General features: G+C 44.5%; 4 protein-coding genes and 3 long non-coding RNA genes across 8 annotated transcripts in view; 2 read left to right on the top strand and 5 right to left on the bottom strand.

Annotated features, from left to right (window-relative positions):
- Positions 1–270: 270 nt before the first annotated feature.
- Positions 271–103,737, bottom strand: CHST15 (carbohydrate sulfotransferase 15). Its single transcript, XM_073595650.1, has 8 exons — positions 103,582–103,737; positions 49,084–49,701; positions 46,868–47,207; positions 43,322–43,468; positions 43,082–43,238; positions 26,117–26,273; positions 11,121–11,268; positions 271–855 (listed from the first exon to the last, which is right to left on the bottom strand). Exons 2-8 carry the CDS (start codon positions 49,429–49,431, stop codon positions 668–670), a joined length of 1,485 nt encoding a protein of 494 aa, XP_073451751.1. The 5' UTR covers positions 49,432–49,701; positions 103,582–103,737; the 3' UTR covers positions 271–667.
- Positions 103,738–104,776: 1,039 nt separating this feature from the next.
- LOC141105665 (uncharacterized) lies at positions 104,777–107,256 on the bottom strand. Its single transcript, XR_012235624.1, has 2 exons — positions 107,060–107,256; positions 104,777–106,974 (listed from the first exon to the last, which is right to left on the bottom strand). It is a non-coding gene; the product is annotated as an uncharacterized lncRNA (long non-coding RNA).
- A 629-nt stretch (positions 107,257–107,885) lies between these two features.
- On the top strand, positions 107,886–108,851 carry LOC141105666 (uncharacterized). Its single transcript, XR_012235625.1, has 2 exons — positions 107,886–108,544; positions 108,630–108,851. It is a non-coding gene; the product is annotated as an uncharacterized lncRNA (long non-coding RNA).
- A 53,530-nt stretch (positions 108,852–162,381) lies between these two features.
- OAT (ornithine aminotransferase) lies at positions 162,382–194,266 on the bottom strand. 2 transcript variants are annotated; one of them, XM_073595652.1, is made up of 10 exons: positions 194,115–194,266; positions 174,123–174,348; positions 171,881–172,105; positions 170,697–170,792; positions 169,076–169,203; positions 165,895–166,017; positions 165,683–165,811; positions 164,470–164,583; positions 164,224–164,368; positions 162,382–162,879 (listed from the first exon to the last, which is right to left on the bottom strand). In XM_073595652.1, exons 2-10 carry the CDS (start codon positions 174,316–174,318, stop codon positions 162,719–162,721), a joined length of 1,317 nt encoding a protein of 438 aa, XP_073451753.1. In that variant the 5' UTR covers positions 174,319–174,348; positions 194,115–194,266; the 3' UTR covers positions 162,382–162,718. The 2 variants fall into 2 exon arrangements, with proteins under 2 accessions (XP_073451753.1, XP_073451754.1); XM_073595653.1 differs by having other exon boundaries at positions 174,123–174,344; positions 194,115–194,243.
- A 25,671-nt stretch (positions 194,267–219,937) lies between these two features.
- On the bottom strand, positions 219,938–230,197 carry NKX1-2 (NK1 homeobox 2). The gene is made up of 2 exons (XM_073597600.1): positions 230,047–230,197; positions 219,938–220,669 (listed from the first exon to the last, which is right to left on the bottom strand). The coding sequence occupies exons 1-2, from the start codon at positions 230,195–230,197 to the stop codon at positions 220,098–220,100; spliced, it is 723 nt and encodes a 240-aa protein (XP_073453701.1). The 3' UTR covers positions 219,938–220,097.
- A 26,471-nt stretch (positions 230,198–256,668) lies between these two features.
- LHPP (phospholysine phosphohistidine inorganic pyrophosphate phosphatase) overlaps positions 256,669–288,358 on the top strand; it is a 39,980-nt gene continuing 8,290 nt past the window's right edge. The window contains exons 1-3 of the mRNA XM_073595654.1: positions 256,669–256,856; positions 282,998–283,185; positions 286,999–287,152. Coding sequence (XP_073451755.1) covers positions 256,738–256,856; positions 282,998–283,185; positions 286,999–287,152 — 461 coding nt within the window. The 5' untranslated portion in view covers positions 256,669–256,737. The remainder of the gene's footprint in view (positions 256,857–282,997; positions 283,186–286,998; positions 287,153–288,358) is intronic.
- The window catches only part of LOC141105670 (uncharacterized), a 40,901-nt gene continuing 40,436 nt past the window's right edge, over positions 287,894–288,358 (bottom strand). Inside the window, exon 2 of the long non-coding RNA XR_012235626.1 lies at positions 287,894–288,358. This exon is cut by the window's right edge and continues 159 nt beyond it. This is a non-coding gene — a long non-coding RNA (uncharacterized lncRNA).

Here is a 288,358-nt window from a genome sequence, read left to right on the forward strand (position 1 = left end):
AGAACCGGTAGGCCTGCTTATCTTATGGGGGCTGCTAAAAGGTGAAGAACACAGCAACCAGCTATAGTGTCTGACCACCTGCGTTGGGGTAGTTGTGACACTGCCATGGGCCATTATCAAATCAGTAAATAGGAGAACATCTTGATTTTTTTTTTTAAGGTCCTTTCTATACAAGCACATTCATCTGCATTCAGGTTATGAGTAAAAACCAATACACACACAACACACCTAACTTCAGGCTACTTTGGTCCTTCATAAACAAACACAACGCCCATTTAAATATTAATTTAATCATTTTTTGAGGCATGAAAAAATAATTCTCTTTGAATTAGGAATCTCCAGTTTCTCTCACCATGAGGTTAAACAGTTTTTTGGGGGGTTTTTTTGGAAATTATTTCCTTCACGTTCAGTTCCTGTGCTATATTATCTGACATCCAGAGGAATCCTCATGATACAGTTTAACAGGCTACCATTATTATCCGTCCACATCTGGTAACTGGTATTCTTCATTGTAGTTCCACAATTTGGGCTCCAGAGGGCTGCCAAGCATCGCTTTTCCCTAAAGCATGCAGTTCCCAAATAAGACCACTAGATGTCAGAGCAACCCCTTAAGTGCAGCTGATCATGCAGAAATGAAAATATAAAGGGATCCTTGTCATTCACCTTGCTACCTCTCCCAGAGGAAAGCATTGTTTGAAAGCAACTGTGACAATTTTTGGTTATAGGGCCGATAGTAGTCCATAAGAAGCTGTCTGGTAATGGGGAGCATGGGTCCCAGGCTACAGTCCTCTGGGCGGCGGCTGTTTGACGCTTGTTTCTGGCTTATAGAAGCCTCCTGTTCATTATTCAATGGTCCTGCAAACATTAAGAACAATGCCATTAGACAGAACAGTTAAAACTGCTACATATTTAGATATATTTTTAAAAGTATTGGGACGCCTGCTTTTACACGCACATGAACTTTATTGGCATCCCAGTCTTAGTCCGTAGGGTTCAATATTGAGTTGGCCCACCCTTTGCAGCTATAACAACTTCAACTCTTCTGGGAAGGCCTGCACAGAGGTCCTGACCTCAATCTGATTGCTCCCAAAGGTGTTGTATCGGGTTGAGGTCAGGACTCTGTGCAGGTCAGTCAACTTTCTCCACCCCAAACTCACTCATCCATGTCTTTATGGACCTTGCTTTGTGAATTGGTGCGCAGTCATGTTGGAACAGGAAGGGGCCATCCCCAAACTGTTCCCACAAAGTTGGGAGCATGAAATTATCCATAATGTCTTGGTATGCTGACGCCTTAAGAGTTCCCTTCACTGGAACTAAGGGGCCAAACCCAACACATGTAAACCACCCCACATCATAACCCCCCCTCCACCAAATGATTTGGACCAGTGCACAAAGCAAGGTCCATAAAGACATGGATGAGCGAGTTTGGGGTGGAGGAACTTGACTGGCCTGCACAGAGTTCTGACCTCAACCCAATAGAATACCTTTGGGATGAATTAGAGTGAAGACTGCAAGCCAGGCCTTCTCGTCCAACATCAGTGCCTGACCTCACAAATGCGCTTCTGGAAGAATGGTCAAACATTCTCATAGACACTCTCCTAAACCTTGTGGACGGCCTTCCCAGAAGAGTTGAAGCTGTTATAGCTGCAAGGGGTGGGCCAACTCAATATTGAACCCTACGGGACTAAGACTGGGATGCCAATAAAGTTTATGTGCGTGTAAAGGCAGGTGTCCCAATACTTTTGACAATATAGTGTAACTTGCTGAATAAACTTGCTGCTTGTTAACGATAGAAGAGCAACAAGCATGCAAAATAAGCATCAATGTCAACCTTTATCAGTTTGAATGCAATAAAAACAGGTATGACTGATTGCTATGTGCTAGATGTTGCATTTTGCCTGTAAAGAAATACAGGGGTTGATTTACTAAAACTGGAGAATGCAAAAATTGAGTGCAGCTCTGCATAGAAACCAATCAGCTTCCAAGTTTCTATGTCAAAGCGTAATTGAACAAGCTGAAGTTAGAAGCCGATTGGCTACCATGCACAGCTGCACCAGATTTTGCACTCTCCAGTTTTAGTAAATCAACCCCAATGTCTCTTTGTCCTGACATGGTGCCTCCGGATCTGAGTGGCCATTTGCTTGGTGAGTTTGCTTGTCTCTGACATTGCAGCATTCGGACCAGGGCCATCTTTCCGAGCGGGCACACCTGGGCACAGCCCAGGGGCCCCAGATGCACATGGGGCCCCATCAGGGCCGGTCGGATCTAGAGTGTACGTCACACACAGCCCCGCCTCCTCCTAACCCCGCACCTGTGATAGACAGAATGCGGGTCCAATGCTGGGATGTGTTCTGTCTATCGCAGGGGCGGGGTTAGGAGGAGGCGGGGCTGTCTGTGATGGCGAGCAGAGCGGAAGCAATTTCATGTAAGCTGTAACTGCGTGCTATCCGCTCTGTGATCTCCAGATCTCCTCTTCCACAGTGAGGCTGCAATGGGGGCACGGCGAGGCTGCAATGGGAGCACGGCGAGGCTGCAATGGGAGCACGGCGAGGCTGCAATGGGAGCACGGCGAGGCTGCAATGGGGGCACGGCGAGGCTGCAATGGGGGCACGGCTAGGCTGCAATGGGGGCACGGCGAGGCTGCAATGGGGGCACGGCGAGGCTGCAATGGGGGCACGGCGAGGCTGCAATGGGGGCACAATGAGTCTGCAATGGGGGCACAATGAGTCTGCAATGGGGGCATGGCGAGGCTGCAATGGGGGCACGGGGGCACAATGAGGCTGCAATGGGAGCACAATGAGGCTGCAATGGGGGCACGGCGAGGCTGCAATGGGGGCACGGCGAGGCTGCAATGGGGGCATGGCGAGGCTGCAATGGGGGCACGGCGAGGCTGCAATGGGGGCACAATGAGGCTGCAATGGGGGCACAATGAGGCTGCAATGGGGGCACGGCGAGGCTGCAATGGGGGCACGGCGAGGCTGCAATGGGGGCACGGCGAGGCTGGAATGTTGGGCACAGTGAGGCTGCAATGTTGGGCACAGTGAGAAATTATACTATAATTCTATATATATACTATAATTCTTGAGAGTAGGTGCGAAAATTGGGACAAGCTTGTAGGGGCCCCAGTGCATTACTTTGCGCAGGGGCCCATGATGCTGTTAAGATGGCCCGGATTCAGACCATAACAAACCATGAGAGCTGGAGAAAATGTTTCTGGGGTAACAAGCGGACTGAACTGCAGGTATTAGCCCTAATGCAGTAGAATATATTACATTCACTAAGCGTGAATTTAACCACTTGCCGACCGCCGCACGACGATGTACGTCCAAACTTTGAAGGGGGATACCGTTGTTATGGCAGCAGCTAGCTGCCATAATCCAGGTACCCCCGTTTTCGTGCGGCGGTCGGCTTTCTGATAAAAGTGGTCCCTGCGGCGGATTCACCGCGAGATCACTTTTATCAGTGGCGGGAGAGGGCCCCCCCTCCCGCCGCGATCCGGTGCCCTCCGGCGCTTACCGGAGACGTCGGTAGCGGCGGAGGCGATCGCGTCCTGTCAGTGCTGTGTCTGGAGACGAGTGAGGCTAAGATAGCGCCCACTCGTCTCCATGACACTGCTGGGCGGAAGCGACGTCAAAACATCACTTCCGTCCACGCCTCTTAAAGGCACATTTTTTTCAATGTCGTTTTTTTGAATGACTTTTTTTATTTTTTTATTGCATTTTAGTGTAAATATGAGATCTGAGGTCTTTTTGACCCCCCAGATCTCATATTTAAGAGGTCCTGTCATACTTTTTTCTATTACAAGGGATGTTTACATTCCTTGTAATAGGAATAAAAGTGACAAATGTTTTTTTTTTTTTTTTAAACAGTGTAAAAAAAATAAAATAATGTAAAATAAATAATAAAACTAAAAAAAAAATTTTTTTAAAAACCCCCCGTCCCGACAAGCTCGCGCACAGAAGCGAACGCATACGCGAATAGTGCCCGCATATGAAAACGGTGGTCAAACCACACATGTGAGGTATCGCCGTGACCGGTTGAGCAAGAGCAATAATTCTAGCCCTAGACCTCCTCTGTAACGCAAAACATGCAACCTGTAGAATTTTTTAAACATCGCCTATGGAGATTTTTGAGGGTAAAAGTTTGACGCCATTCCACGAGCCGCCGCAATTTTGAAGCGTGACATGTTGGGTATCAATTTACTTGGCGTAACATTATATTTCACAATATAAAAAAAAAAATGGGCTAACTTTACTGTTGTCTTATTTTTTTATTCAAAAATGTGCATTTTTTCCAAAAAAAGTGCGCTTATAAGACCGCTGCGCAAATACGGTGCAAAAAAAAGTATTGCAACGACCGCCATTTTATTCTCTAGGGTGTTAGAAAAAAAAAATATATAATGTTTGGGGGTTCTAAATAAATGTTCTAGCAAAAAAACCTGTTTTAAACATGCAAACACATCGGGGATGTGAGAGAGGATAGAGAGGCACACAGAGCAGCTTATGCCTGCCCCTCCCCTTGGCTGCCCATTCAAAGAAGCCTTTGTATTTTGTGAATAGGTTCACATTATACAAAGGCTTCTGTGTTTGGGCAGAAAGGGAGAGGGGCAGGCATAGCAGCTGCACGGACTCTTAGACCCCTTTTACACTGGTGCCGCGGCTGAGTTAGCGCTTGTTTTAGCCGCGCTTTAGCGCTGTGTAAGTGCGCTTTTCGGCCGCTAGCGGGGCGCTTTTATCCATAAAAAAGGGGCTAAAAGTTAATACAAAGACAGAGCTGTGCGGCTCCAGGTGGGAATGATTGCTCCTTTCAACCTTGTGGTGCAGGTCTAGTCCGCAGCCTGAATAAGAGCCAATGGTTCAAGAAAGGATACGCCGCAACACGGGCGCTTTTAACCCACTGGTTCAAAAAAGGTTGACCGCACTCCCAGGTATGAAGCAGTGATGATTACTTTATTAAAGATAAAAATCCATTAGAATACATCATAAGACATCATGAGACCTCTATGCAAGTATGGCAAGATTAACACGTTTTTACGAATCAAGGTTGGCTTAGTCATAATCTGATTATGACTAAGCCAACCTTGATTCGTGAAACGCGTTAATCTTCCCATGCCTGCATAGAGGTCTCATGATGTCTTATGATGTATCTTGATGGATTTTTATCTTCAATAAAGTAATCATCACTGCTTCATATCTGGGAGTGCGGTCAACCTTTCTTGAACCAGTGGGTTAAAAGCGTCCGGGTCGCGGCGTTTCCGAAGCGCTTTTCAGGTGCTTTGGAAGCACTGCCCAATTATTTCACTGCCCCAGTGTGAAAAGTTCCACTGAAATTAATGGCAGGCGGTTTTCAGGCGCTATTTCTAGCACTAAAACGCCTAAAAATCCACCTCAGTGTGAAAGGGGTCTAATGTTGAAGATGCTTAGACCTGAAGCCTCAGCATCTGGCTCTGGATATACAGCCACAGTCATCTTCCAGGAGTGCAACAAAACTGTCAGATGTAAATAATAGAGATAAACCCAGGAGATGTCATGTACCTCCTTGGACTTAACTCAAAGTGTGCCTTTTTAAAAAGGAGCTAAATTCCTGGAGTTTGGCTTTAACCACTTCAACCCCGGAAGATTTGGCTGCTGAATGACCGGGCCATTTTTTGCGATTTGGCACTGCGTAGTTTTAGCTGACAATTGCGCGGTCGTGCAATGCTGTACCCAAACAAAATTGACGTCCTTTTTTTCCCACAAATAGAGCTTTCTTTTGGTGGTATTTGATCGCCTCTGTTGTTTTTATTTTTTGCGCTATAAACCAAAAAAGAGTGACAATTTTGAAAAAAACACAATATTCTGTACTTTTTGCTATAATAAATAGCCCCATTTTTTTTAAAAAAAAAGCAAATTTTTTTCTCATTTTAGGCCGATATGCATTCTTCCACATATTTTTGGTAAAAAAAAAAAAAAAAAATTGCAATAAGCGTATATTGACTGGTTTGCGCAAAAGTTATAGCGTCTACAAAATAGGGGATAGATTTATAGCATTTCTATTATTATTATTTTTTTACTAGTAATGGCGGCGATCTGCGATTTTTATATCAGGACTGTGACATTATGGCGGACACATTTTTGGGACCATTGTCATTTATACAGCGATCAGTGCTATAAAAATGCACTAATTACTGTAAAAATGTCACTGGCAGGGAAGGGGTTAACACTAGGGGGCGATCAAGGGGTTAACTGCGTTCTCTGTGTGTGTTTCTAACTGTAGGGGGAGGGGACTGACCTAGAGGAGATGACAGATGGTGGTTCCTAGAAACACACAATCTGTCACTCCTCACAGAACAGGGATTTGTGTGTTTACATACACACTTCTGTGTTCTGCCTCTCGTGCTCACGATCGCTCATGGCCGGCAGTCATCACGACCGTCGGCCACGAGCATCGGCACCCCCGCAGTGCGGCGGTGCGTGCCTGCTATCCTGATTCCGCGAGCTGGCGCACAGCTACGACGGTTCGCGAGATCGTGCGACGGCGAGACGGTGCAGGCGCACAATAGCCGACAGAATAATTTTTTTCTGTCAGATTGTGCCCTGCGCTCCCTTGGTGAGTTTATGTCCGTGATGGGCGGATTTCTAGACAATGTGGGCGGATTGTGGGTGGAATTAGATGGCTAGTGCAGCAAATAAAAAAAAAATAGACTTTGTGATGGGTGGATTTTTACATTTCTTGTGTGTGGAATTAGATGGCCAGTGCAGCAAAAAAAAAAAAAAAAAAAATCACAACGTTTATTTTTTTTTGCTTTACTGGCCATCTAATTTCGCCCCCAAGAAATGTAAAAATCCGCTCATCACAAAGTTATATTTTTTTGCAGCACTGGCCATCTAATTACGCCCACAACGTGTAGAAATCCGCCCATCGTGGACATGAACTCGCCACGGTAGCGCGGGGCACAATCTGACAGAAAATAAAAATTCTGTCAGCTATTGTGCGCCTGCGCCGTCACAACAGCTGATGTTAAAATGCATTGCGCATGCGCCCTTCAGCCCGGGCACTATCCGATGGGGGGCACGTCTCGTCAGAACACCGGCAGTCAAAACAACAGATGGCAACAGGAGATTCCTCCATCCGCACTGTTTAGCATGGAAGGGGTGACTGAGCATTGTTCACGTGTGCGACCCATGGGAAAGAAGGAAAACTGAACAGGTGTGCCCAGATTAGACAGGAAAACAAACAAGATAGACAAAAAGAAAGTAACATCAGAATTCAGGAGTCATGCTGTCTGATGGAAAGGATTCCTCCGCTGCTCTGTTTTCATTAGCTGTTGCCATAGCAACGAAGGAGGAAGTCAGTCCGATGAAGAGAACACAGGCTCACCGCATGGAGCTAATAATGAACTCCTCAGTAGATTTACATCTGGACAGATCATCAATACCTTTCAGTCTATATCTAGTTCAGTTCATTTGGAATCAAATATCTAAACTGTTTTCAAGCAAAGTCTTCCTATTTCCATAGCAACCAGATCCTTCCTTACAGCGCTCCGACTACACCAAGAAAATTACAAGCAACTGGTTGTTGGGAGAAGAAGAAAATATTCCTTCCTCATTATGTCCTATAAACAATGCTCTCGGGGCTCATTCACACTATGGGGGGCATTTATTAAATTGGTGCCGCTGTGCATAGTAACCAATCAGCTTCTATCTTCAGTTTGTTCAATTAACTACTTGCGGACTCTTACCGGAGCAGGTGGATCCGAATGTCAGCGACACCGAATCAGACAAGCTTGGAAATCCAGATAGGTGGCTCTCCCAGATGGAAATGGGGACCTCGGATGACATCTCCTCTTGGCTGGAACAACCTCCGCAGTATCCACCAAACCGGAAGGGTGATGAATCAAATAGGAACACCACGTAAACTCTCATTCACCCAAATGAGGGGAAGAAAAAAGGAGTGCTCCAATGGTGCAGATCAAAAAAGTAGGTTTATTGAAACCAACCAATATAAAACAATTTAAAATAGTGATCACATATGGATAAAAGCAATGTGGAGAGCGATAAACCTGGCCCAACGTGTTTCGTCCTAATTGGACATCTACAGGGGCATCCGAGATCCGAGGTCCCCATTTCCATCTGGGAGAGCCACCTATCTGGATTTCCAAGCTTGTCTGATTCGGTGTTGCTGACATTCGGATCCACCTGCTCCGGTAAGTGTTTAATCTCTTTCACTATAAGGATTCACCAGTCTTGGAATTATATTACATGTTGGAAGATCTGCATTTCACAGTTGGACTTCTTATTTTTGTTTCATAGAATTGAATTTCACTATGGGACTCTAATGTCATTTGCATTATTTTTTCAAAATTTTTCATTGTATTGGTTGGACTTTAATTTTAGCCAATTTTTGAACACTTTTATGTTTAAGTGTAAATGTGAGATCTGAGGTTTTTTGACCCCAGATTTCATATTTAAGGAGGTCCTGTCATGCTTTTTTCTATTACAAGGGATGTTTACACACCCCCCTGAACCCTGCACTCTGTACATTTATCACCTCTGAACCCTGCCATCTGTACATAGTGCACCCCTGAACCCTGCACTCTGTACATGGCGCACCCCTGAACCTTGCACTCTGTACATAGGCGCACCCCTGAACCCTGCACCCTGTACATAGGCGCACCCCTGAACCCTGCACTCTGTACATAGATGCACCCCTGAACCTTGTACTCTGTGCAAAGGCGCACCCCTGAACGTTGTACTCTGTGTATAGGTGCACCCCTAAACCCTGCACTCTGTACATAGGCACACCTCTGAACCTTGTACTCTGTGCATAGGCGCACCCCTAAATCCTGCACTCTGTACAAAGGCGCACCCCTGAACCCTGCACTCTGTACATAGGCGCACCCCTGAACCTTGTACTCTGTGGATAGGCATATCACTAAACCCTGCACTCTGTACATAGGTGCACCCCTGAACTCTGTACATAGGCGCACCCCTGAACTATGCACTCTGTACATAGGCGCACCCCTGAACCCTGTACATAGGCTCACCCCTGAACCTTGCACTCTGTACATAGGCACACCCCTAAACCCAGAACTCTGTACAAAGGTGCACCACTGAATCTTGCACTCCGTATGTAGGCTCACCCCTGAACTCTGTACGTAGGCTCACTCCTGAACCTTTCACTCTGTACATAGGTGCACCCCTGAACCCTGCACGTGGCGCACCCCTGAACCTTGCACTCTGTACATAGGTGCACCCCTGAACCCTGCACTCTGTACCTAGGCGCACCCCTGAACCCTGCACTCTATATGTAGGTGCACCCCTGAATTCTGTACATAGGCTCACCCCTGAACCTTGCACTCTGTACATAGGCGCACCCCTAAACCCAGAACTCTGTACATAGGCGCACCCCTGAATCTTGCACTCCATATGTAGGCTCACCCCTGAACTCTGTACGTAGGCTCACCCCTGAACCCTGCACTCTGTACTTGGGTGCATCCCAGATACAACCGGCCATTTGAGGACAACTATACTGCTGATGTAGCGCGAGATGAAATTGAGTTTGACACCCCTGCTCTAATGCTTGGGTCTGCAGCTGCAGTCCCCCCCCCCTCCAATCACCATGGTAAAATTAATTTTATCTCTTAAAAAAAAACACACACAAACACAAGGTCACTCACTGCAGTAGAAAAAAGGATTAACAAAATATTACAAGAAGTTTGGGGAAAAAAAGCCCCAACTGCCGAGACAATCTAGGCAGCACCATTTTAAATTCAAAAACCTTTCTATTGAAGAGCCCGTCCACAGCTCATTGCTTCCTATACACTCATGGAGGGGTGACATATGCATGACATGTATAGCTCCATCCCTCTTAGGCGGCTGCATTCTTACAATCAGTTCTCAACTAAATCTCTTTTTCATGTACAAAAACACTTTTTATCTCACCCATGTGAAAAATTTGATTCTGAGTTTTGTATGGAAAATATGCTTTTTGCTTTGTTCCAATTACATGTATTTTTTTTTTTGTGTTGTATTGGAGTGCGTCAGATTACTATTGTTCTGTAGAATCCTCACCTGGTGGTCATTTTGAGCCACTACAAACTTTTTTAATTCTGTGGTTTGGTATTTCTCTCTGTCCTCTCCTCCTGTTTAGTGCTAGTTAGCTGGGTGTTTGTCAGACCATCCCTCTTTCATGTTTCCTCAGTCAAGTGTTGGTAGGTCACGGAGACAAAGGTTAGGAAAATCATTGCCTTTTTACATGTCATAGGACTGGAAAAACATCCTCTGTGCTGCAAATATGTGAAGAAAAAATTGTATTGGATTGAGCTTCTGTGTCTTATAGAAGGGTTAAGCTGCCTGTGGATGGTGTCAAGTCAGCAGGTGACCATACTGTGCAGACAGCCTGGGTCTAGGGAGGTATGTCAATGCATAAAGCGGCATTTGAAAGAGAAATCTTTCCTTATCTGAAAACATACTGTATACTGTAGAAAAAAAATGCATGCAAACATTTACAAGGAATTTTTTTTGTGATGCAGGAAAAATAAAATATGATGCTAAATTTATTGTATCGGGTTCAAGATACAGTGGAAACTTAGATTACGTGCAAAATCCGTTCCAGGAGAACGCTTGTAATCTAAAGCACTCCCATATCAAAGCGAGTTTCCCCATAGAAGTCAATGGAAACGAAGATAATTCATTCCGCGTTGACTTCTATCACATGCAATACCGCATGTGGCCAGAGGTGTGGGGGGGGGGGTGCCGGAGAGCCTCGGAAATACTCGGGGACAGCACGGCTGCACTTGGAAAGGCTCGGAAACACTCGGGAACTGAATATTTCCGAGTGTTTCCAAACGGCTCCGAATCGCTCCGAGTGTCACCGGCGCCCCCGCACCTCTGGCCAAATGCGGTACTGCACACCACATTAGCTTGAATTCTGTTCGTTTTGCAAGACAACACTCGCAAACCGAGTCAGGATTTTTTTTTAAAAAGTTGCTAGTCTTTCAAAACGCTCATTAACCGCGTTACTCGTTAACCAAGGTTCCACTGTATCAGCTTCACACCCTACCCTACTCTAAACACCCAGAACTCTTTCTAAGAATGATAAGAAAGCAGACCGTTTTCTAAGCAGATCTCTGTACCTACCAAGACCAAGGAACTGGTACACAAGCCTCATGCTCTGTGTGGTGTTGGCTGCGTGATCTTCCAGCCGGAGTATGAGAAACCGATCGAGGTTAAAGACGGACAACCAATCCCACAGATATACCGCATACAGACCAACATGGAGCCGCACCTGGGAAAACAGGATACAAGATCATGTATTACAATAAATGCATTAAAGTGGACTTTATGGAGCTGAAGTGAGCAGAACAATTTTTTTTTCTTTTTGCTGTGTGTGTCCTTTGTTGGATAGATCTTTCCTTTCTTCCCATCCTAATGATGCGGATCACAGGTACCGAAGAAAACATACTTCTCCCTTAAGCTCACCACACACGTTACAATCTGATTGTACAATCTCCTTTGGCTCTACCAACAACCAAGTAGTGCAAAGGTTACATAGTTACATAGTTAGTCAGGTTGAAAAAAAGACACAAGTCCATCTAATTAAATCATTAAAAATATATATATCATACAATCCCATATACCCAATCCTATACCCACAGCTGATCCAGAGGAAGGCGAATAAAAACCCATAGGTATATATAGTTAGTCAGGTTGATTGGATACAAAGTGATTGGATAGATTATGTAGGACATCATTTTACAGTGCCTTCAAAAAGCCTTCATACCCCTTAAAATTTTACACATTTTGTCACGTTACAACCAAAAACGTAAATGTATTTTATTGGGATTTTATGTGATAGACCAAGGGTCTCCATACTTTCTAAACAAAGGGCCAATTTATTGTCTTTCAGACTTTAGGGGGGGGGGGGGGGGTGACTGTGGCCGCGGGAGTGGAAATTTTCCTGGAATCACAGTAAACATCACCACATTTGGTATTAGGTGGAAGAATAGTGCCCCATTATTGGTATCACTGGGAGGAATAGTGCCCCATTATTGGTATCACTGGGAGGAATAGTGCCCCATTATTGGTATCACTGGGGGGAATAGTGCCCCATTATTGGTATCACTGGGAGGAATAGTGCCCCATTATTGGTATCACTGGGAGGAATAGTGACCCATTATTGGTATCACTGGGGGGAATAGTGCCCCATTATTGGTATCACTGGGAGGAATAGTGACCCATTATTGATATCACTGGGGGGAATAGTGCCCCATTATTGGTATCACTGGGAGGAATAGTGACCCATTATTGATATCACTGGGGGGAATAGTGACCCATTATTGGTATCACTGGGAGGAATAATGCCCCATTATTGGCTTTACTGGGAGGAATAGTGACCCATTATTGGTATCACTGGGAGGAATAGTGACCCATTATTGGTATCACTGAGGATAATAGTGACCCATTATTGGTATCACTGGGAGGAATAGTGCCCCATTATTGGCTTTACTGGGAGGAATAGTGACCCATTATTGGTATCACTGGGAGGATTAGTGAACCTATATTGGTTTCACTGGGAGGAATAGTGACCCATTATTGGTATCACTGGGAGGAATAGTGACCCATTATTGGTATAACTGGGAGGAATAGTGACCCATTATTGGTATCACTGGGGGGAATAGTGACCCATTATTGGTATCACTGGGAGAAATAGTGACCCATTATTGGTATCACTGGGAGGAATAGTGACCCATTATTGGTATCACTGGGAGGAATAGTGCCCCATTTTTTGTATCACTGGGAGGAATAGTGCCCCATTATTGATGTCAGTTGGCAGAATAGGGTCTCGTATCAGTGGATGAATAGTGCCCCAAGGGCCAAGTAAAGGCAAGCAAAGGGCCGCATCTGGCCCCCCGGGCCACAGTTTGGAGACCACAGTTTGGGATTTTATGTGATAGACCAACACAAAGTGGCACATAATTGTGAAGTGGAAGGAAAATTATAAATGGCTTTCCAAATTTTTTACAAATAAATATGTGAAAAGTGTATTTGTATTCAGCCCCCTTTACTGATACCCCTAAATAAAATCTAGTGGAACCAATTGCCTTCAAAAGTCACCTAATTAGAAAATACAGTCCACCTGTGTGTAATTTAATCTCAGTAGAAATACAGCTGTTCTGTGAAACCTTCAGAGGTTTGTTGGAGAACCTTAGTGAACAAACAGCATCATGAAGGCCAAGGAACACACCAGATAGGTTAGGGAGGGATAAAGTTGTGGAGAAGTTTAAAGAAGGGTTAGGTTATAAAAAAAAATATCCCAAGCTTTGAACATCTCACGGAGCTCTGTTCAATCCATCATCGGAAAATGGAAAGAGTATGGCAGAACTGCAAACCTACTAAGACATGGCCGTCCACCTAAACTGACAGGAGAGCATTCATCATAGAAGCAGCCAAGAGGTCCATGGTAACTCTGGAGGAGCTGCAGAGATCCACAGCTCAGGTGGGAGAATCTGTGGCAAGACTTGGAAATTGCTGTTCAGACACTCTCCATCCAATCTGACAGAACTTGAGATATTTTGCAAAGAAGAATGGGCAAAAATGTCCCTCTCTAGATGTGCAAAGCTGGTAGAGACATCCCCAAAAAGACTTGCAGCTGTAATTGCAGTGAAAGGCGGTTCTACAAAGTAATGACTCTACAAATGTACGCCACACTTTTCATATATTTGTCTGTATAGAAAAATTGAAAACCATTTATCATTTTCCTTCCACTTCACAATTATGTGCCACTTTGTGTTGGTCTATCACATAAAATCCCAATAAAATACATTTACGTTTTTGGTTGTAACATGGCAAAATGTGGAAAATTTCAAGGGGTATGAATACTTTTTCAAGGCACTGTATATCATTTTGGTAGCTCTAAAGTTGATTGTAGAGAGATTGTGTGGCTTAATAGGACACAAAAAGCAAAAAAAAAAAAAAAAACTAAATAGACAAAAGGTTCAAGTAATTCACAATTAAATTTAAAAGCAAAAAATTAAAGTTGGCTGGAGATCCACTTTGATGTAAAGTTGTTGAAATGTGTGCCATGATATTTTTCTCTCTATGATTAATTTTTAAACGTTAAGTGCACTTCTCCTCTCTGGGCTCCTCTGCCTGTGCTAAGCGTGTTTGTAAAAGCATATACATCCCTCCAGAGATCCAAAGTCTTCTGAACCAGTCAATGGGCACTATGCATGAACGGCCAAAACTTTTTCCACGGCAGTGTTGGGAACGGTAAGCGAATGGTTGGGCAATGCGGGGCACGTTGTACAGTAAAGATCTTTTTTTTTTTTTCTTTCCCTTTTCTTCCACCCCTCCCTCTCCCCCCCCCCCCCCCCCATTATCCCCCTCACCCACCCCCAGTGCAGTATAAGCCTTCCTCTCTATACACATTATTCATTATATGTGATCATTAAGTATAGTGTTTTATTCCTTTCTTTCTCCCTCACCTTTCCCCCCACCCCAGTCCTCTCCGCACCCCTCTCTACAGCTCCTACTCCACATTTTTTTTAGGTATATTCTCTATTCTCCTTTATAGTGGGCACCCTATTTTATCCAACCAGGGCTTGCACATTTTTAAGAATTTATCCAAATTCTTCTGCCTTGTAAATACCACTTTTTCCCTCCATACATTGGCGTCCATCACCTTACCCCATTCTTCCGATGTAGGGGGCCTTGCGGATTGCCAATTTTGGGCAATTATCTTTCGTGCTTGGAACAGACATCTTGTTACTGTCATTTTGATATTTTTAGATATACTGTTTACCTCTATTTTCCCCAGCAAACATAATGTAGCATCCATCTCCAGCTTAATCCCAAAGGTCCTATTAATTTCCTCAAGTATATCATTCCAGTACCTGAATAGCTTTGGGCTATTAGATCTTTGGTAGGAGTCACAGGTTAGTATAGGATATTTAATAAATGTTCAGCATGAGGCAGGAGGTATTCACCAAGGATACATGCACTATTAGTGCCCTTAGCCTTTAAAAATGAAAGGTTTATGTCAGATACCCATAGCAGGTATTGGATCCTACATGGAGCAGGTATTGGATCCTACGTGGAGCAGGTATTGGATCCTACGTGGAGCAGGTATTGGATCCTACATGGAGCAGGTATTGGATCCTACGTGGAGCAGGTATTGGATCCTACATGGAGCAGGTATTGGACCCTACGTGGAGCAGGTATTGGATCCTACATGGAGCAGGTATTGGATCCTACGTGGAGCAGGTATTGGACCCTACGTGGAGCAGGTATTGGATCCTACGTGGAGCAGGTATTGGATCCTACGTGGAGCAGGTATTGGATCCTACATGGAGCAGGTATTGGATCCTACATGGAGCAGTTATTGGATCCTACGTGGAGCAGGTATTGGATCCTACATGGAGCAGGTATTGGGTCCTACATGGAGCAGGTATTGGATCCTACGTGGAGCAGGTATTGGATCCTACATGGAGCAGGTATTGGATCCTACATGGAGCAGGTATTGGATCCTACGTGGAGCAGGTATTGGATCCTACGTGGAACAGGTATTGGACCCTACGTGGAGCAGGTATTGGATCCTACGTGGAGCAGGTATTGGATCCTACGTGGAGCAGGTATTGGATCCTACATGGAGCAGGTATTGGATCCTACGTGGAGCAGGTATTGGACCCTACGTGGAGCAGGTATAGGATGTGGAGCAGGTATTGGATCCTACGTGGAGCAGGTATAGGATGTGGAGCAGGTATTGGATCCTACGTGGAGCAGATATTGGATCCTACGTGGAGCAGATATTGGATCCTCCACTCTTTGGAACCCTGCAGCTCCCTTTCTGAAGCACTGAATACCTGGGAATACTGATACTGGATTTGATCTACATATCGCTGTTTCTCTGCCTTACTGGCCACTAACCACTTCAGCCCCTTTCCTGACCAGACCATTTTTTGCGAAATGGCCCATGTGCCACTTTAACTGACAATTACGCGGCCGTGCGACACTGTACCCAAACAAAATTGACGTCCTTTTTTTACCCACAAATAGAGCTTTCTTTTGGAGCTATTTGATCACCTCTGCGGTTTTTATTTTTTGCGCTATAAACAAAAAAAGAGCGACAATTTTGAAAATTTTTCACTTTTTGCTATAATAAATATCCCCACAAAATATTAAAAAAAATGAATTTCTTCCTCAATATAGGCCGATATGTATTCTTCTACATATTTTTGGCAAAAAAAACACATTAAAAAATCGCAATAAGCGTATATTGATTGGTTTGCACAAAAGTTATAGCGTCTACAAAATAGGGGGTAGATTTTTGGCATTTTTATTATAATTCTTTTTGTAATAATTTTTTTTATATCTGCAATTTTTATTGGGACTGCGACATTGTGGCGGACGGATCAGACACTTTTGTTGCGAACATTGACATTTATACAGCGATCAGAGCTAAAAATAGCCACTGATTACTGTATAAATGTCACTGGCAGGGAAGGGGTTAACACTAGGGGGTGATCAAGGGGTTAAATGTGAGTCCTAGGAAGTGATTCTAACTGTAGGGGGATGGGACTGCCTGAAGGAGGAGAGCGATTCGTTGTTCATACTTAGTATGAACACCAGATCACTCTCCTCACTCCTGACAGAACGGATATCTGTCTGTTCCCACTGACAGACCTCCGTTCTGTGTCTCTTAGGAGCGATTGGTGATCCCCAGCGAACATTGCGGCTGCCGGGCACAAACACATTGGCTACGTTGCGCAGCGCGTGCCCCCTAGTGGTCTTAAAACGTCCGACGTATACCTACAGAGATTTTCCCAGGTGAGCCAACCCGCCGCAGTGCACCTGCGGCAGCTGGTCATCTAGTGGGTAAAGTGTTAATAAACACACAACCGTAAAATCAGTCTGTATATGCAGTAAAGCATGCCTGTTATACTTACTGTGGAACCTCAGGGGTTATTCTTCTGCATTGTGTAAAAAAAGGTTTTTTGACCCCATCTTCTCTTATCCTCCCCTTCTTCCACAGTCCCCAAACTTTCTCCTGATAGAACAAAGCCTTGGGGGCAAGCTGCACATGATCAGTTTGGTGTGTATTGCTAGAGAGCTTTTTTTATCCTGGGAGAGTGAATGTGATCAGCACAGGGCCAATCAGCACTGTCCAAACTGAAGATCAGGGGACCTGCAGCCTCATAGGACAATCAGAGGAGAATGAAAACTCCTCCTACAAGCTTTAACCAGACACAGATAGGAGTCACAAGACTGCTCTAACTGCTGATGAGAAAAATGTATTCATTTAGCAGTTTAATTTACTAAAATAATTGCATTTCCATGTTCTGTGTACTGTGGGAGACCAGATATAGTGAATGCAGGCTCCTGGGTTTAGTAACACTTTAAGAGTGACAATATCTTATTGGGAAGATGTGACATCTCCCATATCCCAAGAATTTGGCTGTTACTAGGCTTAGGACACCAGGTGCTCCTGCCCAGAAGCTAAAAACAGTGTCAGCTTGGAAGAACATCTGCAGATTGGATATGAACCTACATAGAATGACAGCAGAGGAAACCAAGGCTCAGAAGAGTCCTAAAGGCTACTGGGGGAGTAGACAAGCAACAGCAAGAGAAATGCAGAGGGAGGGAGGGACATGCCAGGCTCTGCATTCCTCCTGCCACTGCTTGTCTGTGGAAAGTGCTCATAGCTGAGATAAGCTGCACTTATGAATCAGCCATCTCCTTCAAAGCTGTTGTCGGATCAGCCATGGCGAGAGGGGAGGAGGCAGTCTGTGTTGTCAGAGTATTGAAATAATTCTCTGGAAGCTTCTTGTATACAGCATTACGCTTTAGTTTGATGGGGGATTGCAGAACATGTCTTTACAGCATGGAAACAGGAACTGGATAACAAACAAGTGCATATAACACAATAAGGAAGGTACTTCCTCTCATTACATTTCCATAGAATACACACTATAACACTGCAGTGCCACCTGCTGGATAGATAGGTAAAATGCATATAATATATAGTCCACAGTATAGAAAGCTACTTGCTGTTGTACTTTCAACAGTCTGGACCTCATAACTTTGGCAAAGCTGGCCATAGATGGAGCAAATTTTCTTTCCTGCACACAGTAAGGGTTGATGGGGGAATCCCTCCCGCGGAGATCATGTTGTGTTCTCCTGGCGGGGGGGGGGGGGAGGAGCTGTCCCAGCCAGGAGAACACACAGTGATCATTGCTAGCGGCTATAGCCGTATGGTAAATCCAACAGGCTGGTTGTACCCAAAGTGATCGATAAACTTGGGTACAATCAGCCTGCCTATACATTGTTCGAATCTCTGCCAGTCCCTGCTGAACCAGCCCAGAATCGAACCATCTATGGCGGCTTTAGAAAGCACTTAGCATGGGACCAAGTACTACATGTATTTTGTCCCATAAGGTACAGAACGCTACTAACAAAATTTATAATGATAGAATTTTTTTTACCTGTAGCAGAGATTGTAACCTTTCCACACCCTTGAAGAAACCCAGGTATGCAGGTATTGTTTTAGCTTTGATCGTTTCATTCTTGCACAGACAATTTATATGTTTATATCGAGATCTATTCTGTGCATACGTACGTATTCTGTGCTATTACTGTAATTTTAACCACTTGCCTACCAGCCACCGTCATTATACTGCGGCAGGTCGGCTCGTTCCCCCAAATCGCTGTACCGGTACTGCGATCCCTTTAACAGCTATAACAGGCGCGCGCTGCACAGTGGGGGAGCTGGCGTGCGTGGCCAGCGACCGCGATGTCCGCCGGGCACCCGCGATCGCTCCATAGAGAGGCACAACAGGGATCTGTCAATGTAAAACAAACAGATCCCCGTTCTGTCAGGGGAGTACAGTGAGATCGTCTGTTCCTAGTGATCAGCAACAGCGATCTCTCTGTACTCCCAGTCAGTCTCCTCCCCCCCACAGTTAGAAACACCTCCCCAGGGAAATGTTAACCCCTTGATCGGGCCCTAGTGTTAACCCCTTCCCTGCCAGTGTCATTTATACAGTAATCAGTGCATTTTTATTGCACTGATCGCTGTATAAATATCACCGGTCCCAAAAAAAAGTGTCAAAAGTGTCTGATCTGTCCGCCGCAATGCCGCAGTTCTGCAAAAAATAAAAAAATTTAAAAATCGCTGATCACCGCCATTAATAGTAAAAAAAAAAAAAATTATAATAAAAATGGCATAAATATATTCCCCATTTTGTAGACGCTATAACTTTTGCGCAAACCAATCAATATACGCTTATTGCGATTTTTCTTTTTTTTTTTTTTTTTTTTTTTTTTTAGGAAAAATATGTAGAAGAATACATACTGACCTAAACTGATGAAGAATTTTTTTTTAATTTGTTTTTTTTTTTTATGTATTTTTTATAACAAAAAGTAAAAAATATTTAAATTTTTTAAAAAATTGCCATTCTTTTTTTTGTTTATAGCGCAAAAAGTAAAAACCGCAGAGGTGATCAAATACCACCAAAAGAAAGCTCTGTTCGTTGGAAAAAAAAGGACGTCAATTTTGTTTTGGTACAGTGTCGCACGACCGCGCAATTGTCAGTTAAAGCGACACAGTGCCATATCGCAAAAAATGGCCTGGTCATTAAGGGGGCAAATCCTTCTGGTCTTTAAGTGGTTAATAAACAGAGTTAAAGAAAAAACAAAACAAAAACATACCTGTTCTTATTTGTCCTTCTAAGTGAAGCAAAAGCTGTGCATTCCTAATAACATTCTGGGCAGCCGCCAGCAGTCTAATTTTAGTGGTAAAATATTCTATTCGGAGAGGATCTTTAGAAACTGCCATTTGTTTCTGAGATCCTATTCAGGCAATAAAGAACAAGCATCAAAATGAAAAGAAACCATCACTCTTCCCCCTGCCAGATGGACGGCCGGCAATTAGTTTAAATTAAAGAGAACAAAAAAGATTGATGATAAACGGCATTAAAAATATAACGGATGTCAGGAAACGCTGTCAAACTGGAAGCGATAGATCTGCGGTGACAGTCGAGTTGCTATGGAACTACAATTCCTATAGCAACTGGAGAGTTACTGTCTGTGCGATGCCAATGCCCAGTCTCCCAGCTTTTGCTGATATCACTTATAGTCTTTCTTTCCTTCTCTTAATATGAAGCTAACTGGCAGTTCTCAGTTGGACAAACGATGTGACGTCCTTTAACCACTTGCTTACCGGCCACTTTCACCCCCTTCCTGCCCAGGCCAATTTTCAGCTTTCAGCGCTGTCACACTTTGAATGACAATTGCGCGGTCATGCAACGTTGTACCCAAATTACTTTTTTTTTTTTTTTTTTTTTTCATACAAATAGAGCTTTATTTTGGTGGTATTTATTCACCACTGGGTTTTTTATTATTTGCTAAACAGACCAAAAAAGACCGAAATTTTGAAAAAAAAAAAAATGTTTTTTTATAGTTTGTTATAAAATTTAGCAAATAGGTAATTTTTCTCCTTCACTGATGTGCGCCGATGGGTACTGATAGGCACTGATGATGCTGCACTGATGGACACTGATAGGTGGCACTGATGGGTACTGAGGAGGCGGCTCTGGTGGGCACTGATCAGGAGGCACCGATCGGTGGCACTGATAGGCAGCGCTGATGGGTACTGATAGGTGGCACTGATCAGGAGGCACTGATGGGCACTGATAGGTGCCACTGATGGGCACTGATAGGCGGCACTGATCAGGAGGCACTGATGGGCACTCATAGGTGGCACTGATGGGCACTGATAGGTGGCACTGATCAGGAGGCACTGATGGACACTGATAGGTGGCACTGATGGGCACTGATAGGTGGCACTGATGGGCACTGATAGGTGGCACTGATGAGTGACACTGATGATGAGGCACTGATGGGCAGCACTGATGGGCACTAATAGATGGCACTGGTGGGCACTGATTAACAGTACTGATGGGGCACTGATAGATGGCACTGGTTGGCACTGATTGGCAGCACTGATGGGCACTGAGGGGACTGATGTCCCTGTAACAGAAGCCGGTTAACAGCTTCCTTCTTTTTTCCTCACGCTGTTAGCGGCGCTCCTAAGCCGCCCCTGCCCATTGAAATGAATGGGCAGTGCAGCCAAAGCGCCTGCAAAGCGCTTCGGCGGCACCGCAACACGGGCGCTTTTAAACCTTTATTCGTTGCTAGTGGGGGTTAAAAGTGCCCCGCCAGCGGCTGAAAAGCACCACTATAACAGTGGTAAAGCACCGCTAAAAATAGAGTGGTATCCTTGAAACATCAAGTGGATATCAGTGTGTAAACGATGCATGATATTTACTTGTTGCAGGACACACAGCCTATATTCAGTATGTCATATTGAGTTCATGCATGCTGCAAAACATAGGAGCGCGTACAATCAGTTTACTTTGTTTCAGAAAATATTTGAAGAAAAATAAATCAATGTGGGGCGGTGGGGGCCGTATCGGTAAAGCGCTGATAGTTTTAGCGGTGATTTACCGCTGTTATAGCGGCGCTTTTTGGCCGCTAGTGGGGGTTAAAAGTGCCCCACCGGATAAAGGGTTAAAAAAGCCTGCGTCGCGGCGCTTCAGCAGCGCTGCCCATTCATTTCAATGGAGAGACGTATACTGCCCCAAAGATGCTGCTTGTAGGACTTTTTTTTCCTGTCCTGTAAGCTCACTGGGGCTGCAGAACAGGCAGTTTACAGGCGCTTTTCAGGCGCTATTTTAAAATTTTTAAAAAACGCCTGTAAAATTCCTCAGTGTGAAAGGGGGCTTAAAGTGTTGACCCACCCAAACCTTATACAGTATTTGGCTACGGGCGTAGGCTACTAAGTGATTTAGCCACATTCTTCTTACATTTCCCTGAGACTCCAGCAGAGGGCCAACCTTGATAGAGTTTCCAGCTCCATCTCCGGCACACTCCTACACCCTATAATGGCGTATTCGCTATCCAGCTGCTGCTGCTGGGGATGTCTTACTGATCATTTTGCATCCTCCGCCATATAAAACTTATTGCAAATCCCACAGGAAGAGTTAAAAACAGCATTAAACCCAAAACCAAAAATGTACATTGTAATATATTGCAGCTTACCAACCATTAGATGACACTTTTTAAGCAGTTACAGCAACAGGTTTTTTTTTTTTTCTTTTTTTTTTTATTACCTTTTGGAATAACGATTTTACACAAGTAACTAACAGCTGACCATTGTAAGCATCCCTATCGGTGGTAAATAGTTTGTCTCAACCCCTTAACTTCTACATGTGCAGGACAGCTTCTTTTGTTGGAAAACAAACGTACTAAAAATAAAGGAGGGAAAGCCTAAAAAATAAGAAAAGTAATACAGCAATTATACCTGAGAATTGGTAAATTGTAATACAATGTATGTTTTTGGGCTTAATACCGCTTTACCACTCCCTCAACACATTGGATGACTCAAACGCAGTGACAGAGATCTCGCTACAACAGTCCCTGAGACATAGAAGAAACCAAAGACTAAAATCAGTCCACCAGCATATATACCCAAAATAGAATATCAATTTTGAGTGGACAGACCCTTTAATTAGGCAAAACCATTAGCAATCATGTTGTCTTACATAGTTACATACCCTGTTTCCCCGAAAATAAGACCCAGCGTGATTGTCAGTGATGGCTGCAATATAAGCCCTACCCCCCCAAATAAGCCCTACCCTGTTTTCCCGAAAATAAGCCCTACCCTGAAAATAAGACCTACAAGGACTTTAACTAGGGCTTATTTGAGGGGTAGGGCTTATATTGCAGCCATCACCGACAATCACGCTAGGTCTTATTTTCGGGGAAACAGGATAGTTAGTCAAGTTTAAAAAGACACAAGTCCATCTAGTTCAACCAAAAAAAAAAAAAAAAACCCATATACACAATACTATACCCGCCGTTGATCCAGAGGAAGGCAAAAAACCCCAACAAAGCATGATCCAATTTGCTCCAGCAGGGGAAAAAATTCCTTCCTGATCCCCCGGGAGACAATTCGAGTCATTAACGAGTCCCTATATATTAGATACAGTGGCTTTGAAATGACAGAGCTCAATTCTTTTAGGATCCGTGGGAGTATATGCCATCTGGTCCAGGTGCTTTATCCACCTTTATTCTGTCTAAATATTTCTGGACCATATCACTTTTGAGCCACTTTGGATCAATTGGGGCTGTGCCAATACCACCCCCATTATGGACATGAGCTCCTCCATGCTCCTTTGTATACACAGAGCTGAAGAAAGTATTTAATAAATTTGCCTTCTCTTTGTCCCCAGTCACCCACTGTAGATTATTTTGTAAAGGGCCTACATGCTGAGACCTGACTTTTTTACTATTAATGTATTTGAAGATTTTATGGGGGTTTGTCCTACTATCTTTGGAAAACTGTCGTTCGTTTTGAATTTTTGCGTCCTTGATTTCCTTTTTACATATTCTGTTATATTCTTTGTAACATTTAAAATGATGATAGTGTTCCTTCATTTTTATATTTTTTAAAAGCTCTTTTTTTTATTATTTATAGCCATTTTAACTTTGTGTAAAGTAGAGTAGCCCATAACAACCTGCCCAATTTCAGCTTACTGTAATCAGACCAATGAGAGGCAAATTGCTTTTTGTCTTGTTAAAGGGGAATTGTTGGCAGATACAAAATGCACTAATCTGACTTGGTTATGTGGTTATGTATTCATTAAAAATCCCAACTCTAAGCACAAAAAAAACCCCTACAGTGCCCCAAACCCCCCACATGCTGCAAAGGTTATGTGCATGTATAGCATGCCAAAATAAGAAGTTCAACTTACCTTCAGGGACGTACGTACAGGGGTCGCCATTGTGACCCGGCCCTATGCTTCAGGGGGCCTGTGCAGCCCCCTGTACGTCTGGATAGGAGGGCGGCGACATGTAGAGGAACGATCAGCGGTGCAGGAGGAAAATGGATTGCATTGGCTCCTCCACATGCCGCTCTCGCCACCTTCCTATTGCTTTCCTGCTGTCCCGGGCCCCTATGTGCTCCCCCCCCCCCCCAGGCCCTTCAGGTCTGGTATAGATTTTAAGAGGAACCCCGCGCCAAAACTTTTAAAAAAAGACGGCGTGGGGTCCCCCCAAAATGCAGCCTGGCAGGTCAGGAAAGTGGGTGGTGGGCGAGTGCCTCCCTCCTTCTGAACCATACCAGGCCATATGCCCTCAACATGGGGGGAGGGAGCTTTGGGGCAAAGCTTTGCCCAATCAGGGCACAAAATTCGAACAGCCAATGTTTGGCCCGAACTCATGCTCAGGCCAAACCATTCGCCCAACACTAGTGCTGTCCTATGGGGGTATCTGGATCAGAAAAATTAATGGAGGATAATTTGCATTTTTGGAAGACAAGATAGCTTACACACAGTGGCGTATCTAGGGTATGGCAGAGATTTTGCTAGGACATTCCTGGGCTGTGGCCGTCCTGGGTAGTTTCCCAAAAAATTGTTTTTGTCCCAGGCAAGGATGGACTGGGCCGAGTTGTCTGATTGCTCCCCCCCTAAAAAAGATGAACCGCTCTGGCTCGTCATCACCCGGCGCAGCCCGCACAGTATGCTGGGAGGGATGAAACAGCCAGCTACAAGCTAAAAAGATAGCAGGGGCTGCACAGTGTCCTAGCCAATCAGTGCCTGGGATACAGAAGGCTCCGCCCTCACAGGTGTCAGCTGACTGCTATCATATGACAAGAGAGATGGCCGCCACCTGCTGCATGTTGCTGGTTCCCTCAGCCCTGATGTGTCTATCATTCGGAATACGCACTCCGGGAGCCTCAGCACCGTACCCGCGAGGAGGGGGGCGCTGTAACCTGGGCTGCACTGAAGGACACCATCATGCAGAAGAAAGGGTGAGCAATACAGGCTGACTGGAGTAGGGAGGAAGATCATAGAGGTGAGGACAGGGATGGAGCTCTGCTAGATAATGTATTAGCAGGAGAAGGTGGGAGATCATTACAGAGCTGATACCAGGAGGGGCTCCCATTGTTTATGTGATACCTAAAGAGGGTGGAGGAGCGCTGAGTCTCTCTCACACTGTGTCACAGACACATAATGCCAGCTGCAGATGTCTAAGCAGCAGCTCGCCCGTCCTATATGCAGATCAGCCAGTGCTCACACTGGTTAGGAAATGATTCCCCTTGCTCTTCTCTTTATTTACATTGTGCACACAGGACAGGTAAGCACACTGATAATCATTAGACTTCTGGAAGACGCAAGAGTGTGACAGTGTTCATGATGATTTGCAGCTGTTTCTAAAGAGCTCTTGGAGCCAAAGTCCAGTGTGCTCTGCATGATTTGTTTGTTTTTATATGGCCTTTTCAGAATTTTAGGCTGGTCAGGCTTGGATCTTCACAGACTTATTAACCATTTATGGGCTTACTAACTGTGCTTGGCAAATGGACTGTTAGCAAGACAGAAACTGCAGTCTCTGATCTCTTGTATCATGTCTGCAGTCTCGGACTGTCTCCTGCACCATGTCTGCACATTCTCTAACCATCTCTTGTATCTATTTGATGGGATCTGCCTAGGGGGGTGGTGTTTGGAGTATCTTTATCTGCTGATTATTAAACTTTCTGGAATACACATACTGTATTGCTATTGTGGTCTAGGATCTGGGCCTGCTGTCCTTCCATCCCTCTTTCATATCAAACTCTAATGACACCCCTTTAGATTATCTGAAAGATGTGTTTCAAATGTTTTGATGGGGGCGCAGTTTCAGTGCTTGCCATAGGTGCCATTTTCACTAGATACGCCTCTGCTTACACATCCATATATCATCAGTGCCACTTGAAATAAGCCTGTATGAATAATGGAACGCCAGATAAGCGGTTCTCCTTCAGTGGGGTGCTTGTGTTGTGAAAGTCACAATAAAAATGACTTTCAGGTAAGTAAATGTTTCAATAACAAGCCACAATGTGTACTTGTAGAGATTATACTAGAGTTCTATTAAAGCATTCTGTGGCGTGCAGGGAATAAGCAAGCCAGGGCTAATGACACACAGCGCTCCAAATCCCTGTTGTAACAGCATGTGTCATTTTCCTTAGCTCCGGATTAGAACAGATGTAAGAGGCTCTGGCTGTGCACCGTGATTTCCCAGGAGAGATGTCTACATACCGGCAGGATGTTACTGAAGGTGGTGTTGTAAGCGCAAGCTCGGAGAGAAGACCCTTGCAAGCAGCTGTCAAACATCTGCAGAGACTCATTCACTTTGTCATTGAAGTCCTCGGCAGACTTGTTTGCAATAGCAAAGTACAGATAGTCAGAATATAACCTGTGGAGAGGGATGAAATACAACAGATGATAAGCAAAGAAGGAACACAAATATCTTGTAAGGGTTATGCAGGCCACATATAACAATCTGTAGCAGAATGACTGTTGGCCATTGCCAGTTGACGATCATCAATATACAGCTATTTAATAGAAACACCGGTACACCAGCTTATTATTGCAATGATCTAATTAGCCCACCATGTGGCAACAGCCTAATGCATACATTATGTGAGTACAGGTCAGGCAATCAAAAACACCAGAATGGGGAAAATGTGTTAGTAATTTTCACCATACAATTGGAGATATGGAGATATTGGACGCACTCAACTATGTCTTCCTTTTTCCACCCCCCTCCACCATTCATAGTGTCAGGACGGGGATCTGAACCCACAACCTCTGCTTTGTCTGGCAGTAGCTCTCCATCAGTAGCGGCTGGTGGGTTAGTCTTTTGGGGGGGGCGGCAAACAAAGAACAATCCCCAGGGGGCTGTGGTGTCCTTTCCTCCTGTCCTGGGGTGCGGGCAGTGGTCGCGGCGGCTCCGGTGTCCGCTCCTCCAGTTTCCTCCGCCGCGTGTCTCCTCTTCCGCCAAAGTGCTAGGCAATAGGATCGCCAGACACTTTGGCTAAATCGAGAAATAGGTCTCACAGACCTGCCTCCTGATTGGCGGGGAGGAACTTAAGTGTGAAAATAGCGAAAATTAATTTGCTATGGTCACACCTGGGTGGCCTCGGAGCGCAATGCTCTGCACTCCGAGGCCACCCTTTTTTAAAGCCTATTAGAGCCTCTGGCTCTAATCAGGTGCTTAAAAAAAATACCCACCCCACACTGAAATCCAAGGTGCAGCCCCACTGATATGTAGATCAGGGGGCCGGACGCATTGATAGGGGAGGTGGCGCCCGTGCACCCTCTATGGACGGGTCGCCACTGCTCTCCATGCTGGGCCACCTTAGATGCTGGACAACATCCAGTCTGAATCCTTGGATAATCTTGTCTTGTAACTTGTTGCTGGTGAACTTTGAACTCCTTGCTCCTCCCATGAATTTCCAGATTTAAGCCATGCCTTTGCATTGTTTGCCAGATTATTGTGCTCTCTCTGGCGGATATCTTGCTCTTTTGCATACCTGCAACTGTCCTCATCTCCACTACCATTTATTACTGACCTTTGGCTTGTTCCAGGACCATGCTTCCACTTGATCCCAACCTGCAACCGCTTGTTATTCATCTTTAGCTTGTTAACCGACTATGCTTCTGCTTGATCCCTATCTGCTATTTCTTCTCCCAGACCCTGGTTTGCTCCCCTCCTGGTGGGCCAATCCTGAGGACCAGGAACTGGTTCTAGCACACAACAAAACCAGGAGCGCTGGTGAATACCGGTTAGTGCTTAGCCCCCGCACCTCGGGTGAGTCATCTGCCAGGGTGACCTGCTTATCCAGCTGGTCGGTGGAGCCTTTCTACTGCTATCGCTACTGGTCTTCGAGCCTCACCATGACACAGTAGAAGTCATATTACAGCTTCCGTTATTGAAAAGAGATCTATGTATGGGAGATGGGCAGATGAATGAAAGATCTGCCTCCTCAATTCATAGAGCACCTTTCATTGATGGAAGCTATAGTACAGCTTCTACAACTGGAGGAGGTGGCGGAAATGGAGGGCATAGTCAGAAATCTTGACGGTTGACTATGACCAGAAGATTTAAACTAAGACAGCAGCCTTCAGCACAAGGAGCACTTCTCATTGAATGTAAGTATTGTCCCTTGTGCTAATTAAAAAAAAAAAATCCAAAGCTAGGCTTTCAGTTCCACGTCTTTCAGCAAAGAATAGAAAGCTACAGCTGCCATGGGTGGGCACAGCCTCATCAAGACTGTACAGAAGAAGACAAAAATTGTAGCCTGATCTCATGAATCTCAATTTTTGCTGAGGAACAGAAACGGTAGGCAAATAGGTGGATCTTAATCCACTAAAACATCTTTGGAATGTGGTAGAATGGGAGATGTGCAGCTGATAAATATGTAGAAATTGCATGGTGCAATCATGTCCACATGGACCACAATCTAAAAGGAATGTTGGTGGAACATGAAATCTATGCCATTAGGAATTGATGATCTTTTGAGATACCCAATATTAGTACATTGTTTCTTAGTAAACTGTTCAGCTATCGTAAATACACTGGGGAAAATATTTATTTGATCCCCTGCAGATTTTGTAAGTTTGCCCACCTACAAAAAAATGAAGGGTCTATAATTGTTATCTTAGGTGTATTTTAAATGATAGAGACAGAATATCAACCGAAAATACAGAAAAAAAACATGATACAAATGTTATAAACTGAGTTGCAGTTCAGTGAGTAAAATAAGTATTTGATCCCCTACCAACCAGACTGGCTACAGTATGTGCTCATGTGGTACACAGATTAGTTCTGTCAATTTAAGAAGGTGCTCCTAACGACAACTCATTATGTGTATAAAAGACACCTGTCTACAGAATCTCTTTCCTCCATTTAAACCTCACCATCATGGGCAAGACCAAAGAGCTGTCAAAAGGATATCAGGGACAAGATGGTAGGCCTGCACAAGGCTGGAATGGGCTACAAGACCATCAGCAAGAAGCTTGGTAAGGAGGAGACAACTGTCGAAGCAATTATTCAAAAATAGAAGAAATACAAAATAACCATCAATCGCCCTCGCACTGGAGCTCCATGCATGATTTTGCCTCATGGGGTAAGGATGATCACAATAAAAGTGAGGGTTCAGCCCAGAACTACATGGGAGGAGCTTGTGAATGATCTCAAGGCAGCTGGAACCACAGTCACCAAACAAACCATTGGTAACACAATACACCGCCATGGATTGAAATCCTGCAGTGCCCGCAAGGTCCCCCTCCTCAAGAAGGCACATGTACAAGTCCATCTGAAGTTTGCCAATAAACATCTAAACGATTCAGAGAAGGATTGGGAGAAAGTGCTGTGGTCAGATGAGACCAAAATTGAGCTCTGTGGTATTAAATCGATTCGCCGTGTTTGGAGGAAAAATACTATGACCCTAAGAACACCATCCCTACAGTCAAGAACGGAGGTGGAAACATTATGCTTTGGGGCGGTTTCTCTGCTAAAGGTACAGACCAACTTTGCCGCATTGAGGGACCAATGGACGGGGCCATGTATTGTAAAATCTTGAATGAAAACCTTCTTCCCTCTGAAGATGGGTCCTGGATGGGTCTTCCAGCATAATCCATAATCCAATCCAGACCTTAATCCTATAAAAAGTTTATGGAGGGAGCTGAAACTTCGAGTTGCCAAGTGACAGACAAGAAACCTTAAGGATTTGGAGAAGACAAAAATCCCTCCTGAGATGTGTGCAAACCTGGTAACCAAATAGAAGAAACGTCTTACCTCTGTGCTTGCCAACAGGGGTTTTTCCACCAAGTACTAAGTCATGTTTTGCTTGGGGATCAAATATTTATTCTACTCACTGAACTGCAACTCAATTTATAACATTTGTATCATCAAAATACACCTATGACAACAAATTATAGACCCTTCATTTCTTTGGAAGTGGGCAAACTTCCAAAATCTGCAGGGGATCAAATATATATATATATACATACACACACACATACATACTGTACATGCACATGTATGTCATCATGACTTTCGGTGAAAAGAATATGGCTTTAATGCTAAATGACAGGTACAGTATACTGAATTTAGATACATTTGCAGAATAATTAAAGTTTTTCACTGCATTTAGCAAAATTGTTTTTTTAACTACTTTGTCTAAATCAATGTTTCTCAACTCCAGTCCTCAAGGCGCCCCAACAGGTCATGTTTTCAGGATTTCCCTCAGATAAAACGGCTGTGGTAATTACTAAGGCAATGAGACTGATCAAATCACCTGTGCAAAATAATGGGTAGCCTGAAAACATGACCTGTTGGGGCGCCTTGAGGACTGGAGTTGAGAAATACTGGTCTAAATGATTGAAATTTGTATCCTAATCGAAATCGATTAAACCCGTACATGTATGGACATTACTCATTTATGTTGCATATTGTCTTCTATATACATTATATGAATCAACCGTTTTTAAGTCCCTGTACATGGTACATTGAGAATCTGATTCCCAGACTATTCTTACAATGGAAGACCAGGAAACATTTCAGAAAGTCCAAGAAAATCCTTCATACTATATTGAGTTTTTCTGTTTTGCCCTTGTAATGGAAGTAATTACCCCATTCTACTCTTGACCAAGTACGTGGCCTTGAGTCTTGCCACAGAAACTGCGGCACACAGTGGAACCACGGTAAATATTCCCTCTAATGTATCTTTTCATGTCTTTTCACTGGTGCCCCTTGTTAGCCTCATTTATTGGTCCTTTGGGAGTTTGCATTAAAATGTTTCTGAATACTTTTTTGGTATATGGGTGTGTGTGGCAGGGACTGATGTGTACAATATGTAAAGCACTGCATTAACTGTTGGTGCTACATAAATACCTGTATTAAAAAATGTATGGACCTCCCCCCATACACACAGGCCTGGAAGGAAGATTTGGGTCACTCCATTTCACCTGTTGACTGGCAAAAGCGCTTTATTCTGACTCACAAAATGTCCTTAGAGTCCAAAGATCAAGAAAAAGGGTTCAAGTTGTTGACCCGTTGGTACAGATGCCCCTCGACTTTACACTGGATAAACCCGGCGCTCCCGGATACCTGCTGGCGTTGCTTGTCATCCAAGGGAACATTACTCCACATTTGGTTCTGAATGCCCCCCTGTGCGGATGTTCTGGCAAAAGATCCTCGACCTGTACTGCAGACTCATGGCGACCTCAATCACACCCTCTCCTGAGGTGGCTCTGCTATCTATGCTCCCTGAACCGCTCAAATTGGTCAAAAAAGACGTTCTGCGTCACTTTCTGGCAGCAGCTAGAACAGTTCTGCTCAGACACTGGAAGTCGACCAACACGCCTTCCCTGGGGGATTGGGCAATTGAAGTGGACCGAATCAATAGCTTGGAGCGAATGTTGTCGCAGGAAACGGGTAAAGAGGAGCAATTCTCCAAGACCTGGACCTCGTGGTTTATGTTTCGATATTCCTCGGGCTGCAGAGGACTCCAGCAACGCAACTGTCTAACCCAAGCGGAATGTCTCCCTCTTACCATCTACCTACCATACTGCCTTGACCCCTCTATCCTCATCTTCATTCCCCCTCTTCACTCTATTGCCCCGTACACACGGTCGGACTTTGTACGGACATTCCGACAACAAAATCCTAGAATTTTTTCCGATGCTCAAACTTGTCTTGCATACACACGGTCACACAAAGTTGTCGGAAAATCCGATCGTTCTAAACGCGGTGACGTAAAACAAGTATGTCAGGACTATAAACGGGGCAGTGGCCAATAGCTTTCATCTCTTTATTTATTCTGAGTATGCGTGGCACTTTGTCCGTCGGATTTGTGTACACACGATCGGAATTTCCGACAACGGATTTTGTTGTCGGAAAATGTTATATCCTGCTCTCAAACTTTGTGTGTCGGAAAATCCGATGGAAAATGTGTGATGGAGCCTACACACGGTCGGAATTTCCGACAACAAGGTCCTATCACACATTTTCCGCCGGAAAATCCGACCGTGTGTACAGGGCATAAATGTTACAGTGCTACACGACCACCCAAACTATAATCTCTAGTCTCATCAGACGGAAATTGTGACACACATAGAGTTTCGCCCTAAGAGAAATCGTGCTTAGCACAACAACAAAAGCCCTAGCATATTTGTAATAAGTGGGCACCACTCGTTGAGTGGATAGTGGTGCTCACCGACCCTTAATAAGTCATGATAGACGATATAGCTACACAGGCTTGTATATCAAACTAAACTGAAGCTAACAAATTCCCTATACCATGAGACATTATGGTACCGGTATTAAAATGATGTTTTTCTCTTTATATGTGTTATTGAATTTCATATTTGTGTACTGTACGCTTTTCCTTTCTCAATAAAATAAGATTGAATTAAAAAATGTATGGACATTATGCAATACATATATTATGAATTTTTGGCTAGTGCCATGCATATTTCCTGTAGGGGAGGAGTGATTGGTTTCTTTATTTAATTCCTTATACTGGAAGAAATGAGACCAGACACCTTTGAAGTGAACATGCCATAGGAGAAACACAAAGACTGCCAATGCTCACCTCCTTCTACAACATATTTGTTTGGCTTCTGACCTACTTTCTGAATTTTTTTTTCTGATTCTTGTCTGAGTTGCTGGCCTGGAGCAAGAATAATGATCAGGCAAGTGAGAGAACCGTCGTTTTCCCCTGGCAGGTCAGGAAGTCAAACTATTCACTCCAGAGTGTCAAGCATGACTGCCAGGCTACAAGCATTTTCAGAAGGTGAAGTCAGCCATCGGGACCTTCGTGTTTCTCCTATGGCAAACTCCCTTGTTTGTGGATATCGGCCTCGAGTCAATTGCCTTTGCAGAACCTGCCTGGGTTATACCCATCAATCCATATGACAGCTTTCCCAGACATATACATGGCCAACTGCTAATTGGCCAAATTCTGAGGCAGCCTGTTGCTCCGCAGGTTGAAAATCCTCTACAAATCCATATCCTCAATTAATAAAGAGTCCTTCATTCCTAAAAACAGAACCAATTAGAACTCAATGTGTTAAAGCTTAACAATTATCAGTTAGAAAAAAAAGAACTATTTTGATATGTTTTTTTTTTTCCTTAAGAGGTTTTAAACCTTGTTTTTCCCCCTAAAATAAAAAACACGATATACCTACCTGCTCTATGCAATGGTTTTGCATAGAGTGGCCGCAAGCCTCCTATTCTGGTGTCTCACTGGCATGTTCTGCTCCTCCTCTTCTCCGAGTGCCCCTATAGCAAGCTGCTGGCCATAGGGACACTCATGCGGGCGCGCTACCAAGCCGGGCTGTGTGCATCCATAGACACATACAGCATTGCTGCCCCCCCCCACACACACACACACACACCAAACACTATTGGTTTGATAGCAGCAGGAGCAGATGGCTCCTGCTGCTATCAACAAATCCTACAAGACCAGGAAGTGGGAAGAAGAAGAGCTGCTTCTTCTTCCCACTTCCTGGTCATCACTGGATTGGACATCGCTGGATTGAGAGAAGACTTGCTTTACTGTTTCCCAATATACTTTACTGGGGCCTTCCTTTACAGGCACATGAACTTTAATGGCATCCCAGTCTTAGTCCGTAGGGTTCAATATTGAGTTGGCCCACCCTTTGCAGCTATAACCGCTTCAACTCTTCTGGGAAGGCCGTCCACAAGGTTTAGGAGTGTGTCTATGGGAATGTTTGACCATTCTTCCAGAAGAGCATTTGTGAGGTCGGGCACTGATGTTGGAAGAGAAGGCCTGGCTCACAGTCTGTGCTCTAATTCATCAAAAAGGTGTTCTATTGGGTTGAGGTCAGTACGCTGTGATGAATCATATGACGTCCTCGGCTTCCCAGCGGCCTGGGGGGGGGGGGGGCCACGCGCACGCCGCCCCGTCACTCGGGAGCCGATGCACATGCCTAGTGGCCGTGATGGCCGCCAGGCACCAGCGATTGGCAGTCGCAGAACAGGAACGTGGGTCTGTGTGTGTGTGTGTGAACACACAGATCTACATCTTGTCAGGGGTGAGGAGACCGATTGTGTATTCCTTGTATATAGGGACACCGAATTGGTCACCTCGCCCAGTCAGTCCCCTCCCCTCCACAGTTAGAATCACTCCCTAGGTAACACATTTAACCCCTTGATCGGCCCCTAGTGTTAACCCCTTCCCTGCCAGTGACATTTACACAGTAATCGGTGCATTTTTATAGCACAGATCGCTTTATAATTGTCAGTGTTCCCAAAATAGTGTCAAATGTGTCCGATATGCCGCCGCAATATCACGGTCCTGATAAAAATCGCAGATCGCTGCCATTACTAGTAAAAAAAAACACAAAACAATAAAAATGCCATAAATCTATCCCCTATTTTGTAGACGCTATAACTTTTGTGCAAAGTAATCAATATAAACTTATTGCGATATTTGTTTTTTTACCAAAAATATGTAGAAGAATACATATCGGCCTAAACTGAGGAAGAAATGTTTTGTTTTTTTTTTAAATTGGGATATTTATTATAGCAAAAAATAAAAAATATTGTGTTTTTTTTTTTCACTCGTGTTGCTTTTTTTGTTTATAGCGCGTAAAATAAGAAACTGCGGAGGTGATCAAATACCCCCAAAAGAAAGCTCTATTTGTGGGGAAAAAAATTATCAAAACGTCATATGGGTACAGTGTTGCATGACCGCGCAATTGTCATTCAAAATGTTACAGAGCTGAAAAGCTGAAAATTGGCCTGGGCAGGAAGGGGGTGAAAATGCCCAGTATTTAAGTGGTTAATGAGAAAAAAAATAAAGGATCTACTATTGCTTTATTTCAGCATGTCAATATCCAATCAGGTCTCTTTTAAAATGAAATTTCAACCCAAATTATTTTATGTTTTTATAGAGTAGAGAAAGATTAAAGCCTCTGAAAAGTTCTTGTTGCCGTCTTTAGCAAATCTTGTCTTCAGTTTTTACCCGGTTGACGTAGAAAAGAGCAAATAGGGAGCCATGCTTTTTTTGGGCACGTTCTGCCTTTCTTTTGCTGCTCTCCTCTTTGCTGCTATTATGCATTTATATACTCAGCCCCACCTAACCACATGAAGGTGGTATCGGCAGCATCTTGTGAAAATATAACCGTGTCTGTAGTGCAGCTTCCTGTGTGTACTCTGTAGAGGAGTACAAATAGCACATATCTGGCTTACAGCAGTCCACATTTCTGCATACAGATGATCAGTTTCAAACACAAACTGAGCCAACAACAGATTGTCCTTTATGGATATAAATTAAACCCATAGAAAAGAAAAATGTAGAAGCTTCCATTATCTACTTTTTTTCAGGCATGTGCGATGTCTGGCTGCCTCAAATCTCAGGATTTCCTGAGTCACTGACCTGAAACTAACATGCAACCAGTGAAGTCGAAACTCCTAATCTGCATAATACAGTATCTGATTTAAAAAAAAAAAAAATATATATATATATATATATATATATATATATATATATATATATATATATTTGTGAATATGCAGTAACCCAAACAGGGTTAACTTCCTTAAGAAAGTCACATGACAAGTGACGCAACGTGTCGGGCGGAGCTTCATGGCATTATCTCTCACTAGCAGGAAGTACCTGCATCTCCCAGAGCCGAGTCGCTGCGAATACCCAAGTGACTATTAAGGGGACCATGCACCCCAATTGTGTTAAGTGATTTGCCCAACTGCACCACAGGAAGTGCATTCATAAATGTGGGTTTTATGCTTAGTTTTTTTAATAAAGCATTGATTTTATACAGTTCAGCACTATGTCAGTTTTTTTATTCTCTAAGCACCACCCGCATGAGGATTACTGCACACTGAAGCAAATGTCCCTGGAACAGATGTTAAACTGCCAGCCATTGGAGTTACACACCAAGGGGAAGGTTTATATGGACCTGTACAAGGGCCAATACGAGGTGAGCGCATATGGTGAAGGGGCGCACTGGTTGGTGACCTATGAAGAACACCAAATCCATGGATGAGTGTTAATTTCAAAGGACTTTGTTCATGCTTTCTTTGCATTGTAAGCATCTATCACATGTAGCGTTGTCACTAGAAGGTGTTATACAGTGCCTTGAAAAAGTATTCATACCCCTTGAAATTTTCCACATTTTGTCATGTTACAACCAAAAACGTAAATGTATTGTATTGGGATTTTATGTGATAGACCAACACAAGTGGCACTTAAGTGAAAGGAAAATTATAAATGGTTTTCCAAATTTGTTTACAAATAAATATGTAAAAAGTGTGGCGTGCATTTGTATTCAGCCCCCTTTACTCTGATACCCCTAACTAAAATCTAGTGGAACCAATTGCCTTCAGAAGTCACCTAATTAGTAAATAGAGTCCACCTGTGTGTAATTTAATCTCAGTATAAATACATCTGTTCTGTGAATACTTCAGGAGGTTTGTTAGAGAACCTTAGTGAACAAACATCATTATGAAGGCCAAGGAACACACCAGACAGGTCAGGGATAAAGTTGTGGAAAAGTTTAAAGCAGGGTTAAGTTATAAAAAAAATATCCCAAGCTTTGAACATCTCACGGAGCTCTGTTCAATACATCATCAGAAAATGAAAAAGAGTATGGCACAACTGACAACCTACCAAGACATGGCTGTCCACCAAAACTGACAGGCCGGGCAAGGAGAACATTCATCAGAGAAGAGCCAAGAGGTCCATGGTAACTCTGGAGGAGCTGCAGAGATCCACAGCTCAGGTGGGAGAATCTGTCCACAGGACAACTATTAGTTGTGCTCTCCACAAATCTGGTCTTTATGGAAGAGCGGCAAGAAGAAAGACATTGTTGAAAGAAAGCCATAAGTCATGGTTGCAGTTTGCGAGAAGCCATGTGGGGGACACAGCAAACATGTGGAAGAAGGTGCTCTGGTCAGATGAGACCAAAATTGAACTTTATGGCCTAAAAGCAAAATGCTATGTGTGGCAGGGAACAAACACTGCCCATCACCCTGAACACACCATCCCCACCGTGAAACGTGGTGGCAGCATCATGTTGTGGGGATGCTTTTCTTCAGCAGGGACAGGGAAGCTGGTCAGAGTTGATGGGAAGATGGATGGAGCCAAATACAGGGCACTCTTAGAAGAAAACCTGTTAGAGTCTGCAAAAGACTTGAGACTGGGGTGGAGGTTCACCTTCCAGCAAGACAACGACCCTAAACATACAGCCAGAGCTACAATGGAATGGTTTAGATCAAAGCATATTCATGTGTTGGAATGGCCCAGTCAAAGTCCAGACCTAAATCCAATTGAGAATCTGTGGCAAGACTTGAAAATTGCTGTTAACAGACGCTCTACATCCATCATTTATATGTAAAATAAATTTGAAAACCATTTATCATTTTCCTTCCACTTCACAATTAGGTGCCACTTTGTGTTGGTCTATCACATAAAATCCCAATAAAATACATTTACATTATTGGTTGTAACATGACAAAATGTGGAAAATTTCCAAGGGTCTGAATACTTTTTCAAGGCACTGTATATCTAGTGTACATGTGTTATTCCTCCATTGTTATTATTTTTGGTATGCTTTTACTATCACAGTAGGCTATATTTATTAGCTTTTGAGAGTTTTTTGGAGTTATTTATTTTTAGCACTGTTCACATTTAACTGAGTTTCATTAATAGAGGGGTAGCGCTTCACTATAGTTATTATCTCCTAATCTGCATACTTGGTCTGGGTCCCTGGCTCAGAAGGTATTAAAACCCTTGGAAACGGCCTAGCAAAAAGAATGTTCGAAAACAATTCAGCAACAGTCCCTTATGCCTTTTACCCTTTAAAAAAAAAAAACATAACAAAAATCAGCATGTACAAACAACATGTTATGTAATCACGTCTGTAAAACACATAACAAAAGCTTTACAGAATAAAATAGAACATGGTGCTTGCCAGACATATTGGCAGGAAATGTCCTTGTTTTCGATCTAAAAATGGAAATGTCTTTCCAAACTAGCGGAAATCTTTAGACTAGTCTGATGCAGTCAGCTGGATGCATTCATGTGGGAGAAATGTTTAAGGGCTTATATACCACATTTTGTGAGCTGCATTTTTCTGCATACCATAGAAAATAATTGTGCCCTGTTCACATCGTACCCGTGCGGTGCTGTGCAGAAAAACAAAGTTCACTGGACAAGATGTGAAAAGGCCCCTCAACCCTTGTTAGTGTAAGGGCCAAGTCAGACTGGTGACCCCATTGCTGGCAACAACTCCAAAGTTGCCAACATTCTTAAAAAAATTTAGGGACACTTTTTTTTGTCTGTGGGCAGAGTATTATTTTAATTGGGGGCAGGCATTCATTTGTAGGCGTGGTCTAGCAGGAGTGAAAAAAATGTGGTGCGTGCCACAGTGAAAAATGGGCGTTGGGGAGATGGAGGGGGTAACGAAATTGAGGAGATGGAGAAAAGGGGTGGTGAACAGAGTTGGGGGGTCATGGGGAAGATGGAGGGGGCTGAACAGAGTTTGGGGGCATGGGGAAGATGGAGGGATGGAGAAGAGGGGTGTGAGCTGAGTTAGGGCGGATGGAGAAGAGGAGGGTGAGCAGGGTTGGGGGGTGGAAAAGAGGGGGGGTGAGCAGAGTTGGGGGGATGAAGAAGAGGGGAGGTGAGCAGGGTTGGGGGGGATGAAGAAGAGGGGGGTGAGCAGAGTATAGGGGATGAAGAAGAGGGGGGAGAGCAGGGTTGGGGGTGGTGGAGAAGAGGGGGGTGAGCAGAGTTGAGGGGATGAAGAAGAGGGGGGGTGAGCAGGGTTGGGGGTGGTGGAGAAGAGGGGGGTGAGCAGAGTTGAGGGGATGAAGAAGAGGGGGGGTGAGCTGAGTTAGGGGGGATGGAGAAGAGGGGGGTGAGCAGGGTTGGGGGTGGTGGAGAGGAGGGGGGTGAGCAGAGTTGAGGGGATGAAGAAGAGGGGGGTGAGCAGGGTTGGGCACTCGCGGGTGTGCAGGAGCCGCAGCCAAAATGCGGGAGGCTCCCGCACCCCGCTGGAGACTTGGGATGTCGCTGGTTCGAATCCCAACCACGACACTACCTGCCTGGAGTTTGCATGTTCTCCCTGTGCCTGCGTGGGTTTCCTCCGGGTACTCCGGTTTCCTCCCACACTCCAAAGACATACTGGTAGGTTAATTGGATCCTGTCTAAATTGTCCCTAGTATGTATGAATGTGAGTTAGGGATTGTAAGCTCCTTGAGGGTAGGGACTGATGTGAATGTACAATGTATATGTAAAGCGCTGCGTAAATTGACGGCGCTATATAAGTACCTGAAATAAATAAATAAATAAAAATAAATGTCTGCATTCCTTCTGTCATCTCGCAATCGGTGGGATCTAGGAATGCAGGCAGATTATACATTTGGCTTCATCTCTGTCCAAGCTTTATATATCTACAGACACATTTGTTTTGATTGTTAGTGAAAAAAAAAGTTTGATTTTTTTCTCAAAGAGTCTCTTTTTGGCTTCATGCTGTGACAGTGCCGTACACTGGCACTGTTTTAATAGGATTAAAGATCACACAGGGTTCTCAAGAATGCAGGTCAAGGGGCTCCAGAATGTCTATGCTGAATTGAGAAATTCGTTTTTTCAGTTTTCTCCAGCTTTTGGATTGGGTTCTGGTGTTCAGAGTTTTCAAAAAGAGTATTAGGAGGAAAGAAGCCTCTAACCCTGGATGCAGGTTTTAAGGGGGCTCAGAAGGCTGTGTGTGCAGGTTGGCACAGCCTTCATAATCAAGCACCTGACAGTAATTTAGGGCTCCACCCAGGTGGCAGGAGGTCCCTCCCCGGAGGTCACGCAGCTGCAGTGGAATCGAGTGCTTTGATACAAAGGCAGCATCAATGAACAGGCCTGCAGCCCCAGAGTCGATTAGAGCCTGTATCTCGACGGACGACTCAGCCCAAGAAAGAATCAAAGGGTATTGCCACTGGGGTTTAACAAAATAAACAGTGGAGGGTACCATCATCCTACAATGATGAAGTCCACATCTATACCCACATCACTGTGCCTCTACATATCTGTGGGGATTTCAATTTGTCATTTTTAATGTTCTTGTACTATGTATTTTTGTAACAACCACTTTGCTGTTCTTGTTGTAATTGATATGTTTGTATTTTGTATAATAAATTCTATTTTTATCAAATGTCCTACTGCATAATTGGGTACCGTGATAATCCTAACCTTCCTTGATGATTAAGGGCATTTTTGGAGTAGCCCTTGTACAATCTCTTCTTCTTCTCAGCCCAAGAAAGGGTAACCGAAACCAAGGGCTTATCCTTCTGGATAACAGGAGACAAAACAACGCCACCTAAGGTCTGTCCATGACAGGACCTCAAGGTTTGGGCGTTCCCTGGACAGGTAGGACAAGACTTCAAAAAGTGACCTGCCTGGCCACAATAAAGGCACACTCTCTCCCTCCTCCTAAGGGTTCTCTCATCCGCAGAGAGACGCGTGAAGCCAAAGTGCATGGGTTCATCTTCACTGACCGACTCGGTACCAGGAGGCATGGGAGGTGAGGGAGGCAAGGGTGGGACTGCAAAGCTCAGAGACAAATATACAGAAGGCTTCCGCAAGCGCCCCTTAAAAGAGTCTTTCTCTGAGTCTGGAGTCAATGAGGATGGCAAACTTGATCAACTTCTCCAGCTCAGTGGGTGTATCTCGGGCTGCTATCTCATCCTTTATGGTAACTGAGAGACCATGAGAAAAAGCAGCCAGGAGGGCCTCATTGTTCCAAGCAACCTCTGCTGCCAGAGTACGGAATTCAATGGCGTAATCGGCAACAGTTCTTGTACTCTGTTTGATGGACATGAGGCACTTGGCAGCAGAAGCGAAGCGTGTGGGAACATCAAATACCCTTTTAAAGGAAGCCACAAACTCGGGGTAACTCAAGACAACAGGTTTTTCCCATAAAGGGTTTGCCAAGGCTCCCTCAGAAAGCAAAGATATGACAAAACCTACTTTCTTCTGTCCATGGGAAACGCCTGGGGCAGCATCTCAAAGTATATCTCAACCTGGTTGAGAAACCCTCTGCATTGGACTGGATCGCCCCCAAATCGCTGGGGAAGTGGAGCGGAACCAGACATACACTACTTGAGGCGGGTGCCTGCACAGAGACTGGAGCAGCAGCAGGGATGGCCTGCAACACAGGTTGTACTGGAGCAGCCACAGTGGGAGACTCCAGGTGAGTCGTGCGACTCAGGAGCATTTGTAATGCCATGGCAAACTGATCCATGCAGTGATTCTGCTCATGCAATCTGGAAAAAATATTACCAACAAGTGGATTGACTGCATCTTCTGAATTCATGGCCTTCGCCTACTGTCAGAAATCATGAATCAGACTGAGACAGAAGTACTGTTAAATCTCACTTGTTTAATAATAATAAAAAGAGGCAAACAGAGTAAACGTAGTCAAAACATAGCCAGAGTTCACGAACTGGAATGGATAGTCAGACAAGCCAAAACATCAGGGAGCCAGAGATGAGTGTAGTAGAACAGCAAGCAGGATCTGGAGCCAGAAGGAATGTCAGCCAAGCAAGTCTTTAAAGAAACACAGGAGAGCGTCTCTAGAGATGTGACCAAGGTTAAGGCAGAGATCATCTGAGCTGGATGGCTTAAGTAGGCAGGACTGACGAGCCAGATATAATCAACAGGTGAGTCACTGTGGAGAGATAGGAGCTGGCAATTAGACGACAGCTGAGCAGCCAGCTCAGAGAAGGAAGGGCTGAGCCCAGCCCTGACAGGTGGCTGGTGTTTTTTTTTTCTTTGGGGGGGACGGCAAACAACCAGACTCCCCCCCCCCCCAGTCGGGTCACCAATCATTCGCTATTGTCACACAACTGGGTGGGTTTAAGGTACAGTCTTCTGTGCCCCGAGCCCACCCTTTTTTGAAGCCTATTGGAGCCTCTTCACGTGCTTCACACCCCCCCATTAGAATCCATGGGTCCAGTGCCCTGTATGTAGATTAGGGGGCCGGACATGTGAATAGGGGGAGCGACGCCGTGCGCCCCCAATGGATGGGCCACCACTGGGGCTGAACCAAAAAAAGCTGAAGAGCTCAGGAGGGAGCTGCTGTACTATCTGGGGTTAGTACATTGATCTCCCCGCTGAGCTTCTGTATTCTGACAGGGGGACTGCCCCTCCCGATAGAACATACCAGTCGGCGCTCTCAGCCATTTAGTCAGTTTTTAGTGATTTGAATTGTTTTCATTTTAGTCGTATGTTAGTTTATTAAAATAGTGTTAATTTTTGTCGACAAAATTAACACTACTGGCTATACACAGTAAGATTTCATTTGATTCCCCCATCCACATTATTATTATTATTCTGGATTTATATAGCACCAAGAGTTTGCGCAGCGCTTTACAACGTAGATGGAAAAATCTGTAGTGCCAGTTATTGTATTTTGACAGGCAGCACCCGTGGTTGTCTGAATACCCAAATAGTGCCTGCATCGGATTGGATGCAGGTGTTGTATGACAGAGCATTTTCCGCTTGTTCCTTTGACAAAGTCAAAAAGTCGAGTTTTGTTAAGCCTAGTGGTGCCAACAGGGCTACCCACAACAAATTTTAGCCAATTCAGCAAGAATCAGCTGAAATGCAATCTGTATGTGGCTGCTTACTGACCAATGGGGGGGGGGGGGGGGCTGGGCTATGTCCAGACACCAATTTAAGGGAACTAAAAGGTGGCTATACGAATTATAACCAAATTTGAAAAAACATTTTTTGATTTACCAAAACTGTAAGGGCCTAACTAAATAATCCATTCAACTTGTATCCAATCAGACACACTCTTTTGCAACACAGTTATTAGTAAATCTAAAGGGTATTGTACAATTAGGTCCTAACATGTACAGTGAGCCTAATAAAAAAAACATTCCACCATATGTTCTGCCCGTCTTTAACCTCTTTCTGTGTGTGATGGTCACAAACTGGTCACAGCATAAAAGCACAGTTTGGTCCATCAGCAACCCCCCAAACCTCACCCAGCCCATTTCATACCAGCACACATTTACTCCTGCATTAAGACAATGTCAGCATGGAATTATGCAGTTTTTTTTTTTTTGGGGGGGGGGGCAGTTATCCTGACTGGCATTGTCTTTTGATTTCTCTGAATTTTGTTTCCAAAATATTTTATTGACTTCATGAGTCTTATTAGCCTTTGACTGACCTCTCCACAGGATCCCGGAGCATGACGAGGAACTTGGCTCGTGGCTGGAAGGCATGAATGAAGTCTTGGATGAGAACAGGCGGTTCTGTGTTGGTGACATTATCGTAGAAATAAGACCAGGCACTATTGTCCCACATGGTGGACGCACTGGCTTCTCCTGAAACAAAGGCCACTTTCTGTTATCTCACACAAACATAGAGCACATAGGATCCCCCTATTGTATCCTGCACAGATTCATACCTATAAGAATGGGATCCCTCCTCCCTGCATCCCCTCCTGGTTCTTCACTGTGATAATCTTGGATTTTCTGTGCTGCCCAATCAAATAAATCCAGGTAATCCTCCAATGGGAAGGGTTTGTGGAATGGCTCCTTTAGTCTGACAATTCCTTCAGGAGATAAATGGAAAAGAAACCAATCTTAAAGCAGACCTTCACTCAAACAGCTTTCTGACCCCCCCCCCCAACTCTACTTTTTTAAAAAGTTGACTTTCAATTTCTTTTACTTCTTTTATTTATGCTATCCCTGCCACCCGATGCCATTCTTATCTAGGCATAACTTTTTTACTCTCCCCCAAATATCCCAGGAGGCATTCAATTCCATTTCATATAAAGAAAGGAATGAGCAAGATCTTATGCACACAGAAATCTGGCACCATGTATTTTTACATATTGTTCTATGAATAGAAAATAAAAAAGGCCTCCTGGGTTACGTGACATCAGCGTCCCAGGAGGCCTTACTATCCCCATTCATAGAAAAACATGTAAGCACACAACGTCAAATGTGCATGATCTGGTACCGCATCATTGGGAGGGGTGGCTGCAAGAGTTAGCCAACTCCCCATGATGTAAACAAGAAAGATAGTGGCATGGGACAAGACTTGTAGGAGGACAGCAATGGAAGAGAACAAGACAATGCCGGATCAATTGGGCTTGTAATTATATTATTAAAACATAAAAAGAAACACAAGATTTACAGTTGTGCTCATACGTTTACATACCCTGGCAGAATTTATGATTTCTTGGCCATTTTTCAGAGAATAAGAATGATAAACACAAAAACTTTTCTTTCACTCATGATTAGTGTTTGGCTGAAACCATTTATTATCAATCAACTGTGTTTACTCTTTTTAAATCATAATGACAGCAGAAGCTACCCAAAATGACCCTGATCAAAAGTTTACATACCCCAGTTCTTAATAACGTGTATTGCCCCCTTTACCATCAATGACAGCTTGAAGTCTTTTGTGGTATTTGTGGATGAAGCTCTTTATCTTCTCAGATGCTAAAGCTGCTCATTCCTCATGGCAAAAATCCTCCAGTTGCTGTAAATTCTTGGGCTGTCTTGCATGAACTGCACGTTTGAGATCTCCCCAGAGTGGCTCAATGATATTGAGGTCAGGAGACTGAGATGGCCACTCCAGAACCTTCACTTTATTCTGCTGTAGCCAATGACAGGTCGACTTGGCCTTGTGTTTTGGATCATTGTCATGTTGGAATGTCCAAGTACATAAAATACGAGGACTAATGCGCAAAACCACAACCTCATACACAGTAAAATCTAAATGCTAAAATGCGATACTAGATAGAGAAGCTGCCAACATGAATGGGTGCACTCAACACCTAAATACACGAAATAAATATTGCAAATATTGCAAGGTATGTGGCGCTAATCTACCCTCCTGTCCCACACTGTGGATAGTAAAGGGACTACTAGAAATGACCATCAGTGTGTCTAAAGAATTTCTAATCCAGAAGATAATGATAGCACAATGATAGCACAATACAGGATTGTGCGCCACATACCTTGCAATATTAATGTCCAAGTACGTCCCATGCGCAGCTTCCTGGCTGATGAATGCAAATGTTCCTCCAGTATTTTTTGATAACATACTGCATTCATCTTGCCATCAATTTTGAACAAATGTCCTGTGCCTTTGTAGCTCATACTTCCCAAAACATCAGCGATCCACCTCCGTGTTTCACAGTAGGAATGGTGTAGCTTTCATCATAAGCCTTGTTGACTCCTCTCCAAATGTAGCGTTTATGGTTGTGGCCAAAAAGCCAAATTTTGGTCTCATCACTCCAAATGACTTTGTGCCAGAAGGTTTGAGGCTTGTCTCTGTGCTGTTTGGCGTATTGTAAGCGGGATACTTTGTGGCATTTGCACAGTAATGATTTTCTTCTGGCGACTCGATCATGCAGCCCATCTTTCTTCAAGTGCCTCCTTATTGTGCATCTTGAAAGAGCCACACCACATGTTTTCAGAGAGTCCTGTATTTCATCTGAAGTTATTTGTGGGTTTTTCTTTGCATTCCGAACAATTTTCCTGGCAGTTGTGGCTGAAATTTTAGTTGGTCTACCTGACCGTGGTTTGATTTCAACAAAAGCCCTCATTTTCCACTTCTTGATTAGAGTTTGAACACTGCTGATTGGCATTCTCAATTCCTTGGATATCTTTTTATATCCCTTTCCTGTTTTATACAATTCAACTACCTTTTCCAGCAGATCCTTTGACAATTCTTGCTTTCCCATGACTCAAAATCAAGAAACGTCAGTGCAGCACTGGATGACAGATGCAAGGGTCTGTCAGGAGTCCAGAAACTCATTGACCTTTTATACACACACACACTAATTACAAGCAAACAGATCACAGGTGAGGATGGTTACCTTTTAATAGCCATTTAAACCCCTTTGTGTCAACTTGTGTGCATGTTATCAGGCCAAAATCACCAGGGTATGTAAACTTTTGATCGGGGTCATTTGGGTAGTTTCTGCTGTCATTATGATTTAAAAAGAGTAAACACAGTTGATTGATAATAAATGGCTTCAGCCAAACACTAACCATGAGTGAAAGAAAAGTTTGTGTGTTATCATTCATATTCTCTGAAAAATGGCCAAGAAATCATAAATTCTGCCAGGGTATGTAAACTTATGAGCACAACTGTATGTGGGGAAAAAAAATGCATCTTTACTGAGAGAGTGACGTTTTTCTTCAAACTGTGGGTTAACATATTTGTACTATAAGCCAAATACATTTAGTGGTGCCCTCCTTCTGTATCCCCTATCTATCCCCTGTCTTTGGGCCTAGAAGAGAGCAATATGAAAAGGTGGTGATTTGGTTGGGGAAATTGGATATTCAGATTCCCCATTTGGGGCTCTTCACTTTGATTTTTCTTGTCCAAGAACAATTAGAAAGGAAAGGATTGTTGAGAGTGAATCTGATTTCTAGGTGGATGCCAACTTGATCTGCGATCTCGATGGTCTCAGCATATGGATATACTCACTTCCATGTCCATCTCATAAAACCAATAAAAATATTGAAAACATAAAAAAAAAGTATCTGCTGTCCCACCACTGGGGAAATTCACCCACTCTTTTAATCTTGATGACATTACCACTTTTAAAGCGATAGAAGGATCTAGGAAATGCCACATTTTACTGTTGTTACTGGAACAAAAACTGAATTTTCCAGTGGAGACACAGATCTCCTCCCACTTTTTTTGTATCTATAGACAATGAAATATAGGGAAATCTCCCAAATTGAACATAGAGCAAAAAAAAAAAAACAGTGGTTTTAACCATTCCTAACTTCATCCACAATTGAAAAAAAAAAAGTTTTGGTTTCAGAAACACTTTAAGTTATGTTGTAATTAAGTCTACAGTTTAAGCTTTTTTTTTTTTTTTTTTTTCTTTTTTTTTTTTAGGAAGTTTCACTTTAATATACAAGAATCACTTTTAGAGTAGTCAATATACTGTATGTAGGAATTGCTAAAGTAATCATTTTACCGAAACGTTTCCTTGTCCACCAATGAGGCTCCTTGATGACAGAGAATTGGACATTAGGGTGCAGACGTAGGCGGTCATAGAGGTCTGTAGTGCCACATTTGGGCTGCCCAATGATGTAAAAGAGGGGCAAACAACGCAAGCGGTAATACTGCCCCTCAATCAGCTGAAGTCGCTCCTGGAACCCCTGCCGCATCTCCTCAAAAATGGCGTGTAAACGCTTGGCATATAAGGAATAGCCATTTTTCCCATAGGGGTCAGTGCTGTAATTCCCCTCATACTTCTGGTACCAGCAAGGGCTGCGACTAAGGCCTAGGAACTTCTGTGGGATGACAGAAAACAGCTGGAAGAAAAAAAATGGCAGAAACCGATTCAATAAATTATCGCCTGAAACAGGAAAAAAAGTTTTTTTTTAATTTAAAAACGTAGAAACCACAGATAAAAATATATATTTGTAATTCATATATCTAGAAAGCAAAATAAAGACAAACTGAAGATTTGTAATGCACTGTGGGAAAACTGCAGGTTTGTGTTTTCATTCTGGAAAAAGTGGGGAAAGGTTATATCCTACGTGAAGTCTTTAAAGTGTCCCTGCTTCATTGCTACTGCACTGCAACCCCCCCGCAACATGCTGTGGTTTCTCCCGCCAGCTAATACGCCCCGTAGTGACTTAAACGCTGGTGGCAGGAACTATTGCGTGCAGCGGGGGAACAGGTATTTCACATACCCAGCAGTGTGGAATACATGCAGTATCTGGGTAGAAGTTAAGAGGCAGAGTTTTAACAAACAGGCTGCAGCAAAGTATATTAACTCTTCTAGTACACATATGGTTTTGTATACAAGGGACCCTATGCTGGCAAGGTCAGTTTAATACTTTTTTAGGTGACCATCTGGCAACCATTCACCTAAAGCTTGGCCATACATTGAGCAAAATGTTGCCACTTCAGTGTGTAGCTGTCCCTGCTTGACAGATGTCAATTGTTTGGACATATTGCAAACATTTTCTTGATTAGTGGGTGTAGCTGTCAGAATACACTGTCCCGGCAGGGAAGGAATTTCTCCATCCACCTCATTTGTGTGGATTGAGGAATCTTTTTTTTTTTTTTCGTTCAGCCCATTGGCTGAACAAAAAAAACAAAAAAAAAAGTACGAACACTGTATGGCCAGCTTACTGCCCGTGACACTAGAACAAGAAATATGGGTGACAGAGGTCAGGGCCAGAAAGACATGGAAGGAAAAAAAAAAACTGACAGACTTTCTTAACCTTCTTAACTCTTAAAAAAATATAAAAAAGTAGAAATAATAAAAAACAAAAAAAAACCAAACACTGGGCTTTTGTTTTTGTTTCCACCCACCATTGAAGAGATGTTTTCTAACCATTTATAAGAAATAAGAGGAAATCACTCCAGTGCGGACAAGGACAACCATAAAACTCCAACATAGGTTCTAACCCTTCCCCACTCTATCCAGAGCAAAAAAAAAAAAATACCGTATTTATCGGCATATAACACGCACTTTTTTACCCTTAAAATCATGGGAAAATCGTGGGTATGTGTTATACGCCGGTCCCCGCCTATATTGTGAGCGGAGCGAGCGCCGCCGACATACACATAGCCGAGTTTACGCGGCCCCTCTCGGCTCCACTCACAGTCACGCCCAGTACCGCCATTGGACCTGTGTTATGTCCATCATAGGGGCGGGACAGGGCGGGACTGCGAGAGAAGCTGAGAGAAGCCGAGTACACTTGGCTCCGCTCACAGTCAGCGGAGATCGGCGCCAATTTTAAATAATCAGCCTGCAATGGGGCTGTGCAATGCCGAAAGACAGTGGGCAATGCTGAAAAGACACTGGGCAATGCTGAAAAGACACTGGGCAATGCTGCAAAGACACTGGGCAAGGCTGCAAAGACACTGGGCAAGGCTGCAAAGACACTGGGCAAGGCTGCAAAGACACTGGGCAAGGCTGCAGATGGACACTGGGCAAGTTTGCAATGATGGACAAGGCTGCAGATGGACACTGATAAGGCTGCACTGATGGGCATTTAAATGTAAGTTTTTTCCTTAAACTTCCCTCCTAAAATTTTTTATCTTAAAATTCCCTCCTAAACTTGGGATGCGTGTTATACGCTGATAAATACGGTATATAAGTTATAAAAACAGACAATTAAAGCGTCGACAAAAAGAAGCCGCAAATATAATGTTGTTTTAGGATATTCATACATGTGGTTCATATTGCTCCAGCTCTGCCACATCTGGGATCTTACGTCCTGTTAGCCGAATCTCTCTTTCCTTTGTAATAGAGGCATCCAAGCGAGGAGTAATGAACGTTACATTTACTGAACAGGGCTGGACAGACTGGACAATGTTTTTAGGTCTCTCTGTGCTGGATTGGTTGTAAGTCAAGGAGAGAGGTGAAGAGAAGGCCTGAAAGAGTTCTGATGTTCCTCCAGACAATACGTAAGATGCAACCACCAAAGCAGTGATTGATAATGCCACCAGCAGGCTGCACAGTGTTCTTTTACCAAAGCCCTTTTTCAGACTCCCTCCGGCACCCTGTGTTGCTGGCATTCCTAAGACGGAAGCTGATCTCCAGATCCAGCTTGCTTTAGGATGGTGTCAATGCCGAATCCAGTAAGTCTCTGCCATGTCCACACTGGTGCCCGAACATGCAGGCATAGGACACATGGATACATGGACCAGAATTGCTTTGTCGGTAGCTACAGTGCAGTACATGTGATGTAGTGGGTTGCAGGTGCATTCAGACTCTTCATCACCTCTGACCGCACAAAGTTTATCAGGTACGCTGTAACCTTTCATTTTTGTCTTTCTTCATGCGTCCTGGATGGAGAAAAATTTGATTCATCAGAACATAGACAGAGAAGGAAAATGTAGCAATTAAAATGCATTTAAACCCACAAAACAAAAATGTTATATATTGCAGCTATGAAGATTAGCATCAACGATTGAGGACACAGTTCATTCGCTAAACCTTGCAGATATGGACTTTCTCTGCCCACAGTTCATGACTGAAACAAACAGGGTTACTTCTTCTTGGGGTTTCCAGCATTTCTCTTCCAGTGCTACACAACAACACAAATGCTTCAGTCAGCCTCCTGGCTTATTTTTGTAGTGCCACTACTCTGGTCTCACGCTTCAGTTGCCACCTCATCCCTTTACACACTACTCTGGTCTCACGCTTCAGGCTAGAGTTGCCACCTCATCCCTTTAAACCCAAACACCTTTGAATTACATTCAACATGAGGCTAATTAAATGCAGATAAGGCACCAAGTGAGTTTCATTACCACCTTAATCCGCCACAGAACCTGTGTAATTAATATGTGTTTGGGTTTAAAGGGATGAGGTGGCAACCATACTTCAGGCCTCTGTTTGGTCTTCCAGACCATCTCACAAAACCTAGACTCTGTATCACTTGCAGCTCCCTGCTGAACTGGCCCACACCTGGCTTCTGGGCAGTGGTCTCCTGATTCCTGGATGGAGCCCTGAACTCTACGAGCAAACTATATAATAAGGCCTGTGCACACCTGCACAATGGGAAGGTACTGGTCATCAAAATGTGGACCTAGGGCTAGAAGCTTCATCCCACCCAATACTCTACAAAGCTTCCAGTCTCCAGTAAGAATATCAGGATTTTACCCATCCTGGAGAAAACTGCAAGGCCAGTTTTTTTCCTAATGTGTCACACATCCCAACTTGCATTGGTGAGAACTCTGAATGACACCAAATCCTCTCTATATTACAATACTGTGAAGCCCTCTCACACAGCTTACTAGTGCTTAGATGAGGCTGGTTGCTTTAGCTTAAAAATGTTTACCTTTATTTTCACCTGATAATCCTGTGAATAAAAACACTTCCTCTCCAAAAGTAACAACATTCACTCCTCTGTATCTATGGAGAGAGCTATGGTTGCCACCCCAATGCCCCGTACACACGATTGGATTTTCTGATGGGAAATATTGGATGTGAGCTTGTTGGCGGAAAATTTGACTGTGTGTATGCTCCATCGGACATTTGTTGTTGGGCTTTCCACCAACAAATGTTGGCTAGCATGTTCTCAAATTTTCCGCCAACAAATGTGTGCTGTCGGATTTTCCGATCGTGTGTACACAAGTCTGTTGGACAAAAGTCCAAAGTACAAACACGAATGCTAGGAAGAAAGGACGAGCCGGAAGCGCTCGGTCTTGTAAAACTAGCGTTCGTAATGGAGATATCACATCGGCTCGCCGTACGTCTTGTACCTCACTACCTTCATAATTGTTGGCCAATATTTGTGTGACTGTGTGTATGCAAGACAAGTTGGAGCCAACAACCTTCAAACAAAAATCTGTGGTTTTTTTTGTTGGAAAGTCTGATCGTGTGTACAGGGCAATAGACTTGTCAAACAAGTCTTCCCATCCCAGTTACATGGAGGGTTGGAAGGGTTGATTCATAGCTTATAGAAGATAACATTGTACTTTCAGTTCATGTCATAGGAAGTAACAAGAATACCCCATTTCTGGCAAGAGCAACAAGTATTTTCGGTAGTTCCTGAATATATTTGAAGCCTGAACAGTAAAAATTAAAGATCTATAGGCAAATTTTTTTTCCCCCCATTTGAATAGTGCAAGGGAGGGTTATAACCCCTGCCAGATTTTTTTTTTCGCCATCTGTGTGCCATTGCAAAGGTTTCCCTTCACTTCCTGCCCCATAGCCGAACAGGAAATGAGAAGAATCTCTGCAAATTGACCACTTCCCTCCAACAGGGCGTACATAGACGTCCTCTGGTTTCAGTGGTTAATACGGGAAGATGCCTGCACCTACAGGCATTGTCCCGGTATCGATCTTTTCAGCTGGCGATTCAGAACAAGGCAGAAGTGGGAGAGGCGGGTCGGCAGCAGCGGAGGGTCGGCAGCGGCGGAGGCGATCTGGTCCTCTAGGTGGCTGTGCATGGAGATGAGTGAGGGGAAGCTGGCCCCCACCCGTCTCCATGACACTGGAGGGCGGAAGCGACGTCAAAACGTCACTTCCGCCCATAGCTCTTAAAGGGCCTTTTTTTTTCTTCATTTTTTTAAATGACAACATTTTTTTTTATTGCATTTTAGTGTAAATATGAGATCTGAGATCTTTTTGACCCCACATCTCATCTTTAAGAGGTCCTGTCATGCTTTTTTTCTATTACAAGGGATGTTTACATTCCTTGTAATAGGAATAAAAGTGACACCATTTTTTTTTTTGTGTGTGTGTAAAAAATAAAAGGTAAAGTAAAGTAAAATAAAATAATGCGCCCCGTCCCGCCAAGCTCGCATGCAGAAGCAAACGCATATGTGAGGTATCGCCGCAATCCGTAGAGCGAGAGCAATAATTCTAGCTCTAGACCTCTTCTGTAACGCAAAACAAGCAACCTGTAGAATTTTTTAAATGTCGCCTATTGAGATTTTTATTTTTTTCACCATTCCACGAGCAGGCGCAATTTTGAAGCATTTTAACTTGTAAACAACACATCTAAAAAAGAGGCCTGGTCCTTAAGTGGTTAACTTGCAAACAACAAAGGGTTGGTTTACTAAAACTGAAGAGTGCAAAATCTGGTGCAGCTCTACATAAAAACCAATCAGCTTCCAGGTTTTATTGTCAAAGCCTAATTGAAGAATTTGAAGTTAGAAGCTGATTGGCTACCATGCACAGCTGCACCAGATTTTGCACTTTCTAATTTTACTAAATCAACCCCCAAGTGTCAAAAAGAGGCTCGGTCCTTAAGTGGTTAATCCAGCTACCAAATCTAAGGACTATATTACATTTTGTTGTTGGGCATGCGGGCAGCCTTCAAATAGTAATAGTGCTTTTTTATTTACTCAGTTAGGTGCCCCAAGGGTGTTTTTTTTTTCCAAAACAATAAAAAAGGTATTTTCAGCACTCAGTACTGGACATTCTGATTTAGAATACAGGAAGCAAACGGTTCAGCGGCAAAGCCAACTGGGAGAAGTGTTCCAATTGATCGCAGAAAAGTCTGACAATTTTAGACATCAGCTGGAATTTTGAAATGCATTGTCTGCCCGGCTTGTCCGGGATTAAAGCAAAAAGAAAAGCTCAACCGGAAAAATAGAGAACAATAGCTGTGAAGGCAATTTGATTGTGTAGCACATCACTGAGGCTCTTATTTATCAAAATGTCGGAAATTATTACTTTCTGCATCGCTCCAAAGTAACCAGTATGGAGATGAACGTTTAAATGTGCATTTTCCAGAGCGCGTTAAAATCTGATTGATGGGTTCAGAAAATACTGATGCATATTTAGTACATGTTGATTTTTTTTCTATATGCGAAAAGCATTTGACATCTTGGAGACTTCAAGTGCTAAATGTTGAAGAGCTGCCTGATTCAGTCATTGGTTGTTACAGTCAGGGGTTCAAACCTCTCAATGGGGCAATTATGAGCTCCTCCGTCCATTGGAGGTATCTGTTGTCACACGTGCATTTTTTAAATGTTGGAAACTATTAAGCCGCGTACACACGGGCGGAGTTTTCGACCGGACTGGTCCGACGGAACGAATCCGTCGGACAATCCGACCGTGTGTAGGCTTCATCGGACCTTCAGCGGACTTCTTCTGTCGAAAATCAGACGGACTTTAGATTTGGAACATGTTTCAAATCTTTCCGACGGACTCGAGTCCGGTCAAAAAATCCATTCGTCTGTATGCTAGTCCGAAGGACAAAAAAGGACGCAAGGGCAGCTATTGGCTACTGGCTATGAACTTCCTTATTCTAGTCCCTTCGTACGTCATCACGTTCAGTCCAACGGACTTTCGAACGGACTTTAGTCGTGTGTGGGCAAGTCCAGTCGTTCGAAAGTCCGTCGTAACTCCGTCGAAAGTCCGTCGGAAAGACCGTCAGGCCTTTGATACTGAAAAGTCCGCTCGTGTGTACATTAGAACAAGGATGGCCTAGTCCTTTATTATTCTCTGAAGGGGAGAGAAAAGTATTGCATGTGTGTAGGAAGGTGCATAGCCTTCCCATCCATAGGTAGCCTAGTGCCATTATTGTATGGGAAGGGAAGTCTCATATGGGAATTATTCATCCCTGAGGGATTACATGCTTTGAGAGAGGAAACTAGTCTGGTTGGACACCAACCTCTCGAGAGACTTTGGCAGCCATCTTGGGTGAGGAAACCTTTTAAATAGGGGCCCCACATCATTTTGGCGCACTTCTTTTCTTTTTTTTTATTCTGTTTTTTGGTAGGCGACAAAACAACAGCAAACCGTGCAAGATGTAAAACACTATATAAAATGTTCACAACAATGAGGTATGTTAATTATTATAGGTCTGTAAATCAGCATACAATATCCAAATCATTATGTAGTATACGAAAAATGGGTATAGCTTTGAGTGACAACCCAAGGAACAATGTCGCCCGCGGGGTGAACAATTAGAGGGACCCGCAACGAAGGGTGTTTAATATTTTAAAGTAAAAAGATGTAAGAACAAGGTAAAAGGGAGACAGGAAACAGCAAACAAAAAAAAAAAAAGAAGAGGGGAACAGGGGAGGACTGACCATTCGGGCACTCGGGCACTGCCCGAGGGCCCCATGCCACTAAGGGGCCCCATCGGGGTTGCCAGCCTCAATAAAACCAGGGACAGCATGTAAAAATCTGTGTTTTTTTTTTAAATCCCAAGATTATAGCTGCCCCACCTCTCCAGTACCTTTTCAGTGTGTGTATGTGTTATCTGTGTGTGTATACTGTGTGTGTATATTGCGTGTCTGTGTGTGTATATACTGTATGTGTGTGTGTGTTTATACTGTGTGGCCCCATAATCTATTGCCTGGGGGCCCCATAATTTCCTATTGCCTGGAGGCCCCATAATTTCCTATTGCCCAGGGGCCCCATAATATTCTCCTATTGCCCGGGGGCCCCATGAGTTTCAGTCCGCCCCTGGAGGGGAAGGGAAGGGGGCTAGAGAGAGAGAGAGAGGGAGGGAGAGATGAACAAGTGGGAGTAGGGGATAAAAAAAATAGAGGCTCTCTATCCTGCTGCCTGTGGGGAGTCTTCAATCATTTCTCTTTGGGATCAATAAAGTATTCTGAATCTGAATTCCAACGAGAGGTCCTGATAGGACGCTGAAAATTGGAATCAGAGCCAATAAAACCAGGTCTTGTGGAGGCGTTCTCCCCGTCGGTACAACGACAAGGTGCAATCCTCCATAGCCTGAATCTTGTTAAAAGCATGTATCCATTGGCTAACATAGTTCGGGGTAATTTCCAATTAGAGACAATGTGCCGCATTTACGAGGTGGATAGTCAGACATTTATGATATTTCCATTTTGAGGAAGGAAATCGATGCAGGAAGCAGGCTGTCAGGTCGTTGATCAAAGAACAACCAGTAAGGTCTTGTATTAACAAACAAACTCTCTCTCTGACATTTGGGACTCCTCATTCACTAGACTGGTGTCCACATGAGATCACCTTATCCAATATACATTTTTTGCATAAAATTTACTTAACACCTGCTAGATTGACTAAAATCTTCTTCCCTCGATCATCTAGTTGCTGGCTATGTGTTTAACCTCATGCTGATTTCATGCATATATTTTGGGATTGTACGGCCATCCAACAATTTTGGCTGTAGTACAATGTGTAAAATCAGTCACGACAATAAGCATACACCTGACGGTGGAGATTTCTTTGTTGGGATTCCTAGGCCCCTACAAAGGTAATCCAAACTCTCCTAACCTTGTTCTATTAAGCCAGGAAAAGCATTATTCTTTCTTGGAAAAAATGGACCGCTCCGACCATTACAGCTTGGAAGGCTCTGATAAATAAGGCCCTGCCTCTTTAAAAAGGCCACATAAGCTAATAGAGGGGTGCCAGCAAAATATTTGATTGAGTGTGGGGAGGTTGGGTGAACGATGCATCTACTGTACCAGAGTGAGAGCTGTCTCTCTTTGAGAATGCCAATGAATTATCTATTACTACCATAATACTGTATGTAGTGGTCCCTAATACAATTGGGTGGGGATAGGTGTCTGATTGTATTGTGTACGAGATCTATTTGTGCAGGTTTGATTTTTCTAGGTGCCATAGCCATGTAAACGATAATTGTTGTGGGATCATTATTACTATGTGGACATGCAGTTGGTTCTCGTCATGATATCGTCCTGTGACCTTTGTCACGGCTGTGCTGACCCAGTGCACTGTTACATAACTTTTTTTTTTGTTTGTTCTTTTTTGACTGAGCATCATGTTTGCAATATGTTGAAAATTAACAAAAAGGATTTAAAAAAAAAAAAACAAAACAAACAAGCTCGGGGCCGATCCCTGGACACCTCCAACAAATATGAAACAGGGTATCCTCCTAATTTATGGATCTCCAGCAAGTTGGAGGTAACTCTGGAAACATTTTATGTAATTTAGTAGGGACCCTGTATCACCTGGTGCGCAATTTATATCTATTTTAGCGCACTTCTGGTGAGCGTGTAGCAGGGAGAGGAACCCACTTGTAAGGGACAGTGCTTTGTACAAGGAAGGCTCTTTCTTCTCTTCAAACACTCCCGTAAACAGAGCAGAGGCATGGAGCCAGTGTAGACTGCTGAGGCTTCCTCTGCCTATTCAACAAAGGGAAATGACCCCTGGTAACTGAAGCCGTCCTCCGCTAACATATACTGTAAAACACTGAATTTGCATATTATCTGGATTTCTTTTATCGGTCTTGAAGAACAGTTTATCTGTTGGTACAACCAAACTGTGCAATACTTATATAAAAGACATAAGTATGCTATAGATAGATTATTTGTTTGGCCTTTGAGTGCCACATCCCTACTGAAATTGCAAAGAAAAAGAGGGTTTGTCCCTTTGGTATGGCGGGATTTTAACAGCACAAAACTATATATAATTCAAATACAAGGTTTATTACAAAAATAGATTTTTCTTAAAGACAATAAACATTTTCCCATTAAAAATCATGTTTGACGATACATACATTTTTTACGTCATCAGCCCGTTTACAGTATACATACAGTCCAGGTATACATCTGAGCAGTTTACGTTGAGTTTGCTTCCCGGCAATACTCAACACGTTTCTTGGACTTAAGCTCACTTCATCAGGAGTTTACTAGCGGAACGGATTGGATTGATGTACTTAACATGTCTTTGGAAGAGCTTTAGCCATCTGTAGTATAGTTGGGAAGATTGAATAAAGACAACAGTCCATCCAGTTCAACCTGTGTTGGTGTGTGTGTGTGAAAAAATCATTTCCCATAATCCCACATATTGTTTTCGCTAAAATGCATGTCCAAGAGTCTTTTAAAACTATCCATACTTCCTGCCGACACCACCGATTGTGGAAGAAAGTTCCACATCCTTACCGCGCTGACAGCGCTAATTAGCGCTAAAATAGTATTCACTATAGCGTTGTCTCTTCCCGACAGCCTTGGCCGGTGGTTGTTGGTCTGAGGGCAGGGGGTTTATCAGAATCTGGCTAGTGATCAGCACTTCTACCTTGAAAAACTCAGGATTTGAAGGATGGGTTAAAATCCCACAGAAAAATAATAAAAGATTGAATTGGTGAAAAAAGGGCGAATGACTATTAGCTAAAGCAGCATATGCTGAAAATAGGCAAATGCCAATTAGCCAATGCACATTAATTTGGCTGATTCTATTATTTTAACTCTTCAAATGCATGCAATGGTATGCAAGTATTCAATGATATTATGGTGTGGAATTCCAAATACCACACGCTAGCTAACGGGCAGTTTACATTTCTTTGTTTATTTTAATTCGCTTGTGCACTGAAAAAATAAACACAGCTGGTGGATGGTAGGTTGGCTGGGATTATAAACTCATACTGTGAATGCTGCGGAGACATCTGAGCAGACCAACAAGCCGTTGTACTAAGTACACTGAGACCTGCATAATAGTGTAATATGATTAAAGAATGAACATAAATAATTACTGCTTTATAGTCACCTAAATAAAAAAAAAAAATAAAAACCAATGAAAAAAAACATACAATAAATAGGTAACCTAAATCTTCAATACATGTAACTTTACAGAATAGCAGACATTACTCTGTAATAATCATTCATAACTGCATCCGTTAGCAAAAGAAGGAAAAAAAAACTAGGAATACTAATTGCAATATACATCAATTGATGCACACGGGGTAGAGCACATCTCAGATAAAAATGTTTCTTTCACATACATGGATCATGATTGCAGTGCAGTGCTATAAAATAACTTAGTAGAAATTGGCATTTGCATATACGCGGAATCGCTAATTGGCGCTGATTTCCGAATCTACTAACATATGTTCGCCGCTAATAGCGCTCTTTTTCATTTGCACGCTCGCCTGTTGAAATCTTAATTGCCTAAAATGGGCGCTATTATATGTAAATAGTGCCCAGTACTTCATAGTAAATGCCCCCTAGTATGTGGAAAATTTCAAGGGGTATGAATACTTTTTCAAGGCACTGTAGGTGAATGCAAGAGCATCTTGCTTCACTACCTGTTCCCCTATATTCCTCCCTTGTGAAGTGTCTAGCCAGACAGTATATCTGTTCTGGCACTTTGCTTTTCGCCATGTTACTCTTGCAACGCACGCAACGCACATGAGCGCGCAGACCTTTCCTTGCAGCATCTTTCAGTCTAACATTAGAGCACTGACGAGCAGAATGAAAGCTGTCCCAGCTAGGCACATTTTAAGGCTGAAACACAATGGTGGGAGTCAGATATGCTCTTGTGTTATTCAGCCCTACAGCTGCGATCCCATGAATATTTCAGAGTCTTGGCAGCGTGCATGAAATCATAGAGAAAAGCTCTTTTAACAAATCCGCTCACAGACTATTTGTCAACCAGAAAAAAATCAATGTGACAGTGCCTGACCTCTTCTCACGGCTCAAAACATCAAGTGCTGGGTTACCCAACAGAATAAAACCGACCCCCCTACAATATTCCATTTCCCTGCAGCTGGCAGATAAATTCGAAGTGTAATGTAGATATGAGATTTACAGAAGCGCTACAAATGAAGGCAAGAATAAAGACATAATCTTATTTAATTTGAATCCTTTCATCATTTAATCAGCCCCACTGCTATTTAATGGGCACTATTCAATTTAATTAACAGCCTCCCAGCAAGGACTTAACAGCAGTGAGTGATTGAGACATTGCGCAATACAATTAACCAATGCCAATTACACCAGGGAGAGCGACAGATGTAAAGAGAGCTGATGCAAAAGTACAGTAAAACCCTGGATTGAGAGTAACTTGGTTTGAAAGGGTTTTGCAAGACAAGCAACATTTTTTCATAAATTTTGACTTGATATACAAGTAGCGTCATGTCACAACTGATTTTAAAAAAGAGAGGCGCCTCTAAGTGTAGCAATATGGTTACATTTAAAGCGGAGTTCCACCCAAAAGTGGAACTTCCGCTCATCAGATTCCTCCCCCCCTCCGGTGTCACAGTTGGCACCTTTCAGGGGGGAGGGGGGTGCAGATACCTGTCTAAGACAGGTATCTGCACCCACTTCCGGGAATAGACTCCCATGGGAGTCACGCCCCCTTCCTGCACTCCCCCGCTGTCTCCTGGGAAAGACACAGGTCCCAGGAGATAGCGGGGACCATTGAGAAAGCGCAGCGCGACTCGTGCATGCGCAGTAGGGAATCGGGAAGTGAAGCCGCAACGCTTCACTTCCTGATTCCCTCACTGAGAATGGCGGCGGCAGCACCCGAGGATCGAGGGACGGATCGGTCTCGGTTGCTGACATCGCTGGACCCCGGGACAGGTGAGCGACCTTATTTTAAAAGTCAGCAGCTGCTGACATCTAAAAATGTTTTTTTCGCGGGACTCCCGCTTTAATGAAGGTACAACATTTAGCAACTCACATGGTTGATGATTAAAACAGGCACATCTCAGTATGCAGGCATCCGCGGTAAAACTGTCCGCATAGACCGTCCTCCGCACCGCCATCAACGTCATCCCTTCCATGCTGCGCTCTATGCCTCACTTTCAGATCGCTATACTGCAGGGTAGTCTTCCCGGTCATGATTGCAGACTGACAGGAGTGAGAGCCGGAGGTGAGGAGGACGGTCTATGTGGACAGCTTTACCCCGGATGCCTGCATACTTAGATGTGTCTCTTTTAATCATCAACCATGTGAGTTGCTAAATATCGTACCTTCATTAAATGTATCCATATTGCTACACTAATGCCGCGTACACACGGGCGGACTTTTCGACCGGACTTTTGCCGGACTGGTCCGACGGACTTTCTAACGAACGGACTTGCCTACACACGATCACACCAAAGTCCGACGGATTCGTACATGATGACGTATGACCGGACTAAAATAAGGAAGTTGATAGCCAGTAGCCAATAGCTGCCCTAGCGTGGGTTTTAGTCCGTCGGACTAGCATACAGACGAGTGGATTTTTCGACCGGACTCGAATCCATCGGAAAGATTTGAAATATGTTTTATTTCTAGATCCGTCGGATTTTTGGGAAAAAAAAGTCAGATGGAGCCCACACACTATCGAATTGTCCGACGGAGTCCAGTCCGCCGGACCAAGTCTGCCGGAAAGTCCGCTCGTGTGTACGCGGCATTAGAGGCGCCTCTCTTCTCTTTTTCACTCTGTAGCTCCTGCTGGATTTTGCTTCTAATTCCCTTGTGGAGGCTTCCATTTGTAAATGGACATTTTATGGTTACACAACCTATCACATTGCTATAATCTTTTTATATGGACTATAAACGGAAGGACTTATGAATAAATGGTCGTGGAACGAATCCTCTGAGTTTCCATTATTTCTTATGGGAAAATTTGCTTTGATATACAAGTGCTTTGGATTACAAGCATGTTTGCGGAACGAATTATGCTCGTAATCCAAGGTTTTACTGTATACATTAGTGTGGAATAAAATGAAGGACGCCTTTTTCCAGTTGCAATGCATGCCATTAAGCTTTATCATTCGTGGAACCTATGTCGACGGACTTTGGACTTGTGTATATGAGTAAATGCTATGTGCTTTCAGGTTCATTCCTCTTTCATTATAGAGCAATTTGAGACAAATCTGAGACCAGTCACAGTTCATTGACAGCTGCATTGGACCTCCAGCTGCTGTCCTTTTGGCTTGCATTTGATCTCCTAAACTGTATCAACCTGCTTCCAGCTACTTTTGCATACAACTGACATATATTAGAAGAGAAGCAGTTCAGATGAGAGGACTTTAGGGTTGCCATTAACAAGCCGAACGTTGCATGGGATTATCATGCTTTTGAGACAGTAATTGCTTGTGATTTATTTTATTTTTATTTTTTTCGATCACTTAGGTGTTGAATAAAATTGCTTGAGGGGGTTAGATACAGTGTCTTAAAAAAAAGTATTCATTTTCTACATTTTGTCATTTTACATTTTACCAAAAACATAAATGTATTTTATTGGGATTTTAGGATAGACCAACACAAAGTGGCACATAATTGTGAAGTGGAAGGAAAATTATAAATGGTTTTCAAAATTTTTTCCAAATAAATATGTGAAAAGTGTGGTGTACATTTGTATGGCGCCCCCCGGAGTCAATTCTTTGTAGAACAACCTTTCACTGCAATTACAGCTGCCAGTCTTTTTGGGGATGTCTCTACCAGCTTTGCACTTCTAGAGAGGGACATTTTTGTAAAATAGCTCAAGCTCTGTCAGATTGGATGGAGAGCATCTGTGAAAAGCAATTTTCAAGTCTTGCCACAGATTCTCAATTGGATTTAGGTCTGAACTTCGACTGGGCCATTCAAACACATATGCTTTGATCTAAACCATTCCATTGTAGCTCTGGCTGTATGTTTAGGGTCGTTGCCCTGCTGGAAGGTGAACCTCCACCCCAGTCTCAAGTCTTTTGCAGACTCTAACAGGTTTTCTTCTAAGATTACCCTGTATTTGGCTCCATCCATCTTCCCATCAACTCTGATCAGCTTCCCTGTCCCTGCTGAAGAAAAGCATCCTCACAGCATGATGCTGCCACCACCATGTTTCACGGTGGAGATGGTGTGTTCAGGGTGATGTGTGTGGTTAATTTTCTGCTACACATAGCTTTTTACTTTAAGTCAAAAAAGTTCAATTTCGGTCTCATCTAACCAGAGCACCTTCTTCCACATGTTTGCTGTGTCCCCCACATGGCTTTTTGCAAACTGCAAACTGGACTTCTTATGGCTTTCTTTCAACAATAGCTTTCTTCTTGCCGCTCTTCCATAAAGGCCAGATTTGTGGAGTGCACGACTAATGGGGCGTACACACGGTCTGACTTTTCGGCTACAAAAGTCCGACGGACGCCGACGGACCAAATCCAGCGGACAATCCGATCGTGTGTGGGCTTCCCTTTCAGTGGACTTTTCCAGTCGCAAATCTGACGGACTTTAGATTTGGGACTTCCTTAAAATCTTTACGTCGCAACTCCGCCGGACCCAGAAATCCGCTCGTCTGTATGCTAGACCGAGGGACAAAAACCGATGCTAGGACAGCTATTGGCTACTGGCTATCAACTGTGATCGTGTTTAGGCAAGTCCGGTCGTTAGAAAGCTAGTTTAAAGTCCGTCAAAAGTCAGTCAAAGTCTGTCGGACAGGCTGTCGGACTTTTGTAGCCAAAAAGTCCAACCGTGTGTACGCCCCATAATAGTTGTCCTGTGGACAGATTCTCCCACCTGAGCTGTGGATCTCTGCAGCTCCTCCAGAGTTACAATGGGCCTCTTGGCTCTTCTCTGATGAATGCTCTCTTTGCCCGGCCTGTCAGTTTAGGTGGACGGCCATGTCTTGGTAGGTCTGCAGTTGTTCCATATGCTTTCCATGTTCAAAGCTTGGGAGTTTTTTCTCATCACCTAACCCTGCGTTAAACTTCTCCACAACTTTATCCCTGACCTGCCTGGTGTGTTCCTTGGCCTTCATTATGCTGTTCGTTCACTAAGGTTCTTTACCAAAACCCTCACAGAACAGCTGTATTCATACTGAGATTAAATTACACACAGGTGGCAATGCTGTATCCTGGCATAAGCCGACAAGGCCCAGGCCTAGGGCAGCACTTTGCAGGGGGGCAGCACGGAAAGACTTCCCGCCGGCTTGCACTGTTAATGTAGCACCAGTCTTATGGGGTGGACTGGGCTGAGGAGCCAATTAGTCTGGCGCCCCCATAAAGCGGCCGCGCCTTGCTTCCGGTATGCGGTATTCCGGCATTCCGCAACTGGGGGGGGGGGGGCGCCGCTTCTAATTTTGACTGTCCTATCATCCTGGACCACAAACCTTCCTCACTGTGCTATATGTTTTCTGCTGCACCATTGGCATGGTTATATCTTCTTAGTCCTCTCCATAAAATCATCAGAAATTTGTGCTTAAAGTAGAACTATGGGCAACACTTTTTTTTTCATTTTGTAAAGAATAAGGGAGGGTTATAGCCCCTGTCAGTTTATTTTTTTACCATCCCTGTCCTATTGCAGAGATTTCCCTTCACTTCCTGCCCCATAGCCAAACAGGAAGTGAGAGGAAATCTATGCAAATTAAGGAAATCCATTGCCCCCCCAGGCCCTCAGAACTAGTGTCCCCACTAGAAAATTTCAGGGTGGGTTTTAAACAGCAAGGGGTGTGGCCTTGACAGGAAGGGGTGGGTCATATTTTAATTAGGGGGTGCACGAGTTTAGTCAGGCCTAGGGCAGCACAAAACCTAAATACACTACTGACAGGTGGACTCTATTTAGGTGACTTCTGAAGGCAATTGGTTCCACTAGATTTTAGTTAGGGGGTATCAGAGTAAAGGGGGCTGAATACAAATGCATGCCACACTTTTCAGATTTTATTTTGTAAAAAAATCTTGAAAACCATTTCCACTTCACAATTATGTGCCACTTTGTGTTGGTCTATCACATAAAATCCCAATAAAATACATTTACGTTTTTGGCTGTAACCTGACAAAATGTGGAAAATTCCATGGGGTATGAATACTTTTTCAAGGCACTGTATGATGACAACAGTTGCAAACCTTGCTGGAAAATCACTACATGAAGACTGCCATCAGCATCTAGCAGTTGGGCTCTCAGCTCTTATAAGGATTCAAGATAGATATCTACCTTTCTTGGAAAGAAATTTGTACCTCTATGCACACCTCCCAACTTTTTGAGATGGGAGCGAGGGACACCTATTAGCAAACATATGTAGGCATAGGACACGCTCCCTGCCACGCCCTCTTAAAGGATAATTATACAAAAAAAAGATTTGTTAAAACCACAAGTGTTTTTTTTTTTTAACCACTACTATTCCTTTATATTGGCTTTTGAAATATACAGATGCAGGAAATTAGAAATTGGATGAAGGTTTTAGCACTGGGAAACACTTTTTGAAAGATAAAAAGTGCATTTTATATACAATTATATAGATCAAAACAAAATGAGGGACAAATGAGGAGGAAAGAGGGACAGGGGGACTTTGTACCAAATCGAGGACAACCCCTCAAAATCCAGGACAGTGGGGAGCTATGCTCTATGGCCCACATTACCACCTTATGTGACCACATAGGACCTAATCCCCATGTTCTGTTATACAAGGACTATGTACAGGGCCGGATTTGTCACAAGGCCACCGAGGCCAGGCCTCGGGGCGGCAGTGGTGCAGGGGCGGCACCGCTTCTGCGGCGACTTCGCGGCCGCCCCCCCTTTCGGGCAGCCCATTAAAGCCTATTAGGGGCACTGGCACCGATGCCCGTAGAAAAGATGGCCGCGAGCCGACCACGCAACTGCGCATGCGCCATTCTGAAGCCGGCCGGGCTCGGGAAAGCTCTACGCACTCGACCGGGTGGCGCATACACAGTAGCGTGATTGCGCCGCCCGGCACCATTTTTTTAAAAATCGTAGGTAGTAATGTCAGCGGTGCGGCAGCGGGGGAGAGAGATGACATCTCTCATTGCCCGCACTGCTGTTCCTCCATCTGATGGCAGGCAGCATGGCAAATTACATCCCCATCTGGTGGCAGGCAGCATGGCAAGTGATATCCCCATCTGGTGGCAGGCAGCGTGGCAAGTGACATCCCCATCTGGTGGCAGGCAGCGTGGCAAGTGACATCCCCAGCTGGTGGCAGGCAGCGTGGCAAGTGACATCCCCATCTGGTGACAGGCATAGTGGCAAGTGACCTCCCCTATCTGGTGGCAGGCAGCGTTGCAAGTGACATCCCCATCTGGTGTCAGGCAGCGTGGCAAGTGACATCCCCATCCGGTGGCAGGCAGTGTGGCAAGTGACATCCCCAGCTGGTGGCAGGCAGCGTGGCAAGTGACATCCCCAGCTGGTGGCAGGCAGCGTGGCAAGTGACTTCCCCATCTGGTGGCAGGCAGTGTGGCAAGTGACTTCCCCATCTGGTGGCAGGCAGCATGGCAAGTGACATCCCCATTTGGTGGCAGGCAGCGTGGCAAGTGACATCCCCATCTGGTGGCAGGCAGCGTGGCAAGTGACATCCCCAGCTGGTGGCAGGCAGCGTGGCAAGTGACATCCCCATCTGGTGGCAGGCATAGTGGCAAGTGACCTCCCCTATCTGGTGGCAGGCAGCGTTGCAAGTGACATCCCCATCTGGTGGCAGGCATAGTGGCAAGTGACCTCCCCTATCTGGTGGCAGGCAGCGTTGCAAGTGACATCCCCATCTGGTGGCAGGCATAGTGGCAAGTGACCTCCCCTATCTGGTGGCAGGCAGCGTGGCAAGTGACATCCCCAGCTGGTGGCAGGCAGCGTGGCAAGTGACTTCCCTATCTGGTGGCAGGCAGCGTGGCAAGTGACATCCCCATCTGGTGGCAGGCAGTGTGGCAAGTGACATCCCCATCTGGTGGCAGGCAGCATGGCAAGTGACATCCCCATCTGGTGGCAGGCAGTGTGGCAAGTGACTTCCCCATCTGGTGGCAGGCAGCGTGGCAAGTGACATCTTCATCCGGTGGCAGCCATAGTGGCAAGTGATATCCCCATCTGGTGGCAGGCATAGTGGCAAGTGACATCTCCATCCGGTGGCAGCCATAGTGGCAAGTGACATCTCCATCTGGTGGCAGGCATAGTGGCAAGTGACATCCCCATCTGGTGGCAGGCAGCGTGGCAAGTGACATCCCCAGCTGGTGGCAGGCAGCGTGGCAAGTGACATCCCCATCTGGTGGCAGGCATAGTGGCAAGTGACATCTCCATCTGGTGGCAGGCATAGTGGCAAGTGACATCCCCATCTGGTGGCAGGCAGCGTGGCAAGTGACATCCCCAGCTGGTGGCAGGCAGCGTGGCAAGTGACATCCCCATCTGGTGGCAGGCATAGTGGCAAGTGACCTCCCCTATCTGGTGGCAGGCAGCGTTGCAAGTGACATCCCCATCTGGTGGCAGGCATAGTGGCAAGTGACCTCCCCTATCTGGTGGCAGGCAGCGTGGCAAGTGACATCCCCAGCTGGTGGCAGGCAGCGTGGCAAGTGACTTCCCTATCTGGTGGCAGGCAGCGTGGCAAGTGACATCCCCATCTGGTGGCAGGCAGCGTGGCAAGTGACATCCCCATCTGGTGGCAGGCAGCATGGCAAGTGACTTCCCCATCTGGTGGCAGGCAGTGTGGCAAGTGACTTCCCCATCTGGTGGCAGGCAGCGTGGCAAGTGACATCTCCATCCGGTGGCAGCCATAGTGGCAAGTGACATCCCCATCTGGTGGCAGGCAGCGTGTCAAGTGACAAGAGATGGTGGCAAGTGACACGCTCAGGGCCCCCAATGATTCTGCATTATGGTGAGTTGAACTATTTTATTTTATATTACAATGTAATGATAGAAATAATGTTTTTCAATCATCCTGACGCCATACCAACCATGGTGCCGGGGATGATTGAAGCTCTAACACCAGCCATTGCCCTGAAAAATTGCCCACGAAAAATCTTTACCCCTTGCGCGCTTACCCTGAAGTATTTTCAGTCTGTACAATTAAAGCCAGTTATTTTCAGTGTTCTCATGTATGGAGATATGTTTTTAATTTATCTATTGTAGCAGTCATTGATAAAGGACGTGAATGGTGGTGTGTGTGTGTGTGGGGGGGGGGGGGGGCGGCATTGAAGGACTCGGCCTTGGGGCGGCAAAGGGAGTAAATCCGGGCCTGACTATGTAGGCCTAGCCTTGGACACAACATTTAGTGTAGAGCTTACTATCGTGCCCAGAGTGGACAAAGGCTGATTGGAGTAGGCATTGACCCTTCCCTAGTCTATGTAGAAACGAAAGGATAGACTAAACAAGGCAGTCACTGCTGCTCCACATTGACACATCCCACAAATGGTCAACACAAGTCTCATGACTTGACAGACAGATGTCTCTCCATCCATCATTGTACGTAAGAATCAATTCTCTAATAACAGTGTATGGTGACCCTTGTTTGATAAAACATTAGAAGGCCATAGTGACATGCCAAGTCCGAAAATCAACAAAAAAAGATTTTAGTCTATAGTAAGCCAAGCCAAGTTGTGACTGTATGTAGCACCTGAAAAAAAATAAGGTTTTTGTTTTGTATAAGATTTTAGGCCCCTCAGTAAAGCAATTTTCTTGGCTGGTAGTCCTGTGAGTAAAGACAGTATTTACATTTTCCATAGCTTACAGAAGACATGATGTAACCGGTAGTAAACTAATTACATATTTTAAATTAGACTGGTTCCCAACAAGTAAAGAAAAAAAAAAAGAGACCAAAGAACAAGCTGTTCCCATATTGAGTACAGGGGTCATGAGAAGAAGCGAGTCCATGTTAGCAGATCATCACCTCCCACCCTCAGCAGTCCAGTGACTCCTCTGTGTCCCCGACACACACTTCTGAGTGGACTTCAAGAGGTTCCAACCGCAAAGTGAGAGTAAAACAAACCCACCCTATGGGGAAGCCAAGCAAAATGGCTAAATGTGCAATTACTCTAACAGCGCGGCTCTTGTGCTCCCTGGGCTCTGAGGGGGGGGAGCAGATTCCAGCAACAGATTTCAGAGAAGCATTTAATAGAACTGTCAGGGGGGATTCAAGGTCTCCGATGGTATCTAAGAATAACTAACATAGCTGAATTATGTATATCCCAACTAAAAACTAATTTGCCTTTTATGTTAACTGTCATGATCAATTAGCATTAAAGAATTCAACAACAGGCAAACTTTGATATTAAATGATTGCAATACACAAGCATAGTCCACACAGGGCTTCGCATTAATATTTACCCCTCCTTTCCCTATTACGCCCCTGGAATTTTCCACAGTTTTTTTTAGTTTTACGCCCTAGATTTAAAATAGATTGAAACAGGATTTTTTATGTTAAAGCAGAGGGGGAAAAAAAAATCTGCATAGTTTTTCACTTTTTTACAAATAATCTGAAAAGCCAAAACTCCAGGAAGATATAAAAAAACAAAACTAATACAGCTACCCTGTTTCCCCGAAAATAAGACCTAGCGTGATTGTCGGTGATGGCTGCAATATAAGCCCTACCCTCCAAATAAGTCCTTCCCTGTTTCCCCGAAAATAAGCCCTGCCCTGAAAATAAGACCTACAAGGACTTTAACTAGGGCTTATTTGGGGGGGTAGGGCTTATATTGCAGCCATCACCGACAATCACGCTAGCTCTTATTTTCGGGGAAACAGGGTATGTATCTGTTAAAAATGCAACTAGCGTAAATCTCGAATTATGATTGCTGCCAGGGCCGGACTTATCATTGGGCTTGACTGGGCTCAAGCCCATGGGCCCCGCCCCAATAGGGGGCCCCGCGGGCCCCAGCCGAGTGTACTCGGCTATACTCGGCTAGTTCCGCTCAGTCACGCCTAGTCCCGCCCTATGATGGACATAACACAGGGACTGGGCGTGACTGTGAGCGGAGCTAGCCAAGTACACTCGGCTATGTATGTCGGTGCTCGGCTCCTCTCACAGTCACGCCCAGTCCCGCCATTGGGCCTGTGTTATGTCCATCATAGGGCGGGACTGCGAGAGGAGCCGAGAAAAGCCGACAGGAGCCGAGATACACAGGACCAGCTCTGTGTATCTTGGCGGCGCCATATTTAAACTGCAGTGACACTGACAAGTCACTGCAGTTTAACTGCAGCCTGGGCAAGGCTGCAAATGATACGGACAAGGCTGCAGATGGACACTGATAAAGCTGCAGATGGAGGCTGCAAGGCTGCAAATGACACTGACAAGGCTGCAAATGACACTGACAAGGCTGCAAATGACACTGATAAGGCTGCAAATGACACTGACAAGGCTGCAAGGCTGCAAATGGCACTGACAAGGCTCCAAGGCTGCAAATGACACTGACAAGGCTGCAAATGACACTGACAAGGCTGCAAGGCTGCAAATGACACTGACAAGGCTGCAAATGACACGGACAAGGCTCCAAGGCTGCAAATGACACTGACAAGGCTGCAAGGCTGCAAATGGCACTTACAAGGCTGCAAGGCTGCAAATGACACTGACAAGGCTGCAAATGGCACTGACAGGGCTCCAAGGCTGCAAATGGCACTGACAAGGCTGCAAATGACACGGACAAGGCTCCAAGGCTGCAAATGGCACTGACAAGGCTCCAAGGCTGCAAATGACACTGACAAGGCTCCAAGGCTGCAAATGACACTGACAAGGCTGCAAATGACACTGACAAGGCTGCAAGGCTGCAAATGACACTGACAAGGCTGCAAATGACACGGACAAGGCTCCAAGGCTGCAAATGACACTGACAAGGCTGCAAGGCTGCAAATGGCACTTACAAGGCTGCAAGGCTGCAAATGACACTGACAAGGCTGCAAATGACACTGACAAGGCTGCAAGGCTGCAAATGGCACTGACAGGGCTCCAAGGCTGCAAATGGCACTGACAAGGCTGCAAATGACACGGACAAGGCTCCAAGGCTGCAAATGACACTGACAAGGCTGCAAATGACACTGACAAGGCTGCAAGGCTGCAAATGACACTGACAAGGCTGTAAATGACACTGACAAGGCTGCAAGGCTGCAAATGACACTGACAAGGCTGCAAGGCTGCAAATGACACGGACAAGGCTCCAAGGCTGCAAATGACACTGACAAGGCTGCAAGGCTGCAAATGGCACTTACAAGGCTGCAAATGACACTGACAAGGCTGCAATGTCACTGGGCAAGGCTGCAAATGACACTGGACAAGCATGCAGATGGACGCTGTGCAAGGCTGCATTAATGAGCATTTAAATGTAATAGTCTTTTTCCTTAAAATTCCTTAAACTCTTATCTTGAGGTTTGCTGATTGGTTATTGGCAATTACGTAGTGCCTCATTTACTGTCGTTGAGAAAACCTGTCTGCATTAGACAGTGATGTAATGGCGGACAAACGGTATCAGAGTGGCGCGCTTAAAAGAAAACTAAAGGTTTAAGGTAATGTATAGAAGGTAGGGCCCGAAAGTGACTGAAGCCCAGGGGCCCCCACCACCCAAAGTCCTGCCCTGATTGCTGCCCTTATGGGATTGCCTGTACAGCACCACTAAGAATGGAACCAGGAGAGGCAGCACCTGAGCCAATCAGGTGCCTGGAATGCACAATTGCCAACAAAGAAAATGAAGAGAGAGCAGAAAGATTACCTTATCAGTCTGCTACTGTTCTTTTATTGGCCAGTTGTAAAGCTGGGAGCATAGAAGAGTCCTAACTATGTGGCTTAACTGAGAAAGCAGGTCAACACCCTAGCTGTACTATCTAGCAAGTAAAAAACAACTCCCATATACTGAATGCATTTTAACAAAGTCATTATCTGTTTTACATAAGTTCAGCTAATCACATACCCCATTGCAACAACCCCCCCAATAAGTTGTAGTACAACCACAGAAGGGGGGGGGGGTTCAAAATACTTTTTGTTACCAAATTCTTGGCTATACTCCTCTTGGGGATCACAGAAGTGCACTTCGCTCTGCACTCCTGTGACCCGTTTTTCAGCCGACTGCGGACTAAAGACCGCTGTCAGCTGATGTCACTCTGCTGGTCCAGGCTCTGAAAAGATTCCTACCATATAGTCGGGATCCACCAAGAAGCCTGGATTGGCAGCTGGCTCAGCCTCTCAGCGAGCCACTGAGAGCTTGAGTCAGCCTCTCCTGCCCCCTCCACAGCCCAGCGCTCCAGTGAGCGCTGGAGGGGCAGAGCAGAGAGCCCGTGAATGACAGTCACAGCTCTATGCTCAGAATGGAGGGGAGAACTGAGCGATCAGTAGTGGTTGATGGCTCTGTTCTCAGTGCAGAGCTGGCGGGGGACAGATGGATCGATACTGCTAGGTGGAGGCGAGTATAAATCTTTCTTTTTTTCAAATACCATACTTCTCTTTAAGGCTATGTAAATTGGATGTGGGTTTCCCTGCATCCAATTTGCATGTCAGGAGATTGTGACCGGCTCTCAATGGAGCCGGTTTACACATCTCCAGAGCGGCTCTGAAGCAAATTTCACAGGAGTCCTGTGCGTCTTCTGGTCCGTTTTAGGTCTGAATTCAGCCACAAAATTCTGACCAAAATCAGACCTGAAACAGTCAGCAGGGTCGCACCGGACCCCTGCTGTGATCCACTCTGTACGTCAGTGTGAACCCAGCCTTAAAGTGTATGTACAGCAAAACTTCTTTTGTTATTTTATTTTTGCTGTTTCTGTAACATTAGGGAAGTTTCTCTTTACTTTTTGTCCCAGAGACACAACAGGAAGTTAGAGGAAATGTCCCAGACAAATGCTAATTCCTCCTATTAGTTATCCCCACTGGAAGAGATCTTCTCATCTTTTGTTCTGAGAACAATACTAACATTTTGGATCTCCTCTCACTTTAGGGGGGAGTGGCCTGGCGGGAGCCCAGTACCAGTGGGTCTGCATTGATGTGCGGCTTCTTGGGATTTTTTTCCTTTTCTCTCACTTTCTGTTTAGCGGATAATGGTCAACAGGACAGTGGTGAATCTTCCCAATGGGGACACAGACAGCTTTACAGAGGGCCTAACCCTTCTTCGTGCCACCCAAAGCGAAAAATGCGTAGATATGCATTTTAAATCACGTTCAGGTGGGCAGAAGGGTCACTTTCCCCAGGGGCAACCTCCATAGCTTCTGGAGGCAGGATTCTTTGGCATTTTTATTTCACATCAAAGTCGGGCATTTCTTCCTTCACCGCTGTTAGCCAATATTTTTCTGCAGGACAAGATATACACCACTATAAAGCTCTTCAGTTCACTGTGGTGTGCCACAACCATTGGCACTATCTTAGTGCATCCCACAACCACTACATATAGTTCAGCTCAGCACTGCACACGCCGTTTTTAGCCTGCCCATTATTCTACCCCAGGGGGGCGATACAGTCTGCCATCTTTGGCCTTGGCACCGGATGACCTTGTTCCGGCACGGATTACAATTAACAAGCTTTTTCACCAGAGTGTTAAAAGATGAACTTTGTATATAATACATACATAGGTCCAGCTTGGCACAAGTATGCATATCTCATACCTGAGTGGCCGCTGGGTAAACTGGAAATTACTGTAGAAATTGGCGCTACTACAGTGGTAGCTGCGATCGTCTGGGTCCTGCTTAGATTCTGGGTGAGCAACTTCCCATCTGTACATCTGAACACAGAGGGTGTCTCATTAGGCACTGCCATCATTCCTAGAATGCCTTGTATTTTTTTCAGTGAATACAAGATTTGAAGAGGTGGAAGGGGGGGGGTGAGGGGATAATTATAAATTTAATTTGTACGGGGGGGTGGTTGTGTTGCTGGGGTGAGAGGATCTTAAGCGCTATGGGGGGGGGTTTATTAAGACATAGGTGAGGGAAAAATGCCAGGGGGGGGGGGTGATACTGGAAAATATACAGTGCTACTGTATTAGGCGATTTAATATTCAATTGACTGATAATGTTTATTTGACTGATATAATGCTAATGCATGGTATAAATCAGATGTTTCAATGTGATAAGGTGACATCAGGAGCTAATACAGCGGGATATTATGTGCTATAGAGGTGTGATGCATTGCCTTAAAGTATTCATACCCCTTGAAATTTTCCATATTTTGTCACTGTAAAAACAAAAACCTAAATGTATTTTATTGGGATTTTATGTGATAGACCAACACAAAGTGGCACATAATTGTGAAGTGGACGGAAGGTGATAAATGGTTTTCAATTTATTTTACAAATAAATATGTGAAAAGTGTGTGGGGTACATTTGTATTCAGCCCCCCTGAGTCAATATTTTGTAGAACCACCTTTCACTGCAATTACAGCTGCAAGTCTTTTTGGGGATGTCTCCACCAGCTTTGCACATCTACAGAGTGAAATTTTTGCTCATTCTTCTTTGCAAAAAAAGCTCAAGCTCTGTCAGATTGGACGGAGAGCATCTGAACGGCAATTCTCAAGTCTTACCACAGATTCTCAATTTGATTTAGATCTGGACTTGGCCATTCTAACACATGAATATGCTTTGATCTAAACCATTTCATTGTAGCTCTGGCTGTATGTTTAGGGTTGTTGTCCTGCTAGAGGGTGAACCCCTGGTCTCAAGTCTTTTTCAGACTCTGACAGGTTTTCTTCTAAGATTGCCCTGTGTTTGGCTCCATTCATCTTCCCATCAACTCTGACCAGCTTCCCCGTCAATGCTGAAGAAAAGCATCCCCACAACATGATGCTGCCACCACCATGTTTCACAGCGGGGATGGTGTGTTCAGGGTGATGTACAGTGTTAGTTTTCCCCCCACATAGCGTTTTGCTTTTAGGCCAAAAAGTTCAATTTTGGTCTCATCTGACCAGAGCACCTTCTTCCACATGTTTGCTGTGTCCCCCACATGGATTCTCGCAAACGGGACTTTTCATGGCTTTCTTTCAACAATGGCTTTCTTCTTGCCACTCTTCCATAAAGGCCAGATTTGTGGAGAACACGACTAATAGTTGTCCTGTGGACAGATTCTCCCACCTGAGCTGTGGATCTCTGCAGCTCCTCCAGAGTTACCATGGACCTCTTGGCTGCTTCTCTGATTAATGCTCTCCTTGCCCAGCCTGTCAGTTTAGGTGGACGGCCATGTCTTGGTAGGTTTGCAGTTGTGCCATACTCTTTCCATCTTAGGATGATCAATTGAACAGTGCTCTGTGAGATATTGAAAGCTTGGGATATTTTTTAATAACCTAACCCTGCTTTAAACTTCTCCACAACTTTATCCCCGACCTGTCTGGAGTGTTCCTTGTCCTTCATTACGCTGTTTGTTTACTAAGGGTCTCTAAACCTCTGAGGGCTTCACAGAACAGCTGTATTTATACTGAGAATAAATTACACACAGGTGGACTGTATTTACTAATTAGGTGACTTCTGAAGGCAATTGGTTTCACTAGATTTTAGTTAGGGGTATCAGAGTAAAGGGGGCTGAATACAAATGTATATACGGAAGCTTCCTGGTGACCCAATATCCAGCTATGTATCCCAATTGTATTCATCTGTGTTTACTAAGAGGACTCTCTTATACTGGACTCGAAGTTGCTCCTTCACCCAGGAGCCATTTGACAGGTTTAATCACTTAAGGTTTTGGGCCTAGTTAAAGTAACCTTTTGTGTTTACCTTTTTACAAGGAAGATCAGCACTAAGAATCTCTCTGAATGGGGGGCACTGGGAGGCAGGGAGCCCCGCCACAGCATGTTCCCTATCGGGGTGGCGAGGCCTTCCCCCCCCCTCCCCTTTTTGTTTCATGCGACATGGAACCATCTCCCCCTTTTTTTTTTCCTTTCTTTTTCTGCTTATTGGTCATTAAGAACATAATAAATACCCGTAAACTCTGCTCAATTCGCACGACAGGTTATGTTTGTTATGTGTATATCTATTTTATATAATCCGCCTCGATTGACTTGTTTTCCATGTGACCGTGTTGGTCGACTCAGGACTACTGATCCACATTGTATCTTTACCCTATGATGTATTCCTTTCTTTTTTACTGAAAATAAAATATATTGAGACGAAATATCCTCTGTTGTAGCATAATATGTTTTTGCTGGATGATATAATGTGCTCTTGCTCTGTGATATACTTTAATTAACAGCTGCTTATATCGTATGATATAGTGGTATGAAAGGCTCTTGCAGCCAGTTATATCATTTCCTGTTATGGCATGACACAACATAATGTTCTGTTTGCTGATATAATTTGTTGTTTAAGTGGAACGTGGAATGTTACTGCTGCAGCACACAAAGGTTCAATTCAGATAGCCAAGCAATTTTTATTTCTATTCATTTATTATATCTAATAATAATTTTATCCTCAAAAAGTTCCATTCAGAAACATATATTACATGCTGAATCCTTATTATTGCACATAAAATAGTCAGTTAAAGCGGAGTTTTAGCTGGATCCATGTTTATTAAAAGACAGCAGCTACAAAAAGTGTAGCTGCTGACTTTTAATAAGCAGCCACCCACCTGTCCCACGGTCCAGCGATGCGGCCGCCCGAAGCCTCTGTTCTCTCCCCCGCCGGTCCGCGGGGCCGGGCATTGCAAGTGTGGGCACCCAGCTGTGACAACTTGGCCGGGCAATCTTCTGGGACCTGTGACATATGCCAGAAGATTGCAGGCAGGGAGGAGACTCCTAGGTGGCGCGGGCGAAAGTGGGAGCTGGGTGCCTGTCAAAACTAGGTACCCACCCAGCCCCCCCCCCCCAAAAAAAAAATGACATGCCAATATGTGGCATGTCGGGGGTTAGGATACCTTAAAGTGGAAGTTTCAGTTTTGGGTGGAACTCCACGTTAAGGCTGGTTCACACCAGATGCGTTTTTATTTTGCATCAAAATTGCAGTGTTTAATACAGATTCCAAGTTCAAACCAATGCCATGCGTTCCAGTGGAAAAGTAGAACGTGTTGCATTTTTTCTGTATGGAGCAAATCTGGAATGCAGCAAAATGCATCAAAAATGCACTGATATGCATATGTCCTCAATTGAGATAAAGAAAAAAAGGGGAAAAAATGCACAGGAACGCATCAAATAAGGCGCATGCAGAAACATATTAAGGCTCCATTCACACTAGCGCGTTTTTTGATGCATTTTGCATTTTGCAGAAATGCATGGGAATTTTTTAACATGGGTTCCTATGGAACATGTTCACATCAATGCTTTTTTGTATCACTGCGTTTTTGGAAAGGGTCGGGGACTTTTTTTCATGCAAAAAGCAGCGTTTTGCATGTAATGGATTTCAATGGACAAGCATCAAAAACGCAAGTGCACCGTTTTTGCAGCGTTTTTGCAGCGTTTTTGGTGCGTTTTTGGTGCGTTTTTGCCGTTTTTTTTTTGTAATTTTTTTTTAAGACTGTAAAAAAAAAATGAAAAAAAAAACGCAAAACGCAAATCGCGGCAAAAACGCCGCAAAAACGCTACAAAAACGCTGCTCAAAAACGTGCCAAGCATGAAAAAAAAACCTCCAAAAACGCTCAAAAGCAACATGCATAGGTGTGAATCGAGCCTTAGAGTGTAGAAATTGTGGTGTCAACCGGCCCTTAGAGGGCAACACCAGCTTTTTTCTGGCTAAATCAGGGATCCTCAAACTACGGCCCTCCAGCTGTTGCAGAACTACACATCCCATGAGGTATTGTAAAACTCTGACATTCACAGACATGACTAGGCATGATGGGAATTGTAGTTCCTGAACACCTGGGGGAATTGTAGTTCCTGAACACCTGGGGGGCCGCAGTTTGAAGACCCCTGGGCTAAATTGTTCTTTTAAGCCATGGCAACAAAATAGGCAACTTTTAAAACAGTTTTTTGTTTATGTTGTTCTGCTAAAGGAACTCTGTTGTTGCATTTAAAAGAATGTAACTAAAAATGACCAACAAAAAAGAAGAGGGTATACTCACCTGCTCTGCTTCTTCTCTCTTGTTCCCTGGATCTGTGTTCAAGAGTTAGGCTGGGTTCACACAGGTACGGCATACACTTCCGACTTTGGGAGCTCATGTCGCATGACGAGTGTAAATCAATAATTCCCTATGAGAACTGTGTTCTGGCTGAGGGAAGAAGGTTCTCAACCAAGAGTTTACAATACATGGCCCCGTCCATTGGCCCCTCGATACGGCAAAGTACCTTTGGGCCTATACCTTTAGCAGAGAAACAGCCCCAAAGCGTAGTTTCCACCGCCGTGCTTGATTGTAGGGATGGTGTTCTTAGGGTCAGTCAACATTTTTCTTCCTCCAAACATGGCAAGAAGGCACATGTATAGTCATGCCAATGAACATCGAAATGATTCAGAGTAGGATTGGGAGAAAGTGCTGTGGTCAGATAAGACCAAAATTGAGCTCTTTGCCATTAACTCGACTCGCCGTGTTTGGAGGAAGAATAATGCTGATTGTGACCCTAAGAACACCATCCCTACAGTCAAGCATGGAGGTGGAAACATGATGCTTTGGGGCTATTTCTCTGCTAAAGGTACAAACCGACTTTGCTGCAATGAGGGGCCAATGGGCGGGGCCATGTTTTGTAAAATCTTGGATGAAAACCTTCTTCCCTCAGCCAGAACACTGAAAATGGGTCATGGATGGGTCTTCCAGCATAACAATGACCCAAAACATACTGCAAAGACAACAAAAGGAGTGGCTCAAGAAGAAGCACGTTAAGGTCATGGAGTGGCCTGGCCTAGTCTCCAGAGCTTAATCCTATAGTATATTTATGTAGGGAGCTGAAACTAACTGCCAAGAATCCTTAAAGTGTTTTTTTTTTGGGGGGGGGGGGGTTAACAAAGACAGATCCTGTTCCCTTAAAGCAGATTAAACAGCACAGTGCTTGTGCTGTGTAATCTGCCCCCCTCTAAACTGTAAAAAAGCTGGCTGATCCTGCCACTTCCTGTATCCCCCTCTCTGCGCTGACCACGATAATCAGGGCTGCTGAGCCCAGACCACTGTGGTCAGTTTACGTCCCTTCATCATCCTACTATCAGCTTTTATCTCTCCCCCTCACCCCCTCCCTCCCTGCCTGTCAGCTCTGTGTTCCGTGTCTCTGTCTCCGCCCCCCCACCCCCCCCAAATAAACTTTTGCAAATGTTTACTGCCAGCCCCTCTATTATAGTTTGGCTTAGCACACTGCATAAGTATTTTCTAAAAACAAGGCTTGTAAATACAGTTCTAGAGTGATCTATAGGCCGGTCATGTGACTCTCGGACGGTCTCCATTGCTACTGAGTGGCCATGTGATCTCCCCGGCTGACATCAGAGGGAGATCTCAGCCCCTCCCGCAAAAGCCATCCATCAGAGGTATACAGCGGCCACAAGTCATGTGACTGGCCTGAAGATCGCCCTAATGCCTGGTTCACAGCTATGCATATTTTAATGCATTTTCAGTTTTGCAGAAACACACTACAGTCCATTTAACATGGTTTCCTATGGATGTAGTTCACATCTGTGCATTTTATGGAAAGGGTCAGGGACTTTTCTGGTCTTTGGTTCCATAGACTTAGCAGAATGGAATATGCAAACTGCATAGGTGTGAACCAGGCCTTTATCAGTATTTACTAGCTTCATTGTTATAAAAGATTTATAGAGTGTGCTATGCCTGCCTATACTAGAGGGGCTGGCAGTGATTTGCACACGTGGGTTAACAAACACTTTAAGGATTTGGAGAAGATCTGTAAAGAGTGGACCAAAATCCCTCCTGTGTGCAAATCTGGTCACCAACTACAAGAAATGTCTGACCTCTGTGCTTACCAACAAGGGTTTCTCCACCAAGTACTAAGTCATGTTTTGCTTGGGGATCAAATACTTATTTTACTCACTGAACTGCAATTTATAGCATTTGTTTTAGATTTTTTTTTTTCTGGATCTTTGGTTGATATTCTGCCTCTATCATTTAAAATACATCGAAATTAGAAGAAATGGCCGCACACCACTGTAGATCAAAATCCTCTTTATTTGGACATGTGAGGTTTATGCAACAGGAAGTCTGCAATTAGCACCTGGTGACTGTTATAGGTGGGACTATATAAGAACTGTTTTGCAGACATACCTGTGTAATGACTAAGCGCACGTGAAGTGTGCGAAACGCGTCTACCCAGCATTCTGATGCCTGTAATTTTTTGGGATGTCCAAATAAAGAGGATTTTGGTCTACCGTGGTGTGCGGCCATTTCTTCTAATTTCATTGTGTGCGGAGGCGAGCACCTGCTGGATCATTAGGCTTCCTTATCTCACCTGGAGCGGCGGGTTTTCTTTTTTTCCATTTAAAATACACTTATGATAAAAAAAATTATAGACCCTTCTTTTCTTTGTAAGTGGGAAAACTTACAAAATCTGCAGGGGATCAAATAATTATTTTCCCCACTGTATGTATAGGGTCTAACAACAAAAATACCAGGGCCAGTGGTGGTGGTGGTGGGGGGAGGGGAATCCAGAATTCCACTTTAGATTGACTATTTAGGTACAAAGCCTGATGTAAGTAGCATATTTGTCAGACTTGTCAAATTTAACACAGCTGCAATATTCCGCGGCTGTCATTAGCATTTTACAGAATGCGTTTATTTGTCGATTGGATTTGCCCTTTAATTAGGCAAATTGGAAAGGGATGATTTGATTTCCATGTATAAGATCTCTATAATATGTTTTTTCCTTAAAAATATATAAATAAATAGAGGTGTAAAGAACCTTCCTGTACATTCTAGGAGCCTCTGTGCAAACACTATTGACTGGTTGCCTGAAATGAGCTGTGTGTTCGGAAAGGAATGGGAAAAGTCTGCTGAATACATCACGGAGGTGGAATGCCAGACTACAGACTCTTCAACATGTACAAAAATTCTTTCCACGGGGCTCCAGCATGAAAAGATTCCATGTTTTCAGGGAAAAAGCTCATATCTGACTTAACATCGATTTTAAAATATTTGCTCACGTTCCAGACACCAAGACTATAACTTTTTAGCTTCTTTAAAGTGCTTAGATTCAGCAAAGCCTGACATGAGCTCAAGCAAATGGGCGCTGTTTTTGAGTCAGTAGATTTCCATTAACTTGGTTTGGGTAGATGACTGCCTTGCGTTGGGTCTCTTGGGATGCAGCAAGTCCTATTGAGATGTGTGAACTGCAGGCAAAGCAGGTCAAATGCATGCTTTTCTTATCAAGTGCTAAATTTTCCATTTGATACAAGTATTTGAGCAGTACTGCGTTCGAAAGGAAAAGACTATGGTTCACAAGGACACTCATCTTCATAAGCCTGTATTATTAGCCACACTGCCTGAAAATTACCCAAGAAATAACAGTGACATGAGGCATAGCATGGTAGCCATAATTTAAAATGTTAGGGTCTGCTTTTAACATTTGATTGTGGAGTAAAAGCCACATTTACTGTTATGCCGCGTGCACGCGATCGGAATTTTGGCCCGCAAAAGACCGATGAGAGTTTTTCATCGGAAAATGCGACCGTGTGTATGCTCCATCGTTTTTTTGCTGGCCGAATTCCAGCCAGCAAAAGATTGTGAGCATGCTCTCAATTTTTCGGTCAGGAAAAGTTCCTATCCGAAAATGAAATCGTCTGTGGCAATTCCGACGAACAAAAAATTCCTACGCATGCTCGGAAACAATTCGACGCATGTTCGGAAGCACTGAGCTTGATTTTCTTGGCTCGTCATAGTATTGTACGTCACCGAGTTCGTGACCCTGTGTATGCAAGGCAAACTTGAGCGGAATCCCTTCGGAAAAGCCGTCATATCTTTTTCCGACGAGAATTCTGATCATGTATACGCGGCATTAGAAATTAGTTTGTTCAAGAAAAACTTTCCATGCTGCTCCTTTGGATTTCTCATCACTGCAGTCAACAAGGATTGTCAATTTGACCCCATTAAAAAAATAGTATGGTTATTTTTTTTTATTGTAGAATCATACTTACCTAGGTGGATGCAGCATCAGTCCGATGCTGCATCTGCCCCCACCGGCTCTAAGACTGAGAACTGAGCGATCAAACATCGCAGATCGCTTGGTTCTCAGACATCCCTGAGCAGGGAGCTGGTGATTGCCAGTCACCAGATCTCTGCTCTGACCCTCCCCCCCCCCCCGCACTCACTGTAGAGCTGGCTTGTGGAGGGGGCGGGAGCGGCCGGCTTAGGCTCTTAGCGGCTTGGTCGTGATCTTTCCAGAGCCTGGACCGGCTCTGTGATGTCAGCCGACTGCAGGCTTCAGCCCGCTGTCTGCTAAAAACAGGTCACAGTAATGCAGAACAAGCTTCGGCTGTACTTCTCCTTTAAAGTGTAACTCCACTTTTGTTGAGGAAAAAAAAAACATTCCCCTCTGGGTGATCTAAATTTCATTGCAAGGATTATACCAAACTTTATTGCAGATTCCTATCTTTTGCTATTCTGAAGAAATCCCTCTGTGTTTATCTATGCCTCTGTTCTGAGTGGGTCTAATGGGAGTGGTTTCATAATTAACTGACAGGTGTGCAGCTGTAGGGCTCTAATCAGGAAATCTGCTGGGCCTGCATGCCTTTAGACGTGCTTTTATTGACAGTATCTCACCAAAAAATGACATTTTTGTTGCAGGGGATGCCTGAAATCTGACTTGTATCTTAGGCAGACTTGTGGGAAACTTGGTGAGCCAATCACGCAAGCAGGAAATGATGTTTCTGGGGGTTGGTCAGTACACACTCTGTGTACAGAACAACTCCAGGTAGCCATATTGCAATGCATTTACAGAAAATTACATTGGCTGCAGATTGAAAAGGAAAGGTAATATTTAATAACATTCAATCACAATATGATTAGTGTCGCAATTATATGCGCTATATTATTTTTTCTTTATTTGCTGTTTTTTCTAATGCCGCGTACACACGATCGGGATTTTGGTCAGAAAAAGATATGATGGCTTTTTCGACGGGATTCCGCTCAAGCTTGCCTTGCATACACACGGTCACACAAAAGTTCGCTGAACTTACGACCGTCAAGAACGCGGTGACGTACAACACTACGACGAGCAGAGAAAATTAAGTTCACTGCTTCTGAGCATGCGTGGAATTTTTCCCGAGCATGCGTAGGAATTTTGCGCGTCGGAATTGCTACAGACGATCGCATTTTCAGATAGGAACTTTTTCCGACCGAAAAATTGAGAACATGCCCTCAATCTTTTGCTGGCTGGAATTCGGCCAGCAAAAGTCCGATGGAGCATACACACGGTCGCATTTTCCGACAAAAAGCTCTCATCGGTCTTTTGCTGGCAGAATTAACGATCGTGTGTACGCGGCATAACAGTTAAAAAAAAAATGAACAAAATGCCCATGCCCACCTTTAATTTGCCTCATACTCATTTCTATATCACCTAGCACACAAGTATAATGATGCAATTAGAGAACACAGTCATCTTGACCCACTGCACCAAGTAGAAAAAAAGTCAACTCATCAGCTCCCTGCCATGTTGCATCAGCACAGCACAGACCTGAATGCAATCATCTCCAAAAAAGAAGGCTGCCAATAATATTTGAGAATAGACAATGCTCTGGTCCCCCATTCAGAATACCAAACTGATCCAGATCAGCACAGGGTAGTCAGGCTATACTTTCTATTCACTGTCACCATCGAGAGCATCGTTTATCAGGCCCACTCATCATGGAATAGTATGAGTGTTTAATCTCTTCCATAGACTTGAATGAAATAAGGAGATTACGAGGCTGTTGAGTGATTTTCCCCATTTTAGGTTTATCCCCACAAAATTAATCTCCAGAGAATAATCTCTCAACAAGTGACTCTCATGATAGTATGAACTAGTAAATGGTTTCTTTAGGCCATTTTTAGGAGATGATGTTGAGACACATATACAATTACATGTATAGCCCTGTCATAAGGGGGCTCATTCAAAACACCATGAATGAGTAACAAAATTGTATTCAATAAGTATGCGCCCCCTATCCCTAGGTTCCCATGCACAAGGAGGTGTGGGTATTTACACCAGGTTCTTGCTGACGGAACGTGGCCAACAGGATCCTGCATAAACATTTGCAAGTAATGCATCTCAAAACCCATACAGACATACACATGCTTATGTCTGCATTTGCCAAGATGAATATGGGCAGCTTGTACAGGCTAAACTTTGGTTATATCTCCCCTAGCCAATGAATGACTTGAATGGGCCACTCACTAGGCAGTGGCAGCTGCAGAATTTTCTTCATTCTGGTTCAGGTCATTCTGTGCCACCACCAGTGACTAGTAAAAGACTCATTGCAGGGCTGTCTTAATGAATGGGCACCCCTGGGTACTGCCCAGGGGCCCCAGGTGGATAGGGGCCCCATGATAATCTTGCATTACATCATACTTGCCAACTGTTCCGGATTTGCCGGGACAGTCACGCTTTTTACTAAGCTGTCCCGGGATGGCTGTGTCCCAGAACCTGTACTGTGTCCTTCTGCCTCCCCCCATACTGTGTCCTTTGTGCTGATTAGTCTTTGATTTATGACATGTTCTCTTATTGTTTAAAATCGATTTGATTGAAAGTACTAATAAATATATGCTTAATTCTATCAACTATGAATACTTTAATTCTTGGGAGTTGGTGCGTAAATTGGGGGAAGCTGATAGGGGCCCCAGAGTATTACTTTGCCCAGGGGCCCATGATGCTATTATAATGACCCTGACTCATTGGGGTTCATTCAGAATCACAGGGGAAATGTAAATATCAAGGTGTAGGCAGCGGTGCAGCCGTAGAATGACCTCAGCCTTAGGTCATTCATTGCTGGATGTTGAGATCATTCTGCGGCTGCAGGGGCGCCACTGCCTACACATTGTTTATGTATACATCTTCCCCTGGTCCTGAATTTGCTAGGCAGTGACGCAAGAGCCCATGTCAATGTACACAATATGCATGTAAAATGTTTGCACAAACTTTTAAATACATAAAATGTGGTCAAAATCGGACCATTGACATAGCATGTATGAATTGAAACACCCCTGTGCATGCAAATCATGTTACATACCATATAGCAGGACCATACGAAAGAGTCATTTTATCATTTCCCCATTATTTAAACTTCCAGGCCCCCAAAAGCAAAACAAATGTTAGTTCTTCTGTTCAAGGCTACTCCTGATCAACATATAGCAGTGCCCCCCCCCCCCCCCCCCCGTGGGGTCGCTGCGTGTAGTAGTTCCACACATCACCCTGCTAGGCCAGGCATTTACTTCAGACACACATTGCCAGTCAATAAACAGTCCTTTAGCTTGTTTTTGTTGTTTTTATTTAGGGGATTTAACTTGGATGGGGAAAAGGTACATGGGATGCCCAGATAAATGATTTTCATGAATTGAACAATCGTTTTGAATCTATAATGACAGTCTCTAAAGCTCTCCATACTACTCCAGCACATTGCTTGAGTAAACTCAGCCTTCTCTACTGCGCAATCATAGTTTCCTGATACAGCTAGCACGTGTTTAGGTCCTACTCTGAATAAGTTCTAACAGTTGAAAAGCATCCAATAGCAATATGAAGAATGTTTCTTGTGCTAGCTGCAAAGCTTGGTGGACTACTGGTCCCAGACAGTCCTGTGCAAATTCTGCCAACCCTCCTGGCTGCAGCAACGTAACTTCAACACCAGTGACATCACAGTCTCTCCTTCTGGCTTCACATCCACTCCTGGTATGTCTCTCCTAGATTTCTCTACTGTGCCTCTCACTCACCGAATGGATCCCTCCTAGTAATTTGCCCGGCAATGTTCCCTGCTGTCCTCTTCCTGCTCCTGTTCCAAACACCTCTCTATGACCGTATTTCGAGAGGTTCCTTCCCAGCTCCCAACCCGAGTTCACTCCCCCCCAGAAAGGGGGTTCCGTCATGGGCCACAACAGCCTAACACTCCATCACTAGTTCTTCCACCCGACAACTCCTTCCACAACAGGCTGACCATGAGTATAATTATATATATATATAGATATATATCTATATCTATATATGTATATATATAGATATAGATATATATATATATCTATATCTATATAGATATATATATCTATATAGATATAGATATATATATATCTATATCTATATATATATGGCCTGCCCCCTGTCAATCCTAGTTGGGGATTGGTCAAGGGTCCCAGATACACTCCATGCAACTCCCATCCTCTGCCCTGCCTCTTTTCCCGAACCCTCTAGAAACAGAGGAGGTGCCAGAGAGATGAAGTACACATAGCTCCCAACTGTCCCTGATTTCGAGGGACTGTCCCTGATTTGGAGCAATGTCCCTCTGTCCCTCTTTCCCCCTCATTTGTCCCTCATTTTGGTCTGATCCTCATAGTTGTATATAAAAATGCATTTATAATTTATCTTTCAAAAAGTGTTTTGCCGCGTACACACGGTCGGAATTTCCGACGGCAAATATTCGATGGGAGCTTGTTGTCGGAAAGTACGACCATTTGTATGCTCCATCAAACATTTGCTGTCGGAATTTCCGGACACAAATGTTTGAGAGCAGGTTCTCAAATTTTCCGACAACTTCACTTGTTGTCGAAAAGTCTGATCGTGTGTACACAGGTCCGTCGCACAAAAGCTGATGCATGTTCGGTATCAAGCAGAACGAGCCGCAATGGCTATTCCTTTTTCTCGGCTCGTCTTACGTCTTGTACGTCACCGCGTTCTTACGCTCGGAATTTCCGACAACATTTGTGTGACCGTGTGTATGCAAGACAAGTTTGAGCCAACATCCTTCGGAAAAAAATCCACGGTTTTGTTGTTGGAAATTACGATCGTGTGTACGGGGCATTACCCAGTGCTAAACCTTCCATCCGAATTCTAAATTGCTGCATTTGTAAATTTTTAAAGCCAATATAAAGGAATAGTAGTGGTAAAAAAAAAGCTCTTGTGGATTAAATTTTTTTTTTTGGTCAATTCTCCTTTAAGGGGTGTGGCAGAGGGTGTGTCCTATGCCTACATACGTTTGCTAGTAGGTGTCCCTCATTCTCATCTCAAAATGTTGGTAGGTATGAGTACATGTCAGTCACATGCTGCTATACTCAAAACCACTCCCAGCCCCCAGATCAAAACAAACAGGCCTAGCTCACAGCTAGGCCTGCCTAAATTTACCTGCACTGGCTGTAACAAAAACACAACTACTCTAGCAACCTACCCACCTAAGGTAGAGGGTGCTACACACACATAATATGGCCGAGTATGTTAGAAACTAGGGACGGAATAGTCAGCTCCCAATGGAACTCTTACTGAATGACTTGGTGCAAGCTGATGTAGCATACCTCCCAACATTTAGAGATGGGAATGAGGGACACCTACTAGCAAATGTATGTAGGCATAGGACACGCCCCCCTGCCACACCCCCTTAAAAGGAGAATTAACCAAAAAAAAGTTAATTAATTCCACAAGGTCTTTTTTTACCACTACTATTCCTTTATATTGGCTTTTATAATCTACAAATGCAGAAATTTAGAATTTGAATGAAAGGTTTAGCACTGGGAAACACTTTTTGAAAGATAAAAACTGCATTTTATATACAAATACATAGTTCAGACCAAAATGAGGGACAAATAAGGGGGAAAGAGGGGACAGAGGGACATTGCTCCAAATCAGGGACAGTCCATCGAAATCAGGGACAGTTGGGAGCTATGGATGTAGTAATTTGGGTAAGAACATTTGTTTATTGGTGGTGGTTGTTAAGTTTACAGGCTAATCATTTTTGGGGGGTCTGTCAGTGGGGAGTGGCAGGGCATAAGTTGGGGGCAGAGGGGGTCTGGTAGTGGGGCGGCGTTAGTTGGTGGAGTGGGGGGTCTGTCAGTGTGGAGTGGCAGGGCAGTAGTTGGGGGCGTTAGGTGGCGGAGTGGGGGGGTCTGTCAGTGGGGAGTGGCAGGGCAGTAGTTGGGGCAGAGGGGGTCTGGTAGTGGGGGGGGCGTTATTTGGTGGAGTGGGGGGTCTGTCAGTGGGGGGCAGTAGTTGGGGGAAGTGGGGGTCTGGTAGTGGGGGAGGTGTTAGTTGGTGGAGTGGCCCCAGACAAGTTCATTCACTGGACAATGGTGATCGCTGCTCGCTGCAGCTGAAGTCAGCCCAAAGCCCTGATAGCCACCTGTCATCGACCGTCACCATGGAGCCCGGGGTGGAGATGTCAGTGTGGCCGGTCTGCAGTAGTGTACCGGAGGAGAGCGAATGTCCACTACAGGGGACAGTGCAAGGGGCTGCAAGCCAAAATGTCACACTGTGACAGACGGTTTGTTTAGTGTGCCGCTCAGGCTTGATCACTATGAGGAGTAGTGTGGGTGATGCTGCAACCACCGCAGGAGTGCCAACAAAGGATGGAGCACTTCTCAGCTCTTGTAGTCACTAAAAGAAGAGAGGAAAGATCCCTGTGTCCTATGGTGGAATGAGAGAGACAACCTCAGCCTGGGCTTCCACCAGGCCACATCTTTAACGCGTTTCACGCTGCCCCCTGAAGCTTAGCCATGGGAAGTCATGGGATCCCCATGACTAAGCTCGGGGGGCGGAGTGAAATGTGTTAGGTGCGTGGCCTGGATGGAGCCCAGGCTGAGGTTGTCTCTCTCATACCACCATAGGATTGTGGATGTGCAGCACCAGGGATCTTTCCTCTCTTCTTCTATGGAGGAGTTCAGACGCGGGGTAGAGAGGTGGCTGGCAGATGTGCTGCGCCTGGCAGGAGGCCCTCTCCTGGTCCATCAGCTTTCAGTCTCCTCTACTCTGTCCAAATGCCAGGGAAATCCTGATCAGGCAAAGTTCCAAAACTTTTACACGTTATAATGCTGGCCCACTCCTTTTTGCTTTTCAGTACAAGTGCAGAAGGACACCTTCAATATATCCCCAGTCATACATTTTGCTAAATATATCCTACTCGTACTCCCATTCTATTCTTAGTTCACCATGGACCTATAGCTTAGGACATCAAATGACAATGTATCCTTTAGATGTCTCTATTTGTGACTTGGTATCGATACTGAATAAGGGACCATGGCACTTTTATAATGTACTCCTGTGTTCTTTCATACACTGATTTGCAATGGATGTAGGATGCCACGTATGACATCACTGTGTTGTAATTTTCTTAAAACAAAATTCTTGTAAAAAGGAAAGTGCATAAGGGGACGATCAGAACAGTCCAGTATTCAGAAGGTGCAAGAGACTGAAAGCTTTTACAGGCATATGCATGTATCTCAGGATGCCAACTCTGGAACCTGTACCTTAAAAATCAAGTCAGATAAGGAAAATTTCAGATATCTATCCTAAACAGTTACTTTTAGGGCAGCACCCTCCAAAATTATAAACAGTCTTGAGGCACCCTCCAAAATTATGAACAGTCTTGAGGCACCCTCCAAAATTATAAACAGTCTTGAGGCACCCTCCAAAATTATAAACAGTCTTGAGGCACCCTCCAAAATTATAAACAGTCTTGAGGCACCCTCCAAAATTATGAACAGTCTTGAGGCACCCTCCAAAATTATAAACAGTCTTGAGGCACCTTCCAAAATTATAAACAGTCTTGAGGCACCCTCCAAAATTATAAACAGTCTTGAGGCACCCTCCAAAACTATGAACAGTCTTGAGGCACCCTCCAAAATTATGAACAGTCTTGAGGCACCCTCCAAAATTATGAACAGTCTTGAGGCACCCTCCAAAATTATAAACAGTCTTGAGGCACCCTCCAAAATTATGAACAGTCTTGAGGCACCCTCCAAAATTATAAACAGTCTTGAGGCACCCTCCAAAATTATAAACAGTCTTGAGGCACCCTCCAAAACTATGAACAGTCTTGAGGCACCCTCCAAAATTATAAACAGTCTTGAGGCACCCTCCAAAATTATAAACAGTCTTGAGGCACCCTCCAAAATTATAAACAGTCTTGAGGCACCCTCCAAAACTATGAACAGTCTTGAGGCACCCTCCAAAACTATGAACAGTCTTGAGGCACCCTCCAAAACTATGAACAGTCTTGAGGCACCCTCCAAAATTATGAACAGTCTTGAGGCACCTTCCAAAATTATGAACAGTCTTGAGGCACCCTCCAAAATTATAAACAGTCTTTATGCACCCTTTAAAATTATGGAGAGTCTTGAATGTAAAAACGATTCTAATAGTTTTAGATCATGCAACTACATCCACACGTGTAGGACCCAACATTAGAGTTGGTTTATTCCTCCAATGCAAACACACTTTTGCAAACTGGTACTGTACTCCCTCAATTTTTCTCCATCACTTAGCTAATGAGACCCCAAAGCTGGTGGAGAGAGTTGAACAAAAATGATATGCAGGCAACTGACATCCTCCTTATCAACTGATGACGTCATTGGTCGTTAGGAGGTTGGCAGGTAGAAGGTCATAATGGTGCACAATGAAAACCTGTGGCTTTGTGTAACTATAAGAAAGGCTTTATCCACCCGCTGACCTTTTGGCAATTTTTAGGCATTTTTTCAAGGCACCCCTGAAGAAATCTCAAGGCACTTTGGTTGAAAAAGCCTGCTTTACGGTACCAAAAAGTCACTCATTAAAACGTTTCACAACCGGTGACTATAGGTCCTACCAATACCTGCCAGGTGGATCAGTCATCTACACAGGTCAGCCACCAATGATGTCCCTCCCCCACACACACATATATGGATAAACATGAATGCTCAGTGGAAGGCCTTACAATGGGCATTTAAACAAAGACCACAAATGATTGACACAAATCCCATTACATACACAAATATTGGGTGGAACAAGTGTAGACAACACTCAGGAAGAGTTCAACTAGGCATCCAGAGGGGCATCCATCTAAAGAAAATTAGGCCACAAAAAAAGGAAGATTTTTTTTTGGCAGTGTCCATAGCACTTGCTGTAAATCTTTTGAACTTGTTGATCGTCTCCATAAATATTATTTTATTATAAAAGATGAGACTCTCAGTTTGGCATTTCTCCAATACGGCTGCTCCGGTCAGCTGTGAAAGTATATATAATCTTCTAAACAGACCCCTGAAGATTTATAGGGCACCAAAGACTTGTAGTAATCCTATTACAATCATCGACTGTCTCCGTGTATTTGGCAACGGCAGACCACGCAGAGGTTAGCTCAGGAGAGGGGGATATACCTCTGCATGGATTGGCACTGTCAAGCGGCAGGTGGTGGAAAAAAATCTGTGCTCATCATACAATAAGATAAACGCAAGATATAGAGAGCCTATTGAGTGCATGGGAACTCAGGAATGGGATGCTGAAATAAATAAACATTGCCAACAAGGTCTAAAGGAAAGAGTTCAGTGTCACTGGGGTAACGAGAGCAGTCTGTGAGTAATTGTATGTTTGCATAGGAAACCGTTACGAAGGAAAAAAACTCAGAGAATTCAGGAGCAATGTGCACAAATAATGGCAAGGTTCACCAAGACCTGTGACATCTTGCAAGTACTTGTCATTGTTCTACTTAACCTACAAAAGTTAAAGAAAGTGTCTGTTTAAAGTGGTAAAATGGTGATTAAAAGCAGAAGCAAAAAAAAAAAAAAAAAAATTTAAAGCAGTATTTAATCCAAAAGCAAACATTTATGATATTGTAGCTCATCAATTCTTAGATGCGGTGGCTGCATTCATTTTCTTTTTCACGCTTTCTTTCTTCTATTTTCATCTGGTGATCCAGCCAGTATGTCTGTTTTTTTTCAAAATAACAAGCTGTTCTGCAGATGTATCAGTTTACAGGGATGAGACAAACCATTTACCACCGGCAAGGGTGCTTACAGTAGTATTTATTCTAAAAAGGGAAAAAAAAAGTTTTCTGTAACTGCTTATAAAGTATTATGCCCTGTACACACGAGCGCAATGTCCGACAGAAAAAGTCCGACGGAAGCTTTTCATCGTCTATTCCGATCGTGTGTGGGCCTCATCGGACTTCTTTTTTTGAAAATTCTGACGGACCTAGAAATGGAACACGTTCTAAATTTTTCCGACGGAACCAATTCCTATCGGGGAAAACCGCTCGTCTGCATGCTGTTCCAACGCACCAAAAACGACGCATGCTCTGAAGCAAGTACGAGACGGAAGGTATTGGCTACTGGCTATTGAACTTCCTTTTTCTAGTCCAGTCGTGAGTGTTGTACGTCACCGCGTTCTGGACGGTCGGACTTTGGGTTGACCGTGTGTAGGCAAGATCGCTTGAATGGAATTCTGTCGGAGTTCCGTCGGAGAAACCTTCGGAGTTATTTCCGACGGCAAAACCGGTCGTGTGTCCGCGGCATTAGATGGAGTCTGTCTTCAATTTGTTAGTGTATTTAAATGCTAGAATATTTAACATTACACCCTCTCCCCCTCCAGACTGACAATGCTGCTCTGCTGTGCGATCCAGAGTGGGGGCACCATAATACAGGAGATGTGTTACTACTGGCCAGATCACCAGGTGAAAACAGACAGGAAAATGCTTAGACCCCTTTCACACTGGGGTGCTTTTCAGGCGTTTTATCGCTAAAAATAGCGCCTGTAAAGGGCTTGAAAAGCGCCTCTCATGCCTCCCCAGTGCTTTCACACTGGAGCGGTGCGCTTGCAGGACGGAAAAAAAAGTCTTGCAAGCAGCATCTTTGGGGGCGGTGCGGGAGTGGTGTATACACCGCTCCTAACCGGCTCCTGCCCATTGAAATCAATGGGCAGCGCAGCCGAAGTGCCTGCAAAGCGCTTCAGCAGTGCAACAACACGGGCGCTTTTTACCCTTTCCTTGGCCGCTAGCGGGGGTTAAAAGCGCTGCTATAACAGAGGTAAAGCGCTGCTAAGACTAGCGGCGCCTTACAGCTAACGCCCCCCGCCCCAGTGTGAAAGTAGCCTTAAAACTATTGCAGTCAGCACATCTAATGATTATTACATTTTTGTTTAATACTGCTTTAGATTATCTACTAATGCCATCCATTACATATATAAAAGCTCTTTCAGGCTGCACTGAAGTCTTCTGCTGAAATAGCATGAAAATTAAATTTTAAAATAAATAAATAAATAATTAGATTAAAAAAAAAATAGCAATAGCTCACTGTAATTTTTAAGCAGTGTCCTCGATAGGTAAGGAATGCCTGCCTGCAGCAGGTAGTTGCAATAAGATACACAAGGCCACCCTAAAGGGGTGAACCGAATCCAAGAGCTCCAGAGAATGGAGGGCATTCATATACTAGCTCAGGGGTCTCCTGACTAAGGGCCAGTTTACTGTCCTACGTTGGTATTGGGTTGAGGGATAGAGCCCCATCATTAGTGTCAGTGGGATGAATAGTGCCCCATCATTGGTGTCAGTGGGATGAATAGTGCCCCATCATTGGTGTCAGTGGGATGAATAGTGCCCCATTGTTGATGTCAGTGGCAGGAATTATGCCCTATTGTTAATGTCAGTGGGCAGAATAGTGTCTCGTATCTGTGGCAGAAATAGTGCCCCAAGGGCTGGATAAAGGCAAGCAAGGGGCCACAGTTTGGAGACCACTGTACTAGACGAAGAGAAGAGTGCACTAAAGAGGGAAGAAAACTCAGGTCTCGTGCATTAAAAATGGTACATTTATTATATATTAAAAAGGGAAGTTCAGGATTGAAAAAAAACAAAAAAAACATCCATACTCACCTTCGACAATGGTGCATCTGTCCCCAACCTATACACCGAGAACTGAGTGATCAAAGACCACTGATCGCTCAGTTCTCAATCTTCAGTGGGTAGAGAGTGATGAACATCATTCACAGGCTCTCTGCTCTGCCCCTCCAGTGCTCCTGGAGCGCTGGGCTGTGGAGGGGGTGGGAGCAGCGCACGGAGAAGCCAAGCCAGTTGCTGCTCAGGCATCTTGGTGGATCGAATCTCACCAGAGCCTGGACCGACTGAGTGATGCCAGCTGACAGCGGACTTTAATGTCCAATGATCAGCTACTGTTTAACCTCTTGCCGACCGTTATATAGCCAAAAGACAGCTACAATGTGGTTGTCCAGTTCTGGGAGGGTGTCTATTGACATCCTCCCAGCACCCAACCCCCCCCCCCCACGTGCCCCCTTTAGACACAGCTAATCACAGATCGAGATAAAGGGCCAATCACAGCAGCTCTTTACCATGTGAAGAAGGAAAGGGGGAAGCGCCACCTAAGTGCAGTATCACAGGGGATTTTATTAATACAACGGTTAAAAACACTTACAACAGGTAAGGTAAAATGAGCTTGTCGTGTAATGGGTCATCCGCCAGCATGTGCTGGGTCCTTACTTCTGCATGGTCTGCTGGGTTCAGATCCCTGGGAAGCAGTGGGGATGGAAGGAAGTTCAAACTATCAGTCGTTTTCAAGCTCCAAACAATCACAGGAGGAGGGCATTGTTGGCAGAGCTGGCTCAACTCTGAGGATAGCAGCCCCCCAAGTGTATCACATACCAGTGCCCACGCATCAGAGACTGGTATTTCCATCCAGCAGCTTTTGCTGCACATCTTGCCAGAACTACTGTTCAGCATTTACTCCGTGCACCTGATTCTATGACTTTTTAGCTTTACCATGTGATCAGCTGTATCCAGTTACAGCTGATCCCATGTAAACAAATGCCAGTTACTGGCATTTCCTTTCCTCAGTGCTGTTACTGTGTGAGGAAAGGAAATCCGATAACCGGCAATCCTGTGACAGCACACATTTACACTGATAATCAGTGCCCAGCGGTGCAGCTTCAACAGTGCAGCCTCATCAGTGCCAGCGGTGCAGCCTCATCAGTGCCCATCGGTGCAGCCTCATCAGTGCCCAGCGGTGCAGCCTCATCAATGCCCAGCGGTGCAGCCTCATTAGTGCCCAGCAGTGCAGCCTCATCAGTGCCCATTGGTGCAGCCTCATCAGTGCCCAGCAGTGCAGCCTCATCAGTGCCCAGCAGTGCAGCCTCATCAGTGCCCAGCAGTGCAGCCTCATCAGTGCCCATTGGTGCAGCCTCATCAGTGCCCAGCAGTGCAGCCTCATCAGTGCCCAGCAGTGCAGCCTCATCAGTGCCCAGCAGTGCAGCCTCATCAGTGCCCATTGGTGCAGCCTCATCAGTGCCCAGCAGTGCAGCCTCATCAGTGCCCATTGGTGCAGCCTCATCAGTGCCCAGCGGTGCAGCCTCATCAGTGCCCAGCAGTGCAGCATCATCAGCGCACTTCAGTGAAGAAGAAAAAATACTTATTTGCAAAATTGTATAACAGAAATTAAGAAAAAAATTAGTTTTTTTCAAAATTGTCATTTTTTTTCAATTATTTAGCAAAAAATAAACAACCCAGTGGTAATTAAATACCACCAAAAGAAAGCTCTATCTATCTAAAACAAATGATACAAATTTCATATGGGTACAGTGCTGCATGGCTGCGCAATTGTCATTCAAAGTGCAAAAGCACTGAAAGCCTAAAATTGGCCTGTTCAGGAAGGGGGTGAAAGTGCCCAGTAGGCACGTGGTTAAGAGAGAGGGGTAAACCAGTCAAATTTCATTATTTTGGAGTAAAAAAATCTAAAATCTAAAGATAGTTTTCTATTTAAGATACATTAATAATTTACTTTATTCAGCATGAAATGGAGCTTAGTTATGTAGCATGAGGTTGTATATGCTGCAAAATGTTTATATTTTTGGTAAACTCATTCAACGAATCCAAGCTCCGCAAGCTGAGATAACATGCACTGCATTGATGCATTCACACAATTTCACAGTAACCATGAGATAAAACAAAGTTCAGGAATATTCCTTTATCTCGTTTGTTTTGCAAATCTATGTACACTACAAACTGTATGATTGAATCGGTTCCGATATCTCTGTTTTACTAAACCTGATAGCTTATTATTCTAAATAGGAAACCTTAATTTTTTTGCAAATATTAAAGATTCTAACTACCAGCAACAATAAGTCCTTACATTTAAAGAGCACCTGTCATTTCAGATCCATCATGGCAGTACCTGTTAGCGGGCATCCACTCACCTGCTGCCGCCACGTCCCTCACCTTGTTGTGTCACTGCCGCATCACCATATCATATTAAAGTGAATGGGACTGTCGGTGAGTCAACAGCGGGTCAGAGGAGGAGCCGCTAAGGGACAGAGATGACAGGTGCTCTTTAAGAATTATGATTTAAATCAAGCTATTTTACTAGTGATTTCAAATATGATTTAAATCGTCATTTAAAATCGACTTGATTTAAATCAATCCCCCCCCCCCCCATATCGGCCATTCCAATGAATGTTACTCAAGTCGCAGCAACTTTTAAAAAGGTTTCTGCACTACTTTGACTTCATTGCAACTTAGATTCCCAATGTCACATGATAATAGCAAGCAAGTCGCACTGGAAAAAAAAAAAAAAATCGCATGACAATGGGGTCGCAGCATTGTGAACTGAGGGAACTCTATCCAAAATGAAAAAATAAAATGTTGTCTATACTCCTCCTTCAAGCATGCCTCCCTCTGTAAAGCGGAGCAGTGGGGAGATCTTGTAAGGGATAAAAAGGAGCCTGTGATTGGCAGCTCCAGATTACAGAACCGTTCACCAGTCTATTCTCCAATGTATGCCTGTCCTAGGCAATACCATAGAGTAAAAATCCCCCCTCTCCGGCACTGTAAGGGTTAACCCACGCTGTGCTGTCTTATTGGTATTCTCTCTCAGTGCCATCTGGAGAGAATGGATATTACACTCCCGTGTTACCGTTTCCTCGTATCAGAGGCAGAACCGATCGAATTGTATTAGCAGCCCTTGTGTGCCTATCTCCATTATATCTCTATTACTCCGGCACAAGACCGGGGCTGTATATTGATAAATCAGATGACCAGCTGTGTGTTAGAAGAGTGATAAAAAGTGGAGACGTTTATCCCTCTCACCTAGGAGCCCCCTTAATAATGGGACTTAAAGCGGAACTTCACCCCCAAAAAACTAAAGGGTGTGCATCCGGCTCCAGCCCCCTCCCTCACCCACAATCGGAGATTTTTGGTTTTTGTCCTGCGGGACAAAAAAACTTCTACCTTTCATGCCTTGATTGCGCTCCATCCACGCCTGCACAGATCTGGTGAAGGACTATGCCGGGCCTTTAGTACCCAGCAGAGACCTTCAGCCCACCCGTGTATGTGTGGGTGCGTCTCCGAGAACATGATAGGGAGGTACAGGACTTTGTGCCCACTTTGCACATGTACAGACCAAACAGAATTTTCCGTACCTTCCTAAATCACACCAGGTTCGGGCACATGCGCAGATCTGCTGCAGAGCACTGTCACGTCCCGAAGGGTGGGAAGAGTGATTCAGCACATCTGCGCATGCGTTGGACCATCAAAGATAGAGATAGGTAGGGTCTGTAAAGTAGGAAGGGGGGGGTGCAGACTAAAGTTTCTCTACAAGTTGACCATAGATGGGCTGCCAGCAGGGCAATGGAAAAAAGGGGTACCACCGGTCCTTCTGTACAGGGCCGAAGCCAGCAAGGGGGCCCAGGCAGCAGGGTGAATCGGATGTGGGCAGGGAGTGCGATTGGCACGGCACAGGGGCAGTTGTTGGACGGATCCCCTGTATGGCTCTCTCTGCAGCAGCTGAAAGCTGGCTTCTTCTCCTCTCCCTCCCACCAGCTTTCAGCTGCTGCAGAGAGAGCCATACAGGGGATTGGTTCCAGTAATTGCCTTCTCCTTCACAACAATACCCTCCCTGTGAACCATATGTTTCCCCCTGCTGTCCAGACCCCCTGTTTGTCCAGATCCCCCCCCCCTGTCGCGCTGGTGGCTTCTCTCCTCTCTTTCGTGCTGGAAGCGGTAAGCACACAATAGGATCTTCAGGATGGAAGGGTCCTGTAAATATGTCATATTTACCAGCCCCTTCCTTTCCTGAATGAGCACAAGGACTGATCTGTACCGATCACTCACTGTGTTCATTCATAACTAAAGCGTAGAACACTTTTTTTCCCTTTAATTAAAATTAGCTGGTTCTTTAAAGGGGTTGTAAACCCTTGTGGTTTTTCATCTCAATGCATTCTATGCATTGAGGTGAAAAGCCTCTTGTAGTGCCCCATCCCCCCAGAGCCCCCCCCCCCCTTTACTTATTTGAGCCCAATTGTTCCTGTGCCGGGGACAAGCACACCCGCTCCAGCTGGCGTCTCAGGTCCTGATTGGATAGATTGATAGTAGAGCAGCCAAGCCATTGGCTCCCTCTGCTGTCAATCAAATCCAATGAAGCGGGAGCCGGGGGGCGGAGCCGAGTCCTGCTGTCTGTGTCAATGGACGCAGCAGCAGGACACGGGAGCGCGCCTGCACAGGTGCCCCAAGGGAGAGCGCTTCTCCGACAGGGCACTCGAGAAGAGGAGGAGCCAGGAGAGCCGCTGAGGGACCCAGAAAAGGAAGATTGGGGCAAAACCAACTGCACAGAGGACGTAAGTATGACATTTTATTTTTAAACGAATGATACGAACATATCCTTTAAAGTGGAGTTCCACCCAAAAATGTAACTTCCGCTTATCTGGTTCCTCACCCCCTCTGGTGTTGCATTTGACACCTTTCAGGGGGGGAGCAGATACCTGTCTAATACAGGTATTTCCTCCGACTTCTGGTGATCTACGCCATGTCTGGTCCCTCCTCTCCGTCCCCCCCCCCGCTGTCTTCTGGGAGACACACAGGTCCCAGAAGACAGCAGGGACCAATCAGGACGTGCAGCACGATTCGCGCATGCGCAGTAGGGAACCAGGCTGTAAAGCTGCAAGGCTTCACTTCCTGATTCCCTTACTCAAGATGCCGGCGCCTCCACCCGGGAGCCGAGGGACGGGACAGCTTCGGGTGAGGACATCGCGAGTTCCCTGGGACAGGTAAGTGTCCATATATTAAAAGTCAGCAGCTGCTGTATTTGTAGCTGCTGACTTTAATTTTCCCCAGGCGGAACTCCGCTTTTAATAGCTTTTTCCCGGGTAGTTCAGAAGTAGAGTCTTCTTGTCCATTTCTTGCTCTGCCTCCCCATGCCACATATCGCTTCCACTTTTTTTAATCCCCATAATGTACAACAAATAGAAAATAGCATATAGTGGCTTAGTGGTTAGCACTTCTGCCTTGCAGCACCGGGTCCCAGCAGTGGCGGCCTGTAATGTAAGGCGCAGCGGCGCCGCCCCCCTGTCCATGCGTCCGACCCCCTAATCTACATGTGGGGCGCTAGGCACACGGATTCCAATGGGGGGGGGGTTAAACACATGATTAGAGCCTGAGGCTCTAATAGGCTTCAGAAAAGGGTGGATTCAGAGCGCAGAACAACCCCCCAAAAAAATACCACCAGCCGCCATTGGGTCCCAGGATTGAGTTCTGGCCAGGGCACTATCTGCATGGAGTTTGCATGTTCTCCCTGTGCATTATTCGGTTTCCTCCCACATTCCGAGGACACGGGACATACCTTAGAATAATTGACTCCATTCATGTTACAGTGTTTGTACAATCAAGTTTACATTTCACAAAACGACGTGCTATGAGCCCCAAACCAATCAGGCATGCCCACGCACTACATGGCTGTTGGTGGATCTACTGGTGGCCACACACGCTTAGATTTTATTATCCAACGTATGCGCAATTTGATCGAAGCGATCGAATGAGCAACAGTCAAATAGGCATAAAACTTCCCTTCTAATCAATTTAGGTTCCAATTTAGTCAATCAGCCAGGGTGGAATATACTCAAATCGTGTTGCATAGATCGGCAGCACTGAGGTGCTTTGCTCATGAATTTGATCGTAATTTGACCAATCAGATTCCTGCACGGTGAGATCCAGAGATGCAGTTGATAAATTAGGATTGTATCTTCTGACTATTGACTGAAATCCACTTTTCCCATGTGTGCCATATCGTTGGAATGGGTTCATGACTTTAAAATCTATTATTCTTCTTGGGAGAGATTGATCAAAAAAAAAATTGATCGTTTATTGAAGTGTATATGACCACCATAAATGAATAGCGTTGAGCAAGAATAGTAATATTATTGATTGTTTCTGATCGATCAAATCATCATATGTGTGTGTCAAACAACTGATTGTAATACAAACCATAACATTTTATAAGATTGTTTATGACAGATTGCATTATTCGATATTTTAATGGATAATGAATTGCCGGTAACAAAATCGATCGCACATTGATACATTTATGGCCATCTTAAAAGGGATAGTACAATCCGATTGCAATGGGTGTGGTAAGCATAAATCGGCCATAGCGAGTGTGTGTTTGCATATGAAATAGGGACCTTAGAGTGTAAGCTCTTTGGAGGCAGGGACTGATGTGAAAGCACAGTATGAAAAGCTCTGTGTAAACTGACGTCACTATAGGCTGAGTGCCACCCCCATGTAGGGCTTTGGCATGTGGACAGATCTAGGAACTCTGACATCACAAAGCGATGGACAACCGGACAGTATCAAGCAAAAATATCCTTGATGCCCTTTATAGGACTACAAGTCCCAGCATTCATCATGAAAAAGGTGAAACCTCCCTTTGCCAGTGAAAGTCTTTCCTCCCAGTGGAGTTCTATCAGAGCTCATAGCATAGTAAAGAGAACAGACACAACACATGGCACTTTTACCAACCTTTTTCAATCATTTCCAGGGACACTTTCCAGGCAATGCACAATTCCAGCTCAGAGGACGGATATCCCTATAGATCCCGATACATCATACATGTTACATTGGAACACGCAGACAGCCGCACATTTTACAACCAGTGACAGGCTGTAAAAACTGATTGTCACATGTAGAAAATGTCAGTGTGTGGAGGTGAAGCTCCCGTTATTCACAACCAGGGAACCCACAGCAAACATTTCCAGGAACGACGCTTCTGAAACTGGGACTGGCACTTCAATCAAATACAGTGCAGTACAATGCAGCGACCAATGTGCCATGCGTGTCATCCAAATGAGCGATTCCTTAGCATGATCCCAGTGTGTATCATCATGTAATTATTGTATGATCACAATGTATCATCATGTAACTATTGTATGATCACAATGTATCATCATGTAACTATTGTATGATCCCAGCATATCACCATGTAACTATTGTATGATCCCAGCGTATCATCATGTAACTATTGTATGATCCCAGCATATCACCATGTAACTATTGTATGATCACAATGTATCATCATGTAACTATTGTATGATCCCAATGTATCATCATGTAACTATTGTATGATTCCAGAATATCATCATGTAACTATTGTATGATCACAGTGTATCATCATGTAACTATTGTATGATCCCAATGTATCATCATGTAACTATTGTATGATCCCAATGTATCATCATGTAACTATTGTATGATCACAGTGTATCATCATGTAACTATTGTATGATCCCAATGTATCATCATGTAACTATTGTATGATCCCAATGTATCATCATGTAACTATTGTATGATCCCAATGTATCATCATGTAACTATTGTATGATCCCAATGTATCATCATGTAACTATTGTATGATCACAGTGTATCATCATGTAACTATTGTATGATTCCAGTGTATCATCATGTAACTATTGTATGACCACAGTGTATCATCATGTAACTATTGTATGATCCCAATGTATCATCATGTAACTACTGTATGATCCCAATGTATCATCATGTAACTATTGTATGACCACAGTGTATCATCATGTAACTATTGTATGATCACAATGTATCATCATGTAACTACTGTATGATCCCAATGTATCATCATGTAACTATTGTATGATCACAGTGTATCATCATGTAACTATTGTATGATCACAATGTATCATCATGTAACTATTGTATGATCCCAATGTATCATCATGTAACTATTGTATGATCCCAATGTATCATCATGTAACTATTGTGTGACCACAGTGTATCATCATGTAACTATTGTATGATCCCAATGTATCATCATGTAACTATTGTATGATCACAGTGTATCATCATGTAACTATTGTATGATCACAGTGTATCATCATGTAACTATTGTATGATTCCAGTGTATCATCATGTAACTATTGTATGATTCCAGTGTATCATCATGTAACTACTGTATGATCCCAATGTATCATCATGTAACTATTGTATGATCACAATGTATCATCATGTAACTACTGTATGATCCCAATGTATCATCATGTTACTATTGTATGATCACAGTGTATCATCATGTAACTATTGTATGATCACAATGTATCATCATGTAACTACTGTATGATCCCAATGTATCATCATGTAACTATTGTATGATCCCAATGTATCATCATGTAACTATTGTATGACCACAGTGTATCATCATGTAACTATTGTATGATCACAATGTATCATCATGTAACTATTGCATGATCACAATGTATCATCATGTAACTATTGTATGATTCCAGTGTATCATCATGTAACTATTGTATGATCCCAATGTATCATCATGTAACTATTGTATGATTCCAGTGTATCATCATGTAACTATTGTATGATTCCAGTGTATCATCATGTAACTACTGTATGATCCCAATGTATCATCATGTAACTATTGTATGATCACAATGTATCATCATGTAACTATTGTATGATCACAGTGTATCATCATGTAACTATTGTATGATCCCAGCATATCATCATGTAACTATTGTATGATTCCAGTGTATCATCATGTAACTATTGTATGATCCCAATGTATCATCATGTAACTATTGTATGATCACAGTGTATCATCATGTAACTATTGTATGATCACAGTGTATCATCATGTAACTATTGTATGATCCCAGCATATCATCATGTAACTATTGTATGATCCCAATGTATCATCATGTAACTATTGTATGATCCCAATGTATCATCATGTAACTATTGTATGATCACAGTGTATCATCATGTAACTATTGTATGATCACAGTGTATCATCATGTAACTATTGTATGATCCCCGTGTATCATCATATAACTATTGAATGATCCCAATGTATCATAATGTAACTATTGTATGATTCCAGTGTATCATCATGTAACTACTGTATGATCCCAATGTATCATCATGTAACTATTGTATGATCACAATGTATCATCATGTAACTACTGTATGATCCCAATGTATCATCATGTTACTATTGTATGATCACAGTGTATCATCATGTAACTATTGTATGACCACAGTGTATCATCATGTAACTATTGTATGATCACAATGTATCATCATGTAACTATTGTATGATTCCAGTGTATCATCATGTAACTATTGTATGATCCCAATGTATCATCATGTAACTATTGTATGATTCCAGTGTATCATCATGTAACTATTGTATGATCACAATGTAATATCATGTAACTATTGTATGATCACAATGTATCATCATGTAACTATTGTATGATCACAATGTATCATCATGTAACTATTGTATGACCACAGTGTATCATCATGTAACTATTGTATGATCCCAATGTATCATCATGTAACTATTGTATGATCCTAGTGTGCCATCATGTAACTATTGTATGACCACATTGTATCATCATGTAACTATTGTATGATCCCAATGTATCATCATGTAACTATTGTATGATCACAGTGTATCATCATATAACTATTGAATGATCCCAATGTATCATCATGTAACTATTGTATGATCCCAATGTATCATCATGTAACTATTGTATGATCCCAATGAATCATCATGTAACTATTGTATGATCCCAATGAATCATCATGTAACTATTGTATGATTCCAGTGTATCATCATGTAACTATTGTATGATCCCAGCATATCATCATGTAACTATTGTATGATCCCAGTGTATTATCATGTAACTATTGTATGATCCCAATGTATCATCATGTAACTATTGTATGATCCCAATGTATCATCATGTAACTATTGTATGATCCCAATGTATCATCATGTAACTATTGTATGATCCCAATGTATCATCATGTAACTATTGTATGATCACAATGTATCATCATGTAACTATTGTATGATCCCAATGTATCATCATGTAACTATTGTATGATCCCAATGTATCATCATGTAACTATTGTATGATCCCAGCATATCATCATGTAACTATTGTATGATCCCAGCGTATCATCATGTAACTATTGTATGATCCCAGCGTATCATCATGTAACTATTGTATGATCCCAAGGTATCATCATGTAACTATTGTATGATCCCAGCGTATCATCATGTAACTATTGTATGATCCCAATGTATCATCATGTAACTATTGTATGATCCCAGCGTATCATCATGTAACTATTGTATGATCCCAATGTATCATCATGTAACTATTGTATGAACCCAATGTATCATCATGTAACTATTGTATGATCCCAGCGTATCATCATGTAACTATTGTATGATCCCAATGTATCATCATGTAACTATTGTATGAACCCAATGTATCATCATGTAACTATTGTATGATCCTAATGTATCATCATGTAACTATTGTATGATCCCAGCGTATCATCATGTAACTATTGTATGATCCCAATGTATCATCATGTAACTATTGTATGAACCCAATGTATCATCATGTAACTATTGTATGATCCCAATGTATCATCATGTAACTATTGTATGATCCCAGCATATCATCATGTAACTATTGTATGATCCCAATGTATCATCATGTAACTATTGTATGATCCCAGTGTATCATCATGTAACTATTGTATGATCCCAATGTATCATCATGTAACTATTGTATGATCACAATGTATCATCATGTAACTATTGTATGATCACAATGTATCATCATGTAACTATTGTATGATCCCAGCATATCATCATGTAACTATTTATATTGCAATAACAGAAAACCATTCAGCAATCTAGAACCCCTCTTGCAATCTTGCGCCCTGCATGTGAGTGATGATGCCCATTGACACCGCAATAAAGAATTGAAGTTGTGAATGATGAGTGTCATGCAGAGACACACAAGTTACCTGTGCATGGACTCCATGCCTTCCCAGTCTATGTCCCTGTACAGCCTGGGACTGGCAGATGACTGTGGAGCGCCCAGCCAGGCGGCATCTCTGGGAGGATCCTCTATCTGCCTGTCTACAGGAGAGATGCCTGGGCTGCTTGCAAAGAGACTCGCAGGCCACGCCCCTAAACGTCAGCCAAACCCGGCCCACCGAACTACAATTACCGTATTGTATGAAGTAGAAGCGCCCAAATGAGGACCAGTGATGCTACTCTAGGAATTCAGCAGCAGTTTAGTCCTGAAATGGAAAGCATGTGCAGAAAAAGTAAATGTTTTTCAACAACATCCTCAGTGTTGCTCAAAAAGAAAGAAATCAATAAATATTGGAGGAAAACAACAATAATACATTTGCTCTGGCAGGTTTTGTTTTGTTAAAGCTGAATTCCCTTATAAGCAATGTATACTTAGGCCCTATACACTCTATTAGATTTTCTGCAGATTTTTTGTCTTCAGATTTACCAAAACCATGTAGTGCAAGGGCCGGCCTGATGGCAAACAAATTGAAACTCTTAAGGTTTGACCTCATATTACATGGTTTTGGTAAATCTGAAGACAAAAATCTGCAGAAAATCTAATAGTGTGTATGGGGTGTTAGGGTGGTCATATACACTACAATCTGAGGCTCATTATACACTGATCAGCTATAGCATGATGACCACTGATATACCAAGTGAATAACATTGACTATTTTGTTTCAATTGCATCTGAAAGTGGGTGGGATATATTATGCAGCAAGTGAAAATGTTGTCCCTGAAGTTGAAAGCAGAAAAAAATTGTGTTGAATGTGTTGAAAGCAGAAAAAAATTGGCAAGAGTAAGGATCTGAGTGATTTTGAATTGTAATGGCTAGACGAGCGGGTCAAATAAACTCCAAAACTGCAGCTCTTGTGGAATGTTCTCAGTCTGCAGCGGTCAGAACCTACCAAAAGTGGTCCTAAAAAAGGCAAACCGGCCAACCGATGACAAGGTGCCAAGGCTCACCTGGGGAGCGAAGGCTGACCTGTGTAGTCCGATCAATAGAAAAAAGAGAAAGTCTGAGAGCTGATCCCTAACATGAGACACCTCCATCCCTATATTGCATAAAGAAACAAAGAATTTTGCCCGTGGGACTTTAAATGAAGTATCCATGGTGATCACATATGAATAAAAAGAGTATAATAGTAACAAAATTTATTGGAATATATAACATCCGGTATAGATCATACACATAGGTGACAGTTACATAGAAACAACAACATGATAAAAGGTCCAAAAAACATGACCATCATGACATAACATCAAAGTATAAAGAGTACAGATATACATGATACATCTCTAACCCGACGCGTTTCGCGAGCTCTCCTCGCTTCATCAGGGGCTGATGTGTATATCTGATGTCTGTAATAACAAGTAAAGAGTATATTGAAGTATAATATGTAATTGAACAATAACGTGAAGTCAGAGCTAGTAATCCGATACCTACTTGTCAGGTACTTGACCCCAAAGAGGGCGGCCCCAGGCAGGGGGCGGCGGAAAAGCATCTCCCCCGGGAGCTGAGGGGGAGGAGACCACAACGCGGAGGTCCAGGATAAGGCACAGGGCAGGCATGGTAAATGCATGAAGAAAAGAAAGGAAAGATGGACCCGACTGGCACCCATGATAGTTGAAGAGCGTACCCACTGTAATAAAGTATAAACAAAAATATGTATATATCTAAGATAATGGCTATAGCCGTATCCAGAAATGTATGCAGTAATCTGCTTGAGTATGGTGGGTGCTGGGTGAACAGCAGGGCATAAAAAGGAAGAAAGAAGAAAATAAGAACAGAACAAAAAACAGGAGAAAAGTAAAAATGATGTCAGCCCACGTGTAACCCATGAATCTAGCAGGGCAAACTCTCTATAATAAAATGTATAGATGTAAATATATTAATTAATTGAGATCTACTTGATCACCTGAAAGTCCTACATAGCATGTATATAGTACTAAGGTACATGAATATGTGTATTTAAAGAATTTCAATGGTTAATGTTCCATTATAATGAAAGTATAGCATAGTAGGCTAGGGTACAAGAAATACAGGAGTGTCCTGCAGAACATGGGGAAGTGTAATGTGAAGGGGAAGGAAGTGAGAAAGAAAGAGTAGGGGGGGGGGGGGGAGAAATGGAAGAAAAAGAAAAGGGGGAAAGGAAACAGAAATAAGAAAAGAGAGGAGAAAAGAAGAATGAGGGAAGTTAGCAGAGAAAGGGGACAAGAGAAAATGCAACAGTGAAGTGGAAAGGGATACAAACAAACAGTGAAGTGAAAAGAATATTAAATATTATATTAGGTGAGCAGAAATAAATAAGTAGCAAGTAATGTATTCAAGGTATACCTATGAATAATGGGTGCATTGGTGAAGTAACATGTATAGATATGGGTATAATAGTGATGCCTACCAGTATGGTCTCTCACCAGTGCACGAAAGGAGCCAAGCAAGAGGAAGACTGACCATGCCAAAACCCCCGCCTAAATACCCGGACGTCCGCCGCTGCCTCCGCCCCCAACGTCATACACACGTCGGTGGGGAGGAAGCCGCTCCCACCGCGCCCGCCAACGTGCGGCGGAACACAGCAGAGGCATCCGCCCACCATCCGGATGTTCACAGTGCTACGGAAGTGGGGACATCGCAAATGCGGAAGTCTCTCACAGAAGCACGGCATGACGCCGATGCACTGGTGGCTCCGCCCCTTCTGGGATGGAGAGGCGGAGACAGCAGGGGAAAGTAAACCCCATTTGTGCATCGCAGCTCCCGGGGGAAAAACGAACCGCCATCCCCAAGCCCGGAGCCACACACATGGAGCCAGGTCCGCAAGCAGAGAGGGGGGGTCACCTATGAATAAACATGTCAATAAACAATAAACATATTGTAAATGGGTAGTCAAGTATATATGTATATTTATTAATGTATTCATAAACTGGATCTAGGAGCAGCAACAGACTGAGGGCATATGGTGTCTTCCACCTGGGTTCAATAGAAAAAAGAGAAAGTCTGAGAGCTGATCCCTAACATGAGACACCTCCATCCCTATATTGCATAAAGAAACAAAGAATTTTGCCCGTGGGACTTTAAATGAAGTATCCATGGTGATCACATATGAATAAAAAGAGTATAATAGTAACAAAATTTATTGGAATATATAACATCCGGTATAGATCATACACATAGGTGACAGTTACATAGAAACAACAACATGATAAAAGGTCCAAAAAACATGACCATCATGACATAACATCAAAGTATAAAGAGTACAGATATACATGATACATCTCTAACCCGACGCGTTTCGCGAGCTCTCCTCGCTTCATCAGGGGCTGATGTGTATATCTGATGTCTGTAATAACAAGTAAAGAGTATATTGAAGTATAATATGTAATTGAACAATAACGTGAAGTCAGAGCTAGTAATCCGATACCTACTTGTCAGGTACTTGACCCCAAAGAGGGCGGCCCCAGGCAGGGGGCGGCGGAAAAGCATCTCCCCCGGGAGCTGAGGGGGAGGAGACCACAACGCGGAGGTCCAGGATAAGGCACAGGGCAGGCATGGTAAATGCATGAAGAAAAGAAAGGAAAGATGGACCCGACTGGCACCCATGATAGTTGAAGAGCGTACCCACTGTAATAAAGTATAAACAAAAATATGTATATATCTAAGATAATGGCTATAGCCGTATCCAGAAATGTATGCAGTAATCTGCTTGAGTATGGTGTGCTGGGTGAACAGCAGGGCATAAAAAGGAAGAAAGAAGAAAATAAGAACAGAACAAAAAACAGGAGAAAAGTAAAAATGATGTCAGCCCACGTGTAACCCATGAATCTAGCAGGGCAAACTCTCTATAATAAAATGTATAGATGTAAATATATTAATTAATTGAGATCTACTTGATCACCTGAAAGTCCTTGGCTCCTTTCGTGCACTGGTGAGAGACCATACTGGTAGGCATCACTATTATACCCATATCTATACATGTTACTTCACCAATGCACCCATTATTCATAGGTATACCTTGAATACATTACTTGCTACTTATTTATTTCTGCTCACCTAATATAATATTTAATATTCTTTTCACTTCACTGTTTGTTTGTATCCCTTTCCACTTCACTGTTGCATTTTCTCTTGTCCCCTTTCTCTGCTAACTTCCCTCATTCTTCTTTTCTCCTCTCTTTTCTTATTTCTGTTTCCTTTCCCCCTTTTCTTTTTCTTCCATTTCTCCCCCCCCCACCCCCCCCCCCCCCCCCCTACTCTTTCTTTCTCACTTCCTTCCCCTTCACATTACACTTCCCCATGTTCTGCAGGACACTCCTGTATTTCTTGTACCCTAGCCTACTATGCTATACTTTCATTATAATGGAACATTAACCATTGAAATTCTTTAAATACACATATTCATGTACCTTAGTACTATATACATGCTATGTAGGACTTTCAGGTGATCAAGTAGATCTCAATTAATTAATATATTTACATCTATACATTTTATTATAGAGAGTTTGCCCTGCTAGATTCATGGGTTACACGTGGGCTGACATCATTTTTACTTTTCTCCTGTTTTTTGTTCTGTTCTTATTTTCTTCTTTCTTCCTTTTTATGCCCTGCTGTTCACCCAGCACCCACCATACTCAAGCAGATTACTGCATACATTTCTGGATACGGCTATAGCCATTATCTTAGATATATACATATTTTTGTTTATACTTTATTACAGTGGGTACGCTCTTCAACTATCATGGGTGCCAGTCGGGTCCATCTTTCCTTTCTTTTCTTCATGCATTTACCATGCCTGCCCTGTGCCTTATCCTGGACCTCCGCGTTGTGGTCTCCTCCCCCTCAGCTCCCGGGGGAGATGCTTTTCCGCCGCCCCCTGCCTGGGGCCGCCCTCTTTGGGGTCAAGTACCTGACAAGTAGGTATCGGATTACTAGCTCTGACTTCACGTTATTGTTCAATTACATATTATACTTCAATATACTCTTTACTTGTTATTACAGACATCAGATATACACATCAGCCCCTGATGAAGCGAGGAGAGCTCGCGAAACGCGTCGGGTTAGAGATGTATCATGTATATCTGTACTCTTTATACTTTGATGTTATGTCATGATGGTCATGTTTTTTGGACCTTTTATCATGTTGTTGTTTCTATGTAACTGTCACCTATGTGTATGATCTATACCGGATGTTATATATTCCAATAAATTTTGTTACTATTATACTCTTTTTATTCATATGTGATCACCATGGATACTTCATTTAAAGTCCCACGGGCAAAATTCTTTGTTTCTTTATGCAATATAGGGATGGAGGTGTCTCATGTTAGGGATCAGCTCTCAGACTTTCTCTTTTTTCTATTGAACCCAGGTGGAAGACACCATATGCCCTCAGTCTGTTGCTGCTCCTAGATCCAGTTTATGAATACATTAATAAATATACATATATACTTGACTACCCATTTACAATATGTTTATTGTTTATTGACATGTTTATTCATAGGTGACCCCCCCTCTCTGCTTGCGGACCTGGCTCCATGTATGTGGCTCCGGGCTTGGGGATGGCGGTTCGTTTTTCCCCCGGGAGCTGCGATGCACAAATGGGGTTTACTTTCCCCTGCTGTCTCCGCCTCTCCATCCCAGAAGGGGCGGAGCCACCAGTGCATCGGCGTCATGCCGTGCTTCTGTGAGAGACTTCCGCATTTGCGATGTCCCCACTTCCGTAGCACTGTGAACATCCGGATGGTGGGCGGATGCCTCTGCTGTGTTCCGCCGCACGTTGGCGGGCGCGGTGGGAGCGGCTTCCTCCCCACCGACGTGTGTATGACGTTGGGGGCGGAGGCAGCGGCGGACGTCCGGGTATTTAGGCGGGGGTTTTGGCATGGTCAGTCTTCCTCTTGCTTGGCTCCTTTCGTGCACTGGTGAGAGACCATACTGGTAGGCATCACTATTATACCCATATCTATACATGTTACTTCACCAATGCACCCATTATTCATAGGTATACCTTGAATACATTACTTGCTACTTATTTATTTCTGCTCACCTAATATAATATTTAATATTCTTTTCACTTCACTGTTTGTTTGTATCCCTTTCCACTTCACTGTTGCATTTTCTCTTGTCCCCTTTCTCTGCTAACTTCCCTCATTCTTCTTTTCTCCTCTCTTTTCTTATTTCTGTTTCCTTTCCCCCTTTTCTTTTTCTTCCATTTCTCCCCCCCCCCCCCCCCTACTCTTTCTTTCTCACTTCCTTCCCCTTCACATTACACTTCCCCATGTTCTGCAGGACACTCCTGTATTTCTTGTACCCTAGCCTACTATGCTATACTTTCATTATAATGGAACATTAACCATTGAAATTCTTTAAATACACATATTCATGTACCTTAGTACTATATACATGCTATGTAGGACTTTCAGGTGATCAAGTAGATCTCAATTAATTAATATATTTACATCTATACATTTTATTATAGAGAGTTTGCCCTGCTAGATTCATGGGTTACACGTGGGCTGACATCATTTTTACTTTTCTCCTGTTTTTTGTTCTGTTCTTATTTTCTTCTTTCTTCCTTTTTATGCCCTGCTGTTCACCCAGCACCCACCATACTCAAGCAGATTACTGCATACATTTCTGGATACGGCTATAGCCATTATCTTAGATATATACATATTTTTGTTTATACTTTATTACAGTGGGTACGCTCTTCAACTATCATGGGTGCCAGTCGGGTCCATCTTTCCTTTCTTTTCTTCATGCATTTACCATGCCTGCCCTGTGCCTTATCCTGGACCTCCGCGTTGTGGTCTCCTCCCCCTCAGCTCCCGGGGGAGATGCTTTTCCGCCGCCCCCTGCCTGGGGCCGCCCTCTTTGGGGTCAAGTACCTGACAAGTAGGTATCGGATTACTAGCTCTGACTTCACGTTATTGTTCAATTACATATTATACTTCAATATACTCTTTACTTGTTATTACAGACATCAGATATACACATCAGCCCCTGATGAAGCGAGGAGAGCTCGCGAAACGCGTCGGGTTAGAGATGTATCATGTATATCTGTACTCTTTATACTTTGATGTTATGTCATGATGGTCATGTTTTTTGGACCTTTTATCATGTTGTTGTTTCTATGTAACTGTCACCTATGTGTATGATCTATACCGGATGTTATATATTCCAATAAATTTTGTTACTATTATACTCTTTTTATTCATATGTGATCACCATGGATACTTCATTTAAAGTCCCACGGGCAAAATTCTTTGTTTCTTTATCCGATCAATAGAAGAGCAACTGTAGATCAAATCGCTGAAAAGTTAATGTTGGTTCCACTAGAAAGGTGTCAGAACGCACATTGCATCACAGTTTGCTCTGTTTGGCGCTGTGTAGCCACAGACTAGTCAGGGTGCCTATGCTGACCCATGTCCACAGCCAAAAGCATCTACAATGGGCACATGAACATCAGAACTGGACCACGGAGCCAGGGCTACTGATAAGGCAGTACAGCCAGCCCTCCTGTACTGGCCCCATCAGCTCAAAAGGGGGGGGCCCGGCACCCGCTGAGCAGGAGGGCCAGCTGTACTGTCCTATTGCAAACACCAATCCTCTTCTGTCTCCTCCTGCAGTGCTGCCAGCTGCTCCTCCTTTTTCTCCCTCTGGCTGCACTGTAGGGGGATGGGTCCTAGCACATATGCCCCTTCCATCCGTTGTCTGGACCTTCCGTGTTCCCCTTTCCCCCACAGAGCCTCCGGCTTCCCTCCTTTCCTCTATGGACACACGGGGATGTTTCAAGATGGGGAACGGGGAAAGGGGCCAGTAAATATGTCATGTACTGGTCCCTTCCTTCCCTGAATGAACACAGTGAGCAATTGGTACCAATATCACTCCTGTGTGCATTCATCACTGAATAAATAGTAACTGTGTTTACTATGCTTCAGTTTGTGAATGAGCAGCAAGCCTCAGAGCACTTCCTTATCGATCATCTGTGCAGCTGAGTCTGCAGAAAAAGGGACTGATGTCCTTAGTCACTTTCAGCTGGGGGGGGGGGGGGGGGGGCTGCCAGGTAGGCTGTATGGGGCCCCATGATTTCTAACAGCAGTCCTGCACGAAGCAATAGAAGAAGGTGGCCTGGTCTGAAGGTCTGAAGAAGGGGGCCTGGTCTGAAGGTCTGAAGAAGATGGCCTGGTCTGAAGGTCTGAAGAAGGTGGCCTGGTCTGAGGAAGGTGGCCTGGTCTGAAGGCCTGAAGAAGGTGGCCTGGTCTGAAGGTCTGAAGAAGGTGGCCTGGTCTGAAGGTCTGAAGAAGGTGACCTGGTCTGAAGGTCTGAAGAAGGTGACCTGGTCTGAAGGTCTGAAGAAGGTGGCCTGGTCTGAAGGTCTGAAGAAGGTGGCCTGGTCTGAAGGTCTGAAGAAGGTGGCCTGGTCTGAAGGTCTGAAGAAGGTGGCCTGGTCTGAAGGTCTGAAGAAGGTGGCCTGCTCTGATGAATTGAAAGCGGAGTTCCAGACGTTTTTGTGTTTATTAAAAAAAATTGTAGCTGCTGACTTTTAATAAACACACACTCCCCTGTCCCAGGATCCAGCAATGCAGCCGCCTAAACCCTCGGGTCTCTAACTCGCCTCTCCCCAGCATCGGCGTCACAAGCGTGGTCACCCTCGGCTGTGACAGCTTGCGCCTCACAGCCAGGTGCGCACTGCTCATGCGCGAGTCACACTGCGCCTCCTTGATTGCCGGGCAATCTTCTGGGACCTGTGACATGTCCCTGAAGATTGCAGGGAGGGAGGGCGAGAGAAGAACTTCTGCTCAAGTCGCCAATCCCCTCCCCCTCCAAAAAAAATGACATGCCAAATGTGGCATGTCAGGGTTAGGAGTCCTTAAAGTGAAACTTCCACTTTTGGGTGGAACTCGGCTTTAAAAATGGTTTAAGGAACACAAAAACGAGTTTGAGGTGTTCACTTGCAAGTTACAGGACTTAAAGGATTTGGTAGTGACGGCTTGGTGACAGATACCACAACTTACCCTCAGAGGTCTAGTGGAGTCCATGATTTGGTAGGTGGTCAGATTGTTTTGGCTGATCTGTGTATATGCTACAATCTGACTGTACAATCAACCAAAGCTATGTAATACGAGGGGCCTACCCAAATTACTCAATCAATCTGTATCTGATCAGGTAGGCCCTTGTACTACATACTTGTTGGTAGATCTAAAAGAGATGGAACAATTAGATTATAGCTATTCAATTTATTATTAACCTCTTACCAGCCACATAACTCATAAAGGTGGAAGCAGAAAAAGTGGGCTTTATTGCCCATATGCGTCCATTAAATGTGTGGATGGGGGAATTCGGTCAATGAAAAATTAATAATAGGCTGCTTGCTGTCCCCAGCCTTAGTTTTGCTCATGTATTCCTACAGATCTTGTGCACTCTAGAACCAACAAGGGATCACTGCTCCACCCCACCCAATAAGAAACTTTTTTTGGGGACATATTCATTTTAATTGAATAATTTCAATTTTTTTTTATTATTATTATTTAATCAATCTAATTACTGAATGACAAATTTCAACCCACGGAATAAAATGTATAAATGTAATATCAAGGTTGTCTCTAAATCCTGGGCACCACATTGAATACCTGTTACAGCTCTGTGATGATATTGCTTGTTTCCAGTCTTGTTCCAGCCTGCCTGCCCTGTAGTGGACTCTACTCATTGCTGACCTGGACTGCCTGACTACCCTTTGCTTGCCACTTGACTTGACCCCTGCTTGGATCTTACTACTCTCTGGTCTTTCCTGGTGGGGCAATATCAGTGGCGGTTGCCTGGTGCCAGTGTCACGTACCTGATTCGTGAGCCTGATGAGTAGAGGAGGCGCCTCTCGTACCACACTGGCTTGTGGGTTACTGAAGGTGAGACAGCAACCACAGGGGCACGGTGGCGTAGGAGTGCCTGAGATCAGTTCTGTAGATCAGAACACACAGAAGCTGCAGACCAAACAGCAATGAGTCTATGCAGGAGCTCAGTTTAAATAGCCCGCCTGGCGTATGCGCGTGCGCAGATGCGCCGACCAATGCGCTAGTGCGCATGCGCGTACGCCAAGAACCTATAAGTGTACTGTGGACCTGTCTTTCCTGACAGCCAGTTTGCAGCAAGGAAAACTGGAGGCCATTTGAGGTTCCAGTCATCATCCCTTGTGGGATGCACTGGTTAAGACCAACTGGTACTTAGTCCCCGTGTACCTGTGTCCTGGATGAGCCCACATCGGGGTCACCATGACCATATCATACCCTTCAAAACCCTGCCAAATACAGAATGCCAGTCCATATTTATGTTGCTGAACAAAGTTCTCTAAATCCTGCGAAAACGTCATGTTTATTAACTGACCACATTACCGCCTTAATAATACTAGATAAACCAAAAAGAGCCAATGAATGTGTCTACAGTAAATTCTGCTGCTTTCTTTTTTTACATTGCTGATCAAAGTAAACTCGTCAATAAAGCCTGGGCAAGGAAAAAAAAAAGTTTTCTCAAGCAGTGGGGCTGTGTCCGCTCTACACAGGTCAACTGGTCGTTTTTGTCTAGGTGATTGGAGAACAGAGATATACTTACCTAAGGCAGCATAGCCAGCCCTCCTGTACTGGGCCCAGGCCTCATCACTTTAAAAGGGGGGCCCGGGCATCTGCTGAGCAGTACTGAATTATTGCTGACACTTGTGCTGCTGGCTTCTACTTTTTTTCCGCTGGTTACACTGCAAGAGGATTGGTTCTAGTATTTGCACCCCCCCCTTTCCCCCGCTGTCTGGGACCCTTGTGTACCCCTATCTTCCACAGTGCTGCTGTTTTCCCTCCTCTTCTCTCCTGCCAGCAGCTGCCAAGGGCACACAGGTGGGTTATTTCAGGATGGTGAGCGGGGGGGGGTCATCCGCCATCCTGTATGAACACACTACCCTGAATGAACACAGTAAGTGATTGGTACCGACTGCTCACTATGGGGGGTGCAGATATTGCCTTTGTGCTGCTTTTCACTTGAATGTGTCTTGTTCAACCAGGGTGTAATTTCTGCCATGCCAAAGCATAGCATTGCATTTTAGAAAAAATATAATTTGATATTTTTGGAGGAGGGGGGGGGGGGGCCCAGTCAGGTAACCTGTAAAGGGCCCCATGATTTCTATCAGGGTACCTGGCAAAAAAAGGGTACCCCTCCATTTCCCCTCCCCCCCCCAAAAAAAAAAAAAAGCTTTCATATATGTTACAGGAGGAGAAGCAAATTAGCGGTTCTTTCATTTTTAGGTGAAGGTCTGTTTTAAGCTGCAAAGGTGGGGAATGGGGGGGTGTTCACATGCCAAAAGTGATCGATCCTGTTGCACATCAGTCACTTTCTGGCTGCAGAACAACACAACCCATTCAAACTAATTTAGAAATGCTTCAAGTGCTCCACAACTGACCCCTGCAAAAAAAATTAAAAATTGAGAAGTTTACTTTAATGCTGAGCAGCCCACAGCACTCCTATCAGAAAACGAATTATTGGTTCTTTGTGCAGAAGGCAGGAATGCCATATTGCCAGTACAGGCCTGCCTCCAGGATTAGGGTTGCCACCTGTCCGGGATTCACCCGGAAAGTTCGGATTTGGAATCATGTGCCCGGGTTTCAGGCTGCCTGAAACCCGGACACATTATTCAGACTGGACTCTGGCTTCCCAGCAGGGTTGCTGGCTGCAGTTGTCTAAGATGAGAGTGTCTGTTACACTCTCTTTCATGCTGCTCAAAGCCAACACTAACAATCCCCCCCCAAAAAAAAAAAACACATACAGATGGGAGAGGAGAGAGGGCTTGATCTGCACCTCTTCCTCCCGGCCCTACCGCTCTGGGTCTGCCCACACTCCTTAGAAAAGGAAAGCGGGGGCTGGAAATTTGAAGTCCAGCAGCCTCAGATACATCTGGATGAGAGGTGCTGACTGCCAAGGGGTGAGTGAGCTCACCATCCATCCCTGTCTGTGACTGAAATCTCCCCCCTTCTCTCTCCTGCCTCTGAGTGAGTACACTAGGTTAAATCAGGGTTCTCAGAGCACCCCTTACATCAGAGTTCCCCTTTACACCAGAGGCCACAGTGTTCCCCCTTCAAGCAGAGTCCTCTCCGTACATCAGAGTTCTCAGTGTTCCCCCTTAAATCCGGGTTCCCAGAGCATCCGTTATGTCAGAGTCCCCAGAGTTCTCCCTTACAGAGCCTGCAGAGTCCCCCCTTACAGTGAAAGGGAACTCTGTGGACTCTGATGTAAAAGGGGAACTCTGTGGACTCTGATGTAAAGGGGGACTCTTGTTATTTAAGTTCATATGATTAGAAATGTTATTTAATAGCAAAATATATGTACAGGTCATACTACAAAAAACAATTGCTGTGCGCCGATAAAGTGTTCGGGTTTGACTTGAAGAAAAGGTGTCATCCCTACCCCAGATCCCTGCCATAGGTTTCACACTTCCCTTGCATTATATATACAAGAAATCACTTTAAACATGCACTCTGGTTGTAGAGACAACACTCTCTTTCTTTCCATCCATGTTGCTCGGGGAGGACTGCACCATTGATTGTGCATTCTTGCTGTGTGCTTTCCTCTACGTGTCTTGTGTAAGAAGGAGACACGGCTCCCTACGCAGCCAGAACCTGCTGACCAGCAGCTGTAAGACTCTGCCAGAAAATCCCTTTATGCAAAATCAGCACAACTGCATCACTAGGTACATGAAAGGCATTAGTATTACAGATTTTACTTTTTATTAGTTCCTTGGGAAACTTTATTGCTTGTTTTTGCTGAACCTTTCTTGTAACTTTGTTACCTTATTTTTGCCTTGTTTGAAGTTGCGTGCTTGTAGCCATGTTAGCACATTTGCACCAGAAATAATTGAGTACTGTCTGCATAGCTCCCAGCTGTCCCTGATTTTGAGGGACTGTCCCTGATTTGGAGCAATGTCCCTCTGTCCCTCATAATTCCTCATTTGTCCCTCATTTTGGTCTGATCTATATAGTTGTATATAAAATGCGCTTTTTATCTATCGAAAAGTGTTTTCCAGCGCTAAACCTTTCATCTGATTTCTAAATTGCTGCATTTGTAAATTCCAAAAGCCAATATAAAGGAATAGTAGTGGTAAAAAAAAAAAAAGCACTTTAACCAATCTTGTTTTTTTTTGTGCAATTCTCCTTTAAGGGGGCGTGGCAAGGGGTGTGTCCTATGCCTGCATACTTTTGCTGATAGGTGTCCCTCATTCCCATCTCAAAAAGTTTGGAGGTTGGAGGTATGTGTCTGTGAAACTTTTTTTCGTTAATATTACTGCCTTAACCATAGAAGAATTGGGTATGTATCCTGAATCTTAGATTGTTAGTGGACATAAAAAGTACCATGGACGTTTTCTTTTTAATGCAAGGAAGATAATGATAGATGATGGTGTAGGTTCCTTGGGGGGGGGGGGGTGTCACATTATTTAGAAGTAGCATTTCTCTGCTGAATCTACCTGTCATCCTACCTTTCAGGAATGAGAACAATATAAACGTGTTCATTTCAGGGATGGTTCTGTTTTCTTGGCTCAATTATTGGGCACTGAGCTCTAATTGGTCAAGATTTTCTCTTCAGTTGCCATTTGGAACTGTACATGTGAATACAGATACGGTGCATTTGACCTCATTTCATGCTCCATATAACTGATTTTAATCTGCCGTGTGGAGTATTTAGTGTGGTGTCATTTTTATTCATGTTAGATGCTGACATGCACCATTTGCACATTGCGAAAAGATAACAATCATGCTGAAATGCTTTGATCTTCACTATTTTGCCAGTGTCTTGTGTAGCACCCCACTGACCTCTGGAAGCATGGTGGTACCCCCAGAGACAGGGTGGGCTGACATTTCCCTTGATCTCTTAGGCAATAGTGGGATGTGAACAGATGGGTAAAAGTCAAAAAGTTCATTAGCTCACACCAAAACTTCTGGGCAGAGGCGTAACTAGAACCTTCGAGGCTCTGGTGCAAGAAACCATGCGGGGCCCTTCCCACTGATCCTGGGGCTCTTTGCTCCCATTGTGGGGCCCTTTATTACGGTCCCGCTGAGGGCCACCTTCTGCTGTCTTGGGGTCCCCCCATGGTGGCAGAATGCCAGAGCCCAGTCGCAAGTGCAACCTTGCAACCCTGGTAGTTCCGCCACTGGTGTTAGTAGTTTTTTTTTTTTTTTTTTTTTTTTTTACCGTTTTATTTTTATAATTTTTTTTTACAACTGTATTTTTTTATTATTTTTACATATTTTTTTAGGACCCCTGTTGGGGTCTTTGGTGAAATATCAGGGGTCTGTTTAGACCCCTGATATTTCACCAAAGCCCCCCAACAGGGGTCCTAATAACATATGTCAGAGAAAGGGACTGCGGACAGATTCCTTGGTCCCTTTCTCTGCAGCCTCAGCTGCAAAGAATGAATGAGCAGGAATAGCAGAGATTCCTGTTCATTCATTAACTGCGGAATAGTAAACACGCTTTACTATGCCCCAACTATGAATGAATTAAAAAAACATAAAAAAACAGAGTCAGCAATTGGTACCGATCACTGACTCTATTCATGAAGACAAGGAAGGAACCAGTAAATGGCACATTTACCGGCTCCCTCCCCGCTCCCCATCCTGACAGTATACCCACCAGCAACCGGTGGGAGGTGGATTCCTGGCAGCACTGCAGGGGGGGTGTGGAGGGTTGGCCAGGAAAGCACACAGGGGCCTGGGGCAGTAGAGTTGTTCTTAAGTTGAATTTGTTTGTAAGTCGGTACAGGTACATTTTTTAAGTGTAGCTATAGCCCAAAAAATTTTTTTTACACTTTTTGGATAGCATAGGGAAGCTTTAACACCCCTGTATCATTTGTTTTGCTGTCTGTGCCCCTGTTCAGAAGATGTCACCTCACTTTCTGTCCCAATGACAATTGGATTTTTAACATTGGGTTGTTGTGGAAACAAGGATTTGTGATAAAGCATCAGTGGAGACACCTTTTTCCCATAGTAAGTCTTACAGGAGAGAATTTCCCCTCCTACCCTGTTTCCCCGAAAATAAGACCTAGCGTGATTGTCGGTGATGGCTGCAATATAAGCCCTACCCCCCAAAGAAGCCCTAGCTAAAGTCCTTGCAGGTCTTATTTTCAGGGTAGGGCTTATTTTTGGGGAAACAGGGTAGGGCTTATTTGGGGGGTAGGGCTTATATTGCAGCCATCACCGACAATCACGCTAGGTCTTATTTTCGGGGAAACAGGGTAGGGGTAGATTTCCTCTCACTTCCTGTTGTCTCCCTCCATTTGTAAGTAGGAGTCATTTGTGATTCGGATATTTGTAACCCGGGGACCTCCTGTAATAATACATTCGGCACTGTCAGCGCAGTATAAACTGTATGTAGCATCAGCCACATACAGTATGCAGTGCTGTTGTCCAACAGTGGTATGGGGACTCCCGTCCCATTCCCAGAACACAATTGAGTTGGACTGAGCACCACTCAGCCATTTACAGGAAGCCTTGTATTCTATGAATGAATACAAGGCTTCCTGCGAATGGTCAAGGTGAAGATCGTGACGTCATCGTGACGTCATCCGCTCGGCTCTCCCCTTCAGCCATTCACAGCAAGAATGGAATGCGAATTTCCTGTACTGCTGCAATACAGTGGTGTATACTGTATGTAGCTGGCCCAAACAAACAACTTAAAGTGATAGCAAAGCTGGGGTTAGGCCTTACCTGTTTGTATGCTGCTGTTCAGGTGTAGGGCACTTTGGAGGGTGACAATGTTGTGTCTCAACATTTTATTCACACAGTGGGATATTTTTAGGTTGGAGTTAAGGGCTAGCTTGGCCCAATGCGTATGTGATGCCTAATTGCCTCTGTAGGAGCTGTAGATCACTGTAGTAGCTTGGGTCTAAATGCTGCTGTTCTCCATGTGCTGTAGTGCATAGTAAACACGGGGGGGCGCTCACTTGGCACAGCCACCATTCAGAGAATGCCTTGCATTTTTCCCAATCAATGCAAAGTGTTCTCTGATTGTTTGAGGTGGGGAGTAAGGTGGGGGCATCACAATCTTTACCTTGTCCAATCAGAGAATGCCTTGGTAATGACTCCAACCTGGAACTGGTTACAAGTTTATAAAAGCAGCTAAGTGGTTACACTATTTTTAGGCCTTTTTACACCAGGTGTGTTGGGACTCTGATGGGCATCCGCATACCTCCCAACTTTTTGAGATGGGAATGAGGGACAAATGGGCGTACCCGTATGTCCCTTTGTATTAGCCGCCGTGCCATTGCGTGCGCGCTGCCGGCGGCGCGTGCACGCGCCATCCGGGAGCTCCGTGAGTCGGGTCGCGGGTCCTGCGGCGCCGATCGCCGCAGGGATACCCACTCACGGAGAGGGCGAACGGGGAGATGCTAATGTAAACAAGCATCTCCCCGTTCTGCCTAGTAACAGTGTCACTGGTCTCTGCTCCCTGTGATTGGGAGCAGAGATCAGTCTCGTGTCACATGTAGCCACGCCCCCCCACAGTTAGTAACACATCCCTAGGACACACTTAACCCCTCCCCGCCCCTAGTGGTTAACCCCTTCACTGCCAGTGTCATTTACACAGGAATTAGTGTATTTGTATAGCACTGATTGCTGTATAAATGACAATGGTCCCAAAAATGTGTCAAAAATGTCCTATGTGTCCGCCATAATGTCGCAGTCACGATAAAAATGGCTGATCGCCGCCATTACTAGTAAAAAAAAAAAAATTATAATAAAAATGCCATAAAACTATCCCCTATTTTCTAAACGCTATAACTTTTGCGCAAACCAATCAATAAACGCTTATTGCGATTTTTTTTTACCAAAAATATGTAGAAGAATATGTATCGGCCTAAACTGAGGAAAAAATGTTTTTTAAAATATTTTTTGGGGATATTTATTATAACAAAAAGTAAAAAATAATGCATTTTTTTTTTCAAAATTGTCGCTATTTTTTTGTTTATAGCGAAAAAAATAAAAACCGCACAGGTGATCAAATATCACCAAAAGAAAGCTCTATTTGTGGGGAAAAAAGGACGTCAATTTTGTTTGGAAGCCACGTGGCACACAACTGTCAGTTAAAGCGACGCAGTGCCGAATCGCAAAAAACACACTGGTCAGGAAGGGGGTAAATTCTTCCGGGGCTGAAGTGGTTAAAGGATAATTGTCCAAAAAAAACAAGATTGGTTAAACCCACAAGTGCTTTTTCTACCACTACTATTCCTTTATATTGGTTTTTGGAATTTACAAATGCAGCAATTTAGAAATTGGATGAAAGGTTTAGACCTGGAAAACGCTTTTTGATAGCTAAAAAGTGCATTTTATATACAACTATATAGATCAGACCAAAATGAGGGACAAATGAGGAGGAATGAGGGACAGAGGGACATTGCTCCAAATCAGGGACAGTCCCTCGAAATCAGGGACAGTTTGAAGCTATGCGTCCATGTGCAGCACAGTCCTAATGCAGGACAATGCTAAAAATGTTGTTCCCCATAAGGCCAGTTTACACTACACATTGCAGTGTGTACACTGAAAAAAAAATACTGCACGTCTAGGCGTCAAGAAGTAAGGGAAAAAATAAAAATGACATAAATCTATCCTCCCACCCCTCAGGTTGCACTACATTAACTCCCTTCTCCATAGCTGATTACTTACCTACATCGGGGAGGTACATATTGTTACATTATAACTAATGAGTGCTGTGACAATATTTTTTGCATTCGAAGTTCAAAGTGTTAAAAACTGAAAAAGTTTGTTCTTCTGCTAGGACAGTGTAAAGAAAGCCTCTTTCTGAATATAACAAATGTAAATGGTTCATAAAAGCCTCGAAGGCCAAACCAGTAGCAGATAACAGGCTAGTGAGGCTACTAATCTCCTTAGAAAATCCTCGAACAGGAAGTGCTGTGATACATACTCTCATTCTTCTGATATTACACTGCGCTCCATTACATAATGTCATCCTAGAGAAATCTAAAAGCTTTTTCCTCCTGCTGGCATTAGGTAAAGCCTCTCTAAAAATCACTTTTCCTTTAGTCATGGATGATCATTATTTTTGATTGTAGATAATGCTTTTTATAGCAATTTTATCTAAATCTGGAATTGTGAGACCAACCAAAAGTTGTATTTCGATTATGGGTAGACGTAAACAACTGGTGGCAGCTCAGGAGCAACTGGAGTGCTAAGAGACCTGGATTCTGCTAAATTTTGGCCACCAAAGGAGTAACACTGTTGGAGCAAGTGAGTAGTCTATTGAGCATTCCTGTTGGAGCAAGTGAGTTTTCTCTTATGAACTTCTATAGGATGAAGTGAGTAGTCTCTTTAGAGGTTCTGTAGGAGTAAGTAGCATTATGATGGAGGGTTGCCAACTGTGCATCTGGAAAGGAGCAGTGCCGCCCCCCCACCCCCCACCCAGCAGTCAAAAAAAAAAAATAGAAAAAAATGTTCTTTAAGTGCACTGTGTTCAAGCGCTGGACACAGTGCACTATGGGAAGCGCCACATCAATGCAATCACGAGATTGTAGACGAGGCACTTCATTTGCAGGCTTTTGACCTGCTTTGTGGCGCTATCCAAAGCGCCGAACAGCTTCCGCCGGTAGTATTACTACGGGCGGGAGCTTTGTTCTTCTAGTTAGCTGGTCACTTCCGGTTTCCATATGCTAGTGGTGAACCGGAAGTGACACAGGCAGCTCCGTGGAATGCACGGCCCAAATGGAGCTGCCTGTAAGGTAAGTAAGTATGAGACTCAGTGATTCTGCATTTGATGGGGCACAGTGAGGCTGCATTTGATGGGCACAGTGAGGCTGCATTTGATGGGGCACAGTGAGGTTACATTTGATGGGGCACAGTGAGGCTGCATTTGATGGGCACAGTGAGGCTGCATTTGATGGGGCACAGTGAGGCTGCATTTGATGGGGCACAGTGAGGCTGCATTACACGGGGCACAGTGAGGCTGCATTTCATGGGCACAGTGAGGCTGCATTTCCAGGTGAGCCTGGAGAGAGCCCACCCCTCCTTAAAGGCACAGGGGTGCACTGGACACCCAGCACATAGCACCATGGCAGCAAAGGTGTCCAGTGCGTTACCTCACCAATATAAACACAGTTGAAACAAATGGCCACTGCCCTCACCCATAACTGGCCTTTGCAGCAAGGAGTATATGGAAGGGCAAAGCATGCAAAACAAAACCAAAGAAATTCCAAGCTCAACTTACTGACCCATTGGCAAACAACCAAATTATCCTGTCTAACAGTATGCGTTAAAAACAGGGGTTTGCACACATTTGCAAATACATGCAGGGCTGGTGCAAGGATTTTTGACACCCTGGGCAAAACCTCATTTTGCTGCCCCCTTGGCTCCACCCCTGACTCCACCCCCTTTTCCGTGCCCATGTAAACCCCACCTTTTTAATGAAGCACCCATCAAATGCAGCCCATCAGCGCCCATCAAATGCAGCATCACCAGCGCCCATCAAATGCGGCCTCACCAGCGCCCATCAAATGTGGCCTCACCAGTGCCCATTAATGCAGCCTACCAGTGCCCATCAATGAATGTTTGCTTGCTTCCATTCATTCAGGAGTCGGGACACAGACACAGTAAGCGCTGTTGCGCCTCTGACAATATGTGCCAATGGAGCGGCAGTAGCCTGATGATGCTGAGAATTAATTGCTTGCTGCAGAGAGAAGAGAGTATGAACACCAGTGGCCGGGCACCCTAGGCAGCAGGGCGCCCTAGGCGGCTGCCTAGTTTGCCTAGTGGTAGCTGCGGCCCTGAATACATGCGTAAGTTGCAGAGCCCCATTAAGGAACCCCAGTATACCTCTACAACAGAGCAATAGTTAAAAAGAGAGTATAAATAATTACAGGTTGCTCTCTGAGGTCAGGTTGGATTGAGAATCCAATGTTAGAGAGAAATAAGGAGGTGGGACCCTCTGAAGATCCTATACTTGTTCTGGTCCGTCTGATCCTCTGCAGTGCCAATGGGATCTTGTTATGCCCATAGTGGGGAGCTATAAAATATGTTGACATGATTATTCCCATTTCTGTTTGAAGAAGCAGAAGGTCATCTGTGAAATGTGTTATGAGTATAATTATAGCAACGATCCTTCCAAAAATCGATTGTGGTATCTTTTGTGATAGGTAGTCGTTTGAAGTGTATTCTAGGATAACAGATTCTAATAGCTGGATGGTAGATGGCATGTATAATATTCTCTCTACGAATGAAAACAACTATATTGTTTTAAAAAATGTAGGTTACTTGGAAGGATCAATGACTGTGAGTGTAATGAATGTAACATACTGACTAGTGACACCTCAAATATTCTACATTTCCCAATTATGTGTTTAGTATGGAATTGATGGGATGTGGTGTCTTGGGATCTAGTCAGGGCCGTCTAATATTATATAATATATAATATTATATTGATTGGACCCTGGGCAATAATAATATAATATTGATTGGACCCTGAGCAAACATTTTCTTGGGCCCTCCCGAATCTACATATAAACTATTTGCGGGCAGTGCAGGCTCCAGGGGAAGCTGCCTTGGGCCCCACAACAATGACTAGGCCAGGGGCAGCTGTCCCTTTTGCCCTGTGCTAAAGACGGCCCTGGATCTAATGGAGGGATTCAGTTGCATCTTATGAATAGCCTTTTTAGCAATCCTGTTGGAAGCAAGGAGCTTTTTTTGGAGATTCTGTAGGAGCAAGTGAGCAGTCTCTTTAGTAATCCAGTTGCCGTCAAGTTTCCGTCAGCAAAAAAAAATTGTAGTGTATTGTACACAGCACCTAAAGTATATAAAGAGTTCTCCAGCTGTTTTGGTGTTCAAATACAATATCCCATTTCCTACACCTACCCGTTCCTTTATAGTATTATGTTTCTTAACCCATTACAAGGGTTTTAAAGCATTCATCCTCAAACTCATGTATGTATTTTTTAAACTAATGGCATTGTAAGTAGTGTTCATGTCCCTTTATGTATTTGCAGGCTTTGGAAAGTAGGGAAAGTGAGCATGACAGCCAGACAACCAGCATCTTCCGAAGGAGAAGTTACCAGGGGAAGCCTCCCCATTGCTTTCATGACAGGTTTACTCTGACATAACTCTGGAGTTATAAATGTTTCTTGTCGCCATGAAGTCCTGTCTACATTTGTTTATGATTATCTAAGGAATGTGCGCGCTCACAACTCCAGGACCCTCATATATAAGAGCAGCTGAAGATTAAATAGCTTCTAAATGATCTCGTAAGCTACTGACATATGGAAGTAATATACCAGGGGTCCTCAAACATTTTAAACAAAAGGGCAGGTCACTGCTCTTAAGACTTCTTTGAGGAGCCAGACTGTGGCTGGTGGAAATAGAAAATGCCCTGGTGTCATTGGTCAGAGGGGGACAAACAACCCCCTGGCATGGTGGTAAATGGGGGTAAAAAAAATGCCTCAGGGTTAGTGATGACTAGGAATATAAAATGACTGTACCCAGTGTCTGTGACCAAATGGAAGAGGGATAACCCAACCCTTGGTGTCAGTGAAAGGAATGGTGTCATATTTCTGGTATCAGTAGGAGGAATAGTGCCCCATCATTGGTGTCAATGCATTTTAATAGCACTGATCGCTGTATAATTGTCAATGGTTTCAAAAATGTGTCAAAAGTGTCCTATGTGTGCGCCATAATGTCGCAGTCCCGATAAAAATCGCAGATTGCCGCCATTACTAGTAAAAAAAAAAAAATAATAATAAAAATGTCATAAATCTATCCCCTATTTTGTAGACGCTATAACTTTTGCACAAACCAATCAACATACGCTTATTGTGATTTTGTTTTTACCAAAAAATATATGTAAATGTATGTAGAATAACATATATCGGCCTAAACTGTGGAAACATTTTTTTTTTTTTTTTTATAAAAAATGTGGGATATTTATTATAGCAAAAAGTAAAAGATATTGGGAGTTATTTACGAAAAGGCAAATCCACTTTGCAGTACAAGTGCACTGCAAGTCACTCTAAATCAAAGGGGTAGATCTGAAATGAGGGGAAGCTCTGCAGATGTTATCATCCAATCATGTGCAAGCTAAAATGCTGTTTTTTTTTTATTATCCTTGCATGTCCCCCTTGGCAATGGCGTCCCGGGGGGGGGGGGCAAGAGGGGGCTCTGACGCCCCAACATTATGCTGTGCCCCACCATGTCCCCCCCCCCTCAATTAAAAAAACATTTTTATTTATTTATTTTTTTACAAAAAGGCAATGTCTTTTTGTTTGCATTCGTAGCGGATGCGCCGCATATTACTCGGGCCACCGCTGGAGTAACACAGTCTCTATTGAGAGGGAGAGCATCCCCAGTCAGCTCCTGCGGGTGATTCCTCCCCCCTCCCTCTGCTCGCTGACACTGCATAATGCGAGCGCTCACACAACCACGGCTGCCCGATCGGCTCCTTCCCCTGCATCCTCATTGGCAGGGAGAAGAGCGAGTTGCAGGAAGGACTCCACCAGGACTCAGTTACTGAAAAAACAGACTGATTTCTCCTGTCCTTAGGACAGGAGAACTAGCCTGTAAATTCCAAGAGATGCCAGACCAGCGCTGTCAATAGAAGGGGCAGAACAGCAAGAGGAGGCTGGGGAACCCCACAGTGGCAGAACACCAGGGCCCGGAGGCAAGACAACCTTTGCAACCCTGATAGTTCTCCCACTGCTTTGGATCCTTATATTTTCTTGGTATGCTGGTGACATATATCTCTTGTTTTCTGCCACCCTGGGGGGGCCCCAATACAGTAGGAAGGGAGCTCACTGCAGAACATGTTAAAGGGCCCGTTGTGAGATCGTAGTAAAGGGCCCCAGGATATATATATATATATAATTGCATTTTATAGTTGCCCCCTACTTTTGTCCCTGTCCCCCCATGTGCCCCCCCTAAATATGAAAGCTGGAGACGCCACTGCCCCTCGGATCTACAGCAACTTTACTTCCAATTTCACTTTTAGTGCACTTTCAAGTGCAAAGTGTTTTTGCCTTTAGTAAATAACCCCCATTATAACGCAAAAAATGAAAACCACAGAGGTGAACAAATACCACCAAAAGAAAACTCTATTTGTGGGAAGGAAAGTACGTCAATTTTGTTTGGCTACAACGTCGCACGACCGCGCAATTGTCAGTTAAAGCGACGCAGTGCCGAATCGCAAAAAATGGCCTGGTCATTGAGCAGCCAAATCTTCCGGGGCTGAAGTGGTTAATGGGGTCAAATCGGCAATCGTTTTTGACCACAGCGACAAGAAAATTCGAAGGGGCAGGATGGAATTTTTTTTTTCCAATGAATGAATATCTAGCATTGTATGTAGTTTCTGTTCAGGGAATTCTATTCATTCCAAAATCAAATCATTATAATTTCAAACAACATTGTCAAGTGGTCAAATGTACAAAAAGGAGATTCTACTATTGTATAGCCAGCATAAGAGGGTCTGGAACACTCACAATTCCCAGGTGGACAGGAACACTGAGTAATTATGGAAGAAAGATTTAACTGTTGGAATATCCAAGATATCGGTAGCTAAGCAAACTTTGGCAAAGGCATGGCGGTCCCCGACATTGGTAGTGGCTGAGACGAAGAATAGGATGACTAACGCCATGATTCATGCCAAAATGGTGGCCATTGACAACGCTCTGCTTCCCAAATTTGAAAAACAATGGCACTCATGGATAACACATCATTTACCAACTAACTTTGACGAGAATGTTCTACTGCCATGGTAGCTGAGTTGCAATGATTTAAGCTGATATGTAAAAAACGCACAGACTTTCATGATGGATCTTAATCCAACCCTGTGGACCTCCTCTTTTCTATGTTCTACTCCTTCTCTCCTTTCTCTTCTTCCCTATCCACTTTCCGATCCTGAAGCTCTTTTCCTAGTAGAGTGTATTCTCCTTCAGACATTTCTGACATAGCCTAAGTTGTGGGCACAAGTACCATTTAAGAATTTACTTACTCTTTAACAGCTCCTACTTAGGTATCCAACACCTTATCCAGGTTATACCCAATTACCCCTATTTATATGTTATGTAATAATCTATTATTAACTAATAATTTTAGCATCTTATCTTTACCACAATATGTTTACTCATGTATTTGTTCTCTACTTCTTTAACTACTCAATAAAATCTTTTGACAAGGAATATCCAAGATATATAAAAGTCTAGGGGCTGACTCGGCCTACCAGGTGTCATCTATAACTAAAATATCACTTTAAGGTAGACTGGCCCTTTAGACATTGGGGACAATAGGTAATCTACCCAAACATAAGGAAACAAGATAGACAATTAACAGAAACAGGGTGTCATCCACTATTAACTAAACACAGGCTTATATGGAAGCTGCTTAGGAATGAAGCAATTATTGTCATGTAGCTGATTACATTTACAATCGTTCTGTCAGTTTGATTTATGCTGCAGTCAAGAAATAGCATGAACTATTCAAGTATTCAGGACACATCACATCTTCTTTCACACCATTCTTGTCGGTGCAGACATCAGCACCTCTCCTTCCTTGATTATTCTGCTTTCCTGAAAAGGGAATAGAGAGAGATTTTCAATCCACATACTGTATATATATTAATATCAGCTCAGTTATATTTAAAAGGAAATAGATGAAATGCACTGTCATTTCATAATTAAAGCAACTTGTACTCGGGCAGTGTTGCCAACCTACCAGATTGAAATTTTACTGACACGACACCCAAAATTTACTGGCACAGCCAAGTTTTTAATGGCATTTCCAAAAGTTCCAAAATTACAGTTTTAAGTGCAAATTTCCATATTTAGGCTACAAATGAGTACTTTAAGGTAGATAGTAAATAAAAAAGAATATTTCTTATTTTATTTTCAAAATAGTAAGTAAGTGGCTCAGGAAGACAGGAAATTAGAATGGACTGGCACACACACAGGAAACTGAGCAGTGTGCAGCAGCACAGATCACCAACACGTCCCCTCCTGAGTCACAGGGACAGTCTCTCTCCATGCCAGGTGGTCTCTTCAGTCCACTTCAGTCCAAACAGCACTGACAATCCCACTCCCGGCTTGCCTTGCTCCCATCCTGCAGACCTGCACATGAGGCTCTGGCCTCTCCGATTGTCTCCCTTGCACCATGACATCACACGACACGTTCAGGCACCACCTCCATAGCTCCCAGCTGTCCCTGATTTCTAGGGACTGTCCCTGATTTGGAGCAATGTCCCTCTGTCACTCATTCCTCCTCATTTGTCACTCATTTTGGTCTGATCTATATAGATGTATAGAACATGCACTTTTTATCTATGAAAAAGTGTTTTCCAGCGCTAAACCTTTCATCTGATTTCTAAATTGCTGCATTTGTAAATTCCAAAAGCCAATATAAAGGAAGAGTAGTGGTAAAAAAAAAGCACATTTGGGTTGAACCAATCTTTTATTTTTTGTACAATTCTCCTTTAAGGGGGCGTGGCAAGGGGTGTGTCCTATGCCTGCATACGTGTGTCAGACTGACACACCACACCAGCGATCGCCGCGCTGCGCGCCCCTGTGGGCGCTCGCTGGCTTGTTATCCTGCTGGATGTCATAGGACACCCAGTCAGGATAACTATACCACTTCCCGGCCGTCATTCTGCTATAGGCCGGGGGGAAGTGATTAATGCAAAAAGTGGACAAGGAAAGATTACTCCTGCACTATTGAGGGTGTATTAGATTAGGAATGGTAGTATTGTAAGCTGTAGAGAAACTGAAAGAGATGGTATTGCATGTCCCGCTGCCCAAACTGACCCCGGGGTGGTCAGAGTAAGACTAAATGGAGAAGGGTGGATGGAGGGCGCGTGATCAATTGCTCACATCAAAATATGCATCATTTATTCATGTATAATGAAATAAAAACAAACAGATAATACCAATACTACGTTTCATGCAAACAGGTAACAAAATATGCATACAATAAAAAATAAAAAATAACATAGGTTAAAAGTAACACAAGCCCATGTTAAGGTGAGTTTTTAGAATCGGCTGTCGCGTTTCGATCCTCGGACGAGGACTGGGATGCCATTAAAGTTCATGTGTGTGTAAAGGCAGGTGTAGGTGTCCCAATACTTTTGGTAATATAGTGTATCTACTAGTCACATTTACCTGAACTTTTTCTGTAGTTTCTGTAACATCCATTAAGGTAGCACCTTGGAAAGGCAGATGTTATTGTTCAAGAACAAGATGAGAGATGTGGAAAATGTAGAAATATCCTGTTCTAGTTACATAATTCCATCCTTGGTGTCAAGAAAGCTTCATGGGTGTTAATCCTTTGAGTTTCATAGCTGAAAGTGTGAATTGTCGCCAAAACGCCAGAATAGCCTTAAGTACAGGGGTGGACACCTTCAGCACCATCTGTCTTCCACATACAGTGCTGTTTTATCCACCCTGGTGTTCGACAGCAATTCACACCTTCAACCACGTAAATTAAAGGATTAACACCTATGGACTTTTCCTGACGCCAAGGATGGGATTATGTAATTAGAACATGATGATTCCACAATTCTCACACCTCCCTTCCTGTTTATGGACAACATGTTCCTGGATACATTCCATGGTGATTGGATCAAGTTGTTGGTGCTACCACTGAGGACGCAAATACTGGGGTATTTTCTTGACACATATTAAAGCTGAATAATTGTCTTGGATAAGTTAAGAAACATAGGTACCTTACGAAGAATGGGTGAGTTTATATCACTAAAGGGCATAGTGTTACTAGGGGTACCATCCCTATATTAAAATTTAAAAATTCTTAGCCAGAAAAAAAAGAAGGAGAGATACATACAGGAAATGTGGCTTTCAACGTACCACATAGAAAGAAACCAATGTACAAATAAAAAACTATTTTTATTACAAATTTAAAAGACCATCATATTAAAAACAATGGTCTTCCAGATTAACAAAATGATTGTTTTTTTCTTCGTTTTGGGTCCTAAATGCAAAACAATAATTATGTCAATCAGGAAGATCATTGTTTTTAATATAATGACGTTTTACATTTTTAATAGAAATTTTTTTTAATTTGGTTTCTTTTTACTGTATGTTTTACATTAATGCCGCGTACATGCGATCGGAATTTTGGTCGGAAAAAATATGATGGTTTTTCCCACGGGATTCCGTTCAAGCTTGCCTTGCATGCACACGGTCACACAAAAGTTCGCTGAACTTTCGACTGTTAAGAACGCGGTGACGTACAACACTACGACGAGCCGAGAAAATGATGTTCAATTGCTTCTGAGCATGCGTCAAATTGTTTCCGAGCATGCGTAGGAATTTTGCGCGTCGGAATTGCTACAGACGATCACATTTTTCGGATATGAACTTTTTCCGACCGAAAAATTGAGAACACGCTCACAATCTTTTGCTGGCTGGAATTCGGCCAGCAAAAGTCAAATGGAGCGTACACACGGTCGCATTTTCCGACCAAAAGCTCTCATCGGTCTTTTTCTGGCCGAATTTCCGATTGTGTGTAAATGAAGGCCTCTTGAGCCCCTCCCTACGGAAAGAGAGCCTTGACTGATGGGGGCATGACTAGGTGCGTGACAAGGGGAATAATTGGTTGGGACATGTGGGATGGGATGGGCCTGAGCTCAGGAAATCGTGTGCCCCAGGGAATTCTGGGTCTTTCTGAAGAGTATGTATCTTTCTCTCCTTTTTTTTGGAGTGAGTGTTGTTTCCAAGCTCTGTAATATCTTCAATGTTACAGAACAAGCCCTGTTCAATGTGACTAACTACTACTATATAGTAAAAAGCTAACTATAGCCTTTATGTCAGTCAATGGTTCTCAACAATTTTCTCAGTAAGGTTCAGTTTTCCAAAAAAAAAAATTGAGAGTTACTTGGTTTGAGAGCGTTTTGCAAGACAAGCAATATTTTTTCATAAAGTTTGACTTGATATACAAGCGATGTCTTGATATACAAGTAGTGTCAAGTCACAACTGAGTATAAAAGAGAAGAGAGGCGCCTCTAAGTGTAGCAATATGGTTACATATAATGAAGGTACAACATTTAGCAACTCACATGGTTGCACAGGCACATCTAAGTATGCAGACATCCGGGGTAAAGCTGTCCACATAGACCATCCCCCGCACCGCCATCAACATCATCCCTTCCACGCTGCACTCCACAAGCTCTTCAAGCCTCCCTTTCAGATCGCTCTACTGCAGGGTAGTCTTCCCGGTCACGATTGTAGACTGACAGCAGTGAGAGCCAGAGGTGCGGAGGATGGTCTATGTGGACAGCTTTGCCCCAGATGCCTCCATACTTAGATGTGTCTGTTTTAATCTTCAACCATGTAAGTTGCTAAATGTTGTACCTTCATTGCTACACTCTCTTCTCTTTTATACCCTGTAGCTCCGGCTGGATTTTGCTTCTAATCCCCTTGTGGAGGCTTCTATTTTGTAAATGGACCACATTTCACACTCCAGTATTTAATCCTAATATGGGGTGTTCTATTGACACCCTGAAAAAGTGACACTAAGTAATCCCTAGTATACAAGATTAATAGCCCATTTTGTGGGATAGATTAAAAGTGAACGTACACTCATTTGATATTTATTTGGACCTTTGCTGCAGGTGACTGGGGTTTTTTCGCCCTTCATTCCCTCTTTTGTTGGTTGTCCTCTCAGCGTGACTCCTTGTTAGTCACATAGGGGCGGAGTATTCTTCCTGGGAGCCTGCGCGACACCAAGGTGCGGGATCATCTGATAGCCTTTTATTGGAATTCTGGTCTGGAGATTGCCTACATACATCCTTCGTTGGTAACTATACCTCAAATATTCTATGTTTCCTTGTGAATACAAGGGACTTTATGAGTGCATATATCTTGTGTGCTAACATGTAAAAATAATGTACATATATATATTTTTTTGACAGCAAATTAATCCCCTGAGGAAGACTTTGACCACGCACGTCGAAACGCGTTGGAAATTTGCATACCAGAATTTTTGATTATTAATATGTACCACTGTATGGGTACATACTGTTGTAGATATATTGAATGAGGTTATACATCTCCGACCAGAGCTCATATTTTAAACGTTCATGTGTATATGCTTTGTTGCCATTTTTTTCAATAAAAAACTTTTTTAATACTACTCTTCTAATGATTGTAACTTTGCTGCGGAAATTTTTTTAAGATTTTACAATTTTGGACTTTTTATGGTTGCACAACCTGGTCACATTGCTATGATCTTTTTTATATGGACTATAAACTGAAGGACCTATGAATAAATGGTTGTGGAACGAATCATCAGAGTTTCCATTATTTCTTATGGGGAAATTCGCTTTGATATACAAGTGCTTTGGATTACAAGCATGTTTCTAGAACGAATTATGCTCACAATCCAAGGTTTTACTGTATCTATTTACTCTACAGTTTATAAAGTACTTAAACGATACATTAGGGAGACAATAAAAATAACTCTTTCAATGAAGCTGTATGACTGCGGGAAAGAACCAGCTATGTTACCCAGAGGTGGTTTTCTATGCTTCCTGCGTTCCAAAGATAGAACGTAACAAAGTCTGGCTGCCGAGAGAACCACATAATGAGGAGGTCTGCATTAACTTCTCTCGGAGTCAGCATTCCCTGTGTGCTCATTCACAACCGCTGACAACAGAAGCAGATATGATGGAGTGAATGTGAGGTCATTTCTGGTTTCAAGGGAACATCCTGTATTTCCCAAGAAAAGGAACTTGATGTAGTCTGCATTTATCGGAACAAGGTGAAGAGGGCATGCTAATGTTTACATGTGGTTCTTATGAACTTTGAATGTAGCCAGAAAACATGCAAAAATATCTTAACCCCACGTCCAAACCCAAAAACAAAAATTTAATATATTGTAGCTTCTGTAACATCCATCGAGTTGCCTAGATGTGGTGGCTGCAATATTTTTTTTTCCCAATTATACCCTTTATTTTCACCTGGTGACTCTGCCAGTAATGTAATTCCCGTCCTAGAATTAGGGATGATTTAATTGTTCAGCCTAAACTTAACCACTTGCTTACTGGTCACTTAAACCCCCTTTCTATCCAGATCAATTTTCAGCTTTCAGCGCTGACGCACTTTAAATGACAATTGCGCGGTCATACAACACTGTACCCATATGAAATTTTTATCATTTTTTCCCCACAAATAGAGCTATCTTTTGGTGGTATTTGATCACCTCTGCAGTTTTTATTTTTTGTTAAAAAAATGTAAAAACTGATTTTTTTTTGAAAATTTTTTTTTATTTTTTTAGATTTTTTTATAAAAATTTTAAAACAGGTAATTTTTCTCCTTCATTGATGTACGCTGATGAGGCGGCAGTGATGGGCACTGATAGGCGGCAGTGATGGGTACTGATGGGTGGCAGTGATGGGCACTGATCAGTTACACTGATAGGCAGCACTGCTAGGTGGCACTGATTGGCACTACTGGTGGGCATTGATAGCTGGCACTTGTGGGCATTGATAGGTGGCACTTGTGGGCACTGTTAGGTGGCACTGTGGGCACTGTTAGGTGGCACTATTAGGTGGCACTGATGAGGCAGATGTGCTTCTTCCACTTCGGGAATGATGTCCCTCACATCTGAGCCGGTGATCGGCTTTTTTTTCTACTCACGCTGTCAGCGTGAGTAGAAAAAAAAAAACGATTACCGATCTTTTGTTTACATCATGTGATCAGCTGTCATTGGCTGACAGCTGATCACATGGTAAGGGGCTGGGACCGGCCCCTTCCTTGGATCGGTGATCACCCGAGTCTCAGAGACTCGCTCAGGGCTCATATGACGGCCTCCTGGGAATTCAGGTCCGCGCTGTGGCCGTCATTCGTCAGGTGGTTAAAGTGAAGGGCCACCCTAAAAATACATTTCACATTATTATCTTCCTTTTAATGTACTAATAATCACTTAGTTAAAAAAAAAAAATTTTCACTTGCCTGGAAAACCCTGTTACTAGGCAGAATTCCTAATCTGCCTTCTTCCTATTCCGCGGTGTTCTACCTCTCTTCCTTACTCGCATTGCCTCATGGGAAACGAGTGTCATCATTTTCCATGAGTCTGTGGGCATGACAGTTTATCCTCGTTGTCATAACAACGGGGCGGGACCTTACTCTGTCGCCGCCCGTTGTTATGGCAACTATACAAACTAACGGCGATATGAGCGCCGTTTAACTGCGCATGCGCGAGATGGAGAGGTGCATGCTGGTTACCCAGCATGCTCCTCTCTCCAGAAAACCAGGAAGATAAATCGACTGGGCTTCACATGCCCATAGCTAAAATGGAAACAGCCACAAGATCGCTGGCAAGATATGAAGTAAGTTTTTAAATAGATTAATGAACGGATCTTTAATAATTGATATGTGTTACTGCATTGATAGTATATTAATTTTGAGATGGAAAAAAATAAATAAATTATGGCCGGAACACCACTTTAAAGCAAAACTAAACCCATTGATTTAACTATTTCAAAAAACAGTTACATTTGCTTGTGACCTCAACCAAACTGCCAAAGGCATCAAATGGCTGGTGTCCTAACCGATCACATGTGCAGCATCATGGCAATTTAAGATCAAATAGAGGCTAAGATGGCAGCTTCCTTTGGCTGAAAAGGATAGAAGGGTCTAGTTTCGCTTTAGGCTCAGACTGAAAATGAGCTGTTTGGATGTTTGCCTGAATGCGACAGCTTCCTGCCGTCAGTGGTTGCCAAGGAAGTAATGGGTGCTTCCTTAGCACCAACGACACCACTCACTAAATGATAGTTCCCTAAATTGTCATTGGCAATATAGAGGAAGTGGCAGGGATAGGGGATGACATCACTGCCATCTCATCTCACATTTGCTTGAGCTCTCAACCGAACTGCCAAAGCATCAAATGGTTGGTGTCATAACTGATTACATGTGCAGTATCAGTGGCGGTGCGTCCATTAAGGGCTCACGGGCGCCGCCCCCTCTCTCCAGCCACCCCCTCTCTCCAGCCACCCCCTCTGTGTATCATGGATAGATTCATTAAAGCACCTGATTAGAGCCATAGGCTCTAATAGGCTTCAAAAAAAGGTGAACTGCGAGCGCCAAGCATTGCGCTCACAGTCCACCCAGGTGTGCTAGAAAAGCGAATGAATATTGGCTTTTCTAACGCTGAACCGCCTCTCCACCAATCATGTAGCGCAGGTCTGATACCCGTCACCTAATTGGCTGAAGGCAGAGGCGATCCCATTGGCTGCCTAGCAGAACAGGAAGAAGAGATGCAGGGAGGACACAGGAGCCATCGCCTGACCCGCGCTACCTGTCCCACAGCTCGCCGCCGTCACCCGCTGCCTGACCCACCACCACGATGGGGTAAGTGCCGGGCAGACAGCAGGCGGGGGGGCACAGTGGTTGTATATTATGGGCACAGTGGCTGCATTTGCTGTGCACAGTTGGCTGCATAATATGGGCACAGTTGACTGCATATTATTGGCACAGTTGGCTACATTTGCTGTGCACAGTTCAGTTGGCTGCATTTGCTGGGCACAGTGGCTGCATATGATGGGCACATTTGGCTGCATATAATGGGCACAGTTGGCTGCATATGATGAGCACAGTGGGCTGCATTTTTTGGGCAAAGTTGGCTGCATATGATGGGCATAGTGGGCTGCATTTGCTGGGCACAGTTGGCTGCATATGATGGTCACAGTGGCTGTATATGATGGGCACAGTTGGCTGCATATGATGGGAACAGTGGCTACATATGATGGGCACAGTGGCTGCATTTGATGGCACAGTGGCTGCATTTGATGGCACAGTGGCTGCATTTCATGGCACAGTGGCTGCATATGATGGGCACAGTGGCTGCATTTGATGTTTTCATTTCAGTATTTTTCAGATTTTTTCAGTTTGTTTGCGCCCCCCCAAAAGTTTTGAGCACCAGCCGCCACTGTGCAGTATCATGGCAATTGCAGATCAAACAGAGGCCAAGATGGTAGCTTGGCTGAAAAGGATAGAAGGGTCCAGTTCCGCTTTAGGTTCAGACTGAACATTAGCTGTTTGGATGTTTGCCTGAATGCAACAGCTTCCTGCTCTCAGTGGTTGCTAAAGAAGGAATGGGTGCTTCCTTAAAACCAACAATGCCACTCACCAAATGAAAATTCCCTAAGTTGTCATCAGTAATATTAGGTGGTTGGGATAGGGGGAGACATCACTGTCATCTCATTCACAAAAAAAAACATAAATTGTAAATAAAACCACAAACACGGTTTTAGACAACTCCTTAATTAAAATGATTAACAAAAAGTCCCTCAGTGTACATCCATTGTCAATCATGTTGTCCAGTGATGTAGATCCACATCAATCACAATGCCCAGTACTCACCGAAAAGAAAGAAAAAACGGCGCCCACCAACACACATCTGGAACCCAACAACTGCACGCCCGCTACTGACAGCTCCGACAGATGACAGCTGAAATATAAAAAGAGGTGGGGTCTCCAAGGTAATGTCATTGACCATATAAATAGACCTGAAATGATTTCGTCAATGACGTCATAGGATCTCAGACCAGGGTCTAGTATAGAATTTGGGGCGACCTCATGCTGTTTTTTTGTTTATTGTTTTTGCATGGGGTCCCCTTTTAAAACTTGTATCAAACCAAAGGGGCCTGGAGGAGGTGACTGATCCCTTCCATTTGCCAAATGAGAAGTGTTTTGGATATTTAAACTGGACACATGTATACTTAAGGAGCTGAATTTTGAATGGGACATGACTCATTAATATGAATGTTGACCCTCTTTCCCCTTCCCGTTGCCCTTCACTTTCCCCTTTCACAAAAGTTAACCATAGTCAATCGATTTGGCAGAATAGGGTCAATCGATTTGGCAGTGTAGGGTGTTAATGCATGCGTACAGTACAATGCGTGAGCTTGGTCATCATAGGACAGGTAATCTGTTACTAGCAAGGGAGCAGTGTAGGGTGAGAACACAGACACCGTAGAATGTGTAAGCTTGGTCACCATTGAACAGGAAATGTGTTACTGGCAGGATTACCAGTTGAACATAAAGGAGAACAATCCCGTAAAACAAAATGAACACAGCCACCACACCTAAGGACCGATGACCTGCAAAAAGTTAGTCTTGTTTTGGGGTGTAGTTACACTTTAAGAGCCCTTTCACACTGGGGCGGTTTGCAGGCACTATTGCGCTAATAATAGCGCCTGCAAACCGACCCGAAAGAGCCGCTGCTTTCATTCCAGTGTGAAAGCCCCGAGGGCTTTCACACTGGAGCGGTGCGCTGGCAGGACGGGAAAAAAAGTCCTGCCAGCAGCATCTTCGGAGCGGTGAAGGAGCGGAGTGTATACCTCTCCTTTACCGCTCCTGCCCATTGAAATCAATGGGACGGCGCGGCTATACCGCCGGCAAAGCGCCTCTGCAGAGGCGCTTCGCAGTGGTATTTAACCCTTTCTCGGCCGCTAGCAGGGGGGAAAACCGCCCCGCTATCGACCGCATACCGACGGTAAAACGCCGCTAATAATAGCGGCGTTTTACAGCCGCCCCCGCCCCAGTGTGAAAGGGCTCTACGGCTTTTGAAAAAAGTGAATTGTGAGGATAATAAGGTATTGTTGGTTCATTTCCAAGACTGATGAGTTCCTTCTAACTGTCTGGATTCTGTGGGACTGTTCTGGGATCCCCAAAACCCTGTGCTGGAACAATTTTAGGCACCTGGCAGGGGCATGCTAGTGTTGGGCCCCCAGGGCACATGCCCCGCATCTCCTGGAGAATGCCCAGGCCCAGGTCCATAACACCATGATCTCTCCCCCCAGCTGCCTCTTACACTAATACATGGTGAGAGCTGAGGGAAGCTTCCTCTAGGCTCCTATTCAAATCTGACATGTCTAATGACACAACATGAGGAGCCCGGAAGAAAAGACTGTGAGGAGACACAGGTCTTGCGGAGGTGCCCAGCAGGGGTATCTGAGATCCGTCACAAGGACTTCCCCTGTCATTGAGTCAAGCTCTGAGGTCTGTAAGTTTTATGGGGGGGGGGGGGTGATTGCACTGGGGGGGGACACAGTGGCAGGGATAAAAAAAGATTTGTGCTGAGACTGTAGGATTTATGCTAAACGGAGGGATTTTGCGAGAAATTTGTAAGAAGGGGGGGGGTATTGTGCCAGAGGAAGGGAAAGGATTTGTGCTGGGTGAGGTGGTTGGGGAGGGGGAGAAGAGGATTTGTACTAGAAGGGCAATTTGGGGGGATTTGTGCTGGAAGGGGAAGAAGATTTGCAGTGGAAGAGGGAGCTGGGGAGGAGAAAATTTTTTCTGGGAGGGGGGTTAGGATTTGTACTAGAAGAGAATTTTGAGGTCAGGGAGAGGAGCAGAACCCTGGCTGAGAAAAGCTGTGTTAAGGTGCTGGCAGTTAACATTGCAGTAAAGTCATACAAAATAAAATGTTCACACAGTCCTAACTAGTCTAATAGGATGTGACTATGCACAGAGGAAAAATGGTTGCATAATTTACACTGATATTTGGGTCATTGGTTCAACATATTGGAAAGTTTTGCATGAGTTCTTAATGTCTCTTCTGCTTAAGCATAAAAAGGCTTTTAATGCACTCTGCAAATTGGAATTCTAGATGGATATTTAAAAAAATACTATGTGGATCTTCATAGTAAGTTTTGTTTTATTTTTGTTTTTTCTAATTTTGATGAACTAATCTTTATTTGAGAATGAAAACATTAACATTATCGTACATCACTGTCAAAAATACCTTTTGTATGTTATCTTTTAGAACCAAGATATATTTCACTTTTGTGACATAGGCAATCAATTGCGACCAGGGCTTTTTTTCTCGGAGAATAGGTGCAGGAACTCCCCCCCGTCTGAGTCACCCCTTGTCTCTGCCCCCTACCCACCTCTGACCACCGTCCCTTGGTTCCACCCCCTACCCACCTACCAGTACTGCACCTTTTAGAGAATACAGAACCAAGTATCATTTTGTGGTGCTAAATCATTTGTATGGAACATGTTAATGATAAAAAGAAAAGCAGTAAAATAGATCCACTGCAGCCAGGAACAACAGAATCCCAGCAATAGATCCCCACACAACAATAGACTTTTCCAGCAACAATGGATTCCACCTCAACAACAATAGATTCCCTGCAGCAACAGTGAACCACCCACAACAAAATATTCACACCCAGTAACAAAATATCCACCCAAGCAACATTAGACCCCCCCCAGCAGCAACAACAGATCTCCCAGCAGCCAGCATCAATAGATCCTCTAGCAGCCAATAAAAATAGACCGCTCCCTCAACAGTAGATCCCTTCCAGCAACATAAGACCCCCCCCCCCCCCCAGCAACAATAGATTCCCCATCAGCAACAATAGACCCTCACACAAAATCAGATCCCCACCAGTGACAATAGATCCCCCAGCAGCCAACATCGATACACCCTCCAGCACACCCCACACCCCCTGCTATTACATACATTCAGTGCTGGAGGTGCCGGAACTGCGTTCCCCCGCCTTCCCGCTGAAAAAAAGCCCCGATTGTGACACTTCCAAACTCAATGTTGGAGAACCAGTGAGCACCATTTTCAAAGACTTTGTGCAAGGTAAGACCTGATTATATTGTATAAGTAGTGAGTGCTGCTATTTTAGTATGCAAATGAGAAGCCAAAAATGATCTGGTATAGGATTTTCAGTCCATTTAATTAGAACAAGTGTTTTGGATTTGGACTATGACTGTTTTGAGCTGTGCTAGATCAGTGCTAGGACAAAATGTTAACTGGTTTCCTCTTGGGGCTCTGAACAGGGCTCCTGGGGGTTGTGCCGCCATCATTGATCCCTCTTGGGGAGTCCGGGGATAGGTGATAGGTGTAAATCACCACCCACTTTCCTACATGTTGTATCTATCCCTCCAGACCTTGGTTCCTTCTAGATGAAGAACCTCAGCAGGGTGAAGTGAACGTAAGTTGTTCTGGCTGTGAGATTCAAGTTTGAATTACTGCAAAGTGTCTGCTCAGTAAGGATAAGCTCAGGCGTGTTCGCAACCGCACGTGCAGAGCCCGCCAGGAAGTCGGCACTGTACAGCGCTTATCAGAGGCATTTTCCCAATTCCGTGGCTGCAGAGATTGGGAAAGAAATGTCTCACTGCCTGTGATTAGCGCTGTGCAGTGCCGACTACCTGGCGGGCTCCGCACGCGCTGTTGCGAACACGCCTGAGCTCATCCTTACTGCTCAGTTTGAAGTCAGTGAGTATTTGTTTGATAAGTATTTTCAAGCTTATTACGCACCTGTAAATAATTAGTTATTAAAAGTATGGCCAGAAGTTCACTTAGGCCCCTTTCACACTAGCAGATTGATCAAGTCTGTCTGTTAGTTTCTCAGGCAGACCTGATTGGACCCTCCAGTCTCCTCTACATCTCAGTCTCCTCCATTGACACGCGCCGACATCCTATCCGATCTGCTAAAAGCAGACTGATGGAAATCTATTCCCCATCCATCTGGTGGATCAGATCAGATGGTAGTCGGGTATAAACGGACATCCGACCGCCCATACTGTAGAGGAGAGCCAGCTGTGTCTGTGTCCGCTCTGCATAAGCAGGGTGAACACGGATCAGCCATCTGCATACTCAACGAGGATCAGTGGACAGATTCCCAGATGAGAAGGCGGACTCCAGTGGAGCCTGCCCCGTGTGTAAGGGGCCTAAGCTTAATAAACTGCCTCTTAGATAAAATATCAGGTATCTGTAGGGGCCTGTGTATAGCCTCGCCTGTTTTCTACAATACAATTTTTCACCTTCTCTACAATTTTTACGCTGGTGAAATATGGTAGTGCATTGTGACCATTATTAAAGCACCAGTTCTTCTTTAAAGTACCAGTTCTGCTTTGTAATGTAGCTCCCCAGTGCCGGCAGCACTCATGCAGCCCCAGACCATGACACTCCCACCACCATGCTTGACTGTAGACAAGACACACTTGTCTTTGTACTCCTCACCTGGTTACGGCCACACACGCTTGACACCATCTGAACCAAATAAGTTTATCTTGGTCTCATCAGACCACAGGATATGGTTCTAGTAATCCATGTCCTTAGTCTGCTTATCTTCAGTAAACTGTTTGCGGGCTTTCTTGTGCATCATCTTTAGAAGAGGCTTCCTTCTGGGACAACAGCCATGCAGACCAATTTGATGCAGTGTGCGGCGTATGGTCTGAGCACTGACAGGCTGACCCCGTCTGCCCCACCCCTTCAACCTCTGCAGCAATGCTGGCAGCACTCATACATCTATTTCCCAACCTCTGGATATGACTCTGAGCACGTGCACTCAATTTCTTTGGTGGACCATGGCGAGGCCTGTTCTAAGTGAAACCCGTCCTGTTAAACCGCTGTATGGTCTTGACCACTGTGCTGCAGCTCAGTTTCAGGGTCTTGGCAATCTTCTTATAGCCTAGGCCATCTTAATACAGAACAAAATGGAGACCACAAAAGGCCATCTTTATGTAGAGCAACAACTCTTTTTTTCAGATCCTCAGATAGTTCTTTGCCTTGAGGTGCCATGTTGAACTTCCAGTGACCAGTATGAGAGAGTGAGAGCGATAACACCAAATTTAACACACCTGCTCCCCATTCACACCGGAGACCTTGTAACACTAACGAGTCACATGACGCTGGGGAGGGAAAATGGCTAATTGGGCCCAATTTGGACATTTTCACTTAGGGGTGTACTCACTTTTATTGCCAGCGGTTTGGACATTAATGGCTGTGTGTTGAGTTATTTTGAGGGGACAGCAAATTTACACTGTTATACAAGCTGTACACTCACTACATTACATTGTAGCAAAGTGTCATTTCTTCAGTGTTGTCACATGAAAAGATATAATAAAATATTTACAAAAAATGTGAGGGGTGTACTTACTTTTGTGAGATACTCTATATATATATATATATATATATATATATATATATATATATATATATATATATATATACATACATACATACACACACATATATATATATTACTACATACATACACACATATATATATATATATATATATATATATATATATATATATATCGCTACCCCCCTAGGAGCTGCTGTAAAGGATCGGTCCTCTTGTTCTTAGCCTTGACCCTTCCAAGGAGCTCAACCTTTCTGACTCACCTGAGTAACGTAGACCTTAATAGATATACATACATATAGTACCATTAGTCCACTGAAGTAGTGCCTAATGCCCAGCAACAATATTCTCCTAGAGAAACGAACTAAAAGTCCAATAATAGAAAGGATAACTCAATATATTGTAAGTTACCAGATAAACATAAATTGAACTAAACACAGTATATTAGTAACTGACATTCAAGTTAATAACTGACAGAATGTGAGGCACCATTTGAATTTAGTCTCCAAACCAGCAAAAACAGCAACAAAAACCATCAGTAGTACCCTGTGAGATGTGGAAGATTTTGAACTACAAATGGATAAGGCTATACTGCTTATGTGCACTAGTGGCAGCTATGCTAGGCCTAAACTGATTGGAGAGGCACTAATAACAGATTAAACTAAAAGGACTAATTGGGGGGGGGGGGGGGTAGAAAATGATAAACGGGAGGGGCAGCCTATAATATGATCTCTTTGCTGGCTATTGTTGGGGTCCTGTCAGGGCTGGGCTCAGCCCTTCCTTCTCTGAGCTGGCCGCTCAGCTGTCGGCTAATTGCCAGCTCCTATCGCTCTTCACAGTTACTCAGCTGTTGATGATATCCTGCTCCTCAGTCCTGCCTACTTAAGCCGTCCAGTCCAGGGGATCTCTGCCTTTGCCTTAGTCAACATCACAGAGACGATCGCCTGCGTTCCTGTTTAAAGACTTGCTTTGCTGATATCCCTTCTAGCTCCAGATCCTGCTTGCTGTTTCACTACATTGATCCCTGACTTCTGACTTGGCTGACTATCCATTCAGGTTACTGAACTTTGGCTGTGTTTTGACTACATTTGTTCTTTTTACTTTTATTATTAAACAAGTGTGATTTAACTGTACTTCTGTCTCGGTCTGATTTCATGGTTTCTGATAGGTCCTTGAAGAATTTTGGATCACTTGATGAAGGTCCCCTTGAGTACCTGCATGCAGTGGTGGCCAGCTTATCTCAGTAGAATACTGGGCGTCTGCTGTCAGATTTGGTTGCTATTAAGTATACTTGCTAGAGGAGATCTTGCTGCCTGTACTCAGGCTGTGTACAGTGCAGGGATGGGATGGGAAATGGCCGGGCACAGCATCAGGGGCAGTGGAGGGTTGTGGGTGGGGAGGCACAACTGAAATGGGGGGGGGGATTCCAACCCAGCGGCCCCCAGATCCAGCCATGTTGACAACTTTATTATCAAACCCACTCCTCCACTTCTGGTTCTGGTCCTCTTCTTTACCTACAGGTTTAGCACAATATCCTGTCATTTCTCATAACCCACCCCCACCCACTGGAACCAAACCCATCATTAGTTCTCAAATGTCCTTTTTCTGAGACTGCGGTATAGACCTCAACAGATAAAATTACAGAATAGGGGTGTATTTATAGAAAAAAAAACACACACACACGGAAGAGCACAAAAACTGCAGCCCTCATAAAAAAAAACACATATATTTTAAAGATTTATAAAATTGCAGCGATAGAAGTGAGACTCTTGTATCTAAACTAAAATCAATAATGATGGGATTATTATTGCTTTTAATATTATTAATATTATATAGGATGGGATAGTAAACTGTAACTAAAAGCAATAATGATGGGATTTTTCCATGTCATGAAAAGATCCTCTACCACAATGTTGGAAACAACATCCCCAAGCACAGCTGTGTCACTTTACTTCAACATAAATTCCACAACATGAGTGAGACTTCTGTGAATGTCCACCGTCACCACAAGTTAATCTAAAGTTTACCAAATCCCATCATCATTGCTGTTTAAAGACTTTTAGTCATTATAGGAGTCTCACTTCTATCGCTGGGATTTTTTTTAACAAAAAACTATTTTTTTATATATATTTGTGTAGGTTTAACTATTTATTTTTTGGGCATTTTTTCTTCATGTTCTGTATCTTTTGGGGGGGGGGAAGGCAGAGGGTGTGTCCCATGCATACATACCTTGTGCTAAAGGTGCCACTCTTTGCCATCTCAGAATGTCAGGAAGTATGTTTATGTAGCATACCTCCCAACATTTTGAGATGGGAATGAGGGACACCTACTAGCAAACGTATGTAGGCATAGGACACGCCCCCTGCCACACCCCCTTAAAGGAGAATTAACCCCAAAAAAAGGTTAATTAAATCCACAAGTGCTTTTTTTTTTACCACTACTATTCCTTTATATTGGCTTTTAAAATGTACAAATGCAGCAATTTAGAAATTGGATGAAAGGTTTAGACCTGGAAAACACTTTTTGAAAGATAAAAAGTGCATTTTATATACAACTATATAGATCAGACCAAAATGAGGGACAAATGAGGAGGAAAGAGGGACAGACGGACAGTGCTCCAAATCAGGGACAGTCTGATGTAGTGTGAGGGTCTCCAATCTATTCAGGTTAAAATCAGGTAGCTGGAAAAATCGCTTGTCATATTTTTGGAGGACCCCTTAACAATTGTAATGGCTTGACATGATTTGACCCCCATATAAATTGATGTGACTTGACCCCATATGAATTTACTTTTGACTTGAGTTCCAAAACACAAATTGATACACCCAAAGTATGTATGCAGGGCCGTCTTTAGGGCAGGGCAAAAGGGGCAGCTGCCCTGGGCCCTGTCATTGTTGTGGGGCCCAAAAGCAGCTGCCTCATACTTGCCAACTATCCCAATTTAAATTCCCTTGTCCCTTGAAGTTTTAGTCCCTTGCTGTGTCCCAATATCTCAGTGTGAAGAGCTGCTACTAATGCTGCCCAGCTCTGCCCTATTGTTGTGTACTCACCTGCAGACCCTGTGTTTACATGTAAATAACCGGCATTCGTGTGTAAATAGCTGCATCCGGCGGCATAGATATGTAAATAAAGGCGGCATTCATATGTATATCATGCCCCCCTGCAGTGAGGAGATGATGTGCTGTAACCTCTAGCAACCAATCAGTGAGCAGTATTACTGTACAGTAATCTCTAGCAACCAATCAACAAGCAGAAATCATGTGCTGTAACATCTAGCAACTAATCAGTGAGCCGTAATGTGTGCTTTAACCTCTAGCAACCAGTAAGTAAGTGGTAATGGTATGCCGTAACCTCTGGCAACAAATCGAAATCGCTGCCTGATCTGTAAACTGATTTTAAGTCTAGCTGCTATTTATTGTATGTTTTAGAGCAGCTGGAGAACGAAATTGTATGGGGGGAGGGCCCAAGAAAATGTTTGCCCAGGGTCCAATTAATATTAAAGACGGCCCTGTATGTATGTATTTTTTTTTTTTAATTATGTATTATAGGTACTTACAGTATATACAGTATCAATTTATGTAGCACTTTACATGTATATTGCACATTTACAACAGTCCCTGCCCTCAAAGAGCTTACAATCTAAGTTAGGAACTTTTATCTGCTCATACATGTGATTCCTTGGTGGGATTGGGCCCTGTTAAAAGCAACAGATTTTCCCATGTTGGTACATTTTGGAAATCATAAAAAGCGACAGTGCATCTGCAGTGTTTATAAAGATTTTGCCAATTGAACTACATTAGAGTTACTCAGTTTTTCTTCCCTACTTGAAGACTTTCTAGACTATGGGAATAGTGCCCTCTATAGGCTACAGCCAGGCCTTGATATGCTGCTTTCGGATTATTTTTGGTAACCTTCTCAGCCTTCTTGTATCAAAGGTGTACAACACAAAGTTAATATCTACATTGCCCTGGGGCTGATAATGGTGCTCATAAGAAATGTGTCATACTGAATATATATTACATAATTATGCATCACATCATGGACTGGAGGAGCTGCAGCCGAGAAGAAAAAAATATATAGTGTCAGGAATCAAGCGACATTTATCTTACAGCACTGTTTCAGCATCAATTAAAAAATGCTTTAATTTTTTTTATTTTTTTTGTAATTCTTTTATTAGCCAAAGCAAGTTACATGTAACAGTCAAAAGAAACAGTATGTACATAACAAAATAAAAGATTTAATTTTTAACTGGGTACATACTGTACAGTACCCTGCCGGATCGATTGGTATACTGTACATTTGTATGGTGGAATATAAATACAGTCTCACGAGGATGTCAAAGTGTCAGGTCACAAAAGCATAACATAGGTAGGATTTTCATTACCAGGTGTGTTTTTTTATCTAAATTTGATGATCACATTGTTTAGTTTTGGTTTTTTTTGTTTTTGTTTTTTGCAGTCCATTAAATGATTTATTGCATGAGTCTGTCGAAATTATGCCAACTTCACCTTAAAAAGCCAAACTCTGATCTGCCTCCTATTCCATTTCACCATTGTCATAGAGTCCACCCAAGACATTGAGGGACTATTAGCAAGGTTGTTAGTGTCCAAATTCAATCTATCATCCGAAAATGGAAAGAGTATGGCACAACCGCAAACCTACCAAGGCATGGACGTCCACCTAAATTGACAGGCCGGGCAAGGAGAGCATTAATCAGAGAAGCAGCCAAGAGGCCCATGGTAACTCTGGAGGAGCTGCAGAGATCCACAGCTCAGGTGGGGGAATTTGTCCACAGGACAACTATTAATCATGGAATCCACAAATCTGGCCTTTATGGAAGAGTGGCAACAGAGGCGAAACTAGAACCTTCGGGGGTTTGGGTGAGAAAATGCAAAACTCTGTAGGAAATATGACCGTGTGTCAGGGCTGAGCTCAGCGCTTCCTTCTTGGAGCTCCCAGCTCCCATCTCTCTCCACAGTTACTCAGCTGTTGATGATCCTGCTCGTCAGTCCTGCCTACTTAAGCCGTCCAGTCCAGAGGAACTCTGCCTTCGTCTTGCTCAACATCACAGAAACGTTCTCCTGCGATCCTGTTCAAGACTTGCTTTGCTGGCATCCCTTCTGGCTCCAGAATCTGCTTGCTGTTCCACTACATTGATCCCTGACTTCTGGCTTGGCTGACTATCCATTCCGGTTACTGAACTTTGGCTATGTTTTGACTACGTTTGTTCTTTTTACTTTTCTTATTAAACAAGTGTGATTTAACTGTACTTCTGTCTCGGCCTGATTTCATGGTTTCTGACACCGTGGAACCTTTGGTAATACAACACGCACAGCATATACCTGCGAGGATATTGGAGAAGAAAGATTTTCAGGAGTTGATCCCGGAGCCTTCACACGCAAAGGTACAGGAGATTGATGTTTGTACAGAGGGGGAGAGGGGGAGTGAGGAGGAGGTGAAGAAGAAAGGAAAGAAAACTGTCAATAAAGAGACTATACAAAATGTACAGGGGGGGGGCCAACTCAAAGATGGCTTTCACACCAAGCCTCGGGGGGCGTCGGCGGTAAAGCTGCGCTATTTTTAGCACCACTTTACCGTCGTTTTAGCAGTGCTATTCAGCCACTAGTGGGGCGGTTTAAACCCCCCTAGCAGCCGAAAAGGGGTTTAATCCACCCGCAAAACTCTGCCGGAGCATCGTTTTGCCGGCGGTATCGCAGCGCTGCCCTATTGATTTCAATGGGGAGCAACGGTGGAGAAGCGGTGACTTTTTGTGACACCCTGCCAGCGCACCGCTCCAGTGTGAAAGCCCTCGGGTTTTCACACTAGAGTGAATCCACCGTCCTCCACCGTCCTCTACCTTTAAGATGATAAAGGTACGAGGAGGGGAGCCTTGCGGGCCGGGTTGTGGTGGCATCCGGTGGGCCCTCTCCATCGCAAAGTAGGGGGATAATTGAGCTGCCGGAAGCAGGGAACGAAGCAACTCTTCTGCAAAAACTGTGGGGTTCTTACCCTCTGCGTTTTCCACCAGGCCGATGAGACAAATGTTATTTAGTTGACACCTGTTCTCGGAGTCTTCAACCCTGTGTTCCAGCATCCTCACTCTGGATTGAAGGGAACGGATTGCACTGGTGTTTTCTCCGACCGCATCCTATACATGTCCTACCCTTGTTTCAGCTGCGGTTAGCCGGGAACGGACCTTATCCAGGTCTTGTCAGATAAGTCCCACGTCCATCTGTACCTCCTCGATTTTGGTTGTTAGGGCAGCTTGGCAGGAGGCGATAGCCTTCTGGCAGGTGGCGATAGCCGCCATGACCTCAGGTATCCCTGGTGCAGAGTTGGCAGGTCCTTCCAGTGGGTCCGTTTAAGACGCCATGTTAGCACGTGGTGCCTGCTCGCTGTACCCCTGAGGCTCCGGGCTGACTGCAGGCGGTATATCTGGGGGAGATTTAAGCTTCTCCCCCCCTTTGCCACGACTGGATTGTCGAGAAGGCATTCAATGTCACTTGCCCCGATGCAGAACGCTGATAAACCCGGCCAGGAGAAAAACAGGATTATCTCAGCAGCAGAGCTCCGGAATGCATGTCCGTTCACTCCGCCATCTTGGACACGCCCCCCAATTTTTTTGAATAATGTGAAAGATGATGTTACGCCGCGAGAATCGTGATCTTTATTCTGAGCAAAAAAATCGATGATTCTCATTCTAGCCAAAATCGTGCAGCTCTACTTCTGAGTAGGTCTTCACAATTTCATTTAATAGCTCAATTAGAATCAGGTAAATTCTTATGCATCACAGGGCTCCACTCTGGGACTCACACATAAAGTATGGCAGGAAATGAGATGTATTATGCAATATAGTAATATTTCAGTCTATTCTCCACTATGGGGAAATAAAAACTATGAAGAAGTTTGGAGTATGGAGAGAAAAGGGGATAAAATATATTGCACAGCTTTATACAGATAATATATTAAAAACATTTCAAGATTTGCAGAAAAAATACTTAATGCCCTCCCACACCTTTTATCAATATCTACAACTGCGCCATGCGCTACAGAGTCAGTTTAAAGATAACAAAGTTAAGATACAAAATATGCCACTTATGGATTTTCTTGTAAAGATACAGGTTAAGTATTTCCACTCTCTATGGCCGTTTGACTGATCAGTGCAGTTTTATAGCACTGATCAATGAAAAAAATGTCACTGGTCCCCAAATGTGTCATTTGGGGTCAGATTAGTTTGCCGCAATGTTGCAGTCCCGCTAAAAATCGCAGATCGCCACCATTAATAGTAAAAACAATAAAAAAAAAAAAATATATATATATCCCGTAGTTTGTAGACACAATAACTTTTGCGCAAACCAATCAATATACGCCAATTGCGTTTTTTTTTTAAACCAAAAATATGTAGAAGAATATATATCAGCCTAGCAAAAAGTAAAAAAATATAGTTTTTTTTCAAAATTGTTGCTCTTTTTTTTGTTTATAGCGCAAAAAATTAAAACTGCAGAGGCGATCAAATACCACCAGAAGAAAGCTTTTGGACGCCAATTTTTTTTGGGTTACAGTGTCGTACGGCCACGCAATTGTCAAGTTAAATCGACACAGTGTCGTATCGCAAAAAAATGGCCTGGTCATTAGGGGGGAAAATTTTCCGGTCCTTAAGTGGTTAATGTAAAAAGATGATTTATAAGCTGTGGGCACCTGGGGGGCGGCGAATAAATTAATTTAGCTTAGTAACACTTTAAGAAGACATGTGACCACTCCATGAAATTTGAGAAGCAGATTAACCTTAAAGTTTTTGCTACAGGTAAGCCTATAATAAGACTTACCTGTAGCTACCCCGGATATCTCCTAAACCTGCATGGTTTAGGAGATATTCCTTGTATCTGCATGTGCCGATGTCATCGGCACATGCGTACTGAAGCAATAGCACGTACATGCCGTTGCTTTAGTTAGTGTGCCGTTACCGGAGGCTCCCGCGCGCATGTGCGGGAGTGACGCCATCGCGGCTCCGGCCAATCACAGCGCCGGGAATTAGCTCCCGGAATGATGTACAAGGACCGCTGCGGGGGCTTCGATCTAAGGTAAGTAATTCATATTGAGCTAGTATTCTATGCATACTAGCTCATTATGCCTTTCTCTTGCAGGTATTTATTATTTTTTTTTGTGTGGGTTTACAACCACTTTAAGCTGTGTAGAGCGGTTCTTTGCTGTCACAGCAGTAAATATGTGGAACTCCCTTCCACAATCGGTGTCAGCAGGAAGTGTCGATTGTTTTTCAAATACTTGGATGGGCATCTTAGCGAACACGCTAGACAGGGATATGGAATATGAAATTGACAAACAAATCGGTTAAACTGGTCTTTTTATTTATCTCTTATCAACTATGTAACTAAAGATGTAGCATTGTCCAAGATTTTGAATTAGTATCATATGTACAAGACAAAAATTGTGTGTGTCTCTTGAAAAAAACCTTAGTAGGTGGAATCTAGCTCATGCGCTATGTATCCCCCCACAACAGAGGTCTCTCAGAATTTACAGCTCCTTTGACACTTTGAATGCCTTACAGTGGAACTGCACTGCATTTGAGCATAATGCCGCGTACACACAAGCGGACTTTACGGCAGACTTTGTCCGGCGTACTGGATTTCGTCGGACAATTCGATCGTGTGTGGGCTCCAGTGGACTTTGTTTGCTCAAAAGTTGGACGGACTTAGATTTGAAACATGTTTTAAATCTATCCGACGGACTCGAGTCCGGTCGAAAAGTCCGCTCGTCTGTATGCTAGTTCGAAGGACAAAAAGCCACGCTAGGGCAGCTATTGGCTACTGACTATGAACTTCCTTGTTTTAGTCCGGTCGTACATCATCACATACGAATTCGACGGACTTTGGTGGATTGTGTGTAGGCAAGTCCGTTCATTCAGAAAGTCCGTCATAAAGTCAGTCGAAAAGTCCGCCGGGCAAAGTCTGCCGTAAAGTCCGCTCGTGTGTACGCGGCATTACAAACAAACTAGATTTAATTTATTATTCAACGCAAACTCACCTATCCATGTCTCTATGCTTTATTTTGCTGAAAAATACCCCCTAGCATTTCTTGAGTAAGGGCAGATTCATGTAGCATTTACTTTCTGAACGCCAGCTGCCCTTAGCTTAAAGGGGTTGTAAACATTCGTGTTTTTTCACCTTAATGCATCCTATGCATTAAGGTGAAAAAAACACCTGGCAGTGACTGGCCCTCCAGCCCCCCCATTTTACTTACCTGAGCCCTGGAACTTGACCCGATGGGGAGGCGCTGTCTCTCTGCCAGTGGCGTCGCTAGGGGGTGGCTTTTGGGGCTATAGCCCCGAATCTTGGGACCATAGCCCAGAGTCTCTGCAGGGGTCCCCAAGGGGAGGGGTGATGCAAGGGGGAGGCTCTCTGGGGACCCTGATTTTAAGGGGGAGGCTCTCTGGGGACCCTGACTTTAAGGAGGGCTCTCTGGGGACCCTGATTTAAGGGGGAGACTCTCTGGGGACCCTAATGTAAGGGGGGCTCTCTGGGAACCCTGATGTAAGTGGGAGGCTCTCTGGGGACCCTGATGCAAGGGGGGACTCTCTGGGGACCTTGATATAAGGGGGGGCTCTCTGGGGACCGCGATGTAGGGGGGGCTCTCTGGGGACCCTGATGTAAGTGGGGGGCTCTCTGGGGATATAAACACACACACGTATATTGCTGTATATACATGTGTATGCCTGCCCAAGCGTATGACTTTCTTTACTACGCTGCTATGGGCTCTAGCCCCAGATCTTTTGTAGACCTAGCAACGCCCCTGCTCTCTGCAGGGGGTTCTCGGCTCTTGATTGGATAGATTGATAGCAGCGCAGCCATTGGCTCCCGCTGCTGTCACTCCAATCCAATGATGCGGGCACCGGGGGGGGCCAAGTCATACATTCGGCAGCTATGGGCGCCGAATGCTGAACTTGGAAGCGCGCCCGCATGGTAACCCCCTCAGGAGAGCGCTTCTCCAAGGGGGTTATCTGATGCGGGAGGAGCCGAGAGAGCCGCCGGGGACCCCAGAAGAGCAGGTTCGGGGCCACTCTGTGCAAAACGAGCTGCACAGTGGAGGTAAGTATGATATGTTTGTTATTAAAAAAAAAAAAACCCTTACAATCACCTTAACGATGAGGGTTTGCTTAGTTGAGAAAACCCCTGCTCCCTTCCTGAAGGCTCCTGGGATGTATGACAGCATATGCACAGGCCTGGAAACCAGGAAGGAACTAAAGAAATAAAAAAGTTCAACACAAGGGTGATTTATTTTCCTATTTACTAATGCTAGCAGCATAAGGATTTAAATTGATTTATTTTGGATTTATTTTGGACTCCTGGTTAAAGGAATCTACAGCCAGACTGAATATGCCTCTAAGGAGAGACGACTTCGACAGAATTCTTTATCAGAAAGAAAAGATGTGGATTTTTAATCTGAATATCTTACAGCCCTTTGGGCTTAATACTGAGTGCAATCTGTGGGTCTTCTTCGAACCATAGTTACTAATTGTTTATTACTGCTGGGGCAGAGATATCTTTACATATAATCTTTAAATAGATCTTTAGGTTCAAATAGTTGTTCCCTTTTAATGTAAAATAAAATCATATCAAAAGTTGCCCCTAAACATTTATTTTTGGGCACTCGTTAATTTGTTTTATCATAGTTTTTATCTGATTCCCTGAATAAGGTCAATATGTGATATTGATAAAATTAATATGGGTCCTTTTTTGACATGCATGGATCTTTGCTGCACTTCCTGACTGGGTACCCTTATAGTTGTCTCTGTGTGGTTGGCTAGGTAACTTGTGGTAGACGTGTGATGAATATCCGGTGGAGAAATGAATTGGTGTCATTCACGTTGACCATATAAGGATCCGTACCACACGTCTATGCATGCTCTGAAGAAACTCGAGTCGTGAGTGAAACGCGTCAGGTTGACGCCATGAAGATCTGTGAAGTGAGGGCACATACTGTCTGTCAGAGATATTCCCCTACCTGACACCCTCGGATGTTCATAGGCATGCGGAAGTGATTCCCGGATGCTAAGAGGTGCCACGGCGTGAAAGGCCAGTGACGTGAGCTGAGCAGCGAGTGGATCCATTCCTTTATCACATGAGGATATCAACTTCTACCTTGACCGCACGGTCTGCCGGCCTGACAGTTTGAGGGATTGGAACAAACTGGGAATTTTGGGAGCGATGAGCTGTATCTATATCTACTACACCGGTCTGGAAATTGATTACCTACATACACTCACCTTCCATACAGACACTTATTAGTCTTTCCACCAGTCCTGGTGGTATCTGTATGACAAGCATAGACTGTCTAATTGTGAGAACCCAGGCTGCTTCACTTGCTAAACCCCTGCTTTAATCCCCATTACCTGGATCTTCCTCTGCCTCTCTAATTAGAATCTACTGATGTATATCATTTTCTACATCGGGGAATGTCCACAACACGGACCAGATTTACCTATCCTCTATTGAAATTATTTATGGAGCTGCTATTTCTCTTCTGTGGAGTATCACAGTGGTATTATACTGAGCGATCTGCTCTGTTAGTCTTGTGATTCATCCTTTATTAGAGCCGGCCCTTGTCGATTTAATGGTCTTTGATTCATGTGTGGAGTGAATGTCTGTGGTAGCTACCTGTGCCTTCAGACAACCTTGTCTAATTTTTTGTTTTTTTAAAGTAAATTTGTCTAATTTGATGTAGGTTATACTTATTTTTATGAGTGTTTAAGTGGAATTTTTCAATAAAGATACATATTTTTGATAATACCAGCTGTTTCTCATTGAAGAAATTCTTGGGATCCCTTTTCCCTTTTTTCTAAATCCCTAGCTTTCTCCTCTTAGTGGTGCGCAGATTGAGTAACACACTGGGGTTGATTTACTAAAGGCAAATCCACTTTGCACTACAAGTGAACTTGGAAGTGCAGTTGCTTTAGATCTGAGGGGAAGATCTGAAATGAGGGGAAGCTCTGCTGATTTTATCATCCAATCATGTACAAGCAAAAATGCTGTTTTTTATTTTTCTTGCATGTCCCCCTTAGTTCTACAGCGACTGCACTTCTAAGCGCACTTGTAGTAGGGAAGTGGAAAAAAATACTGCGCAAATATCAATATATAGTTGCTATACAGCTGCTACACAAAATGTGACCAAAATTTTAAACCCCTGTTGATGTCCCTGTTGATGTCCTTTTTGGACGAAACGCGCCGGGTTATGCTATCTGCTCCCCACATTGCTTTTATTATTGTGATCACTTTTATGTATTATTGGTTTTAATAAACCTATATTATTGATCTGCACTATTGGAGCCCCCCCTCTCTTCTTTCATATATACTCATTTTGAGGAGAGTTGCTGTGGCCATGTTTCCTTGGATACACTGTACTTCAAGTCCTACAGAGTTCCATGAGGCTGTTCGGTGACATCCGTGGAGACCCAGACTTCCATTTCCATCAAAGGGAGCCACTGATTCGATCATCTAAGCCTTACTGACCTACCGTAGCTACATCTAGGTCCACCCTATCCGGTAAGAGTACCCCTTGGATCCACCACTGTTGAAGCCGCATAAGGTCGTTTGCACGATAGAAGATTGACCCTTCATTATCACGTTTTTCCTTGGACTTTGTTCATTTATGCGTACATTTTGGACTTTTCACTTTGGGATCGATTGTCCCAATTTGGGTTTATTCCCCACATTTGTTTTTCTTTTTTCCTTTGCACTTACCACAGAGCATACATCATGTTAGCACTACATTTCTTTATAGTTAGTGCACTTGTACTGCAAAGTGGATTTGCCTTCAGTAAATAAACCCCACTGTTTGAAATTTGTGATCCAGGGAAAGCCCCTGAACCTGGAACAGATTTGGTTTCCACTGGACTATTGGAGATCTACAATTAGTACAATTGTTACTAAATCTCTCCCACTCATGAAATCCATGAACTGGATGCCCCTCTTGGAGACTACCTGTATGGCAGATGCCATGCCTGAACATATTCTCAATAGATGTAAAAATTACTCCTACACTTTTAGAATCTAAACCATTACCTTCAGGAATGGGAAAGAAATTAGATGTTCCTTCTCTCCCCAAATAGAAGAGATACTCCCATCTTCTAGCAACACACAAACTCAAGAATCTGGTTATAAATTAAATGACCCAGTGGTGTACAGCCGGGGTAGGCAACCCGTAGATCACAATCTACCTGTCGATCGCAGGAAGTAGACAGGTAGATCATGACCAGGGCTGTGCGGATGCTTCCCTCCCAGTCTCCACCAGCGCCGCTCTTTCACTAGTAGAGCTATGGCGCGGGGGGGGGGGGGGGGGTGCAGAGAACACTACTGTGGAGGGGGTGGCAGAGCACACTGCTTTGGGGGGGCACATGACACTACTGTTGGGGGGGTCAAAGGACTTTACCATTTGTGTGTGTGGGGGGGGGGTCAGAGGACACTACCATGTGTGTGTGGGGACGGGGGGCAGAGGACACTACAGTGGGGGGAATGGCAGCAGGCACAGGACACTACCTTTGGGGGGGTCAGAGGACACAACTGTATGTGGGGATGGGGGCAGAGGACACTACAGTGGGGGGCATAGTATATTACCTGGGGCGGATGATGTGAAAGGGGGCAGAGGACACTGCTATCGGGGGGAAATGGCAGAGGATACTAGTGCTGGGGGGGGGGCAGGGGAGTGGTTTGAAGAAGGGCAGAAACCACTACTGTGACACACGATATGTTTTTGATTGGAGTCTTTTTTTTTTTTTCAAAAGGGCAACAATGATGCACAACAACTTTTGATTTCCTCCATGTTGTCCAGGTAGATCTCAACCTCTGAAAGGTTGCCTATCTCTGGTGTACAGTCTACTTAAAACGTACACACATTAGACCTGTGCTGGAGAGATTGTGGTCAAACATTCTTACAGAATTTGTGAGACCGACCTGTTCTTACTTCATTTTGGACTGGAGTCTAGGCACATATCCCTGAGAACTAAACACTCTCTCGGTGTATCTACTCCTTAAACACGTCCAATGGCGTCCCTAGGGGGGGCAGAGGGGCCTGGAGGCAAGACAACCTTTGAAACCCTGATAGTTCTCCCACAGCTTTGGATCCTTATATTTTCTTGGTATGCTGGTGACATATATCTCTTGTTTTCTGCCACCCTGGGGGACCCCAATACAGTAGGAAGAGAGCTCACTGCAGAACATGTGAAAGAGCCGTTGTGGGGTCGTAGCAAAGGGCCCCAGTATATATTTATATATCTATATCGAGAGATATATATATATACATACACATTTTATAGTTGCCCCCCTACTTTTGTCCCTGTCCCCCCCCCATGTGCCCCCCCTAAATATGAAAGCTGGAGGCGCCACTGAACACATCACTGCCTATAACGTTTTATATTTCCATATCAATGCTGCCAAAAGCTTTTCTAGCCTTCTGGAAGAGGCCCCAGTCAACAACCATTGCTGAGTGGATTAGCAGAGTTAATACCATCATGGAGGATGAGTGCTGGTGCTTTGCTCCACTGTCAGTTTGTACATTTTACTTATTGGCACCGATATTCAATATGCATAATCGCACTGGCTCTTGTCTCCCATGGAGATCTTCTCTTTACCTTCCCTACCATCCTCACCCCCCTCCCTTAGATTCTTGGGTTCATTTTTTCCCAGAATGTTTTTACATATACTGAATATGTAAAATGCTCTTTATCTTATGTTTATATTATATGTGTCGACATTTTGCCAGCGCTCAGTTGTACTTTATCCATGCTCTGACTACTGTTCGAGTACTGATGGATGTATTCACAATGAAGCACAAATAAAAGGTTACATAAACAAACCCATTTCAGTTTTTGGTATATGCATAAATACTAAGGCTTCTTGCACACGATACTTCTGTTTGAGCATCTATTTTTTCAGCCGTTTTCATTTTGTATGTATTTACACGTATTTTCTTGCAATATCGCGCATCTTCACACGAATCTGAACATGAACTTATTCTCGTGTTCAGATTATGTTAGATATTTGCACGCAAGTGGAGTAAATTACTGACCAAAAATGCAGATTTTTCTATTTTTTTTTTTTTTTTTTACTAAAGAATACACGGTGCTTGTTTATGCACCTGTGTGCATTGGCACATTACAATTAATGGGCTGTACTTTAGCTCAGTAAAAAAATAAGCTTATACTTCGTTTGTCAGTAAATCTTGTAATTAAGTAATTTTTCTCCTTCACTGATGTGCGCTGATGAGGCGGCACTGATGGGCATTGATGAGGTGGCACTAATATGCCACACTTATGGGCACTGATAGGTGGCCCCGATAGGCGGGACTGATAGCCAGCATGGACTGGCATCACTAATGGGCACTGATTAGCACTCATGTCGCTATTGTAATCAGGGCACTGATGATTACATGTGTAGATGTCTCTTGTGAGGAGATGCCGCTGAACAGCTCTCTTTGCCACACACTCTGTCAGTGTGACGCGAGGAGCGCCGATTACCGGCATCTGTGTTTACATGTTACCGGCTGTGATTGGACACAGCCGATCACATGGTTAAAGAGCCGCGGACGTGGCTCTTTACAGAGATCGGGGTCGCGCTGTGTCCTAACACAGTGCGGCCGCGATCCCCAGGAATGCGAGAGCGGCCGTTCTGGGACGCCGTCCCAGAACGAGAGCCGCACCGCCCCGCCGCAGCAACTAGTTCATATGGATTGGACCCTGGGCAAACATTTTTTTTCTTGGCCCCCTTTTCCATGCAATTTCGCTCTCCACCTGCTCCGAGTCTAAAATAAATAGCAGCCAAACTCAAAATCAGTTTACTGAATCAGATCAGGCAGCGATTGGTTGCTAGAGGTTACAGTGTGTCATTACCACTCATTGACTGGCTGCTAGAGGTTACAGCACACATTATGCCTCACATATTATTTGCTAGAGGTTACAGCACAGGACTTCTATTTGTTGATTGGCTGCTAGAGATTACTGTACATCAATACTGCTCTGATTGGTTGCTAGAGGTTACTGGACATCCCTACCACTCACCAATTGGTTGCTAGAGGTTACTGCACATTATTAATGCTTACCGATTGGTTGCTAGAGGTTAGTGCACATCATTACTGCTCACTGATTGGTTGCTAAAGGTTAGAGCACATCATCTCCTCACTGCCTGCACACCATGGACTGGGGAGGTGAGGGGACCCATCAATAGACAGAAAACTCCTAGGGATTCTAGGACTTCTGGGATCAGTGGCAATGCTGGGGGAGGGGGGTGTGATCAGTGGTAATGCTGGGGGGGTTGATGGGATCAGTGGTAGTGGTATAGGATTAGTAAGGAGGCAGTACACTGTGGCAAATTCTGATTCATGTAGAGCAGAGATATGCAAATAGCAGACCTCCAGCTGTTGCAGAACTACAAGTCCCATGAGGCATAGCAAGACTGACAGCCACAAGCATGACACTCAGAGGCATGATGGGACTTGTAGTTCTGCAACAGCTGGAGGTCCGCTAATTGCATATCATTGATGTAGAGCAAAGCTGGAAAACTTTGGCAAGTATATAGTGGGGGATTCTACACTGAACACCAATGTAATGGGGACTTTACAATGACCACCAATGTGAGGGGGTATTTACACTGACCAAAGTGAGGGGGGATTTGCACTGACCACCATGTAATGGGGGATTTTACATCACCCACCAAGATAAAGAGGGATTTCTATGCTGACACCAATATAATAGGTGCATTTAGACCAACCACCAGTGTAAGGGGGAGTATAAAAAACCTCCATGTAAGGGGGAATTTACACTGACAACCATGGTCAAGGAGATTTGTACTGACCACCAGTGTAAAGGGGGATTTACACTGACCACAAGTGTAAGAGCAGATCTGCGCTTACCACCAATGTAAAGGGAAATGTACACAATGTAATGAAGAATTTACACTGACAACCAATGAAATGGGGGATTTTACATCAACAACCAATAAAGGGGGATTTCTACACTGCCCAGTGCCCACCAATGTTGGGGGGGGATTTACACTCACTACCAATTTAAAGAGGGATTCTACATGGACTATGTAGGGGAGGATTCAAAACTGACCACAGATGAAAGTTTGGATTTTTTTTACCAATATAAAAAAAGGAGAGTTTCTACAATGGCCACCAATGTAAAGGGGTTTCACAATGACCACTAATGCAATGGGCATTTACACTGACCACTAATGTAATAGAAGCATTCACTGAAACCACTAATGTAAGGAGGGTTTTACACTGACCACCAATGTAAGGGGGACCTTCACATTGGCCACTAGTGTGAATGTAAGGATTGTAGACCAAGCCCCAATGTAATGAGAAGATTTACACCGACCACCAATGTAACTGAGACATTTAGCCTGCTTTCACATTTGTGTGCGTCGGGAACCTGTGCAAAATCACTTTCATGACACCACAGAAACGTGCTGCCCTTTAGCAGATACACAGCAGTGCCATTAATTGATAATGACACCCTCATGCAACTGCTGAGATGTGCGTATTCACATGCACCACAATTCAGTGCTGTGGCACCATGTTATTTTGAAAATGGGTTCCACCTCCAATTTGCTTACCTTTGCAGAACAGGCCGTTAGGCTTAATGACCACAGTGGTAGGCAGGACTTTCATGCATGCCCCTTTACCTCCCCAGTGAGCAGCATTTAGCAGAAGTGATGGTGGATATGACTTCAGGGGGGATACATATGAATGCCGTCTCCATTTATGTATCAATGCAGCCGGCCACAATTTACATATTAATACAGTCGCTATTTGCATATCAATGCAGGTTATTTACACATAAACAGAGGGTCGGCAGGTGAGACATCTGTACATGGCAATAGGCAGAGCTGAGCAGCGTTAGTAACAGAACTTCACACTGGGATATCGGGACACAGCACAGGACTAAAACTTCAAGTTACAAGGGAATTTGAACTGGGATAGTTGGCAAGTATGAAGCAGCTGCTTTGGGGCCCAGGGCAGATGTTCCTTTTGCCCTGCCTTATAGATGGCCCTGGTCACCAGTACAGTATTTGTACATTGAAATCATATCCCCTCTTAAGCATCTCTTCTCCAGAGAGAATAAGTCAGTGCTTGTAATGTTTCCTCATAACTAATATCCTCCAGTCCCTTTATTAGCTTTGTTGCCCCTGCTCTGTACTCTCTCCATTTCCAGCACATCCTTCCTGAGGACCTCAATATTCTATTGGCTTTGCTTGCAGCAGCTTGGCATTGCATGCCGTTAATGAGCCTGCCATCTACTAGCACCCCCAGGTCCTTTTCCATCCTAGATTCCCCCAGAGGTTCTCCCCCTAGTGAGTAGATTGCAGTCTTGTTTTTGCCACCTAAATGCATTATTTTACATTAAACCTCATTTGCCATGTAGTTGCCCACCCCATTAATTTGTTCAGATCTTCTTGCAAGGTTTCCACATCCTGCGGAGAAGTTATTGCCCTGTTTAGCTTAGTGCCATCTGCAAATACTGATTGATTTGTTTCCCATCCTCCAGATCATTTATGAATAAATTAAATAGGATTGGTCCCAGGGGCGATACGCTGCTCCAGCAGTGCTGGTCCCTGAACGGTTTCACCAATGTCACGCAACGGGGCATACTTATTGGGATGTTCCAGCTTAGGATCGGCCTCCCTGACGCTTTCCCCTCTACCCTTCCTGACTGTCACCCATCTACTCTTCTCTGGTGCCTGCCCCTCTTTCTCTCTACTCACCTCTGCTGGCCCGTCTGGTATGTTCCCAGCTCCTTTGGGATGGAGATTCTTTTCAGTGTTGACAGTTGCTTCCCTAGATTCAGAACCTGGGCTTCCAGGGAAACAACCTGCTTACATTTTTCAAAGCAGTATTCTCCCTCGATCGGATGATCACAGAACGCATACATGCCGCACGACGTACACAGAGTCACATCTCCAACCCCGCTGGTCATCGTACCTACTAAATTAATGGGGATTGGGAATTATACTCTGTCCTAACAACTAGCTTCCTGACACAGGTACACAGGTGCCCTCAACACACAGTACCCTCACAACACAGTCAGTCCTTTGTTAGTTATGACTTGACCACTCTGTACCTGCTAAAAACCCTTGTCAGCGCCAACAGTCTCCCTGGTCAGCCTGCCCGTTTCTGCTCACTCCACTCCCGTCTGCCAGTCACTCTCCCCCTCCGATTCGCAGCGCACCAACCTGCCGCTTCCCAATCTGACCTGTCACCTCACGGTCTCCTGGCACTGTTCTCAGTGCCTCCCGTGGTCCACGCCCACCGCCGCTCTGTCCCCCCGGGTCACCCGCCATCATTTCTCCAGTCTAGGGGGTGGGGGGTTGGTTCTGTCCAGTCCGCACTCACAAAGTTCACGGACACCACGCTGCTGATTTGGATTTTCATGCCAACGCAACAGCACCACCTGCTGTCAGACACAAATTACACTGGGTCTTTCCAATTAAACACAGTACACCTATGCATTTTTTAGTGCGTTTTAAGTTCTGCAGAAACACTACAGTCCATTTAACATGGTTTCCTACGGGTCACGTTCACATCTGCATTTTATGGAAAGGACCAGGGACTTTTTTCTGATTTTTGTTTCCATAGACTTCAATGGATCAAAGGCGTGTAATGAAAAATGCAAACTGCAACCTGCACAGGTGTGAGCCAGGCCTTAACAGGCATTTAACCTTTGCAGGGTAGGGAGGTGCACTACAAGATATTCTGGGGCTCAGTTGGCCTTTAACTTTTTTGTAATGTCAAACCCTTGATAATTTTTTTTTTTTTTACATTGAAAGATGTAAGCAACACATGAAGAATAAGCCACGTTTATTCACATTTTACATAGAGCAAACTAATCTCTAGAAATATTAAATAACTGTTACTTATATAAAACACTACATTACATAAAGCACATTGTACTGCAGAGGTGTACTATATAGCATACATGTATCTTCCTTACACAGTACATTTCCAGGAGAAGAACCACTGGTATACAGTCCTTTAAGCCTTCAGTCTACTGACCACCTGTGTACAGGAGTGATTACCAGATCACTGCCTGTGGGATCAATAGAGAGCAGTGTCCATAGGGCCAGTTTCCAGTTTGTGAGCCAAATCAGAATGACATGTTATGCCTCCATAGAGACAGCTCAAAATGAGAGCAATGTCTTGTGGATAATTTCAGTGCACTCCTGAATCTCCTCCTCGTTGATGGTCAGCGGGGGTGCGAATCTGATGATATCTCCATGTGTGGGTTTGGCCAAGAGTCCATTATCACGGAGTCGGAGACACACCTTCCAAGCATCGTAGTCTGAAAAAAAAAAAAAAAATGGAACAAGTCGAGTTGTCAGTGCTCTACATGTGGAAGTCAAAATGACCTGCATCATACAGTAAGATCACTTGGCATCATGCAACCTGTTAAATATACAGAGTGCTAGTCCCATCAACCCTCACAGATCCATACTGAAAGGTAAAAATAAAGCTAAAACCTGGGTCAATAGTACCAGGAACTGTGCCACTTTGAAGTGTTTTCCAGCTTCCAAAGTATCCTTGATTACATTAACAGAGCTGGAGGAAGAGTTTGCAGGCGCCTGGCATTGTACCTGCAAGCTACTGATCATGGTTGCAAATCTTGCGATGCTTTGTGGGCTCATTTGCAAAAAAAGAAATGCATTTTTTGCAAAAGGTGGACTTACCTTTAAGTTTCTGGTTTACTGCAGGAAGATAAAGGGTGTATCTAGGCCCCTTGGAAATCCATTGGGCCACTAGGCTCCTGCCCAGGTTGCCTGCCTGACTGGAACTTTTCAACATTGAACTTGTTATGGTGCACATAATGAATCATGTTACAAACCAATTTTACTCCATGTTCCAGTAAATACTTTCTATAGGTATATGGTGATAATACAACAAAATCGTATTACCGATTATACCATGCTCAGGTTACCAGCTTAGTATACACCCACGAACAAAATTATGAGTCGCAACAATCAATCCGAGGCAACAGTGGCGGCTGTTTTTTTTGTTTGGGGGGCGGAAAACTATCCACCCCCACTTGCTGTCTGCTGGTCCACTTACCTCATCTAGGCGGCGGGCATCGGCAGACATCAGGCTGCGGCTGGCATCGGTAACGGCTCCTGTGTAGTCTTCTCCTCCCTCCTGCCGTGCGTCTCCTCCCCTCCTCCTAGGCATCCAATAGGATCGCCTGTCCTTTCAGCCAATCGGGTGACGGGTATCAGACCCACTTCCTGATTGTCCAGGAGGAGGATCAGTGTTGCAACAGTGAATTATTATTTGCTGTTGCAACACCTGGGTGGGCTTGTAGAGCAATGCTCTGTGCCACGAGCCCACCCTATTTTGAAGCCTCTGGCTCTAATCAGGTGCTAAAAAAAAAAACCACCACAAAAACACCCCCGCCGCTGAAATTCAGGTGCCCTGGAAGGGGCCGGAAGCATGAATAGGGGGTGGCGGCAGCGATAGACCATCGCTAGGCAGTGGAGGGGGTGGTGGCCATGGATAGAGGGGGCGGTGCTTGGGCGCCCCTAATGGATGGGCCGCCACTGCGAAGCAACCAATTATAGCATCAGTATGAAGATTCAAAATGCTAGTAAGAGACTACATCCTTTTTGGGAAGTATGACAATATGGACTACACTTACCTTTAGTTTGTTTTATGACAATGGCATTGAGTAGACCCTTTCCTCTGACAGCTGTCACTATGTCTGATGGTGCCTTCATAAGCTCTGATCTCAGCAGCTCCCCCATCAATTTGGCATTCTCTGACAACTTCTCCTCCTCGATCACCTGTGAAACAAGAAGTTTTGTAAGATCTGCCAATTTGGCGACCACTGACAGCAAGACACAAATAAAAGTTCCAATGCAGCAAGTATAGGTTCAGTACTTGCCTCTAGAGCAGCCATTGCCACCCGGCAAGCTAATGGATTGCCCCCATAGGTAGATCCATGTTCTCCTGGCTTGATTGTGAGCATAACCTCATCATCACAAAGAGCAGCAGAGACCTGATAAGAAAGTGATAGCACCAATCTGAATACAATGACCTGCAAATTGTACACTCCTTCATATACAGCAAAATCTACTTTAGGACCAAGGGAAATGATGCACAAAACATTGAGTTAATGCCAATTGACCGTCACATTTTTTAAGGGGCTCAACTATTTTGGAATGTGGGCCCTGATGGCTTGCTCAGTCTAATTTACCCAGATGGCTGCTTGCTGCAGCATGTTCAACCAATCTGATCAACCATTTCTTTGTACAAAAGCAAATTTGCATTACAGAAAAAAAAAAAAAAAAAAAAAATCTACCAAAATACTCCCTACTCGACATTATTCGGGATGCGCTCACAGTAAAGTCACTACATAATATCTACAAAAGTCAACCCCATCATGCCCCCAGTGAATATCTACAATGCCCAATTCAAATAAACATCAAAATATGAGGCTCTGGAAAAAAAAAAAAAAAAAAAAAAAGGCAACCATACTCCGTGGTGGTGCTTACTTGGGATGTTCCAAGGTTCCTTGAAAAACATTGTAAAATCTAGATTTTCATATGAGTTCAGGTTGCTCACGTGGATGCAACCTTGCAAGGGTTTGCATTCTTGATGCTCATGGCCTTGCATTGAGCATCAAGAATGCAAAAACTAGATAGTCAAAATTGAGCATTCAGAATATAAGGGACTTGTAAAAAATCATTTAACAGGCCAAAATGTGTTTCAGGAGAACTTTGGTACTCCTTTTAGGGTTGTGGCATACAGAAAGGATAACATTACTGACGTCAGAAGTGAATAGGATCTTTAGGGCCAACTTGGCTCTCACCCAAGACATGGTCTCTTCTCAGAGCTGATGCCCTTCACAGGGCTTGGGGAACTCAAGTTTTGGAATGAGGGGAGCCTGAAGTCACCATCATATATGGAGCTTAAAGAGACAAATTTAGTCAGAGCTTAAAATTTAATGTGGATGATCTTTATGTTTCAGAGGCTGGTAAAAAAACACCACCAAAAAATATTCTCAGTAGCAGCCAGTCAAGCATTTTCATTTTTCTTCAAAAGATTTAAATTGAGTTTTTATAGGACACTTCTATACTGCATAAAGTAATACCTACCGGATACAGTCCTCCTGACAAGGCTTTTCCAAGGATCACAATATCTGGTCGAACATTCTCATGGTCTACAGCAAGCATTTTCCCAGTTCTGGCCAATCCAGTCTGCACCTCATCAGCAATGAACAGAACCTGAAGGAGAAAAATAAGGGAGGTATAAATCACATTTAACAGCAAAACCGAGAACCTTCACCCACAGGTCTGCATCCACTTACATTATGTGCTGTACACAGCTGTCTCACGCCGGTCAGGTAACCATCATCAGGAACAATGACACCAGCTTCACCTTGAATAGGCTCAACCATAAAAGCTGCCACATTGGGGTCCTGCAGAGCTCGCTAGAGGCAAAAAAATATATATATAACCTTATAAATAACGAACTGATAACTAGGCCATACGCCCCATTTCTGACAGAAGTAGAGTTCTAATACAGCTAAACTCTAGACAGATAAATACCTCCACTAGACATGTGTGGTTCGTTTCGAATTAATATTCGGACAAATTTTTCGTTATTTGGAGATTCGGATATATCCGAATACCCGAATTACAATAAACAAATTTTACCGAATGCTCTGAATAACACGAAATTCGTCCGAATTTCGGAAATTCGGACTGAAATTCAAATGCAATTTTTTACATTGAACTCCAGTTTCAGACGCTGACTCCAGTTTGTCGAATTCTAACTACACCTAATGCTGAAATCAAAAACTGTTTTATTAAAGTACCATTTCGAAATAATGCTGTTTTTGTTAAGCCAAAAGGTGATTTAAAGATTTATTAGGGGTTATTAAAGGCAAATCCACTTTGCACTGCAAGTGCACTTGGAAGTGCAGTCGCTGTAGATCTGAGTGGGACATAGAAGGAAAATTTAAAAAAACAGCATTTTAGCTTGCACATACATGATTGGATGATGAAATCAGCAGAGCTTTCCCTCATTTCAGATCTTCCCCCCCAGATCTACAGCGACTGCACTTCCAAGTGCACTTGTAGTGCAAAGTGGATTTGCCTTTAGTAAAAGCAACCCCATTGTAATCATTTGATGAAGAAAACAGAAAACATTTTAATTTCGACCAATTTGAAAAATGTATCCATTTGAACATTTTGAATCGAAAAAAAATCAGTAAGTTCCAAAAAAATTCAAAAATACCGAATAACTTGATTAATGAATCAAAACTAAACTAATTTTTTCATCATGCACATGTCTAACCTCCACCTAATCCAGTCATATATTAAAAGTAAATAATTGTATTATATGCAGCTAGCATCAGCACTAGGGTATCAATACAAGGCTCCTGTTGATGAGAACTCTTTACCAAACTAAAGCTCTTCTAACATGGAGCATTCTGACAGAGGAGGAAAGTAGAGACTTCTGGGTGCTGCTGCTCCCCTGCTGTCCAATCACGTTTTTTGGTCACTATTACAACCATGTATAAACCAGAAGCAGCACATATAAAAGGTCCAATTCACAAAGCTTTAATACTGGGATTTTTTTTGCCATGTGACTAAATTAAGTCACATTGAGCACAGCTGAAAATAACTAAATCCTCTTTATCCTGGGATTTGGTTGGTGAATTGAGCCTAAATTCTACTTTCTCTCATCAGGAGGGAACAAATAAGCAGCATCAAGAACAGAAGGCCCTTTCTGTGAGGCAATGTATCACTGGTTTTATACAACGTGCACATTACAAGAAGTGCATAAAACACTCCTAGGAGACCGATGACCAAAAAAAAAAAAAAAAAAACAGACTTGGTGCATCTACCCAATATACACAAGGACCACAATGCTGGATCATTTACATTATGGTATTATAGTTTACTCCAGTGATATAACACCATAGCTTTAACAAGTCTGTATGGAATTTAAAGAGCTGACGAGGGACTGCAAAAAGCAAATAAAAGCCAAAAGCCTTCTGACAAATGTGATACTGCAAGAAGAGCAGACCAGCTCTTATTTATAGCCCATCGTGTTTAGGTCTCAGGCTCTTAAGCAGTTCAACTTGCTTCCAGTGCAAACTTTTTTTCTCTTTCTTTTTATAGAACAGTTGCTTACAGCCCCCTTGTGGCAATGGGTTAAAATTTTAATAGTGCCCCTTGAACAGTGGGTACACTTTTAGTGGGATTAACCCATAGCTCCCAACTGTCCCTGATTTTGAGGGACTGTCCCCTCTTTGGAGCAATGTCCCTTAATTTTCATTTGTCCCTCATTTGGTCTATATAGATGTATATAAAATGCACTTTATCAAAAAGTGTTTTCCCGTGCTAAACCTTTCATCTGATTTCTAAATTGCTGCATTTGTAAATTCCAAAAGCCAATGTAAAGGAATAGTAGTGGTAAAAAAAGCACGTGTGGGTTTAACTATTCTTGTTTTTTGTACAATTCTCCTTTAAGGGGGTGTGGCAAGGGGTGTGTCCTATGCCTGCATGCATTTGCCGATAGGTGTCCCTCATTCATTTCAAAAAGTTGGGAGGTATGATTAACCTCAGGAATTCATTGCCTTTATTTAAAAAAAAGCTGGTAAACAAAGTTAATTTAATGTACACAACGAGGTGTTAGAACCTCAACTTATTGCCATCTATAAGATTCACTCTTGATGGCTTCTGTTACTAGGGAGGACACCTATTCCAGTTACAGCTGTCAAAGTTGGATTCCCACTCGCCATTTTCATCTCTGGGGCAGAAACCGAAAAGGCAACTCTCCCATAAGAGTACAAACTAAAATGTGAGGGAGGTTCTAACCTTTTCCCAGATTCCAGAAAATGTTGGCTGTAGTTCCCCTTTAAGTGCCATGTTCTGACAAGTTAGAAGAGTTTCAACCAAGCATGCAAAGTCAGTTAGGAGAGTTTCAACCGCACATGAAAGAAGTCAGCCGTTAAGTAAATCTAACATCAGATTCCACCATACCATGCATCAGTTTGCGCATGACACGGTGTGACCAAGACCACCATTTAGAAGGCAAGTAAAAAAGAAAAAGGCAAAAATGTCTTCATTTTGGAGTAAGGGAGGGTTATAACCCCTGTCAGTTTGTTATCGGTGTCCCATAGGGAAGATTTAACCTCACTTCCAGTCCCATCACGAAAAAAGGAAGTGAGAAAATCCCTGCAAAGGCAAACCCTTTGGCCCCATCACCAGAACTAGCGTTGGAAGATTTGTCCCCATTACTTTTCTGGGGACAACCCAAAATTTTGGTGTTTTCTTCTTCTCTCACTTTCAATGATAAAGGTAGAGGGCAAATAAGAGGGTAAATCTCCTTAACGGGGACATAGACCTGTGAAAAACCTGACAGGTGTTCTAATCCCTCGGCACTATCCAAAAAGTTAAAAAAGGTTTTGCCTTTAGTTATATTTTAAGGAGCTATAACCCAGAACAAAAAGGCAGAATACATAACTGGTTGCTTACCTCAAGGGCGGGGAGGTCATTATATGGGATTACTTTAAACCCAGGCATAAATGGTCCAAAACCCTCATAGCTGGATGGGTCTGTGGAAGCAGATATAGCAGACATGGTCCTGCCCCAGAAGTTGCCAGCTGAAAGAAAGAACATAAAACTGTTTAAAACTCAAGCTGCATTTTTTCAATCCTCAAGATAAAATGGCAGTTAAGACTATTCAAATACAACACCCATGTGGTGTCTGTATGAAGGCATGTGCATAATTCAGTCTAAAGCCTAACACACACACAATTTTTGTTCAACTCAGCGGGTTTAACGAACAAAACAACAAAAAAAAAAAAAAACAACAAACAAAACAAAACAAAACCAAAACAAAAACACACAGCTCAATCCGATATTAGTACAAAAATCTCCCCTGCTGTTCTATTGTGTTCAGACAGGGCGACCACCCCAGGGGGACCCCCCCCCCCCCCCGATCCAGAACACTCCTGTCAGCGCTCTCAGCCATTGGCTGAGAATGCTGATCGGAAGACCTTTCTCGGTCATGAGTCTTCAACAGAAGCCATCTTCTGTCAGATCAGCTGCCATACACACAGGCCGAATTCCGGAAGGTTTATATTGAACCCGCTGACGCCACCCAGCATTCGGCTCGTGTGCACTGGTGACATATCTAGAGCTGCACGATTCTGGCCAAAAAATGAGAATCAGGATTTTTTTTGCTTAGAATAAAAAGATCACGATTCTCTCGGCGTAAAATCTTTCACATAAAAAATGGGCTAACTAATGAATGAAAAAAAAAACAAAAAAAAACCAGTAAAGTAATTTTTTCCCAAAAAAAAACTGCATTTGAACGACTGGTGTGCAAATACAGTGTGACATAAAATATTGCAACAACCACCATTTTATTCTCTAGGGCCTCTACTAAAAATAATACATACATACATATAGTTTGGGGGTTCCAAGTAATTTTCTAGCAAATAAAATGATTTTAACTTGAAACCAACAACTGTCAGAAAAAGTTTTATAGTGGTTAAACTTCCCTCATTTACACACCACAGTGCATTCTTTTGATCTAAAGGACAGATCTTAAGTTCCACTGCTAAAGAATGTTGTGATTCTTGGCAGACTCTGTTTTTTTTCCCCCTTTCTTTTGACGGCTGCCGGCTTTAGCAGAGCAGAGAAAATTCTCCGCATAGAAAGAATCGGGAAATACTTTGTCAAGATCGCGACAAAAAAAAAAAAAAATCGCAACAATTCTTAACGATTAATCGTGCAGCTCTACATACCAGTCATGATTGTAGCATCTGAGGTGCCAAGGTTTGCCCTCACTGACCTAGGGGAACTTGGGTCACTAGACTTCTGCACTAGACTTGTGACATGAAGATCAATGTATAGTGGTGTTCTAGCACCTTGCATAATTATCTGAAGGGGTTTTCTGTCATGAGACAAGGTGAGAATCTCATCTCAGGACACCCTCTATTGAGAACATAAGAGAAAGCTCGTGTCTAGTTCTCAAGCAGGTCATTTTCTCCGCAGTAATATCTGCAAAGGCAAAGTGGCTGGAGCACATATGTTGCTAGAAAAAAAAAAAAAAAAAAAAAAAAAAAAAGTCCCAGTGTGTGCAATTTACCTGCAAATATAATCTGAGCCTTGTACTTGGGAACTCCTTTCACAGTGTATGCCCATTTCCGGGCTAATTTGCAGGCAGTTTCACCACCTTCAACACCTAAAACAAACCAAAGCTTTGTTATAATCTTTGTAGTCAATTGATACATTCACAACTGCCAACTTTCACCCTTCTGTCTTCAACCTGCTGCAATTGGAAAGGTCTGACCAAAGACATAAGCCCATTATTGACTGACTATTGCCCAAGCAACAGTGTAATGCACATGAAAGTAGTTCTAAAGGCTGAAGGTTTTTTTACCTTTATGCATTTTTCTGCATTAAAGTATTTGTCAAGTCTTTTTCTTTTCTATAAAAACATGTTATACTTACCTTCCCCCGTGCAGTGGTTTTGCACAGAGCAGCCCTGATCCTCCTCTTCTCAGGTCCCTCTTTGGCTCTCCTGGCCCCTCCCCCTTGTTGAGTGCCCCTACAGCAAGCAGCTTGCTATGGGGGGCACCCGAGCTGAGCAGCAGCTCCGTGTGTCCTTTCGGACACAGAGCCCCAGTTCAGCCCGCCCCATCTCTCTCCTGATTGGCTAACCGACTTTGATTGACATCAGCAGTAGCCAATGGTGCCACTGCCATGTCTCAGCCAATCAGGAGGAAGAGTCATGGACGGCCAAGGCACTGGTGGACATCTCTGGATAGAGATGTGGCTCCGGTAAGTATTAGGAGGGCTGCTGCACACAGGCTTTATATTGTAATGCATTACGATAAAAGGCTTCTGCATTTACAACCCCTTTAGGGTAAAAACCTGTGTGCACCCCCCACCCCCCCCCCCACCAATACTTACCTGATCCAGTGTTGTGCACAAGTGCAACCACTTCTCTCCCTCATAGGCTCAGACAACAGCAGGAGGCATTGGCTCAGTGGACAGTGTGTGGCCCAGGATCGAGCCCACAAGAGTGGGTCACTCGGAACAGGGATGGGGGAAGCTGAGGAGGATTGGAGCTACTCTGTAAAACCATTGTACAGAGCAAGTATAACATGTTTGTTGTAACTTTTTTTATTATTCAGGATTTATATAGGGCAGACAGTTTGCACAGCTCTTTACAACAGTAGGGCAGACAGCTTAACTTAGAAAGAAAAAAAAAAAGCTCTATAAGCACTTAACACAAAAAACAGGCTTCTGCAAAATTCTGGTATATACCTGTGTTCATGGGAAGAACTTTGTTGTAGTTGAATAATTTGGTCACATACTCTTCATATTCCCCAAGCACATCATTGTAGAAAGCCCTAGAGGTAAGTGTCAGTTTTTCCGCTTGAGAATTCAAAGCGTTGACAATTTTCGGATGGCAGTGTCCCTGGTTCACAGCACTGTATGCACTCAGGAAGTCAAAGTACCTCCGGCCTTCCACGTCCCACACGTACACACCTAGAATGGAAAGGTTTGGGTTTTAATATGAAGATGCATAGTTACCCAACTTGCACATACAGTATAATCCACATATATCCAAAGCAGATATTGATCACCAAAACTGTACAATAGCAACTAGTCAGTGGAAAATGAGCCATTTCAAGCATTGGTAAATGGGGCTCTCCACTATTCTAGAACCAAGAAAGTGCAAGAAGGATGGGTAAACCGGGCAAACACCCCATTGTAACTGCACGTTTCTTGCTACATTTTCATAATGTTCTTCTAAGAACTAAACATCTGGCTCTTAGAATTTTAATGCTCCTTATATTCTTTCAATCTTCCATGAACCAACTACCCAGACATGGTGCCTGGGAACAATGTGCCAATTCAAGTCTGACGTATATAAAAGTTTTACCTGTAGACTTGGAGTATGCTACACACCTCCATGCCTTCTACAAAGTTGTAAAATGCTGGCCCCAGACTATTTACAGCCATATATAGAAAAAATTGGGGGAAGGGACCGCCCAGGGACAGAAGGTATTAAATGCAACCCCCTTTGTGAATAGTGGAGTGTCATATCTACAGTATTCTTTATCCTCTTGGACTTTGATGCTGTCAGAAATGATTGACAATGCACTGTGTTGAATTCTAATTAAAAAGCAGTGGAAAGTATGCCTCTTCATCAGAATACCTCGCTTTGTCGGGAAACATCTCTATGCACACCCATAAATTGCACACGTTCTTCCTTCCCCTTTTTTGCAGTAGAATGCCCCCATGGATTTTAGATTTTTTTTGAACTGTTGATTTTTTGGTTGCCTTGGCTTGCGAGCCTCCGTTAGGTTTAGCCTGTGATGCATTACCCTCATTATCTTATGCCATCCGTACCGCTTAACCAAAATTTTTGGTAAACCTGATAGCTTGAATTGAGAACAGACATAGTAGATTTATGCAATACGAGGGTTACTTTAGTGGTTTACCCATTGAGTCATTCGAGTCTGGACTGTTTAGAGCAGATTTTCTCAACCTTTTCAACACGGCGGAACCCTTGAAATAACCTTTCGGTCTCAGGGAACCCCTGTTAAAAATGGCTATATCTACAACTCATAATACATTGGTATGATGGTCAGTGGAAGAGTGTTCCTTACATCTGTGGCCTTGGGGAAGAATTTCCCCCCTACAAATAGCTAAAAAGATCACTGGTGTCAGTGGGAACTTATCTTCGAGGCAAAAATTGGTCATTGCTCAAGGAACCCCTAGCAACCATTGGAGGAACCCTGGTTGAGAAACGTTATTTTAGTGATGGGTGGAGGTTTAAATGGTTGTTTGCAGCATTGTCCTTATGCAATTTTTTCCTAATAAAGTTTGATATAAACGCTTGTCTACCATTTGGGGTCGCATTTAATAACTACTGTCCTTTCCCTCAATTTTTTGCTATATAATGCTTTTTGGGTATGCTGACCCACACCACCTATTGGTGGAATAATGGATTTTTAAAATTGTCCCTCCCTATTTTTCTGGTGCCACGCGGTGTGAGGACACCATCATTATTCTTATACACATTTACAGCCATAGCCACTCACATCTGGATGGCCGATAGAGAGATGTTTGCTTGTGGATTTTTTTAGCCCAGCACATTGTATTGGCCACAGAAATAATCTTGGAAACTACAGATCTGTTCTTAGAAGCTGAAGAGAGCAGCTTCACTCCTTCCACCCTTATTGACTACCTTCTGGAAACATGAAATGAGGGTGGAATATGGGAGCTGCTCCACATACATGCCCCAAATCCCGACTGAAAATATTGTAGCCACTGGATTAGTACAGCAATGTGCAATTAACCAGGAGAGGTTGACAATGGTAGTCTAGAAGTCACCTTTAAGAAGACTAATACACAAAATCCAAAAATGAGTAGCCATTTTTATGGGGTAATGAATTTAAGAGTACATGGCAAACCGCAATGTCAAAACATTTACCATTCTACCAACATCAGTTACTACAGTGAGCTAAACTATGGATATTAGAGAATGAAGACAAACCTTTTCCTCTTTCCAGAGCAACAGGCAGAGGGTGGTAGTTGTGGGCCCCGTACTTTGCTTCTCTGTCATAAACATATTCTGAGGACAATGCTTCTTCTACAGGCTTCTCTGTGGCTGCTGGTCCAGCTGAACTGATAGAAGCCCGGAGGTTGCAGAGAGCACCCAAGGTGCGTCTTTGGACAAGTTTGGAGAACATCTTTGAAAGGCTGAGCAGATCTCACACTACCTGAAGGAGAAAAAATAAAAATAAAATACTCTAAAAACAGCAGCAACTCCTAGCTGTGTGTCTGCAGTAGTGTATCCAATAGAATGAACAAAGCAAACACTATGTAGCTTTCCTCCACCAAATAGTTCACAACTGGTCGTGCGTAATAATGACCATGAAAACACCCAAAACCAGGATAAGCCTCCTGGGTCAACACTTTAACAATCCATGCAAAAATGATGTTGCAATCAACCTTTCAGGGCTATTCTGATGCAACTGTACATCCTGAACGGACTAACCATGCACAATATTTACTTTTAGGAAGGACAATTTGACCAAAAAAAAAAAAATTGAACCAGAAAATTTGTTAGGGATATAAAAAAGGAAGCCTCAATGGTCACAAATTACGCTACACTATTAAAATACTCAACAGGCTCCCAACATATTAAGATGCATTAACCAACAGATCTTTTAGCAAAAATTTTCCATAAGATTATATGTGCATTTAATGTATTTTTTTTATTTAGGAAAGTTATTTACCTGTAAAATGGAAAAAACACAATTGTTGCAGCTAAAGTTTTCCAACAGGCAAAGCTGTGTCATCTGGGATAAAAGAATTAAAGAGTCAGGATACCGAACATGTAGTCCAAGTCCTAACCAATGGGGGGCCAATGGGGAGCAGAGAGTCACTATTGGAATAGTTTAAGTATAGTGGGGGCAAAGGGTTATACGAGGAAGTCCATAGCCTGGGTATTTACCACAGGGAGTGTAGCTGACACAGGGAAGGCAGCACGCGGAAGAGTAGAAGAAAACTCTTGGAGAAAAGCAAAAAGAAACAGACAAGCAGCACCAATCCAAGTGTAACAATATTAGTAAAACATTTAATTCAGTAGTAATGCACTCACTGAAAGTAGGATAAAAGCAGGCATGGCTTTATGGGTCTCAGATGAGCATCGGGGATCCAGTAGAGTTGCCACCTCATCCCTTTAAACCCGAACACATATGAATTACACAGGTTATGTGGCTTATTAAGGTGGTAATTAAACTCACTTGTTGTCTTATCTGCATTTAATTAGCCACAGAACCTGTGTAATTCATATGTGTTCGGGTTTAAAGGGATGAGGTGGCAACCCTAGGATCCAGCGATATCCAGGCAGTGCTGTGGGGTCTTGCTCGGCGGCGCTAGTGGTTTCCGGGCTAGACGTGCTGGGCTCTGCATGTCTAGCCCGGAACACCGAAAACCACCGGCGCCGCCGAGCAAGACCCCACAGCACTGCCTGGATATCGCTCTGGATCCCCGATGCTCGATGAGACCCATAAAGACACGCCTACTTTAATCCTACTTTCAGTGAGTGCCTTGCTACTGAATTAAATGATTTACTAATATTGCTACACTTAGATTGGCACTGCTTGTCTGTTTCTTTTTGCATTTACCTGTAAAAGCCTCCTATGTGTAGACATTTAAAGCCCCAAGACTGACGCTGGATGCTGCCATCTTGGATGTCATGTTAGCAGTTCCAGAAGACAAAGCAGTCACTAAAGTGAAAATATTCCCCTTCACTCCACTCATGGCAGCTACAAAAAAAGTTGAGTGGTGGAGGAGCTAGGCCAGCAAAAACTAAATACTCCAAGAGGAGAGAACTATGGCATACAAAGAAGAGATGTTTTCTTAGGGAACGGACTCTTCAGGGACAGTCAAAGTTTCTAGCAATTAAGTGAACGAATCATTTAAAAAAAATGAATCAAACAAAAAAAAAAAAGTGCAGCAAGTAAGCATTTATCAATAAATTTCTATGCGATTTGTACCTGAATTTTTTTTTAGTTGGTGACAGGGTCTCTAAAGAGCCTGACAAAACCGCGTAATGGGCATTTCCCATGGCACATGAAATTTAATGTTAAAGTGGTTCCTAAGGCAGAAGGTTTTTTTAACTTAATGCATTCTTTGCATTAAGATAAAAAACATGTGTGCAGCAGCCCCCTTAATACTTACCTAAGCCCCATCTTGATCCATGAGAGACTCAGCTTTCTGTATTCTCCCGCCTCACTGGCTGAGACAGTAGCGAAGCCCCACTGGCTCCCGCTGCTGTCAAAGTCCACGAGCCAATGAGGAGATAGAGGGGCGAGGGGGGCTGAATGGACACAGCTGTGGCTCTGCTCAGGTGCCCCCATAGCAAGCTGCTTGCTGTGGGGGCACTCGACAGAAGGGAGGGGCCAGGAGTGCCAAAGAGGGACCCGAGAAGAGGAGGATCAGGTAAGTACAGAATAACAGGTTTGTTATTTTTAGAAATAGGAGAAAAAAAATTAGACTTTAGTATCACTTTAAGCAGCTCAGGATGCAGGACCTGTCTGGATCTCTCAAGTGTACAACTGTCCCTGTAAATTCTTAATATTTAAAATGCATGCAAATCCAACTACCAATCCAATCATTTTAAGTCATATAATATTTTATTTTCTGCTTTCACTAAAATAATCCACAGTGATCCTGTTATTAAGCCTTGAAGGTCCTTGTTCAGGCACTACGTTATAGGGCAACACAACTGACCCAGTCTCCCTGTGGTTTACTACAGGCTTCTGATGAAGACTACAGGTGGCCACTTCAACACATTACATGGGCATGGTCCACAATTGTCACCCATCAGGAAACCCACTCTGGGAAACATGCAATCGAGTTCATACATGTAGCCAGGATATGAGGCTGCAGGTTATCAGGAACACAGACAAGACAAAGGTAAAAATGGTTTAATGCAAGGGTCGTCAACCCCCGGGCCGCGGCCCTTCTGCAGCCGGGCCGGTAGTGGATGGAAGAAGCGAGCGGGCAAGCAGAGATGACATCTCTCTCCGCCCCCTCCGCATCACCGTTCTTGTTTGCTGAGCCCCCCCCCAAAAAAAATGGAGCACCAGCCGTCAAACTGATGTGCTGTGGTTTACCCACACACTGCGGGTGCAGGGCAGTGTACCTGCAGATTTCCTGTGGGTTTGCTGCACTTAGCCATAGACATCCATTATATCCTGCAGGTGTGGTACGCTTTCTGAAAACGCACCAAAACTTCTGCATTCAGGCACAAGACTGCACTGTCCCCTGGTAAGTTTCCTTTGAAGATAGATAGAGAATATATATATATATATATATATATATATATATATATATATATATATATATATATATATATATATATATATATATATATATATATATATATATATATATATATATATATATATATATATATATATATATATATATATATTTGAAGTTCTCCTAGCCACCTCAGTCCCCGGCACATGAAGAATCACCTCTGGTACTTCCTCAGAACTCCATCCCTCTCAGCATTGGTTCCAGGTAATGAGCAGGTTCTCCCTTGCAGAACCTCAGGCACATGGTTAGGCCTCAGGCCTACCCAGCAGCTGCTGTTCCTCACACACCCAACCAGACAACTATCCAAATAAATACCTTCTCCCAGCATTCACAGCGACCAGTCTGAATGGTTATGAATAAACATACGTCTCTCAGCCAAAGTTCCCTGTAGCCCATCACACTAGTGCCAAAAGGTTACAGTGCCACCCATTGACAAACGGGAGAAATCCCAGCTGAAACAGGATTAAGGAGGAAACTCATTTGAGCAATAAAGACTTAGCCAGGCCAGCTACCACCTAGCATAGCTAAATTGAACTGTAGCCCTGTTTAAGGCAATAGCGATGGCAATTCGCAATAGGAGATTTTGACCGGCTCTCTATGGAGCCAGTTCACATCCCTGCTGCGGCTCTGGTGCGAATTTGCACAGGAGTCCTGTGCGTCTTTTGGTCTGTTTCAGGTCCAAATTCCGGCTGAAATTGGACCTGTAATGGTGAACGGGGACGCACCGGACCCCTGCTAGGAGCGGCATGCGAAGATAGTGTGAACCCAGCCTCAGACAAGCGTGCTACAACTGTTTTCACCATTTACAAAACCCTTTATGCAATGTTCTAATCAATGCATTGTATGAATTGCAGCGTACCATGCACAGAATTGTACTATGCTGTATAGAGATTCAAGTTTTATAAAAAAATATTGAACAGGAAAGTTTTAAACTACAAGTGCTGGGGTAAGAATTTTAAAGAGCTTACTAGGGAACGTTTGTGCTTAGTGTGTTATGCTAAGGCCCCTTTCACACTTGTGAGACCTGAAAGTTGCATGACTTAAAGCAATGCCTATGTAATCTTGAAGTCTATGGACCTTTAGTCGCATCAAAGTCAGACCAAAGTAGTGCAGGGACCATTTGGAAGTCGCTGCAACTTGAAGTCGCACAGATATGAATGGTACCCATTGGAAATCATGGGGTACGACTTGTCATACGACTTTGCAGTCCCAAGACTTTGCAGTCCTAAAGCCTTACACTGAGGATTAATACCACTTTAAGCACTTCCAGACCACCGCACACCGATATACGTCCTAACTTTGAAGAGGAATATCGTTATGGCAGCAGCTAGCTGCCATAACCCTGGTATCCTCTTCGGCCGGTGGTCCGGTTTCCGATAATAGTGGTCTCTGCGGCGGATTCGCCGCGAGATCACTTTTATCTCCGGCAATTGGATGCGGTCCCTTGTGTGACATGAAGACGAGTGAGGGGAAGAGGACCCCCACCTGTCTACATATTGCAGGTCGGAAGCGACATCAAAACGTCACTTCCGCCTGTAGCTCTTAAAGGGCGATTTTTGTTTTTTTGAACATTTTTTTTTTTTAATTGCATTTTAGTGTAAATATGAAATCTGAGGTCTTTTTGATCCCAGATCTCATATTTAAGAAGTCCTGTCATGCTTTTTTTTCCTCTATTACAAGGGATGTTTAGATTGGTAGAGCGAGAGCAATAATTCTAGCCCTAGACCTCCAACTCAAAACATGCAACCTGTAGAATTTTTTAAACCTCACCTATGGGAGATTAAGGGTAAAAGTTTGTTGCCATTCCACAAGCAATTTTGAAGCGTTACTAGGGTTGCCACATCATCCCTTTAATCCAGGACACATTAATTACACGGGTTCTGTGGCTGATTAAGGTGGTAATTAAACACACGTGGTGCCTTATCTGCATTAAGGCTCCATTCACACTAGCGCGTTTGATGCATTTTGTAGAAATGCATGGGAATTTTTTAACATGGGTTCCTATGGAACATGTTCACATCAATGCCTTTTTGTACCTCTGCATTTTTGGAAAGGGTCAGGGACTTTTTTCATGCAAAATGCAGCGTTTTGCATGTAATAGAATTCAATGGACAAGCATCAAAAACGCAAGTGCACCGTTTTTGCACCGTTTGATGCGTTTTTTTTTTTTAATTTTTTTTTAGACTGTATACAGTCTAAAAAAACTGTAAAAAAAAATAAAAAACGCAAAACGCGGCAAAAACACTACAAAAACGCTGCTCAAAAACGTGGCAAGCATGACAAAAAAAACTCCAAAAAACGCTCAAAAGCAACATGCATAGGTGTGAATCGAGCCTGAATCAGCCTCAGAACCTGTAATTCATGTGTGTCCTGGATTAAAGGGATGACGTTGGCAACCCTAAGCGTGACATGTTGGGTATCAATTTACTCGGCGTAACATTATCTTTCACAATATAAAAAAAATTGGGCTAACTTTACGGTTGTAATAAACTATATATCCTAAAATATAGACTCGCGCTGAATGCACATTTATCATTATTTGTGAGCGTCACATTTTTATTCATTTTAACTGTTGTCTTATTTTTTTAATTAAAAAAGTGAGCTTGTAAGACCGCTGTGCAAATACGGTGTGACAAAGTATTGCAACGACCACCATTTTATTCTTTAGGGTGCTAGGAAAAAAAAAAAAAAAAAAAAAAAAAAAAAGTATGTTTGGGGGTTCTAAGTAATTTTCTAGCAAAAAAAAAAAAACTGTCAAAAAGAGGCTTGGTCCTTAAGTGGTTAAATTCTCAACCCACCGAGTTTCAAAGGAGCTCCTGTCAGAACAGTTTGTCACAGCCAAAGCTATCACTTGCCCAAAAGACAGTGGATGCATTTGCAAGTTCAGAGCACACCTTAGCAGCCTTGTGATGAGTGACTTGCCCACCTTCCCTAGCACTGAAGCTTCAACAATGACAGCAATAGGAGGGATCCCAACAGAATTTCTAGTTGAGTGGTTCTCAACTCCTGTCCTCAGGACCCGCTAACAGGCCAGGTTTGCAAGATAACTGAAATACATGACAGGTGATCTCATTTGCTGCTCAGTGATTGCAGTATTCTAGTCTGCATCTCCCCCAAGGTAATACATAAAACCTGGCCTGTTAGTGGGTCCTGAGGACTGGAGTTGAGAACCCCTGATCTAGAACTTGCAAAGCTCCACCAGAAACAAGTTGTGCAATTTTCACAGATAGGACCAATCTGTCAAAAAATAAATAAATAAATCAATCACAGAAACCCCTTTACAAAGTGCACTGAATGATCTTCGAAAACAGAATTGTTTGGTAAGGGCTGAGAGAAGGGGAAAAAAAAAAAAAAGTCTTCCAGCTGACGACTAAATACATGTAAACACAATACTTGGCATGTGGACTTCAGAGATTTGATTGGTACAAACTGCCACCACCCCAGGCGCACCTCCAGCAATGCATGCAAGGTCACATAAGTGTATACATATTCATGGAATTCCTGTCACCGCAGTCAGAACTTACACTGCATACCATTAGAAGTGGAATTTTCCACTGCTCAGCCAAAAAAGCAGTTCTAGCCTGAAAGCATACGTCTGGTGTATTTTTGCTCTTGTATTTTTGTATTTTATGTCCTGGCTGCAGACATTCCACCCTCTAGGTGTCATGGTGAACACTCTCCTAGACAGAAAGTCATGGGAAGTTAAACTAAAAAGGTAGTGGGTATAACCCATGTGAGGTTTTTGCCATTTGTGTCTCATTGGGAAGATTTCCCTTTACTTCCTGTTCTATAGCCATAACAGGAAGTGAGGAAATCCCTGACTGTCACCATAGCTAGTGCCCCCATTGGACTATTTCCCCATCATTACTGTTTTGGCAAAAACTACAAATTTGTTAATCCCTCTCCACCCTATCCTAAACTATAACATTTTGCCTATATACATACATTATCCCAGTGTTCACAGCATGGGGTCTGGTGCATCCCTTTCCACCGGTTCCGATGCGATCCAGGTCCGAATTTTTGACTGAATTCGCACAGGACCTTCCTTCAATCTGGACCGTGGCCGCCCTGGACCTGTGTGAACCGGTCACGCTCATCCGTCACTGCGGATTGGATGCGGGGACACTGGCATCCAAATTTGCATATATGTGAACCCAGCCTAAATTGTCACCCAGAGCAAGAAGTGAAAATGTAGTAGCCAATCGGCTTCTAACTTCAGCTTGTTCAATTAAGCTTTAAAAAAAAAAAAAAAAAGAAGAAGAAGAAGAAAAACTCGGAAGCGGATTGGTTTCTGTACCAGAATTTGTACTCTCCAGTTTTAGCAAATTAACCCCTATGCTTTTTATGTACCTTGCAGTCCAGCCTATCGCTGTGCTGCCTTTAACCACTTCCTGCCCGGCCTATAGCAAAAGGACGTGTGCGAAGTGGTTCAGTTATCCTGACTGGACATCATATGACGTGATCAAAACAAGGCGGCGCGCGCCGATCAGTGTGGTGTGCGTCAGTCTGACACACCGCAACTCCTATATAGGTAAAGAGTCTGATGGAGGCTCTTTACCACATGGTCAGCTGTGTCCAATCACAGCTAATCACAGTGTAAACAGCAAAAGCCGTGTATCGGCTTTCCCTCTACTCACGCTGACAGACGCAAGTAGAGGAGAGCTGATTGGCTGCTGACACGGAGAGGGGTGTGTCTGTGCTGATCATCAGCGCAGCTCCCCCCCCCCCCCAAAGATGCCCACCCAGGATGCACACCACTGGTGACCACCAGGGATGCCAATCAGTGCCCATCAAAAATGCCTGCCAGTGCCTCCTTATCAGTAATGCGCATCAGTGTGCCCCCCCCCCCCCCCATCAGTGCCGCCTTACCAGCGCCCAGTGAAGGAAGAAAGCTTACTTATTTACAAAATTTTATAACTGAAACAAAAGAGACTTTGTTTATAGCGCAAAAAATAAAAACAGAGGTGAATACCAAAAGAAAACTCTATTTGTGGGAACAAAATAACAATTTTGTTTGAGTACATTGTTGTATGACCGCGCAATTGTCATTTAAAAAGAGACAGCGCTAAAAGCTGAAAATTGGCTTGAGCGGGGGGGGGGGGGGTAGTGCCCGGTATTGAAGTGGTTAATTTTCTAAAGATTTTTTTTCGTGGAATTCTGTTCCATGTTCTTGGAAAATATTACTTTAAAACAACCTATTGTCGCTTATTTCTGCAATGTACAGAATCCCATCTAAGTTTTAAATCCTATAGAAAATCCTCAGTGATGTCTAGTTGCCCTTTAGTTTACATCCAGGGATGACAGCAGTTGGTATAGTCTACCTTTTATTTACCTTTCCAGAAAAACTTCTTTCCATTACGTATTTCCATTCTTGCATCAACTCTGCTTACGTAAGCGCTTCAGTGACAGCAGAGAGGCGTGTGCCTACGTGCAGAGCTCCTGGCTGAGGAATTGGCCGGGGGGGACACGCTCTCCTCCCACTCCTCCATACAGCAGCCAGTAATTACAGAGAGCTGTGCACACCCCACCGAACACCCATCTACCTTGAACTCCCCAAATGGCAAAGTCATAAAAATGAGCTCCTACAGGTCAGTGACCACATACCAAAATCCTTTTAGAGTCAGACCAGACAAAGTAAACCAACTGTGCTTGCCACATACAATGCATGGCACGGGCTGGAGGACTACATGCCAGACGTGACCTGGCATAGACAGACATGAGAGCCTAGCTCAAAAGATGCTCAATACATTTTAACAGCTGGAACCTACGTAGACGCCAAACCATTTATTCTCACTCATTTATGCTGTGACTCAGAATGGGTTTCAGAATCCAAGAGAGGTGTCAGGAATGCACTAAATGCCACACCTCGTCATCGGATGGCTTCATACCTAGAGATGCCAACGTGGCAGACATTCCCTGGGCAGACAGTAAATTAGGTTCATGACTAAGGTTATTCATGGTGCACCCCAATTTTCAGTGTTGGGACTGTTACTTTTTAACCCATTTATAAATATAGAATTTGGATTAGAAGTACCATTTTAGTGTTCGCAGATGACACCAAGCTATGTAGTGGAATGCCATCCTTACAGGATATTGCCAACCTACAAGCATACCTTAACCACTTGCCTACTGGGCACTTTTTGCCCCCTTCCTGCCCAGGCCAATTTTTAGTATTCAGTGCTGTCACACTTTGAATGAAAATTGCGCAGTCATGCAGCACTGTACCCATATGAAATTTATAACTTTTTCACACAAATAGAGCTTTCTTTTTGTGGCAATTACTACTGGAGTTTTTTGCTAAACAAAAAAAAAAAATTCTGCAAACAGGTAACTTTTCTCCTTCACTGATGTGCGCTCCGACGAGCCCGCACCGGTCGGGGGACCGACGAGCCCGCACTGGCCGGGGGACCGACATCTCAGTTATCAGCTCTCCTCTCCTTGCGCTGTCAGCGCGAGGAAAGAAAAGCAGATAACCAGCTTGTGTTTACTTCTGTGATCAGCTGTCATTGGACAGCTGATCACATGGTAAAGGGCCGCTGTGATTGGCCCTTTACCCCGATCTGTGGTCAGTTGAGTCCAAAGGAGTCGGTGATCACAGAGTGCACCGCCTGTGTGCCGCAGGGGGTGCAAGGGCAGCGTGATCACAGGAGGACGTCTATGTACGCCCTCCCGACAAAGTAAGCTCACGCTGTAGCCGTCTTTCAGCTATAGTGTGGGCAGGAAGGGGTGAATTTCCAGTCTACGACTTATTAGATACATTTTCCCTAGTCTCTGGACTTTGTCAATCATACTAAATCAAATGCACTGAATGTTTCTTTAAACACAATCAAAACTTCAACAAGCCTAGTCCTCACTACCAATGAATTGGGTATCACATCAACTCCCATATTTGGGAGTACAACTCACGACCTCACTAACAGACCTTTTCGCAACCATTTACCATTACTAAAAATATCCACTGGTTTAATGAAACAACGGTCTTCTCTTCCCTTGCCATGGCTTGGGCAGATCAATGCCATTAAGATGTCAATAAGAATTCTTCTACCTGTTTAGAGTACTCCCCATTCCAATACCGTCATTTTTTTACGTCTCACACAGCGTAGAATTAGGTCATTTATTTGAGGCACTAAAAAACCCCGTATCCCTAAAACACCACTTTACCTTGCCAAGTTGAAGGGCCGATTAGGCTTACCGAATTTCTCTTCCTATTACGCAGCACAACTATCCCAATTACCTAAATACCATTCTACTGTGGAAACTCCTTTGTGGGTTGCTGTCAAATCCACTGATAGTGACCCCATCTCTGTGGCCAATATGTTATGGCTCCAACCCAAAGATAAAGCACACTTATCAAATCCCACCACCAAGCACTCCCTAGTTATCTGGGACAAATTTAAGAGTTCTCATAACCTTCAGTCCTCGCATCACCCCCTCCTTTCCTTCATCAGGAACCCAGCCTTCTATCCGGCCTGGAAATTTCCGATGTTATTTGCAGCTTGGTCTTCTACAAACCTGGTCAGGCTGCATAATTTAGTTTCTACCAACACATTACACACATTTCCTGAGTTATGCGAAACCTTTGGGCTTCCTAGAACTGAACTTTTTCGCTACCTACAAATTAAAACATTTTATACACCCTTTATTAGGACAGGTTCTCCACTTAATCAGATGTCAGTTTGAACGCATTTGTAAGAGCGACCCACACATTAGAGGCCTTATTTCACTTTTATATGAACATCTCAACACTTCCTAATGAAATACTTCCCTCCTACACTATCAAATGGTCGCAAGATATGGATTGTATTTTTGACATAAATGACTGGTCTAATATCTGGTTAGCTACTAAAACCTCCTCTCCGAATTGCTTTGCGTTAGAAACCAATTTTAAATTTTTGGCACGTTGGTATTTAGTACCGGCCAGGATAGCAAAATTTGTTCCATCCTATCCAGACTTGGGGATGCCCAACTCCAGGTACCCACTTCCATATTTGGTGGCTGTGTCCGGTAGCCCAAGAATTTTGGAAGAAAATACATTTGATATGGCCTCCAAAGCTTTGGGCACCTCTATTCGTCCTGACCCAGCCATGGCCTTTTTGAATCTCAAACCAGCTGAACTAATGCAAACTCAATTAAAATTATTCATTCACCTCACCACTGCAGCTAAACAAACTATAGCCAAGGCATGGAAATCCCAAACCTTGGTTGTGGCTGAAGCGAAACATAGGATGAACAGAGCCATTACCTTTGCCAAAATGACAGCTATCGAAGATATCAAAAAATTTCATAAGATCTGGCAACCATGGGGTCAAGCACTAGTATTTACCGCCTGACTTTGACCAATCATTGTTACCTTGCTAATTTTATTTTTTTCCCCCCTTTCCCCTTTTAAGCATTTGCATCTCCTGACCGTGGGCCGTGCTACCACCACAAGAGATTGTCTTCCTTCTTTGTCTTTCCATTTTCTTTCACCTTTCCCCTGATATTCTACTTTCCTTTTCCCTTATACCGACCCACAAACTACAGGCATGATAGGGACAATACACATCTTTCATTCATTTTCTGAAAATGAATACCCGTATTGTTTACACATCTGGGCCTTTTTTTTCTTCTCCGTCTTTCTTTTTCACTTTATTTTCCTCCTACATGAGATTGTTTATTATTCTAATTGAAGTCATACTATGTTAGATTACCCTGCATCATCTCTTATATTTAGATCTTATTTTTTCTTCTACACAAAGAGAACGCGAGCTGCTGTTTGCATACCTTGATCCCACTAAAACTCGGATAACTTGCCTTCTGTTCTAGACGAGGAAAATATAACACCATATATCCATGCCCCCACCTGTCCACAGTTTGATCCCATGAGGGGTGGACGGTGGAGGCATGACTCAATAGATACATTGATCGATGAGGGACTCTTCTTCTTGATCTAATACTCTTTACCACATAGATCGATTTTAAACTTTGATTTTTTAAAAAAAAATTTTCAAATCTTTTTTTTCAAAAGATATTATGTTATCAGATGTATGACATTGTTTACATTGATCATATTCCATGTACAAGTTTACACATTGTTATATTTCTATTGTAAACCTCAATAAAAATATTGAACAAGAAGTTCCAGTTCTAAACCTAATGCCGTGTATACACGAGCAGACTTTGACAGCAAAGGTCCGACAGAATGAATCCGCCGGACAATTCGATCATGTGTGGGCTTCATCTGACCTTTGCTGTCGAAAAATCAGACAGACTTTAGAAATAGAACATGTTTTAAATCTTTCTGACGGACTCAAGTCCGGTCGAAAAATCAATTCGTCTGTATGCTAGTCCGATGGGCAAAAAGGGACGCAAGCGCAGCTATTGGCTACGAACTTCCTTATTCTAGTCCGGTCGTACGTCATCACGTTCGAATCAGTCGGACTTGTGTGATCGTGTGTAGGCAAATCCGTTGCGTCGGAACGCTGTCGACAGTCCGTCAAAAAGTCCTTCAGAGTTCAGTCCGTCGAAAGTATGCCGTGTACACACGGCATAACTTGTCTTAAAAATGCTTCCCCCCCTCCCAACACCTACACTGACTAACCAGGCTGATATAGGTTATACGCTTACCTATTTTCAGCCCATTCCTGTCACACGCTCTCCCCCATGTCAGCCAGCAGTGTCTGCAGGGGAGAGGAGAAAGCCGACAATGGCTGGCAAAGGGGGTTGGGAAGGAGCATTTTTAATACTAGTTTAGCCTGGAATTCTACTTTAATGCACTAAAGTGCTTCTATAGGCAAATGTTTTATTTTTTTTAAAAAACACAAATGTCATACTTCCCTGCTCTGTGCAATGGTTTTGCACAGAGCAGCCCCAAGCCTCTTTTCAGGGTTCCCCCCGCTGGTGCTTCTTCCCCCCATGGGGTGCGTAAGGACCCTTGGAAAACTGGATTTACCTTTGAATTTTGTGAAGGGCCTTGCAGCGTGCTTCAGAGAATGAAAACTCTTTCCATCTTAATAGTACAGTGGCCAAGTGGTTAGCACGTTTGCTTAGCAGCACGGGGGGGGGGGGCGTTGGTTCAAAACCCAACCACGTCGGTACCTGGGCAGGCAGGGCATTTATTGCAGAAGAGACATGCAATATCTCTTTTGCAAAAAAAAAAAAAAAAAACTCTACCTGCCTGCTCAGGTTTATAATGTACATTGAGCTGCACATGCACAACTCACTAAACATTCCAGTGTGGTGCCTGTGTACCAAGAGGGCTGAACTCCTGTACATGCGTACAGGGCCTGTAGGGGGCTGGCACAGGAAGGCGGATTGGTGTGGCAATTCCAGAAACAATGCCTTGTGTGTCTTCCTCCAGCAGCTGAAAGCCGACCGGAGGGAGAGAAACCGGCTTTCAGCTGCTGGGAGAGACAAAGCATTTTTTCTGTGATTGCCACACTGCACCAACTGCCTCCCTGTCTGGGTCACATATGATCCCCCCTGTGATCCCAGACAGACCCCTCCCCACCACTTGCAGCTCTGCCCGTTTTCCTCTCCTGGAAAACAGAGGGATGTGTCAGGACACAGAGCGGGGGGAAGGAGTCGGTAAATAGGTTGGCCCCTTCCTAGGGTTGTCCTAACGCACAGGCATATCTGGGAACTGCCCAGGGGTCCTAGGTGCATGGGGGTTGCCTCCCCAAAGTTTTCTGGCAACATTTCCCCTTGCTTTGCCTGACTCTTTTGCCACAGGTCAGGTCAGGGGCTAAGGAAGAACCCCAAGGTGGAGAATCTTACTGCTGCTGCTTGTGTGGGCGGAATGTGTACTGCGCCAATCCCTGCTAATTAATCCCATGTGATTGGCACAGTACACATCCCATCCACACAAGCAGCTGTAATAAGATGCTCCCACCTCGGGGTTCTTCCTGAATCCCTGCAAAGCACCAGAAGACAGCAGAAACTCTGGAGGGGGAAGGTAGGAGGGGAGAGAGGTAATTCCAGTTGTATATTTAGCCAGTGACAGTCTGCCAGAATGGGTAGGATCTGTGGCATCAGCTTCCCTGTGCAGCTCTGCTTGAGGAGATCATATCTGTATTATATATATTATACTGCCCCTATAATGTACCCACTGTACTGTACCCTCCACACCCGCCCCCCCCCCCCCATACTGTGCCTTCCTGTCCCCCTTCTACTGTGCCCCTGTCAGGTAGGCTGTATGGGGCCCCGTGATTTCTAACAGCAGCCCTGCATGCGTGGCGGTGACATCATCCCACGCTGGCCAAACAAGATGGCACAAGACCAGCATCCACAAGAAATCCAGGGAGAAGATGCCAGTGTGAGACCTCATGGGCGTCAGACCGCTGACAAAGTTAAAGCGGAGTTCCACCCAAAAGTGGAACTTCCGCTTATTTGTCCCCCCCTCCGGTGCCACATTTGGCACCTTTGAGGGGGGGGACTTTAGTGGCACTTTAAGAGTTAAGCTGGCTAAACATTATACAATATTCTTGTCCAAAAAACATTTGGCAATGGAAAAACAAAAAAACATTTGGCAATGGAAAAACAAAAAAACATTTGGCAATGGAAAAACAAAAAAACATTTGGCAATGGAAAAACAAAAAAACATTTGGCAATGGAAAAACAAAAAAACATTTGGCAATGGAAAAACAAAAAAACATTTGGCAATGGAAAAACAAAAAAACATTTGGCAATGGAAAAACAAAAAAACATTTGGCAATGGAAAAACAAAAAAACATTTGGCAATGGAAAAAACAAAAAAAACATTTGGCAATGGAAAAACAAAAAAACATTTGGCAATGGAAAGGGATAAACAGAAAAACCTTTGGCAATAGAAAAGGAGGAATAAAAAGGTTTGTCAATGGATAAGGAAAAACAGAAAATGTTTGGCAACTGAAAAGGATAAACAGAAAACATTTGGCAATGGAAGAGGAAAAACTAATAGCAAAACAAGAGTATTCAGCAGCCAGGCAGAGAAAAATCTGCTGAGCAGAGATGTAGTATAAATGAGCTGTACAACATAGACAACCACTTACCCTTTAAAAAAAAAAAAAAAAAAAAAAAAAAAAAGTAGACAACCGTGTAAGGCAGCCACGTAGGTCGTAGCAGAGCAGGCGTACAAGTAGAAAGGAGAGATAGCTAAATAGCTTCAATTCAGTAGGGCCACAGGCAGTTAGCAGGGTGTGTCATAGTAACAGATTCTCTCTTCTAGATATATGAAGCTACAAGTATTTACTACATCAAAGCAGAACCTTCACAACAGCAACCGCAAATATCTTCTAAAGGCTCAGAGAGAAGTGAATAAACTTTACTTGTCCAAGAAGCAAAGAAACGATCCCATGCCGCGTACACACGACCGGACTTTCCGGCAGAAAAGGTCCGACAGAATCATTCCATCGCCCATTCCGATCGTGTGTGGGCTTCATCAGACTTTTTCTTTCTAAAACTCTGACGGACCTAGAAATAGAACACGTTTCAAATCTTTCCGACAGACTCAATTCCAAATCGGGAAAACCGTTCGTCTGTATGCTAGTCCGACGGACCAAAAATGATGCAAGGGAGGGCAGCTATTGGCTACTGGCTATTGAACTTCCTTTTTCTAGTCCCGTCGTACATCATTGCATTCTAAACGATCGGACTTTGGTGTGATCGTGTGTAGGCAAGTCCATTTCAGCGGAACTCCGTTTGGAACTCAGTTGGAAAGACCGTCAGAGTCTATTCTGAAGGAAAGTCCGGTCGTGTGGTACACGGCATTAGCCATCACAGGGGCCACAGTGCTCCTTCTGTTAGGAGCGATGGAAGAGGGAACCCCAAGCCACTTCCAACAGACACTGGGTGCCCATCAGATTACATTTCCCAATGCTGTGCCTACGGGCATGCTTATATGAAAATGTAAGGCAAGCCATACAATTAAGCAATATTCTTTCCTTCAACCAGCACTGGGCATTAAATAGGAGGGTTATCAGCAATGACAACTCTGAATCCTCGATGCCTGTGGTGACTACAGTGCCAAATTGGTGTCTAGGGCGCGCACTTGGCGTTTGAGGGGCTCCCTGTGACAAGATCATTCAGCGGTCCGCCTGGCTTCCTGGATTGTGTGGGAAGGTTGCTACTATCGGCCCATTAAAAATCTGTGGCGATAACTACCGTATTCCTATGTGGGGACTCTTCTAGCATCCGCTCTCTATCTGCCATACGTCTGATCGTAATCTTAAAGAGGTTGTAACCCTAAAAAAAATTCCTGCCGCTTTAATTTAAGACCTGAACAAATTAATGGGGTGAGCGACTACATGGCAAATGAGGTTCAATGTAGAAAAATGTAAAATAATGCATTTGGGTGGCAAAAATATGAATGCAATCTATACACTGGGAGGAGAACGTCTGGGGGAATCTAGGATGGAAAAGGACCTGGGGGTCCTAGTGGATGATAGGCTCAGCAATGGCATGCAATGCCAAGCTGCTGCTAATAAAGCAAACAGAATATTGGCATTAAAAGGGGATCAACTGCAGAGATAAAACAATAATTCTCCCGCTCTACAAGACTCTGGTCCGGCCGCACCTGGAGTATGCTGTCCAGTTCTGGGCACCAGTCCTCAGGAAGGATGTACTGGAAATGGAGCGAGTACAAAGAAGGCCAACAAAGCTAATAAAGGGTCTGGAGGATCTTAGTTATGAGGAAAGGTTGCAAGCACTGAACTTATTCTCTCTGGAGAAGAGACACTTGAGAGGGGATATGATTTCAATATACAAATACTGTACTGGTGACCCCACAATAGGGATAAAACTTTTTCGCAGAAGAGAGTTTAACAAGACTCGTGGCCACTCATTACAATTAGAAGAAAAGAGGTTTAACCTTAAACTACGTAGAGGGTTCTTTACTGTAAGAGCGGCAAGGATGTGGAATTCCCTTCCACAGGCGGTGGTCTCAGCGGGGAGCATTGATAGCTTCAAGAAACTATTAGATAATCACCTGAATGACCGCAATATACAGGGATATGTAATGTAATACTGACACATAATCACACACATAGGTTGGACTTGATGGACTTGTGTCTTTTTTCAACCTCACCTACTATGTAACTATGTAACTATGTAATTATTGTTAAACAGCAGTGTGCTTGTGCTGTCTAATGATCTGTCTCTTTCTATGCAGTAAAAAAACCTGATTGATCCTGCCTGTTCCTCTGTCCCCCTATGTAAACTGACCACGGTAATCATGGCTGCTGATCTGTGCTACTGTGGTCAGTTTGTGCCTCCATCAGCCTGCAGACTCTCCTCTCTCTCCCCCTCCCTGCCCGCCCATGTGTGATCGATCTCCTCCCCTCCCACCGCTATTAGTTGGCAGTAAATTCAGAGTAGGAAGGATTACTGCCAGCCCCGGTGCTCTACTACACAGTGTAAATGTTTGTTTAACCTCTTAGCGCCGGTCACATGCCAATATGTGGCCTCTCAGCACCTGGCCCTTGGCACCAAGGGGCGCAATATTTGCGTTGGTTTGCAGTCCAAACAGCTGTGCCGTGAGCTCCCGACACATTTGCCAGCACCTAACTGAAAAAGCTCCCGATCGTTGCTTGCGATCTGGAGTTTTCTGATCACGTGATCGCTGTGACAGCCAATCACGGCGGTCACGTGATCTTAAGCCCTGCCCCCCCCCCACCCCCCATTTTATAAATCTCTTAAAGGGCCAAGAGGCGCGCCGGTGTTCTGCCGAGAAAGTTCCTCTCGGCGGATAAGGACCCCCCTCTACTGCGCAGGCACAGCGCTTGCGCAGCAGGAGCCGGCGGAAATAGCCGAAGCCAAATAGGATAGAAATCAGCTGTACACGGCGCCTGTAAGAGGGCCCCCCGTGGGCTCGCTTCGCTCGCCACGCTTCGGGCACGGCCTCGCTGCGCTCGGCTCTTTTTTATTCTCCCTCTAGGTCCACTTGGATGGTGGGGCTTCAACCTGGACCTAGGGCGCAGGCGCCGTGTACAGCTGATTGAAGTTTTTCATCTTCGACTATTTTCGGCGGCTCCTAGTCGTTCGTACTGCGCAAGCGCTGCGCAGTATAGGGGGGTCCTTATCCGCCGGGGGAACTTTCTCGGCAAGACACTGGCATGCAAAGGTTAAAATGATGCCAAGACCTTATTTCAAATCGCCTCTGTGCGGTCACGTGACCTCCCGCTGCTCTCCCCGATCGAAGGGCGACAGCAGAAGAGGCTGAGCGGACAGCACAGCGGTCACGTGACCTCCCTTGACTGACATCAGAGTGGGATCTCAGCCCCTCTCGCGGTAGCCCTTAGATGGGGGGGGGGGGGGGGAGCGGCGGGAGGTCACATGACCGCACAAAGGCGATCAGAAATAATTTAGAGGCATTGCTTTAAATATTTAGGTGTAGTATACATTGGTAGAACACAGGGGCTGGCAGTAATCCTTCTCTGACTTTACAACCACTTTAAGGATTGTTCATCTATGCGGGTATACCACTGCCCCTCTGAAAAGGGATCAATGGTGGGAGACTGTTTAGAGGGAGCTTGACAGGCACCTACTCTAACCCTCAAAATGCAGATCCACTGCAACCCCTATTCACTTAAATGGGTCGTAATTGGCAGCAGGGTCACCTGCCGATTGTGACATGCCATTAAAGTTTTACTTCCTCCTCCTCAGCATGGTTACAGCCCTGAGCGGCTGCATTTGTGTTGTGGGCGTTAAAACCCTGGCTCAGTAGTTTGCATTTACTGACCCCGGCCACCATGGGCCCTAAAGCAGCCATCAGATGTAAGGACTAGTAAGCTGCCAACATTACGGTGGTCATACGTGCAAAAAATAAATAAATATAAAAAAAAAAAAAAAAAAAAAAAAGGGATCAGTTTCTTTCTGATCGATCTCAGATAGGAATAATTGATCTGTAGTTGACAACCCATTTGATCGATACGCCACACACAGGGAAGTGTTGGTTAATAGTTGGATGATGGGGGGGGGGGGGGGATCAGCAATGTAAAAGTGCTTTTACCATCCCCTAGACAGGAACAACTAGCAAGTGCAGATGCCGCCCCATTAAAGGGGAGGACTTACCGGAGTTAGGCTTTAACATTTCATTAGTGCATAGACAACTTTCCATGTAAAAAAAAAAACTACAATTGTACTCTTGTGGTTGACCATACACTATACAATCTGATGGAAATCGGACACCAAAGCTATCTAGTAGGAGCCCCAGACCCGGGGGGGATATCAGGGGGAGCCCCCGGGGGGGGCATCAGGGGGAGCATCAGGGGGAGCCCCCGGGGGGGTATCAGGAGGAGACCCCGGGGGGGTATCAGGAGGAGACCCCGGGGGGGTATCAGGAGGAGACCCCGGGGGGGTATCAGGAGGAGACCCCGGGGGGGTATCAGGAGGAGACCCCGGGGGTATCAGGCCTACATACTATTGCAATGGATTGTAGACCTAAAGGAGATCACACGATCAGATTGTACAATGTATGGTCAGTCTCCTCTGTACAGAGAAGCACGTATAGGACAGTACATGGAGGGATGAATGATCTTGGAGAATGATGTAACCCGGTAGATGGGAAACCAAGGCCCCACCCGCCAGCATCCTCCCTCCTCCCCTTATTAGTAATTGTACCAATCTGGGACGGATCCCCCCCTCTCTCTTTCTCAATCTGATATCGGCCAGCTCAGAACGCCCCGCCCCCATTTACCTGAATCACTCGATCACCGATCACACACCTGCCGAGATCAGACAGCTAAGAAAGAGACCGCGCCCCCTTCCACTTCTTATATCCGAGACCGGGGGGCGTGACGATTACCGCCGATTGGACAGTCCGCTCTTGCTGTGACCAATCACCTGCGTAGAACGAGCCATCTCCCCCCACCGGCCCTCTTCTATGTGACAGCGGAGGGAGGAGCAGGGGGCGGGGCCGCCCGGAATACGCAGCGTTTGGCAGTTCTATTTATAGGGGGTGTGTTCTGTATATAATACGATCCTCATACAATGTATCCAATCATCATAGACGTGCGCAGTCTTATGTTGTCTCTACCAGCTTTGCACATCTAGAGAGGGACGTTTTTTGCCCATTCTTCTTCTTTGTAAAATATCTCAAGCTCTGTCAGATTGGATGGAGAGCGTCTGTGAGCAGCAATTTTCAAGTCTTGCCACAGATCAGAGGCGTAACTAGAACCTTCAGGGCCCCAATGCAAGAAACCTTGATGGGCCCCCCTTCCATCCGAGCCCCGAGCTTCCAATTTTAGGAGGGTGTCCATGGACATTGTCCCAAAACTGTGCTTCCCGCATGACCCCCTGGGACGTGCATCCAGCGCAATCACAGCGGCCCTTTACCATGTGATGTCAGCTGATCACATGTAAACAGACTGGTTATCCGCAGCCCTTCCCTCCCACGCTGTGTCTGTGTGAGGAAAGGACTGCCGTTAACTGTCAAGAATGTCAGTAAATTGTTTACACTAATAACCAGTGCCCCAATCATCAGTGCCATCTATTAGTGCTCATTAATGCTGCCTAACAGCGTCCATCAGTGCCACCTATTAGTACTCTTCAATTCTGCCCATCAAAGCCCATCAATACTGCCTATCAGTGTTCCTCAGTGCCCATCAGTACCACCTATCAGTGCACATTAGTGCCTCCTATCAGTGCTGCCTATCAGTGCTCATCAATGTGGCCTATCAGTGCTCATCAATGTGGCCTATCAGTGCTCATCAGTGCCCATAAATAACTTCGATCAGTGCCCATTAATGCCTTCTATCAGTGCCCATTAGTGCCTTCTATCAGTGCCCATCAATGTCTTCTCAGAGTGCCTCCTATCAGTGCCCATTAGTGCCTTCTATCAGTGACCATTAGTGCCTCATATCAGTGCCCATTAGTGCCTTCTATCAGTGACCATTAGTGCCTCATATCAGTGCCCATCAGTACCACCTATCAGTGCACATTAGTGCCTCCTATCAGTGCTGCCTATCAGTGCTCATCAATGTGGCCTATCAGTGCTCATCAGTGCCCATAAATAACTCCTATCAGTGCCCATCAGTGCCTTCTATCAGTGCCCATCAGTGCCTTCTATCAGTGACCATTAGTGCTTCATATCAGTGCCCATTAGTGCCTTCTATCAGTGCCCATCAGTGCCTTCTATCAGTGACCATTAGTGCCTCATATCAGTGCCCATCAGTACCACCTATCAGTGCACATTAGTGCCTCCTATCAGTGCTGCCTATCAGTGCTCATCAATGTGGCCTATCAGTGCTCATCAGTGCCCATAAATAACTCCTATCAGTGCCCATTAGTGCCTTCTATCAGTGCCCATCAGTGCCTTCTAACAGTGACCATTATTCCTCCTATCAGTGCCCATCAGTGCCTTCTATCAGTGTCCATCAGTGCCTTCTAACAGTGACCATTATTCCTCCTATCAGTGCCCATTAGTGTCTTCTATCAGTGCCCATCAGTGCCTTCTACGAGCGCCTCCTATCAGTGCCCATTAGTGCCTTCTATCAGTGCCCATCAGTGCCTTCTATCAGTGACCATTAGTGCCTCATATCAGTGCCCATTAGTGCCTTCTATCAGTGCCCATCAGTGCCTTCTATCAGTGCCCATTAGTGCCTCCTATCAGTGCTGCCTATCAGTGCTCATCAATGTGGCCTATCAGTGCTCATCAGTGCCCATAAATAACTCCTATCAGTGCCCATTAGTGCCTTCTATCAGTGTCCATCAGTGCCTTCTAACAGTGACCATTATTCCTCCTATCAGTGCCCATTAGTGCCTTCTAACAGTGACCATTATTCCTCCTATCAGTGACCATTAGTGCCTCATATCAGTGCCCATTAGTGCCTTCTATCAGTGCCCATTAGTGCCTACTATCAGTGCCCATTAGTGCCTCCTGTCAGAGCCCATTAGTGCCCATTAGTGCCTCATATCAGTGCCCATTAGTGCCTCCTATCAGTGCCCATTGCCTTCTATCAGTGTCCAACAGTGCCTCCTATTATTGCCCATTAGTGCCTTCTATCAGTGCCCATCAGTGCCTTCTATCAGTGACCATCGGTGACTTCTATTAGTGTCCATCAGTACCTTCTATCAGTGCTAATCAGTGAATGCTATTAATTTCCATCAGTGCTGTCTGCTATCTCAGGACAGCACAGCTCTGAGCGGAGATCGTATCTGTCATGGAACAGTAGCACAACAGAGACACCGGCATTAACGTTCTATTTGCCCGTCCGTCCTCTCTGGCAGGGGATGAGAGAGGACACACAGCTGATCTCACTGCTCCCCCTTCTCCCCCCTCCCCCCTCCTATGTGTTCCGCAGGAAGTGTGAAGCTAAGGAGCTGACATTTCCCACGGAGCACATAGGAGGGGGGAGGGGGGAGAAGGGGGAGCAGTGAGATCAGCTGTGTGTCCTCTCTCATCGCCTGCGAGAGAGGAAGGACGGGCAAATAGAACGTTAATGCCGGTGTCTCTGTTGTGCTACTGTTCCATGACAGACACGATCTCTGCTCAGAGCCATGCGTGAATAGCAACCCCCGCTGAGCCCCCCCACAGTGGCAGGGAATGGCGGGCCCCGTCGCAAGTGCGACTGTTGCGACCCTGGTAATTCCGCCACTGCCACAGGTGATGGATTGAACAGAGCTATGTGAGATGTTCAAAGGTTGGGATATTTTTTTTATCACCTAACCCTGCTTTATACTTCTCCACAACTTTATCCCTGACCTGTCTGGTGTGTTCCTTGGCCTTCATGATGCTGTTTGTTCACTAAGGTTCTCTAACAAACCTCCGAGGGCTTCACAGAACAGCTGTATTTTTACTGAGATTAAATTACACACAGTCAGGGCAGTCGGGCCCCTTACACAGCTTTAGGCCTGGCCCCGCACCCCCCCCCCCGCTATGACGGCAGCTATCTCATGTTAAGGATAGTCTGGGTTGTGACCTGTGGTCCGGGCCCCTCAGAAGGGCGGGCCCCTTACATGTGTACCGGCTGTACCCCCCTGATGGCGGCCCTGCACGCAGGTGGATTCTATTTACTAATTAGGTGACGTCTGAAAATGTCAAGGGGTATGAATACTTTTTCAAGGCACTGTATACAATGTATCCAATCACTGTATACTATAATACACTCCTCACTGTGTGTACATATACATTGTATCCAACCAGGAGAGGAACATTGTGACATAAATTAATAATATAACAAAAAAAATTAATATATAAAAATTGCGGTATAGATATATATCAATTACTGCAATTTTTTAGGGCTGTTACTGATTAAAATTTTCGTTTTCGATTAATCGATTTTTTTTTAAAATCGGTTAATCGACTAATTTCGATTAATTATAACGCACATCCAGATCCAACTACTTTTAGCTGATTTAGCACCATTGTTATGGCAACGGCCGAAGCCGGACATAGCAGGGCATGGCTAGGACGTCACGCGTCATAATCTCAGCCTTAACGTGCCCATAATTACAGCCTTACCGTGCCCATATAGCAGTCTCACTGTGCCCATAATCGCAGCCTCACCATGCCCATAATCGCAGCCTTACCATGCCCATAATCACAGCCTTACCGTGCCCATAATGCAGTCTCACTGTGCCCATAATCGCAGCCTCACCGTGCCCATAATCGCAGCCTTACCGTGCCCATAATCGCAGCCTTACCGTGCCCATAATCACAGCCTCACCGTGCCCATAATGCTGTCTCACCGTACCCATAATCACAGCCTCACCGTGCCCATAATGCTGTCTCACCGTACCCATAATCACAGCCTCACCGTGCCCATAATGCTGTCTCACCGTACCCATAATCACAGCCTCACCATGCCCATAATGCTTTCTCACCATGCCCATAATCGCAGCCTCACCGTGCCCATAATGCTGTCTCACCATGCCCATAATCGCAGCCTCACCGTGCCCGTAATGCAGCCTCACCGTGCCCATAATGCTGTCTCACCATGCCCATAATCGCAGCCTCACCGTGCCCATAATCGCAGCCTCACCGTGCCCATAATGCAGCCTCACCGTGCCCATAATGCAGTGTCACCGTGCCCATAATCGCAGCCTCACTGTAGTCAGTGCCTGTGCCTGGATTACACAGTCTGCGGGCATCTCCCGCTGTGCGTCTCGGAGCTGAGTGTGAAAACTTCGGCCGTGCTGTGAGAAAAGTCCCGCCCTCCTCCTAGATCAGCTCGTGTGATAGACAGAACACTGCGTTTTCACACTCAGCTCGGAGACACACAGCGGGAGATGCCCGCAGACTGTGTATGACATATAGTGGAGGAGGAGGAGGGAGCGGAGCGCTGCGCTGCAGCCACAGCTTGGCCCAAAGCGGCCCCAGGGCAGGCAGCCTACCGATCAAAAATATTTTGATCAATCAAAAAAATTAACGATTAATCGAGGAATTAATCATTAATTTCCGCAGCCCTACAATATTTATATATCAATAATAATTTTAAAATATAATAACGATATGCCCTGTATCTCGGTACATAGATCTTTATATAGTGGGCTACAGAGTTGTAAAAATAAGTCTGTACATAGAAGAAATGTCACTGAGGGCAGTTGTTGTTTTAAGGAGTTTTGAAAACAATACTAAAGGATACATGATATTTGTCTTAGGCCTCTTTCACACGAATGATCCGTTCGGGTCCGCCTGTCAGTTTTTTTAGGCAGACCTGAACGGACGCTCCATAGACCTCTATGGAGCGTCGGATGTCAGCGGTGACATGTCCGCTGACATCCGACCCGCTCCGATCCGAAAAAATTGTGACGGAGAAAAAACCTACTTTTCCATCCATCTGCTGATTGGATCGGGTGACGATGGACTCTACGGTCCATCTTCCTCCGATCCCCCATAGGGGAGAGCGGCGCTCTGACAGGTCCGTCCCTGAACAGTGTAGGATGGACTACTAGTGTAAAGCACTATCAGTATCCAATGCATTAAAAAAAAAAAAAAAAAAAAGGTCAGGTGCAGTTTGGTGTGCGCTAAAGTGTGTTTGCAGCTATTCAACATCACAAAAGTGGTAACTTAACAGATTTTTGTGGCTGTTGAAGTTTATTCCAAGTGATAAAATGTGTTATCACTACAGCTGAATCTGGATTAGTAGGCAGATTCCACATGTCACTGCTTTGATTAGGTCATACTAACCAGTGGCAGTGTGCACTCCACAAATAACATGAGAGATAAGATAAGACATCAGTAGGAAATTTAACTTAACCACTGAAGGACCGAGACTCTTTCTGAGATTTGTTGTTTACAAGTTAAAAACTGTTTTTTTGTTAAAAAATTACTTACTTACTTACTACTAATTACCCCCAAACATTATACATTTTTTTTCTAACACCCTAGAGAATAAAATGGCGGTCGTTGCAATACTTTCAGTCACACCGTATTTGCTCAGCGGTCTGACAAGCGCATTTTTTTTTATATTATGAAAGATAATGTTACGCCGAGTAAATTAATACCCAACATGTCACGCTTCAAAATTGCGCCCGCTCGTGGAATGGCAACAAACTTTTACCCTTAAAAATCTCCATAGGCGACGTTGAAAAAATTCTACAGGTTGCATGTTTCGTGTGGTTTGAACACCATTTTCATATGCGGGCACTACTCACATATGCGTTTGCTTCTGCACACGAGCTTGGTGGGACGGGGCGCGTTTAAAAAAAAAAATCTCTTATTTATTTTACTTTTTATTTTTTATTTTTATACTGTTCTTTTTTTTTTTTAAATTTGTGTCACTTTTATTCCTATTACAAGGAATGTAAACAATCCTTGTAACAGAAAAAAAGCAGGATAGGGCCTCTTAAATATGAGATCTGGGGTCAAAAAGACTTCAGATGTCATATTTACACTACAATGCAATAAAAAAAATAAAAAAATGTTGTCTTTAAAAAATTTTTTTTAAAAAGATGGTCCTTTAAGAGCTATGGGCGTAAGTGACGTTTTGACGTCGCTTCCGCCCTGCAATGTTATGGAGACGGGTGGGGGCCATCTTCCCCTCACTAGTCTCCATACCCAGCAAGGGTGAAGATCTGATAGAGGGGGGGCCACTCTCCCGCCGCCGATAAAAGTGATCTCACGGCGAATCCACCGCAGAGACCACCATTATCGGAAAGCGGACCACCGCCCGAAGAAGAGGATACCGGGGTTATGGCAGCTAGCTGCTGCCATAACAACAATATTCCTCTTCAAACTTAGGACGTATATATCGGCGTGTGGCAGTCTGTAAGTGGTTAAAGGGGTTGTAAAGGGGTTGTTTTTTCACCTTAATGCATCCTATGGCCTCATCTGACCACAACACTTTCACCCAGTTCTCCTCTGAATCATTCAGATGTTCATTGGCAAACTTCAGATGGGCCTGTACATGTGCTTTCTCGAGGCCGATGCAGGATTTCAGTCCTTCATGGCGTAGTGTGTAGGGATGAGACGAACATCCCCCGTTTCGGTTCGCACCAGAACATGCGAACAGACAAAAAATTTGTGCAAATACCGTTAAAGTGTACGGGACACGAACATGAAAAATCAAAAGTGCAAATTTTATAGGCTTATATGCAAGTTATTGCCATAAAAAGTGTTTGGGGACCCGGGTCCTGCCCCATGGGACATCAATGCAAAAAAAAGTTTTTTTCAGGAGCAGTGATTTTAATAATGCTTAAAAATAAAATAAAAAATGAAATATTCCTTTAAATAGCGTTCCCGGGGGGGGGGGGGGTCCCTTAGTCTGCCTGTAAAGTAGCGCATCTTTCCCATTTTAATAACAGTACCACAGGAAAATGACATTTCTAAAGCAAAAAAAAAATGTCATTTAAAATTGCTCGCGGCTGTATTGTATTGTCGGATCCCAGCAATATACATAAAAAAAACATTGGAAAAACCAGCGTGGGTTCCCCCCCCCCCAGTCCATACTACTAGGCCCTTTGGGTCTGGTATTGATAGTAAGGGGAACTCCACGCCAAAATGTAAAAAAAAAATGGCGTGGGCCCCCCCGCCCCACCCAAGATCAATACCAGACCCTTATCCGAGCATGCAACCTGGCAGGCCGCAGGAAAGGGGGGGGAGTGAGCTCCCCCCCTCCTGAACCATATCAGGCCACATGCCCTCAACATGGGGAGGGTGCTTGGGGGTCCCCCCCAAGCACCTTGTCCCCATGTTGATGGGGACAAGAGCCTCATCCCCACCCCCTGGGGGTCTGCAGGCTAGGGGCTTATTGGAATCTGGAAGCCCCCTTTAACAAGGGGGCCCCCAGATCCCGCCCCCCATGTAAATGGGTATGGCGTAAAAATACTCCACCTCCATGGGAGGCGCCCCGCCGACTGCTGTTTTTTCACTGTGACAGCTCTTATATAGGCAAGGGCAGGGCTACCCGCTGATGTAACCGGATGACCCCACCCCCTCTGACGGCACATGACGTCAGAAGGGGCAGGGTCACTCGTTTACCGGGTGGCCTGCCCTTGTCTATATAACAGCTGTCACAGCTGTTGAGGCAGAGGTTTTTTTATTTTTCAGGGGTGCGTCGGCACTATGAAGATGGATAGACATCGCGGGATACTTTTTTTTTTCTTTTTTAATAAAGGACTCGTCAAATACTGTGTATTGTGGTTTTTACTTTTTGACACTTTTTTTGGTGAATGGGTAGGGGTTTCCAGAATCCGATAAGCCCCCGCCCGCAGTCCCCCACAACCACCGGGCAAGGGTTGTGGGGATGAGGCCCTTGTCCCCATAAACATGGGGACAAGGTGCTTTGAGGGTGGACCCCAAAGCACCCTCCCCATGTTGAGGGCATGTGGTCTGGTACGGTGCAGTGGGGGGGGCAGGTTGCATGCTCGGATAAGGGTCTGGTATGGATTTTGTGGGGGGACCCATGACAATTTTTTAAAAATTTTGCAGTTCCTCTTAAAATATATGCCAGACCCAAAGGGCCTGGTATTGATTTCGGGGGGGGGGGGGGGGCCTCACCCCGTTTTTTTTTTTTTTTATTTTGGCGTGGAGTTCCTCTTAAAATCTATACCACAGACCCAAAGGGCAAGCAGCTTCTTTGAGGCGCTTTAGGAGGGGTGTATACACCCCTCCTAAAGTGCCCCTGCCCATGAAATCCATGGGCAGCGCTGGCAAAGTGCTGCTGCAGCTGCGCTTTTAACCCTTTTTTGTCCGCTAGCGGGGGGTTAGAAACGCCCCAGCTAGCAGCCAAAGAGCGCAGCTTAAATGACAGTAAACGCCCGGCGTGGCTCAGTGTGAAAGTGCCCTTATTGTTTGGTTGCCAGGTCAGTGGCTGTATCAGTCAGGTACAGCATCTAACTTTATAAAGAGGGGCAGAGGACTCATATGTTAGAGCACTTTCACACTGAGCCGCGCCGGGCGTCTGCCATAAAGCGTCACTTTACCGGCGCTTTAGCTGCGCTTTCCGGCGAATAAGGGTTAAAAGTGGCGCTTTTTCGCCGCTTCGGCAGCACTGCCTATTGATTTCAAGACGCTGCTTGCAGGACTTTTTTTGACATCTTGCCAGCGCAGCCCTCCAGTGTGAAAGCACTCAGGCTTTCACACTGGAGTGAGAGGAGAAGCGCTTTGCAGGCGCTATTTTTAGTGCTAAAACGCCTGTAAAGCGCCTCAGTGTGAAAGAGGTCTTAAAGATGAACGTAAGTAATTTTTTTCATTTTTCCATCTATTAAATCTTGTGCCCTTGTTGTTTTTTCTTTGGATAGTAAAGCATTTTTATTTCTGACAGTAAATCCCTTATACAGCCCACTTCCTGTTTCTTGTCTGGTCATTAGCCTAGGCTTATGACATCATGCACAACTCTCTCTCACTCTTGGGAAAGTTTGCCAGAGCTGGAGGTGTCCCTCTGTGTAAATTCAGGAAGCAAACAGGCAGCAGCTTCGGCTGCCCACAGTTAAAATGGCTGTAGCCAGACTCAGTGGAGGGAGATTTCTGCAGCATATTTGGCAAGTACAGAATCACAGTATATATAAAATAATATGCAAAGTGGTTGGAGGGAAGCTTCAGAATGGCAAAGATGTTTTTATTACAAATTATGTGAGCGGACTGCAGTTCCTCTTTAAGTGTGTTTGAAAAAAAAAAAAAAAATGCATTTTTTTAATCTAGTGAAACTACTGGGAACCATTTGTTTGATGCAAGTGGGCCAAAAATCGAATGTTCTCTTATTTTCACAACAGATCAAATGCTTTAATATAAAGGTGTGGTTTGAGAAAATACTGCATTATAGCCACTAGATGGAGATGAAGATCACAGGAAATAGGTAGAGAACAACAGTCCCTTTCTGCAGCAAAATGGCAGAGGTAGGCTTTTCAGGCTCAGGCTGCAGCTACTTTCTATATAATTAAAAAAAAAAAAACACGGTTAGCACAAGTTTTTATGCACCTGGAAAGTTCAGTTGGGCTTTACCACCTATAGCTTGCACTTGCTTTTTGCACCTAAAAATGAAAGCAGTATTACACTCACCTTCAGTCTTGGAGCTCCCCGCTGGCTGTCGACATTGCCCAGCGGCCAGCTTTTCGGGTATCAATCATCACTTTCTGCCAGGTGTTTTTTCACCTTAACCACTTGACGACCGCCTCACGCCGATGTACGTCGGCAAGGTGGCACGGACAGGCAAAATCACGTACATGTACGTGATTTGCCTTCCGCGGGTGGGGGGTCCGATCGGTCCCCCCCCCGGTGCCCGAGGCGGTCGCCATTTGTTCCCGGGCGATGAGAGGTGAGGGGGCGGCCATCCATTGTTGGCCACCCCCTCCCGATCGCTCCCGGCGAATGAAAATGCTTCCTTTCCCTCTGTAATGTAAACAGAGGGAAAGGAAGTGATGTCATCTCTCCTCGAGTCGGTCTTTTTGATCCGACGCAGAGGAGAGAAGACATCCAAGTAAGTGCACCAACACTACACTTACAGTAGAACACGCAGGCACACATTTCACCCCCCTGTCACCCCCCGATCACCCCCCGATCACCCCCCTGTACCCCCTGTCACTCTGTCACCAATAGCAGTTTTTTTTTTTTTGCATTGGTGTCAGTTTGTGTCAGTTAGAAGTGTTAGGGCAGTTAGGTTAGCCCCCTTTAGGTCTAGGGTACCCCCCCTTAGGTCCAGGGTACCCCCCTAACCCCCCCTAATAAAAGTTAACCCCTTGATTACCCCCCGTCACCAGTGTCGCTAAGCGATCGTTTTTCTGATCGCTGTATTAGTGACACAGGTGACGCTAGTTAGGGAGGTAAGTATATAGGTTCGCTGTCAGTGTTTTATAGCAACAGGGACCCCCATATACTACCTGCTAAAGGTTTTAACCCCCTGATTGCCCCCTAGTTAACCCTTTCACCAGCGATCACCGTATAACTGTTACGGGTGACGCTGGTTAGCTAGTTTGTTTTTTGTAGTTTATTACAGTTTATTACAGTTTATTATAGTTTTAGGGCACCCGCCGTTTATTACCCTATAAAGGTTTAACCCCCTAATTGCCCGGCGGTGATAGAAGTTAAGTTTTTAGGATCAGATAAGGTCTGCGTCGCCCCAGGCAGCGTCAGGTTAGCGCCAGTACCGCTAAAACCCACGCACGCAGCATACACCTCCCTTAGTGCTATAGTATCTGAACGGATCGATATCTGATCCGATCAGATCTATACTCCCCAGCAGTTTAGGGTTCCCTGAAACGCAGTGTTAGTGGGATCAGCCCAGATACCTGCTAGCACCTGCGTTTTGCTCCTCGGCCCAGCCCTGCCCAGCCCACCCAAGTGCAGTATCGATCGATCACTGACACTTACAAAACACTAAGCACACATAACTGCAGCGTTCGCAGAGTCAGGCCTGATCCCTGCGATCGCTAACAGTTTTTTGGTAGCGTTTTTATACAGTCGCCAACAGTCAGGAGCTTTTTTGCCTGTGAGTCTCACTAGTGTACCCCTAAATTTAGAGGCCAAAATGGCAAATCGAAGGTACACTAGTGAAGAGGCCTACACGTTTCTGAGTATGACAGATAGTGAAGAGGAAGTCACTCATCTGTCAAGTTCAGGCTCAGAATACGAACCTGTAGAGGACAGCGGCTCCATGACAGATAGCTCTGATGACAGAGTTGTGGTCCCTGCTAGAGTCAGGTGTACCAGACCCCATTCTTCTTCTTCTGTCCTTGAAGTGCAAGAACCGCAGGGCTCTCGTATGGAGCAGAGAAGTACTAGCGCCGCTATTCCTTCTGGTGAACTGGCAAGCACCAGCGGCCTAGTACACCCTGGTCGTACATCCAGCACTGCAGTATCACGTGGTGACGTGGCGAGTCCCATAAGTGCAGTTCAAGCTGGCGAGGTGGCAAGCACTAGTAGTGTCCCGCTGCCACCAAGAAGACAAAGACAGGCCCGTCGTGCCCATAGTGCCCTTCCTGCTGCATTGGCCAATCCGAATTGGGAACCTTCCACTTCTGCAGCACCCGTACTTCCCCCTTTCACTGGCCAACCCGGAATTCAGGTGGAAACAGTTGACTTTACGCCACTGGATTTTTATTCACTGTTTTTCACCGAAGATCTCTATAGATCTATTGTGGACCAAAGCAATTTATACGCTGGTCAACACATCGCCGCTAATCCCCAGTCCTCCCTTGCCAGAGATTGGAGACCAATTACGGTCTCCGAATTTAAGACCTTTCTGGGCCTTTCCCTCCTCATGGGGTTGAATAAAAAGAGTAAGTTGCGGTCATATTGGTCCACTGACCCAATTTACCATTCACCCTTGTTCTCTGCTTCCATGGCCAGGGCACGATACGAGCAGATTTTGCGGTTCATGCACTTCAACGACAATGAACTCTGTCGTCCTCGTGGAGACCCTGAATACGATCGGCTCTACAAAATTCGGCCCCTCGTAAACCACTTCAACCAACGTTTTGCAGACTTGTTTACCCCCCATCAAGTTGTCTGCGTTGATGAGTCCCTGATTAAGTTTTCTGGCCGCTTGTCATTCAAACAGTACCTTCCCAGCAAGCGTGCCAGATACGGGGTCAAGATGTATAAGCTCTGTGACAGGGCCACAGGCTATACATGTAGATTTATGGTTTACGAGGGCAAAGATAGTCACGTAGAGCCGATCAACTGCCCTGACTACATAGGAAGCGCTGGCAAGATAGTGTGGGACTTGGTGTCACCCTTATTCGGAAAGGGGTACCACTTGTACGTGGACAATTATTATACGAGCGTGCCACTTTTTAGTCACTTGTTTGATCAGCAGATTGGAGCATGTGGCACCGTGCGACCTAATCGCCGGGGCTTTCCCCAGCGGCTTGTAGATTCCCGTCTTAGGCTGGGGGAGAGAGCCTGCTTGAAGTATAATAATTTGCTCGCTATGAAGTGGAGGGATAAGAAGAATGTTTTCGTTCTCACCTCCCTTCATGCAGACACGACGACCCAAATTTCTACGGCGACTGGTGTTGTGGAGAAACCCCTCTGTGTCCACGAATACAACCTTAATATGGGAGGGGTGGACCTCAACGACCAGTTGTTGGCGCCGTACTTAGTTGCCCGTAAGGCCAGACGCTGGTACAAAAAAGTGTCTGTATACTTATTTCAATTGGCTTTGCTGAATGCTCATGTGCTATACAGAGCTTCAGGACAGACTGGATCCTTCCTTAAATTCCAGGAAGAGATCGTCAGAGCCCTTCTGTTTCCAGACGGTGCTCTACCTCACCTTCCCCAACCAAATGCAGTAAGCCGGCTGCATGAGCGGCATTTTCTTTATGCCATCCCGAGTACCCCTACCCAACGAGCCCCCCAAAAAAGATGTCGTGTCTGTAGCAAGCGCGGATTTAGGCGTGACACCCGGTCTTATTGTCCCTCCTGTCCTGGCAATCCTGGTCTTTGCATGGGTGAATGCTTTGAACGCTACCATACATTAGTTGAGTATTAGCGTAGGGTTCAGCACTGCACAGACTAGGCACACTAACACAGGGTCTCCCAAGATGCCATTGCATTTTGAGAGACCCAAACCTGGAACAAGTTACAAAAGTTAAAAGTTACTAAAAAAAAGTGTAAAAAAAAAATTAAAAAAAAATTAAAAAAAATAAAAACAAAAAAAAATATAAAATAAAAAAACCAAAAATAGTTGTTGTTTTATTGTTCTCTCTCTCTCTATTCTCTCTCTATTGTTCTTCTCTTTTTTACTCTATTCTATTCTGCAATGTTTTATTGTTATTATGTTTTACCATGTTTCCTTTTCAGATTTTTCATACTTTACCGTTTACTTTGTTTTGTTGGTAACCATTTTATTGTTTTCAGGTACACCATTCAGTTGCAGCGCGGATTTATTTATCTTGACAGCAACAGCGTTTGCTCCCACGATATCTAAAGCCGTGACTCCAGCGCTGTCGGAGGTGATTTCACCACCACAGTTACATACTTCAGCATATATGCCGAAGCGTGGGGGCAGCAGTGGGTGGAGGAGCAATTTGCTCCTGCCTTTTGCGGGAGGATGCCCCCATGCTTCGGCATATATATATATTTTAGGCACAGGTTGCGTTAAATGTTTTATTTTTTACTATGGTTTTTTTTTGTATTTGCTTTGCAGGTATGGTAAGTCTTACTGTTATACTGTAATGTTACTTTGTTTTATTGTTAACCATCATTTGCTTAGCAGGTACGCCATTCAGTTGCAGCGCGGATTTATTTATCTTGACAGCAACAGCGTTTGCTCCCACGATATATAAAGCCGTGACTCCAGCGCTGTCGGAGGTGATTTCACCACCACAGTTACATACTTCAGCATATATGCCGAAGCGTGGGGGCAGCAGTGGGTGGAGGAGCAATTTGCTCCTGCCTTTTGCGGGAGGATGCCCCCATGCTTCGGCATATATAAATGGTGCATGTATGCCCATCATTAGAAGTGGGTGGATGAAGGGAGGTATTCTAATGGTGGGCATACCCACCGATCAATATCTTTTTTTCGTTCAGCCCACAGGCTGCATGAAAAAAAAGTTTACAATATATGCCTAACAAGGACCAGCAACGTACTGGTATGTTGCTGGACTTTGAGTGGTTATACCAGAATGATGCCTGCAGGTTTAGGTATCATCTTGGTATCATTCTTTTCAGCCAGCGGTCGGCTTTCATGTAAAAGCAATCCTAGCGGCTAATTAGCCTCTAGACTGCTTTTGCAAGCAGTGGGAGGGAATGCCCCCCCCTCCCCCACCGTCTTCCATGTTTTTCTCTGGCTCTCCTGTCCCAACAGGGAACCTGAAAATGCAGCCGGTCATTCAGCCAGCTGACCATAGAGCTGATCAGAGACCAGAATGGCTCCAAACATCTCTATGGCCTAAGAAACCGGAAGCTACGAGCATTTTATGACTTAGATTTCGCCGAATGTAAACAGCGCCATTGGGAAATTGGGAAAGCATTTTATCACACCGATCTTGGTGTGATCAGATGCTTTGAGGGCAGAGGAGAGATCTAGGGTCTAATAGAGCCCAATTTTTTAAAAAAAGAGTACCTGTCACTACCTATTGCTATCATAGGGGATATTTACATTCCCTGAGATAACAATAAAATTAATTTTAAAAAAATAAAAATGAAAGGAACAGTTTAAAAATAAGATAAAAAAGCAAAAAAATAATAAAGAAAAAAAAAAAAAAAAAAAAAGCACCCCTGTCCCCCCCTGCTCTCGCGCAAAGGCGAACGCAAGCGTCGGTCTGGCGTCAAATGTAAACAGCAATTGCACCATGCATGTGAGGTATCACCGCGAAGGACAGAACAAGGGCAGTAATTTTAGCAGTAGACCTCCTCTGTAAATCTAAAGTGGTAACCTGTAAAGGCTTTTAAAGGCTTTTAAAAATGTATTTATTTTGTCGCCGCTGCGCGTTTGTGCGCAATTTTAAAGCATGTCATGTTTGGTATCCATGTACTCGGCCTAAGATCATCTTTTTTATTTCATCAAACATTTGGGCAATATAGTGTGTTTTAGTGCATTAAAATTTAAAAAAGTGTGTTTTTTCCCCAAAAAATGCGTTTGAAAAATCGCTGCGCAAATACTGTGTGAAAAAAAAATATGAAACACCCACCATTTTAATCTGTAGGGCATTTGCTTTAAAAAAAATATATAATGTTTGGGGGTTCAAAGTAATTTTCTTGCAAAAAAAAATTATTGTTTCATGTAATCAAAAAGTGTCAGAAAGGGCTTTGTCTTCAAGTGGTTAGAAGAGTGGGTGATGTGTGACATAAGCTTCTAAATGTTGTGCATAAAATGCCAGGACAGTTCAAACCCCCCCCAAATGACCCCATTTTGGAAAGTAGACACCCCAAGCTATTTGCTGAGAGGCATGTCGAGTCCATGGAATATTTTATATTGTGACACAAGCTGCGGGAAAGAGACAAATATTTTTTTTTTTTTTTTTTTTTTTGCACAAAGATGTCACTAAATGATATATTGCTCAAACATGCCATGGGAATATGTGAAATTACACCCCAAAATACATTCTGTTGCTTCTCCTGAGTATGGGGATACCACATGTGTGGGACTTTTTTGTCATTATTCAATCACTTGGGACAAAAAAAATAAATATTCAATGGGTTCAACATGCCTCTCAGCAATTTCCTTGGGGTGTCTACTTTCCAAAATGGGGTCATTTGGGGGGGTTTTGTACTGCCCTGCCATTTTAGCACCTCATGAAATGACATAGGCAGTCATAAACTAAAAGCTGTGTAAATTCCAGAAAATGTACCCTAGTTTGTAGACGCTATAACTTTTGCGCAAACCAATGAATATACGCTTATTAACTTTTTTTTTACCAAAGACATGTGGCCGAATAAATTTTGGCCTAAATGTATGACTAAAATTGAGTTTATTGGATTTTTTTTATAACAAAAAGTAGAAAATATCATTTTTTTTCAAAATTTTCAGTCTTTTTCCGTTTATAGCGCAAAAAATAAAAACGGCAGAGGTGATCAAATGCCATCAAAAGAAAGCTCTATTTGTGGGAAGAAAAGGACGCAAATTTCGTTTGGGTACAGCATTGCATGACCGCGCAATTAAAAGTTAAAGTGATGCAGTGCCAAATTGGAAAAAGACCTCTGGTCCTTAGGCAGCATAATGGTCCGGGGCTCAAGTGGTTAATGCATAGGATGCCACCATAGGATGCCACCATGTTTACATCGGGAAGCTGACTGTGACTCCTTGCGACTTCACAGCCGGCCTCCCACTGCACATGTGCTAGCTGTGCTGCGTTCTGTGAATGGCCCCGCAGTCTCCTGGGACCTGTGATGTGTCCCAGGAGGTTACGGGTGGGGGGAGAAGCTCCAGTGGAACTGCCTAGGTTATTCCAATGGAAATGGTTACCTGCCAGAAATAGGTAGCTGCTCCCCAAAAAACAAGTGCCAAAAGAGGGAGAGGAGAGGGAACGTAGGGTATAAAGCGGAACCTCCGTTTAGGGATGAAGTTCTGTTTTAAAAAGTGTCAGGGCTTTCAAGCTGGTGGCTTTCATTTGGTAGTAAAGTGTTCTCTTTAACTCGTACCTACAGATAAGCCTATAATAAGACTTGACTGTAGGTTCAGTGAACATCTCCTAAACTTGTACAGTTTAGGGGATATCCACACTGCATGCAGCCGATGACGTCACCTGGTGCATGCGCTCTGAAAGGACGGCATGCCTGTGCCGTCTCTCCAGAGCTCCATGCCGCAGCTGCAACTCCCGCACACGTGGGAGTGACATCATTGCGGCTCAGCCAATCAGAAGGCCGGAGCCCCCGAACCGGGAAGGAAGACCGGATGAAGATGGAAGCCCCCTCAGTGGTGACCGGGCGCCGCTGGAGGGCTGCGTTCTAAAAGATAAGTATTTCATAATGTGCTAGGATACAATGCATACTAGCACAATATGCCATTGTCTTTTTTTTTTCTTTTCTTTTTATAACAAAAGGTGTGGTTTATTACTGCTTTAAAGCTACTTTCACACTTTAGCCACAACCGCTTTGGCGGTAAAGCGCCGCTCGTTTTAGCAGCACTTTACCGTATTTTAGCGGTGCTTTTTGGCCACTAGCGGGTCGCTTTTAACCTCCGCTGTCAGCTGAAGAAAGTGTTTAAAGCGCCCGTGTTGCAACGCTTCTGAAGCGCTGCCCATTCATTCCAATGGGCAGGGGCTGTGTAGGAGCGCTGTATACAGCGCTCCCATGCCGCCCCAATTTTTTTTTCCGTTCCGCAAGCGCATCGCCTCCGTGTGAAAGCACTCAGGCTTTCACACTGGGGAGGCACGAGAGGCAGTTATCAAGCGCTACTTTTAGCGCTAAAACACCTGAGAAACGCCTTCAGTGTGAAAGTAGCCTAAAGAGCCGCAGTTTAACCACCCACCTAAATTGGAACAATTGGGCTGTATGGTGCAGTCTTGATGCTTTGCTTCTGGTGACTGTGGTAAATACGATCGTTTTTTACTCCAGTTTTTGTTTTCTCTAGTTGTAAATCAGCATAAAGGATAAGGCTGGGTTCACATTTCCGTGCAGAGCGGCTCACAGCAGGGGTCCGATGTGTCCCTGTTCACCGTTTCAGGTCCGATTTCGGTCCCAATTTTTGGCTGAAAACGGACCAAAAGACGCACGGGACTCCTGTGCAATCAGCTCCGCAGTCGTCCTGGAGATGTGTGAAGCGGCTCCATAGAGAGCTGTAAAGGAAATTTGGAAGTTCTGTATATAAATTGTATTCTATTTTGTATGTATTCACTTCACTGTGCACACGGCACCAATAATATTTTCAGTACAAGTTTACATTCTTTTGAGTCCTGATTAGAATTAGCCTGCCTATGTTACGCCCCTTGTTACCATACAAGTACAATTGTAATATTAATGTGATACCTACGTAATCATGTGTATAAAAACCTTCAATTGCCTCATAATAAAGCAGAATTGTTATTTGGAAAGATGCGGAGCGTATCTTTTGTGTCTGTTCCCTACTGCAGTAGTTATTAGTAATTTGGAACCACTAATCAATATGAGGATAGGAGTTGCCTATCTTTAAATTCCCATGTCAGAGCCAATCACAGTCTCTTGACATGCGAATTGGATGCGGGGAAACCCACAACCAAATTCGTAATAGTGGGAGCCCAGCTTGAGACAAGTTTTCATCTTGGCATTCCACCCCAACCAAAATTTCCTATGTAGTAGTTTTTTTCACACTGAGCAAGTTTGCACAAGTTTTCTAGCCCTTAAAGTTTAATTCTAATATATTATACTATATATTTACAAAGATCTGTTTGTGATACAATTAAGGCTTGAAAATAAAGAACATTCAAAAAAATACAAAATGTTAAAATATTTATTATCACCTTCTCTCAATATATAATGGAAGAACTTATACATATAAGACAATAATAAAGATGAGATTGTAAAAGTGCAAATTCCTATAATTCTCACATCATAAGAACAAATACTGAGAGGGGATTTACTGAAACCCGACACACACAGACCATGCAAATGCTGTAATGGTGCAGTGTAACTCTTTCCAAAAAATGAGTGATCGATTCAATGGAACTATTCTGGCAGGAACTGAGGGCTGCTATCGCTGATATGCCTTTAAGGCTAGGTTCACACTGCTGCGAATTCTATTGCGAATTTGAGCCGTTGCGATCGCTCAAATTCGCAAGTCATTTAAATTTCATAGATTAACATTAGTGCCGTTCACATCGATGCATTGCGAATATAACCTGCGTGAAAAAAAGGTCCTGTGCGAGTTTGATCCATGTGCGATGCGAATTCAGCTCTATAGACTGCAAAATTTGCAGTAGAATCGCAAGAACACATATGGAATTCGCAATGCAAATTCGCAACGCAATCGGAACAAAACCGCGCTAAATTCGCACTGCAGCAGTGTGAACCTAGCCTTAAATTGATAGTTCTTTGCCTGTCATGCTGATCCTCCAGCTTCATTTCTTTCTGAGTAAGGCCAGGTCCACATACGTGCGGCTGCGGTTCCCAGACATGTGCACTGACAAAAAAATTGTTAGTTTTCGTTTCATTCCTTTTTTTTGCTTTTTTCGTAAATTCGAAAACCCGAATTTTTGAATTCCGAATTTTTGGAATTCGAAAATTCAGAAATTCGAAAATCCAAGAATCCGAAAATCTGAAAAAAAGAAAGAAAATCAGTAAAATTAGAAATAACTAATAATAACTAACTATTAAATTATAGGTATTGGAATTTCCATTCAAATTTGGCCACTTGTGAACGTAACGAATACGAATTTATCTGAAGTTACGAATTATCCGAAATAATGAATGCCGCATCTAAACAAATGGCAAATTAATAATAATAAAAAGGTTTTATTATTATTATGGTTATTTATTATTATTATTAGATCGTTATGTTCCATTTGTTTAGATACGGCATTCGTTATTTCAGATAATTCGTAACTTTGGATAAATTCGTACTCGTTACGTTTACTAACAGCCAAATTTAAAAGGAATTTTCAAAAATTCGGAAATTAAGGAATTTGTCAAAATTCTTTAACCACTTCCCTACCCGCCCATAGTCATATGACGTCCACAGATGGGATCTCCCATCCTGGGTGGACGTCATATGACGCCGCGTTCCTCGGGACCCGGTGCGTGTGCCCGGCGGCCGCGATGTCCGCCGGGCACCCGCGATTGCCCGTTAACCGGGCCGGCATGTGGATCTGTGTGTGTAAACACACAGATCCACAGCCTGTCAGCTCTGAGGAGAGCGATCTGTGTTCCCAGAATGGAGGAACACTGATCGGTCTCCTCCCCTTGAGCGTCCCCTCCCCCTTCAGTTAGAATCATTCCCTAGGAAACATATTAACCCCTCCCCGCCCCCTAGTGGTTAACCCCTTCACTGCCTGTCACATTTACACAGTAATCAATGCAATTTTATAGCATTGATCGCTGTATAAATGTGATTGGTCCCAAAAATGTGTCAAAAGTGTCCGATGTGTCCGCCATAATGTCGCAGTCACCAAAAAAAAAATCGCGATCGCCGCTAAAAAAATAAAAAAATATTTTTTTTTAAAAAATGCCATAAATCTATCCCATATTTTGTAGACGTTATAACTTTTGCGCAAACCAATCAATATACGCTTATTGCGTTTTTTTTTTACCAAAAATATGTAGAAGAATACGTATCGGCCGAAACTGAGGAAAAAATGTGTTTTTTAAAAAAAAAATTGGGATATTTATTATAGCAAAAAGTAAAAAATATTGTGTTTTTTTCAAAATTGTCGCTCTTCTTTTGTTTATAGCGCAAAAAATAAAAACCGCAGAGGCGATCAAATACCACCAAAAGAAAGCTCTATATGTGGTGAAAAAAGGACGTCAATTTTGTTTGGATACAACATTGCACGACCGCGCAATTGACGTTTAAAGTGCGACATCGCTGAAAACTAAAAATTGGCCTGGGAAGGAAGGGGGTGAAATTGCCCGGTATTGAACCGGTTAAAAAACTAATTCTAAACTAAATGAATTGCACATGTCTAGCGGTTCTCAGCATGGGGTCCGGTGCGTCCCTGTTCACCGGTTCAGGTGCGAATCAGGTCCGAATTTTTGCCCGAATTCCCACCTGAACCAGACCCAAAGACGCACAGAACTCTTTTGGAATGCAGACCGCGGCCGCCCCTGACCTGTGTGAACCGGCTCCATTGCGAGCCAGGCACATTTGTATGTCATGCGAATTGGTTGCGGGGAAATGCACATCCAATTCACACATATGTGAACCCAGCCTGGCTCAACCAGAACAAGTATGCGGATCAAAGATTCTGCTTTCACTTGCTGCTTTTTTTTTTTTTTTCACTGCTGAAGTATCCAAGACAGAGGCAGGCAAATAGCATTTGCAGGTCAGCAGTAGCAGTCCTCTATACAGAACTCCAGATTTAGCCAAAAAGCAATATATATATTTGCATAGCTGTGTTGTAAATATGTGCAAAAATATTGCACTCTGGGGCGGCAACACAAAACAGCACGATCACAGTCTCTTTTATTTGCAAATTGTTATGCAGGTTTCAACTCCAATGAATTCAGCCATTAAGCCCCGATGAAGGGAGAGTTTTGAGCCCCCGAAACGCGTTGGCTTTTTCTCTTTGTTATGCTTACAGACCTGTGGGGCTAATACCGGTTTTGTGGCACTCTCGTCCTTTCTACATTCTCCGCACTCTGGGGGGGATGTAAAAAGACTAAGGCTGGGTTCACACTATTGTGAATTGGATGTGGTTTTCTCCGCATTCAATTCGCATAGCAGGAGATTGTGAGCGACTCTCCATGGAGCCGGTTCAGACATCCCCGGTGCGAATTGCACAGGGGTCCTGTGCGTCTTCTGGTCCGTTTCAGGTCCAAATTCAGCCAAAAATTCAGCCTGAAATCGGACCTGAAACAGTAAAAAGGAATGCGCCGGACCCCTGATGTGAGCCACTCCGTGCGGCAGTGTGAACCCAGCCTGAGTGGGGACTCCACCAGCCCAGAGTCCATTGGACAGCTTGCATTCCTGTACCATGTATAATCTTCTCATACTTTCTATATGCACAACCAGTGGCGGCCCATCCATTAGGGGTCCCCGGGCACTGCCCCCCCTCGATCCATGGTCACAACATCCTAATTAATGCTCTAGGATCCACGGTCGCTACCGCCTATTTATGCGTCCAGCCCCTTTCAGGACACCGGGCGCATGAATTACAGTGGCAGGGTTTTTTTTTTTTCTTAAGCACCTGATTAGAGCCATAGGCTCTAATAGGCTTCAAAATAGGGTGGGCTCGTGGTGCAGATCATTGCGCTATGAGCCCACCCAGGGGTTACAATGACTAATAAATATTCGCTGTTGCAACACTCATCCTCCTCCCAGCCAAATCAGGAAGTGGGTCTGACACCCGTCACCTGATTGATTGAAACATCAGGCGATCCTATTGGACGCCTAGGAGGAGGGGAGGATACTCAAGGTGGAAGCGAGGAGGAGAAGACGCTGGGGCCACTACCTGATGCCCGCCGCAGCCTGATGTCAGGCAATGCCCTGATCCCCGCCGATGCCCAATTCCAGATGTGCCTGCCGCCTAGATGGGGCAAGTGCCGGTGGACCGGCAGACAGCGGGGGGGGGGGTCTTTGAGGTGCAGCGGTGGGGGGGGGGTGATTGTTTGCCACCACTCCCCAAAACCACCAGCCGCCACTGTGCACTGTTTTTTGCATTAGCATTTTCCCGCGTTTTTTTAAGCGTTAGTGTTTTTAGCAAGAAAACATCTCTATAGGATCAAAAATGCTGGTTCACAGCATTTTACTGGCATTTTTACAGCTAAAAGAACTCCTCTAAAAACCCACTAGTTCTGTATGTTTCCAGCCAGAAAACACTGACAACAGCCTATGTGTGCATGGACACACAGGACAACATGCCGAGGACTTTTCTGGCTGTAGGAAAAAAAAAATGTCAGCTGTAAAAACATTCAGTGTGCATGAGGCTGAACTAGTGGGTTTTGAGAGGAGTTTTTGAGCTGTAAAAACGCTCCAACGCCAGTAAACGCGGTAAAACGCGGCTAACCAGCGTTTTTGATCTCATAGCTTCATAGCGGCGTTTTCTTGCTGCTAATAAGCGCTGAGAAATGAAGCAAAAACGCTGATGCAAAAAAAAAAAAAAAAATGCGGAAAAACTCACGTTATTAACGCGGCAACGCTACTGGCGGTGTCATAACGTCAAGTGTGTAGGATTATACTTCTTGGTCAGTGACCCAAAAAGCAATGACGTCATTATGTAAACATGATAGCCAAGCAACCAGCATTTTCAGGAGGAGAGCTCAACAATTGCTGCCTACATATTTCTCTTAGGACAAGTTTCTTTGAACTCTGAACCCCAGGTATGATCTGGAGGGCAAGCTTACCTTGGCTTATATTTGAATAATATAAGTATGTATATAGTTTATACATGATGGAAGCTGACAAATCACTGCAATAGTCAGCAATACTGTGACATCAACACCCCCTTCTCTCCATCTCATCCATTCAGAGAACTTCTTGTATTCATATAAAAAGAAATGAATGGCGGCAGTGTTGAAGGAGCAGGCCCCAGTGGTCAGTGTGCAGAGGTGGAAGCCGCCTGATACGGGACCTGAAAAAAATCACTGCTACCATGACCGTCAGCTTCCTTGGCGGCCCATCAGGCAAGACGTATGCATACTTACAATGGTCCAAGCTGAACCAATGCAAAGTGTTCAATAAAAGATCATACCCGGGAGTTCAGTTTCCTCCCTCTAGTGGGCAAAAGTGAAGTTGCACCACTTCTAAGATCTACAGATGATTGAAAAGTCAACCTATAGGCCTCTTCCGTTCGGATGAAAAAAGGACATACATTCATCCCTATGGAGCGTCGGATGTGAGCGGTGACATGTCCGCTGACATCCGACCCCGCTCCGATCCGAAAAGTGTAACAGAGGAAAAACCTACTTTTCCATCCGTTTTCGGATCGGATCGGGTGACGACGGACACTACGGTCCGTCATCATCCGATCCCCCCATAGAGGAGAGCGGCGCTCTGACAGGTCCGTAGCTGCACAGCGTGCAGCGATGGACCTGTCATCTTCCTGCTCAGCGGGGATCGGCGGAGCGATCCCCGCTGAGCCAGCGGATGTTCACGGGGCGGATCAGTGATGATCCGCCCCGTGAGAAAGAGGCCAAAAACAGCTTTACAGCAGTATTAAAGCCGGAAAAAAAAAAAACATATTGCAGATTAACAGTTCTTACATGCGATGGCTGCATTCTTTTTCTTTTTAGGCCTTCTCTCTTCCATTTTTATCTGGTGATCCAGCCAGCAAGTCTGTTTTTCAAAAGAACAAGCTGTCCTGCAGATGTACCAGTTTACAGGGAGGGAGCACACCATTTAACACCAATAGGGGTGCTTACAATGATTGTCTTATTTATTGATGTGAAAACTTTATCCAGGAAAGAAAAAAAAAAACTGTTTGCTGTAACTTCTTTTAACCACTTACCGACCGCCGCACGTCGATGTACGTCCAAACTTTGAACGGGGATATCGTTGTTATGGCAGCAGCTAGCTGCCATAACCCCGGTATCCCTGCTTTCGCGCGGCGGCCGGCTTTCAAAAAAAAGTGGTCCCTGCAGCGGATTTGCCGCAAGATCACTTTTATCGGTGGCGGGAGAGGGGCCCCCCCCTCCCTCTTGCCGCGATCTGGTGCTGTCGGTAGCGGCGGAGGCGATCGCGTCCGTCTCCCTCCTGTGTCTGGAGACGAGTGAGGCTAAGATGGCGCCCACTCGTCTCCATGACACTGCTGGGCGGAAGCGACGTCAAAACGTCACTTCCGTCCACGCCTCTCAAAGGCACATTTTTTCAAATGTCATTTTTTTTAATGACTTTTTTTTTTTTTATTGCATTTTAGTGTAAATATGGGATCTGAGGTCTTTTTGACCCCCCAGATCTCATATTTAAGAGGACCTGTCATGCTTTTTTCTATTACAAGGGATGTTTACATTCCTTGTAATAGGAATAAAAGTGTCACAATTTTTTTTTTTTTTTTAAAAACAGTGTAAAAATAAATAAAATAATGTAAAATAAATAATAAAAATTAAAAAAAAAATTTTGAAACCCCCCCCCCGTCTCGACGAGCTCGCGCGCAGAAGCGAACGCATACACGAGTAGCGCCCGCATATGAAAACAGTGGTCAAACCACACATGTGAGGTATCGCCGCGACCGGTAGAGCGAGAGCAATTATTCTAGCCCTAGACCTCCTCCGTACCGCAAAACATGCAACCTGTAGAATTTTTTAAACTTCGCCTATGGAGATTTTTGTGGATAAAAGTTTGACGCCATTCCACGAGCGGGCGCAATTTTCAAGCGTGACATGTTGGGTATCAATTTACTTGGCGTAACATTATATTTCACAATATAAAAAAAAATTGGGCTAACTTTACTGTTGTCTTATTTTTTTATTCAAAAAAGTGAATTTTTTTCAAAAAAAGTGCGCTTTTAAGACCGCTGCACAAATACGGTGCAAAAAAAAGTATTGTAACGACCGCCATTTTATTCTCCAGGGTGTTAGAAGAAAAACATATATAATATTTGGGGGTTCTAAGTAATTTTCTAGCAAAAAAAACTGTTTTAAACATGTAAACACCTAAAATCCAAAAACGAGGCTGGTCCTTAAGTGGTTAAAGCATTAGCTGTGGTTTGGCTTCAATTGGTTAGTGTATTTAAATCTGCTAGTACATCTAACACTCCTCTTCCCTCCAGACTGACAATGCTGCTGTGCCCCTTCATACAGAACGGGGGTATTCTAGTACAAGAGCTGTGTTACTAGCCATATAACCAGGTGAAAACAGAGGGAGAAAGGCATAAAAAAATAAAAGGAATGCAGCCACCACATCTAAAAAATTTGATAAGCTGCAGGACAATACATTTTTGGGTTTAATACTGCTTGAAGGGACAAACGTTACAACCAGATGTTCTATTTGCCCTATTTTATGCAGGAATGTCACAGATAATGTTCTGACCCGTATGGATCACATGATGGCGCATGGATTCCAAGCACACAGAAGATGCTGCTAATGGTGTTGTACCTAAAGCACACGGTTTCATCTTGTCTGGTGTCCCTTTAAAACTTTAGCGGCCTCAGTAAATTCCCTCCATGAGTCCAGGCAGAGGAACAGAAGAGTTGGCTTTCTTGTCCATCTATCCACGTTTCCTCTGTCCATTTGGTTGTCCATGCGCCTGCTACAAGCAGCGAGCAATACACTTTGAAGGCTGCAGGCTCTTAGGGGGTGGGGCTATAAAATGACGTCATACTGACTGAATTTATAAACGGAGGGAAAGGACAAGCTGGAGAAGGCGGGAAGGAGCTGGAAGGAGATAAGAAGAGTCTGGGAAATGGTGGCACCTGGTGGTTTGTAGTTGGGTACATGTGAGGGTGTTGTACAGAGCAAGGAAAGGATGGATAGGTTGGGATAAATTGTGGACCGGGACTCGGGGGACAACTGTGAGTATTACAGGCTCTGGCCTCTGAACTTCCTGTCGGCTGCTGCTTCTTCCACTTCGTTCTCCGGTTCTGAAACCAGATCTTGACTTGAGTCTCCGTTAGGTGCAGGGTCAGAGCCAAGCTGAGCCGCTCGCACACCGACAAATATCGGCTACTTCGAAAGCGGCTTTCCAGGGCCACAAGCTGTTCGTAGGAAAAGGCCGTACGGGCCCGCCGGGGCTTAGAACTGGCCACAGGGACCTTTGTGCTCTGTTGATTCTCTGTCTTTAATGACTCTTCTTCCCTAGATTTTGGGTCCAAAGAAGGTCCTGCTTCATCTTCTGGTCCAGACACAATGTCAGTGCTCACATCTGTGAAGGTGCAAAAGCGCAACAATTAGTAAGGATTTCAGTGAATGTTTAAAAAAAAAAAAGAAAAATATTGGGGCTTGATAGCTTAGACCTCTGGTGCTCAACCAAGCCCTTGGGGCCACATGCAGCCTTTTTGCATATCTCCCAACTGTCCCTGATTTTGAGGGACTGTCCCTGATTTTGAGGGACTGTCCCTTATTTTGGAGGGACTGTCCCTGATGTGGAACAAAGTCCCTCTTTTTCTCCTCGGTTGTCCCTCATTTTGGTCTGACCTAAGTATTTGATATATCGCACCAACTGTTGTCACCCTCTCACCAAGATGCTTGGCGATGGTCTTGTAGCCCAATCCAGCCTTGTGTAGGTCTACAATCTTGTCCCTGACATCCTTGAACAGCTCTTTGGTCTTGGCCATGATGGAGAGATTGGAGTCTTTTTTATTGCTTCTGTGGACAGGTGTCTTTTATACAGGTAACAAGCTGAGATTAGGAGCACTCCCTTTAAAGCTGGATACACACTATACAATTTTCTGTAGATTTCTTTCCTTCAGGATTTAAGAGGCCGGGTTCACACTGATACGACATGACTGATGTACGACTATCATCCTACTTTGCCCGGCTACGTTTGTCCTACTTCCATCCGAATTGAATGAACAAGACTTTGAGATAGTACGACTTGTCCTTTGACCAATCAAAACAATCCCAGAGTGTCATAAATTATTTTTACTGCTGCTGTCACCATTTTGGATGTCACAAGTGAGATGGTTAGGACAAGGATCCTACTTTGATCCGACTTCAGTGATATTCAATGGGCTGAAGAAGGATCAAAGTCAGACCAAAGTAGTGCAGGGAGCATTTTCAAAGTCGGACCGACTTGTGTCGGACCAGTTAGTACGGCTCCCATAGGGAAACAATTGATTTTCACACGTCATGCCACATGAGCTCCCAATGTCGGAACGTTTGTTGTACCAGTGTGAACCAACTCAGCCTAATCTCAGCTCATTGCCTGTATAGAAGACACCTGGGAGCCAGAAATCTTGCTGATTAACGGGGGGGAATCAAATACTTATTTCGCTCATTAAAATGCAAATCAATTTATAACTTTTTTGAAATGCATTTTTTTGTTGTTCTTCTGTCTCTCACCTGTTAAAATAAACCTACCATTAAAATTATAGACTGATCATTTCTTTCTCAGTGGGCAAACGTACAAAATCAGCTGAGGATCAAATACTTTTTTCGATAGAGATAGATACACATTTCTGCACAGAGCAGACAACATGTAGGGTCGCTCATTAAGTGGACATGGAGGTGTTGGCATCTTTACATAATACATATATCTCACAATACTTCATTAGGCTACATTCATACCTCTGTTTTTCAGTATGCTGCATTAACTATAAGGCCCCTATTACACTGGGGTGTCGGCGCTAAAGCGCCGCTATTTTTAGCGCCGCTTTACCGCCGTTTTCTTGCAGGGGTTTTCAACCCCTGCTAGCGGTCGAAAAAAGGGTTAAAATGACCCGCAAAGCGGCGCTGTAGCGGTGCTTTGCCGGTGGTTCGGCAGCGGTGCCCATTCAGTTCAATGGGCCGGAGCAGAAGATGCTGCTAGCAGGACTTTTTTTAGCGTCCTGCCAGCGCACCGCTCCAGTGTGAAAGCCCTCGGGGCTTTCACACTGGAGAGACAGGAGAGGCTCTTTACAGGCACAATTTTTAGCGCTGTAGCGCCTGTAAAGAGACTCAGTGTGAAAGGGGTCTAATGGAATTCTCTGGAAACTGGATAGAATTTGGTACCCCTGTTTCCCTGAAAATAAGCAGAACCCTGAAAATAAGACCTACAAGGACTTTAACTAGGGCTTATTTGGGGGGTAGGGCTTATATTGCAGCCATCACCGACAATCACGCTAGGTCTTATTTTTGGGGAAACAGGGTAGCATTCGTGCCTAAGGAATTTGTCTAAAGCTGGATACACACTATACGACTTTTGTTGTTCAATTTCCTTTAGAGTTACCTTCATCTATTTAGTACAAGGGCCTGATTGCATACAAATTGAAAGGGTTTAGGTTTGACCCCTTAAAGAAAAATATCTAAAGACAAAATATTGTATAGTGTGTATGCAGCTTTAAGCTGGCCATACACTATACCAGTGATGGTGAACCTATGGCACGCAAGCTTAGCAAACCAGCGCCGCCAGGATAAAGGAGGGGGTGGAATCCCCCAGCCAGGTAGAGGAGCCGGCTCCCTTCCTTTCATCAGTGGTGTCGGCAGAGGGGGGGCTGACAGGGGCTATAGCCCCGAGTGGGCCCACAAAAAGCCCCGGATCTCGTATTTCCCGTTCAGAATCATTAGCCCTGAGTCCCAAGGCCTGGGGTTGGCTGGGAACTCAGAGCCAGTGGCGTAGCATAGGGGTGGGCAGCCAGTCATCTCGCCCCAGGTGTGACATTTGGGGGGGGGGTGTAAAGTTATTCCTCCGCCATCCCGAGGGTCTGTGCTGCAGACCCTCGGGACGGCGGAGGCATTCCTGAGGCATTAGTGAGGCATTCCTCTCTGCTGCACCCTATTCCAAATCCCCCTGCCCCGGGACTACTTTGTTCCAGCCTGTGCCTCTGGCACTGCGACCTGTGGAACAGCGGAGGTGCTCAGAGCAGATCATGACCATGGGAGAGGTGCAGTGGCTGCTAGCTGACCTCCCGGCGGTGGGGATACCAAGGAGCGGCTGGATTGCGGGGACTGCTGTAATACTGCCCGCCCAGTACTGGGGAGAGCTGGACAATGAGACCATGGAGAGGTATGGAGGATAATGGATCCTCCGATCTACATTGTACTGTGTGTGGGCGGGAGATGGGGGGGGTGTGAGTAGTGCAGGAAGTATGTGTCAGGTAGGTCAGTGTAGGGGTCGGTTGGGTCAGTGTAGGGGGTCGAGTGGGTCAGTGTAGGGGTGGTGGGGGTCAGGTGTTTCAGTGTGGGGGGGGGGCCCGGTGATTCAGTGTAGGGGGGGTCGGGTGGTTCAGTGTAGGGGGGGTCAGGTGGTTCAGTGGGGGGGGTCGGGTGGTTCAGTGTAGGGGGGGAGGGTGGTTCAGTGTAGGGGGGGTCGGGTGGTTCAGTGTAGGGGGGGGTCGGGTGGGTCAGTGTAGGGGGGGTCAGGTGGTTCAGTGTAGGGGGGTCGGGTGGTTCAGTGTAGGGGGGGTCGGGTGGTTCAGTGTAGGGGGGGTCGGGTGGGTCAGTGTAGGGGGGGTCAGGTGGTTCAGTGGGGGGGGTTGGGTGGTTCAGTGTAGGGGGGAGGGTGGTTCAGTGTAGGGGGGGGTCAGGTGGTTCAGTGTAGGGGGGGTCGGGTGGTTCAGTGTAGGGGGGGTCGGGTGGGTCAGTGTAGGGGGGGGTCAGGTGGTTCAGTGTAGGGGGGGTCGGGTGGTTCAGTGTAGGGGGAGTCGGGTGGTTCAGTGTAGGGGGGGTCAGGTGGTTCAGTGGGGGGGGTCGGGTGGTTCAGTGTAGGGGGGAGGGTGGTTCAGTGTAGGGTGGGGTCAGCTGGTTCAGTGGGGGGGGGTCGGGTGGTTCAGTGTAGGGGGGGTCGGGTGGTTCAGTGTGGGGGGGGGTCGGGTGGGTCAGTGTAGGGGGGGTCAGGTGGTTCAGTGTAGGGGGGAGGTCGGGTGGTCCAGTGTAGGGGGGGGGGTGGTTCAGTGTAGGGGGTCGGAAGGGTCAGTGTATGTTGCACAGTGCATTCTGAGCGTTACGCACTCCTGATCCCTGCATTCTGAGCGAATCTGGCAGAATGGTACGTTTTTGGTCCCTTAGGACTCATTCAGAGGGATGATCAGTCCCATCCTCTGTACAGAGCCGCTGGCAGGTTTAATTCATTCTGTGTTGGCACTTTGAAATAAATAAGTTGGTTCTCTGTTTGGACACTCGGGCTCAAAAAGGTTCGCCATCACTGCTATGCAATCTGATTGTATGATCTCTGTTCAATCTCCTTTTAGGTTTAACCAAACTATGTAACAGAACAAACCTAAAAACAATCCATTCAATGTGCATCAAGTCAGGCAGGCTCTTCCACTACATAGTTGATAATAGAGTTAAAGGAGATTGTACCTTTAGAGATTGTACAGTGTGTGGTCACCTATAGGTTTTAGTGGTTCTGCAAAAATCTAACATCTTGTAGCATTTTGCTGGGACTTGTAGCTCCTTGGTCGTTGGAAAGGTCACAGCAATACACAGAATATTCCTCCTATAACCGTCTTATATAATAAGACAACGCTGTCTGCCGTGGCCCATGTCCCTGACAAATAGGTGACAGGGCAAGCACAGGCTAGAAGATTTATTAGTCAGGGTTATTAAGGAGAAATTGCTGGCTTTCTAGTCCTGATGAAGTGACCGTCCCGTGATGAGGATCGATAGCTGTCATCTCTGCCATACAGGGTCTTCTCATCAGGCAGGAAGCCTGTGCACAGAGATAGGCAGACACCAGTAATGGGATATTGATCACTGCCAGGGACAGCAGTCTTACAACTAAACCTACCTGCCCCAGCATCCCACAGGGGCCAGAGCAATTACAGGGGCCCTTCGCCTCCAAGTAATCAGCCAGATTTATCTCTGCTTCCGTATCGTGGAAATCTAAGAACATGCTTGTCATCTGGGAGTTCCCAAGTTTTGTAGATCTGTCCATGGAAATGTTTTTATCAACTTTAATCGTATTCCTGCATGGAAGGTTCACTGTATGTAAACTGTCAATAAATGCCTCTTATTTTCTCCCTTTTGGTCTGTTAAATATACCATTGAAAGAGACGAAGGGAAGGAAGACAGAAGAACGAAAGAAAGGAAGGAAGGAAGAAAGAGAGAAGAACGAAAGAAGGGAAGGAAGGAAGAGAAGAACGAAAGAAGGGAAGGAAGAGAAAAGAACGAAAGTAGGGAAGGAAGAGAAAAGAACGAAAGAAGGGAAGGAAGAGAAGAACGAAAGAAGGAAAGGAAGACAGAATAATGAAAGAAGGGAAGGAAGAGAAAAGAACGAAAGTAGGGAAGGAAGAGAAAAGAACGAAAGTAGGGAAGGAAGAGAAAAGAACGAAAGTAGGGAAGGAAGAGAAAAGAACGAAAGTAGGGAAGGAAGAGAAAAGAACGAAAGAAGGGAAGGAAGTAAGAGAAGAACGAAAGAAGGAAAGGAAGAGAAAAGAACGAAAGAAGGGAAGGAAGAGAAAAGAACGAAAGAAGGGAAGGAAGAGAAAAGAACGAAAGTAGGGAAGGAAGAGAAAAGAACGAAAGTAGGGAAGGAAGAGAAAAGAACGAAAGTAGGGAAGGAAGAGAAAAGAACGAAAGAAGGGAAGGAAGTAAGAGAAGAACGAAAGAAGGAAAGGAAGAGAAAAGAACGAAAGAAGGGAAGGAAGAGAAAAGAACGAAAGAAGGGAAGGAAGAGAAGAACGAAAGAAGGAAAGGAAGACAGAATAATGAAAGAAGGGAAGGAAGAGAAGAACGAAAGTAGGGAAGGAAGAGAAAAGAACGAAAGAAGGGAAGGAAGAGAGAAGAACGAAAGTAGGGAAGGAAGAGAAAAGAACGAAAGAAGGGAAGGAAGAGAAAAGAACGAAAGAAGGGAAGGAAGAGAGAAGAACGAAAGAAGGAAAGGAAGACAGAATAATGAAAGAAGGGAAGGAAGAGAAGAACGAAAGTAGGGAAGGAAGAGAAAAGAACGAAAGAAGGGAAGGAAGAGAGAAGAACGAAAGTAGGGAAGGAAGGAAGAGAAGAACGAAAGAAGGAAAGGAAGAGAAAAGAACGAAAGAAGGGAAGGAAGGAAGAGAAGAACGAAAGAAGGAAAGGAAGAGAGAAGAATGAAAGAAGGGAAGGAAGAGAGAAGAACGAAAGAAAGAAAGGAAGAGAAGAACGAAAGAAGGAAAGGAAGAGAGAAGAACGAAAGAAGGGAAGGAAGAGAGAAGAATGAAAGAAAGAAAGGAAGAGAAGAACGAAAGAAGGAAAGGAAGAGAGAAGAACGAAAGAAGGGAAGGAAGAGAAAAGAACGAAAGAAGGGAAGGAAGGAAGAGAAGAACGAAAGAAGGGAAGGAAGAGAGAAGAATGAAAGAAGGGAAGGAAGAGAGAAGAACGAAAGAAAGAAAGGAAGAGAAGAACGAAAGTAGGAAAGGAAGAGAGAAGAACGAAAGAAGGGAAGGAAGAGAGAAGAACGAAAGTAGGGAAGGAAGAGAAAAGAACGAAAGAAGGGAAGGAAGAGAAAAGAACGAAAGAAGGGAAGGAAGAGAAAAGAACGAAAGTAGGGAAGGAAGAGAAAAGAACGAAAGAAGGGAAGGAAGAGAAAAGAACGAAAGAAGGGAAGGAAGGAAGAGAAGAACGAAAGAAGGAAAGGAAGAGAGAAGAACGAAAGAAGGGAAGGAAGAGAGAAGAACGAAAGAAGGGAAGGAAGAGAGAAGAACGAAAGAAGGAAAGGAAGAGAAGAACGAAAGAAGGAAAGGAAGAGAGAAGAACGAAAGAAGGGAAGGAAGAGAGAAGAACGAAAGTAGGGAAGGAAGAGAAAAGAACGAAAGAAGGGAAGGAAGAGAAAAGAACGAAAGAAGGGAAGGAAGAGAAGAACGAAAGAAGGAAAGGAAGAGAGAAGAACGAAAGAAGGGAAGGAAGAGAGAAGAACGAAAGTAGGGAAGGAAGAGAGAAGAACGAAAGAAGGAAAGGAAGAGAGAAGAACGAAAGAAGGAAAGGAAGAGAAGAACGAAAGAAGGAAAGGAAGAGAGAAGAACGAAAGAAGGAAATGGAAGAGAGAAGAACAAAAGAAGGGAAGGAAGAGAAAAGAACGAAAGAAGGGAAGGAAGAGAAGAACGAAAGAAGGAAAGGAAGAGAGAAGAACGAAAGAAGGGAAGGAAGAGAGAAGAACGAAAGTAGGGAAGGAAGAGAGAAGAACGAAAGAAGGAAAGGAAGAGAGAAGAACGAAAGAAGGAAAGGAAGAGAAGAACGAAAGAAGGAAAGGAAGAGAAAAGAACGAAAGAAGGGAAGGAAGAGAAAAGAACAAAAGAAGGGGAGGAAGAGAGAAGAACGAAAGAAGGAAAAGAAGAGAAAAGAACGAAAGAAGGGAAGGAAGAGAAAAGAACGAAAGAAGGGAAGGAAGAGAGAAGAACGAAAGTAGGGAAGGAAGAGAAAAGAACGAAAGAAGGGAAGGAAGAGAGAAGAACGAAAGAAGGGAAGGAAGAGAGAAGAAAGAATTGTAGATTGCACATAGAGCTAATAACTTCCTGTGCTCTCTGCCTCTGGACTGTTACCAGTTGGCATTGTTCCCTGCTAACTTTGTGGACTGCAAAAACACTTCCCTCTGTTATGAAGAAGAGAGGGAGGTGTTACGTAGTCTTAACATACTCCCTGTTTTAGGGTGATAACGGTGCTCACTTTGGTTGTCACCCTAGAACAAAAAAAGGAAACAAAGTGTGAAAAAACAATGAACAAGCTGAAGTTAGAAGCCGATTGGTTCCCACGCACAGCTGGACCTCTAGTGTCTCTAGTGTCTTCAAGACAAATAAAAATCATTTTTGGTTAGGAAGAAAAAAAAAAAACCCAGGGTAAAAATTAATCCTAAATTCATATAGGATAAGCTTAAAATCAACCAGCCAATGCAACTTCTATATTATTTTCATTGGGGAAAAAGGTGGTCCATGAACACAAAGAATACAATAAACCTGCTTAAAGACACGCAATATTTTTTTTGTGGAACTTTATACTGCCAGGCATTTATAAGGCACGTTTTCCATTTAAAATATATATTTATCAATACATTTGAAAACATTTTGCACCTGATTGGGTAATTTTTACAAAGTAAAGCTTTACCACATTGACATCTACTAAGAAATAAAAAAAAGAGTGCAACTGCACTTACAAAGTGCACCGTCTATTTCGTTTTAAGCCTGGTTCACACCTATGTATTTTTTTAGTGTGTTTTCAGTTTTGCAGAAACACACTACCGTCCATATAACATGGTTTCATATGATGTAGTTCACAACTATGCATTTTATGGAACGGGCCAGGGACTTTTTTCTGTTTATTTGGTCCCATAGGCTTCAATGGATCAAAAGCATGTATTGAAAAATGCAAAATGCACCTGGAATATGTAAACTGCAACCTGCATAGGTGTGAATCAGGCCTTGGGAAAAGCGACCCCAGCACATTTTTTATATCAAAAAGGGATGTGGTGCCTATGGTCACCCACCAATCCACCTAAGGCTGGATTCACACCTATGCAGTTTTAGTGCTTTTTGCATTTTGCAGATTTGCACTACAGTCCATTTAACATGGTTTCCTATGGAATATGTTCTGTAGTGCAAATCTGCAAAATGCAAAAAGCACTAAAAATGCGTAGGTGTGAATCCAGCCTAAATGGTACATCTGCATAAAGGAAAAAAAATGTATCTCACCCCAAAAAATGTACCACCGATGTCTGAGGCTGGATTCACACCTACGCATTTTTAGTGCTTTTTGCATTTTGTAGATTTGCACTACAGAACGTGTTCCATAGGAAACCATGTTAAATAGACTGTAGTGCAAATCTGCAAAATGCAAAAAGCACTAGAAACGCATAGGTGTGAATCCAGCCTAAGGCTGGATTCACACCTATGCATGTTGCTTTTGAGCGTTTTTGGAGGTTTTTTTTTCATGCTTGCTACGTTTTTGAGCAGCGTCTTTGTAGCGTTTTTGCGGCGTTTTTGCCGCGTTTTGCGTTTTTTTTTTTTACAGTTTTTTTACAGTCTAAAAAAAAAAAAAAAAAAAAAACGGCAAAAACGCATCAAAAACGCATCAAAAACGCTGCAAAAACGGTGCACTTGCGTTTTTGATGCTTGTCCATTGAATTCTATTACATGCAAAACGCTGCATTTTGCATGAAAAAAAGTCCCTGACCCTTTCCAAAAATGCAGAGGTACAAAAAGGCATTGATGTGAACATGTTCCATAGGAACCCATGTTAGAATATTCCCATGCATTTCTGCAAAATGCAAAATGCATCAAAAAACGCGCTAGTGTGAATGGAGCCTTAGGCTGGATTCACACCTATGCATTTTTACTTTTTTAGTGCTTTTTGCATTTTGCAGATTTGCACTACAGAACATATTCCACAGGAAACCATGGTGTATGGACTGTAGTGCAAATCTGCAAATTGCAAAAAGCACAAAAAATGCATAGGTGTGAATCCAGCCTAAGACCCCATACACACTCTACAACGTTTGTTGTCCGATTTCCTTTAGATTTACCAAAACCATGTAGTACAAGGGTCTGCCTGATTGCACACAACTTTAAACTCTTAAGGTTTGACCTCATATTATATGGTTTTGGTAAATCTGAAGGAAAAAAATTCTACAGAAAATTGTCTAGTGTGTATCCAGCTTTAATTGCTTATCATTAGCAGTTGAGTGCCCGGCCATCTCACCTGTTTCCTTCTCAGACTCTCTGGAACTCTCACTTGTTGGTCTCTTGTCCCCAACTTGATTGAGAATGTCCACAATGGAGAAAGGAGTATGGAGATGTTTACGATTACTGGTAACTTTTTCTTCTGCGCTATCGCAGTTCAGCAAGCCCATGGTGATGATCCAGCTGGAACTTGCCAAGGCGCTGGTGTCCCGGAGTCCTACTTAGATATCCCGTTGAATCCGATGAAGAATATGGACTTGGGTAGATCCGAGTCAGGTCAGGGGCTCTGCTGATCCCTCCGGTGCCCTCAGTGTCTGACGGTCTCTGATGGCAGGTGTCTATGTTCATCTCTGCTTTAATGGGCATCCCATAGAGGAGGAGACACAGCAAGCAGCCACGAGACAGAGGGGAGGAGATGACACTAAACTGGAGAGAGAAGAGGGACAAGACAGGAGGCGGAGGAGAGAAGTCTATTTATCTTGGGTACCCAGTCCATTTTATTTGTCCTTGGTGTCCTGCTATTGTACTCTTTCATTGCCACAATTACCGTGCATTGACACTACCCCATCCTGTAAAGCAGCTCTTTCATCTCACATCTGCCCCCCATCTCAATCATCCATTTAATTCCTCATCCATTTGGTCTTAATCTCTAAAATTAGTGTTGGTTGGTTAGCCATAATGTGAATTTCAAGGTTTGGATTAAACCAAAGACATCAACTCATCATTGTTCTCCAGTTTTAGATTATTGTGGGCTCTATGTGATTCACAATAAAAGCATGCTGGGTCCGTGTTCAGAGAAGGGTGGGCGTGGAGGATCAATCCTGGAGGAGTTAAGCAGACGCAGAAAATTTAATTAAGCGTTCTACAAATGACATACAAAAGTACGTTGTATGAAGATGACTATATTCATTTTTTTTTTAATAACAAGGTTTTTGTAAACAGTAGAACTGAATGAAGCCCCTCACACATCACAATCTTATCATTTAACCATTTCAGCCCCAGAAGATTTTACCCCCTTCCCGACCAGAGCACTTTTTTGCGATTCGGCACTGCGTCGCTTTAACTGACAATTGCGCAGTCGTGCGACGTTGCACCCAAACAAAATTGACGTCCTTTTTTTCCCACAAATAGAGATTTCTTTTGGTGGTATTTGATCACCTCTGCGGTTTTTATTTTTTGCGCTATAAACAAAAAAAGAGGGACCATTTTGAAAAAAGCGTAATATTTTTTACTTTTTGCTATAATAAATATCCTCCAAAAATATATTAAAAAAACGATTTTTTCCTCAGTTTAGGCCGATACGTATTCTACATATTTTTGGTAAAAAAAAAAATCGCAATAAGCGTATATTGATTAGTTTGCGCAAAAGTTATAGCGTCTACAAAATAGGGGATAGTTTATGGCATTTTTATTATTAATTTTTTTTTTTTACTAGTAATAGTGGCGATCTGATTTTTATTGGGACTGCGACATTATGGCGGACACGTCAGACACTTTTGACACATTTTTGGGACCATTGACATTTATACAGCGATCAGTGCTATAAAAATGCATTGATTACTGTAAAAATGTCACTGGCAGGGAAGGGGTTAACACTAGGAGGGCGATCAAGGGGTAAATTGTGTTCTAACTGAAGGGGGGAGGGGACTGTCTAGGGGAGATGACAGATCGCTGTTCATACTTTGTATGAACACTCGATCAGTCTCTTCTCCCCTCAGAGAACCGGAAACTGTGTGTTTCCCGGTTCTCGGTGTGTCAGCAGTGATTGTGGAAGCCCGGAGGTGATCGCGACCGCCGGGCACTCGCATCGGCTCCGGGGGGGCGAGCAGCGGGCGCGCGTACGCCCCTAGTGGCCAAAGGGCGAAGCGACGTTACATAACGTCGTTTCGCCCAGCCTTGCCATTCTGCCGCAGTAAAACTGCGGTGGCTGGTCGGCAAGTGGTTAAAGAGTTTGCAAAGGTCATTTTTTAAAATTAAAATAACAAACATGTGATACTTACCTGCCCCGAATAGGGTTGCCACCTCATCCCTTTAAACCCGAACACATATATAAATTGCACGGGTTCTGAGGACAATTTAGTGCAACTGAGTTTAATTACCACCTTAATCAGCCACAGAACTCGTGTAATTTATATGTGTTCGGGTTTAAGGCCAGGTTCACTCTGGTACAACAAACGCTCCGATATTGGGAGCTCGTGTCGCATGACGTGTGTAAATCAATGGTTTGCTATGAGAGCCGTCTTAACTGGTCCGACACAAGCCGGTCCGACTTTGAAAAAGGTTCCCGCACTACTTTGGTCCGACTTTGATCCGACTTCAACCCATTGAATATCATTGAAGTCGGATCATCGTCTTAACTGATCTGACTTTGGCCCCCCCAAAATCCATACAGGACCCTTATCCGAACACAAAGCCCGGCAGGGCAGGAAAAGGGGTAGGAACGAGTGAGCGCCCCCCTCCTGAACTATACCAGGCCACATGCCCTTAACATGGGGATGTGGGTGCTTTAGGGCGGGGGGGGCCTTTAACCACTTGCTGACCGCCGCACACCGATATACGTCGGCACAATGGCAGCGGTGGGCAAATGGGCGTACCTGTACGTCCCTTTTAAATGGTGGGGCTAGTGGGTGCGCACATGCTGCGTACATCGCGACTGTGCCCGCGGAACCCGCGGACTCCATGTCCGCCGGTCTCCCGGCGATCGTGTCACGGAGCCGCAGAACGGGGAAGTGCTTATGTAAACAAGGCATTTCCCTGTTCTGCCTTGTAAAATGACAGAGATCACCTCTCCCTGTCATCGGGAGCAGTGATCGCTGTCATGTCAATGGTAGCCCATCCTCCCCCCCCCCCCGTTAGAATCACTCCCTAGAACACACTTAATCCCTTGATCGCCCCTAGTGTTTAACCCCTTCCCTGCCAGTGTCATTTACACAGTAATCAGTGCATTTTTATAGCACTGATCGCTGTATAAATGACAATGGTCCCAAAATAGTATCAAAAGTGTCCGCCATAATGTCACAGTCCCGATAGAAATTGCAGATTGCCGCCATTACTTATTAAAAAAAAAAATTAATGATAAAAATGCCATAAAACTATCCCCTATTTTGTAGATGCGATAACTTTTGCACAAACCAATCAATATACTCTTATTGAGATTTTTTTTTTTTTTAACAAAAAATATGTAGAAGAATACGTATCGGCCTAAACTGAGGAAAAACATTTTTTTATATATTTTCGGGGGATATTTATTATAGCAAAAAGAAAAAAAATATTGCTTTTTTTTCAAAATTGGCGCTCTTTTTTTGTTTATAGTGCAAAAATTGAAAAACCGCAGAGATGATCAAATACCACCAAAAGAAAGCTCTATTTGTGGGAAAAAAAGGGTGTCAATTTTGTTTGGGTGTAACGTCGCACGACTGCGCAATTGTCAGTTAAAGCGACGCAGTGCCGAATCGCAAAAAGTGGTCTGGTCAGGAAGGGGGTAAAATCGTCCAGGGCTGAAGCCGTTAAAATCCATACCAGACTGAAGGGCCTGGTGGTCTTGGAGAGGGAACCCCATGCCATTTTTTTTTAATTGGCGTGGAGTTCCCCCTAGGGATTCATACCAGAGACAAAGTGCCTGGAATTGTCGGGATCCCTGTTAATTGAAGTCGGATGGATGTCGCACTTCAAGTCACAGGGCAAAGTCGGATCCACAGTCGTACGACTGTCTTGTCGTACCAGGCCTGGTTCACACCTACTGCTGGGTGCAGTTTGCGTTTTTCAATACACGTTTTTGATCCATTGAAGTCTATGGAACCAAAAACCAGAAAAAAGTCCCTGGCCCTTTCCATAAAATGCACAGATGTGAACTACATCCATAGGAAACCATGTTAAATGGACTGTAGTGTGTTTCTGCAAAACTGAAAACGCACTAAAAAAATGCATAGGTGTGAACCAGGCCTAAAAGGGATGAGGTGGTAACCCTAGCCCCGAAGCCTCCTCTTCTTTGTGTGCCCCATATCAAGTTGCTTGCTATGGGGGCACACCTGTGGGCTTGATCCTGAGCTAGACTGTGTGCATCTGTTGACACACATAGCATGGCTCAGCTCTACCCCCTCACTCAGTACTCACAGGATTTGACTGACAGCAGCAGGAGTAGGGTGCCCACGTGTCCCGGATTGCCCAGGATTGTCCCTGATTTCTGATTTTTGTCCCATGTCCCGGGCACCTTCATTCCGGGACAATACAATGTCCCGGAATGAAAAAAAAAAAAACACACAACCAGAGTCAGACCAGTCCGCTGACTCCGCCGCCACAATTATAAACACTACACACTACACAGTCTCACACATGACACATCATAAGCTGGTTGCTAGGCTAGGGCCGCCCTGCGTCTAGCAACCAGTGACGTCATCTGAGACCTGAGGGCTGACACGTGGGCAGTCAGTGTGGGCAGTGCACCCGCACCCTACGGCTGAGAGCAGCGCGCCTCCGAGAGAGAGAGCAGCCAGCACAGCCACAGAGTGACACCACGCCAGTGACCAGACAGCCACAGTCACTTACTGCTGGTAAGGATCATCCAGCCTGTGCCCAGTCAGTGCCAGTCCCGGCCGGGCCACTGCCGACTACTCCCGCTGCCCGCAGCCGCTCTCCGCTGCTCTGCAGCCCATTGCCATTTGCCAGCAGCAGACGGAAAAGTAACAGTTCAACTTCTCTCCTGAGCAGCCCGAGCCTCTTCCGAGTCCTCCTCCAGGCTCCCGCCCACGAGGTCCGCAAGTTTTCCGCCTGCAGTGCCAGACATTGACAAACTTCCAGGACAGGTTAGTGTACTAACACACACACACTCACACTTTGTTACAGTGAGCATGCTCCCCCTCTGTTCTGCTGCTTTCCCCCCCCCCCTGTTCTTCCTCCATGTCCACCTCCATTATGCTGTCTATACCACCTGTCTAAACTGGTTACCACTGTTTGCTTTTTTCCCCAAAAAATTGGCAAAAAAAGTATCAAAAACCATCTTTTTTTGGGCAGGTGCGAGGGGGGTGGGGGTGTCCCTGAATGACAGTTTTGAAATGTGGTCACCCTAAGCAGGAGCCAGTGGCTCCCCCAGAGCCTTTGAGAAAACCTTGAAAGCGCAACGCGTGAGGCTGGCGGTGAGGTCATCACAGTGAGCGGAGTCTTGATGTCATATATTGGAATATGGAGATGTGACATGCCTGGTTTTATCTGCTGAAAAATGTTAAGTGTGTTTTGTTTTTTTTGTTTTTTTTTTACTATTTTCAATCCATACCATGAGAATGATCTGTACTATCCATGTCTTTCTGCTTCCCACATATTATCTTGCGATTAGGAGACGGTCTTGAGGAAAGAAGATGACTGGAAAGGAGTTAGCCCCCCCCTTCACATCGGTGCGATTTGACAGGTCAAATCAGAGCCTATTGCCGGAAATAGGAGCGTTCCAATCGGTGCGACGCCGTCTTTGCGGCACAGCACCCATCTCCAAAAGTGGTTCCTGCACAACTTTTGGTGACTAGGGGGGGTTTTCAGTAGTCATCTGTGCATGAACCCGCACACATGTCTTTCAAGTCGCCCCCTGAAGTGGGACTGAAATGCGGCCAGGGGCGGACTGACCATTCGGGCACTCGGGCACTACCTGAGGGCCCCATGCCCATAAGGGGCCCCATCAGGGTTGCCAGCCTCAATAAAACCAGGGACAGTATGTAAAAATGTGTGTGTATGTGTATTCTGTGTGTGTATACTGTGTGTGTATATTGTGTGTCTGTGTGTATACTGTATGTGTGTGTGTGTATAATGTGTGGCCCCATAATCTATTGCTTGGGGGCCCCATAATTTTCTATTGCCCGGGGGCCCCATAATCTTCTCCTATTGCCCGGGGGCCCCATAATCTTCTCCTATTGCCCGGGGGCCCCATAATCTCCTATTGCCTGGGGGCCCCATAATCTCCTATTGCCCGGGGGCCCCATGAGTTGTCAGTCCACCCCTGAATGCGGTTTTGAAATAGTGCGAGTTCAGATGAGTGTGAACGAAGACTTACGTTTGTACACATGTAAATAAAGTGCGGTTGGCCTCCTTTTATCAGTGGGGGTCCGACAATTAAGGTGAGCAGATACCCATAGGGTGGGGTGACAGGCACTCTGGTGTGCATGGTGTGGAAACTGGAGCCTCCTTGCACTGTCCGAAGATCGACCTAACCACTTCCGGACCGCCGCACGCCGATATACGTCCTTACTTTGAAGAGGGATATCTTTGTTGCTAGCTGCCATAACCCCGGTATCCTCTTCATCGGCCGGCAGTCCGGTTTCCGATAATAGTGGTCTCTGCAGCGGATTCGCCACAAGATCACTTTTATCGGTGGCGGAAGAGGGGCCTCCCCCTCCCGTCGCTCTCCGGTCCCCTCCGCTGCTTACAGGAGCCGCCGGCAGCGGCGGAGGCGATCGGATCCTTGTCCTTGCTGGGTATGGAGACGAGTGAGGCTAAGGTGGGCCCCACCCGTCTCCATACCACTGCAGGGCGGAAGCGGCATCAAAACGTCACTTCCGCCCATAGCTCTTAAATGGACATTTTGTTTTTATTTATTTTTTCAAATGACAATTTTTTCTTTTTTTTTTTTATTGCATTAGTGTAAATATGAGATCTGAGGTCTTTTTGACCCCACATCTCATATTTAAGAGGTCCTGTCATGCTTTTTTTCTATTACATTCCTTTTAATAGGAATAAAAGTGACGCATTTTTTTTTTTTTTTAAAAGAACAGTGTAAAAATAAAAGGTAAAATAAATAAGAAAAAAAATTTTAAACGCGTCCCGCCGAGCTCGCGTACAGAAGCGAAGGCATACGTGAGTAGAGCCCGCATATGAAAACGGTGTTCAAACCACACATGTGAGGTATCGCCGCGATCGGTAGAGCGAGAGCAATAATTCTAACCCTAGCCCTTCTCTGTAACGCAAAACATGCAACCTGTAGAATTTTTTAAATGTCGTCTATGGAGATTTTTAAGGATAAAAGTTTGTCGCCATTCCACGAGCGGGTGCAATTTTGAAGCGTGACATGTTGGGTATCAATTTACTCGGCGTAACATTATCTTTCACAATATAAAAAAAAATTGGGCTAACTTTACTGTTGTCTTATATTTTAATTCAAAAAAGTGTATTTTTTCCCCAAAAAAAAGTGCACTTGTAAGACCGCTGCGCAAATACGGTGTGACAGAAAGTATTGCAACGACCGCCATTTTATTCTCTAGGGTGTTAGAAAAAAAAATGTATAATGTTTGGGAGTTCTAAGTAATTTTCAAGCAAAAAAAACCTGTTTTTAACTTGTAAACACCAAATCTCAGAGAGAGGCTTGGTCCTTAAGTGGTTAATTGCAATAGGAGATTGCACGAAAATTGAATGGTGTATGAGTCTCACTTTATTTATGGACCTTTTTATTTACTTATATATTTTTTTTTTCCACCACTGTTACACTTTTATATTGACTTTGCAATGAATATATTTAATATCACTGTGACATATGGATTGATTATGGTAATATTTATATAATGGTTTACATGATTCATTTTACATTTTTGCACATTTCTATGGTTCATTGTAGATGTATTGTGATTAGGTGCACGGCCCTCTTTATTAGGTAAACCTGTTCAATTGCTTGGTAACACAAATTGCTAATTGGCCAATCGCATGGCAGCAACTCAATGCATTAAGTCATCTAGACGTGGTGAAGATGACTTGCTGAAGGTCAAACTGAGCATCAGAATGGGGAACAAAGGGGATTTAAGTGACTGAACGTGGCATGGTTGTTGGTGCCAGACGGGCTGGTCTGAGTAAAAAAAAAAACTGCTGATCTACTGGGATTTTCGGTTCAATAATATTTATTGGTTTTAGTGAAAATAACAAAATAAGCGCCAGAGTCGCCCACACAGGGGCTACATAAGGAGCATTCAAAAGTATGAAACACAGAAAAGTGCCAATGATCTACTGGGATTGTCACACACAACCACCTCTCGGGTTTACAGAGAATGGTCCGAAAAAGAGAAAATACCCAGTGAGCGGCAGTGGTGTGGAGGAAAATTTCTTGCTGATGTCAGAGGTCAGAGCAGAATGGGCAGACTTGTATGAGATGATAGAAAGGCAACAGTAGCTTGGATAACCACTCGTTACATCCAAGGTATGTAGAATACCATCTCTGAACAAACAACACATCCAACCTTGAAGCAGATGAGCTACAGCAGCAGAAGACCACACCGGGTGCCACTCCTGTCAGCTAAGAACAGGAAACCGAGGCTACAATTCGCACAGGATCACCAAAATTGGACAATAGAAAAAACGTTGCCTGGTCTGATGAGTCTGGATTTCAGCTGTGAAATTCAGATGGTGGGGTCAGAATTTGGTGTAAACAACATGAAATCATGGATCCATCCTGCCTTGTATCAACGGTTCAGGCTGGTGGTGGTGGTGTAATGATGTGGGGGATATTTTCTTGGCACACTTTGGGCCCCTTAGTACCAATTGATCATCGTTTAAACGCCACGGCCTACCTGAGTATTGTTGCTGACCATGTCCATCCCTTTATGACTACAGTGTCCCCATCTTCTGATGGCTCCTTCCAGCAGGATAATGCACCATGTCACAAAGCTCCAATCATCTCACCACTGGACAATGAGGTCCCTGTACTCCAATGGTCTCCACACTCACCAGATCTCAATCCAATAGAGCACCTTTGGGATGTGGTGGAACGGGAGATTGGCATCATGGATGTGCAGCCAACAAATCTGCAGCAACTGCGTGATGCTATCATGTCACTATGGAGCAAAATCTCTGAGGAATGTTTCCAACACCTTGTTGAATCTATGCCACGAAGAATGAAGGCAAAAGGAAGTCCAACCCGGTACTAGCAAGGTGTACCTAATAAAGTGGCCAGTGAGTGTATATACAGTACATCTGTAAAGCAGGGAATGCATTAAGGAAAAAAAATCCCAGGCTTTAGAACCACTTTAAAGTGGACCTGGGTATCCACGTATCTGTCTCTGTCTGATACACTTGAGAGCCTTTTTCCTTTGATTTTTTTCGAGGTAATTCATCAGGTCTCTCCTCAATCCTCCCCAATTGCTCCGGATCGGAATGCCTGTGTGGAAGGCAACCGACATAAGCACAAGGAAAACATCTGTAGCACCCGGGTCCTAAACAGGGCTGCTCACAAATTTAGTCTACTAGGTGGTAACTTGCCTGACTAATTGTTCTGATGATCCACTGACTTTTGCCTTAAACCCTGAATTTGGTGCACCTCTCTCTTCTGTCACTAGGTGGCATTGCTGCCTGTGGCATTAGAATGATAAGGGCATAGTGAATTCGGTTTAGGAGTGGATAGGTTGTCCCAGCCAATTGGTAGAAGTCTCTTTGGTCCCATAGCCTGCTGGGAGAGCCTATGTATTCGGGAGGAGTCAGGTGATCGGGGTTCTGTGCCACCTGGACGGCTGTCTGGGTGGACGTGTGTTGTATTGCGCCCGGTTGCTAGGCCGGAAGCCTGAGGCCTATCCGGGAACTCCTGGCTGCTAGGCTGTCTGATGCCGCGTACACACGGTCGGACTTTCCGGCGGACTTGGTCCGGCGGACCAGAGTGTGCCGGACAATCCGCCCGTGTGTAGGCGCCAGCGGACTTTTCCGGCGGACTTTTTCCCCAAAGTCCGCCGGACCAAGATTTGAAACCTGTTTTAAATTTATCCGCCGGACTCAGTTTCGGGCGGAAAGTCCGCTCGTCTGTGTGCTGGTCCGACGGAAAGCCCGCTCGTGTGTATGCTGGTCCGACGGACCAGATACGACGCGAGGGCAGGGTATTGCATCTCGCGCTCGCTGCAATAGGAAAAACAGATTTTCCTATTGCGGTGAGCGCGGGGCATACCAGGCCCTTAGGTCTGGTATGGATTATGAAGGGGAACCCCCTACGCCGAAAAAACGGCGTGGAGTCCCCCCTAAAATCCATACCAGACCCCAATCCGAGCACGCAGCCCGGCTGGTCAGGAAAGGGGGTGGGGACGAGCGAGCGCCCCCCCTCCTAAACCGTACCAGGCCGCATGCCCTCAACATGGGGGGGTGCTTTGGGGGAGGGGGGCGCCCTGTGGGGCCCCCCACCCCAAAGCACCTTGTCCCCATGTTGATGAGGACAAGGGCCTCTTCCCGACAACCCTGGCCGTTGGTTGTCGGGGTCTGCGGGCGGGGGGCTTATCGGAATCCGGGAGCCCCCTTTGATAAGAGGGCCCCCAGATCCCGCCCCCCCACCCTATGGGAATGAGTATGGGGTACATGGTACCCCTACCCATTCACCTAGGGAAAAAGTGTCAATAATAAAACACACCACACAGGTTTTTAAAATAATTTATTAAACAGCTCCGGGGGGGTCTTCCTCCGGCTTCGGGGTTCCTCCGGTTCCTCTTCTCCCGGCGTCCGGTTGGTTCTTCTCCGCTCTCTTCTCCCGGTGTTCCAGTTCTTCGGCCGGCTCCTCTGCTGTCTTCAGGTAGCTCTCTTGCCAGCAGAGGTCCGGGCTTCTGGGCTTCTGGGCTTCTGGGCTTCTTGGCTTCTTCCCTCTTCTCTTCTCCAGATGTTGACACGACACTCTCTCCGGCTGGACTGCTCTCTGAGGGCTCCGTTGTGACTTATATAGGCGGAGACCCCGCCCCCTAATGATGTCACAGTCCCTGGGCATGCTGGGACTGTGACGTTTTAGGGGGCGTGGTCAACATCGCCCGGTGACCACGCCCCCTAAAACGTCACAGTCCCAGCATGCCCAGGGACTGTGACATCATTAGGGGGCGGGGTCTCCGCCTATATAAGTCACAACGGAGCCCTCAGAGAGCAGTCCAGCCGGAGAGAGCGTTGTGTCAACATCTGGAGAAGAGAAGAGGGAAGAAGCCAAGAAGCCAAGAAGCCCAGAAGCCCGGACCTCTGCTGGCAAGAGAGCTACCTGAAGACAGCAGAGGAGCTGGCCGAAGAACTGGAACACCGGGAGAAGAGAGCGGAGAAGAACCAACTGGACGCCGGGAGAAGAGGAACCGGAGGAACCCCCGAAGCCGGAGGAAGACCCCCCCCCGGAGCTGTTTAATAAATTATTTTAAAAACCTGTGTGGTGTGTTTTATTATTGACACTTTTTCCCTAGGTGAATGGGTAGGGGTACCATGTACCCCATACTCATTCACATAGGGTGGGGGGGCGGGATCTGGGGGCCCTCTTATCAAAGGGGGCTCCCGGATTCCGATAAGCCCCCCGCCCGCAGACCCCGACAACCAACGGCCAGGGTTGTCGGGAAGAGGCCCTTGTCCTCATCAACATGGGGACAAGGTGCTTTGGGGTGGGGGGCCCCGCAGGGCGCCCCCCTCCCCAAAAGCACCCCCCCCCATGTTGAGGGCATGCGGCCTGGTACGGTTTAGGAGGGGGGGGGCGCTCGCTCGTCCCCACCCCCCTTCCTGACCGGCCGGGCTGCATGCTCGGATCGGGGTCTGGTATGGATCTTTGGGGGAACCCCACGCCGTTTTTTTCGGCGTAGGGGGTTCCCCTTTATAATCTATACCAGACCTAAGGGCCTGGTATGCCCCGCGACGGGGCTCGCAAGGTGTCAATCTTGCCGATAAAAGCGGCAAGATTGATTTCCTTTTCTAGTCCCGTCGCACATGAGTCACGTTCAAAATGAACGGACTTGTCCGTGTGTGGGCAAGTCCGTTCATTCTGAAAGTCCGCCGTACCTCCGGCGAAAGTCCGTCGGAAAGACGGGCGGACTTAGCCCGCCGGAAAAGTCCGGTCGTGTTTGGGCAAATCCGTCCGTTTTAAAGTCCGGCGCACCTGGCGGACAAAGTCCGTCAGAAAGTGTGCCGGACCAAGTCCGCCGGAAAGTCCGACCGTGTGTACGTAGCATGAGGCCTATCCAGGACTGTGAGAAGCAGCGCAGGGTTGGGGCTTCAGGTCAGGAGCCTAACCAAATTGCAGAGTCCTCTACCCGTATAGCTGTCTGCCTATTACTAATTTTGGTCTGCGGAGTCTGCCTAAGGGTGTCCTGGCCCTAAACACTCTCTCTCCCCCCCCCCCACTTCTTGTTAAGACACAATAAAATCTCTTTTGTTGCATTCAAAAAGTGACTGGTGCCCATGTTTCCAACTTGCATTACACCCACCGGCAGGGGCACCGCTACATATGCAAACTCTCATGCATATAGTGTCCTGGCTGAGATTTGAACTAAAAACCCCATTGTTGCAGGGCAGGAGTGCTACCCACTAAGCCACTTTTCTGCCCACCATAAACATACAGGTACATACATCACCCACTCCACACATACCTGTACGCTGTAGGAAGATGACGTGATTAATGGTGGTAGGGGCTGGTATGGAATTTGAGGGGAACTCAAGGTAATGTGCAGGCATTACAGCACACCACAATGTGGGGTAAATGGACCCTTAAAGTGACATTAAACAATATCCTTATTCTCCAAAAATAATTCATACACATCTACTACCTAAAGCGGTAGTAAACTGGTAGTAAACTATTCCCTGCAAGGCAATGGCATAATTAGCTAGTATGCATCACATTCCAGCACATTATGAAATACTTATCTTAGAACGAAGTCCTCCAGTGTTGCACTGTCACCACTGACAGGGCTTCCATCTTCCCCCAGTCTTCCTTCTGCCGGGTGTATGAGAGGCCGGGGCTGAGATAACGTCGCTCCGCACCTATGTGTGGGAGGCCTCGGCTGCGGCACAGAGCTCTGAAGATCCAACATGGTATGCCGGACCTTCAGAGTGCATGAGCCGTGATGTCACCAGCTGCATCCAGTGTGAATATCTCCTAAACACCACAAGTTCGGTACTGTAAGCCTTATTATACGCTTATCTGTAGGTACAAGTACAAAAAAATGACTTTACTACCATGGTCTTGTAATCTATTTTCCCTGCAATCCATTCTTACTGCGTTTTTCTGCCTGCTTGTAACATCCTATGTGGGCTCCTGAACCTCTCCTTTTCCCCTAACTTCCATTTGTTTGGAATGAGCAGTGCACGTTAGTTGGGGTCATGTGCACTGCTCTATGCACACTACAAATCACATAGTCCATAATCCACAGTCTCTAGTCCACCTTGGGAGCTAGGTTCCTAAGTGCAGTGGGCCCACAGAATAAATGTTGCCACCTTCTAGCTACACGTTGGGTCATCGCAGCAAAAAAAGGAATCTGGAGATTAGGTGGAGGCTGAGAGCAATAGAAGGGACTAGTCAGAGTTAAGAATCTATACTCAAACAGATTGTTAAACCAGTTTATTGTCACTTTAACGCCTTGCCATGCATGACTATCCCAGTCATCAAAGTTCTTCCTAACAAAATATCTTTCTATATACATGCAAACTTGCATATTTGTAACTATAGGGGACAGAGGACTGTAGGTGTGGCCTGATTCTTGTGCTGTAAAACAAAAATGGAAAACTAGATGCCTGTTTAATGTGCATTAGAGAGAGCTGGTATTGGAATTGGAGAAAGCTGGAATTGGAATTAGAAAGTGCTGGTATTGGAATCGAAGAGAGACATTATTGGATCTGTATTAGAATTGGCGAGAGTTGGTATTGGAATGGTAATGGAATTAGGGAGAGCCAGTATTGGAATTGGAGAGAAAGCTGGTTTTGGAATTGGAGAGAGCTGGCATTGGAATTGGATAAAGGTGGCATTGGAATAGGAGGGAGCTGGCATTGGAATTGGAGGGAGCTGGTTTTGGAATTGAAGAGAGCTATTATTGGAATTGGAGAGAGCTGGTATTGGAATTGGAAAAAGCTGGCATTGGAAGGGTATTGGAATTGGAGAGAGCTGGTGTTGGAATCGAAGAGAGACATTATTGGATCTGTATTAGAATTGGAGAGAGTTGGTATTGGAATGGTAATGGAATTGGGGAGAGCTGGTATTGGAATTGGAGAGAGCTGAATTGGAGAGAGCTGGTACTGGAATTGGAGAGAGCTGGTATTGGAATGGTATTGGATTTTGAGAGAGCTGGTATTGGAATTGGATAAAGCTGGCATTGGAATTGGAGGGAGCTGGTATTGGAATTGGAGAGAGCTGAATTGGAGAGAGCTGGTACTGGAATTGGATAAAGCTGGCATTGGAATTGGAGGGAGCTGAATTGGAGATAGCTGGTATTGGAATTGCAGAGAGCTGGTATTGGATTTGGAGAGAGCTGGTTACATGGTTACATAGTAGGTGAGGTTGAAAAAAGACACAAGTCCATCAAGTCCAACCTATGTGTGTGATTATATGTCAGTATTACATTGTATATCCCTGTATGTTGTGGTCATTCGGGTACTTATCTAATCACTTTTTTTTAAACTTTCGATGCTCCCCGCTGAGACCACCGCCTGTGGAAGGGAATTCCACATCTTTGCCGCTCTTACAGTAAAGAACCTCTACGTAGTTTAAGGTTAAACTTCTTTTCTTCAAATTTTAATGAGTGGCCACGTGTCTTGTTAAACTCCCTTCTGCGAAAGAGTGTTATCCCTATTGTGGGGTCACCAGTACAGTATTTGTCCAGAGAGAATAAGTTCAGTGCTCGTAACCTTTCTTTATAACTAATATTCTCCAGACCCTTTTACTAGCTTTGTTGCCCTTCTTTGTACTCGCTCCATTTCCAGTACATCCTTCCTGAGGACTGGTGCCCAGAACTGGACAGCATACTCTAGGTGTGGCAGGACCAGAGTCTTGTAGAGCGGGAGAATTATTGTTTTATCTCTGGAGTTGATCCCTTTTAATGCCAATATTCTGGTTGCTTTGTTAGCAGCAGCTTGGCATTGCATGCCATTGCTGAGCATATCATCTCGGACCTCCAGGTCCTTTTCCATCCTAGATTCCCCCAGAGGTTCTCCCCCCAGTGTATAGATTGCATTCATATTTTTACCATCCAAATGCATTATTTTAAATTTTTCTACATTAAACCTCATTTGCCATGTAGTTGCCCACCCCATTAATTTGTTCAGATCTACTTGCAAGGTTTCCACATCCTGCAGAGAAGTTATTGCCCTGCTTAGCTTAGCATTGTCCGCAAATACAGAGATTGAACTGTTTATCCCATCCTCCAGGTCATTTATGAACAAATTAAATAGGGTTGGTCCCAGCACAGAAACCTTGGGGACCCCACTACCCACCCCTGACCATTCCGAGTACTCCCCATTTATCCCCACCCTCTGAACTCGTCCTTGTAGCCAGTTTTCAATCCATGTACTCACCCTATGGTCCATGCCAACAGACCTTATTTTGTACAGTAAACGTTTATGGGGAACTGTGTCACATGCTTTTGCAAAATCCAGATACACCACGTCTACGGGCTTCCTTTATCTAGATGGCAACTCACCTCCTCATAGAAGGCTAATAGATTGGTTTGGCAAGAAAGATTCTTCATGAATCCATGCTGATTACTGCTAATGATACTGTTTTCATTACTAAAATCTTGTAAATAGTCCCTTATCATCCTCTCCAAGACCTTGCATACTATTGATGTTAGGCTAACTGGTCTGTAATTCCCAGGGATGTATTTTGGGCTATATAAATATTGGTGCTACATTGGCTTTTCTCCAATCTGCTGGTACCATACCAGTCAGTAGACTGTCAGTAAAAATTAGGAACAACTTGACTGAGTTCCCCAAGTACCCTTGGGTGCAAGCCATCTGGTCCCGGTGATTTATTAATGTTAAGTTTCCTAAGTCTAATTCTAATTCTGTCCTCTGTTAGCCATTAGGGTGCTTCCTGTGATGTGTCATGAGGATAAACACTGCAGTTATGGTTACTGAAGCCCCCCGATTCCCTCATGAAGACTGAGGAGAAGAATAAATTCAATACCTTCGCCATCTTCCCATCCTTTGTAACCAGATGTCCTTCCTCATTCTTTATGGGGCCAATATGGGTTGTCCTCCTTTTTTTTTACTGTTTACATAGTTAAAGAATTTCTTGGGATTTTTTTGGCTCTCCTCCACTATGTGTCTTTGTGTTCTATCTTAGCTGCTCTAATTGCACCCTTACATTTCTTGTTGCATTCTTTATAAAGTCTGAATGCTAATGATGATCCCTCAGCCTTGTATTTTTTGAAGGCCTTCTATTTTGCTTTTATATGCATTTATACATTGGAGTTAAGCCATCCAGGACTTTTGTTCGCTCTTTTAAATTTATTACCCAATGGGATGCACTAGCTAATGCCCTTATTTACCTCTTCCCCTCCTGCCGCCCTCCGGTGCTTGTACCGACTCACCGCTACGATCGGTGAGTCGGTCACAGGATCCGCCAGCCCCGGATCTTTAGCATAGAGATTTCCGGCGGACCAGATGGTCGCCGGAGTCTCTATGATCGTTCGGAGGCCGGGCGCGATGTTATGACGTCACGCCCGGCCTCTGTATTCAAAAAAAGGCGCCGCTTCGGCTGGGAAGCGGTGATCTTTTTTTTTAATTTTTTTTTTAATTTCATGCTTCTAAGCCTAGAGGTGAGATGAGGGGTCTTATTGACCCCACATCTCACTGTAAAGAGCACCTGTCATGCTTATTCCTATTACAAGGGATGTTTACATTCCTTGTAATAGAAACAAAAGTGATCAAAAAATTTTTTTGGGGAAAAAAGTGTCAAGCTAAAATAAAAAAAGTAAAATTAATAAGAAAAAAAAAAATTTTTTAAAGCGCCCCTGTCCCCGTGAGCTTGCACACAGAAGCGAACGCATACATAAGTCCCGCCCACATATGAAAACGGTGTTCAAACCACACATGTGAGGTGTCTCCGCGAACGTTAGAGCGAGAGCAATAATTTTGGCCCTAGACCTCCTCTGTAACTCAAAACATGTAACCAGTAAAAATGTTTAAAGCGTCGCCTAAGGGGATTTTTAAATAGCGAAGTTTGGCGCCATTCCACGAGCGTGTGCAATTTTGAAGCGTGACATGTTGGGTATCTATTTACTCGGCGTAACTTCATATTTCACATTATGCAAAAACATTGGACTAACTTTCTTGTTTTGTTTTTTTTTTTAAGCCCAAAACTGTTTTTTTACCCCAAAAAACGCATTCGAAAAATTGATGCGCAAATACCGTGCTAGATAAAAAGTTGCAATGACCGCCATTGTATTCTCTAGGGTCTCTGCTAAAAAAAAAACATATATAATGTTTGGGGGTTCTATGTAATTTTCTAGCAAAAAAAATGATGACTTTTACATGTAGGAGAGAAATGTCAGAATTGGCCTGGTAGGCAAGTGGTTAATATGCTCTTAAAGCAAACCCATCTCTCCTCCGTGTTCTTTGTTCCTAAGATTTTATCCCAATTTATATCTTCTAGCAAGGTTCATAGTTTAGGGAAGTTGGCTCTTTGCAAATTCCGTGTCTTTGTATTTCCCTTATGTTTCCTATTTGTGTGATTTATACTGAAGCCAATTGACCTGTGATCGCAGTTTCCTAAATTGCCCGTATTTCCACATATGTGATCAGGTCTGTATTGTTGGTAATCAGTAGATCTAGTAACGCTTTATTTCTAGTGCGTCTTCTATTTGACCAATGAAATTGTCCTGCAAGCTGCTATTGGAATGGTATTGGAATTGGAATTGAAGAGAGCTGGTATTAGAATTGGAGAGAGCTGGTATAGGAATCAGAGAGAGCTTGAATTGGAATCAGAGAGAGCTTGAATTGGAATTGGAGAGAGCTTGAATTGGAATTGGAGAGAGCGGGATTGGAATCGGAGAGAGCTTGAGTTGGAATTGGAGAGAGCTGGAATTGGAGAGAGCTGGTATTGCAATTGGAGAGAGCTGGTATTGGAATTGGAGAGAGCTTGTATTGGAGCTCATACTGGAATTGGAGAGAGCTTGTATTGGAATTAGAGAGAGCCCATACTGGAATTGGAGAAAGCTCATACTGGAATTGGAGAGAGCTCGTATTGGAATTGGAGAGAGCTCATATTGGAATTGGAGAGCGCTCGTATTGGAATTGGAGAGAGCTTGTATTGGAATTGGAGAGAGCTTGTATTGGAATTGGAGAGAGCTCATACTGGAATTGAAGAGAGCTCATATATATTGGAGCTCATACTGGAATTGGAGAGAGCTTGTATTGGAATTGGAGAGAGCCTATACTGGAAGAGAGCTGGTATTGGAATTGGAGAGAGCTCATACTGGAATTGGAGAGAGCTCGTATTGGAATTGGAGAGAGCTTGTATTGGAATTGGAGAGAGCTCATACTGGAATTGGAGACAGCTCATATATATTGGAGCTCATACTGGAATTGGAGAGAGCTGGTATTGGAATTGGAGAGAGCTTGTATTGGAATTGGAGAGAGCCCATACTGGAATTGGAGGGAGCTCATACTGGAATTGGAGAGAGCTCGTATTGGAATTGGAGAGCGCTCGTATTGGAATTTAAGAGAGAGTGTATTGGAATTGGAGAGAGCTCATACTGGAATTGGAGAGAGCTCATACTGGAACTGGAGAGAGCTCATATGTATTGGAGCTCATACTGGAATTGGAGAGAGCTTGTATTGGAATTGGAGAGAGCCCATACTGGAATTGGAGGGAGCTCGTATTGGAATTGGAGGGAGCTCGTATTGGAATTGGAGGGAGCCCATACTGGAATTGGAGAAAGCTCATACTGGAATTGTAGAGAGCTCATACTGGAATTGAAGAGAGCTGGTATTGGAATTGGAGAGAGCTCATATGGAATTGGAGAAAGCTCGTATTGGAATTGGAGAGAGCTCATACAGGAATTGGAGAGAGCTCATATGGAATTGGAGAAAGCTCGTATTGGAATTGTAGAGAGCTCATATGGAATTGGAGAAAGCTCGTATTGGAATTGGAGAGAGCTCATACTGGAATTGGAGAGAGTTCATATTGGAATTGGAGAGAGCTGGTATTGGAATTGGAGAGAGCTGGTATTGGAATTGGAGAGAGCCCATACTGGAATTGGAGAGAGCTCATACTGGAATTGGAGAAAGCTCGTATTGGAATTGGAGAGAGCTGGTATTGGAATTGGAGAGAGCCCATACTGGAATTGGAGAGAGCTCATACTGGAATTGGAGAAAGCTCGTATTGGAATTGGAGAGAGCTGGTATTGGAATTGGAGAGAGCCCATACTGGAATTGGAGAGAGCTCATACTGGAATTGGAGAAAGCTCGTATTGGAATTGGAGAGAGCTGGTATTGGAATTGGAGAGAGCTTGAATCGGAATTGGAGAGAGCTGGTGACACAAGTGGCAGAGATCTCTCCATCAGTGCACAGCTCTCATCTCTGCAATCCCTGATATTATCCAGATGACATCCACCCAAAACTGATGAATCAGTTTCTACCAACAAAATATTTTTTCCAAAGCATGCCTGAAACTAAAAGAATCAGACTGGTTAATATAGATGAAAACCAAGCTCATCATAGCCCAGATCAGTCATATCCCTACCTTACCTATCCTGGGAACGGAGGTGGATCAAGTAATCATTTCTATAAAATCATCAATAAAATATCAAGCTGACTGTGAGGTGTACTAATCTCTCCATTATCATGGATCCATAATCGCATTCTTATTCATTATCCAATAATATACAGAATTCTTCAAGGGCTTACAAATGCCTTCCTAAAGCACAATGATATTATTACTGCGTCATGAAACAGAACATTTCAGAATACGGTATGATTTATATTTGTTCCATTATCATCATTTTCTTCCTGAGTCGAACTGATTATTTGACCGTGTACCGTCATATATATTCTGTCCCCGTGCCACCTTTAAATTGCTTTGATCCTGGGTGTGTTTCACCCCCCGACCTGTCCTGATGACTCCGGCAAGCTGAAATCGATATTCTCAGCGTGTGGCGAGCTCTGATAAGAGCACACGGCGCGGCTTGGCCTTCAGAGAGGTGGTGGCCTGGATTTCGCATTAGACATCATGTACATCAGCTGATACTGGAGCTCATACCTACGTGAAGAACACATCAACACTTTTCAGAATGATGAACCCCCTATCAGTCACATGTTTATTTAGGAATCTTTACTCTCCCGCCACGCTGAGGCTATTGTGACAAATACAATCAACCACTTAACTGTATTCCATAACAGGAAAAATGCACATTTAGGCAGACACGGTTATACACTTTCCATTGCTGCACAGCTCCTTCTTACTTCCCCTTAACATGTACATCTTTTACAAACATACATATTACCTTGTAAATGTAGCAGTGACATCATCATTGTGCTATACATGGCCTTTTCAGAGAGCAGAGCTGTGGGAGGGAACTAGCAGTTCCCCCGAGCAGCAGTGACCAATCTTTATAACAGGAAGCTCCGCCTCCTGCACAGAGGTGAATTATTAAACTGAATGAACCGCTTGCCGACCGGCTCACGCCGATATACGTCGGCGAAAGGGCATGTACAGGCAGATTAACGTACCTGTACGTTGCCCTTTCAATAGCGGTTTGCAGGCACGCGCCCGCGCCGCGACCTCCGTGAGTGTAATCGCGAGTCCCGTGGACTCGATGTCTGGGGGGGATACCCGCGATCGTCTCACGGAGAGGAAGAACGGGGAAATGCTGATGTAAACAAGCATTTGCCCGATCTGCCTAGTGACAGGACACTCCCTGTAATCGGGAGCGGTGATCAGTGTCGTGTCACACATAGCCCCTCCCCCTCCCCACAGTTAGAATCACTCCCTAGGGCACACTTAACCCCTACAGCGCCACCTAGTGGTTAACCCCTTCACTGCCAGTCACATTTACACAGTAATCAATGCATTTTTATTCGCACTGATCGCTGTATAAATGTGAATGGTCCCAAAATAGCGCCAAAAGTGTCCGATGTGTCCACCATAATGTCGCAGTCACGATAAAAATCGCTGATCGCCACCATTACTGGTAAAAAAAAAAAATTATTAACAAAAATGCCATAAAACTATCCCCTATTTTGTAGACGCTATAACTTTTGCGCAAACCAATCAATAAACGCTTAATGCAATTTTTTTTTTTTTTTACCAAAAAAAAAAAATATGTAAGAATACATATCGGCCTAAACTGAGGAAAAATGTTTTTTTATATATATATTTTGGGGATATTTATTGTAGCAAAAAGTAAATTTTTTAAATTGTCGCTATATTTTTGTTTATAACGTAAAAAATAAAAAACGCAGCGGTGATCAAATACCACCAAAAGAAAGCTCGATTTGTGGGGAAGAAAGGACGTCAATTTTGTTTGGGAGCCACACGGCACGACCGCGCAATTGTCAAGTAAAGCGAGGCAGTGCCGAATCGCAAAAGAACACTCTGGTCTTTTGCCAGCCAAATGGTCCGGGGCTTAAGTGGTTAATGCACAATTTTGGAACAAATACACAAAGTACTCCAAGATTCAAGCAAGTATTTAAGGGGTCTCCGAACTTTTCAGTATGAGGGGCTGCATTTTATATTTCACAGATAGTCAGGGGCTGAAAAAAATCCGAATCTAGGTCCTCCTTACATCTGGGTCCTTAATGTAGAGGTCGGCCCTCTGTTCATCTCTGAATACAGCCATAGCCTCTATTATTTTCTTCTAGATCTCTGCTTTTATAGCCAATATACAGTATGCCGGACATATTACTCTGCAAATGAGAATAGATAGCAACATGAGCCATGCTAATCACTGAATGGTAACATCAAGGTGACTCATTAGTATCAGCAATAAAACAGCTTGAGCATATTACCTACTAACTAAATTATACAGAACATCAAAAATAAATCCTAATGAGGAAATACTCTGGAAAAAACATATAAACATACTAAAAAAAAATAAATCGGCAAATAATTCAAAATGTCTGTACAATTTTATTAATGAGCAATACTAAAAATCACATAAGTCATAAAGGGCCCCTGCGCGCCCCCAAAACGTTGGCTTTGTTTGAGACACATGATGTTACATGAGTAAAAACGCGTTGATTATTCCTCTAGAATGAGGTGCTGGTGACTTTCTTCCTTGTACTCTGGTTTTGCACAGCGCCATCCACTGAGGTCACCACCAGCACTATGAATGGGCACAACCCTGTACAGAATGTAGCCCAGAACTACATTACAAACCATGGAAAAAAAAAAAAAACCTAGATAATTTTAATTGTGGATAAAAAAAAAAAGTCATATACAGTATCTCACAAAAACGAGTACACACCTCACATTTTTGTAAATTTTTTATTCTATCTTTTCATGTGACAACACTGAAGAAATGACACTTTGCTACAATGTAAAGTAGTGAGTGTACAGCTTGTATAACAGTGTAAATTTGCTGTCCCCTCAAAATAACTCAACACACAGCCAATAATGTCTAAACCGCTGGCAACAAAAGTGAGTACACCCCTAAGTGAAAATGTCCAAATTGGACCCAATTAGCCATTTTCTCTCCCCGGTGTCATGTGACTCGTTAGTGTTACAAGGTCTCAGGTGTGAATGGGGAGCAGGTGTGTTAAATTTGGTGTTATCGCTCTCACTCTCTCATACTGGTCACTGGAAGTTCAACATGGCACCTCATGGCAAAGAACTCTCTGAGGATCTGAAAAAAAGAATTGTTGCTCTACATAAAGATGGTCTAGGCTATAAGAAGATTGCCAAAACCCTGAAACTGATCTGCAGCACGGTGGTCAAGACCACTGTAGCCAATTATAGCCGGACAACAAGTGTTCCTCCTTATGGAGGAACAACGTGACAGCAGGTGCTGAGCAGCAATGGAAGATGACAACAGTCATCTAAGTTTTATCCTGTGTTGAGCCCTGATAAAGAAAGTCCTGATAGCTGAACTCCCTGTAGTGAGATTCAAAAAGCCTTTATTCAATAAATTTATAAAAAGCAGACAGCTGTACAGGCAGGAAAGGGGTGTTAACGCGTTTCACACGTGTTTGAAAAAGCACGGTATATATACCGGTGTGTGTGTGTGTGTATATATATATATATATATACCTACCGGTATTCACAAAGTGGGAGCGGGCGTCAGGCACAAATGTGGGGTAAGACGTCGCTCAAAACCAACCCAGTGCTTCAGCTGTGGATATGGCTGTGTATGGCCAGAGATGTTCTGGCTACACCCCGTTGACATGTTTCGTCCCGCCTACCAGGGCTTGGTCAACCAGTAGGTGGGGCGAAACATTTCAGGCGGGCGTGACCAGAGCAGCGCTGGCTGAGGCCATACACAGCCATATCCACATCTGAAGCACTGGGTCGGTTTTGAGCGGCGTCTTACCCCACATATGGCCGCTCTTGTTATAGGTGTAGGCCATTTATGTACCTCCCGAAGTCTTCCCAACTGGTAGGTGTCAGGGCTGGGCTCAGCCCTTCCTTCTCAGAGCTGGCCGCTCAGCTGTCGACTAATTGCCAGATCTTATCTCTCCAGTTACTCACCTGTTGATGATATGCTGCTCGTCAGTCCTGCCTACTTAAGCCGTTCAGCCCGGTGAATCTCTGCCTTCACCCTGGTCAACATCACAGAGACATTCCCGTGCATTCCTTTTAAAAGACTGGCTTTGCTGACATCCCTTCTGGCTCCAGATCCTGCTTGCTGTTCCACTACGTTGATCCCTGACTTCTGGCTTGGCTGACTATCCGTTCCGGTAACTGAACTTCTGGCTATGTTTTGACTAAGTTTGTTCTTTTTACTTTTATTATTAAACAAGTGTGATTTAACTGTACTTCTGTCTCTGTCTGATTTCATGGTTTCTGACAGTAGGATGGGATGATGCCATCTCTGTCTTGTTGCTAGGACACTCCTATCTCTTACTGCTCACCTCTATCATCACAGGAGCAAGCTCTCAAACCCGCACATGTGTGGGCCACTATCTCTTCCATTGCAGCAATGTTGAGCTCAGGGCAATTGTGACGGGGGGGGGGGGGGGGGTTTGAAACGGCTGGAAGTGTCTTAGCAACATCCTAGCAACGAGGCAGGACAGGATGATGGGGGAGTTTTGTGGGAGTTTTTCTGCCAGGCTTCAGGAGATACATAAACTGCTTACACCTAAAGCAAGGGCCTTATTCAACTTTGGTCAAAGCCGCACAGTTTGTTTTTATCTACAGACGTTCCTTCCTTGCCAGCATAGGCAGTTTTTGGTAAGGGTGAACTACCCCTTTAAAATGCTCACACATCCACTGAGTCCAGTGTTGTCCGGCTGCAATTCGCCACCACATTCCGGGTACCACTCCGCCATCTTCTTTACTTACATTGTCTGGAGGCCAGCCATCTCTTCTGTGTTCTTGCAGCCAGCCCCGCATGGTGTGCATGGACTTTAACCACTTCAATAGCTGCCCAGTTAATTTTTCAGCTTTCAGCGCTGTCATACTTTGAATGGCAATTGCGCGGTCATACAACACTGTACCCATATGACATTTTTAATAATTTTCTTCACACAAATAGAGCTTTCTTTTGTTGGTATTTAATCACTGCTGGGTTTTTTATTGTTTTTTAAAAAAAAAAGGCGGAAAATTTTTAAATATTTTTGAAAAAGTTTTTCTCAGTTTCTGTCTGTAAATTTTGGTAAATAAGTCATTTTTCTCCTTCACTGATGTGCGCTGATGAGGACTGATTAGGTGGCACTAACGGGCGGAAAAAGATAGGCAGCACTGATGGGAGGCACTGATGGGCACTAAAAGGCTGCACTGACTGGCATCACTAATGGGCACTGATTGGTGGCACTGATGGGCACCTAAGGAAGAACTGCAGTCTGCTCACATAATTTGTAATAAAAACATCTTTGCCATTCTGAAGCTTCCCTCCAACCACTTTGCATATTGTTTTATATATTCTGTGACTCTGGTACTTGCCAAATATGCTGCAGAAATCTCTCTCCACTGAGTCTGGCTGCAGCCATTTTAACTGTGGGCAGCTGAAGCTGCTGCATGTTCACTTCCTGGCTTTACACAGACACACAGAGGCACACCTCCAGCTCTGCAGCTCTCATTGGCCCTCTTATGACTCACCCCCCTCCCTTCCTCGCAAACTGGCAGAGAGAGCTGTGCATGATGTCATAAGCTTAGGTTTTTTTACCAGACAAGAAACAGGAAGTGGACTGCATAAGGTATTTGCTGGCAGAAAAAAAAATGTTTTAGTATCCAAAGTTAAAACAACAACAAGGGCAGAAGATTTAATAGATGGAAAGATGAAAAAATTACTGAAGTTCCACTTTAATGGTGGCACTTGATAGGGCACTGATTACCTGCCCTGGTCTCCCCTGTGAGGAGGACACAGTTGATCCATAGCCCCCAACTGTCCCTGATTTCGAGGGACTGTCCCTGATTTGGAGCAATGTCTCTCTGTCCCTCATTCCTCCTCATTGGTCCCTCATTTTGGTCTGATCCATATAGTTGTATATAAAATGCACTTTTTATCTTTCAAAAAGTGTTTCCCAGCGCTAAACCTTTCATCTGATTTCTAAATTGCTGCATTTGTAAATTCCAATAGCCAATATAAAGTAATAGTAGTGGTTGAAAAAAAGCACTTGTGGGTTTAACCAATCGTGTTTTTTTTGTACAATTCTCCTTTAAGGGGGCGTGGCAAGGGGTGTGTCCTATGCCTGCATACTGTTGCTGATAGGTGTCCCTCATTCCCATCTCAAAATGTTGGGAGGTATGGTTGATCACATGGTTAAAGAGCCACGTCATCGGCTCTTTACAGAGATGGGGGTCACGCTGTGTCCTAGCAACATGGTGCGGCTACAATTGCTGCCCCCCCCCCCGCGCGCGCAAATGACCGTTCTGGGGAGCCGTCATGTGACGTCCACTCAGAACAAGAGCTGCACTGCTCCTCTGTCATTTGACGGTGGGCAGGAGGCGAGCAGTTAACCCCCATTCTCACCAAATCCGACTACGAAATCGTGCGACTTCAGAGCCGCATGTCAGTGCGACGTGGCCGACATCTGTGCAACTTCATACACAGATGGCAATTTGCACTTGAAATTGCCAAAAAACAGTGCAGGAACTTCTTTTTCAAATCAGTGTGGCACCGCAAAGTGGGCGTTGCATCGATTTTGAACAGTTTCATTGGTGGTGCGACTTGTCGTGCGATTTGGAGCCGTCAAATCGCACCGGTGTAAACGGAGCGGGGGGGGGCCTTAGAGTAACCCGAGGCCTCCTGGAATATGTGATATATGCATCTTAGGCTTGCAGGACTGGATCCCGATCACATGACCCTTGTGACAGCCAATCGCAGCGGTCATATGATCAGGCAGTCCTTCCAACCCCCGCCATGGGGGCGTAAGGCTCCGTTCACACTTTTAGGCGATCGGAATCGCGGGGGGAGGATTTTTAATTGCCCCCATTCTGCCTGCGATACCTGAAACGCAGGTAAAACGCAGGGCGCATTTTGCGATGCCATTACTTGTTAATGGCACTGCAATCGCGGTGCGGTTTTGCAGCGGTTGTCGTGTTTTGCAATCATGGTAAAATTGCGGCAGGCAATGCTGCTGCCCAAAAGAAGTGAACAGGAAGTGAAGAAAAATCTCCCCGATGGAACACAGATGGCAAAACAAAGAGCACAACCCTCCAAAATAGGGGGGGGGGAGAAAGTTTTAGCGTCTAGATCTACTTTACAGGAAGTGTGTAATCAGCAGTGGTTCTTCCATGTACAGGATACACACTATTATTATTATTATCACACATCTGCCTCTCTCTCCTCCCCCCGCAGGGTGGCGCTGCCCTAAGACTACATATCCCATCATGCACCTGCGTCATACGTCATGAGAGGCGGGGCCGCTCCCAGTCCTTAGTAGAGCGGGTCAGTTATGGCGTCCTGGGCTGGAGGGGTCCGGGCGGTGCTGCTGGATGTGAGCGGTGTGCTCTATGACAGCGGGGGGCCGGAAGGGGGCGCCGCCATCCCCGGCTCTGTAGAGGCCGTCAACAGGTGAGGTGCACAAGACCAGAGAGGTGGGGGGGCGTGGCTGTTACTTTAATGGGCGGGGTTTGTATTAGTTTGAAGGCGTGGCGTGCTGTGAGGTGAGGGGGATTGGCCAGGGGGCGGGGGCCGGACACATGTGCTTAGTGTAAAGAATGTTGTGTTATTATAGATGGGGGTCACTGATTGGGGGAGCAGAAATCTACTGACGGCCAATCATCATTCCTAGAGGATTGTGCTCATCACAGCAGAGTGAGATCTGATTGGATGGGTAACTGTGCACTCCTATAGGAAGCGCTGTATACCAGAACATGTGTCACCGCCCCCTATTGAAGAGAGCCTGCCCTACTGACAGCTCTGCTTGTCCCTCAGGGGCGGTGCCAGGCTCCTGGGTGGAGCAGCATTGGGTACAACGACATGCCTGTACACTTTTTTTTTTTTTTTAAATTAACAAACTTCATACTTACCTATACCATGCAGCTAGTTTTGCACAGAGTGGCCCCGAACATTCTCTTCTGGGATCCCCCGGCAGCTCTCTTGGCTCCTCCCCACATCAGATATCCCCCTAGGAGAAGCGCTCCCCCCCCCCCCCCGAGGGGGTTACCTTGCGGGCGCGCTCCCGAGCCCAGCATTCGGCGTCCATAGCCGCCGAATGTAGGACTCGGCCCCGCCCCCCGGCATTAGGGTGAAAAAACATTAAGGTGAAGATCGGCAGCACTGGGATACTTCTTTCCTCCTCTTTTGTATTTTATATAGAGTGTCACTAAGGCTTCATTTAGATGTCCAGTTGAGGGGGGGGGGGGGGGGGGGATAAAAATGTTATGGTAGAGCCACATTTTTGGCACCCACCAAGGGGCACTCTTAAAGGGGTTGTAAAGTCTAAACGTATTTTTACCTTTAATGCATTCCTTGCATTAACCACTTCAGCCCCGGAAGGATTTGCCCCTTCCTGCCCAGGCCATTTTTTGCGTAACGGCACTGCGTCGCTTTGACAATTGCGCGGTCGTGCGACGTTGTACCCAAATAAAATTGACGTCCTTTTTTTTTTTTCACCCCACAAATAGATCTTTCTTTTGGTGGTATTTGATCGCTTCTGCGTTTTTTATTTTTTGTGCTAAAAAAAAAAAAAAACGACAATTTTGAAAAAAAAAAAAATACAATATTTTGTACTTTTTGCTATAATAAATATCCCAAATTAAAAAATAAATAAATGTCTTCATCAGTTTATGTATTCTTCTACATATTTCTGGTAAAAAGAAATCGCAAAGGGCGTATATTGATTGGTTTGCGCAAAAGTTATAGCTTCTACAAAATAGGGGATAGATTTATGGCATTTTTATTTTTTTTACTAGTAATGGCGGTGATCAGCGGTTTTTTTAGCAGGGCTTGCGACATTGCGGCGGACACATCGGACACTTTTGACACTGTTTTGGGACCAGTGAGATTTATACAGTGATCAGAGCTAAAAATAGCCACTGATAACTGTATATAGTGCCTTGCAAAAGTATTCACCCCCCTTGGCATTTGTCGTGTTTTGTTGCCTCACATCCTGGAATTAACATGGATTGTTTGAGGATTTGCATCATTTAATTTACAGAACAAGTCCACAACTTTGAAGATTTTTTTTTTTTTTTTATTGTGAAGCAAATAACAAATAGGACAAAATAAAAGAAAAAGTCAATGTGCATAACTATTCACCCCCCTAAAGTCAATACTTTGTAGAGCCACCTTTTGCAGCTATCACAGCTCCAAGTCGCTTTGGATAAGTCTCTATGATCTTGCCACATCTTATCAATGGGATTTTTGCCCATTCCTCCTTGCAAAACTGCTCCAGCTCCTTCAAATTGGATGGTTTGCACTTGTGAATAGCAATCTTTAAGTCTGACCACAGATTTTCTATTGGATTGAGGTCTGGGCTTAGACTAGTCCATTCCAACACATTTACATGTTTCCCCTTAAACCACTCAAGTGTTGCTTTAGCAGTGTGTTTGGGGTCAGTGTCCTGCTGGAAGGTGAACCTCCGTCCTAGCCTCAAATCACACACAGACTGGTACAGGTTTTACTCAAGAATATCCCTGTATTTAGCACCATCCATCTTTCCCTCAACTCTGACCAGTTTCCCAGTCCTGACTGCTGAAAAAACATCCCCACAGCATGATGCTCCCACCACCATGTTTCACAGTGGGGATGGTGTTCTTTGGGTGATGTGATGTGTTGGGTTTGCGCCAGACATAGTGTTTTCTTTGATGGCCAAAAAGTTAAATTTTAGTCTCATCAGACCAGATCACCTTCCTCCATACATTTTGGGAGTCTCCCACATGCCTTTTCACAAACTCAAAACGTGCCATTTTGTTTTTTGCTGAAAGTAATGTCTTTCTTCTGGCCACTCTGCCATAAAGCCCAACTCTATGGAGCGTACGGCTTATTGTCATCCTATGTACAGATACTCCAGTCTCTGCTGTGGAACTCTGCAGCTCCTCCAGGGTTACCTTAGATCTCTGTGCTCCTCTCTGATTAATGCCCTCCTTGCCCGGTCCGTGAGTTTTGGTGTGCGGCCGTCTCTTGGCAGGTTTGCTGTTGTGCCATGTTCTTTCCATTTGGTTATGATAGATTTGATGGTGCTCCTAGAGATCATCAAAGATTTGGATATTTTTTTATAACCTAACCCTGACTTGTACTTCTCAACAACATTGTCCCTTACTTGTTTGGAGAGTTCCTTGGTCTTCATGGCAGTGTTTGGTTAGTGGTGCCTCTTGCTTAGGTGTTGCAGCCTCTGGGGCCTTTCAGAAAGGTGTGTCTATGTAATGACAGATCATGTGACACTTAGATTGCACACAGGTGGACATCATTTCACTAATTATGTGACTTCTGAAGGTAATTGGTTGCACCAGAGCTTTTTATGGGCTTCATAACAAAGGGGGTGAATACATACGCACATGCCAATTATCATTTTTTATTTCTGAAAAATTGTTTTATGTATATATTTTTCTAATTTTACTTCACCAACTTAGACTATTGTGTTCTGATCCATCACATATAATTCAGATTAAAAAAAACATTGAACTAAAGGCTGTAATGTAACAAAATAGGTAAAAAGCCAAGGGGGTGAATACTCTTGCAAAGCGCTGTAAATGTCACTGGCAGGGAAGGGGTTAACACTCGGTGGGTGATCAAGGGGTTAAGTGTGTTCTAACTGTGGGGGGGATGGGACTGACAAGGGGAGGAGACCGATTGGTGTTCCTACTTAGTAGGAACACACAATCTCTCTCCTCTCCCCTGAGAGAACCGGGATTTGTGTGTTTACACACACAGATCCCGGTTCTCGCTTTGTCACGAGCGATCGCAGGTGCCTGGCGGTCATCGCGCCCGCCGGGCACGTGCATCGGCTCCGGAGATAAACTGCAGGCGCGCGTTTGCTAAAGCGTCTTAAAAAAACGACATACAGCTACGACTGCTCGCGCAGGGGGAGCCAACCTCCCGCAGTATAGCTGCGGCGGCTGGTCGGGAAGGGGTTAAAGTAAAAAATGTTTAGGTGTCAGTATCGCCCCCCCAGCTCCCCCCCTCTACGTACCTGAGACCTCATTTGATCCAGCGCTGTACACGTCCGCAGATCTTTTCTCCCCTCTCTCCCGGGTCTCGCTGGCTTTGCTGGGGCACCCAGTGCTCTGTCAACCAAAGCCAGTGACGAGGAAGCGAGGAGGGGGTGATGCCGAGTCCTGCTGTCTGTGCCAATGGACGCAGCAGAGGGACTCGGGTGTGAGCACGCTCGAGTGCCCCCCATGGGAAGCGGCATCCCATGGGGGGCACTGGACAGAGAGGAGGGGGCCAGGAGCGCCGCCGGGGGACCCGAAACGAGGAGGTTCCCGCACACTCTGTGCGATTCCATTGCGCAAAGTAGGTAAGTATAGACATGTTTGTTGTTTTTTTTTTTTTTTGTTGTTTTGTTTTGTTTTTTGTTTTTATTTACCTTTTACAAACCCTTTAAGCTGCAATAGGCAGCAGATTAGAATGTTTTTTATGCTATCATCACAGGTTTTTATTGTCATTCTTTCCGGCCAGTCTATAACCCTGACGTAACGGCATTATGTTGGGTTAATTGTCTGGCCTCTCTGTAAGTAAGTTAGGGTTAGGGGGGGCACAAATTGCTTGCCTTGCCCCGGGTGCCAACAACCCACCTTACACTAAAAAAAAAAAAAAACTGTCTCCTAACTTTTTTAGCTGGATCCTAGGTTCAAAGCAGATTTGTCAAGCCCTGCTTTAACCACTTTCCTACCGGGCACGTTCACCCCCTTCCTGCCCAGAGCACTTTCCAGCTTTCAGCGCTGTCACACTTTGAATAACAATTGTGGGATCGTAAAACACAGCACCCATATGAAATTATCTTTTTTTTTTTTTTTTAGAACGAAAAAGAAAGACCTGAAAATTTCTTAGTTTCTGTTATAAAATGTTGTGAAGTAATTTTTTTCTGATGAGGCTGCGCTGATGTGGTGGCACTGACAGGTGGCTATGATGGGCGGCACTGGTTGGCAGCACTGGTGGGCACAGATTGGCAGCACTGGTGGGCACTGGTTGGCAGCCCTAATGGGCACAGATTGGCAGCACTGGTAGGCATATATTGGCAGCACTGGTGGGCACTGGTTGGCAACCCTGATGGGCACAGATTGGCAGCACTGGTGGGCACTGGTTGGCAATACTGATGGGCACAGATTGGCAGCACAGGTGGGCACTGTTGGGGCTACACTGATCATCAGAAAATCGATGATCCGTACCCTGATTGTCAGTGCAGCTGTCCCCTGTGTGGATTTGCCGGTTTTTGGCTCTCCTCACGCGCTGTCGGCCTGAGAGGCGGATTGCCGATAACCTGCAAATCCGGTGTCTTGTCGAAATACTGTCCTCCATCGTATAGTGTCCGCCCTGTACTGCGCAGGCGCAGTACGGAGGACAAACGAGACGCCGAAAGTCTCCGAAGTTCAACAGCTGATCGTCAGCTGTACACGGCGCCTGCGCTTTTATTCTCACCCTGTGTCCAGGTTCATTCCCTACTATCCAAGTGGACATAGAGTTAGAATAAATAGATGCCGAGCGCACCGGTTTACATTGTGATTGGATACAGCTGTCCATGTGGTAAAGAGCCGCCTTGATTGGCTCTTTATCCCGATGAAGTGATCAGCTGCGACCAAAAGACGTAGCGATCACAGATCGCTGCTGATGTGCGCCGCAGGGGGGCGCGCAGGTAGCGCGAGTACCAGAGGACGTCATATGCCGGCCTCCCCGCAAAGCGTGGCCACGCTGTAGTAATCATTCGGCTATAGCGTGGTCACAAAGGGATTAAACAGCATTTTTGGTTTGTGATGCTCGGATACAGTGTAGTTCCGCTTTAATGTCAACAAAATCGCTCATCAAACACAAGCAAGACAGTTCTGCTTGTTGGGTTCCAGTAATCACTCCAGTAGCCAAACCCTTTGTGTGCCCAGAAAACTGGAAATACTGTAACTGGGCTGCGATGGCTCAGCGTTATCTGTCACTGACTGTCCTCTGGTTATATATATACGTGGGAAGGCAAGGTCTAAATATAGTGGACTCTAGTACAAGAGAAGGCTAATGTTACTACAGAGATGTCAGTGTACAGACGCAATTAAGATGCAGAATACTTTGAACCCCAAAAGGCGGCTTCACACTGCCCCGGTGCACCCCATAGCGCACCGGGGCAGCTAACCTGCAGGTTTCATGCGAGTTACCTGCGCTTTTCCAAAGACTTCCATGATGTCCCATCAGGGTGGGTTTGATTTACATCAAGTCGATTTAAATCACAATTTAGATCACTAGTAAAAAGGCTTGATTTAAATCATAATTTTTAAAGAGCACCTGTCATCTCTGTCCCGCAGAGGCTCCTCTTTTGACCCGCTGTTGACTCGCCGACAGTCCCATTCACTTTAATGGGACGGCTGGTGATGCAGCAGTGACACAACAAGGTGAGGGACGTGGCGGCAGCAGGTGAGTGGACGCCCGCTAACAGGCGCTGCCATGATGGATCTGAAATGACAGGTGCTCTTTAAATGTAAGGACTTCTTCTTGCTGCTAGATGGAATCTTTAATACTTGCAAACAAAGTGAAGGTTTCCTATTTAGAATAATAAGCTGTCAGGTTAGTAAAACGGCGATATCAGAACCGATTCAGTCATACAGTTTGTAGTGTACAAAGATTTGCAAAACAATAGGATAAAGGAATATTCCTGAACTTCGTTTTATCTCATGGTTACTGTGAAATTGTGTGAATGCATCAATGCAGTGCATGTTATCTCAGCTTGCAGAGCTTGGATTCATTGAATGAGTTTACCAGAAATCTAAAAGTTTTGCAGCATATACAGCCTCATGCTACATAACTAAGCTCCATTTCATGTTGAATAAACTACATTTTTAATGTATCTTAAATAGAAAACTATTTTTAGATGGATTTTTACTCCAAAAGCATTTTATGAAAATAAATTTAACCGCTTCCCGCCCGCCATACGCCAAATGACGTCCTCAGCTTTTAGCAGGGATATCTTAGGCATCATTCAGATATCGTCTTTTAGAGCCGGCGATTCTGTGCACCAGAAGAACAATCATAGTGGCTGTTCTGCCGCTTGATCGTTCTTACGGGAGGCGAGAGGGGACATTCCCCCCCCCCCGCGCTGCCCTCCGGTGCCTCTATCGACTCACCGCTACGATCAGTGAGTCGGACACAGGATCCGCCGGCCCCGGATGTTCATCATAGAGATTTCCGGCGGACCAGATGGTCGTCAGAGTCTCTATGATCGTCGGAGGCCGGGCGCAATGTTCTGACGTCATGCCCGGCCTCTGCATTCAAACGAATGGCGCCGATTCAGCTGGGAAGCCAGGATCTTTTTTTTTTTTTTTTTTTTTTTTAATTTCAGGCTTCCCAGCCTAGAGGTGAGATGTGGGGTCTTATTGACCCCATCTCACTGTAAAGAGGACCTGTCATGCCATATTCCTATTACAAGGGATGTTTACATTGCTTGTAACAGGAATAAAAGTGATCAAAACATCTTTTGGGGAAAAAAAGTGTCAAGCTTAAATAAATAAAGTAAAATTAACAAAAAAAAAAAAAAGTTTTTTTTAAAGTGCTCCTGTCCCCGTGAGCTCGCACACAGAAGCGAACGCATACGTAAGTCCCGCCCACATATGAAAACGGTGTTCAAACCACACATGTGAGGTATCGCCGCGAACGTTAGAGCGAGAGCAATAATTTTGGCCCTAGACCTCCTCTGTAACTCAAAACATGTAACCAGTAAAACATTTTAAAGCGTCGCCTATGGAGATTTTTAAGTAGCGAAGTTATTATTATTATTATTAAATTCCACGAGCGTGTGCAATTTTGAAGCATGACGTGTTGGGTATCTATTTGCGTGACTTAATATTTCGCATTATGCAAAAACATTGGGCTAACTTTACTGTTTTGGTTTTTTTTTTTTTTGTTTTTTTAAAGCACAAAACTGTTTGTTTTTCCAAAAAAAACTAATTCGAAAAATTGCTGCGCAAATACCGTGTGAGATAAAAAGTTGCAATGACCGCCATTGTATTCTCTAGGGTCTTTGCTAAAAAAACATATATAAAAGTTTGGGGGTTCTATGTAATTTTCTAGCAAAAAAAATGATGATTTTTACATGTAGGAGAGAAATGTCAGAATTGGCCTGTAGGCAAGTGGTTAATAAAAAAAAAAATCGATTTTTAAAATTAAAAAAAAAAAAAAATCATTGATTTTTATCCACCCTGATAAGCAGTCAGGTAAGTAAAACAGCGATATCAGAACCAATTCAATCATACAGTTTGTAGTGTACATAGATTTGCCCATGGTTTCAGAAAGCGCAACAAAGATGCAGCATGCAGGAGTTTGTTCCCCTTTCTGAAACTGCACCAAAACTGAAGGACCTCATAAACCTCGGTTTAGCTGTACTTTAGCAAAAGTGCAGCGGGGCAGTGTGAAGCCACCCTAAAAATACGTGTTTGACACACCATGCAATATAATACTATACAATATATTGAAATGCAATATACTTTACAGTATAATAGTTGCAGAGTTCCCTCTGATTCTCTCTGTACAGCAGAGGTGTCCAAGGAGTTTGACATGCGGCTCGGGAATGTCTGGAGAGATGCCGGGGATGCCGTGAAAGCACAGTAGCAGCAACGGTCAGCACAGACAAGCCCGGCAAATTCATGTCTGAAGTGATGCCGGGGCTGCGATGTTTGCAAAAATTTTGCTGCAGCTCAAAAGGTTTTTCACCTTAATGCATTTAAGGTGAAAAACCTTGAGGGTTTAAACCCCTTTAAGAAAAATGCATCCCTTTAAATTCTTTGCGTGTCTTCACACTGCTCTGTTGCGCTTCCCTTGTGGTGTTAAAATTCTTGCTTGCTGCATTTTTAGTTTAAAAAAAAACACACCAAAAACGCACCTCCCTGTTGAAATGCTTTGAAAACGCAGCAAGAACGCATTAATAACGCACTCGTTTTACATTTCTGATGCGTTTTTTAAATGACTTGATCTATGAAAAACACACCATAAGCACAGTAAATTCGTGGTTAAATTGCGGAAAATTGCGTGCTCTTTCGGCACCATTATCGGCACCTTATTCACAAGCGGCAAAATGCCGAAAACACCATTTTCGGGCGGTATGTTTTGGCCGCCAAAATTTTGGTGCATCTCTAGTAGCAGCAGTTCCTCCTGAGGATCTCAGCCGGTAGGTGCGGCTGCCGGCCCCATTCACTATAATGACAGGTCGCCAGCGGTCGCACCTATCCGTAGCTCTCTGTGCAGTCAGCGATTACCTGCAATGATCGCTGATGGACAAACTTTGTCTGCGTCCAGATGCGATCACAGACAGGTGGGTTTACGCTGTTTAACCACTTGCTGACCGTATACTCATATATACATACACAGCGGCAAGGTGGCTCTCCTGGGCAGGATCACGTACCTGTGCGTGATCCTGCACGTTCGGGTCTAGGATGCGCAGGCGCGCCGTCAGTAACCCGCACCCACTGTGATTGGACACAGCGGGAGCCAATCAGCGGGGCGTCCGCCGGGACCCGCTGATCATTCGGGACACAGGCAGAACGGCGGTCTGCCTATGTAAACAAGGCAGATCGCCTTTCTGTGAGAAGGGAAGGTTGTTGATCCTGTGTTTCTGCAAAGCAGGGACAAGGATCCACGCCTTCCCATAGTGAAAGCACCTCCCACATAGTGAGAAAGCACAGGTTAGGCACACAGTTAACTCTTTGATCGTCCCCGATGTTAACCCCTTCCCAGCCATAGTCAGTACAGTGCATATTTTTAGCACTGATCGAGTATTAATGTCACTGGTCCCCAAAAAAGTGTCACTTGGTGTCCGAGCTGTCCCCTGCAATGTCGCAGTCCCTCTAGAAGTTGCTGATCGCCACTATTACTAGTAAAAGAAGAAAAAATAAATAAATAAAAATTACATAAATCTATCCTATAGTTTATAGATGCTATAACTTTTGCACATACCAATCAATATACACTTATTTATTGGGATTTTTTTTTTTTTTTGCCAGAAACATGTAGCAGAATACATACTGGCCTATATTAACCACTTCCCTGCCGGCGCACTGTAAATTGACGCAGCAGGAACATTCCCTTCCTCCGGGAAGGGCGTCATATGACGTCCGCCCGCTCTCATGCGCTGATCGGGGGATGAGGCATTTCCCTCGGGAGTCTACACAGCCCATCCTCGATCAGGGTAAAGAGCCAATGAAAAAATGAGGCGTGTCACCCTGACGCAGCCCATCCCCTCATCAAGGTAAAGAGCCAATTAAATTGTCTCTTTACCATGTGAATGGCTGTGTCCAATCACAGCCGGTCACAGATTTCAGCAAACCGCAGTAACAGCTCGTTACTGCCTACAGTGCACACCAATACTCACTGATTGCCCATAAATAAAGAGTACCTGTCTCCGGCTCATCAGAGTACCCGGGTACCTGTCTCCGGCTCATCAGAGTACCCGGGTACCTGTCTCCGGCTCATCAGAGTACCCGGGTACCTGTCTCCGGCTCATCAGAGTACCCGTGTACCTGTCTCCGGCTCATCAGAGTACCCGGGTACCTGTCTCCGGCTCATCAGAGTACCCGGGTACCTGTCTCCGGCTCATCAGAGTACCCGGGTACCTGTCTCCGGCTCATCAGAGTACCCGGGTACCTGTCTCCGGCTCATCAGAGTACCCGGGTACCTGTCTCCGGCTCATCAGAGTACCCGAGTACTCGAGAATCCTATTCTCTCTGATCTGTGCCTCTATAAAAAAAAATATATATATATATAATCATTTTTTTGTTTTGTTTATAGCGCAAAAAATAAAAACCGCAGAGGTGATCAAATAAATTTTATTTGGGTACAGCGTCGCACGAACACGCAATTGTCAGTTAAAGTAACGCAGTGCCGTATCGCGAAAAATGGCCTCATCATGAAGGGGGGTAAATCTTTTGGAAGTGATTATGTGACGGTAAATCTCTGCAGCGAATGACAAAAAAAAAAAAAAAAAAAAAAAAACAACTTGACAGAGGTTGTAATTCTTATCTAATTCTTATCAAAAACTAAAATGACCTATTTACAGTATATGTCGCCCCCGCCAGCAAAAGGGTCAACAAGCCAAATTTTTTTCCTGGATCTGTCAGTAGGGTTACAGGTATCTCTGAATCTCTTATCCATTGTCCTCTAGAAGGGTAAATAAAGCATAATCGGCAAATGATTAAACAAATACCATGACATTTTAAATGATGTATGTTGGAGGTGAATACAAACAGGCATTGAATGAGCAGACACAGATAAGACAGGGGTGGAACTGGCTGAGCTCTGTCAATGGAGTGACAAGTATAGGGCTTGTTTGTCATTTGCATTTGTAAGTGTGCCAGGTCAATAGGGAGCAGAAGGTGGTGACACACTTATACAAGAACTCTACAAGGCTCCTCATGAACATATGAATGACCTAGTTGGACATTTACAGCGTATTGTTGGAGAGTCTGCAGTAAAGATACGGCACAAGTGAGCATCTGCTGGCTGGTGTCCATCTTTGTGTCCCACCAGGCCAAACATGCCAGTAATTGTGAGGAAGGCCACCAGACATGGTCCGTAAAGTTCAACTACCCTTGGAGCTTCTCTACTGTGGTGTTCTGAACCCAGAATTTATAGGTCATAATGAGGCCTTCAAAGTGTGATGGCGGTTGCCGGGTTTTGTGCTTTTTTTTTTTTTTTTTTTTTTTGTTAATGCTGTCTACACTTTATAATTGTACAGCTAGAACTCTGGGGGGGTTCTTTTTATATGAAAATCTGAGGTTAAGTGGCAGTAAACTAGCAATACGCTCCTTTTTTTTTTTTCTTCTATTTCAGTTAGTCAGGCATTGTCCTAGCAACTCCAAAGTTGTGACTACAAATTAAATAGATTTCATCTCTACGTCAGTGTACCCCAAAAATGGATTCTAGTGGTGCCAGCATCGTTACTATAAATTAGGGTTGGGTTGGGTTAGGGCAGGAAATCATATACTTACTAACCCCATTTGAAATAGAGTGTTGCTTGCTTTTCAGAGGTGCTAAATGGAGCTCAAAGTTTGGATTTGCCTGCCACGTAGCACAATAAGGCAGCGGTTGTGGGCCCAGAGTTATGGTGTTGTGATCAACTTGCATCTGTGAACAGACGCTTACACAAATAGAGGGTAGACCCTTCTTGATTAAAAATTGAGCTTTTTTTTTTTTTGCATGCAGAAGAGGCTAAAGCACAATAGCAGCCTTTGAAGAAACCAGAAAAAAAGACATTGCCCAAGATCGACCAAGATACAATCAAAATTGTAAACATTAAGCCCCGGTTCACACAGGGGCGGCACGACTTGCAGGTCGCCTCACCGAGGCGACCTGCACACGACTGCCAAGGCGACTTGCAAAACGACTTCTGTATAGAAGTCTATGCAAGTCTCCTCCAAAGTAGTACAGGAACCTTTTTCTAAGTCGGAGCGACTTGCGTCGCTCCTATTAGAACGGTTCCATTGTACAGAACGGGAGGCGACTTGTCAGGTGGCTAGGTCGCCTGACAAGTCGCCCCTGTGTGAACCGGCACTAAGACAATTGCCATAGTTAGTCTTGTGATTCAAAGATTATATGTGCAGCCCTGGGTTTTGTTTCGATTTGCATCTGCTGCTGCCTAAAATATAAAAAATACCAGCCAGGACTGTGCAGCTGCAGGAGAAAAAATAAGAACTGCATGGGTTGAACTGGAAATCAATTTGAGAGTTGTAAACTTGAACATGGGATACGTGCAAGAACATATATGTAGCAAAGTCCCGGGGCCCCTGAAGCCCAATGGTGGCCTCCAGAGTTAGGGACAGCTGACATCCTTCTGCGTAGAGTGGGTTACAAGGCATGGTTGGTGCAATGTAAGATAAACAGGTGGGCGCCAGACACTTTTTTTAATGCAAAGAGATTTAGTCTCTTAAACAGAACTGTGGGAGAGAGGTTTAGGGCCAGGACACCCTTCAGTAGATGCAAAGGTAATTGGCAGACCTCAAGACTTACATAGGTAGACAGCTATACAGGTGAAGGCCTCCAGCTGGATACCACTTCTGTATAGGTAGGACCGCTGTCTCCTATGGCAACAAAATTGTAGCTGTTACTAACGGCATTTGAAGTCAACTATTTGCAACAAGAACAGTTCTTAGTTTACCCCACCATCACTCACTGTGGGTCTTCACTCAACGAGCTCCTAGTCTCTCTCACTAGATTTCAGATCCACTAGCCACTGGATCCCCTGAGCTCTTCCACTAGTAGCACTCAGTATCTTCCTCAAGTGTCACCCCCGCTTCCCTGCTGGTGTTCTGGCTTGGCACTCACAGATACTCTCCAAGGTTCACCCCTACGGAAACGCTAGGTCCCTGGCTTGGCACTCACTGATGCTCCACAAGCGTCACCTCTGCTGTCCCGCTGGGTCCCTGACTTGGCACAGGCTGAAGTTTTCCCACTTCTTCACCATCCCCGGTTGGTGAGAAGTCTGCTCCGGTACTGGCCTCAGCTTACTCACCGTGGTCTCCAGTAAACAGTCCGCTGAAGGTCCGATGAAAGCCACACACGGTCGGATTGTCCGCCGGATTCGGTCCGTCGGACCAGTCCGGTTGAAAAGTCCGCTCGTGTGTACAGGGCATTAGGAATAAATGGTTGTGGAACGAATCATCTGAGTTTCCATTATTTCTTATGAGGAAATTCGCTTTGATATAGAAGTGCTTTGAATTACAAGCATGTTTCCGGAACGAATTATGCTCGCAATCCAAGGTTTCACTGTAGTTCTACTTCATTAAGTATTTCATTTAAAAAATAATACGTCAGATCATGATCCAGCAGTCATCTACTGTCTATGGCCAGTCTAAACTGAGAAGACAATGTAATGCAGGGGTTGACCCAAAGAGCGTATGCCTTGGCATAGTGAATAATAATAAAGTTACCTCGATGACAATTGTAACTTGTAATATAGGAGGAAAATAAAATAATATAGCAGGAAATAATAGCACATTTTTATTTTGTTTACTCTCGTTGAGTGGTCCTCGAATGTCCCACTTTTTACCTCTGCAATAAAAGTAAATGCTGCTGATTAGGCTTTTGTGTCTCTTTAATGAGATGGCAGATGCCTCGATCACAATTCAGATTCCTGTCAGCAGCCAATTAATGATTAAACAGCACACGAGCATCTCCACAGCTAATTGTTTTACCAACACAGATGTTTTGTGGAAGTCATAAAAGATCAGAAGAGCTGATTGTTTGCTGGAATTGGGAGGACATTCACCTCCTGCCATTCAAACTCCCCTCTTCAAAAAGAGCGGGAACAAGCGTAGGCGACGTGACTGGACACGCTGACGACGTACAAAAACGTGATCATATGACTAACAGAGCTAAGCATGAGGGGACCTAAAAGAAACCCAGAAATGCCAGTATAGCAAGGATATGACCTACTATATAGAGCCATTTCTATGACTTGTATACAGCTGTTTCTGCCTTTTTAGCCCCCCGGTCACATCGGGGTGATTTGACATGTCAAATCACATGCCAAATCGCAGCCTATTGCCAGCAACAGCACCGTCTGAATCAGTGCGACGTAGGGCTGGGGAAAAAATCGATTTAAATCTTGAATCGAGTTGAGAGGTCAAATTGATTCAAAATTTAAGCAAATCGATTTTTTTAGATTTTTTATTTTTTTTTTCACCGCGCCGGTCCTGAGGCGCTGCAGGCATGAGTTTTTAGGCGAGGCTGCGGCTTCGGCCTAGTCCGCGAGGCCGGACGCTGCGGACTAGGCCGAAGCCGCGGCCTCGCCTAAAAACTCATGCCCGCAGCGCCTCAGGACCGGCGCGGTGTCCAAAAAACGACGCCTGACTTTATGGCGCCGCACCGTTTTCCAAAAGTAGTTCCTGTACTACTTTTGGCGACTTCAGAGAAGATTTCAAAGACATCTGTGCATGAACCCGCACAGATGTCTTTCAAATCACCCCCCCCCCCCCAACTGATCTCGCACGATTGCAAACCTGCCTCCAATGTGAACGTCCCCGTAAAGTCTCATCAGCAAAGGCGTGTGCGCAGGGTGTGCCAGGTGTGCCTGGGCACACCCTAATCACCCCGTGTGGCACAGATTGCCCCTGTTTCTACCCCTGATATTTCACCAAAGCCCCTTTACAGGGCTCTTCAAAAAATTGTAAAAAATAAAAATAAAAACTACTGACACGGCCCACTGCCCTACTGACACCAATCTCTGCCCTACTGACACTGTCAGTATATATGCACACACACGCATATGTGTTTAAACTTTGGGGTGCAAACCCTAATGCAATAGGCTGTGCACACCTATGCTCATCAGTGTAGGATACAGAACGGCTTCTATCAGGGAGGGCTTTGCAGGAAGTCAGCATAACCTGTCAGGCTATTATGCTGGGCAAAAGGAACAAATACATTATATACAGTAAAACCTTGGATTGCGAGCATAATTCGTTCCGGAAACATGCTTGTAATCCAAAGCACTTGTATATCAAAGTTTTTCTCATAAGAAATAATGGAAACTCAGATGATTCGTTCCACAACCATTTATTCATAAGTCCTTCAGTTTATAGTCCATATAAAAAGATTATAGCAATGTGATAGGTTGTGTAACCATAAAATGTCCATCCACAAATGGAAGCCTCCACAAGGGGATTAGAAGCAAAATCCAGCAGGAGCTCCAGAGTATAGAAGAGAAGAGAGGCGCCTCTAAGTGTAGCAATAAGGTTACATTTAATGAAGGTACAAGATTTAGCAAGTCACATGGTTGATGATTAAAAGAGGCACATCTAAGTATGCAGGCATGCGGGGTAATGCTGTCCATATAGACCAGGGATATGCAATTAGCGGACCTCCAGCTGTTGCAAAACTACAAGTTCCATCATGCCTCTGTCTCTGGGTGTCATGCTTGTGGCTGTCAGTCTTGCTATGCCTCATGGGACTTGTAGTTCTGCAACAGCTGGAGGTCCGCTAATTGCATATCCCTGATATAGACAGTCCTCCGCACAGCTGGCTCTCACCGCTGTCATACTGCAATCGTGACTGGGAAGACTACCCTGCAGTAGAGCGATCTGAAAGCGAGGCTTGACCCGCTCGTGGAGCGCAGCGTGGAAGGGATGACTTTGATGGTGAGGAGGATGGTTTATGTGAACACAGCTTACTATACTAGAGTTTCCTTTAAAGAAAAAAGCACGCTATGGATTGAGGAGGTGGACTTTTCATTTATCTGTCCATCCTCCATTCACTTTTCATTCATCAAAGCTATAGTACAGCTTCTATGAATGTAGGACGTGGGTGGTTTGATGTAAGTCCTGATTTATAGAAATACCAAACTTGTATGAGCCCTGGGTGGTAAAAAGTCATGTTTTAATTGAATTCTCCCATGTCTATTTGTGGTGTAAATCTAAAGGGTTGACAGAATCGGCAATTAAAAGGCCAGTCTAACCAAGAAAAATAGAATGTCTCAATCATGGTCTCCAAGGCGATAGAAGACTCTTCTCCCAACTCCTTTTGGGGATGTTCCTCCTGCGGGTACACTTCTGCATATCTGGAGAGATTGTCCAAAAATGAAAGAGGTTTTGGATCAGGGTTTATCAATTTGCCATGGTTTTGAGCAGAAGTACTTGGTAAAATCCCTTACTAAACCTTGAACTTGATGGTTGTACTCAGCGGTGGTTGGTGCTCCATTTTTTGGTTTCACAAACAAACCACAAGCCACCACCCCCCTTTTGGTCGGTCCGTCAGTCAAATCCGCCACCCCCCCGTTGCTCGGTCGATCGGCAAACTAAACACCATCCCACCGGCGCTCGCCTGTCCTCCCACCGGCCCTGCACTTACCCAATCTAGGTCGCGGGCAGCTGTGGCGGCTTCCTCCCTGCGTCTCCTCCTCGGCAGCTTCCTCCCTGCGTCTCCTCCTCGGCGGCCAATACGGTCGCTTCTCCTCTCGGCCAATCGGGTCTTAAAACCCACTTCCTGATTGTCTGGGAGGAGAATCAGGAAGACAATTGCTAAAAATATAAATTTTGCTATTGTCACACAACTGGGTGGGGTCAGGGCGCAGTGCTCTGCGCCCCCGAGCCCACCCTTTTCTTTTAAGCCAATCACAGCCTCGGGCTCTAATCATGTGCTTAAAAAAAATAAATAAAAAAAACCCCATTGAAATCCATGCGTCCAGCTCCCTGCATGTAGATTAGGGTCCGGGCGCATGAATTGGGGGGGGCGGCGCCCCTGATGGAGCGGCCCCCACTGGTTGTACTGCAGCTTAGTTTAAACATTTTTATACTAACGGCATCCAAACAAATGTTGGCTAAGGTTTAGATGTCGGCTATCCCAGCTGTTCCACAAGTAAAAAGGAAGATGTGGAACCTAGTGAAAGAGCAATTAGCAGTGATACTCCATGACGCTATGCTTGAAGCCCAACTCCTGCTTGTTTTGTCCAGGGGAGAGTAGAAAGCCTATACTCGCCTGATCCTCCATTTTAATCGTCGAACATGATCCCTCATGATCCAGGGGTGAACTGTTCCTGACATCCTTGCGTCCAGAGCAGGGCTATGGGCTTGATGACCCCAGGAACAGTCCACCGCACACAACCGCTAGACTGAGGAGGGGGGCAGGAGCTGAAGGAACCGGTCTTGTGCAAGAAACTTTGGAGAATCAGGTAAGTATATCTCCAGTCTCCTATACAAAAATGAGCAATTAAAGTGGTTTTAAAGGCAAAAGGTTTTTTACCATAATGCATTAAGCTAAAAAACCTTTTGGGTGCAGCTCCCCCCCCCTCCCCCAGTCCCGCTTTATACTTAGCTGAGCCACATCTTGATCCTGCGACGTGCATAAGAGCAGCAGCTCTCCCGGTTATCGGTCTCCTCATTGGCTCACACAGCAGTGGGAGCCGTTGGCTGTCAAACACAGCCAGTGAGCCAATAAGGAGAGAGCAGGGGGCCATTCACAGGAGAGCGGCTCGGGACCGAGCCTGCTTGAGTGCCCCCATAGCAAGCGGCTTGCTGTTGGGGGAGGGGGGATTGGCTGGGGGAACGAGCCAGGACTGACGGTGGGGGACCCAGAAAGTAGAGGATCAGGGCTGCTCTGCAAAACCATTGCACAGAGCAGGTAAGTATAACATGTTAATAATTTAAAAAAACATTTTTGAACCTTTAAAACCACCTTAACCCGTGCCCTGATTTGGTTGTTATTGTAATGTTATTACTAATTTTCCATACCTCTGCATTGTGCTTCTTATACTTTTAAAAATCCATCAAAAACTATTGTGAAAAGAATATTTCAACCGTAGGCAGTTACGTTTTTTTTGTCACCTTTTCTGAGAAAAATTACTGCCGAACTTTTGCCTGATTTTCGTATTGTGTGTACGCAACTTTTGACAGCCAATTCTGAATTTTCAAACGAAAAACACAGAAGGGTCAAACTCCAAATTTTTTCTCGTATGGGAACAGGACGAACGATTTCCGTTTTAATGTGTACCGTTTTTCGTACAAGAAAAATCAGAGAAGAAAGACTGCGCATGATCAGAAACAATGAACCACAAAAAAAAAGCCTGATGCCGCGTACACACGATCGGAATTTCGGCCCGCAAAAGACCGATGAGAGTTTTCCGTTGGAAAATGCGACCGTGTGTATGCTCCATCGGTCTTTTGCTGGCGGAATTCCAGCCAGCAAAAGATGGAGAGACATGCTCTCAATTTTTCGGTCGGGAAAAGTTCCTGTCCGAAAATGCGATCGTCTGTGGCAATTTCGACGTGCAAAATCCCTACGCATGCTCGGAAACAATTCGAAGCTCGGAAGCATTGAACTTCATTTTCTCGGCTCGTCGTAGTGTTGTACGTCACCGCGTTCTTGACGGTCGTGATTTCAGAGAACTTTTGCATGACCGTGTATATGCAATGCAAACTTGAGCGGAATCCCGTCGGAAAAGCCGTCGTATCTTTTTGCGTCGAAATCCGCTCGTGTGTACGTGGCATAAGTCGTACGAGATTTTTTGCAAGAATTTTCTTTCTAATTTGCTGTGAAACAAGGTAAATCGCATGATCGTTCACCCGATTTTCTTATAGTGTGTACCCCACTTAACACTTGACGTCCCATTTTTACTAGCCAGGTCAGTAAATTACTGGCCAGGTGGCAACCCTTTGCGCAGTCAGTCCCCTCTGCCTTTTTATGTTTCCAATCCCTTAATTGCAGAGAAAAAAAAGGGGGCCTTTTGGATTCTGCAGTGGAGTGCTCCGAATCGCCTTCTGATTTTAGTGCTTGAAAAGAACCCGTCAGAATAAAAATTTGGAGGCTATCAATGCTTACTTGTATTTAAAGGAGCAAGTTCTGGGATTGTCATTTTAAATCCTTGCTTTACTACTTAGTAATTTGCTGATCTAAAACAGGTGCTGTACTTACCTAGTAAGAGAACCTGTCACTGTGCCCTGAATGGTAAAAGTGACAGGTCCTCTTTAACCTCTTGACGACCAGCCGCCGTCATTATACTGCGGTAGGTTGGCTCGTTCCCGCAAATCGCCGTAGCTGTAAGTCAGCTCGGGAACTCGCTTTTGTGGGCCGCCGGTGACGCGCGTTCCCATTGGCTAGCGGGGGGAGCCAATCTGTGGGTCCGGCGGACTCTATGTCTGCCGGCCACCCACGACCGTTCCCCGCAGTGACAGAACGGGGATCTGCCTGTGTAAACAAGGAAAATCTCCGTTCTGACAGGGGAGATCACACATTTCCCCATACAGTTAGAAAACACACCCAGGGATCACATTTAACCCCTTTATCGCCCCTGATGTTAACCCCTTCCCTGCCAGTGTCATTAGTACAATGTCAGTGCATATTTTTAGCACTGATCACTGTAAAAATGTCACTGGTTCCCAAAAAAAGTGTCAAAAATGTCAGTTAGGTGTCCTATCTGTCCGCCACGATGTCGCAGCCCCGCTAAAAATCACTGATCACCACCATTTATTTTTTTTTTAGAAGCCAGTGGAGTGCAAAACGCACCTAAAAACTTCCACCTGGTGCCAAAAAAAGTGCACACACATAAAGAGTGAAACACAAAAACGTGCAACGGGTGTTACACTGATCCTCGCACTAGGGAAGGACCTTACCCTGATCCCCCGGGGCGTTAGGCTCCAGACAGGGACTGAGGTACTTTACTTGGGTCCTTCTAGCCGAAACCAGACAGACCCCCGTCCTCTGGAAGGTCTGCCGAAACAGACCCACCCAAGTACTAGGTGGGACTCCCCCCGAAGACCCCATGAGAGAGGGCGAACCAAGCCAAAGGGCCCATTATCCACCCCCTCCTAAGACTTTCAGAGTAGGCCCGAGGACCCACACCCTACTCATCACACAGTGACAAACGTGTATACACATCAAACAAAAAAATACAAAAAAGTGACAAACACGGGGATGAATAAAAAGAAAGTGGGGAGAAGGAAGGTGGGGAGAAGGAAGGTGGGAGAGTGAAAAGTGACCATTATTTAATGCAATGGCCGGGATCACCACCATTATTAGTAAAAAAAAAAAAATAAAAAAATAATAAAAAATTCCATAAATCTATCCCCTATTTTGTAGATGCGATAACTTTTGCGCAAACCAATCTACGCTTGTTGAGATTTTTTTTTTTTTAATCTGTAGAAGAATACATATCAGCCTAAACTGATGAATAAATTAGTTTTTTTACATTTCATAGCAGAAATTAAAACATTTTGTGTGTTTTTTTTTTTTTTTTTTTTTTTTTTTAATTATCGCGCTTTTTTTTTTTTTTTATAGCTCAAAAAATAAAAACCACAGAAGTGATCAAATACCACTAAAAACAAAGCTCTATTTGTGGGGAAAAAAAGGACTTCAATTGTGTTTGGGTACAGCGTCGCACAACGGCGCAATTGTCAAGTTAAAGCGGTGCAGTGCCACGTCGCAAAAAAATGGCCTGGTCAGGAAGGGGGCAAATCCTTCCAGGGCTGAAGTGGTTAAAGTATCTTACAGTTTGCCTAACACGATAAGTTGAATGCAACCACATCTAGTTTTGTGCAATGTGTAGATTGTACCTGACACAATAAGGTCCATAAAGTTCTATGAGGCTGCAGTGATGGTCGGGACCATATTGTATTTCCGCCCCATTTACGATGTACCGTTCCCTGTGTTCAGCCGGGATGGGAGGGCCCTTGTTTGGGAGGATTTTACTGTTACATGGAAGAACAGATGTTGTTTCGGTCTCATCCTCCTCGTCACACCCGCTGCTCACTGTTCTGAGAAGGTCGCATACTCATTTATTAGGTATAATTGGTCCCTCATCTACGTTGCTCACCTGCATCATTACCCTCCGAGTGCGCCACGCTTCGCTGGCATATTAGTGGCGTACTTTGGGACCTCGTTATCTCTTTATCCAAATGGCCTCATTTAAAAGAGAAAAGCTCATGTTATGAAGGGCAATTACACATTAAGTGTTATGTATAATTTTCATCTGTCTGATGTCTGGAGATACAAGCCACAGGGCTGTATTTAACCTCGGAATGTGGAGCACAACCTGCTGCAAGGGCCGCGCCGCCGCGCTGTGATTTCCCACTCTGCCCAAGTGTAGACTTTTCCCAATTTCCAACTCTTCTGCACCTTGGAAACAATCGTCTGATGATCTGCCTCAAACCCAAGTCCAATGCCCCGTACACATGATAGGATTTTCCGACAACAAATGTTGGATGTGAGCTTGTTGTCGGAAAGTCCGACCGTGTGTAGGTTCCATCGAACATTTGTTGGCGGAATTTCCGCCAACAAATGTTTGAGAGCTGGTTCTCAAATTTTCCGACAACAAAACTTTGTTGTCGGAAATTCCGATCGTGTGTACACAAGTCCGACGCACAAAAGTTCCACGCATGCTCGGAATCCAGCACAAGGAGCCGCACTGGCTATTGAATTTCATTTTTCTCGGGTCATCGTATGTGTTGTACGTCACTGCGTTCTTGACGTTCGTAATTTCCGACAACATTTGTGTGACCGTGTGTATCCAAGACAAGTTTGAGCCAACATCGGTCGGAAAAAAAATCCACGGTTTTGTTGTCGGAAAATCCTATAGTGTGTACAGGGCATAAGGCTACTTTCACACTGGGGCGGACGGGCGTCGTTTTAGCGGCGCTTTTCGGCGGGATGCTTTGCCGCTATTCGGCCGCTGCAGCGGCGCTTTGCTGGCGGTTTGGTGGCGCTGCCCCATTGATTTCAGTGGGCAGGGGCTCTGTAGGAGTGGTGTATATATGTATGCAAAGATGCTGCTTGCAGGATTTTTTTTACCGTCCTGCCGGCGCACTGCTCCAGTGTGAAAGCACTTGGGGCTTTCACACTGGAGAGACAGGTGAGGCTTTTTACAGGCGCTATGCAGGCGCTATTTTTAGCACTGTAGCGCCTGTAAAGCGCCTCATTGTGAAAGTTATTTACACTTGCTTCAGCTTCAACACACATTAAAGCGGAGTTCCGCTTAAAAAAAATAAAAGTCAGCAGCTACAAATACTGCAGCTGCTGACTTTTAATAATCAGACACTTACCTGTCCCAGGGTCCAGCGATGCGGGCGTACGAAGCCCCGCTCGTCTCCCCCTCCTCTCTGCGGTGCCAGCATTCACAACCGGGCACGCACTGTGCATGCGCGAGTAGCGCGGTGTGACTGGCCGGGCAATCATCTGGGACCTGTGACGTGTCCCAGATGATTGTCGAGAGGGAGGGGGGTGAGGTTAACTGACGTCCGGCACCGCTGTGCCCCTGGGAGGAAGTGGGAGCTGGAACCTTCTAAAAAGAGGGTATCCGCCCCCCCCCCCCCCAAAAAAAAAATGACATACCAAATGTGGCATGTCAGGGGGTTACCTTCCCTTAAAGCGGTGGAACTCCGCTAACACTTGCCTCAAAACAAGACCTTGAACACTCTTTGTTAACGCTTGAGAGGCACTTTACAGGCGCTATTTTCAGCACAAAGACACCTGAAAAGCGTCCCAGTGTGAAAGGGGTCTTAATGCATTTTCTACATTTTAAGGTAAAAAACCTTCAGTATGCAGCTCCCCCCACCCCCATTACTTACCTGAGCCCGTTCCCAATCCAGCGATGTGCATGAGAGCAGAGGCTCTCTTGGCTCTTTCCCTCCTCATTGGCTCAGACACAGCAGCGGGAGCCATTGGCTCCAGTTGCTATCAATTACAGCCAGTGAGGAGGGGGCAGGGCCAAGCCGAAAGACATGAGACACAAAGATCTGGCTCGGGAGCGAGCACGTATGAGTTCCCTTATAACAAGCAGCTTGCTATGGGGGGAATTCGTGGGGGGGGGGGGGGGGGGCTAGGAGCGCCAGCAGGGAACCCGAGAAGACAAAGATTGGGGCTGCTCTGTGCAAAACCATTGCATAGAGCAGGTAAGTATATATGTTTGGTTTTTTTGGGGTTTTTTTTTTTTTAAATATGAACATTTAACTATCACTCTAAAGCCTCGTACACACGATCGGATTTTCGGCAGGGAATTTGTGTGACTGCCTAAAACCTGACCATTAGTACGCTCCATCAGACAATTGTTGGCCAACTTTCCGCCAACAAATGTTGGATGGCAGGCAAGTAAATTTTCGGCGGACAACTGTCTGTTGTCAGATTTTCCCATCGCGTGTACACAAGTCCTTCATACAAAAGTCCAAAGTACAAACACGCATGTTCGGAATCCGTGCTCACCAAACGCGACATTAGCAGAAGGTGCCCAAAGGGTGGCGCTCAAGACCTGAAATTCCACGTAGTACGTCACTACGTTCGTGTTTGTTGGCCATCAGTTGTGTACCGTTTGTATGCAAGACAAGTTCACGGCACACACCCTTTGGACAAAAGTCTGGCGCTTTGTCTGCGGAAAATCCGATCGTGTGTACCAGGCTTTAGTTACAGTCCCTTGCTCTACGGGCCGACTCCTCTGAAACTTACAGATTTCCTCAGTCCCATGGACTCTCCTAATTGTATACACCGCTCCTAAAGTGCCCCGCCAAAACGCTGGCAAAGCGGCGCTTTGCGGGCACTTTTAACTCTTTTTCGGCCGAAAAGCGACGCAAAAACGTTGACGCCCGCCCCCAGTGTGAAAGTGCTCTTTCAGTCTGAAGGACAAGGAACCCCTCCAACGTGGAGTGCAGTCTCTGGAGTAGAGCACCTCGGTAGAGTTGCCACCTCATCCCTTTAAACCCGAACACCTTTGAATTACACAAGTTCTGAGGCTAATTAAATGCAGATAAGGCACCAAGTGAGTTTAATTACCACCTTAATCAGCCACAGAACCTGTGTAATTAATATGTGTTCGGGTTTAAAGGGATGAGGTGGCAACCCTACACCTCGGTCTCCTAGCAGGATCACACACCTGCCTTCAAACGGGAGCACACTGCCCTCTTGGCTGGAGCTCTGGGCCTTGTCCGAGCCTTCATTATAAGGACTGTGTGCACCTGGAAACACACCCTGCTCGTCTTCCACAAGTCCTGGTCACTAGGTTGGAAGTTTCTTCCCTCCCAAAGCACTCTGAAATCTCCAAACTACAGAGCCCAATCAGGAATATCAAAATCCATTCCCCAGATATACAAGATATTACACTTGTTTAGTCCAGGGGTGGTGGAGGGGGTGAATTGAAGAGGAATGCCTAATTCCTTGGCCCTGTGGCAGCTGGCCCACTGGTCTTCTTAACTCCCACATTGGAATGTGAGCAGGTCCCAGTGGTGGAACTACCAAGGTTGTAAAGGTCACACTTGCCACTGTGCCTTGGTGTTCCGCCACAGTGGGGGGCTCGGTCCGCACGGCTGAGACCCCAAAGTCGTGCGACTTGCTTTTTGTGATTTAACATGGCAGTCTGTGGCACTCAAATCGCACCAAAGTTGCAGAAAAGTAGTGCAGAATTTGTTGCTGCGACTGCATTAATTAGCAGGGTGGATTTGATTTAAATCATAATTTAAATCATGATTTAAATCACTAGTAAAAAGGCTTGATTTAAATCATCATTTATAAAGAGCACCTGTCATCTCTGTCCCACAGGGGCTCCTCCTCTGACCCGCTGTTGACATTCACTTTAATGGGACGGCTGGTGATGCGGCAGTGACACAACAAGGTGAGGGACGTGGCGGCAGCAGGTAATTAGATGCCCGCTAACAGGCGCTGCCATGATGGATCTGAAATGACAGGTTCTCTTTAAATGTAAGGACTTATTCTTGCTGGTAGTTAGAATCTTTAATATTAGCAAACAAAATGAAAGTTTCCTGTTAAAGTGGAGTTCCACCCAAAAGTGGAACTTCCACTCATCAGATTCCTCCCCCCCTCCGGTGACACAGTTGGCACCTTTCAGGGGGGAGGGGGGTACAGATACCTGTATATTACAGGTATCTGTACTCACTTCCGGCATAGATAGCCGCAGAATCTGCGGTTATTTACGCCACTTCCTGCTCCCTCCCCGCTGCCTGCTGGGAAACACACGGGTCCCAGAGGCAGCAGGGACCATCCGTATTGCGCTGCGCGACTCGCGCATGCGCAGTAGGGAACCGGGGCTTCACTTCCTGATTCCCTTACCGAAGATGGAGGCGGCAGCACCCGAGGACGGAGAGACGCTTCGGCCTCGGGTGCCGACATCGCGGGCGCCCTGGACAGGTAAGTGTCCATGTTTTAAAAGTCAGCAGCTGCAGTATTTGTAGCTGCTGACTTTTAAAAAAAAAAATTTCGGCGGCGCTCCGCTTTAAGAATAATAAACTGTCAGGTTAGTAAAATAGTAATATCGGAACCGATTCAATCATACAGTTTGTAGTGTACATAGATTTGCACAACAATGGGATAAAGGAATATTCCTGAACTTTGTTTTATCTCATAATGGATAGTAAATAAATAAATGTAGTGCTTATTTACTATCCATTTTGAAATTAGTGTGGTGTACCACTTGGAATGTTTAGCAGCTTTGCACGTTTATTATTATGTTATCTTATTTAAACATCACAATATTTTTTACTTGCGGCGCTGATTGTTTCATCTTATAATTTGTTTTATCTCATGGTTACTGTGAAATAGTGTGAATGCATCAATGCAGTGCATGTTATCTCAGCTTGCAGAGCTTGGATTCATTGAATGAGTTTACCAAAAATGTAAATATTGCAGAATATACAGCCTTATGATACATAACTAAGCTCCATTTCATGCTGAATAAACTAAATTATTAATGTATCTTAAATAGAAATCCATCTTTAGATTTTTGCTCTAAAAGCATTTTATTAAAAGAAATTTGATAAATAAAAATCAAAAAAATCTATTTAAATTAAAAAATCAGATTTAAATAAAAAAAAAATCATATTTATTTATTTTTTAAATCATTGATTTATTTCCACCCTGTTAATTACAATGGCACCCATTGAAATGAATGTGTTTTGAATTGTCATGCGATTTTATCGGGAGATTTACTAAAGCCAGTGCAGTTGTGCTTCACCACAAGACAATGCTTCCAGATATTGGCGTTTAGGTAGGACATTTCACTAAAGACAATGGTGATGTTGCTGTCCCAGGGGGGGAATCTGTGCGGCTTTCTAATTGGCACATAGCTGGACAGAATTTTTTTTTTAACATTTCTTCATAAATTTTAGGATTCGGCAGGCTGGCCTGAAGTTGCGCTTTTGCACAAATGAATCGCAGGCCACACGGAGTCAGTTTGTCCGCAAACTGCAGAAATTTGGCTTCAGCATCTCTGAAGAAGAGGTTACTGCTCCTGGCCCTGCAGCAAAAAGGCTGATGCAAGAACGGGGACTGAGGCCACATTTGCTGGTCCATGAAGGTAATATACTTCTCTATCTTGAAAAAAGCTTTACAAGCACACATTTGCTGTCCGAAATGTTAGATAGTAAGGATCTGGCCACCAGATGTTTTTTTTTAATTTACCTTGGGATGGACAGCTAGGCGGCGGGCAGACCCCCTCCCCCCCTCTTCTTCGCCGCCTGTGTGAAAGAGCCCTTAGAGAGAGGCCAAAGAGAAAGTCTGTCCTTATCAACATACAACGCAAGAAGCCCAGCCTCTAAGCCTTGTTAGGACAGACAGTGTTCCAATCTAGTTATAACTGATAATGAAGATCTGCTTGCACAGAGCTGACAGGGTTAATAACTGCCGAGTCACTTTATAAACAAAGAGAGCTACCTAGGATTTTCCTTGCTGAAGGGACCAGAATCGATTCATTTAAAAAGGGTAAGCTGCAGTGGTGTCGGGAGGGGGGGGACTGGGAGGGGCTGGAGCCCCGAATGGCTCCCCGAAAAGCCCCGGGTCTCAGGCATGCACAGCTGTATTAGTAGCCCCCAGCGCCGCAGAGCGGGGACCGATCTGATCCCGAGCGCCGCCGAGTGCGGCCGAGTCACATAGCAGGTCCCGCCTTCTGGAGCCTTTAGCGCCTATGATGGACGTCCCACTGGTCCAATGCCGGGACTGCGGGATGTGTGACATCCATCATAGGCGCTGCAGGCTCCAGAAGGCAGGAATTACCATGTGGCCGCCACGCTGTGAGATCGGCACTCAGGTGGGCGGCTCTCCTCTCCTCCTCTGGCTGCCTGCTGTGATGATGGGCGCAACCGCACACCACGGCTGATCTGCTGCAGGACACATGATGTCTGTCTCCTGGTCAGGTAGGTCAGCGTGTGTCACTACCGTCAGTGTATGTATGTCAGGTAGGTAGGTCCGTGTATGTCAGGTAGGTAGGTCAGTGTATGTCAAGTAGGTCAGTGTGTGTCAGGTAGGTAGGTCAGTGTGTGTCAGGTAGGTAGGTCAGTCTGTGTCAGGTAGGTAGGTCAGTGTGTCAGGCAGGTGAGTTTAGTGGTCAGCATTGATGGGCACTGGTAAGCCAGGCAGCAACCAGCAAGTGAGCTTACCCCCCCCCCCCCCCACAACTCCACCCAGCCAAAAAAACTTGCGCCAATACCACCGCCGCTCCCACCGAAACCCGCCCCGGCCTTGGACTTCGGGCTGAAGTCCCTTGTCTTTTTGCCACCTAGCAACTCCCCTGGTAAGCTGCAATTATTAAATATTTTATTTTTAGGTTATTCTATGTGAATGGGAACATGTAACAAATATAAAGTAGGTGTTATCCCAATTTGGCTGCAAAAGTGGAAATGTACTTTCCACTTTGCTTTAATGTGATTGTAAAGTCTCGTTTTAAATAAATAACAAACCAATTGCACAGGGCAGCCCTGATCCTCCTCTTCTCAGGTCCCTCTTCGCTGCTCCTGGCCCCTCCCTCCTGTTGAGTGCCCCCACAGCCAGCAGCTTGCTATGGGGGCACCTGAGCTGTGTCACAGCTCCGTGAGTCTATTCAGACACGAAGCCCCGCCCCTCTCTCCCCTGATTGGCTTAACTGACTGTGATTGACAGCCGCGGGAGCCAATGGTGCCACTGCTGTGTCTCAGCCAATCAGGAGGAGAGTCCCGGACAGCTTACACTTGTGGACATCGCTGGACAGAGATGGTGCTCAGGTAAGTAATTACGGGGTGCTGGGGAGGCTGCTACACACAAGGTTTTTTATCTTATTGCGTAGAATGTATTAAGATAGTAAAGGCAGAAGGTTTTCAACTCCTTTAAACTTTACAGTGCCTTGAAAAAGTATTCACACCCCTTGAAATGTTCCACATTTTGTCATGTTACAACCAAAAACATAAATGTCTTTTATTGGGATTTTAGGTGATAGATCCACACAAAGTGGCACATAATTGTGAAGTGGAAGGAAAATGATAAATGGTTTTCAAAATTGTTTACAAATAAATATGTGAAAAGTGTGGCGTGCATTTGTATTCAGCCCCCTTTTCTCTGATACCCCTAACTAAAATCTAGTGGAACCAATTGCCTTCAAAAGTCGCCTAATTAGTAAATATAGTCCACCTGTGTGTAATTTAATCTCAGTATTAATACAGCTGTTCTGTTAAGCCCCCAGAGGTTTGTTAGAGAACTTTAGTAAACAAACAGCCCAAGGAACACACCAGACAGGTCAGGGATAAAGTTGTGGAGAAGTTTAAAGCAGGGTTAGGTTATAAAAAAATATCCCAAGCTTTGAACATCTCACGGAGCTCTGTTCAATCCATCATCGGAAAATGGAAAGAATATGGCACAACTGCAAACCTACCAAGACATGGCCGTCCACCTAAACTGACTGGCCGGGCAAGAAGAACATTCATCAGAGAAGAGCCAAGAGGCCCATGGTAACTCTACAGAGATCCACAACTCAGGTGGGAGAATCTGTCCACAGGACAACTATTATGCCCCGTACACACACGATCGGAAATTCCGCCAGCAAAAGTCCGATGAGAGCTTTTGGTCGGAAAATGCGATCAGGTGTATGCTCCATCGAACTTTTGCTGGTGGAATTTCGGCCAGCAAAAGATTGATAGCATGTTCTCAATTTTTCGGTCGGAAAAAGTTCAGATCGGAAATTCCGATTGTCTGTACAAATTCCGACACGCAAAATTCCTACGCATGCTCGGAAACAATTCGACGCATGCTCGGAAGCATTGAACTTAATTTTCTCGGCTCGTCGTAGTGTTGTACGTCACCGCGTTCTTGATGGTCGAAAGTTTAGAGAGCTTTTGTGTGACTGTGTGTATGCAAGGCAAGCTTGAGCATAATTCCGTCGGAAAAACCATCCAAGTTTTTTCCGACGGAAAATCCGCTTGTGTGTACAGGCCATAAGTCCTGCACTCCACAAATCTGGCCTTTATTGAAGAGTGGCAAGAAGAAACCCATTGGTGAAAGAAAGCCATATGAATTCCCTTTTGCAGTTTGCGAGAAGCCATGTGGGGGACACAGCAAACATGTAAACTAACACTGCACATTACCCTGAACACACCATCCCCACCGTGAAACATGGTGGTGGTAGCATCATATTGTGGGGATGCTTTTCTTCAGCAGGGACAGGGAAGCCGGTCAGAGTTGATGGGAAGATGGATGGCGCCAAATATGGGGCAATCTTAGAAGAAAACCTGTTAGAGTCTGCAAAAGACTTGAGACTGGGGCGGAGGTTCACCATCCAGCAGGACAACGACCCTAAACATACAGCTAAAGCTACAATGGAATGGTTTAGATCAAACCATATTCATGTGTTGGAATGGCCCAGTCAAAGTCCAGAACTAAATCCACTTGAAAATCTGTGGCAAGACTTGAAAATTGCTGTTCACAGACGCTCTCCATCCAATCTGACAGAGCTGGAGATATTTTGCAAAGAAGAATGGGCAGAAATGTCCTCTCTAGATGTGCAAAGCTGGTAGAGACATCCCCAAAAAGACTTGCAGCTGTAATTGCAGTGAAAGGCGGTTCTACAAAGTATTGACTCAGGGGGGCTGAATACAAATGTACCCCACACTTTTCACATATTTATTTGTAAAAAAAATTGAAAACCATTTATCATTTTCCTTCCACTTCACAATTATGGGCCACTTTGTGTTGGTCTATCACATAAAATCCCAATAAAATACATTTACATTATTGGTTGTAACGTGACGAAATGTGGAAAATTTCAAGGGGTATGAATACTTTTTCAAAGCACTGTAATTTAACAGTTGTATGTGACACATCTGTGCATCTATGGGTGCTTTAGCTGTGACTTTCTTCCTTCTCGCAGATCTCCTCTCGGAGTTTGACTCCATTGATAAGTCGGAGCCCAACTGTGTTGTGATCGGAGATGCAGCTGAAAACTTTTCCTATCAGAATGTGAATGAAGCATTTAATGTGCTGATTGGCCTAAAGAAAGCGATTCTCATCTCTCTGGGAAAAGGGTGAGTGCTTTTGTGTTTTTTACCTTTTCACAGTTGTAGGACATTTTATTACATATACTCACACAAAGAGCATTTCTAAAAATTTGCAGCGCATCACTTGTACCAAGAACAATCTTCAACTGTATCAAGCAGAGATGGGGCCCTTTCACTCAAGTGTGTCATTTTTTTTTTTTTTCAGACAGATCCAGACTGAACCAAATGTATGTCTATTGATGGGCAGATGTAAACAGACCCACGTCTGTTTTCATCCGCTTACATCCAAGTCAATACAACATAATAAAGCATGGATCCATCCTGCCTTGTATCACCGGTTCAGGCTGGTGGTGGGGGTGTAATGGTGTGGGGGAGATATTTTCTTGGCACACTTTGGGCCCCTTAGTACCAATTGAGCATCGATTAAACGCCACGGCCCACCTGAGTATTGTTGCTGACCATGTCCATCCCTTTATGACTACAGTGTCCTCATCTTCTGATGGCTCCTTCCAGCAGGATAATGCACCATGTCACAAAGCTCCAATCATCTCACCACTGGACAATGAGGTTACTGTACTCCAATGGCCTCCACACCAATCTCTGAGGAATGTTTCCAACACCTTGTTGAATCTATGGCATGAAGAATGAAGGCAGTTCTGAAGGCAAAAGCGGGTCCAACCCGGTGCTAGCAAGGTGTACCTAATAAAGTGTCTAGTGAGTGTATGTTGACAGTGTGTCAGAAACCATGAAATCAGGCAGAGACAGAGGTACAGTTAAATCACACTTGTTTAATAATAAAAGTAAAAAGAACAAAGGTAGTCAAAACATAGCCAGAGTTCAGGAACCGGAATGGATAGTCAGCCAAGCCAGAAGTCAGGGATCAATGTAGTGGAACAGCAAGCAGGATCTGGAGCCAGAAGGGATCTCGGCAAAGCAAGTCTTGAACAGGATCACAGGAGAGCGTCTTAGTTTCTGTGATGTGACCGAAGGCAGAGATCCTCTGGACTGGACGGCTTAACGAGCAGGAAATCATCAACAGCTGAGTAACTGTGGAGAGATAGGAGCTGGCAATTAGCCGACAGCTGAGCGGCCAGCTCAGAGAAGGAAGGGCTGAGCCCAGCCCTGACACAGTGTTAGGTCAGCCAGCAATAGATCGAAATTCGGTGCACCTATGGGCAGGCCGAGTGAACCCAAAACGATTTAGAGATTGACTTGGGTAAGACCAGCATGTCG

This window comes from Aquarana catesbeiana, linkage group LG08 (assembly GCF_042186555.1).
Source record: "Aquarana catesbeiana isolate 2022-GZ linkage group LG08, ASM4218655v1, whole genome shotgun sequence".
In the NCBI taxonomy this organism is placed as follows: Eukaryota; Metazoa; Chordata; class Amphibia; order Anura; family Ranidae; genus Aquarana; species Aquarana catesbeiana.

Coding starts and splice junctions, on each gene's coding strand:
- CHST15 (XM_073595650.1), bottom strand. CDS start 49,431: ATGCCAGCAACACAGGGTGCCGGAGGGAGTCTGAAAAAGGGCTTTGGT. Junction 43,239..43,321: donor GAGGGATCCCATTCTTATAG/GTATGAATCTGT, acceptor CCTTTGTTTCAG/GAGAAGCCAGTGCGTCCACC. Junction 26,274..43,081: donor CTCCGGGATCCTGTGGAGAG/GTCAGTCAAAGG, acceptor CCCTCTCCACAG/GTTATATTCTGACTATCTGT.
- OAT (XM_073595652.1), bottom strand. CDS start 174,318: ATGTTCTCCAAACTTGTCCAAAGACGCACCTTGGGTGCTCTCTGCAAC. Junction 166,018..169,075: donor ATGACCTCCCCGCCCTTGAG/GTAAGCAACCAG, acceptor TTTTGCCTCTAG/CGAGCTCTGCAGGACCCCAA. Junction 164,369..164,469: donor TGGCAATGGCTGCTCTAGAG/GCAAGTACTGAA, acceptor CTTGTTTCACAG/GTGATCGAGGAGGAGAAGTT.
- NKX1-2 (XM_073597600.1), bottom strand. CDS start 230,197: ATGGGCTTGCTGAACTGCGATAGCGCAGAAGAAAAAGTTACCAGTAAT. Junction 220,670..230,046: donor AGAGTCTGAGAAGGAAACAG/GTGAGATGGCCG, acceptor GCACCTTCACAG/ATGTGAGCACTGACATTGTG.